Source organism: Saimiri boliviensis, chromosome 2, assembly GCF_048565385.1.
Source record: "Saimiri boliviensis isolate mSaiBol1 chromosome 2, mSaiBol1.pri, whole genome shotgun sequence".
Lineage (NCBI taxonomy): Eukaryota > Metazoa > Chordata > Mammalia > Primates > Cebidae > Saimiri > Saimiri boliviensis.
The window spans coordinates 232,871,893-233,084,444 of record NC_133450.1 but is presented as its reverse complement, the minus strand read 5'-3'; the positions used below and the strand labels follow the sequence as shown (position 1 = coordinate 233,084,444).

General features: G+C 43.3%; 4 protein-coding genes and 3 pseudogenes across 5 annotated transcripts; 3 read left to right on the top strand and 4 right to left on the bottom strand.

The window, feature by feature from the left end:
- The first annotated feature begins 397 nt into the window (after positions 1-397).
- On the top strand, positions 398-14,567 carry PRSS47 (Putative serine protease 47). Its single transcript, XM_003938232.2, has 5 exons — positions 398-775; positions 1,680-1,864; positions 4,136-4,421; positions 13,986-14,138; positions 14,256-14,567. Exons 1-5 carry the CDS (start codon positions 398-400, stop codon positions 14,565-14,567), a joined length of 1,314 nt encoding a protein of 437 aa, XP_003938281.2.
- Positions 14,568-22,688: 8,121 nt separating this feature from the next.
- Positions 22,689-122,904, top strand: LOC120366414 (uncharacterized). Of its 2 annotated transcripts, XM_074395516.1 has the most exons (7): positions 22,704-22,875; positions 69,978-70,118; positions 71,539-71,736; positions 106,640-106,724; positions 113,140-113,266; positions 113,769-113,864; positions 116,239-122,904. In XM_074395516.1, exons 2-7 carry the CDS (start codon positions 70,090-70,092, stop codon positions 117,231-117,233), a joined length of 1,530 nt encoding a protein of 509 aa, XP_074251617.1. In that variant the 5' UTR covers positions 22,704-22,875; positions 69,978-70,089; the 3' UTR covers positions 117,234-122,904. The 2 variants fall into 2 exon arrangements, with proteins under 2 accessions (XP_074251618.1, XP_074251617.1); XM_074395517.1 differs by lacking the exons at positions 69,978-70,118; positions 71,539-71,736; positions 106,640-106,724 and having other exon boundaries at positions 22,689-22,875.
- Positions 40,134-49,490, bottom strand: LOC101033214 (NUT family member 2G). Its single transcript, XM_010348830.3, has 9 exons — positions 49,332-49,490; positions 48,897-49,233; positions 45,847-46,546; positions 43,810-43,938; positions 42,743-42,882; positions 41,986-42,275; positions 41,425-41,541; positions 40,893-41,069; positions 40,134-40,748 (listed from the first exon to the last, which is right to left on the bottom strand). Exons 1-9 carry the CDS (start codon positions 49,488-49,490, stop codon positions 40,134-40,136), a joined length of 2,664 nt encoding a protein of 887 aa, XP_010347132.3.
- LOC101033535 (polycomb protein SUZ12-like) lies at positions 66,251-68,734 on the bottom strand (annotated as a pseudogene).
- Positions 77,701-90,527, top strand: LOC141583794 (prothymosin alpha pseudogene; annotated as a pseudogene).
- Positions 122,905-145,995: 23,091 nt separating the features above from the next.
- On the bottom strand, positions 145,996-147,001 carry LOC101034465 (dehydrogenase/reductase SDR family member 7 pseudogene; annotated as a pseudogene).
- A 33,307-nt stretch (positions 147,002-180,308) lies between these two features.
- On the bottom strand, positions 180,309-188,372 carry LOC120366411 (uncharacterized). The gene is made up of 4 exons (XM_074395515.1): positions 188,283-188,372; positions 184,556-184,682; positions 183,964-184,059; positions 180,309-181,282 (listed from the first exon to the last, which is right to left on the bottom strand). The coding sequence occupies exons 1-4, from the start codon at positions 188,319-188,321 to the stop codon at positions 180,309-180,311; spliced, it is 1,236 nt and encodes a 411-aa protein (XP_074251616.1). The 5' UTR covers positions 188,322-188,372.
- Between the last annotated feature and the right edge of the window lie 24,180 nt (positions 188,373-212,552).

The following is a 212,552-nucleotide window of genomic DNA, read 5'->3' as shown; positions in this document are numbered from 1 at the left end:
GCATCTGTTCAGAACCTGTCAGGGGCAGGTACAGGGCAGGGTCAGGGGCTGGGTATGGGAGGGATCAGGGCTGGGCCTAGGGGATCAGGGTAGGGTCAAGGGCTGGACATGGGAGGAGTCAGGGCGGGGGGTAGGGTCAGGGGCTGGGCATGGGCGGGGTCAGGGCAGGGTCAGGAGCTGGCCATGGATGGGGTCAAGGCGGGGTCAGGGCGGGGTTAGGGGCTGTCTCCTGACGGGGTTAGAGACTGGGTTCGGTGCCCGGCTGGTGCTGGGGTCAGGGCGAGGTCATGACCTGTTTCCCAGGGGTCAGGGCCAGGAGTCATCGCCTGTTTCACCCGTATCAGGGTGGTGTCGGGGTCGGCTCCTGTTCCCCTTCTTCCCGTCCTGGCGTCAGGCGATGCGTGTGGGGGCAACACGGACCGGAGCCCAGCCAGGCCACCTGCTTTGGTGTCTGCTGCTGCTGCTGCTGCTGCTGCTGCTCCTGAGCCCAGAGGCCGCCTCTGCCTCGCAGTCCCACGCCACTAGCCCCTCGCAGGCTCCGGGGGAGGCCAGAGAGAGCCCGGGGGTGCAGGAGGGCCAGGAACCCGTAGTCAGAACTCAAGGTCCGTTTGAAGCAGAGGGCGTGGGGCCGAGCGGGCCTCGGGGAGGCGACGGCTGGGCACAGGGAGCATTTGAGCGGGCCCCTGGGCCACAGGGGCAGGGGGTCGAGGTCTCGGCAAGACCAGGTGGGGTGAGCAGCCGTCAGGGAGACCTGGGGGAACTGCGGCCAGAGGCGGTGGGGAGGAGGCGGGGCTCGGGGCCTGGTGCCTAGGGCCGGAAGTCACCCGAGTCCGTTGTCTCTCTCCCCTGCGCTCCCAACCAGGTGGCCCCAGAGACGGCATCAGGCACGGTGGGTCAGGGGGTCAGGCTGCCCACTCTCGGTCCCAGGACTGGGTATGGTGCCCACGGAACTGGATGGGGTGCCGGGGCCTGGCGCTGGGGCTGGGTGAAGGGAAAGAGCACCAGGACTGCTGCGCGCCGATAATGGGGTGGGCCGTGGGGTTTCATGTCCACTTCCTGAGGCCTGGAAACACAGGCCAGGGACCAGGGCACTGCCTGTCAGGAGCCCAGGCTCACAGCTCCGCCTCCCAGGCAGAAGTCTCAGAACCAAGGTTGTCAGCAGCAGCCCCACCCCTCACCTTTTAAAAATAAAACATCGGGAATCAGAAAGGGGGAGCAAGTTTTCCCAAGTCACACAGCACAACAGACTTCTGCCTGCTGGTCTCTCTCCCTGGGGTACTGGGGTGGGGTTGAGAGGGCACGGCCACTTAGACACCTCTGAGACCTTCAGTTCTTTGATCTGCAAAGGAGGCATACAGGTGTTCTGGTGAGGAAATAAAGTCCCAGGGCTGGGTTCCAGTCCACCCGTCCTCGGCAGGTCCGGTTAAGGATGAGCTGCTGTGACCACCCTGGGTCAGCCTTGCCCCTCCCACAAGACCCCTGGGCCCTCATTCCCACAGAGCCCGCTCAATTGTGCTCTGTCATCTGGTCCTGGTAGTGGCCATAGAAGGCAGACGCGGGGGTAGCCCTCGGTCATTTTGGCCAGGTCACCTATTCTTCGGCCTTGGTTTTCCCATCTCTGAAGAGAGCAGAGGCCTCACTGGGGTGGCAGTCATGGGCACCACTAGTGTCTCTAACAGGTGGACGGGGGTGTCTCCACAGTGTGTGGGAAGCCTCAGGTGGTAGGGAAGATCTATGGTGGCCGGGATGCAGCGGCTGGCCAGTGGCCATGGCAGGCCAGCCTTCTCTACCGGGGCTCGCACCTCTGCGGAGCTGTCCTCATCAACTCCCGCTGGCTGCTGTCAACTGCCCACTGCTTTCTCAAGTGAGTCCTCCTTCCCTGGACCTCCAGCAGAGGGGCTGGTGGGGAGAAAGATGCAAGGGACGAGGGTTGGGGGTCTGGGGTGGGTTCTGTCTCTCCTCTGGGCTTTGCTCTGGAGAAGTCTGCTGCCACCACACTGATGTGGTGCCTGCCTTTGGCCCGCGGTCCCCTCTACCAGGACTGTCCTCCCCACTCTCCACCCAGCGCTTCCTCCATCTGCCCAGACCCTCCTGATCCTCCATCTTCAGCTCTGGCGGGGGGTCCCTGGCCCCTGTGTCTGTCTGCTCAACCTAGCCGTGCCTGAGAGCATTGGCAGCGCCTCTCTTGGCCACCAGCAGGGCTTTTCTTCAGTGTCTGCACACTCCTGTGAGTCAGACTCCAGCAGGGACTGGGGACTCTGCATGTAGCCAGCGGCCAGGCAACTCTTTTTTTCTGTAAAACTCTATGCCTGGAGGAGCTGTGCCAGGCTGCATGGGTGGGAAGAGTGGGGCCCCCTGACCCTGGAGAATGTCATGGACAGTCAGGGGTGCAACTTTTCTGGACCTCCTGAACCTGACTCAGTGCCCAGCTTCTGAACAGTTGGAGGGACCCAGAGGGAGAAGAAGGCATCACAGTCCAGGTAGGAAGTCAGCTTGGGCACTTAGTGGCTTTGAGACTCTAACTGGGTGCTGTGGGCATCTCCTGTGTGCCACGCCACCCAAGACCCTCTGTGGCAGGTGTCCCCAAACTATGGCCCTCAGGCCGCATGCAGCCCCCTGAAGCCATTTATCCGGCCCCCCGCCGCACTTCAGGAAGGGGCACCTCTTTCATTGGTGGTCAGTGGGAGGAGCACAGTATGTGGCGGCCCTCCAACGGTCTGAGGGACAGTGAACTGGCCCCCTGTGTAAAAAGTTTGGGGACGCCTGCTCTATGGCATAGGGTGTGGCAAGACCCCAAGTGAAGGTGTCTCTGTGGGAAGGTGAGACACAAGCTCCAACAAGCAGGATGCAGGAGGGAAAGCGCAGAGTGGGTGACAAAGCTGACCCAAGGCAGGGGCGTCCGGAGAGATGCTGCAGCCTTGAGGGAGGATGAGGAGCTGCAGGGGCTTCCCAGAAGAGGAGGCTTTGGTATGGGGAGTGTGGCGAGGGCTTTCCTGGTGGCTGGCCCGTGTGAACAAAGTGACAAAGGTCAAAAGTTCCGTCGTTGTGTTCAGGAACAAGGACAGCTTCAGTTTCATGCATTCATCCGGGCATTGAATAAATCCTGTATGAGTGCTTACAACAGCGGGGAAGACACCCTGAGAGAGGGCAGGAAAGGTGGTTAGGCCAGGAAGCGGGTCATAGGCAGCCTTCAGAAGGGTCAGTCTGGAGCCAGAATTGAGCCAGAGCTCCTCTCGTGTAAAATAAAAGGGCTCAATTTGATGACTCTGTCCAGGACTTTTCTGGCTGTAGGATTCTCTGCTCCTCTGATTCAAGGGTGTGCTGGGGAAGCCATATGTCCTGAGGTTGTGAGTAGACTATCCATGAACCTCAAAAAAAGAATAGTTCCACGGCAGGGCACGGAGGCTCACATCTATAATCCCAGCACTTTGAGAGGCTGAGGCGGGCCCATCACCTGAGGTTGGGAGTTCAAGACCAGCCTGACCAACATGGAGAAATCGCGTCTCTACTAAAAATACAAAAAATTAGCTGGGCGTGGTGGTGCATGCCTGTAATCCCAGCTACTCGGGAGGCTGAGGCAGGAGAATCACTTGAACCTGGGAGGTGGAGTTTGCTATGAGCTGAGATCGTGCCATTGCACTCCAGCCTGGGCAACAAGAGTGAAACTCAGTCTCAATAAAAAGCGGGCGGCCGGGCGCAGTGGCTCACACCTATAATCCCAGCACTTTGGGAGGCCCAGGTGGGTGGATCACGAGGTCAAGAGATCGAGACCGTCCTGGTCAACAGGGTGAAACCCCGTCTCTACTAAAAATACAAAAATTAGCTGGGCATGCCTGTAGTCCCAGCTACTCGGGAGGCTGAGGCAGGAGAATTGCCTGAACCCAGGAGGTGAAGGTTGCGGTGAGCCGAGATCGTGCCATTGCTCTCCAGCCTGGGTAACAAGAGCGAAACTCTGTCTTAAAAAAGAAAAAAAAAAAAGAGGGCTCCTGACTGTCAGAAAGGGGGATACAAAGCTGTCTGGAATCATGTCAGGGGAGAAGGACTCATAGGTGTGTGGGCAGTTACACGTGGATGCAAGAGAGGGTGCTGCTCTGTACTCCCCGAGGATGGTAAAAATGGGGCTTTCCTCCTCCAGCAAATCCCAGGCCCTGGAGAACTATCAGGTTCTGTTGGGAAACACCCAGCTCTATCATGAAACCCAGCACACCCAGAAGAAGTCTGTGCACCGGATCATCACCCACCCAGACTTTGAGAAGCTCCACACCTTTGGGAGTGACATTGCCATGTTGCAGCTGCACCCGCCTGTGAACTTCACTTCCTACGTTGTCCCTGTCTGCCTCCCATCCCGGGACATGCAGCTGCCCAGTAACGTGTCCTGTTGGATAACCGGCTGGGGAATGCTCACCGAAGACCGTGAGGGGGTGTGGGAGAGGCGGGAAGATGAAGGAGGGAGGAAGAGGGAGGGAGGAGGGAAGAAGGGAAGATGGCTTAACTAGGCAAAGAGGAAGCCACTGGACGTGGCCCTCTGTGCCTCATTTCCATGACCTGCAAGGTGAGGAACACCACACTGGGGCCTTTCTACTTCTGAAAGTGTGTGATTTCATAGCTTTAGAGTTCCCTGAGTCCCAGGCTCTGAAGTCTGGGAATCTTTAATTTTTTAGAATCCAGAATCTGGGTTGAGTCTTCATGGTTCTTCATGTTAAGGTTTTAATCAGCCATGGGTCTGAGATGACTGGACTGAACTCCAAAACGTGCTTGGGGGCTGGCCCTTTCCAGGTCACCACCAAACACTTGGATCATCCCTTGCTTGGAAGGTGCTTGGGAAGAATGGAGAGAATACTCAGGTGGCTCTGCACTCTGAGGCTACATGATCCAGTTAGAATGGTTGCGACATGGAAGTGCTGACTCTCTCTGAACCTCACTTTGCTCTTATCCTAACCTAGGTCTTTCATCTACTTCCCAGACTCGTTAATGGGCTGAATAACGGAGGAGAATTGTGTGTATTTTTATTGTTAGATGGGTAGAAGAGAAATGTAGGCAAAAGTGTATACACAAGAGTGTTTATTGAAGAGAGGAGTGTTTATAGTTTAGGGAAATGCTATAGTATGATATTAAGGGAAAAAGGAAGAACATGTATTTAATTATGTGTAGGGTTAGTACTTCTCAACAGAGGTGCTGTATGTGTTTTTGATAGAATATGTCTTCACTGAGTCAGCTCTGCTAGCATCCATGGCTTTTGACTACTAGATAGAGGGGGTTCTCCCTGATCATCTGCTGGCTGGCCCCCAGCACTCACATACGCACAACTGGTTATGCCTTGAGGGTAGAAGCAACATATACTTGTTTTAATATCCCGGCCTGTGCTCCTGGGCTGGTACCATTGTGCTGCCTGGCACTGACAGACACACACTTCTTGCCCGTAGCTTCTGAACTGGTCACCCAGCTTCCATTCCTCTGTGCCCCCACTTTAGGCTCACTTGGATGTCACAGTGTTACTTTAAACGTTAGTCATGTCTCTCCCTTGTTCAGTATTTTACAGTAATTCTCATTTGTGCCTAGAATAAAATCCAGACTCTCTATCTCAGGAATAAGTTAGCTTTGCATGATGTTGAGGCTCCCTGCCTCATCTCCCACTGCACCCTTCACACCCCCACCCCCCACTGCACCCTTCACACCCCCACCCCCCACTGCACCCTTCACACCCCCACCCCCAACTGTACCCTTCACACAGCCCACCCCCTACTGCACCCTTCACACCCCCACCCCCAACTGCACCCTTCACACCCCCCACCTCCACTGCACCCTTTGCACCCCCACCCTCACTGCACCCTTCACACCCCCACTCCCACTGCACCCTTCACACCCCCACCCCCAACTGCACCCTTCACACAGCCCACCCCCCACTGCACCCTTCACACCCCCACCCCCACTGCACCCTTCACACCCCCACCCCCAACTGCACCCTTCACACCCCCCACCCCCACTGCACCCTTCACACCCCCACCCCCCACTGCACCCTTCACACAGCCCACCCCCCACTGCACCCTTCACACCCCCCACCCCTCAATGCACCCTTCACACCCCTCATTCTCCACTACACCCTTTACACCCCCCATTCTCCACTGCACCCTTTCTATTCTCCAGCTTTCACTGCATCCATGACATACGCCATCTTTTACTGCAACCTTCACTTACCCCACCACATCCTCTTGGGCCTCCTGGGTACTCCTTGAATATCTCAAGGTCATTTCTAAAGGGGCTTTTAGCTGCTGTGTTTTTTGTTTTCTTTTTAGCTTGCTTGTCAATCTAAGCTTTACATGAGTCACTTCTTTACATTTACTATTCAGCTTTTTCTCTGCAAGTTTTACTTAATCATGTGAGCTAAAATACGCAACCTCTGTTATCACATCTCCCTGTTTTATTTTCTTCATATCACTTAGTCTAAAATATTTTCATTTTTATTTATTTGTTTTGTTTTGTTTTTTTTTGTTTTTTTGTTTTGTTTTGTTTGTTTGTTTGTTTGTTTTGAGACGGAGTTTCACTCTTGTTACCCAGGCTGGAGTGCAAAGGCGCGATCTCAGCTCACCGCAACCTCCGCCTCCTGGGTTCAGGCAATTCTCCTGCCTCAGCCTCCTGAGTAGCTGGGATTACAGGCACGTGCCACCATGCCCAGCTAATGTTTTGTATTTTTAGTAGAGACGGGGTTTCACCATGTTGACCAGGATGGTCTCGATCTCTCGACCTCGTGATCCACCCGCCTCGGCCTCCCAAAGTGCTGGGATTACAAGCTTGAGCCACCGCGCCCGGCCTTCATTTTTATTTTTATTTTATTTATTTATTTATTTTTTTAAGAGGGAGTTTCACCATGTTGGTCAGGCTGGTCTTGAACTCCCGACCTCAGGTGATCTGCCCATCTTGGCCTCCAAAGTGCTTGGATTACAGGCGTGAGCCACTATGCCTGGCCAAATACTTTTATTTATTATTTCACTTAATCTGTCACTTCCTACTAAAAATTATCTATATCATTAAGCATAGAAACGACACTTGGCACCAGGATAGCCGAATAGCTGAGTGAATAGATCAGTGATTGGATTAGCAAATGGATGCATGTGTGGATGGATAAATGGATGATGAATTGATGGATAAAAGGATGGGTGCCTGCATGGATGAATTAATAGATGTGTGGACTGGAGGATGGGTGACTGCATGGATGGAAGGATAAGTAGATGGATGGGTAAGTTGATGGATGGTTGGATAGACGGATGGATGGTTGGATGGATGGGTGGACGGATGGGTGGATGGATGGTACTTGAGTTGGTAGATGGATGTTTGGATAGATGTGTAGATAGAAGGATTGGTGAGTGGGTGGGTGGATGGATGGAGTGGGTGGATGTGTTCGTAGATGGAGAGGAGGATAGGTGAGTGAGTGATGGAGGACTCGATGGAGAGATAGATGAAAGGATGGCTAGATGGGCACATGTGTGGGAAGTGAATAGATGAATGAGGATATGTGGGAAGATAGGTAGATGGAGGAATGGGTGAGTGAGTGGATGGGAGGATGGGTGGAGAAGAAAGGTTAGTGATAGATGGATGGAAAATGGATGGGACAGTTCATGAAAGGGTAGGTTGGTCACTGAATAGTTTCTAAGTCCCAGTGAATGAGTCATGTGGGATTTACCTCTTGTAGAATATGAGAGGTGTGATCTATTGCTATGAGAGAGGTAGAGGGAATAGGATGACTATGTGCAAAGGTTTGAGAAAAAGGAGAGGCACTTATCAAGGATGGGTAGCAAGTGAAGCAGTGTCTAAAGCTCAGCAGTTCTGAGAAACCCTGTGTTTGAGGGGTTGTGATTAACAATCAGGCAGAGTAGGGGCTCAGAGTAGCCTGAGCTTTCTTAGTTAACCTACAGGACATGTTACTGACCTCCCCCTTACCTCTGCAGTGCGACTGTCACCACCCTTCTATCTCCAGGAGGGCAAGGTGGGCTTCATTGAGAACACACTCTGTAATACCTTATACGGGCAAAGAACTGGCAAAGGCGAGACCTACGTTGTGCATGAGGAGATGCTGTGTGTGGGGGATTTCTCCACAGGAAAGTCCATCTGCAAAGTGAGTAAGGTCATGTCCACTTTTCCTTTGCATATTCTCTTGGCCTCAGTTTCCCCCGGGAGGGGTCTCTGTGTTGCCTCTGCTCTCTTTGTGGAGTCCCCTGGACTTCCCTCTTTCTCTCCTCTGCATGTCCTCCTGGGCTCCATCCCTCAGAAATCTCCCCTAGTCTAGGCCCTTCCCCAGCCCATTCCAGCAGGAACATCTGCTGGAAGGATCCTCAAACAGCATCCTTTTTTTGGGGTACATTTTAAACTTTTTATTGAAGCATAATATATATACACAAAAGTATATAATTAATAAGTATATAGTTTGGTTAGCTTTCCCACACTGACACAACATGTTACCAGCACCCCAGAAGCACCCATGTACTCCCTTCTTATCACTAACGCCCAAGGGTAACCAACACCTTTGCTTTTGACACCTTAGATTCTGAACTTTGCATAACTGGAATTTACAGCCAGCACTCTTTTGTGTCCTAATGGTATATCTCTGAGATTCGTCCATACTATTACACGTTGTCAGTGTGTTCCTTCCCATTGCTCTATAGTGTGCTATTGTGTGAACTGAATTCTGTTGTCAATTCTACGCTGGAGAAGTATTTGAGTAGTTTCCGAGTTGTAGGTATTGTGAGTAGCTGTGCTATGTGCATGTTTGTGTTTGTCTTTGGGGCACAGATGAATATGTTTTATTACATAGAAGCCCATGAATAGAACCGCTGGAGAGAAAAAGGTGTGTCTGCCGGGCGTGGTGGCTGAAGCCTGTAATCCCAGCACTTTGGGAGGCCGAGGCGGGTGGATCACAAGGTCAAGAGATCGAGACCATCCCGGTCAACATGGTGAAACCCCGTCTCTACTAAAAATACAAAAAATTAGCTGGGCATGGTGGCGCGTGCCTGTAATCCCAGCTACTCAGGAGGCTGAGGCAGGAGAATTGCCTGAACCCAGGAGGCAGAGGTTGTGGTGAGCCAAGATCGCGCCATTGCACTCCAGCCTGGGTAACAAGAGCGAAACTCCATCTCAAAAAAAAAAAAAGAAAAGAAAAAGGTGTGTCTGTGTGTTCAGCTTTGGCAGAGAATGGGGAACAGCCTTCCCTCTGGCAGAGGATGAGAGCTTCTTTCTTCACCAAGCTTTGGCCCTTTCCACCTTTGCTGATTTGGGCCATTTTGGTGAGTGTATAGTGGTTTTGGGCTTAAAATGTTTTGTATGTTTATTATTAGTTTATATCTTCTTCTATGAAGTTTCCTTTCAAGTTTTTTTTCCCCTCTCATTTTTCTGTTGGGTTGTCCTTCTTTTTCTTCTAGTAGCTCTTTATGTATTCTGGATATAAGCTCATGATATGGATTGTGAAGATCCTCTTCAACCTTCTGTAATGTCCCATGTTATAGGTGGGGAAATGGAGGCCCAGAGTGGAAAAGCAGCTAGCCTAAGTGAGGCAGCACAACCCGGGCCTAGGTGTTCTTACTCCGAGGCCAACCCGGCCTCCACATCCTCTCCCACAGGTCATGAGCTGACATCTGTGGGCTGAGCTTTTGTGTAGACACCACAGTGGGGCAGAGAGGAAAGCGCTGGGACCCTGGAATGAGAGACATTGCTCCGCCACATGTGCCAGCCCTGACCTGGGATGTTCTCTTCAACTTCTGAGCCTGGATCCTCATCAACTGTGTGAGGATTCCACGGCCTCCTCCATGAGGTGGTTAAAGGGATGGCATCCACTTGGAACCTCAGAGTGTGACCTTATTTGGAAATAGGATCTTTACAGATGTAATTAGTAAAGAATCTCAAGGTGAAGCTATCCTGGATTTAGGGTGGGCCCTAAATTCAATGACTGGTATCCTTGTAAGAGAGGGAGAGGCCGTAGAGACACACAAGGAGAAGATGGTCATGTGAGGACAGATGGAGAGGGGAGGGATGCCGCCACAAGCCAAGGAATGCCTGTGCCTCGAGAAGCTGGAAGAGCCAAGGGAGGGTCCTCCCCTAGAGCCTTTGGAGGTAGTGTGTCCCTGGAAGCATGCTGGTTTCGGATTTCTGGCCTCCAGAACTGTGAGAGAATACATTTCTGTTGCTTCGAAGCCATGAAGGTGGTGGCACCGTGTTATGGCAAGCCCTTGGAAATGAATGTGCTTAGCTAAGGTCACAGTGCTAGCAAAACGACAGACTGAAAACTGGAACCAGGTCTCTCCTGCCCACTAGTCTGAGCCCTGAATCCTCCTGGCCTGTGCAAAGGGCTCACTGGCAGCACGGTGTTCAATATTGCCTGGTGAGCTGGCTGAGCAGTGGGAGGGAGCTCGGCCCACCTGCCTGCCTTGGTTTCCCGTCCATGTCCACATACTTCATTGTCCCTCCTTTCTGGCTGTATGGACTGGCCCCTTCTCCCCACAGAGTCGTCATCTGCACCCCCGGGGGAGCAGGGAGCCTGCCCAGTGCCCAGCCCTGGTGGAGCTCAGCCACCAAGTCCTTAGTCCAGTTCCCTTCCAGCCTTGTTCTCTGCCATCCTCTCTTGCCAAGGCCGTGCCCCAGGAGCTCAGGGCCAGCACAGTTTGATTGCCCGCTGGACATCGCACAGTGCCCCTCAGCCCCGCCCCTCCTCTAGTTCTTAGTCCAGGCCGAGGACACCACTGAGGCGGATGTCTCCTGAGCCTTTCAGTCACCCGTGAGATACCATCTGAATTCATCTCCTGCTGAGCCGTCTGCTGTGCTCCCCACCTCCACCCCAGGGCTCTCTTCTCTGCCTGCATGGAGGGTGTAGAAACAGCTCTGAGGAGAGACAGCTGCAGGGTGACTCAGTGCTCAGACTGCAGGCAGGACACAGCTGACTGCAGTCTTCACTCTGTCACTTGCATGTGCTGTAACCTTAGCTAAGTTTCCTCACCTTAGCTAATGTACAATGGGCTTGCTAACAGCCTCCACTTCATAGGTTCCCGTAGAAAATGTAGCACCGTGGCTATGCGCAGTGGCTCATGCCTCTAATCCTAGCACTTTGGGAGGCTGAGGTGGGTGGATCACAAGGTCAGGAGTTCAAGACCAGCCTGGCCAACATGGTGAAACCCCATCTCTATTAAAAATATGAAAATTGGGCCACATGCGGTGCCTCACGCCTGTAATCCTAGCACTTTGGGAGGCCGAGGTGGGTGGATCTCCTGAGTTCAGGAATTCAAGACCAGCCTGGCCATCATGGTGAAACCCCATCTTAAAAAAAAAAAAAAAAAAAAAAAAAAAATATATATATATATATATATATATATATATATATGAAAATTAGCCAGGTGTGATGGCAGGCACCTGTAATCCCAGCTACTCAGGAGGCTGAGGCAGGAGAATCACTTGAACCCGGGAGGCGGAGGTTGCAGTGAGCCGAGAGAGTGCCACTGCACTCCAACCTGGGTGACAGTGTGAGATTCCATCTCAAAAAAAAAAGAAAAGAAAAGACAATGTAGCATCGTGCCTGGTGTTTAGCAGGGGCTTCATAAGTGTTGGCTTCCATGTTCCTGGCCTTGTCTGTTTTCCTCTGAATTGTACTCATTCTTCCGGGTCTGTCTCAGATCTGCCCTTTCACTCAAGGTGAGATTCACCACTGGGCTTCTGTCTCCACAGTAGTGCAAACCATGGTCTAGTTTGCATTGGGTACGTTAGTGTTGGGACTTCCTCTGCCTACTCAGAGCTCCCAGGGGTCAGGGCCAAGAGACCCTTGGAGTCCTTCCCGTCTCTCCCAGATGAGCCCAGAATCCAGCATGATGTTGGCAAGCAGGTGGTTCATCTGCATGGATCGCTGAGGCCTGGAGTAGCCAGGAACCACTGCCCGAGGACCAGGCCTCCTCCTGTCCTCTAACGAGCTGGGTGAGCGCTCTGAGCGGGGAAGCACTGAGGGGCAGAGCTGAGACAGCGAGGGCGCCTTCCACTCCCAAGAAGACCCTGTGCATGAATTTGCTAGGGCTGCAGGAGCAGATCACCACAGACTGGGTGGCTGAGACCACAGATGTCTGTTGTCTTGAAGTTCTAGAGGTCGGAAGTCAAAATCAAGGTCTCAGCAGGGCTGGTTTTTTCTGGAGGCTCGAGAGGGGATTCAATTTCCTTTTCCAGCTTCTAGAGGCCGCCCGCACTCCTGGGCTCTTGGTCTCTCTCCATCTTCGAAGCTCTCAGTGTGACCTCTGAGTCTGTCGCTGTATCTCCTCCTCTGACTCTGACCTTCCTGTCTCCTGCCTTCCCGTATAAAGAATTTCATGATGACACTGGGCCTTTTGAGATACTCCAGAGTAATCTCCTGTCTCAAGATTCCCCACTCATCCCCAGCTGCAAACTCCCCTGTGCCATGTAAGATAAGGCCCTCACAGTTTCCTGGGATGAGAATGCAGATGTCTTTGGAGCCATTCTTCAGTGACCGCACCATGTCCCCCCTTCTCTCTCCTCAGGCCTCCACTCCCCGAGCCAGGCCCCCCCTCCCAGCATGCTATCTTGCTTCTCAGGAAACTGAGGAGAGGAAGCCTGAGAAGCTCGCTCCTCCTGGCCCTGTGTCGCCCACCCCACTGCCCCGTCTCTCCCCTTGTCCTGGTAGCTCATCCTGGGCCAGCCCATCCCTGAGCACCGGGTCCCGAGGGCCTTTCCCCTGCTCCCGTGCCCCCTGCTCTCCCTCTCACACCTCCCATGGCAACACATGGCAACAATCTCCTCCAGCTACTGCCCCCTTTCCCTGCCTTGCTTCCCCGAAGACTCCTTCCAGGGTTGACTGCACCGAGTCACCCACTCCAGCCTTGTATCTCTCGTGCCACCAGAGTCACTGTGTCCGCAGCCTCTGCCTTGGCAGAGCCACCGCTCCCTTAACGCATCAGCAGCATCTCTGCTCAGCCCCTGGTGCCGGGCCCCAGCCGCTCCGCTCCCACTCTTTGCTACCGGCTGCTTCTGCCCTCCCGGCCTCTCAGTGCTGGAGACCCCGGAGCTGAGTCCTCAGCCGGCTTCCTTTTGTCTCTGCACCTTTCCCCTGGTTGAAAACGTCAGACTCCACAAGACCCTTGGCTTCTCCTTCAAAATACCATCCCAAATCTGACCGTTTCTTCCCTCCCGTAGTTGCCTCCCTCTCCCTCCTCTCTACCTGGCTCTCAGCAACTACTCCTTCTCCACATGGCATCAGACTGACGGTTTAGACAGGTCCTGTGTCCCCCACCCCCAGCATACAGTTCTCCAAGCTGCCCCGCTGTGGCTCTGGCACCTCCCTCTGCCCCGGAGCTCCCTACCAGGAGGCTTGCCCCCTCCTCTCCTGGTTTACACCGACTGGGCCCTCTCTTCTGGACCTTGCAGAGGTGGGTTCTGTTTCCTATTTTCAGTGTCAGCTCAGGAAAGCGTGTAGTAACCAAAGGATATGAAATGTTCTCCCTGTTTCCACAGGGTCGGTTGGCTGATTTATCTAAGTACCATGGGGGAGGAGGTTTGTCTTCCCCCCGTGTTTCCCAAGAGCAGCGCTTGCACCGGATGCCCCACATTCGCACTAGACTGGTGGGTGGAAGAGCCGGCTCTGGGCCCTGCTGCCAGCCACCCTGGAGGTGAAACCTTTTCATTGGGTCTCACTTTTTGGCCCATGATATAGGGGACTTTTCCACTGCGTGATCCCACCCTGCCAGCGTTTCAGGGCTCCAGTACCTCTCAGCAACTTTCTGGAGACCCTGCCTGCTTCCCTAGTGATGTGGACTGTCTCCACAAGCCCTGGGCATGGGCACTCTCTAAAGATAGTTTACCAAAAAGTTGAGAGAAAACCAAAGGCCCAAATGAACAGAACAGCGAAGGGCCCTGGAAGGGATGCTCTGCTGCAGCTTAGGGTTTGCAAGAGCTTGGCTCTGCGCAGAGGTTGCAGCTGGCGGAGGTTCGCTGGCAGGCCCAGCCCCTCTCAGCCCTTACCTACAGCTGTCCCCTCTAGGCTTCAAGCAGTGTGTTGTCCCGGGTGTCGGGGGCAGAGGGTGGGTCCGTGTGTTGATAGATTCAGATCCACGATTGTCTGCTCTGAGGGTCAGCTCAGGAGCTTAACGCCTAGAGATTTCTATCTGGTGGGTCTGCAGTGGGACCCTGACTCGGACAGCGGAGGCACAGAGCGCCCAACCTTGCCATCTGGCGTTTCAGCCCCACTCAGCCCCCAAAACTAACTCCTGTCTCTCTCTCCTCAGGGTGATTCTGGGGGTCCTCTAGTCTGCTACCTCCCCAGTGCCTGGGTCCTGGTGGGGCTGGCCAGCTGGGGCCTGGACTGCCGGCATCCTGCCTACCCCAGCATCTTCACCAGGGTCAGCTACTTTGCCAACTGGATCGACGAAATTATGAGGCTCACTCCTCTTCCTGACCCCGCGGTGGCGCCTCACACCCGCCCTCCACCCAAACCTCTGAGGGCTGCTGGCCTGCCTGGGCCCTGCACAGCCCTTGTGCCTCCACAGACCTGGTTCCTGATGCCACTTACCCTCAGGGCCCCATGGCAGACCCTATGATGACCACAGAGCCCCTCGGCACCTTCTCTCTGCTCAGGCTGGGGTGTCCACGCTGGACCCTCCCTCTCGCCAGCCCGCCTCTGAATAGTTCCTAATCCTGGCTTTTCTGTCAACTGCCACTCCCCAAACCAAGCTTGGCAGCACAAAACCAATCCCAATAAAAGAGTCATCAGCTCCTCGTCCAGTCCACACGGCCCTCCCAGGCGCCTCCTGCTCCTCAGGGCCTGCCCTTTCCATGGGGTTCCTTGTCTGACTCCCAGTACAGAGACCTGGGTCCTCACAGAGAGGGCTCCTGGGAGGAAAGCAGGGATGGGGGTCACTAGGGGTGCTGAGGGAGCTGGGGCCACTAGCTGGGAGGGAGCGGGGTCAGTCTGCACTCACACTGCTCCTGCCACGGGAAGCAGCCAGGCCTTCAGAGCAGCCGAGACTACACCTGGTGTCTACAGTGCCAGGGAGCAGGGGCTTCTCTGAAGTAGAGGAACAGCATTCCTGGGGCATGGAGGTGGGAGGTTCAACTCCCAGTGGAGACGGAGACAGAAGTGCCTGCTGCACAGAGTAATTGAGCAGGACTGGGGAACAGGATCCCAGCCATGAGAAGGGGGCTCTGGCCTGCAGCTAGAGTGCTTTCAGAACTGGAGGGTCTGGGAAAGACTGACAGACCCTGCACTGCTTCAGGGGGGATCTCCTTGGGGGCCTTGGTCTCCGCTGGCCACTGGGGCCTGGGTGGCAGCAGGCAGGCAGGCAGGGCCTTGGGGCTGGCCTTGCTGGGAAGGTACACTGAGGCAGGGAGGGAGGAGGATGGGCGTGGTGAGGGCTGCTCCTTCTGCCTGCACCACACAGGGGAGGGCAGGGCACGGGGACGTGAAGTGGGTCCCAGCGGAGTCAGGACCACATGAACCACAGCGCCCCAGAGACGCCGCAGGAGGCGCGCATCTGACAGCATCGTTTTGGAGGAATTTTGGCGCCACCGATATGCCAGCTACTCTACCTGCTCATCCCTGTTCCTGGGCAGATTATATGTTGAGTTTTGGACAGGCGAGGGGAGAGTAGCTAAGAAAACTGACCAGGTCAATACCCTCCTTTATGACCATGGGCCGCCCACAAAGTGAGTGTTGGCCTGGTCAGTACCCAACATATGCCCCTGGGAGCTGTCCTGTTGGAGAAGCACATTCCTCTCTTGAAGGGAGGCATGGGGTATGGGGACAGTGGCCTCCCTTGGCCCCTCTGGGCTTTGCCGTAGCTCCTGTGGGAATGTGTGGGTAACCCTGCATATAGGTACCGAGGAAGGAGAGCTAAGCAGAATCCTGACAAAATTAAGACCTGGAGAATATCTTAGTTTATAGTGTTACTACTCAGTTATTTCCATATATATATATTAGTTCATAATCGGAGGAATGCCTAGAGCAGATACAGTACAGAGCATGAATTAAGGAATAAGCAGCTTATAGTCAGAGGAATGTCTGGAGCAGACACAGTGCAGAGCACGATTTAAGGGAAAAACAGTTATACCACGACAAATAGCCAGGTGTTGTGTATGGCTATTTCAATGTATAAGGGCAGATCCATGACTTTTGGGGGACTGGTAGGATGAATGTGTGCAGTTGTGAGGTGGAGTTTGTATGATTCTTGTGCCTTGGAAGATGGAGGAGTTATTTTTACATGAGTATTTGGAAGTGTGATTACATATGTGCAGGTATTGTGGGACTGTGTGTGTATTTGGGGATATGAAGTGGCATATTTGCATATTTGTGGTGTTAGTTAATTGTGGGTATATTTAGGGCATGCAGAGAACTACATGAGCATTGAGTTTGTGTGTTCAAGGGCTTGGCAGTTTGGATGAATGTTTTGTGGGGCTATGTGCTTGTATTTTTTAGTAAGTGGTTATTAGGGTTATGTATTCTGGGAATGTAGTATGTGTGTCTCTGATAGAGAGACGGGGTTCTGTGTTTATACAGGATAGAGAATTGAATTTATATGTATAAGGGTATGTGATATGGTTATTGATTAGTACTTGGTGATGTGAGAGATACTCCCGTTATTTACAGAGTGGTGCCCAGCTTTGCCCAGTGGAGGACATGGTGGACCAGCTCCTAAGGAACAATGACCTGTGCTACTGGTGACCAGTCAGATGTGTTTCTTCATAGTGTCTTTTTTCATGTGGTTATTAAGTGTGGTTGCACATCCCCCAAGTTATAATTCTAATAGCCATCTTTTATTGTGTATTATAGTAAACCATGTTGGCTGGGCTAGTCTGGAGCTCCTGATCTCAAGTGATCTGCTGGCCTCAGCCTCCCAAAGTGCTGAGATTACAGGCATGAGCCACCGTGCCTGGCGTTCTTTAAATAATTTGAACCAGTTTATAACAAAAATTTTAAAATAGACTAGGACAAAGTAGAAGACAGATCACCACATACAAAGTAGAATGAAGTTAGAATTCTGGGTTAATATAATTATGCTGGCCAAAGATTGTTAGAAGTGGCAAAGTGTTTTATATCCATCATTATCAATCAGTTTCTTCAGAGGATCTGGAAAATGAGAATGAAACCTCTCACTAATATTTTAAAGTGGTGAGGGTCTCGAAGTGGGTTGTGAGGAAGGAGATCCAGGCATCTAAGATCACCTTCCCCTTGACTTCCACACTGCATTTCAATAGAAGAAAAGGCTTGCTGACTGGCCCCTCCTGAATCACCTTCCTGTAAGATAGCACGCCTGATATGGGTATGGGGGTATCTCTCTGGAAGACACTGGTTTTACTTAAACAAGATCAAACCCCCACCCCACTTCTCCATCCAGAGACCAATTTCTAAAGCTGTAAACCCAAGACCCTTTCACTTGTAATTTCTAAGGCTGTAAACCTAAGACCCTTTCACGTGTATTATCTAGAGTGTAAGCCTATATAAAGGCAGAGCTTCTCTTTGTTAGGGGAGCTTGGCTGTTTGGACAAAACATAAAGCCTTGCTCCCGGGCTGTAATAATAAAACCCCTTCCTTTTCTAGTTCAGTATCTGAGAGGTCTGCTTCTCATGGCCGCTCCTGCTTCAATGATACATACTTACATATGTATATATTTATCTTCCCCAAATTCTTATTAAGGGGTCTGGGGAGTCATGCCCTACAAATCATAAATTCTCATCTGATGGGTTTTATTTAACAATGAATATCATCACTTACTTTCCAATCTGACTCTGGTATAACAAGGAAGAAAATAAGACTACCCCAAATCATGTTTCTCTGTGATATCTTGAAATGGCTGTGCAAAGCCATCCCTTATGGGAAAAATCCACATTCTACAGAGAATCCCCTTACCCCCCGACCAATTTTTTTTTTTTTAATTTTCTTTCTTTTTCAGATCCAGGAGATAATCAGCTAAGAGCCGGGCACACTTTTAGGTCCAATAAGAAACATTTTACATGCTGGGCGCAGTGGCTCACGCCTGTAATCCCAGCACTTTGGGAGGCCGAGGCGGGTGGATCATGAGGTCAAGAGATTGAGACCATCCTGGTCAACATAGTGAAACCCCGTCTCTACTAAAAATACAAAAAATTAGCTGGGCATGGTGGCGCATGCCTGTGATCCCAGCTACTCAGGAGGCTGAGCAGGAGAATTGCCTGAACCCAGGAGGCGGAGGTTGCGGTGAGCCGAGATCGCGCCATTGCACTCCAGCCTGGGTAACAAGAGTGAAACTCCGTCTCAAAAAAAAAAAAAAAAAAAAAAAAAGAAAAGAAACATTTTACAACCTGTTCACTCTGAAGCCTGTTGAGAGCTTGCTCTGCACAGTAAAACTTGGTCTCCACAATCCTTTATCTTACCCTGAACATTTCCTTTCTGTTGACCTCAGGTCTTCACATAAACTCAACAAATTGTCAACCAGAAAATGTTCAAATTTACCTATAGCCTAGAAGCCCTGTCTTTGAGTCGTCCATCTTTCAGAACCAAAGCTATGTATTTCCTAAATGTACTTGATTGATGTTTCATGCCTCCCTAAAATATATAAAACCAAGCTGTACCCTTTCCACCTTGGGCACACATTCTCAGGACCACCCGAAGGCTGTGTCACGGGCCACGGTCACTCATGTTTGACTCAGAATAAACCTCTTAAAGATTTACTCTCAACATATCCATCCAAAACCCTCACTGCCCAAATTGCGGAGGTGAGCTCTCGAAACCTCTTCTTCTTCTGTGGGTTGCATGACTGGTGAATCGTTCGTTCTTTGCTCAAATAAGCGCTGTTAAACTTGTCTGATATTTTTCTTTATCAGGAAGAAGCTTTAGCGTGGAGTCCAGTGGTCTGAGGCTTCCTGAGAAGCAAACTAAACAGGCCCCACCATTCAAGACTCACACTCTAGCAAGGTGATGGGATGGTGGGATGAAGGGTCAGAGGATGGGGGCTGGGCCTGGGACTGGGTGTGGCTCCTCCAGAGAACATCTGGGTTTTTTTTTTCTTTTAAAAACCAGTTACTTCCCATGGGAGAATAACTTCTGTATTGCAGTTGTGGAGAAAACATGGGGATGCCATCCATAGGCTCTAAGCCATTAGTAAGCCCTGAGCCAGTGTGGAACTTGCCCAAGCTTGTCTGGAACTTCTGGGTTCACACAATCCTCCTGCTGAGGCCCCCCAAAGTGCTGAGATTACCGGTGTGAGCCACAGCACCCAGCCTCATAGTGTCTCTATTGACCTCTACTCTCATAGACTTTTGTCTATGCCGTGGAGATACAGCAGAGAATAGAGGAAAGGATGTATGCTCTGGGAGATTACAAGACTATGATAATGTGACAGAGGGCTAGAGAAGGCATGGAACATGCTCCCACCCTTGCCAGCCTCCTGGAACCCAGGCGAGCGGGCACCACCTGGAGCGGCTCCCAGCAGGGCTGCGTGTGCTCAGTTTGTTTCTGACCCTGTCTCTGTGCTTTCCTTATTTGCTCCCCTCCTCTGGTCTTAATGCCGACCATCCAGGCAGGTGCTGGTCATTTCGGTTCTGACCCACAGCCGGGACTCCACACTTCCTCACATGGAGCCTGTATCAATTGTGGCTCTCAGAGATCTGGCTCAGTGCCTCATCACATCCAACACAGAAGAGATGCCTCTGTCTCAATGAGGCCACCATCCTATCAGAATTCATGTTAGTTGTCTCAGTCTATTTTCTGTGGCTTAAAACTGGGTAATTTATAAAGAAAGAGAATTTTTTTTTTTTTTTGAGACGGAGTTTCGCTCTTGTTACCCAGGCTGGAGTGCAATGGCGCGATCTCGGCTCACCGCAACCTCCGCCTCCTGGGTTCAGGCAATTCTCCTGCCTCAGCCTCCTGAGTAGCTGGGATTACAGGCACGCACCACCATGCCCAGCTATTTTTTTTGTATTTTTAGTAGAGACGGGGTTTCACCATGTTGACCAAGATGGTCTCGATCTCTTGACCTTGTGATCCACCCGCCTCGGCCTCCCAAAGTGCTGGGATTACAGGCTTGAGCCACCGCGCCCGGCTGAGAATTTTTTTTTTTTAAGATGGACTTTCACTCTGTCACCCAGGCTGGAGTGCAGTGGCACGATATTGGCTTACCGCAACCTCTGCCTCCTGGGTTCAAGCAATTCTCATGCCTCAGACTTGTGAGTAGCTGGGACTACAGGCACATGCCACTGTGCCTGGCTAATTTTTGTATTTTTAGTAGAGCTGGGGTTTCACCATGTTGGCCAGGCTGGTCTCAAACTCCTGACCTCAGGTGATCCACTCACCTCAGCCTACCAAAGTGCTGGGATTACAGGTGTGAGCCAATGTGCTCAGCCTTTAATTTTTAAAAATTTTATTTATTTATTTTAGAGTTGGGGTATTGCTATGTTGCCCTTGTGGAACTTCTGGGCTCAAGCCATCCTCCTGCCTTGGCCTCCCAAACTGTTGGGATTACAGGCGTGAGCTCCAGTCCTGCGTATTCTCCACAGCGCCCAGTGTGACCATTACTAGAGGCAAAATTTAAATCAGGGGCTGGGGATGGAGAGGGAGGTGGGGCAGCACATTTGACTTCGAAGAGATTTTCTGCAAATTTTGGAGGAGTGGGTGTGCTGCTGACATCTACTGGGTGGAGGCCAGGGATGCTGTCAAACATCCTACAAAGCATGGAACAGACCCCACACAAAAGGATTATTCCATCCCAAAAGTCAACAGTGCTTAGGTGGAGAAACCCAGGGCTCTAACCAGTGAGATGAAATGTTCCAACCAGCAGATTTCTTGGCACCTACCTTCTTCCCATCCCTCCTCGTTTCTGAGATTAGCCCCACTGTAAGACATTAAACAGGCTGGACACAGTGGCTCACACCTGTCATCCTAGCACTTTGGGAGGCTGAGGCCGACGGACTGCTTGAGGGCAGGAGTTTGAGACCAGCCTGGCCAACATGGCAAAACCCCATCTTTATTAAACATATTTTTTTAAAAATTAGCTGAGTCGGGCATGGTGGTTCACGCCTGTAATCCCAGCACTTTGGGAGGCTGAGGTGGGCGGATAACTTGAGGTCGGGAGTTCAAAACCAGCCTGACCAACATGGAGAAACACCGACTATACTAAAAATACAAAATTAACTGGGCGTGGTCGTGCATGCCTGTAATAATCCCAGCTACTCAGGAGGCTGAGGCAGAATTGTTTGAAGCCGGGAGGCGGAGGTTGCGGTGAGCCGAGATCACACCATTGCACTCCGGCCTGGGACATGATGGTACATGCCTGTAATCTACTCCGGAGGCTGAGGCACTGAGAATCACTTGAGCCCAGGAGGCAAGGTTCAAATGAGCCGAGATTGCGCCACTGCATTCCAGCCTAGGCAACACAGAGACTCTCTCTCTCTCTCTCTCTCTCTCTCTCTCTCTCTCTCACACACACACACACACGACATTAAATACACAAATCAAAGTGAATAATTTCTCAACACTTGTGAACCTGTCAGTACAGCGATGCACTTTTATATGCCGGTATTGAAATTAGCCCTCTAGTTGGCCTGTGAACGTCCCATGCCTGCCAAGTGTGTCATCTGAGACAAGCACTTCAATTTGAGCAGGCACATATCAATCTTATTTGGAAGAAAAGGTACCAGTAAAAGCCCAAAGAGTATCGCTACCTAATAATTGTGCTGCAGTTTGGAGTGTTCAAGGTGCTTTCCAATAAGATGTTCTGAAATTTGATCTGAAGACGCTTTGGGAGGCGGTTTATTAGGAAGCGGCTGTCCTGCCGCACTCGAGGAACCGGGTCAGTGACCTGCTCCAGGACACGGGGCTGGCGGGGACTGGACAGCGGCCGGCTGGACTCAGCCTCCAAGTCCCGCACTCGATTCTGCAGGAATAAAAACTGCTCTTCATGCGACCTCTCTCCCTTCTGTAAACAAGCAACAAAATGCTGAAAAGGCATCCTAACTGAAACGGAAGTCAAATGAATTCGCCTGCGATCACGGGAATTTTTGGCTCTTAACCTTGCGAGTGGAGCCGGGTGAGTTCCATTTGTGGCGGGGGGCTGGACACAGGTTTCCGGGCTTCCAGAGCCACGTCCCGTCCCCACACAGCCTAGGCCAGCCCAGGTGTTGGTAGGTGAGGCTCCGGGGCTCCAGCTGCCCTGAGCTACCCGGGCAGGGCTTTGCGCGGGGAGGCGGCAAGCGGGGTGAGCGGGCGACGCCGCCGGCCTCTGCGCAGTGCGGTGGTGAAGACGCCTCTTCCAGGGAGCCACAGGAAGCAGATCCGTCCTTTCCAAGGGCTCGCGTCCCGCGGCCCTGCACCGGCGCGCTGGAGGAGCGCCGCGGCGTTCCCGAGGTTCAGGGCTCTCAAGGCTCGCAGCCCAGCCCCGTGATCCGGCTTCCTCGGTATTCGCGCTGCGCCCCTCAGGACGTCCGACTTGCGGCTTACGTCCCAGGACAAAGGGGGCCTGTTCTTCCTGAAAGTCCTACTGCGCGAAAACGAAGCCCTTCTCTGGCTGCGCCCCCTCACGGTCCAGAGCTCCGGGGACCTGCCGCCGCCCACTCCCAGCGCGCACCCGGAAGTCCCAAGCTCGGGCCACGCCCAGACGCCCTCCAGGTGAGCGGCGACAGGCCACGCCCCAGCTGCCCCACCCCGCTCCAACGCGCATGCGTAGTCGGCCGTCGACGCCCGGCGCCTGGGCTGCACGGCCGCTGCTGTTTGTTGGGAGCAGTGCGCGTGCGCCCTGGGGGCTACCGGGGCGGGCGGCGTCAGCTGCGAGGGAGCTGAGGCGGGGAGGCCTCATTTGGCTTGGGCTAGGGCCGGCGGAAGCGTCGACGAGAGACGGCGGAAACCGCGGGCCTGTGGACCGTGGCGTCAGCGGCCAGCGGGTAAGACCCGCGCGGGGCGGGCGTGGTTCGTGCGGTGCCGTGAGGGGGTGCGGGTTGCGGGCGGGCTAGGTGTGCGGCGGCCTAGCCGGGGCCCGCGCGGAGCATTGTCCAGCGGGCGACTTCCGCACAGCGCCCCCTGCCGGCCGGGGCAGGCCTGGGCCTCGAGGCGGGCGCGCGCTCCTTTCTTTGCCGGCTTCCACTCTTCCGTCCCATCATCTCCGCCGTCCCCCGCCAACATGGCCGCCACCTTCCTGTCCCCAGTTCCCCCGACGCCTCCGGCCCCTTAGCGCGCGCTTTGTTTGGAGCAGAGTTGGGAGGCCCTCGGGCCGGGGGATGGCGGGCGGCGGCGCTGCGTAGTCAGCGGCCGGGAGGGGGCGCTGCTGCAGAATGCGGGCGGGGAGGGAGAGCCTCGCTTAATGCCGGGCCGGGGGCGGCGCGGCGGGTCGGGTCGCCCCGGGAACGCGGGCCTGACCCGGGGATGGCCGCGGTCCTTGCAAGCTGCAGGCTGCCGGAACGCCCACTGGCCAGTTGTTGCGCCCGCGCAGCCCCCTTCCAGATGCGCCAGTCTCCTCGCTGCCCTCCATGAGGCGCGGCGAAACGCCCTGCACTCACTCACTTTTCCTCTCCGTCGTGAGTGACCTTGGATGTATTCGTCAATGAATGAATGTGTTGAAATGTGCGATGCGGGAACTGCGCAGCGCCTCGGGTTTGGCTTTCTCCAGCATCTTACTGCATTGATTGTGCCTTCTCGATTTTACAGAGGTTGGTTTTTTGAGTAATGGCTTTAGTAATGTCAACTCATACGCATTTCAAAGTTTGTTTATGCAATTGTTTTTACATTTACTCTTTTTATTTGTAATTTTTGAATTAGATTTTGTGTTTTGGAGAGATTTTCCGTACGTGGTGGAAGTGTTTTTAATCTTGGTAAATACGGATGATTTGGCTGTTTTATCATGTTCATCAGAAAGCAGTACCAGGAACATTGAAATGTTTTAAAGGCTTTCACTCTACAATGACTTGTGCAAAAGACGACATACATACCAAAACGGGAATACCTGTCTAAATTTTTTTTCTTTTGGAATTTTCTGGAAGGAATTCTGTGCAATCTGAAAAGATTGATGGAGGGTACAGTAATTGCTTTCTACGTCGCTTTTGTTAAGTAGTGAAAATTAGACAAACTTGGAGATTTGTACCTGGGCATACTGAGTTTTCGAACACTCTCGACGTGAAATTTTGGAAAGGGCAGGTGAAATGAGGCTTCTTCCAACCTCCCTCTCTTCTCCTCAATTTGGTTAAAAGGCAAACATCAAAATATTGTAGTAGATGGTAATTTACAGAACGTTCGTTATCAGATTTTAAAATTATATATTAAGGTTGTACAATATGTATATGTCAGAGTTATAGGTAGTAGGTCGTAGAGTCATGAAAAATACAATTTTATAATCTGAGTAACGAAATGGTTACTGTTAAAATGGTTATGAATTGTCAAGGCAATAGGGCCAGTGTATGTCTTCAGTCATCTTTTTATGCCAGAAATCCAGGAAACGGTGTAAATGGATGTTGCCCGGAACAGCCATTGCAGTGCCATATGTTGGTCGTTGGTGTCCTTACAGTGTATCTCAGATAATGATGTGTCTCCCTTACTTGTGAACTGAAGGGTCATGATACTGCTTTGGCTTGTGTGTGCCCCTCTGCATTTTGTGGGTAGTGTTTCAAATTTGACTGTCATATTAATAAGATGAGAGTTACTAATTTGGTTTTAACTGGAAGGAATTTAGGTGTTTTTAACTTCCCAGTGACTTACCTGATTGATTGCACGTAGTTACAACGTTACTGGTTGTACTCCTTAATTGCTGGCATCTTTTTTCTGGTATGTTAGATATACATTCTTTTGGTTTATCATTTAAAAGAATATTGCTGAGGAAGCATTTAAATGTTAATACTGTATTTGTTTATATTTATTGGATGCTTAATTAAATGTGTTTTATTTCCCTTTTCCTGAATGAAAAGAAATTAGAAGAAGAGAATCAACTATTTTGTGCACGTATTTTGTTCAGTTTAAAAGACATGGCATTGTGAAAACAGTGTAGTCTCTGGAGTTAGACCTGGAGTCAGAATGTATATCTGACATACTAGAAAAAAGATACTTGGGGCCGGGCGCGGTGGCTCAAGCCTGTAATCCCAGCACTTTGGGAGGCCAAGGCGGGTGGATCATGAGGTCAAGAGATCGAGACCATCCTGGTCAACATGATGAAGAAAAAAAAAATTTTTAATGTTACTCGAATATGTCAGTTTTATTGTTTATGTATACACACATTTGTTACTGAAAATTGCAAAAATAGCACATTGAAGGTCCTTTTATTGGAGTTCAAACTTTTGAAAACCAGAACATTTATTTATGCTGTAGCCAAACTACCCAGTGTTTTCTTTACATTCTTGCCCCATAAGTTGCTTTACTTCAATTCTTGATGTTGGGCTTCATCTCACTGACTTCAGGTTTCTAACACACATGGGAATCTTAGGACCTACTGGCTCTTTGGGTCACATCAGAGAGGAGAGCTAAAGTATGTTTTTTTTTTTTTTTTTTTTTTTGAGAGGGAGTTTCGCTCTTGTTACCCAGGCTGGAGTGCAATGGCGCGATCTTGGCTCACCACAACCTCCGCCTCCTGGGTTCAGGCAATTCTCCTGCCTCAGCCTCCTGAGTAGCTGGGATTACAGGCACGCGCCACCATGCCCAGCTAATTTGTTGTATTTTTAGTAGAGACGGGGTTTCACCATGTGGACCAGGACGGTCTCGATCTCTTGACCTCGTGATCCACCCGCTTCGGCCTCCCAAAGTGCTGGGATTACAGGCTTGAGCCACCGCGCCCGGCTAAAGTATGTTGAGGTTATTCAAACACATTCAAGCTGCATAGGTCTCTTACAAATTACTAGTATCATGGTAGAAATGAAAAGATAAAAGACATCACAGAACTCTTTTTTTTTTTTTTTTTTGAGACGGAGTTTCGCTCTTGTTACCCAGGCTGGAGTGCAATGGCGTGATCTCGGCTCACCGCAACCTCCGCCTCCTGGGTTCAGGCAATTCTCCTGCCTCAGCCTCCTGAGTAGCTGGGATTACAGGCACGCACCACCATGCCCAGCTAATTTTTTGTATTTTTAGTAGAGACGGGGTTTCACCATGTTGACCAGGATGGTCTCGATCTCTTGACCTCGTGATCCGCCTGCCTCAGCCTCCCAAAGTGCTGGGATTACAGGCTTGAGCCACCGCGCCCGGCATCACAGAACTCTTTATCAAAGTTATTGGTATACAGGCTGTCCTAGCATAGAGTAGCTTTTTCAACCTGGTATCTAAAATTACCAGCAAGAAAAGCACAGGAATAATAGTTTATGGATTGAATTGGCTTGGTGTCATGATTCCCTGTTACAGCATTCTCAGGCTATGATACATACAAACTGCAGCCACATTACAATGGTTCCCTTCTTGATGCATTTTGAACTCCGTTTAGGCCAATGTCTACTAGTTCGATTTCAATCCAAGGAAATCTGTTGAGTAACACATATCTCAATTTTACTCTATTTTCTTTCTGCATAGATAGCAGTGTTCTTACTTTGCCATTTCTGATGTCCTGGAAGGTTCTCTCCTATCCAGTTGTTGGAGTGAATCTTCTGGTAGAAGGGAAGGGGGGAATTTGGTACTAGGGTTGAAAGTCATGTTACTAAGGTTCTTTATTGACATCTCTGAGAAGAAGAGAGGCCCGAGTCGTCCTGGAAATTTTCTTCAGTGAGCATTTATGAAGACTCCGAGGTCAAGGTTGGGTTAAATTTTTGTGGTGGGTCCATCCGAGGTCTAGTCAAAGGCACTAAGCTCTTCCTGAATCTTTGGGACCCAGGGGAAAGTGATTCCAGCTCTCAAATTGCTACAAGGTAGCCTGGAAAGAAATCTATGACCCAGAGCCTGAAGACCCAAACTCTAGCAAATAATGGTGAAAGAGCCAACGGGCAAAGCCTTTTAAAACCTTCAATTTCTTATCTGTACACTGGGATAAAACCTATTGTATAAGGCTGTTTTGAGAGTTGCATGAAATGGACTTATAGAGTTCTCAGTACAGTTCCTGAAATACAGCAGCTGATGCCAGTAGATTTCCTTCCCTTTTCTACTTTTGAACTTTGCTGTAGTTATTGGCATTTTGTTTAATATGGCAGTAAACAATTGGCTTAATTGTGCATCAGTTTTCAGTCCAATTTAATTTTAAATTAGGTCTTTGCTGGTAGCCTCTTCATGACCTTAAAATTGCCACAAATCCTTTATAGAACAGGCCATGTTTGACTAAATATATAAACAGAGGGCCAGGTGTGGTGGCTGATGTCTGTAATCCCAGCACTTTGGGAGGCTAAGCTGGGCAGATCACCTGAGGTCAGGAGTTCAAGACCACATGACCAACATGGAAAAACCCCATCTCTACTAAAAATACAAAATTAGCCGGACGTAGTGGTACATGTCTATATTCCCAGCTACTTGGGAGGCTGTAGCAGGAGAAATGCTTGAACCTGGGAGGTGGAGGTTGCAGTGAGCCGAGATCATGCCATTGCACTCCAACCTGGGCAACAAGAATGAAATTGTTTCTGAAGAAAAAAAAAAAAAAGCCAGCGATGTATCCTTACAGACTTTTTAGTTTGATAGAGGACATGCAAATGCATATAGTGAGGGAATTCTGTGTGAAGGTTATCTGGGAAGAGAAGGTGATTTTATAGAATATCAGAATGGGAGAGGAAAGACATCTGGCTGGAGCGGAAAGCAGGAGCAGAGGCATGAAAGGAGTTAAAGAGACCATGGGGGATTTCAGTCCTAGCCAAAAGTTAGCCTCTTGTTTGTTTCACTCCTTCCTTCCTTTTCTTTCTTTTCATCTTCTGTCTTCCTTTGTGAGTGTGTTTATGTATAGCGTGGGATTAGAACACCTACCTCATCAGGAGTGAGCTTAAATGAAGTGAAATGATTCATAGGCTCCTGGTATTCAGTAAATGCCCAGTTGATACTGATGATGATGTCACCCCTGCCAGCACCACCTGTAGTTTCCTATGGCAGTTCTGTCTAGGGATGAATTTGGAGGCCACATTTTAAGTTCTGCATGTAACAGTAAGGTGGTTGGTGTTTAATCTGTAGGTAGAGGGAAGCCATTGAAAGGTAGGGACAGGATTGGACCTGTGTTCTAGAGCAGTATATTAATGCAGTTGGAGAGGTTTGAAGGAATCTGCCCACAAAGGAACTTTAATCTCCAGAGTCTAGCCTGTTAGAGAAGCTGGTGAAGTCATTTGAGGCATGAAGTATTGGTCTGAAGTTAGAATATTTAATGTTATGTTAAATGAGCTTTTTTTTTCCTGAAGGGGGAAGGGAGAAAGGATTTATTTAACGTGAATATTATTTTATCCAAACGTTGAGAGAATAGATGAAGAGACTAGTAAGGCATTTTTGTACCATTTGAGATGTTAGATTATAGTAGCATCTTAACAAAATAGGCAGATTTTTAAAAATACTAGATTATATTTGTTTGTAGTTGTTTATGTCTGGGCCTGTCTGGATATTTGAATTACTATTACTTGACACAGGCAGTAAGGACAGAAAAGAATGCTTTTACCTGCTTGGGTTGGTTGGTTTGTTTGTTTTGATGGAGTCTCCCACTGTTGCCTGGGCTGAAGTGCAATGGTGTGATCTCACCGTTGCTTCCTGCAACCTCCTCCTGGGTTCACGCGATTCTCCTGCCTCACCCTCCTGAGTAGCTATTACAGGAGCACACCACCACACCCGGCTAATTCTTTGTATTTTTTTTTTAGTAGAGACAGGGCTTCACTATGTTGAGCAGACTGGTCTCAAACTCCTGACCTTGTGATCTGCTTGCCTCAGCCTCCCAAAGTGCTGGGATTACAGGCTTGAGCCACTGTGCCTGACCTCCCTGAGCTGCCAGATGGAGTCTCGCTCTGTCACCAGGCTAGTATGGGGTGGCATGATCTCAGCTCACTGTAGCCTCTGCCTCCTGGGTTCAAGCAATTCTCCTGCCTCAGCTTCCCAACTAAGTGGGACTAGAGGTGTGTGCTAACACACCTAGGTCATTGTTGTATTTTTTTTTGAGATGGAGTTTTGCTCTTGTTACCCAGGCTGGAGTGCAATGGCGCAATCTCGGCTCACCGCAACCTCCGCCTCCTGGGTTCAGGCAATTCTCCTGCCTCAGCCTCCTGAGTAGCTGGGATTACAGGCACACGCCACCATGCCCAGCTAATTTTTTGTATTTTTAGTAGCGACGGGGTTTCACCGTGTTGACCAGGATGGTATTGATCTCTTGACCTCGTGATCCACCCGCCTCGGCCTCCCAAAGTGCTGGGATTACAGGCTTAAGTCACCGTGCCCGGCCCATTGTTGTATTTTTTAGTAGAGACAGAGTTTCACTATGTTGGCCAGGATGGTCTTGGTCTCTTGACTCTGTGACTCGGCCTCCCACCGCACCTGGCCAGATTTTTTTTTTGGAGGGAGGAGTTTGAGTCATTTTCTTTTTGCTTTCTCTGGAGCATAATTGTAGACCCATAGATTTTTATGTATCCAATGTGTATTTTTTTTTTTTTTTTTTTTTTGGATACAGTCTTACTCTGTCACTGAGGCTGGAGTGCAGTGGCACAATCTCAGCTTACTGCAACCTCTGCCTCGGTTCAAGCAATTCTCCCGCCTCAGCCTCCTGAGTAGCTGGGATTACAGGCATGCCTGGCTTTTTTTTTTTTTTTCTTTTTATTCTTCTAGATCTCCTGATAACTCAGCCTGGCTAATTTTTATATTTTTGGTAGAGAGGGGTTTCACCATGTTGGTCAGGCTGGTCTCAAACTCCTGACCTCATGATCTGCCCGCCTCTGCCTCCCAAGTGCTGAGATTACAGGCGTGAGCCACTGTGCATGGACATTTTTTTTTTTGAGACAGTCTTGCTCTGTCACCCTGGATGGAGTGTAGTGGTGTGATCTTGGCTAACTGCCACCTCCGCCTCCGGGTTCAAGCAGTTCTCCTGCCTCAGCCTCCCAAGTAGCTGGGATTACAGGAGTGCACCACCACGCCTGGCTAATTTTTTGTATTTTTAGTAGAGACAGGGTTTCACCTTGTTGGTCTGGCTGCTGTCAAACTCCTGACCTCAAGTGATCCACCCACCTCAGCCTCCCAAAGTGCTGGGATTACAGGCGTGAGCCACCATGCCTGACTTTATCAGTGTGTTTTAATGGAACACTCACTGTCTTTCCTCTGCTTGTCACAAGGTGGACATGTTGAGGTCCTTTCAAGCTAGTTCTCTTTCCTTTGACATGACACATACTCTCTGAAGCTTTTTTTGCTTTCTGACACAAGGTGTCTGAGGTTCACTTTGTGCTTTTCCTGCCAAATACCTATCAGTCATGTCTTTCAGCTTGTTTTGTTGACGAATAGAGTTTAGATACTAAAATCTGGGTGTTACATGTTCTTACTGTTAGGATGCCCATGCTTTTATTGGACAGCCATGGGAAATATACAGATTTGGATTTTTATATTGCTGTTTCTAGTTCAAATTTAACATCACAGTTTCTACTATGAGTTTGTCCTTTTTTCTCTAACGTTGAAAATTAACTTTCTTAGCAACTTTAATGTAATTGCTTTATCTTACAGTACAAATGTTGTAGTTTGAAAATAACACTGATAACAATAAAGCAACTGTAGGTTTATATTTGGTTATGGTTCTTTTTGTTCTTCAGATGTATCCACATAAGCATGTACAGTTGACATTCCGATTTGTAAGGCCATTTGTAAAGATTTTCTCTGATGATGTTACGTGTTTGATAATTAATTTGGTTTGTTTTTCTGAAATTCTTCTAATGTGTTTTTTATTTAATGTATTTTTTAATGTGTAGAATATATATGTGAACATTTATGTAGTTCAAAGGTCAGAGCTGTGTTAAAACGTTATGTTCATAGCCTCTTTTTTTTTTTTTTTTTTTTTTTGAGACAGAGTCTCTCTCTGTCACCCAGGCTGAAGTGTAGTGGTGCCATCTTGGCTCACTGTAGCCTCTGCTCCCTGGGTTCAAGCGATTCTCCTGCCTGAGCCTCCTGAGTAGCGGGGATTACAGTTGCCTGCCAATGTGCCCTGCTAAGTTTTGTATTTTTAGCAGAGACAGGGTTTCACCATCTTGGGCAGGGTGGTCTTGAACTCCTGACCTCATGTTCCACCTGCCTCAGTCTCTCAAAGTGCTGGGATTACAGGCGTGAGCCACCTCACCCGGTCCACAGCCTCACTTTCATTCTGTCCCTCCACAAATTTCTCTCCTTTCCCAGTTAATTGTTTCTGCTTTATTCTTTTGATATTTCATTTTTCAAATGTAAGCACATCTGTGTATTTTTATTTCCCTTTCTTAATAGGCAGCATTCCATGCACACTGCTCTACTTCCTTTTGCGTCATATGTTCTGGAGATCGCTTCATATAAGCTGTGTATTTTGTGCTTGCAGCTCATCACCTAATGATGAACATTTGGGTTGTTTATGTTCTCTCAGCTATTACAAATATTGCGGCAGTGAATAACCTTGTGCAGGTGTATATTGTTTTGTATTTATGCAGATACAGCTTTAAGGTAGATTGTTGGGTGAAAGTAAACACATTTGTAATTTTGTTTGTGTCAAAACAGTTACATTTTCTTTTTAAAACTTTTGAATTTTTTGTAGAGATGAGGTCTCATAGTGTTGCTCAGGATGATCTTGAACTCCTGACCTCAAGCAGTCCTTTCGCCTGGGCTTCCCAAAATCTCAGGATTACAGGCATCAGGCCCAGTTAATTTTTGTATTTTTGGTAGAGACAGGATTTTGTCTTGTTGCCCAGCCTAAAAAATCACATTTTCACGCCGGGTGTGGTGGCTAATGCTTGTATCCCTGCACTTTGGAAGGCTGAGGTGGGTGGATCCATGAGGTCAGGAGTTCAAGACCAGCCTGGACAACATGGTGAAACACCGTCTCTACTAAAAATACAAAAATTAGCTGGGCAAGATGGCACACACTGTGATCCCAGCTACTCTGCATGAGAGTCACTTGAACCTGGGAGGCGGAGGCTGCATGAACCAAGATTGTGCCATTGCCCTGCAGCCTGGATGACAGAGTAAGACAACATCTCAAGAAAAGAAAATTACATTTTTAAAAGGCAGATCCCATGTCAGCCTTTTACTGAAAACTCTCAGTGGCTTCCTGGTGCCTTAAAGACAAAAGTTTATAATGTAGTCTCAAGGGTATACATACAGTTCCTGGACATACAGTTTTACATCCCTTAAAAACAGGGGTACATTCGGAAACCTCGTTGTGAACATCATAGAGCGTAGTTACACAAACCTATATGGGACAGCCTACTATGCACCTAGGCTGTGTAATACGGTCTAATGCTCCTAAAACATGGTACAAAGTTGCTCTAGGCTACTAACCTGTACAGCATGTGACTGAACTGAGTACTGTAGGCATGCAACACAGGAGTACGTATTTGTGTATGTAAACATATCGAAGCACAGAGAAAGTACAGTGAAAACATGGTACAAGAGATAAATGGTATGCCTGTATAGGGCACTTACCATGATTGGAGCTGGCAGGACTGAAAGTTGCTCTGGGTTGAGTCTGTGAGTCAATGGGAAGGCATAGAATGTTACTCTTCACTGCTGTAGACTGTATGTAAACACTGTACAGTTAGGCTACACTAAATTTATAAAAAGTTCCTTCAGTAATTAACCTTAGCTTACTGTAACTTTTTAACCTAATAAACGTTTTAATTTTTTTTTTTAAACTATTTGTCTCTTTAAATAGCACTTAGTTTAAAACAGTCTCAGTATAATATGGATCCATTGTGGTATATGTGGTCTGTTGTTGACAGAAATGTCATTAGGTGGTGCATGACTAATTACTTTGGGCCTCAGCTTCATCTTATACCATTTTCCCCCTTGCTGTCTTTGCTCCAGCTGTGTGGGGCCTCCTTCATTCTCCTGTGCTCACCGTCTTCTCCACCAGGAATCTTGGCACTTGTTCTTTCCCTCTGTGTGGAATGCCTTTCTTTGTTAACAGTTATCCCTGGTCTTCAGAGTTTGACTGAAACATCACTTTTTTTTTTTTTTTTTTTTGAGACGGAGTTTCGCTCTTGTTACCCGGGCTGGAGTGCAATGGCGCGATCTCGGCTCACCGCAACCTCCGCCTCCTGGGTTCAGGCAATTCTTCTGCTTCAGCCTCCTGAGTAGCTGGGATTACAGGCATGTGCCACCATGCCCAGCTAATTTTTTGTATTTTTAGTAGAGATGGGCTTTCACCATGTTGACCAGGATGGTCTCGATCTCTCGACCTCGTGATCCACCCACCTCGGCCTCCCAAAATGCTGGGATTACGGGCTTGAGCCACCGCGCCTGGCGAAACATCACTTTTTAATGAAATTTTCTGTGTGCGTGCTTGCAAATTTTTACTAAGATAAGAGATTGGACTGTGCTGATATTCATCACCCACTCCAACAAGTGTCAGTTATCTGAAATTTTTTTTTTTTCATTTTTAAAGCATTTTTTTCCCAAACATTTTATTACATTCAATGTATTAGTAGCTAGTACAAGTAGTAAATAACAAAGCCTGTTTGTTTGTTTGTTTGTTTGTTTGTTTTATTGCATTTTAGGTTTCAGGGTACATGTGAAGAACATGCAAGATTGTTGCATAGGTACACACGTGGCAGTGTGATTTGCTGCCTTCTTCCCCATCACCTATATCTGGCATTTCTCCCCATGTTATCTCTCCCCTACTCCCCACCCCCCGCTGTCCCTCCACTATTTCCCCCCAACAGACCCCAGTGTGTAGTGCTCCCCTCCCTGTGTCCATGTGTTCTCATTGTTCAACACCCGCCTATGAGTGAGAGCATGCAGTGTTTGATTTTCTGCTCTTGTGTCAGTTTGCTGAGAATGATGGTTTCCAGGTTCATCTATGTCCCTACAAAGGACACTAACTCATCATTTTTGATGGTTGCATAGTATTCCATGGTGTGTATGTGCCACATTTTCCCTGTCCAGTCTATCATTGATGGGCATTTGGGTTGGTTCCAGGTCTTTGCTATTGTAAACAGTGCTGCAATAAACATTCGTGTGCATGTGTCCTTATAGTAGAACGATTTGTAATCCTTTGGATATATACCCAGTAATGGGATTTCTGGGTCAAATGGAATTTCTATTTCTAGGTCCTTGAGGAATCGCCACACTGTCTTCCACAGTGGTTGAACTAATTTACACTCCCACCAACAGTGTAAAAGTGTTCCTATTTCTCCGCATCTCTCCAGCATCTGTTGTCTCTGGATTTTTTAATGATTGCCATTCTAACTGGCAAAATACAGAAATTAATGTGGTGGCCCATGCCTGTAATCACAGCCACTCAGCAGGCTGAGGCAGGAGAATTGCTTGAACCCAGGAGGCAGAGATTGCAGTCAGCCAAGATTGCACCACTGCACTCCAGCCTGGAAACAGAGCAAGACTCTGCCTCAAAAAAAAAAAAAAAAAAAATAGCTGGGTGTGGTGGCTTGTGCCTGTAATTTTAGTTACTCGGGAGGCTGAGGTGGGAGGATCAGTTGAACTGGGAAAGTCGAGGCTGCAGTGAGCCATGATCATGCTACTGCGCTCTAGCCTGGGCAATAGAGCAAGACCCTAATAAAATATTAGTCCATAAGGACAGGTTCACCTAAGTGCATAGCCCTTAAATAAATAACTTGCATCATTGGTGGGACTATACTTTACTAGGACCTCTTTGGAGGATGAGTGCATTAAAACAGAATTTTTTTTTATTTTGAGATGGAGTTTTGCTCGTCACCCAGGCTGGACAGTGGTGCGGTCTCAGCTCACTGCAACTTCTGCCTGCTGGGTACAAGCTATTTACCTGCCAGAGCCTGCTGAGTAGCTGGGGATTACAGGCTCCTTCCACCATGCCCAGCTAATTTTTGTATTGTTGGTAGAAATGGGGTTTCCCCACATTGGCCAGGCTGGTCCTGCATTCCTGACCTCAGGTGATCCGCCCGCTCAGCCTCCCAAGGTCTTGTGATTGCAAGCATGAGCCACCGCACCCAGCCTTAAACAGATTTTAAAGTGCATGTACTCTGTGTATCCAGCAGTTTCACTGCTAGGAATTTCTCATATAGATTAATTTGAATAGTATACAAATATGTATGTGTAAGGTTTTTCATTATATCAGTGTTTGTGATTGAGAAAAATTAGAAACAGCTGTCCAAAAATGGAGTTAAGGTTGAGTAAATTGCCATTATACCCATACACTTTGCCATTGTTAAAAATAAGAGGTTGATAGGAAAAAAAAAATCATACAGCCATCCCTCCATATCAGGGAATTGGTTCCAGGACCCCCCAACCCAGTGGATACCAAAATCCACAGATGCTCAAGTTGCTTCTATAAATTGGTATATTTGCATATAACCTGTGCATATCTTCCTGTATGAGTAATCTGTCAATTGCTCATGTATGTAATACAGTATAAATGCTATACAAATAGTTGTTATACTGTATTGTTTAGGGAATAACTATAAGGAAAAAAGTTTATGTTTGGTACAGATGGAACCATCATTTTTTCCCCCAAATTTTTAAAATGTGAGGCTAGTTGAATCCACAGAAGTGGAGTCAAGGAATAAGAGGGCCCAGGGCTTACTGTATTACAGGGAAAATGTAACATTTAATAAGAGAAACAAGTTGTGGAACTGTATGTTCTCACTTATGTTGAGATGTTATATATCTGCTTTAAGCCTTTGCATAGAAATACATTGCTAAATTCCTAGCAGTCTTTTCCTTTTATTAATGCATACTATTTTCCATCTTTATGGGATGCATAAGGTGAATACTTGTTTTTGTTTGTTGTTTTTTGAGACGAGTTTTGCTCTTGTTGCCCAGGCTGGAGTGTAATGACACGATCTCAGCTCACTGCAACCTCCACCTCCCGGATTGAAGCACTCTCCTTCCTCAGCCTCCCGAGTAGCTGAGATTACAAGTGTTGTTGCCCAGGCTGGAGTGCAATGGCACTATCCTGGCTCACTGCAACCTCCACCTCCTGGGTTCAAGCGATTCTCCTGCCTCAGTCCCCTAAGTAGCTGGGATTACAGGCATGCGCCACCCCACCTGGCTAATTCTGTCTTTTTATTTTATTTTTTTGAGATGGAGTTTCTCTCTTGTTACCCAGGCTGGAGGGAAATGGCGCGATCTCAGCTCACCGCAACCTCCGCCTCCTGAGTTCAAGCAATTCTCCTGCCTCAGCCTCCTGAGTAGCTGGGACTACAGGCACGCGCCACCATGCCCAGCTAATTTTTTGTATTTTTAGTAGAGACGGGGTTTCACCTTGTTGACCAGAATGGTCTCGATCTCTTGACCTCGTGATCCACCCACCTCGGCCTCCCAAAGTGCTGGGATTATAGGCGTGAGCCACTGTGCCCAGCCCTAATTTTGTCTTTTTAGTAGAAACAGGGTTTCTCCATGTTGGTCAGGCTGGTCTTGAACTCCCGCCTCAGGTGATCCACCCACCTTGGCCTCCCAAAGTGCTGGGATTACAGGCTGACCCACCACGCCCTGCCCATGTTAGTTTTTAACATGAGTGTGTGTGTGTAGTTGTTAGTATGTTCTTTTATTATCTGTTCAGTGACTACAGGATCTGTGGTTATATCTTCTCTTTCAGTGCTGGCATTCTTAATTTGAATCTCCTCTATTATTTTAGCATCAGAAGATTGTGAACTTACTGATTGTATTAAAAAAACAATTTTAAGCTGTGTGTGGTGGCTTATGCCTGTAATCTCAGCACTTTGGGAGGCCACCATCCCACCCAGCTAATTTTTCTGTATTATTTGTAAATATGGGGTTTCACTGTGTTGGCCAGGCTGGTCTCACAAGTCCTGAACTCAGGCAATCTGCACGCCTCAGCCTCCCAAGTTCTGTGTTGAAGCCCTAATCCAGGATAGATGATGGTGTTTGGAGATGCGGCCTTCGGGAGTTCTTCAGGGTTAGACGAGACCATGAGAGTGGGGCCCTAATGTTGGGATTAGGGCCCTGGTAAGAAGCAGAGACCCCAGAGCTCTCTCTCCTCAACAGGAGGACACAATGAGAAGGCAGCTGTCTGCAAGCCAGGAAGAGAGCTGGCACCAGAACCTCACCACACTGGGACCCTAACCTTGGACTTCTGGCCCAGGCTGTGACAAACACATTTCTTTTTTTTTCTTTTTTCTTTTTTTTTTTTTTGAGACGGAGTTTCGCTCTCGTTACCCAGGCTGGAGTGCAATGGCGCGATCTCGGCTCACCGCAACCTCCGCCTCCTGGGTTCAGGCAATTCTCCTGCCTCAGCCTCCTAAGTAGCTGGGATTACAGGCACGCGCCACCACGCCCAGCTAGTTTTTTGTATTTTTAGTAGAGACGGGGTTTCACTATGTTGACCAAGATGGTCTCGATCTCTCGACCTTGTGATCCACCCGCCTCGGCCTCCCAAAGTGCTGGGATTACAGGCTTGAGCCACCGAGCCCGGCAGACAAACATATTTCTTAATAATGTCCCGTCCATCCCCCAAGTCTATGACACTTTATCCTAGCAGCACTATATGACTAGCACAAGGTCTGTCATCTCAGGAACTTCCTTCCTAAGTGGTATCTGGAAACCGTGCATCAGCGCCATGGGAAAGAATGAAGAAAGACTCAGCCCTTTACGATGGTCAGCACACCTCCACCCCAAGTGCAGTATATCACACGTGAACCAGGAGTGCTGTGGGACACAGTGAAAGGGAATCTGCAAACACCCATGATGTCATCACATCCATGCTCAGGGAAGCCAGGCAGCTCACTCACACCAGGTGCTGGAGGTGTGCTGAGGCTCTCAGTGAGCTTGGCCTCCCTGCTCACGAACCCAGGTCACACAGTAAAATGTAATAGAAACCACACAGGAAAATATGATGGAAACCAATATACCCACCGCATAGATGTGAGCCATGCTAACATTCTACTGTTTGCTCATTTTTTAAATAAAAGCTTTATTAAGACATTCACATAGCATGCTTTCACTCACTGAAATTGTACAATTTGTGTTTTACATAGAATTTGCAACCATCACCACATTAAATTTATTTATAGAATTCACAGCCGTCACTGCATTAAGTCTACTTACAGAATTTGCAAGCATCACCTCGATACACTTTAGAACATTTTTATCGCCTCAAAAAGAAACCCTTGGTCATGGTGGTTCACTCCTGTAATCCTAGCACTTTGGGAGGCTGAGGCAGGTCAATTACCTGAGGTCAGGAGTTCATGACCAGCCTGGCCAACATGGTGAAACCCCGTTTCTATTAAAAATACAAAAAATTAGCTGGGTATGGTGGCAGGAGCCTGTAATCCCAGCTACTCGAGAGGTTGAGGCAGGAGAATCGCTTGAACCTGGGAGGCGAAGGCTGCAGCGAGCTGAGATCTCGCCACTGCACTCCAGCCTGGACAACAACAAAACTTGGTCTCAAAACAAAAAACAAAAAAACCCTAGGTTGGGCTCGGTGGCTCATGTCTGTAATCCCAACAATTTGGAGGCCAAGCTGGGTAGATCACTTGAGCTGAACTCAAGACCAACCTGGCCAACATGGCAAAACCCCTTCTCTACTAAAAATACAAAAACCAGCCGTTCGTGATGGCCACATGTGATCCCAGCTACAGGAGAGGCTGAGGCAGGAGAATTGCTTGAACACCAGAGGTGGAGGTTGCAGTGATTGTGCCACTGCACTCCAGCCTAGCACCTGGTGGCAGAGTGAGACTCTGTCTCAAACAAAACCCCAAAAAACAAAAAAACCCAAAACCTAGTCGTTCAGCTGTCTCTCCATCTACACCCTAGGCCTATGTAACCACAAGTGTACTTTCTACATAGCTCTACATACTCTGTACTTTCATATAAATGGAATCATACAATATATGTCGTTCACAACCTGTCTTATTTTACTTCGAATATTTCCAAGGTTCATCCATGTTTTTAGCGCCTGTCATTACATCAAATCTTTCTGTTGCTGAATAATATTCCATTCGTGGATATCCTGAAACTTATTTGTACATCAGTTGATGAATATTTGGGTTGTTTTCACTTTTTGGCTATTGTGAATAACACTTCTAAGATATTTGTGTACAATGTTTTGTGGGGATGTATGTTTTCATTTCTCACAGCTATATACCTAAGAGTGAAATTGATGGGCCACATGGAAACTCTTTGTTTAATAACTGAAGAAGGTACCAGACTATTTCCAGAGTAGGGATACCATTTTATATACCCACTAGCTGTGTCAGGGTCTCAGTTTTTCTCCATATTCCAGCCGTTTATCATCTCTCTTTTTGACAGAGTCATCCCAGTGATTCTGAAGTCCCATCTCATCGTAGTTTTCATTTGTACTTCCGTGGCGTTGAACCTCTTTCCTGTACTTATTGTTCATTTGTATATCTTCTTTGAAGCAATGTGCACTCGACATTTACTCATTTTTAACTGGTTTGTGTGTTGTCACTGAGTTATAAGAACTCTCTATGTATTGCCGATAAAAATCCTTTCAGGGGGCCAGGTGAGGTATCTCATCCCCAGTAATCCCAGTACTTTGGGAGGCCAAGATGGGTGGATCACCTGAGGTCAGGAGTTCAAAACCAGTCCGGCCAATATGGTGAAACCCCGCCTCTACTAAAAGTAAAAAAATTAGCTGGGCATGGTGGTGTGTGCCTGTAATCCCAGCTATTCAGGAGGCTGAGGCAGGAGAATGGCTTGAACCCAGAATGGGGAGGTTACAGTGAGCCAAGATTGCACCATTGCACCCTGGAGCATCTTGAGGAACGAGTGTGGCTGGCCCCCGTGGGTCCCCCAGTGCCTGGCATCTTTCTGTCCCTCTGCTCTCCCTCACAGACCCCCTCCACTGAGCAGCACAGCCCTGAGGACAGAGGCCCCGAGAGCATTTCCAGCACAACTATATTTATTTGTATTTACACGAGACACCCAGGGCATTGCTCCCCATCCCCAACCCCTACCCCTAGGCCCTCCCTTCCTGTTCAGCCACCCTCTTCGTCCTCTTCCTCTCCCACCCTCTTTCTCCTCTTTCTCTCCCACCCTCCAAAGCTAAGGTGCAGCAAGATCAACAGTAGGGGAGAAGTCTTTGCTTTGGGTCACCTGGTGCGCGAGGGTTCGAGAGTTGACAGCCTAGCCCTTGGGGATTGGCACCGGAGAGCCTCCCCTGTGGCCCCTACTTTTTATAATGCCGCTTTTTCTTCCTCTTAGAGACCAAGGGGTCACCTTTTCTCTTTTGAGACTGTGAGGGGCCACCCAGCCCCCAAGCCAGGGATTGCGCCCCAGAGACTCTGAGCCCAGGCTCTAGGTAGGGCGTCTGTTCAGCAGGGGATGGGCCTCCGAAGAGAGCTCGCTTCTTGGACTTGGTGGCAGTTGCAGGCGCTGGGCTGAGGCCTCTTCTCTTTGCAGGTTGGGACTGAAGAGCTCCCTGGGATCCCCACCCTTCTGGGCTGAGAAGGCCCGAGGCAGGGACAGGGCTCTGGGACAGCTTCCAGGGCCGCAGCCTATAGTTGGTACCCACGACAGAAACCATACCAGGGAATTCCCTCTCCTTCTCACTTGACCCTTTAGAGAGCCTGTGTGACTCCTTGACAGGAGAGGCTCCAGGGAGACCCCAGGTGTCCTTGGTCCCCATGCCTGGGCAGGTGAGTCTGTGGTCCTGGGGAGGAGAGTGTGGCTGGGCAGCCCTGAGCCAGCAGGAATCCAGTCTCTCCAAAAGCACAACAGGTTTTTTGGACCTGGCCACCCCAGTACACACTCTGCCTCGTCCCTCAGGGTCCCGGGAGGCCGTCTGGGGGGAGGGTCTGTGGTCCTGGGGAGGATAGTATGGCCGGGCAGCCCTCAACCTGCAAGAGTCCAGCCTTTCCAAAAGCACAACAGGGTTTTTGGACCTGCTTATGCAGGCTCTGCCTCGTCCCTGAGGGTCCCAGGCAACCGTCTGGGGTGGGCAGGTTTCCATGCTGACCCCTTGATGGGGGCAAGGGACATCTCTCTCTGCACCTTGGCCCGCTGCAGACTCAGAAGAGGTTGAGCCCAACTGGGTGGTGCCATGACCAGGGGCTGCCCTCGCACACCGTTCCTCCTTCAAGGATAGGCGGCGCTTCTCCACTACCTGCGGGAGGAAAGGGGACACTTACTGGCACTGCCCCAAGTGTGAGCAGGGCCCAGGGTGGTGGAGACCAGGGCACTTGGGCGGCAGGCAGGGAAGCCTGAGGCAGCTGGCGTGTCAAAGACAGAGGGTGTGGTTCTGCCGGGCATCCCGCTGGGCCTCACTGCAGTTTGCATCCTGACTCCCCTCCCTGGCTGCTCTCCATCCTGCTCCATCTGAACCTGCACCTCCGCACTTCGGAGCGGCTCCTCAAGAAGCCGAGCATCCCCCCAGGATCGGGTAGACAGTCAGGTGGGGCTTGTGTGTTGGGTCCCTCCTGCCCCCAGGGTACTTGGGTTCCCCTCCCTCCCTGCTCTACCTGGGCAAGGGTGAGTCCTTCCTCCTGCTCCAGCTCCTGGCTTAGGGCCAAGAAATCCATCTGTGGATCTGGAGAAAGCAATTCTTCCAGGAATCGGGGATGAATGACAGCCCCTACCTGGAAACAGAAGGAACATGGCGTGTGCTTCCCAGGCAGGGAGTAACCTGGAGCCAAGGACACCTGGAGGAGATGCAGAAAGCAGCGAGCGCCCCGTCCCCACCCTTCTGAAGCTGTCTCATACCATGGCGACCACCAGCTCCACACACAGACCACAGACCTGGTAGCATCCACACATGCAGACAGAGACACACAAACCACACACAGACACACACCCACATATGACACAGGAAAATACACAGACACAAGTAACATACACGCCACACTCACACCCACACAGACGCATAGTAACAAATCACAGAGACAAACACACAGACACTCAAATCCACGGAAACACATGAACCCACCCCCTTCGGAGTAGCTAAGGAACAGCGCTTAATTCCAAGGACCTGCGAGTGTCACCCCCTGGAATTCTGCAGACCCCAGCACTTTAGGCCAGCCCACCTTGGTGATGAAGTCTTTCTGGGAACACAGATTGTCAGCATAGCTCAGGACGCCTGGGTCTAGAAGCATCCCATCCCCTTCCTGCTCCACTTCGCCCTCTTCCCTTTGTCCCGGGAGCTCCCCGATGGCCTCAGTGGGAGACCCCAGCAGCTCCTCCATGATGTCCACATACTCCTGCACCACTTCAGGGGGGATCTCCTCGGGGGCCTTGGTCTCCGCTGGCCGCTGGGGCCTGGGTGGTGACAGGCAGGCAGGCGGGGCCTTGGGGCCGGCCTTGCTGGGAAGGTGCACTGAGGCAGGGAGGGAGGGCGATGGACATGGTTAGGGCTGCTCCTCCTGCCTGCACCACACAGGGGAGGGCAGGGCTAAGCGACATGAAGTGGGTCCTAACTGGGTCAGGACCACCTGAACCACAGTGCCCCCAGAGGAGATGCCGCAGGAGGGGCACATGGGAGACAGCATTGTTTTAGAGGAAGCTTGGAGTCACTGATACGCTGAGTACTCTACCCACTCATCCCTGCTTCCTGGGCAGATGGTTGCGTTTTGGAATGGCGAGGGGAGGGAATAGGTAGGAAACGTGACCAGGTGAATACCCACTTCATGACCATGGGCTGCCCAGCCCCCCGGCCGCCCTGAGCTGTCTTGTTGGAAGGAACAAATCTCTCTCTTGAAGGGAGGAATGGGGTGTGGGGACAGTGGCCTCCCTTGGCCCCTGTGGCCTTTGCCGTGGCTCCAGTGGGAATGTAGGAAGCAGTACCTGGCTGCTTGACCACCTCAGGGGCCAATGGTCCTTGAGGTTCAAGCCTCGGCAGGGCTGGAGGAAGGAGGCACTGGGGCTCCTTCATCCACTGTGACTTCTGAATCTGCATCTCCTCCTCAGCCTCAAACTCCAGGAACCTGGGGTGAAGAAGGTGCAGGCTGTGGTGAGAGGGTCCAGGCCCCCTGCCCCCAGGACCAGGCAGCAGCCAATGGCAGTGATGGGAAGGAGTGCCTCGGGCAGGTTGTCCAGGCCCTCCCTGGGTCGAGGCCCCTAGTCCCAGGAGGGAGCTGCTCCCAGAGTTCCAGGCTCACCCTCCTTCACCTGGCCCCTGCAGAGCCATGGCATCAACAGGGATTCCTGAGTCAAATCAGGGCCACGAGGCCCAGGAGGGCACTAGGGGGACCCCTTCTCCAGGCCCAGCTGGCCAGGGGTGGGGTTTATGGCAGAAGGTGTCAGGGATGTTGCCCAGATGCCAGAGTCCTCAGGTTGGGACTATGGGTCCCTGAAGGATAACCCAGGAGGACGAGGCATGGGAGACACCTGGTCAGGAGGAAGCAAAAGCTGGGCCCAAAAGACAGGGCCCCTTTCCCCTGAGGCTGCTGTCTGTGTGTCTTAACGGAGGGGACTGCCCAGTAGCAAAGGCAGGCAGGCCAGAGATGAGTCTCATGGTGTCCTGGACGCAGGTGTCTCATGACCCAACGCAGGTTTCTCCAATCCTGGCCAGGCCGGGATGGGTGAAAACTGACTTCTGGCCACTGCTGTGGGGAGAGTGCACCCCGCTCTGTCTGTAGTCACCAGCGCCCCTTCCCCCCATTCCAACATCTGGAGGTGACCACCTTTGGACTGCGATGCTTGCACTGCAGAGCTTCCCACGGCGGCAGGATAGAGACCCCAGAGCGCTCTAGGAGGGCGGAGCAGCTTCCTGAGGGAGCCAGGGGCCAGGAGGGCCTGTCTTTGTCCACACCCTCCTCATGCTCCACGCCTAGATGCCACCGTGACCACCGCGCCTCTGTCACCGTCTCTTACCCTGCCATGAGGGCTCTGCCCATGCACACCAGACTCACTTTTTCGCCATCTCGTAGTAGATCATCCGGTCAAAGTTGCTCGTGTGCTGCCATTCCCGCATGGCCCACAACAGTCCCTCCTCCAGGGTCATGCTGGGCTTCCGCCGGGCCAGGGATCTGAGAACTGGGCTGTAAGATGGTGCAGTCAGTCCCAGTCCACAGGCCCACCCTCCATCCCAAGGCCACCTGGTCCCAGCACCCAGGCCCTGTTCCCCCCACACCTGTCCTGCCATTCGTCCCTGTCCTTTTCTCCCCCTCATGGACAGGACACGCCCCCAAGATCAATCATTAATACAAGCCACTGGGTGGCCTCTCCGACTGCCCCTCGAGTGTTGTAGTTTTGACAAGTGAACTCTACTCAGTGTTACAGTGTTGACAAGTGAACTCAGTAGTATGCGTCGAATGTGTGTGTCCCCAGCATTCCTGTGCTGAAGCCCTTAGCCCCTGTCTATCGCTATTTGGAGTCAGTCACGGTTGGAGCAAATCATGAGGGTGGGATCCCGTCATGGCATCCGGTCCCTGATAAGGGCAGGAGGAGACACCAGGGCTCTCCCTCTCAGCCACAAGAGGACACAGTCAGAGGCAGCCCTCTCCAGCCAGGACACCAATCTGCTGTCGCCTTGATCTGGGGCTTCCGGCCTCTGGAACTGGGAGATGTGACTGAGTCCTGATAAAGTACCTAGTCTATAGGATTTGTTATGGAGGAGCCTGAGCTGACTCAGACAGCACGCACACACAGAATGACCAGGGAGCGAGGGTTAACGTGCAGGTTCCAGGGCCCCAGGACTGAGCATTTAACCAGCTTCCTGGGGACTCTGGAGCAAGGCAGCCCCTGGGGACGCAGCCTGAGGGTCCTGGAGAAGAGCAGAAACCAGAACCAAAGGAGAGCGGCATCCAAGCCCACTGCATGTGGAGCCTGTGAGCCTGGGGCGGCTCCACTCCGAGAATCAGGGTCCCCAGTGCACCGGGACTCAGCTCCAGGGGAGAAGGCAACCAGTCCCAGGATGCAGGGGCGGCAAGATTTTTGGGAGCAAAGATGGCATCGCCTTACACCTACACCCTGCGCAGGGGACTTGCCTAGGGGAGTGGCCAGTGTGTTCCCTCGTGGATGTGCTCAAGCTCCCGTGGAATATGGGTTTGCTCATCAGCGGGAGACACAGGGTCACAGAGGCACCACAGGATGGAGAGAGGCAGGACTGGGACTGAAACGACAAACTCTCCCAGATGCTGGCATTGCTGCCTCAGGCACCACAGTCCACGGCCCTGGGCTGCTGGGCTCGTGGTGCACTCAGAGCCATCAACGGAGCCTGTGGCTTTGGGGAACGCTGTCCTACATGGCCTACTCCTGATGATAGCAATAGGGACAGTAATCATAAGTGCTATCATATAATGTGTCACAGCATGTGCCGGGCACTGTGCTGCCTATGTGTGTCGTAAGTGAGCTCAAGTCACCTCTTCACCGTCCTCTGAATGAAGCATCGTCGTCCCTTTTTCTAGAAGGGATCCAGGGCGAAGCTCCAAATACCTGCCCAGCGTGGACCCTAGTGCGGGGCCCAAGACCATCCCCTGTGCAGGCTCCACCACCGCTGTGCCAGCGGGACCTCGGCAGAACAGTGGGCGTGTGCCAGGTTCCTGCAGCTCCCAGCCCCAGCCCCATGTGCTGTGTCCCTGTCCTTTGCCACCCAGGTCAAGGGGAGGCACTGGGGCAAACTCAAAGTCCTAAACCCAACCCGTGGCTCATGTCGGACCGGGAACCCTCTCTGACCTGGGTCTTCTGTAAACATTGTCATGAAAATGACTGAAAGTAAGGATTGGCTGGACTCACGGCACAGTGAGGGGCAGGTGACCTGAGGCCCCGAGAGTCTGTCCTGAGCGGCAGCCAGATTAATGTTGCTAAAAATGTGCCCTTCCATAGTGCAAACCATTGCCTTCAAGACTACCCTGCAAGCTCCCCTGAACAGTGTGACCTCCCGTCCATCCAGCAGCCTCTTTACGGGTGAGCTGCAGGACGAGCTCCGGTGCCCCGAGGACACTCACATGAAGAAGCAGGAAAGCGCTTCCCTGTCCGGACTCTGGGGAAGGTGCCTCCGGGCCAGGGGCTTGTAGCGCTGCCAGAGTCGGAAGTTCTCATACACGCTCTTGGGGTTGCAGGAGTCGTCTGGTGGGGCCTTGGCCTGGGAGGGAGCCAGGCTGCCCTCTCCATGAGCCCCTTGTGGCCATGGCCAAGCATTCCCTGGGGCCACGATGGGGGCCTGCTGGGGAGCTGGTGGTGGTGGTGCTGGAGGAGGAAGGCTCTGGGACCAGCCTCCCTCACAGGCCTGGGTGCCCCCAACGACCTGGGCGGCCATACCAGTCACCACAGGGGCTGCTGCTAGGAGTCGGGGAGGTGGACATGCGATGCCCTCACAGACGGCACCTGGAGCCTGCCAGATGAGGGGGGCCTGAGTTAGGACCAAGGTCTGTGCCTGAGGGGCCTTCGCAGACCCCACTTCTGTCTTCATCTGGAGAGGGACGTTGGAAGCCCCAGGCCAATTCAGTCCTTGGCCATCCTGTACTGCCGCCAGAGGGGTCCTGGGGAAGGTAGACAGCACCGGAGGGCCGCCTGGAGAAACTGCTGCAGTCACGAGGGGCGGCCCATGTGCTGGGCTGGGAGCAGGTGTGGTGAAGGTCAGAGCCGTGAACACTGGCATGGAGGCGCCAGGGTTCTCGGTCACACCCGGTCCCAGCACTGGGTATGCTGTGGAGACAGAGGAAAGAGGTGAATGAACTGGGATCTCCAGGTCTGCAGTAGTCACTGGGAATCAGAGGGGTGTCCCAACAGCTGAGGGTGTGTGACAGGGAAACTCTGTAGCTCTCAGGTGTCCCTGCGTGTGCATTGGATGCTCTGTTCCTCCACGGGTGGGTTGCTTCGTTAGAGAGCCTGGCCCCGGCTCCACTAGACTCCCTGACCCCTGTGTGCCAAGAAGCAATAGCCAAGCTTTCGTTGTCTCTGAGGGTCTCCCTTGGGCATCCGTGGCAGACCCTGCCAGCCTTACAGGCATCTCCCAAGCCATGGGTCAGGGATGAATCTCTCGCCGGCTCGGTGGCCCTCAGCATGCTCAGCTGCAGGTGAGGGGCCTCCCCCAGGGCAGTGCTCTGTACTCAGAAGGCCTACAGGAAGCCAGAGGGTTCCTAATATTATGGTCCCATCTCCTCTTCAGTCCTTCTTTTCCTGAAGCTCTTGTACACCCCTTTCTTTCCTAGCTTAGCACAAGAAAAGAAAACTACTGAATAGACCAGGGGTGGTGGTTCACACCTGTAATCCCAGCACTTTGGGAGGCTGAGGCTGGCGGATCACCTGAGGTCAGGAGTTCAAGACCAGCGTGGTCAACATGGTGAAACCATGTCTCTACTAAAATGCATAAGCTGAGTATGGTGGCGCACACCTGTAATCCCAGCTACTCAGGAGGCTGAGGCAGGAGAATTGCTTGAACCCCGGAGGCAGGGACAGCAGTGAGCCAAGATTGCACCACTGTGTTCTAGCCCAGGTGACAGAGCAAGAGTCTGTTTAAAAAAGAGAAAGAAAGAAAGATGGAAAACCACTTAATGGAAATCTCTCTCAAGCCAGCGCCCTGTGAACCCTGAAGATAACCTATAATGCTTCAGGCCCAGCGTGCAACTGATTGTCATGGCATCACGTACAGCAAGTGCTAAACCGGGGTCAGAGTCAAGCCACCCTTTCCTCAGTGGTAGGTGGTCCTGGCTGCCACTCAGGATGCTCTGTTCTGATTCAGGGAGCAGGTCTGAGAAGCAGTGGTGGCGTTCCCTGAGATACTGTCATTGTGCAGCCAGCAAGAGCAGCACATGATTAGAGCACAGCCAGCAAGTGGTGAGCAGTGGGGCTGTCAGGGGAGGTGTCCGGGGTTTTTCACAGCTGCTGGTCATGTTACAGTAGGTCGTGAGACAATGAGCCCATCTCTGGTCCTTTGCCTTTGAGCTCCCAATAACTGAATATAGTGACCAACCAAGAACCAGAGTTCTTGGGACACAGGCTAGGTGTGGCAGAGTTGTCTGGAGCTCATTCCTGTTCACTAGGACCTCATGCAGTCTCCAGTCAAGGGGAATAGGGATACAGCACGTGCACCTGATCAGTCAGGACACACATCCTAACTTTAATAATAACAGTAAGAGGACCATCTTCCTTTTTGTGCGATACTCTCTTTCCTCCTGAAAAGGAAACCAGTCTTTCCAGACCCTTCCACTGAGAACCCGCAAGAGTCCACACCTGTCCCCTGTTCATGAGGTAGTAGACATGGAATAGAAGCAAATTCTTCATCTCCACGATAACACAAAGTGCAGAGGACAGGCCATGAGCTACCAGACAAGAGGAAGTGGGTCTGAAGACCTGAGTTTCCACAAAACGATGAACAATTCAGAACAACCTGGGAAGCCCAGACCGTGTTGCCTGAACTTCCCCAACTGCCACCACCCCTGTTAAATCAGAGCCAACAGCCACCTGAACTGACGGAGAAGCCACCTCTGGGGAGGGAGCTGAGAGGCTGCGGCAGTTACAGTAGCCCCCAACCTCGCCCACCCAGAGGCTGTCACTGCATGCTGTATCACAGACAACCCACCCAACAGGTTTCTGGCTGAGACCCCTTCTCCCCACTCCTCCCTAAGATCTAGAAAAGTCCAGTCCAAATCCCTCTGAACACTATGGAAGGATACCTTCCAAGAGCCTGAAGACGCAACACAGGGCTTAGACTTGCCCTCCTTCGGCCACCAGTACAACACGATCGCTCCCTACAAATGAACGGTGACATGACCCATCCCCCTCTAGAAACAATCAGTACATCCACTCTGTCCTTTCACCTACACGGTGTATTCCCCAGGCACCTTGGTCCACCTGTAAGGAGCTGTCCTCCCTAACCACAGACTCAGGATGCCATGGCCTTCCCCAGGTGTGATGTCTTTGAGGACATTCAGTGCTCTGTCCCTCACTCAACGTCAGCCGTATCAACTGTCCCCAGGGCAGTGTCAAATTTGAATTCCCAAGGATTTGAAACAGGACAGAGACTTGGATAATGCCCTGGTCTCTACGGGCTTACCTCCATTTGAAGCCATCCCCTCAGGCTGGGTGCTGATCACCGCTGTCTGACAGTTTCCACAATGAGAAAAGTCAAGGGCAGGACCCAGAGAGTGAACTGCCTCAACAGATTCTCCTGAGTTCAGGTGGATCAGGGAAAATTTGAAAGTAAATATGTTTAGAACATAGGACCCCAGACATTCTGCAGAGGGGGAGGGGCAGTGCAGCAGGTACTGGTAGGGGTGGGGGACATTCTGTGAAGAGCTCCAGCCAATAGGCAAGAACTGAGGTTCCCTTCCAGTTGGACGGCAGCAGCGCGGACTGTGTGCGCCTCTTTCGGCAACTTTTAAATTGTCCTTCTGACTCACAGCACAAAGCTTCAACCTGATGTCCCCTTTACTTCCATTCTTTATCAACAGACCTACTTTTGTGCCCCTCAATCCATGCTCCTTCCCACTTGGGCTCTTTCCCGCTCTTGATGAATTTCAACAGGGGCTGCACTTCCTAAACACAATTTAGGACACTTCCCAGGAAGCCCTGTGTTTGTCAGACGATCCACGTCTGGATCCTCTGCCTGGTTCACATGATCTAGGCTGTTAGGTGTCTGTGTGGCCATCATTGTTATGGAAGCCGTCCTTGTGTCCCAGGTTGTGTATGTTGCTGGAATCTGTCCACGCTAGCAGACCAGCCTTACTTCCCATCTCCTTTGCTGGAAAGCCTCAGTCCGGGAAAGACTGGCTATGTGGCCAGAAAGCCTTTCATTTTGTTTCCCAGCGTACTGTGCTGGTATTAAATGTTTATTTTTTTTATCTATTAAATGATTTTAATTTAACCAAGCAATACTTTTGCATGGCTCAAAATTCAAATTGTGCACAGTGGAATAGGCAGTGACCAGTCTTCCTCCCACATTTTTCCCTGTGCACAGCATTTTCTTTCCTGGAGCAAATGGATGTTCTGATTGTTTGTCATTTTTCCACAGATAAATTATGCAAACAAAAGCATAGTGAAGCTATTTTTGCCATCTAAAAATGCTTTCAGTTGTTTTTGGGTAAAAGTTAATATATTAATACGTTTCAGTATTCTGATATTTGCAGTGACTGTGTTTGTCTCAGTAGTAATGTGGTTCCTGTCTTTATTTCTGTAGGTAAATTGCTAGAATGAGACGTACTGTTTTCTAAAATTATGCATGAAAGAATGGTGGCAGGACTTAGCAAGTTTGAATAAGGAATATTAAGTGGAATTTGAATTCAAGATAAACCGTAAATTAGTTTTTATTGTAATTGTGATCCATGTGATATTTAGAGTATACTTTTACAAAATATGTTTGTCCTTTATCTGTGTTATTCACAACTTACTGGGATCTTGAACTTTATCTGGTAACTCTTCCCAAAAAAGTGTAACATATTAAGTGATTATTGTTAAGTCTCCACTGTGAGAGTGAGAACTTGCAGTAAGGAGACTCAAGTGTGAATCTTGGCTGCACCACTAAACACAACCATTACAGAAAAAATAGCAGGCTGATTTGATGTCGTGAAATTTGGAGTAACCACTATACCCTTCTTAAGCTCCAGGTTTAGTGGCAGTAGGCCCAGATGTAAGGGACAGGAGGACAGAACACCGTCTTTTTCTTTCCTAACATAAAACGGCCTACAATTCCTAGAGCTCTGGTTTCTCCAGGAGTTAGGAATCCACTACCCATGTCCATTCTGAGACACGCCAAGACGCTCTCCACTAATGTCCCATCCCCATTCCCATGCATCCCCGCACATGTCAGAATCCTGGCTGGCCTCTCTCAGCTGAATGCTGGCCTCGTCTTCACCATACAGCCTTGCTCTTTGGAATTCAGTGTCATCACATGTGGTTCTCAGCACGGGAATTATTGTAGCCTGTCTTTAAAAAAAAAACTTGTGCCGGGCGCGGTGGCTCACACCTGTAATTCCAGCACTTTGGGAGCCCGAGGCAGGTGGATCACGAGGTCAGGAGATCGAGACCATCCTGGTCAACATGGTGAAACCCCATCTCTACTAAAAATACAAAGAATTAGCTGGGCATGGTGGCGTGTGCCTGTAATCCCAACTACTTGGGAGGCTGAGGCAGGAGAATTGCCTGAACCCAGGAGGCGGAGGTTGCGGTGAGCCGAGATTGCACCATTGGACTCCAGCCTGGGTAACAAGAGCGAAACTCCGTCTCAAAAACAAACAAACAAACAAACAAAAACCTTGGTTTATTCTCATTTTCACACTGAGAGTCACTGACCATTTATCAGCATTTACATGGCAGGAAAGAGCACTCATGTTCTGTGCTGTGAACAGAAGGAGTGTTAGGAAACTGGTCAGAGGAGATGGGGAGTGAGTACTCATAGCACAGCAACAAAATCTCCTGAGACACACGTCACTCCCTGTTCGGCTGCAGTGATTTTGCACTAATGGGAGAGGGTTGGGGAAGCAAAGAAGCTTTCAGACAGATGAGTGCACACTGTGATCATTTCCTGAAACGCTCCCTTAAGTTGGCACTTAGGAAGCATTTGCCCCTTCTGAAGACAATTGGATTCATGCAGGCAGAGTTGCAGGAAAACATAACCAGGGCCACACTGCAGGGAGGGCGGCGGATTGCAGGTCTGAAGTCCAGCGTTCTCCCCTCTTTGCTCCAGTTGTGTGAGAAACTCATTTCCTAACTCCTGTCCAATATTCCTCATGAGTTCCCAGTTTGGCATCAACTCTAAACCAGAATGATCTGCGAGCATTTCTATGAAATGCCTCCACAGTGGCCACTGGGAGGGAAGCGACCTCCACGCGATGCCTGCCTGCCTGGGTGCTCCCAGGCCTTTTGTCCTCTTGAGACAGAGCCGCCTTCTTACATGCAGCCCACTTCTGCCTTGCAGCTCACCTCGATCTTAGCTGAGAAGACTGATGGAGAGCAATTCAAGCAAAATCATGGTAAACTTATCAAAACAAAACAAAAACAACATAAACACTTTGGAGACCATTCTGAGGACTTGCTCTTTTATCACGGAGCACCCTTAAGTGATTTTCAATCAGTAACTTCATCTCAGAGGGATGTTGAGGGAAAATCTACTCAGGCACTGAAGAAGAGCAGAATTCTTGGTTGTTTCCTCTCCTTGTCCCGTCAGTCAGCTGACGCTTTCTCAAGATTTTCTGACATCTTTGATACCAGATTTGAATGAGTCTTTTTCTGAGCCACCGATGCAATAGGTAAACTGTGGAACAGTGTCTTGTCTGAATTCTGCAATCAGCTGTGTATGTATTTGAAGTCCTAGATCCCAGGAGGAGAGACAATCAAATTAGCCAAAGGTAATTTGTGAAGACTGGCCATGGGAGGTGGTGGCTAAAAGTCCTCTGGCCCCTGCTTCCTGAGCATGACCACAGGAAGTCCTGGGCTGCACTGACTGCTGAGAACATCAGGGCATGGATCTCGTTTCAGAAGACAGATGCTATTCTACCCGGTCACAGAAGGTAGGTAGAGGAATGGTGGGTCCATGCTGTGTTCTACAGAGCTCTCAGTTTCTGCACTTGAGGCTGTGGGCCAACATAGACCTGAAGGCTTTTCACTGTTATCGCATGGAGCCAGAAACAATAGCAACCTCCAAATGAGCAGAAAGGATCTGACGATTAAACTTTCTTCTGAAGCTATTGCAAATTCAAGTCAGTGAGTTACTTCTCTGCTAGTTTTTTATTGCCAGCTGGAATTCTGCACTGTGTTGAAGAGTGGGGTCCGGGGGAGCGTGGAATTATTCACTTAGTATCTGCTGCTTTGTCTACTGAAATTGATCAAAGCTATAACAAAAACATTTCTAGAAATCATTTGAATGCAGTAGGAAAACTCTGGGAATGGAGTCAGAAGAAAGTATCTTTTGTAGTATTTTTTCAGGTCTAAAATTCTTTGCCAGAAATGTTCTTTAATGGAACCTCCAGACTGGGTAGGAAAACAGGGCATACTATTATTTTGAAAGACATGAGCAGGAATGAAATAAATGCAGTACAAAGAGAATGGAAGACTTAGGCAATCTGAGGATACTTTGAATTAGGGTAAACCTCCAAAGGTAAAGCTTTCAGCGAGGCTGTTAACTAAGTTCGTGGACTGCTGGTTTGTATTACTGAAAATTAGGAGTGGTTGTTTCGGACGCACTGGTTTCTCAAAGGGACGGTCATGGAGATTCCAATGAGGAGGCGTCGCCTGGCCCCGGGAAGCACCCAGGTTCCACGTCTCTCTCTTTGCACATCTCTTTTGGGGCCCTCCCAGGGTGGGCTCCAAGCCCGCCCAGCCCTGCACACAAGCCTCGAGGCAGGCGGGGTTCCCGTGCACTGCTGTTGCCCTTAAGGGCTCCCAGTGTCTGTTTCCAGTGGGCTGCTGGTAGGGAGATGCGCAGCGTGATTGGAAATGGCTGTTACCCAATGGTGTTTGCTCTCATGGCATTGTCCGTGGTTTTACCTAAAAATAAAGCTGTGTGTGATGAGAAGATAATGCCTCCTGGTCATGCTCCCGCTGGTCATCAGTGTCCGAGGGGTGACCCCACCCTTGTGGCCACAGTGGCCCTGTGGCAGCACTTAAGGCGGGAGTGTGCCCAGCCAGGACTCTGTGGTACTCCCAGGCCACGCTCCTGTCCCTTGCTTACCTGGCCCTGAAGTGAGGGAGGACGTTTAACACTGCAGTGGGAACCCCAAAGTGTGTCTTGTCCGTACCTCTCATGTGTTGAACAGTGCAAGAGCTTGAGGAAAACCTCAGCCATTGAAACCATGATGCAGTTAAAGCGAAGAAGTAGCTCCTGCTGTCCTCGTAAAATCAGTGATGTTCTCACGGACATCCTTGTTGAGTGAGTTGTGAAGCTTGTTGACTTAATCAGAATGATCCGCCAGAATGTGTGTTCCAGTACCCTCATTCGTCTATGATGTGAGCGGCTGCAAAGTCGAAGAACAGGCGTTTATTCATAATCTTTTCACTTGGTAGCACAAGTTGGTTGTGGATGCAAGAGCGTGGCCAAAGTCAAGAGAAGCTTCTATGAGAATCACTTACTTATGTGGAATTTATAATAAAAAGTAGTGTATATTATTATTTGTAAATTGTAGGCTACACATGTATTATATCTAAAATTTACTGCACATGTGTGTGTCTTCTTGGGCAGTTGGGCCAGTGTGTGTACTTGAGAATGTAAGAACGGTTTGTTTTGGACTTTAAGGGGTATGAGATTTGTGGGGTGGTTGTGTGTATGTGAAAAATGTGTTTATATGACTTCTTAGTTTACAATTTGAAATGTATTTAACTGGTGAAAATCTTGTATGTATTCACATCTGTGGGTTGGTGTTGTCTATGTGGAGATTGCAGATTACAGAAGGTCATAACTGGGCTAGGCACAGTGGCTCATGCCAGTAATCCCAGCACTTTGGGAGGCCAAGGTGGGCAAATCAGTGGAGGTCAGGAGTTCAAGACCAGCCTGGCCAGCATTGAGAACCTCCTTGTCTACTACAAATACAAAACTTAGCCAGGTGTGTTGGCATATACCTGTAGTCCCAGCTACTCGGGAGGCTGAAGCAGGAGAATTGCTTGAACCCAGGAGGTGAAAGTTGCAGTGAGTAGAGATCACGCCACTGTACTTCAGTCTGGGCAACAGAGTGAGACTGTCTCAAAAAATTTAAAAAAGAGATCATTCATAACTATTCATAAATGTTTTTGTGGCAGTATGTATCAGCGAGTGTTTATGTTGGAGGATATGAGATGTAATATATGTATGCCAGAAGAATTGGGGTTAAATATTTGTGATTTCGGTTGTGCAGTTGTGTTTTCTCAAATGAATGTTGGAGATTTGTATTTGTCTAATGTTTGAAATATTTGGAAGAATTATCTTGTGCATGTGGGCAATAATAGAGAAGGTGCTTCTGTTTGTTTTTGTGGATGTATTCTCTGTTTGGTTTACATATTCGGGGAATGTAGGAAGGCCCTTTGTGTGCTCAGGACATGTTGCATGATTTTGTGTGTTTGTTTTCATGATTTTCAGGGGTTGTATTATGGCTATTTCAATGTATAAGGGCAGATCCATGACTTTTGGGGGACTGGTAGGATGAATGTGTGCAGTTGTGAGGTGGAGTTTGTATGATTCTTGTGCCTTGGAAGATGGAGGAGTTATTTTTACGTATTTGGAAGTGTGATTACATATGTGCAGGTATTGTGGGACTGTGTGTGTATTTGGGGATATGAAGTGGCATATTTGCATATTTGTGGTGTTAGTTAATTGTGGGTATATTTAGGGCATGCAGAGAACTACATGAGCATTGAGTTTGTGTGTTCAAGGGCTTGGCAGTTTGGATGAATGTTTTGTGGGGCTATGTGCTTGTATTTTTTAGTAAGTGGTTATTAGGGTTATGTATTCTGGGAATGTAGTATGTGTGTCTCTGATAGAGAGACGGGGTTCTGTGTTTATACAGGATAGAGAATTGAATTTATATGTATAAGGGTATGCGATATGGTTATTGATTAGTACTCGGTGATGTGAGAGACACTCCCATCATTTACAGAGCGGTGCCCAGGTTTGCCCAGTGGAGGACATGGTGGACCAGCTCCTAAGGAACAATGACCTGTGCTACTGGTGACCAGTCAGATGTGTTTCTTCATAGTGTCTTTTTTCATGTGGTTATTAAGTGTGGTTGCACATCCCCCAAGTTATAATTCTAATAGCCATCTTTTATTGTGTATTATAGTACACCATGTTGGCTGGGCTAGTCTGGAGCTCCTGACCTTAAGTGATCTGCTGGCCTCAGCCTCCCAAAGTGCTGAGATTACAGGCATGAGCCACCGTGCCTGGCGTTCTTTAGATAATTTGAACCAGTTTATAACAAAAATTTTAAAATAGACTAGGACAAAGTAGAAGACAGATCACCACATAGAAAGTAGAATGAAGTTAGAATTCTGGGTTAATATAATTATGCTGGCCAAAGATTGTTAGAAGTGGCAAAGTATAACAGAGAATGTAGATTTTTGGAGTCAAACGCATTTGCTCACCCCTTCCTTACTGTTTAATGTTGAGCAAGTTGTTTAATTTCTGAGGTTTAACATCGTCCTCCACAAAACGATGTTAACAGTTATGTTGTAGAGTGTTGCCAGAATTAAATAAAATGACATTATATGCATTCTGAATGATAGTTAATAAATCTATTTTCTTTCCCTTAAGCCATCAGTTGAGACAATATGGAGAAATAATTATGCGGATTTTGTTGTTGAATATAAGGCTTTGTTTCTGTACTTCTCAGAAGTGCGGTTCCTGGACCATCAGCATCAGCATCATTTGCGAAGCAGTTAATAATGCAAATTATCTAGCTCTACCCATTATGCATTGAATCCGAAAGTCTAGGGGAGGGGACCAGGAATCTGTATGAAAGTTTGAGAACCACTGCTTTATTTCATTTGTCCTCACAAGCCCTGTAACATGGGAGTGAGTAGCTAGGTGACTTGGCAAAATCATAAAGCTATTCATGAGAAGAAACGTTAGAATGCAGATTGTGGGCAGAGTGGTGCTCTCATTGGGAATAATGAACACCAACAGAACACAGTTCTGTCATTTTACTATGGAGCCTTATTATTGATGGGATTTAGAAACCCGAGTTAGTTTTTCTGCTCGTATTTCTTTTCCCTGCCTGCGTCTGTATCTGTTGATAACTATTCACTTATTATAGTTTTTTAAAAAAAAGAGTATAAGGGATGTTTGAAACTCTGGAAAAACAAGAGGTCAAAGTAAAGTAGCATCCATCATGGGCCCTTAGAGTGTTCTTTCTGGAACACTGGAAAACTGGCAATTCCAGTGGACAAAGTCATCAAAGTAGACAGATGCTTAGGACTTCAGTGGAGCATGCAGGAGGCTCAGTGCTTTAGCCATAAAGTCACAGCTGAGTTTGTACCCAAGCAAAACACAGAGCAGGTTGAGATTGGGAGGAGCTGCCATTCATATTATGATAGCTACAATACTGTAGGTACAATTTTGAGAACTCTGTGCCCTGGCCACATTCACTTTCTACCATTTCTTTAACAAGCCCTATCAGGGCCTTCAGAAATGACACCCCTTCTGCGTGGAATACTCCCTACCTTTGTGGAAACTACCTGTGAATGCCGAATGCCTAGATTGAGATTTAGGTTTCACCAATTAATCAACTGTGACTTTTAACTTCTGTAGGTATCACTTCCCTTATCTTCAGAATGGGAGAAATAACAGTACTTATGTGACAGGGCTGTGGTAAGTATTAAATAAGATCATGTATGTAATTTTATCCTGAATGCAGTGCTTGTCATTTAGTGCATGTCCAGCACTGTCAGATACTCATACCAACACTATTTCCTTCTACATCTCCAATAAGCATACTGGCCCATATACAATAGGTGGCTCAAGAAATATTTGTTGAATGAATAAATAAAGGAATGAGCGCAGGAAAGATGAGATCTGCCCTTCCCTTTATTGTCCTTTTTGTGGAACCAAAACATCCCTAAGTAAAAGTGACAGCAGCCACCCAGGGCATATGACAGCACTGGGAAGGACACAAAGCAAAAGGACCAATGAGAAAGTAAAGACAGGAAGGAGAACACCACGATGTCCTTATGGCTGGTGCTAGCAGCGTGTGTATCTTCCTGTTTTCCACTCAAGATGCGCAGAAAAATGACAGCCCCAGAGATCTATATGGCTGTGACCTATGGGGGTTGGGATGAGAGATGGGACTCGAGGTCAGAACACATTCATTGCGTCAGCAACATGCGTGGTGCTGGGTGTACTGGAGATGCCAAGCACAGTGGGCCAGTGGCACAAGCAGAGAAGGTGATGCTTCTAGAATACACCACGTGACCACCATCTAGCTGCATATGGACTTTGTCACTTTCCTCCACTCATAATAAATTGTCAGCCTCACTAACGATGAAAGAAAAGTGAGCACCGTTATTCCGCTAGATGTATAGACTAGCACAGTCCTTTGAGTAGGCAACTAAGCCCTGTGCATCAAAAGATCTGTGGTCTTTAGTGTGACAACTCTAGTACTAGACTCTTATAAAGAGTCAGAAATGCAGAGACTTAACAGGGATGTTCTCAGCAGCACTTTTTTTTTGACAGTTAAAACTGATTTTAAAAACCTAAAGGCATAGCAATAGGACTTGTGAGACACATTCAGCTGTATCAGTTGAATATGGGGTGGCTCCTAAAGCTGAGGTTTTTCAAAGACTGTTTGGCATTCTTCCTACAAACATATTTGAGAGCCTCCTGCATGACATTGGGAAAAGCTCACCATATAATGCTAAGTCAGAAAGAATGCAAAGTCTGTATACAGCAAATACACACACACAAACACACATAGACAGGGAACTTATATACGGGTATTGATTCAAGATAGGTGGAAACTACAGTGTTCCAGGCATTAGTAGCTAGGTGGATAAAAATTAGGTGGGTAACCCTCCGAACAACTTGTCCCAGGCTTTATCAGCGCTGTCTTCGTGAACTGAAGCTAGTATGCCATCCATGCCTGACCCATCACTCCAGTGAGCCTCAGTTTCTTTATCTGTCACATGAGGAGGTTGGATTTTATTATTGCTAAGGCTTCTAAAAATATGCAAGGTAGGCCCTATCTCAGTCACCTTTCACCATTATCAGACCTTCCTGTTGTGGCCCTATTTAGAAAGGCCTAGAGGGGGTTAACAAAAGACCATGAGATCAGCAGAGGAGAAGGGAGAGCTTTACTTTCTATAAAAAACATTCATAGGCCGGGCGCGATGGCTCAAGCCTGTAATCCCAGCACTTTGGGAGGCCGAGGCGGGTGAATCACGAGCTCAAGAGATCGAGACCAACCTGGTTAACATGGTGAAACCCCGTCTCTACTAAAAATACAAAAAATTAGCTGGGCATGGTGGCACGTGCCTGTAATTCCAGCTACTCAGGAGGCTGAGACAGGAGAGTTGCCTGAAACCCAGGAGGCGGAGGTTGTAGAGAGCCAAGATCACGCCATTGCACTCCAGTCTGGGTAACAACAGCGGAACCCTGTCTCAAAAAAAAGAAAAAAAAAAAAAAACATTCACAAACCTGGGAGGCACAGCCTTCAGTACAAATGAAAGTGTCCTCTTGAAAGAACAAAGGGAAGGTCTGGCTTAAATAAGAACAATTTCTAGCCCATAGTCTTAGTCCGTTTTTGTTGATGAAGGATTAAAACTTCTTCAGTTCTGATTTGTCAAATAATCCACCCCTGATTGGGAGCGTTTAAAGCCCAAAACCAAAAGTATTTGTCAGCTGTTCAATTTGGACGTGGGATGGAGGACACAGTGGGGTCGGTTGCGAGGAGTAGCTTTCTGGCTACAGTTTATCCTGACTCTGGTTACTAAAACTTTTCTGGCTCAGAGCTGTAAAGCAGGATGTTTGTCAAGAGCTGCTTGTTGAGAAACTCTTTCTCATCCTGCTATGGCCACAGGTTTCTGCTTTTAAATGTAGAGCTCTGGCTGGGTGCAGTGGCTCATGCCTGTGATGTAAGCACTTTGGAAGGCTGAGGTGGGAACATCACTTGAGGTCAGGAGTTTGAGACCAGTGTGGCCAACGTGGTGAAACCCTATCTCTACTGAAAATACAAAAAATTAACTGGGTGTGGTGGTATACACCTGTAATCCCAGTTACTTGGGAGGCTGAGGTGGGAGAATTGCTTGAATCTGGAAGATGGAGGTTGCAGTGAGCTCAGATTGCACCCCTCCATTCCATTCTGGGTATGGAGACCCTGTCTCAAAAAAAAAAAGGAAAGAAAATTAGAGCTCCTCTAATAGGCACAGGGAGTCCATCTTGTCTGGACATCTTGGTATCTTATTTTAGAATTTTATGGCACAGGATGCAAAGCTGATAAGCATTTGAATGGGACAAGAAAGGAATTCTTTTCTTCCTGTCACTAGCACCTCCAAAAGGGCAACAGAGCTGGGGAGACTCGCAGAATGGGTGTCTTGTTTGTTTAGGGGTGCATGGCAACATGGCAGATTCTGAAAAAGATGATGACAGCTCCCAGGGACCTGTGAAAAGATATCCCTGAGACAGGCTGTCGGCCTGGGCACCCTCCCCAGGCTGTGTTCCCAGGGAACCGGCAGCTGCCTTAGGTTCTACATACCCCAGTTTTCTGGTCTTGAGTGGGATTCGGTCCAGGCCCTGCTCTAGGACACTAAGGCGGTCCCTCCGCAGCCACTTGGAGGGGAGGCTGAGGCTCTGCTCCCTCCCACTCACAGTGACAGGCGCTGGGCAATTTCTGGGGACAAAGTTGCAAAAAGTCATTGGGATTGAAGGAGCTGTGTGAAGCCTTTTAGGCCACACCAGAGCGCTAAACCGAGCGCATTTAATTGGCCTTGTAATTTCTGATGGATTCTGGAATTCAACACTTTGGAACACGCTTCCCCTGCAGGGCTGGCTGGCAGCCTTGGGATGGTGCCTGGACGAGAGCTGGTACAGATGCCTGGACCCGGGCCATGACCCCAGCCCGCCTGGATATCCTGAAAGGCCTGCTCTCTCCACAGCCTGGCAGAGGGCAAGGGTCCCACCAGCTTTATCTCTGCCCGCCCAGCTCCTTGGATGCATGGATTCTGCATAGGTGGGGGCTATGGCAGGAGTGAGTGCCCTTCCAGCCAGTCCCCGCCACTTCTCAAATCTGACAGCCTCTCAGGGGACAAGAGGGAGACAGGATTTAGAGAGGAGATTTGAAATTCTTCTGCCGGGGAATGAGGGGGGGTGGCAGTGATGGGGGATTAAAAAAAAATTCATATTATAGACATTAAATAATTTATAAACTTTTCTTTAGAATCTCAGTATTTAACTTGGACAATATTATTTCATCTGAATTTATGTAGAGAAATACAACTCAGCCATCTGCTTATAAACATTTAAAAGGTGCCAAATTAGAAAATAGGGCATTAACAGATAACATTTTTATTTTATTTGTTTAGTTTTTTTTTTTAGTTTTCTTTTGAGCCTCACTTTGTTGCCCAGGCTGGAGTGCAGCGGCACAATCTTGGCTCACTGCAACCTCGGCCATCCAGTTTAAAGTGATTCATTCTCCTGTCTCAGCCTCCCACGTAGCTGGGATTACAGGTGTGAGCCACTACACTCAGCTAATTTTTGTATTTTTAGTAGAGGCAGGGTTTCACCATGTTGGCCAGGCTGGTCTTGAACTCCTGTCCTTAGCTGATCTGACTTCCTTGGCCTCCCAAAGTGCTGGGATTACAGGCAAGAGCAACCACACCAGCCAAAAATTTTAAATTGAACCACATTTTATTTAACTTGCTATTCGGTTAACATACTATCTTTTGGGTTGGTAAAAACATGTTATCAAGGATTATGCAGGAGTTTGTGTCTTATTTATTTATTTATTTATTTATTTTAGGATGGAGTCTCACTCTGTCACCCAGGCTGGAGTTCAGTTGCATGACCTTAGCTCACTATAACCTGTCTCCTGGGTTCAAGCAATTCTCCTGCCTCAGCCTCCCAAGTAACTGGGCTTACAGGCACATGACACCACACCTAGAAAAATTTTTGTATTTTTAATAGAGACTGGATTTCATCAGGTTGTTGACATGTTACTGGTTTGAGTGATTCTACTATTCTGAACTTTCAAAAGTTAATCTGCTTCTCAGTTCTGTGTCTCAGGTAGATGTTTATAATCAGACTCACTTTCAACAACCTACTGTCCATGAATAATAATCTTATATTACTATTTTCTCCCAACATTCAGTAGAAAACTTTGGTTCCCTTGCTAGTCTCCAAATCTAAACTTGAATGGTTTCATTTAAAAGTTACTCATTTGAGGCTGGGCACAGTGACTCATGCCTGTAAACCTGGCACTTTGGGAGGCCAAGGCAGGTGGATCACTTGAGGTCAGCAGTTTGAGACCAGCCTGGCCTACATGGTGAAACCCCATCCCTACTGAAAATGAAAATATTAGCCAGTCACGGCAGCGCACACCTATAAACCCAATTACTCAGGAGGCTGAGGCATGAGAATCACTTGAACCCAGGAGTAAGAGGTTGTAGTGAGCCGAGATTGCACCACTGTACTTTCAGCCTGGGTGACAGAGCAAGCAAGACTCTATGTTTAAAAAAAAAAGAAAGAAAGTAAAGAAATTATTTGAGAACACTTAATAGTAAGTACAGTTATTAATTTAGTTACTTTAAGTTGTACTGCTGTTATCATTACATCACAGTGCACCTAATACATAAAACAAATGAGATGAAGTCAGTTATATTTTTTACATTGATTAACATTTCTACAAAAATGCAATAATCCCTTCTTGAATTTTAGACCAATTGACAGCTATCTGTAAACATAGCTAAATGTAAACATTCGTACTTTACCTTATATTGTCCCTGTACTTTAAGTAAGGTTTTAAGTTAAAATGTCACTATTGCCTTATCTGAAGAATTAAACAACTTGGTGGTTTGGGAAGAAGGTGATGCAGGCTTGCTAAATCTGGCCCTGGCAAAGTTCTGATTAGCTTGAGATTTACAAAGTAAGCTGGACCTGAGAGTTCCAATTTTGATTATTTAGAACGTTTTTGTTCCTCATCTTGCATGACCTGCCCTGCAGCTGCTGAAGAGTTACAATCCTGTCTTTTTTTTTTTTTGAGATAGAGTTTCGCTCTTGTTATCCAGGCTGGAGTGCAATGGCGCCATCTCGGCTCACCGCAACCTCCGCCTCCTGGGTTCAAGCAATTCTGCCTCAGCCTCCTGAGTAGCTGGGATTATAGGCACATGCCACCATGCCCAGCTAATTTTTTGTATTTTTAGTAGAGACGGGGTTTCACCATGTTGACCAGGATGGTCTCGATCTCTCAACCTCATGATCCACCTGCCTCGGCCTCCCAAAGTGCTGGGATTACAGGCTTGAGCCACCGCACCTGGCCTGTCTTTTTTCTTATGAAGAATCTTCACCGGGGGATTCTGACCCTGCGACTAATTTTTGTTTTCATTTTTGTTTTTTGAGAGTCTCACTTTGTTGCCCAGGCTGGAGCTCAGTGGCGCCATCTTAGGCTCACTGCAGCCTCCGCTAATTCTTGTATTTTCGGTAGAGACAAGGTTTCACCATGTTGGCCAGGCTGGTCTCAAACTCCTGACCTCAGGTGATCCACCCGCATCGGCCTCCCAAAGTGCTCGGATTACAGGCATGAGCCACTGCACCTAGCCTGGTATGAAGCTGTTGTTGGTCCTGCCAGCATTTCTAGATTGAGGGACTAGAATGTTATACCTCTCTCTACCACCTGTCTTCAGTTTCTTTGTCACCTGTCCTCTTCCTTGGTGTCAAGACCAGGACAATAGGTGTTGCTTTCCAACAGTTCCTTTCCTTTTGTCTCAATACAGAAGTATGGGCTGATCTGCTGAGTTCAGCCTGGGAACTGAGGCCAACATTGGAGTCTCCTCATCACACAATTTTGAAAGAAGTCCTAGTGACTTCAAGCTCAGAACCATGGGCGGCAGAGGCTTCCTTTGGATGTGGAATTCTCCATCCCTTTCCAGGGAGGGAACAAAGCCCACAAGCACTGGTGAGTGAACTGCTGACCATCCCTGAGTCTCCAACCCTGAGATTTAAAAAATATCTTTTTTTCTCTTATCTTTACAAAAATAACATGTCGGCCGGTTATGGTGGCTCACACCTGAAATCCCAGCACTTTGGGAGGCCGAGTTAGGTGAATTTCCTGAGGTCAGGTGTTTGAGACCAGCCTAGCCAACATAGTGAAACCCTTTCCCTACTGTAAAATGCAAAATTAGCCAGGCTTGGTGGCAGGCACCTGTAACCCCAGCTACTCAGGAGGCTGAGGCAGGAGAACTGCTTGAACCCAGGGGCAGAGGTTGCAATGAGCCAAGATCACACCATTGCACTCAAGCGTGGGAGAAGAGTGAGACTTTAATCTCAATACAAACAAGCAAAGAAACAACAACAAAAAAAATAATGTGGCATTAAATTTATGTGTAGCATCCAGTCACCAGAGATACCACTTTCCTGTCTTTTTCTATCCGTATTATATCACTCTGTTGTCTTTTTAAGACAAAACCTATGTTTTTTGTTGTTTTTTTATTTTTTTGCTTAGGTTAGAGTGAAGTGACTGGCACAATCTCGGCTTACTGCGCCTTCCACCTCCCTTGTTCAAGCAGTTGTCCCATCTCAGCCTCCTGAATAACTATGATTACAGGTGTCCATCACTGCACCCGTCTAATTTTTTTTTTTTTTTTTTTTTTTTGAGACAGAGTTTCGCTCTTGTTACCCAGGCTGGAGTGCAATGGCGCGATCTCGGCTCACCGCAACCTCCGCCTCCTGGGCTCAGGCAATTCTCCTGCCTCAGCCTCCCGAGTAGCTGGGATTACAGGCATGTGCCACCATGCCCAGCTAATTTTTTGTATTTTTTTAGTAGAGACGGGGTTTCACCATGTTGACGAGGATGGTCTCGATCTCTTGACCTCGTGATCCACCCGCCTCGGCCTCCCAAAGTGCTGGGATTACAGGCTTGAGCCACCGCGCCCGGCCTATTTTGTTTTTTACATATGTGCACAGCTTTAGCAAATTAAAGCCCGAGATAAATGCTCGAGATCTACTATCAAGAGGCAAAATCAGAGTTTACTAGAACTCATCATTTGGAGAGCTTACGAATCAAGGAATCTGTAATGAAAGCTGCAATTTCCCTCTTTCCTTTTTTTTTTTTTAAACACAAAAATCAGTGACTAAGAACTTAATACTGGATGACAAATCACATCCACACTATTTGTTAAATAGCCTCACAGTTAAACACATCTTAAAGACCAATCAAATCAGGATTTACATTTTATAAATTTCTGAAGACACCATTAGAAAGCTTACATATCCCTTCATTAAACAAAATAGGGAACTGCATCTGATGGTGGTGGAATGAAATTTTAAAATTAAAAATACCTGTATTTACAGCATCATTGATCCTTTATAAATAAAGAATATGAAAATGCAATATCTTTAAGGATAATAAAAAATCGGGCTGGACGTGGTGGCTCAAGCCTGTAATCCCTGCACTTTGGGAGGCCGAGGTGGGTGGATCACAAGGTCAAGAGATCGAGACCATCCTGGTCAACATGGTGAAACCCCGTCTCTACTAAAAATACAAAAAATTAGCTGGACATAGTGGCATGTGCCTGTAATCCCAGCTGCTCAGGAGGCTGAGGCAGGAGAATTGCCTGAACCCGGGAGGCGGAGGTTGCGATGAGCTGAGATCGCGCCATTGCACTCCAGCCTGGGTAACAAGAGCGAAACTCCGTCTCAAAAAAAAAAAAAAAAAATCGAGGTGATGTTACTCAACCACAGTGCTAGGAGTTGGAATAAAAACCTATTGGTGCTTGTTAATGTGCCAGTAGTGAAACCCCTTTCTGTTGGAGAAAATCCAACTGCAAATATGTGCATGAAACACATATAACACAGGGCAAAATTGCTCAAAATGATTCAAGTCAGCTTATCTGCATTGGATATTCTATTCATGAAACACATTACAAAGACATCCTTGCAAAGAAATAAAAGGTATTAACAGTTTTCTGGTTCACTCTTAATAAAACACTTCTCCTCTTATAAGTGACATCTTAAAATCTCAAACATGTTCTTCCCTTGGTTTGCAATCCTAATTTAAAGATATGAACAGCTTTATTTTCCATGTTATTAGCAAATTAAAAAAATCAAAACAAGCAAAATGTTAAAGTTTAAAAAAAAGATACTGGGTGACCAATGCTCTAAAATTATCCACATGAAAACAAATGGTCAGTAATCTCATAAACCAACATAGCGTTTCACTGTCAACAATGTGAAAAATTAATACCTTCTCAAACAGGCATAAGATGAAGAAGTGCTATTTTTAAATTGTAAAATGAATTTAATATAAAATATCCTACATTATAATTTTTCATTCCAATTGATAAATGATTTCAAAAACAAGGATTAAAGTTTGATTGCAAATAGTAATGCAATATAATTTATAAAAATCCTTCAATTTTCCCTCCCCAAGAAACTGTCTCACAATTACAAAGTAGAAAAATAGCCAGTCATAAATGCAAAAAACATTCTAATTTAAATATATAAAATAATTTCTAGAGTACCAATTCAACATATTTGATAATGTAAAAACACTTTCTTTGAAATATTGCTTTTCATGCTTAAACTACAGAATGTTTCAAGGCATCAAACAAACTGATACACATATAATGCTGCATAATGAACTAGAACCTTGATGCAGGTATCCTTGTTGAAATCATTTACTTCATCTAACAGTGTCTGTTTGGAACCTATGATTAAAAATAAAAATAAAAACATACTTCTTCTTGAAGGATGAATTCCCTAAAATGCAATTTCAGTGTCTGTCCATAATATAGGGTTAGATCTTTTCAGAGTTTTTGTTTTTTAATCTGTTTTGAAACCCCTGAGACACTATCTGTTTCCAATGCTTTCTCTTTTGAATTAATTTCACTAAATCCATTTGCTGTTCCATTTTGTTCTTCAGTTATTTCTTCATTTGCAGGGGAAGCAGATTTGCCCTTTTCTAATTTTTGCTGGATTTCACGAAGCTTGGTAACAGCTTTATCTATTGACATTATGCTAATAATATTAAAGTCATGCATGCTGACTAGATGAAGCATGAAGTTTCGACATAAATTCTTATTTTCTGTCCATACTTTTCTACAGACAGCAAACAGGCATGATTCATTTGATTGTCAGCAATAAACCTATGCTTCATGACATGGTGATTCCAGAGTTTCATCACTTCTTTCTCTCCTTTGTTAACATCAGAAAACTCTTCAATTTGTGTAATGGTTTTTTTCTCTTAGCCATTCAGGATCTTTTTCATTTTCAGTATCTGCTTCCATTTCTTGTGAACGGAGAGGTAAGCAGGTATCACTATGGAAATACAGATGATTGTGGCCACTACTATATGTTCTTTGGTGTTCTAGTTCTCCATCTTCAGATTCAAGAAATTCAGACATGCTTGCTTTTATTTGTTGTGGCCTGCACACAAGAATGTGTGTTCTCTTAACTGGTCCATTGCGACTAAAAGCAAATCCGGGTTGGCAATGAATATTCTGAGTATTTCCTGCATAGGAGCCATCATAACACTCATTGATAGAAACATTTATCCTAGCACCTTTTGGATGATAAACATAATTGAAGATAAATCTGCTATGGCAGAATTTAAGATACTTGAGTAAACTATAAAGTTTGCAGCAGTTCAGAGTGCACCAAAGGCAATCAATGTAGGTCATCTCTTACTTCAGTTTGTTGTCTAGTATTGTTATAAAGAAACTGATAAAATATTCTTAATTTTTGTCAGTTTTCATTTGGAGTATCCTTTTCTTTTCTTGTTTTGAAGATCTGTAGTCAATGATTCTTTTTTTTTTTTTTTTTTTTTTTTTTTGAGACGGGAGTTTCGCTCTTGTTACCCAGGCTGGAGTGCAATGGCGCGATCTCGGCTCACCGCAACCTCTGCCTCCTGGGTTCAGGCAATTCTCCTGTCTCAGCCTCCTCAGTAGCTGGGATTATAGGCACGCGCCACCATGCCCAGCTAATTTTTTGTATTTTTAGTAGAGACGGGGTTTCACCATGTTGACCAGGTTGGTCTCGATCTCTCGACCTCGTGATCCACCCGCCTCGGCCTCCCAAAGTGCTGGGATTACAGGCGTGAGCCACCGCGCCCGGCCCAATGATTCTTTAACAGCAATAGGTTGAGTAGATTTAACTTAACCAGGCTTGTTTTCCTGATGGAAACACTCTGAATTTCTAGTAGCAAGAAGTTTGGCAATAGGAGCTGTAGATTTATCATTTGTCTTTCCTGTCCAAAGAAGAGTAAACTGCAGCATAGGTCCCTGAGAAAATGTTTCAAATGGAGGCAGTCTCTTCCCATCAAGAATAGTCTCCCATGTTGCTTTTCTTGCTTATTGGACATTCTTCCATTTCCTGTATGGCTACTTCATATTCCCCATCTAAAAGCTGTAAGCGCCTGTTTTTATCAAATACTGTCATTTGTGCAACAAATGTCTCTTCCCCATCCTCACAATTTCATTTTCTTCTGGCTAGAAGCTCTTCGTTGACATCAGTATTTTCATTGCTTTCTTCATTAATCATTCCATTAAATTCTCTTCTTCCTGGACGAGTCTCTCTAAATAGCAACGAGTAAGACTTCACCATATGGCTGTTACTAGGTTCAAATTCATCACTGGAAATTGCAAGGGATGGGAAATTTCCAGGTTTTGTTAGAGGTCAGGATTCAAAGGCACCTGCTTTTTACCTGTGGGAACTTGCCTTATTGGACAACTTACATCCTTTCTTTTTTTGTGGCAAACTTTCACAAGCAGGACTTCCAGGGTTAACAGAATTTTGTTCATTTTCTGAGTTTTGTGATGGCTTATCATTTTGTGGAAGAAGCCAGTAATGTAAGCTGCAAATGAGCTGACAAGCTATGAGATTATTGCTTTCCTTTCTCTACTTTTGATAACATATCATCAACTTTAAATGTTTCCTTTTGATGTTTGTTCTGGAGTTTCGATGCGACATGTAAGAGTTCTGTGCAAAAATATTGGCACTGTGAGATTCCGAGTTCGAAGAAATCTATAGATCTGTGTTGGCTTCTCAAAGGCCAGGAGGAAAAGCTTGTGGTCAGCCTGGACGTGCTCCATTTTCAGCTTTCTTCACTGGTAACACCGCGGAGGAGGCCGAATAACTGCCGCCGCCTCCATAGCCCCCGCTGCGGGATTTGCTGCCTGAAGCCGTCGCAGCCGCCACCGCCGCCGAACCCCCAAAACCGCCTCCCCCAGACCCCGCGCTGGGCCCCTGAGCCCTCCCCCCGCTCCCCAACCGCTGTGCCTCTGAGGCGCCATCGCGGTTCCTGCCTCCGCCCCCCCCCCCGCCCCCCCCCCCCGCCCCACCAGCGCTGAGAGTAAGCGCCTGCAATACCAACTGTACCAACTGCTCACCCCAGCAGGCTCCGTGGACTGAGGGGGGAAGGAGGAGAGAGGGGAGGAGGGAAGGAGGGAAGGGGAAAAACAGGTACCAGTTTCTTAATGGTGCCAACCCCATGGTGCTGAGGGTCTCCATTCACCGTCCTGCCCACCTTATGTTCCCTCCAGGGATGGAGGAACTGCAGGCCCAGCTGGAGAAGGAGCTGGATGTTTGGACATCAGAGCCCTAAGGAGGCCCAGCAGTGAAATGGGGTGGGCTAGCATCAAGGATACTGCTGCAGGACCCACTGTGGGCCTGGCTTGCTGCCAGTCAGCAAGGAGGGATTCAGCAGAAGTCCTGGGGGATCCTGGAGAGGCTCAGCTGCACGGCTTCCTCCCCACATGCTGTGGAGGGAGGGTGTGCAAGGTGGAATGGTTGACAGAAACAGGGTCAAATGAAGAAACGTGACCGGGCCTTAGTACTGGGGATTCAGGCAGTGTGCAGACTAAGGGAATCGGGGTCAGAGTGCTGTGGCTGTTAATAAGGAATCAACATAGAACAACAGAGAGAAGGTGCATGGAATTACAGGGAAGATAGGCTTGGATGTGAACCCTGGTTCTGCTATTTGTAAGCTTTGTGACCTCAGGCAAAACGGCCAACCTCTCTGATTATCTGTTTCCTCTTCTGTAAAATTGAGGTTCATTCAACTATGTATAAGAATTACAAGGCCAGGCACAGTGGCTCATGCCTATAATCCCAAGACTTTGGTGGGGAGCTGAGGCAGGATGAGGCCAGGAATTCCAGGTCAGCCTGGTTAAGATGGTGAAACCCTATCTCCGTAAAAAATACAAAAATTAGTCCCTGTAATTTTGTGTGTGGCTGCATACACCTGTAGTCCCAGCTACTCAGGAGGCGGAGGTGGGAGGATCATTTGTGTCCAAGGAAGTCAAGGCTACAGTGAGCTGTGGTGATCCTGCTGCTGCACTCCAGCCTGAGCAACAGAGTAAGACCCTGTCTCAAAAAAAGAAATTGTGTAAGACAATAAGCACATACTTCCCTACTTGGTACAAAGTAGGTGATGGAAACAAGTTAGTTTCCTTCTCTGTCTTCTCCCCTGGAAGAATCAGAGTAGAAAGAATATGCCTGTACTGATAGCAGCCCTTGCCCTCTTCCCCCATCCAGGGAGGCACACTGTTTGAAGCTGACTTATTGCTGGATGGGATCAAGGCCAAAGTCATTCTGTATAGCCAGCAGCATCTGGCTGCCCCTCTGGTCGTGCTGAAACTGCATCCTGATGGAAAGTTCTTGCCCGTGGTCATCCAGGTGAGAGGACTCAAGATTTCTGTTCCCAGTATCCAGCCTTCTCAGCTCAGCCCTTACCGAAATTCACTAGGCACCCACTATCTGCAAAGGCACTGTGCTAAGGCACTGGGGTAGACATTAAAGGAGGAAATAGGCAAAGTCTGTGATTTGAAGGCCCTGCAGTATAGCAGGAGAGAAAGATTGGGGCAATCTGAAGAAGCTCTGGTACTGAGGAAGTCCCTGAGGACAGACAGCCCAGGAGGGATTGGGGAGGTGGGGTATCATGAGCCTTGAAGGAGGGCCAGGACTCAAACTGGACGGAGGAGAAGGATTTGTCCTCAGGGGCAAGATGGATTGGACAGAGAGGCTGAGGCAGAGGAGTTTAGAAGATTTCTAGGGGGCAGATGGACTAGGGGCCAGACTATGCCAGGCTAAGGAGTATGACGTGGAAGCTGGAGAAGGCTGTGATGAAATGTGCTGTGGACTTTGGGAGGCCAAGGCAGGCGGATCACCTAAGGTTAGGAGTTTGAGTTGAGCCTGGTCAACATGGTAAAACCTGTCTCTACCAAAACTACAAAATTAGCTGGGTGTAGTGGTGCGTGCCTGTAATCCCATCTTCTCGGGAGGCTGAGGCAGGAGAATCACTTGAACCCAGGAGGCAGAGGTTGCAGTGAGCTGAGATTGCGTCACTGCACTCCAGCCTAGGCAACAGAACAAAACTCCATCTCATTAAAAAAAAAAAAAAAAAAAAAATGTGCTGTGGGCACACCGTATAGGCAGTTGTGATTAGGTTAGGTTGGAGAGGGTAGATGCTAGAAACAGGAATTAGGGCGACGTGCTCTAGCACTTTCCCCTAGAGGAGGTGGGCTCACATGTGGGTGGTGACCATCAGGATGGAGAGGACAGGTGGATGTGGGTGCAGAGGGAAATCAAGGAGGGAGGAAAGGTAAGCCAGGCCAGGTGTCTGCAGAAATAACATAAATAAAGAGGACAGGGCGCTCGTGTAGGCTTCCGCCTAGCCAATGTTGAGGTAACAGGAAGGCATTTAAATTGGCAGGTAGCTGAGAACTAGAGATTCATTCAGTCATTTGTGTAAAGGTGGGGCTAAAAGATGAGATTTTGAAAAAAGTGTGGGATGAAGGAAGCAGGCAGTTTGAATCTTGTCCACACTGGGGACTGAAAGGGGAAGTAGAGGCTGGAGAAGGCACTAGAAGAGCAGTTTCTGCAGAACGTAGGAGGTAGAGCAGCTTTCAGGGTGCCAATGTACTGTGTGGGTAGGAAAGAGAGGGGAAGAAATGGTAGCTGTAGGGAGTGGCAGTCGTGAGATGGAGAAAGGGAAGCACATTTGGAGGACTAAGGGAGAGGTTAAACATGCAAGGGAGGGGGTCGCTGAGCACTTGGCACTCACCCCTTCTCTCCTCACACCTTGTTCCTATTCCAGCTCCAACATAGGATCCCAGCCACCTCTACTTTTCTTGCCCATGGATCCTGCAATGGTCTGGCTTCTGGTCAAATGCTGGGCCCATAGCTCTGACTTCCAGCTCCATGAGCCACAGTCTCATCCTATGAGGGGACACTTGATGGCAGAGGTCATTGCTGTGAACACCATGAGGTGCCTTCGATACATCCTGTCTTCAAGGTAACACCTTATTCCCTTCTGTCCAGCAGGCCTCTATCTCTGCCCCCACGGCATGTTCCCACCTCAGGAGGCTCTCTCTCTGATGAGTCTCAGGGTATGGAAAGAACCAAGGAATGGAAGATGTGAGAGCAAAAGAGTGCAAGCATGGCTGACCATGCATTTTTCAAAGGGGATATCACCTTCCATGGGGGTGGGAATCATTCTTGGGGAAAGTAGCAAAAAAAAAATCTTACTCTTTATATGCAAAGCACAGATATTGGTACAGCACATAAACAGTACATGCAAATGACCAAAGATTCCATCCAATAAGAGGAAACTATGCAAATAATATACAAAGATTTTTATCCAGCCAGTCATTTATCAGTTCTAAAATAGTGATACTAGCCAGTTAGAGGGGCCCAGACCAAGAACAGTTACCTGGTTTATTACAGACCATTAGAGCAAAGTATTTACTTATTAAAAACATGTATTGGGTGCCTCCTGTGCGACAAGAACCATTCTAGATGCTAGCAGTAAGCAAGATTGTTGAGATCCTGATCTTTTAAGATTTTCATTTTCAGCAAAGGCAAACAGACAGTAGAGATTGTATTGTAACATATCAGCTGTGGTAGGTGCAATGCAGAGAATCAAAGCAGGGTGATGTGATGGCAAATTTAGATTGGGTGGTCAGAAGAGCCTCCCTTGAAAAAGATGACATAGAGAATGTGACTGTCAGAAGCTAACCGTGAAATGACCAAGGTGGGGCACAGTGTTCCAGGCAGAGGGAACAGCTTATGCAGGATTGAGGTGGAATGAGCTCGGCTTCTTTCGCTCTTTGAAGGATGGGCAAGGTCAGGTAAATTGACCCACTCTGCCTCCAGAGTCAGAAAGAAGAGTAACCTAGAATCTCCCTTTCTCTCCCCATACCTGGTTGAAAACTCTCACCAGTGGCTGAAGAAGGTAAGCATAATGGATGAAGGGGAGAGGAAGGAGCCAAGGCTGTGGAGGGAGGCAGTGGTTGACCATCCATTCTCAATGGGGCAACAATGTCCCCCAAGGGATGAAGGTGGTGGGAAAATGTGTGTGAAAAATCTTATTATTTTTATGTACAAATCACAAATGTAATGCAATACATAAATGGATATACAGTATATATATAGCATTAAAATTTTATGAGGTGGGCTCAGATTAGAACAAAAGGTCTCAAAAGGGTACTTAGGCCGGGTGCAGTGGCTCATGTCTATAATTCCAGCAGTTTGGGAGGCTGAGGCAGGCGGATCACTTGAGATCAGGAGTTTGAGAGCAGTCTGACCAACGTGGTAGAAACCTCATCTCTACTAAACATGCAAAAATTAGCTGGGCGTGGTGGTGGGCACCTGTAATCCCGTTACTTGGGAGGCTAAGACAGGAGAATGGTTTGAACCCAGGAGGCAGAGGTTGCAGTGAGCCAAGATCGTGCCATTGCACTCCAGCTTGGGCGACAAGAGCGAGACTCCATGTCTAAAAAGAAAAAAAAAGACAACTTATTGAATGATAATGGGAAAAAAAAGTTGAGAAACTTTAGTCTAGACCTGTGGAAAAAAATATGAAAAGAAAGGAGAATGATGTCTTTCAGTTATCATAAAACACTAAGTCAATGGTTTGTGGAACATGTTAGTCAATGCAAATCAACTAAAAACTTGGTGGTTTATTTTTATTTTTATTTATTTTTAACTTTTACTTTCAGAGGTATATGTGCAGGTTAGTTATATAAGTAAATTGTGTGTCACAGGGGTTTGGTGTACAGATGATTTTGTCACCCAGGAAATAAACATGTTATCCGATAGGTCCTTCCCTCCTCCCACCCTCCACCTTCAGGTAGATGTTGGTGTCTGTTGTGCCCTTCTTTGTATCTATGTGTATTCAGTGTCCCCTTAGCTCCCACTTACAAGTGAGAACATGCGATATTTGGCTTTCTGTTCCTGTGTTAGTCCATTTAGGATTATGGCCTCCAGCTCCATCCATGTTGGCTGTAGAAGATACAATCTTGTTCTTTTCTATGGCTGCTTAGTATTCCATGGTGTATATGTACCACATTTTTTTAATCCAGTCTATTGTAGATGGGCATTTAGGTTGATTCCATGTCTTTGCTATTGTGAATAGTGCTGTGATGAACATAAACATGCATGTGTCTTTATGGCAGAACAATTTCTATTCCTTTGGGTATATATCCAGTAGTGGGATTGCTGGGTTGAATGATACTTCTGAAAACTCACTGTTGAGAGATACTGAACTTTAAGTCTGTGATTTTTCTGAAGACCTGGTACCCTTCCTCTTTGTCAACCTCTATCTCCTGCAGAGACCTGTGCAGCTTTCTTCTGACCTTGCCCTTCCCTGCTTTTTTCCCTCTAGCTTATAATTCCCCACATGCAATACACCTTGAAAATTAACATCCAGGCCAGGACTGGGCTGGTCTCCAACATGGAAGTTTTAGACCAGGTATGGGGAGAGAAAGGGAGATTCTAGGTCACTCTTCTTTCTGACTCTGGACTCAGGGCTGGTTGATTCGCCTGACCCTGCCCATCCTTGCTCCTGAGGTGGTGACTGGTGAGGAAGGAGCTGCCTTTGGAGCTGCTCAAGTGAGCAGATTTCATTCCCTCTCAGGTGGAGACAGGTCCCCATTCTATACACTGAGAACCCCTTAGGTGCCTGATGCAGCGGGACCAGTGGTTGTTCATAAATGTTTAACAACTGACTCTCAGTAAATAAAAAGTCCCAATTGGTAACATTTGTACATTTCCATGGCATAAATATTCCTACTCTGGCTACTAAGGTAATGTTGACCAGCTTGCTAAAAACCTTGACATCATTGACTGACTCTTGTGAGCCAGTATTAGTCAGCACCAGCATCCTACTGAGTGGGACCTGCCCAGCAGAGCTCCCACTCCTACAACCCAGCCTGCTGTTACGGTAATTCCCACAAGAGTTACTGAGCATTCCTGCCACTCTTTCTCACCCCTCTTGTTCTCCTCTCTCTGCCTCATTCTCTGAGCTTGGCTCTACTCCTGGCTTCACAGCTTCTAACTCTCCCCACCCCTTGAAGGGTTTCCTGTGTCTTTACAGTCTTGGGACCAGGTATGCCACTTTGTCACCATGTGTATCTTTACCTGCACTGGCCAACACTCCTCTGTCCACCTGGGTCAGGTACTTAGCAGAGATGAACAGCTGGGAATTTGGGGGCCTGGGGTGAGGGAGGAGTTTGTGTGCACAGGGTTCACAAGCTTTTCATGCTTAGCAGATATTGACGCTAGATCCTGACTTTCCTTAGCTGGATTGGTACATTTGGGTCCCTAATGCACCCTGCATGATATGGCTACCCCTGCCAACCACCAATGATGCAATGCTGGAGACAGTGATGGCGACACTGCCCAACTTTCATCAGGCTTTTCTCAAGATATCCATCACTTGGCAACTGGGCACATGCTAGTCCATTATGGTGAGAGCTGAGTGCCCAGGGCCCTGAGGAAAGAGGCAGCCATAGGGCCATGTGGCACCCTAAACTCTGGGTCTTTTCCTCTCCATCCCACATGGGTGTGGGCCAGCATAAGGAGAGTATTTTTCAGGCCCTGGCCCTAAGGCTGTGCCACAGAAGTTCAGGGAGGAGCTGGCTGCCCTGGATAAGGAACTGAGATCTGGAATGCAAAGCAGGACATACCTTTGGACCAGCCTGGTGGAAAACAATGTGGCCATCTGAGCGTCACCAGCCTTTGATTATCTCAGTTGCCCTCCACCCAAGCTACAAGCCTACCCCTAGGTGGTTTCAGTCCTGCCCTCCCAAGCCCCATACTCTTCTCATGTCCCACCCTCCCTTAAAGGGACACCCTTCCATGGTCTCTGCACGCAGTGAACACATTTTACTCTAGAGACATCACCTGGGGTCTTATTCCTCTCTCCTCCCTCCTCCCTCCCTCCTTTCCTTTGTTGCTTCCTCCCTGTCTTTCTCCTTCTTCATTCAAAGCTATATGGCCAATAACAGCCACAATTATGTAAACCATTTCAAGGATAGAATAAGGAGGTAATACATATTATTCCACAACTTTTATTAATCAAATATGGGTTTTTTTTGAGACAGGGTCTCACTCTGTTGTCCAGGCTAGAGTGCAGTGGCGCCATCACCACAGCTCACTACAGTCTCATCTTTTGGGCTCAAGTGATCCTCCCACCTCAGCCTCCTGAGTAGCTGGGACTACAGGCTCATGCCACCATGCCCAGCTAATTTTTTTTTTTTGTAGAGACAGGTCTCACTATGTTACCTGGGCCGGAAATAAGATTTTGAACCCAAATTGAGTTTAGTAATAACAAAAAAAAGTTTAGACTAATGATAGAAAAGAACTAGAACTGAATTATTTTAGCAAAAGAATATAGAGCATCAAAAAAATTCTCTAGGTTCACATGCTTGATGTGGTAAAGAATAAAAAGGTTTTTAAAAATTAAAAAAACATTTTCCCTTTCTAACTGTAGGATTTAACTTGTGTCCTGAAGCCAGGCACACTACAAAGCAAACCATTAACACAATGAGTCCCAATAATTTTTGACTCCTAAGATTTTCATTTAATGACTCACTTACATTCTAAAGGAAAGTCTGCTGGTTGAACTGAAGAAGCTGCCCCTGGCTGGAGATACTCAGCCTTAGAACTTCAGCCTGACACATCCATACCTTAACCCCTCTGCAGTTCACCAGCTGGGAAGCTCCCAATTACTAACATTAACTGGAAGAAGACTAAAAATTTCATTATTATAAAAATGAGTGCAACAAGGCATTCAGTGAGCTCCAACTTCTGTATTTCATAAAAATTTTGAGAAAATAAACTTGGAAGTTTTATTTCTTAATCTGATAATCTGTGGGTATTTTAAAACAGAAACTACGATTATACACAAACCGAAAGTGTTTCCTTTATAATAGGATAAAGTTGCTTCTTGCCTCTGATTCTGTTTAATTCTACAGAAGACATACTGGTGATGCTTGGTCTGATTTTTTTTTTTTTTTTTTTTTTTTTTTCCCTAAAAAGAAACAAAGTCTCACTTAGTCACCCAGGCTGAAGTGCAGTGGCTCAGTCATAGTTCACGGCAGCCGGGAACTCGTGGCTCAAGCAGTCCTCCTGCCTTGACCTCCAAAGCACCGGAATTACAGGCATCTTGCAATGTATGAGAGTTCCAGTTGTGGCCAGGAGCAGAGGCTCACTCCTGTAATTCCAACACTTTGGAAATTGTGACCAAAGACAGAGGTGCCCACTCTTAACAGGCAGATAAAGAGGAATCTTGGAAAGAATGCAAGGGCTTAGCAAAAGGGCTTTGAGTGAACTATGCACCAACCAGCAATTTTGCTTTGCTAGATAAAAATAAAATCTAAAGAATATTTGCAAATTTTTACCTTGAAAACACTTAGAATATAAACAATAACCAGGTTGGGATGAAAGTTCCTCCTTGCTAGGTGTGTACTTGCTCTGTTGCTTATTGTCCTGGAATTGTCTACTGGAGGCTTGTTGGCAAGAATTTCCCTTAAGCGATTCTGACAAAAGCTTGTTGTTATCTTTCATGTTCTATCACCCATCACGTTGAGGCTATGCTTGTTATGGTTTTCAGTAACTTACAGTAATTTCCATTTATTGGGTACCAATCTGTCATAAGAAAATATGTTTGTTTTTGTTATACTTTAAGTTTTGGGATACATGTACAGAACATGCAGATTTTCTTTAGGCTTTCTCATCCTATTTTTGCAATGTCTAATCTGCTGTTAATCACATCCAATAGAATTTTTGTTTCAGATATTTTTTTGCAACCATGACAGATGAAACAAATACTGTTTTAATAAAATCTCTAGGCATTTTATTAGGCTCCTTTTTTTTTTTTTTTTGAGAGAGAGTTTTTCTCTCTTTTTTTTTTTTTTTTGAGACGGAGTTTCGCTCTTGTTGCCCAGGCTGGAGTGCAATGGCGCGATCTCGGCTCACCGCAACCTCCACCTCCTGGGTTCAGGCAATTCTCCTGCCTCAGCCTCCTGAGTAGCTGGGATTACAGGCACACGCCACCATGCCCAGCTAATTTTTAGTATTTTTAGTAGAGACGGGGTTTCACCATGTTGACCAGGATGGTCTCGATCTCTTGACCTCGTGATCCACCCGCCTCGGCCTCCCAAAGTGCTGGGATTACAGGCTTGAGCCACCGCGCCCGGCCTATTAGGTTCCTTTTTAAGTATCTTCCACTCTCCTTTCATTATGTTTTCCTATCAATACTTCAGTATGGTTATCATGTCTGTTTTAATGTCCCTGGTGGCTGGTTCAGCACCTGTCTTTTCTCATTGTTTCTACTGACTAATATTTTCTGGGTTATGTGTCACATTTTCTTGCTTTTTATAATGCAGTATCTGGTAAATTTTGATTAGATGCCCAATATTGTGAATATTATGTTGTGGACTGTCTGAATTTTGTTTGTCTTTCTTTAAATTGTTGCAAGTGTGGCAAGGAGTTAAGTTATTGGTAAAACAGTTTTATCTTTCAGTCTGTTTTTAAGTGTTGTTAGAATGGCATTCAAATGCTTTGAATAAAAGGATAGGTCCACACTACTGCCAAGGTGTGGCCCCGTGGAGCTCTCTACTGAATGACTGATCACTGAGCACTTTCTACTTAGGGTGATTAGAACTCAAATATCTTCCTGCTTTGGGAGCTCTGAGACTAATTCAGCTCCCTAGTTGCTTCCTGTCCTCCTGGAGTTTCACCCTGTTTCCCTTGCCTGGAGCCAGTACTCATCAACGACTCAAGCACATCCATATGCAGATTTTTTTCTTTTTAGATGGAGCTGGACTCTGTCGCCCAGGCTGGAGGGCAGTGGCACAATTTTGGCTCACTGCAACCTCTGCCTCCTGGGTTCAAGAGATTATCCTGCCTTAGTCTCCCAAGTAACTGGGATTACAGGCACCTCACACCATGCCTGGATAATTTTTGTATTTTTAGCAAAGACGGGGTTTCACCATGTTGGCCAGGCTGGTCTCAAACCTCTGGCTTTGTCAAGTGATCCACCTGCCTCAGCCTCCCAAAGCAGTGGGATTACAGGTGTAAGCCACCTCGTCCAGCCCATAGCAGATTGCTTGAAATATTTTTTCCACACAGATCCCACATCTCTAGAACTCTGTCCTATAACTTTGTAGCTGTCTCAGCCTCCCTATATCCTGATTTCTGTCTCCTAAATTCAGAGAGTCCACTGGGGGCTATTTGGGTCCCCTGTTCCTGGGCTCCCAGTTGGGGAACTGCCTTCAGCCCAAAACCTTATCATAAACTCACCTAATTTCTTTCCTTTTCTCTGTGATTGCCTGCTATTAAATGTCTTAAAACAATTGTCGCATATATTTGTCCAGTTTTTCTAGTTGTTTATAGTGGGAGGATAAGTCATTCTATTATGAATGCAAACATAATAACTTTATTATTTAATAAATAGCAAAAAGTATATAAACTTGTAACTATTTTAAAGTCCTTATATACAAATCCCATTATCTTTATCATTTCTGAGGCTGTTTTTTGGAGTATTTCTTTCTCTTGGTTATGAGTCACATTTTTTTGCTCTGTCACATCTAGTAATTTTTAACGGGACACTAGATACTCTGGATGCTACGTTGTTGAGGAGAATTTTTTGGTCTTCTTTAAAGAATGTCAGGTATTGTTCTGGTATGCAGCTTCATCCTTTTGAAGGTTTGTTTAAGGCTTGCTTCATCTTATTCTTAAGGTGTTGCATTTTGGGGGTTTCTGCTGAATGGCCTAAGTATTCAACAAGATTTCTTCAGTCTTGCTCATGGGAACTGGATTGTCTCTAAGTCCTGTTAGAGCTTGGTTCACTTTATAAGCTTATAGATTGCCATAAATTGCTCTTTTCTTGGATTCCTGGAGTCTTACCTTATGCTGTGGAACTTAGTATTCAGACAAACACTCAAGGGACCCTGTGGAGGACAGAATAATGATTTCTGTAAGATGTTTACATCTTAATCCCAAGAACTTGTGAATATATTACTTTACGTGGCAAAAGAAGTGATTGAGAATCTTAAAATGGCCAGGTGTGGTGGCTAATGCATGTAATGCCAGCACTTCGGGAGGCCGAGGTGGGTGGATCACGAAGTTCGAGACCATCCTGGTCGGCATGGTGAAACCCTGTCTCTACTAAAAATACAAAAAATTAGCTGGGCATGGTGGCGTGTGCCTGTAATCCCAGCTACTCAGGAGGCTGAGGCAGGAGAATTGCCTGAACCCAAGAGGCTGAGGTTGCAGTGAGCTGAGATTGTGCCATTGCACTCCAGCCTGGGTAACAAGGGTGAAACTCCGTCTCAGAAAAAAAAAAAAAATTAGAAACTTCTCATCAGAACCTTTAAAGTACTGTGTGAAATGGTGTGGCACAGAGAGAATAGTGAGAAAACTATAGCCATAACACAGAAAAAAGGGGAAGGGCTGTGATGGATACATCAAAGGGACAAACATACAAAGACATAAAAGATAATCAGAAAATTTAAAAAGCAGAATTTTTATTTAAATTCAGAGAGGCCATTTTGCAGCTTGGGAATAGATGTTCTCTTCATAAGCTGAATCAATGTTATTTTTTCACCACAAATATTTTCCCTTTGTGACTGAGAGTTACAAAGAAACTCAAGCAGGAATAATTATGGCTAATTATGAAGCATCTAGTACACAGATAGCCCTAACTTATATTTGTGCATTAGTCTTTTTTTACACTGCTATAAAGATACTACCCAAGACTTGATAATTTATGATGAAAAGAAGTTTGAGTCACAGTTCCACATGGCTGGGGAGGCCTCAAGAACCTTACAATAATGGCAGACGGTAAAGGAAAAACAGGTATCTCCTTCACGAGGTGGCAGGAGATAGGGAGAGCAGAAAAAATTAACACTTATAAAACCATCCGATCTCGTAAGAACTCACTCACTATCATGAGAACACCCTGGGTATCATTCTGCTCCTGGCCACTTCCAAATCTCAGGCCCTTTTTATATTTCAAAACCAAACATGCTTTCCCAACAGTCCCCCAAAGTCTTAACTCATTTTAGCATTAACACAAAAGTCTTAAGTTCAAACTCTAATCTGTGACAAGGCAAATCCCTGCTACCTATAAGCCTGTATATCAAAAGCAAGTTAATTACTTCCAAGATACAATGGGAATATAGTCATTAGATAAATTCTCCCATTTCAAATGGGAGAAATTGGCCCAAACCAAGGAGCTGCAGACCTTATGCAAGATTGAATTCCAGCAGGGCAGTCATTAAATCTTAAAGCCCTGAGATGATCTCATTTGACTCCACATCTCACATCTGGGGCATGCCGATGCAAGGGGGGCCCTCATGGCCTTGGGCAGCACCTTCATGGATTGGAATTGAATGCCTGTGGCTTTTTCAGGTGCACAGTGCAGCTCATGCTGGATCTGTCATTCTGGGGTCTGGAGTATAGTTGCCTTCTTGCAACTCCAGTATGCAGCTCCAGTGGGCATTCTACATGAGGGCTCCAACCTTACATTTCTCTTATGTATTGCCCTAGCACAGCTTCTCTGTGAGGGCTCTGCCACTGCAGAGGACATCCAGGCATTTTTATGCATCCTCTGAAATCTAGGCAGAGGTTCCTAGAGCTCAACGCTTGTCTTACATGCACTCGCATGCCCAACACCACATGGAAGCCACCAAGGCTTGAAGATTGCACTTTCTGAAGAAATACTCCAGGCTCTATGTTGGCCCCTTTCAGCCACAGTCGGATTTGGAGCAGCTGGGATACAGGGCGCCAAGTCCCGAGACTGCATAGAGCAGTGGGGCCCTGGGCCTCAACCATGAAACCAGTGTTTCCTCCTAGGGCTCCTCGCCTGTGATGGAAGGGCCTCAGATCTTTGACATGATGTGAAGGCATTTTCCCCATTGTCTTGGCTATTAACATTCAATTCTTCTTTACTTCCTCAAATTTCTGCAGTGGCTTGAATTTCTTTCCCCAAAAATGGAGTTTTATTTTCTACCTCATGATCAGGCTGCAAATTTTCCAAACTTTTATGTTCTGTTTCCATTTTAAGCATAAGTTTCTTATCTCCATCTGAGACCACCTCAATCTGGACTTTGTCATCTATACCACTATTAGCTTTTGGTCAAAAGCATTCAACAAGTGTCTAGAACGTTCCAAACTTTCCCACATTCTTTTTCTGAGCGTTCTGAACTGTTCCAACATCTGCCTATTATCCAATTCCAAAGTCACTTCCACATCTTCAATTATCTTTATATCAGTGTCCCAAACACCCCATATTAATTTTCTTTATTAGTCTGTTTTCACACTACTGTAAAGGTACTACCAGGGAAAGGGTAATTTATATAGAAAGGAGGTTTAATTTACTTACAATTCCGCACGGCTGAGGAGGTCTCAGGAAACCTACAATTCCAATGGAAGGCAAAGGAGAAGCAAGTTCCTTCTTCACCAGGCAGCAGGAGAGGAGGAGAGCAGAAAAAAACTGCCACTTATAAAACCATCAGCTCTTTTGAGAGGTCACTTACTGTCATGAGAACAGCATGGGGAAAATTACCCCCATGTTCCAATCACCAAGTCCCTCCTTTGACATGTGGGATTACAATTTAAGAAAAGATTTGGGTGTGATAAGATTTTACAGTAACAAATCAACAAGGCACAGATTATAAATTTTTTTTCAGGGCCAGGCGCGGTGGCTCACGCCGGTAATCCCAGCACTTTGGGAGGCGGAGGTGGGTGGATCACGAGGTCGAGAGACCGAGACCATCCTGGCCAACATGGTGAAACCCTGTCTCTACTAAAAAATACAAAAATTAGCTGGGCGTGGTGGTGCAGGCCTGTAGTCCCAGCTACTTGGCAGGCTGAGGCAGGAGCATTGCTTGAACCTGGGAGGTAGAGGTTGCAGTGAGCCGAGCTTGCACCACTGCACTCTAGCTTGGCACCTGGCAACAGAGCAAGACTTTGTCTCAAAAAAAAAAAAAAAATTTTTTTTTTTTTTCAGAATCTTTGAGGTTTCCAGGTTTCTAGTTAATTATCCACCTTAGTAAAATGGTATTTTTTGTTTCAACATTGTTCTTCTGAAAATGCATACAAACTCACACACAAACACACTCGACAATTCATGCTACATGACTTTCTTACACTTAAGGTGTATCTGGGTTTTTTTTTGTTGTTGTTGTTGTTGTTTTTCGTTTTTTTGAGATGGTCTCTCACTTTGTCACCCAGGCTGGTTGTGCAGTGGTGCCATCTCAGCTCACTGCAACCTTCACCTCCTGGGTTCAAGCGATTCTCCTGCCTCAGACTCCTGAGTAGCTGGGATTACAAGGTCCCCATCACCACAACTGACTGATTTTTGTATTTTTAGTGAGACAGCATTTCACCATGCTGGTCAGGCTGGCACCACAAAATTTTTTAACACCAATTTGTTGTCTGACACTTCCATCCTGATACCACCCAGAGTCAACACAGACCATTATCCAGAGCTCAGTCTCACCATATGGCCCTTACTGCATATGCCTGTCACAAATCCCAGGGAACTATCTATGCTTCTGAGCTACTGTCTGTAAATTGGGGATTTCCATAATCTCCCTCAAGTTGAGTAATTTGATAGAAATACTCTCAGAATTCAGCAAAATCCTGTACTTACATTAAACAGTTTATTATAAAACGTGCAACCCAGAAACAGTCAAATGGGGGAAAAAAGATGTATAAGACCGAAAAAAAAAAAAAAAAAAGTTGGGAAAGATGGGGCATATAGATAATTCTGGTAAATAGCTGTGATTAATAAAATTCCCTGGCGGGGCTTGGTGGCTCATGCCTATAATCCCAGTAGTTTGGGAGCCCGAGGCAGGTGGATTGGCTGAGGTCAGGAGTTTGAGACCAACTTGGCCAACATGATGATATCCCATCTCTACTAAAAATACAAAAAATTAGCCAGGCACGGTGGTGGGTGCCTGTAATCCCAGCTACTTGGGAGGCTGAGACAGAAAAATCGCTTGAATCCAGGAGGTGAAGGTCGCAGTGAGCTGAGATCATGCCATTGCACTCCATCCTGGGTGACAGAGCAAGACTCTGTCTCAAAAAATAAAATAAAGTAAAATTCTACATCCTTTGGGGTCTTCAGCAACAGCTTAATGAAACACTCTTCCCATGATGACTTAGATGGTGGTGTATTTTCTTTCTTATCATATAGTCAGACGTAGACTGCAAATGTCCACCTCTTTCTTGTAAAAGAATCAGCTAAATACTTTTCTTCGGTGGTCATAATAAAATACTTCTTAATCAACTTTGCTTAAATATTTCTATTCTCCCAGGGCTCCTGACCTTTGAGCTATCCTCAGTCTGAGTCAACATACAACCCCATTTTCTGTCTCTCCTTAAGAACCTGCTGACTTCAGGGTCAAACATTCTCTGATCTAGAATCTAATTTTGCCCCCTTCCTTCTATCATGCCATTCTCATTCCACCTTCTTTCTAAGCTTTTTTGCTATTCTCTGTGAAAGAAAGTCCTTGTCTGCCTAAATGTTGATATCCTTAAAAATCTTATACTTGGTACTTTTTTTTCTGTTGTTGGGATTCAGAACTTCTTACCTAAATCTAACTTTGTTTTATTTTACAAAGTCCAGAAACTGCCCCAAAACTGCAACGCCTTTATCTTCAGTAAGATATTCCCAATTCCCACCCATTCTAATGCTAACTGCATCTGCCTGTGGCTCCCCAGCTTTCCTGGGCTCTGTTGTTTATCAGTATAAAGACTTCTTCCATGGCTAGGGTGAGCAGGCTGGGACATTTGCAGGGGAGGCTCCCTAGAAAGAACTGATGAGGCCTTCAACAACCTCCCTTTGCAGGCTCCATATTGCCCTTAACTTGGAGTCACAGGGCTCAGGCTTTAATTTCCAAGTCAGATGGTCACTTAGTTTTTGAAAATAAGTGTTAGATAAATCCAGAAAAATTGCTGAAATGCAGTGTTTATACAAGGGGAAAAAATTTTTAAGGTGCTTACCTTTAATGGCTCAGTGAGAAAAAGCAAAAGCATCTCTCTCTTTCAGAGAATATGCAATTTACTTATTTCCACCTGGGGACCTCACTAAGGCACAGTGCAGTGTCTCCTGGAATGGCTGTCATTGAGCGTTTCAGTGAGCAGGATGCATGTGAGAGACTCTCTCAAGTGATGAATGGCTTGACTTGACACATGAGTCAGACATGTCTGTGTTCCAGTCAGCACTGCCACTCCCTGGGTTTGTCACCTTGAAAACATATTTTCATTTTATCATTTACTTATAAATATATTTACTTATTTCCATCACAGGATATTCAGTGAATAATAATATGAACAAACTTCTATAAGGTGCCCAGTCCCATCTCATAAGGTTTAGCAAAGAGGCCCAGGTGAGTGGATCACCTGAAGTCAGGAGTTTGAGACCAGCCTGGCCAACATGGCAAAACTCCATCTCTACTAAAAATACAAAAATTAGCTGAATGTGGTGGCAGGCACCTGTACTCCTAGCTACCCAGGAGGCTGAGGCAGGAGAATCGCTTGAACCCAGGAGTCGGAGATTGCAGTGAGCTGAGATTGCACCACTGGACTCCAGCCTGGGCAACACAGTGAGACTTCATCTCAAAAATAAAAATAAGATAGCAAGATATAGGGCAGAGGCATTTACTGTCACATACTAATTTTGCAAAAAGAGATTAATATTTTGATGAATCTATGTAATTCCCCAGTTATCTAGCACATTTTCTTGTGCAAATGTATTCATTTCCTACAGCGATAATGGAAGAAACATTTTTCATATTCTTTCCCTTGGTGATATTCCCAAAGTTAAACCTTAGAGTACCGTTTGAAATCAGGCAGCCAAAAAATAACACCTGAGAAAATTTCTACACTCACACTGAAAAAGAAAAGAGTAAATATGAATTTGTAACAAATAGAATACATGACTAATTTTTTTTTCTGAAACTCACCTCTTTCGTGCCCTTTATAAATATTTTCTTACATATTGAGCTCTACTGATAAAATGCAATTTACAGTTGACTAACTTAAGTCAAAAGAAGTGAAAATATCTTTTCAAGGTGACAAACCCAGGGAGTGACAGTGCTGATTGGAACACAGATATGTCTGACTCATGTGTCAAGTCAAGCCATCCAGTCACTTGAGAGAGTCTCTAATGTGCATCCTGCTCACTGAAACGTTCAATGACAACCATTCCAGGAGACGCTGCACTGTGCCTTACTGAATTCCCCAGGTGCAATTACTTTGGGATTCTTGCACCATCTTACCGGGGGCAGTTTTTACTGTCTTTAGGGATAGGTTTTTTTCCCCCCTTCACAAATCTGACAGAATCCAGAGGGCAGAAATTATTTTTGTGATTTTCCCTCAATACTAGCATCTGATTGGCTAACCAGCCGTGTGCCTCCATGAAATGGAAGCTGAGTTGGGTAAAGACGATTTTAATGTCCTAAGGGATTGTACTTCCTTATAGGAAGTATGCTTTTATAGGAGATTGCTCGCAGCCCCAGGGAATCCATTTGCTCTCTTGAAAGGCTATACTTCATACCCTGTGTTTTCTTTTTTATTTATTTTTTAATTGTACTATAGGTCCTGGGGTACATGTGCAGATCATGCAGGATTGTTGCATAGGTACATACATGGCAAGGTGGTTTGCTGCCTTCATCCCCCATCACCTATATCTGGTATTTCTCCCCTCGTTATCCCTCCCCACCCCCCACTGTCCCTCGGGTAGACCTCCCCCATCTGACCGCAGTGTATGATGCTCCCCTCCCTGTGTCCATGTGTTCTAATTGTTCAACACCTGCCTATGAGTGATAACATGCAGTGTTTGGTTTTCTGTTCTTGTCAGTTTGCTGAGAATGATGGTTTCTGAAAGAAAATAACTCAGGGAATGATATTCACTAGACACTCCAGCAGACATGGCCATGATGGGTATCCTGATTTATCCCCAAGCAGTACTAAGACCCTAACCAGAAAAAAAAAAAAACTAACCTGTGGCTGAAGAGACATTACCCTGTAAGGTTTCCCCAATAAAAACTAAACCCAGACGTTATGATAAGATATCTGTGCTTGGAGAAAATAAAAGAAGCACAGAATTTTTTTACAATCATGTCAGAGGATTACTCTCTGCTCTTTTTTTTATTTTATTTTTTTTAAGGACAAAGTCTTGCTCTTTTGTCCAAGCTAAGAGTGCAGTGGCGAAATCTCAGCTCACTACAACCTCGGTCTCCTGGGTTCAAGCGATTCTCCTGCCTCAGCCTCCTGACTAGCTGAGATTACAGGCACCCACCACAGCACCCAGCTAATTTTTCTGTATTTTTAGTAGAGATGGAGTTCCATCATGTTGGCCAGACTGGTTTCCAACTCCTGACCTCAATGATCCACTCGCCTGGGTCTCTCAAAGCGCTAGAATTACAGGCGTGAGTCACCGTGCGGGGCCTCTGCTTTCTTCTTATGTGAAATATTTACAAACAGGAAACTTTTTTCACAAAGCATTGAATGGCACCTTTTAAGTGTCATCCAATGCCTTATTAAAAAAAAATAATTAATGTAAGTGCTGTGTCTGAAACATACAAGAAAGAAGAAATAGATAATAATGTGAGTTAGAAAGAAAAGTTGGCATGTGGGAATGTCAGGTGGAACTGGAAATTTAATATTTTACTGCAAGCCAGAGTTAGTCTGTGAGAACAGGGAGGGTGACTTAAGACCATGCTTAAGACACAGTTGAGAGTGGACATGGTGGCTCACTTCTGTAATCCCAGCAATTTGGGAAGCCAAGGTGGGTGGATCACCCGAGGTCAGCAGTTTGAGACCAGCCTGGCCAACATCGCAAAACTCCGTCTCTACGAAAAATACAAAAACCTAGCGAGGTGTGGTGGTGGGCCCCTATAATCCCAGCTACCCAGGAGGCTGAGGCAAGAGAATGATTTGCACCCAGGAGTCGGAGACTGCAGCAGCGGGGTGGGGGGGGCGGGGAGACACAGTTGAAAAATGCAGGCTGGGTGCGATCCCTTATTCCTGTAATCCCAGCACTTTGAGAGGCAAAGGTGGGTAGATCACTTGAGGCCAAGAGTTTGAGACCAGCCTGACCAATATGACAAAACTCTGTGTCTACTAAAAGTACAAAAATTAGCTGGGCATCATGGCAGGCACCTGTAATCCCAGCTATTCAGGAGGCTGAGGCAGAAGAATTACTTGAACCCAGGAAAGAGAAGTTGCAGTGAGCTGAGATCACACCACTGCACTCTAGCCTAGGCGACAGATCGAGACACTCTCTTAAAAAAAAAAAAAATTGCAAGGGAAAACCAGTTTCATGTGGAGTGTAAAATATTTAAACAGCAGGCAGTTAGACTAAGGTGGATTGTTTGTTCTCAGCTCTCACTTAAAAAAAAAAAAATTTCCCCACTGGCTGCTCTGAAAAGCCATCTTTGCATTGCTCCTCGTCAGACACCTTGCTCGCCACAGCAACCGCGTGCCTGTTTCGTGGTCGTGGACTCTCTGGCAGCTTTATCGCCAGAGTTCCTGAACTCTCGCTTTCTTTTTAATCCCCCGCATCGGATCACCCGCGTGCCCCACCATGTCAAACGCAGCCAGAGACACCAGCTCCGAAATCACCACCAAGGACTTGAAGGAGAAGGAAGTTGTGGAAGAGGCGGAAAATGAAAGAGGCCCCTGCTGACGAGAATGCGAATGAGGACAATGGGGAGCAGGAGGCTGACAATGAGATAGATGAAGAAGAGGAAGAAGGTGGGGAGGAACGCGAGGAGGAAGAGGAAGGTGATGGTGAGGAGGAGGATGGAGAGGAAGACGAGCAAGCTGAGTCTGCTACGGGCAAGCGGGCAGCTGAAGATGATGAGGATGACGATGTCGATACCAAGAAGCAGAAGTCTGACGAGGATGACTAGACAGCAAAAAGGAAAAGTAAAACTAAGAAAAAACAAACATAAAAAGGCCACTGTGACCTATTCACCCTCCACTTCCCGTCTCAGAATCTACACGTGGTCACTTTCGAGTAGAGAGGCCTGTCCACCCGCCCACCACGGGCAGTGCCACCTGCAGATGACACGCGCTCCACCACCCAACCCAAACCATGAGAATTTGCAACAGGGGAGGAAAACAGAGCCAAAACTTCCAAAGCCCTGCTTTTTTTCTTAAAAATACTTTAAAAAGGAAATTTATTTGTATTTTTTATTTACATTTTATATTTTTGTACATATTGTTAGGGTCAGCCATTTTTAATGATCTCCAATGACCAAACCAGCTTTCAGAGTGTTCTCTGTCCTACTTCTGACTTTACTTGTGGAGTGACCATGTTCATAATAATCTCAAAGGAGAAAAAAAACCTTGTAAAAAAAAAGCGAAAACGACAACACAAAAACAGATGTATTCCGAACATTCTAGTACCTTTGCTGTGTATGTACTTAGCTGTACTGTAAGTAGTTGGTTTGTATGAGATGGTTAAAAGGCCAAAGATTAAAAGGTTTCCTTTTTTTTTTTGAGGTTGCTAATTTCTTTATTGATTTTTTTTCTTAAATAAAATTAATTAACATCCATTTTACATTACATACAGTAGGGTAAAAATAAAATAAGTATAAAAACTCCTTTGCATTCCCCTTATTTAGTTTTACTCCATAGAATTAACAATTGTTAATATTTTATTGTTTATCCTTACAGAATTCCATTTATTCGTAATGGTATCATATAAAACTCGTTAGCCAAGTGCAATGGCTCCTGATTGTAATCACAGCATTTCTGGAGGCCAAGGCGGGAAGATTCTTGAGGGCAGGCGTTCAAGACCAGCCTCGGCAACGCAGAGACCCCTTCTCGTGTTTTTTCTTACGCTTTTTCTTGGACATTTCTTTATTATATTTCTTCCTCTTTTTATAGAACCATTGACTTATCTGCTTATATGTCATGCCAAATTCAAATGAGAGCCACAGACTCTCCTGTATTGTGGGGAACCTGTTTAACTTAAACTTGGCCCAGAGAGTGTCCATGAGGGATTTGCTGACTAATCTTGTCTTGGGATACTGTTTCTGTTTCTCATTTTCCATTGTCCTTTTTTTTTCCTGTTCATTATCCACGTCCTTTTCCATTTCCTCTTCTTTTTCTTGCTCTATCTTTCCGCCAGCTTCTCCTCCTCCTTCTCTTGATTTCTGCTTTTCCTTTTGTTCATCTTCACTGTAATTTCCATTTGATTGTTCAGGATTTTGATCCCAAGGCATAGCTGGTTGTTTCCGTATAAAAAGATCTGTAGTCCCAGCTACTCGGAAGGCTGAGGCAGGAGAATTGCTTGAACCCAGAAGGCAGATGTCTCAGTGAGCCAAGATTATACAATTGCACTCCAGCCTGGGCAACGAGAGCCTTTTTTTTCTTTTTTGTCTATGAAGTTGCTGTTTTGTTTTGTTCTTTGACCTGTTTGATGTATATGTGAAACAATGTTGTCAAACAATAAACAGGAATTTTATTTTGCTGAGTTGTTCTAACAACAACAAAATCTAACTCAAGTGTATCCCTCATAGCTGGGCGCAGTGGCTCACCCCTATAATCCCAGCACTTTAGCAGAATGAGGTGGGCGGATCACTTCAGGTCATGAGTTCAAGACTGCCCTAGCCAACATGGTGAAACCCCGTCTCTTCTAAAAATACAAAAATAGGCCAGCGTGGTGGTGGGCACCTGTAATCTCAGCTACTCCAGAGGCTGAGATCGTGCTGTTCCACTCCCCTGGGTGACAGAGAAGACTCCCTCTCCAAAAAAAAAAAAAAAAAAAAAAAGTAATTCTTGAAAATTACTATATTGAAGAAATAAATCAAGCCTAGTCAACAACAGACTGCCAATTAATCTCTGATGACATGACCAAAAAATTTTCACCTAGATCTTACAAATAAGGAAACTACATAACCGTGCCACACGATGATGATTGAATTGGGTCTGCTTCATCATGCAACTTATAAGACTTTCCTCAAGTCTCTCCCATGGACCACAACCCACAAACCGTAGCTGGGCGCGCTATGATTCTTGAATCACACGTTTATCTAATTTTCTAATATTTTGACAGTGACTCCTAGACATTTCTAAAAGGAAAAATGAGAAACTAGGGACCACAGCGCTTTCCGCTCGTGAATCCTGCAGCCCGAGTCACGATTCCCCCCGATGACTTTCCCATCCCTGCACAATCTGGGTGAGATGAGGCGCTGGGAGCGCAGAGCCGCCCAGAGAGGGCTCCGGCCCAGGGCAAAGCTGCTGCAGAGGAAAAAGACAGAACTCCCAGGGTCCCAGCTGCTGGCCCAGGCACCGTCTTACGGCTCTGGGGGACTAAGAGCCGAGCTGGGCCAACGAGGGTTTGGGTCCTCCGACTTCGGAGCTGAGAGGAAGTCTGGCAGCTACAGCCACTTTCAGCCCGTTCCCACCAGCCCCCACCCCTCTCTCACAATGACAGACCCAGTACTCACCATTTCTGGGCTTCCAGGGGGTCCCGGTCTTTTAGCCATAAATCTGCGAATACCTGCAGGATACACGGCCACGGAGGCTTGGCCTCTAGAACAGAGGATGCAGAGCAGTGAAGAGAAGAACTGCAACTCTGAATACGGACGCAACATTACGGAAGCGTCCTGTTTTATCCTGCTGCACACCTGATTAGTTTCTAATCCAATGCTCCTGATTGGATAAGGTATCAGGACCCACCCTTCACGCCCTGAATGACAGAAAATTTGATCAGACACCGGGCTGAATGAAGCAAAAATAACAGTGTAGGCTGCAGCCTTTACAGTCGAGGGTTTCTTCCCTGATCTAAGCCAGGCCAAAGCCAGAGGATATTTGCATTTAACCTTGTGTAACTTCCTATGCATTTATAAATAATACATAATATAGTAATTCATAAATTGAAAAATATAACTACAATTATTTTAAAATTTCTAATTTTATGACCTCCTTTGCTGCGGATCCTTTGCAGTGATATGGTTTGGCTCTGTGGCTCCACTCTAACCTCATCTCAAATTGTACTTCTGGGTCAGGCGCAGTGGTTCGTGCCTGTAATCCCAGCACTTTGGGACGCCAAGGCGAGTGGATCACAGAGGTCAGAAGTTTGAGACCAGCCAGGCCAGTATGGTGAAACCCTGTCTCTACTAAAAATACAAAAATTAGCCAGGTATGGAGGGTCGCACTGTAGTCCTGGCTATTTGGGAGGCTGAGGCAGAAGAATCGTTTGACCCCGGCAGGCGGAGGTTACAATGAGCCGAGATTGCAGCACAGCACTCCAGCTTCAGGAACAGGATGAGACTCTTTTTAAATTAAGAAAAAAAAAAAAAAAAAAAAAAAATGTAGGCTGGGCGTGGTGGCTCACGCCTGTAATCCATGCACTTTGGAGGCCAAGGCGGGTAGATCACCTGAGGTCGGGAGTTCAAGACCAGCCTGACCAACATGGTGAAACCCCGTCTTTATTTTAAAAAAAAAAAAAAAAGAAAAATTAAAAACAAAATAAAATAGATTGTAACGTCCAGGTGTCAGGGCAGGGACCAGGTGGGAGGTGATTGAATCATTGGGACGGATTATCCTCATGCGGTTCTTGAGATAGTTAAGGGAGCTCTCAAGATATCTGATGGTTTAAAATTGTGGTACGTTCCCCCAACCCTCACCCCCATTCTCTCTCTTTTTCCACCATGGAAGATGGGTCTTGCTTTCCCTTCACCTTCTGTCATGGGCATGATTGGAAGTTTCCTGAGGTTTCCCAGCTGTGGAGTGAATCGATTAAACCACCTTTTTTTTCCTTAAATTATGCAGTCTGAGGTATTTGTTTATAGTAGTGTGAAAATGGACTAGTATATCCGGGCAGCCTGAGATTTCAAAAAGGAGGCAATCTCTGTAGTAATATATGAACCATATGGAAATTTTGAATTTTCTAGTAGCCAAATGTTAAAAAGTAAAAAGAAAAAGGTTGGGCCGGGCGTGGTGGCTCAGGGCCAGGCGCGGTGGCTCAAGCCTGTAATCCCAGCACTTTGGGAGGCCGAGGCGGGTGGATCATGAGGTCAAGAGATCGAGACCATCCTGGTCAACATGGTGAAACCCCGTCTCTACTAAAAATACAAAAAGTTAGCTGGGCATGGTGGCGTGTGCCTGTAATCCCAGCTACTCAGGAGGCTGAGGCAGGAGAATTGCCTGAACCCAGGAGGCGGAGGTTGCGGTGAGCCGAGATCGCGCCATTGCACACTCCAGCCTGGGTAACAAGAGCGAAACTCCGTCTCAAAAAAAAGAAACAGGTAGAATAACAGGTGGAATTGATTGTAACAATTTAATCAGCCCAATATATCAAAAATATTATTTCAGTACATGATTGGTATGTAATGGTAAGAAAAACTATACATTTTTGAAGCTAAATCTTAAAGTGTAACCTTGTATTTTACCTTTCTAGCACATAGTGGTTAAGACCAGCCACATCCAGCATTCCGTAGTCACCTCAGATGCATTTGAACCAGAGCTTGTGCTGGGTAAAATGGGGCTTAGACTGACAGAGTGCATTTCTATGAGGTAGGCATTCTAAGTCATGGGATAAATAGGAGATTGGCACAAGATACAGTTCACAAAGACCTTGCTGATAGTTTGCAGTAAAGAAGCCACAAAAATCCACCAAAACAAAGATGGGAATGAAAGTGACCTCTGAATGTCCTCAGGGATCATTACACACTAATTATAATGCATTAACATGCTAAAGACATTCCCACCAGCACCATGACAGTTAGCAAATACCATGGCAACAGCAGAAGGTTACCTTACATGTTATAAAAGGAAGAGAAACACTCATTTCCGGAAATTGCCCACCCCTTTCTTGTAAAACTCATGGATAATCCACCCCTTGTCTAGCATATACTCAAGAAATAACTGTTTAAGTATTCTTTATTGAGCAGCTGACACTGCTGTTCTGCCTATGGAGTAGCTATTCTTTTATTCCTTTACTTTCTGAATCAGTTTGCTTTTGCTTTGCACTGCAGACTCCCAAAATTCTTTCTTTCTCACTTTTATTTTTATTTTTATTTTTATTTTTATTTTTGAGACAGAGTCCCACTCTGTCACCCAGGCTGAAGAGCAATGGCGCAATCTTGGCTCACTGCAACCTCCTCCTGCCTTAGCCTCCCGAGTAGCTGGGATTACAGTGAGATTACAGGTGCATGGCACCATGCCTGACGAATTTATTTTTAGTCAAGATGGAGTTTCACCATGTTGGCCAGGCTGGTCTTGAACTCCTGACCTCAAGTGATCCAACAACCTCTGCCTCCCAAATTGCTGGGATTACAGGCATGAACCACCACCACCGGCCCTAAATTCTTTCTTGTGTGAGATCCGAGAACCTACTCTTCAGTTCTGGATTGGGACCATTTCTGGAAGCTTCTTTTCAGTGAATCACAAACGGATGATACTAAGGAAACCCCCAACCTAAAGGAAATAGACTGAATCACCAATTGGCTAACTGTTTGTAAGTGATGGCATACCTGGGTGAAGAATGGGATTGGGTTAGTAGCCCAATTTAGGGAGTTAGAGTGTCTCCTAAGACAGATAAGATAAAAGGTCCCTTTTAATGAAAGGCAAGAACACTTGACAAAACTTGTCTTTGAGGTGCAACCTAGAAAGGTGAGAGTCTTTCCTAAGATTTAGGGGGTTAGAGGCCCCTCTCAGTAAAGTCTCTCTCAGCTAAGATTAGATTTGGCATTATGGAATGTTGACCACTATTGTCTTTGTGTTTGTGTGTTTGTTTTATTTTAAGACAGAGTCTCACTCTGTCTTAAAATAAATAAGTCTCACTCTTGTTACCCAGGCTGGGGTGCATGGCAGGATCTCTGCTCACTGCAACCTCTGCCTCCCAAGTTCAAGCAATTCTGCCTCAGCGTCCCAAGTAGCTGGCCCTGTTAATTTTTGTATTTTTGGTAGAGGAGGGGTTTCATCACATTGGCCTTGCTGGTCTTGAGCCCTTGACCTCAGCTGATTCACCCACTTAAGTCTCCCAAAGTGCTATGATTATGGCATGAGCCATTACACCCAGTCCTGTCTTTGAATTGATCTGCCTTCTACTTTTTGCTGATGGCTGTGGCTGACAGAATTAGGCCAGTGCAGGATCATGAAACATGGGACGCTTTCTTGTCCCTAAAGTGAGAAACTTGAGAGCCGACTGGACTTCCATCAAAGATTCTTTGACAACCAAAAAGCAGCCACCTAAACTTTTGATTGAGTGCAAGGTATGTGTCTTTCTCTGGCTTTCCTGAGCTCCTCACCTGTCTCCCCCTGCCATAGGCAGTGTTTCTCTCTCTCTCTCTCTCTCTCTCTCTCTCTCTCTCTCTCTCTCTCTCCCCTCCCCCCTTTCCTCTCTTTTCTGTTATCCAGGCCACCATCTTGCCCAGAGACCACATATTAAAACTTCTGGTCAGAAGTCTCTGAAATAGGCCAGATACAGTGGCTCCCACCTATAATCCCAGCACTTTGGGAGGCTGACGTGGGTGGATCACCTGAGGTCAGGAGTTCAAGACCAGCCTGTGCAACATGATGAAACCTCTTCTACTAAAAATACAAAAAAATAACCCAGGTTGGTGGCGGGCACCTGTACTTCCAGCTACTCAGGAGGCTGAGGCAGGGAGACTTGCTTGAACCCAGGAGGCAGAGGTTCCAGTGAGCTTAGATCATGCCATGGCACTCCAGCCCGGGAGACAGAGTAAGACTCCATCTCAAAAAAACAAAGAAACAGAAAAGAAGTTTCTGAAACAAACAACAACAACAACAAAATGGGTGAGGTTTCCCTCTTGTTTTATGTTCTTGGGAGCTTGATGTTGTAGTCATGTGGCATTATTTTGTCTTGCTTTCCACCATCCAGCGTACAGAACTTTTGCAATTTATGTTATACGTAACCCTAAAAATGACCTTGAGAAGTTAAAAACCTTTGCAAGCTCAAAATTGGCTGCTCTAGGCTTCTTCTGGGAGACTCCAGTAGAGACTGCTCAGTGCTGTAGCTCAGTAGCTAGGCTTTGCTTTCTCACAGTGCTAGCCTGGCTTTGGGGTTCAGTTTCTGGCTTAAGAAATGAGTCATTTCTGATTTGGTATCTGTGTGAACATTTGCTGGTTTTCTTCCCCTCCATGAACAGTCTTGGATTTTCCTTTCTCTCAGTTACCTTTGAACATTATAGATTTTGTGGAAACTGTTTGCTACCTTTTTGAAAGTACTTTATACACTTGTAGTTAGGTTTACAACCTTGGTTACAGCTTATTGGTCAGCAGGCAGAGGTTGCAATGAGCTGAGTTTGGCCACTGCACTCCAGCCTAGGCAACAGAGGGAGACTCCATCTCAATAAAAAAAGAAAAGAAAGGAAAAGAAAAAGAAAAAAGCTTATTGGTTTCACCTGGGAAGTTACTCACCTGGGAAGTTATGTTAGTAAAGTTCAAAAGTCAGAAATATTGACAGTTTGGCATTGCTAAAGTCAAGTAATAAGATAATTAAATATTTTTTTAATGAGCATTATGGTTAAAAGTTGGCTTAATTATTATCATTTTTTTTTTTCTTTGAAATGGAATCTGGCTCTGAGGCTCACTGCAATCTCCGCTTCCCCAGATTAACCAATTCTCTTGCCTCAGCCTCCAGAGTAGCTGGGATTACAGGTGCCTACCACCACACCCAACTAATTTCTGTATTTTTAATAGAGATGGAATTTCACCATGTTGACAGGCTGGTCTTGAACTCCTGGCATCAAGTAATCTACCTGCCTTGGCCTTCCAAATTTGGCCTGCCAACTGCATGGTTTTTCTTTCCTGGCCCTGTTCCTCCTAGGTATCCATCCTGAAGCCAGGGTGGTAATCCAATTAAGAAACTGATGAATGAAAAATCTTACAGGTACTTCATTTTCTTCTATCTGTGTATTTACATATGTTGTGTGTGCAATGAAAGAGCTTTGATTAATTCATTTAAAAATAATAAAAGCTTAAATATTTTATCAGAAAAATAGAAACTGTGATGTGTTTTAATTTACATGACTTTAGTAACCTTTGGGAAATAAAAAAAGTTGTACACGCTAGGTATGTGAAAAAAGTATAATATGTTTTTAGTAAAAGATGACAAGAAGTCATGGGAATTTGGATTAGTTTTGACCTAAATTAAAGGGTTAAATATTTGTTTTAAGTTAGGTAAAATAGGGCTGAAGGTCTAACCAAGTTGTGAAATGTTTAGAAAAAATTAAATCTGGTGAAAGAATTTCTGTGTGTTAACATATTGACTAAAGTTAAAGGGGTATTCAGTATTTTAATAAATTGAACACTGGAATAAAATCACAAATGGTTTTCCTTAGAGCACTAATCTGCTCTTTCAGAAAATTGTAAAGTGTTATAAAAGGATTATAGGACTCTTACCTTACGGTCAAACTGATTAAGACTAGATAGATTTGTCTATAAGGTTTTATTAAGAATTGGGTTTTACATCAATACTGGACTAATGCAAGGGTGAGGCTTAGCTTTTTCCCGTGAACAAGATTTTCCTGTAATAATTTAAAAATGAGAGATTTTTGTCTGCCCTTTTGAATAAACTGGAGCAACAGGCAAAAAGAAAAGATTGTTGAGAAAGTGACGTCTTCTATTAATGAGTAAAGATTTTTGCCTTTTTAAAACATTAGCGTTATCATTTTGTTTGATGAAGGACTTACGAACACCTGGGATTTGATAATTGACAAACTTTTAAAAATCTATAAATTATGTATTTTTCTCACATAAATATCTTTTAGATATTAGGTGCCCTAAAGTACAAAAATGACATTTGGTTTATTTGGTATAAAAATCATACAGGAAGAATTGTCAGAAAGAAAAATCATACAGGAAGAATTGTCAGGCTGGGTGCAGTGGCTCACACCTGTAATCCCAGCACTTTGTGGGGCTGAGGAGGGTGGATCGCCTGAAGTTAGGAGTTGGAGACCGGCCTGGCCAACATGGTAAAACCCTGTCTTTACTAAAAATACAAAAATTAGCCATCTGTGGTGGTGGGCATCTGTGATCCCAGCTACTCAGAAGGCTGAGAGACAGGAGAATCGCTTGAACCCAGGAGGCAGAGGTTGCGGTGAGCCGAGATTGTGGCATTGTACTCCAGTCTGGGCAACAAGAGCAAAACTATCTCAAAATAATGTTTCAAAATAATGGAAAACTCCTATAATTCTGATATTACTTAGTGTATGTTATTAGTAGTAATAATTGTTATGTCAAAGAGGATTAAAACAAGACAACAATTGTCTGTGGATGACAAAGAAGTCTTAGGACAGCCGCTATTGAAGCCACAATTGACAAGGAGATTTTGGTTACTTCTATGGCATACAACAATTTGATATAACAATTATTACTGCTAATAACATACACTAAGTTATATAAGAATTATAGGAGTTTTCCATTATTTTGAGACACATACCAATAACATATGTATACAAGTACAGCCTAAGGAAAACCAAACACCATTTCATATTTGACAGTGCTTTCTCTTTTTTTGAGATAGAGTTTTGCTCTTGTTGCCCAGACTGGAGTACAATGGCACAATCTCGGCTCACCGCAACCTCTGCCTCCTGGGTTCAAGCGATTCTCCTGCCTCTCAGCCTTCTGAGTAGCCGGGATCACAGATGCCCACCACCACAGATGGCTAATTTTTGTATTTTTAGTAAAGACGGGGTTTTACCATGTTGGCCAGGCCGGTCTCCAACTCCTAACTTCAGGCGATCCACCCTCCTCGGCCCCCCAAAGTGCTGGGATTACAGGTGTGAGCCACTGCACCCAGCCTGACAATTCTTCCTGTATGATTTTTCTTTCTGACAATTCTTCCTGTATGATTTTTATACCAAATAAACCAAATGTCATTTTTGTACTTTAGGGCACCTAATATCTAAAAGATATTTATGTAAGAAAAATATATAATTTATAAATAGATTTTTAAAAATTTGTCAAAATATCAAATCCCAGGTGTTCGTAAGTCCTTCATCAACCAAAATGATAATTGAAAATTTTTAAGAAGGCAAAAACCTTTACTCATTAATAGAGGGAAGACTTCACTTTCTAAACAATCTATTTTTTTACTAGTGCTCCAGTTTATTCAAAAGGGCAGACAAAAATCTTTCATATTTAAATTATTATAGGAAAATCTTGTTCATGGGAAAACACTGTCCCACCCTTGCATTAGTCCAGTATTGATGTAAAACCCAATAAATAAAACCTTGTAGCCTGGTGCGATGGCTCAAGCCTGTAATCCCAGCACTTTGGGAGGCCGAGGCGGGTGGATCACGAGGTCAAGAGATCGAGACCATCCTGGTCAACGTGGTGAAACCCCCGTCTCTACTAAAAATACAAAAAATTAGCTGGGCATTGTTGCGCGTGCCTGTAATCCCAGCTATTCAGGAGGCTGAGGTAGGAGAATTGCCTGAACCCAGGAAGCGGAGGTTGCGGTGAGCCGAGATCGTGCCATTGCACTCCAGCCTGGGTAACAAGATTGAAACTCCGTCTCAAAAAAAAAAAGCTTCTTTCAGGCCGGGCGCGGTGGCTCAAGCCTGTAATCCCAGCACTTTGGGAGGCCGAGGCGGGTGGATCACAAGGTCAAGAGATCGAGACCATCCTGGTCAACGTGGTGAAACCTTGTCTCTACCAAAAATACAAAAATTAGCTGGGCATGGTGGCGTGTGCCTGTAATCCCAGCTACTCAGGAGGCTGAGGCAGGAGAATTGCCTGAACCCAGGAGGCGGAGGTTGCGGTGAGCCAAGATCGCGCCATTGCACTCCAGCCTGGGTAACAAGAGCAAAAACTCCGTCTCAAAAAAAAAAAAAAAACCTTGTAGACAGATCTATCTAGTCTTAATCAGTTTGACTAAAAGGTAAGAGTCCTATAATCCTTTTATAACACTGCAATTTTTGTGAAAGAGCAGATTAGTGCTCTAAGGAAAACCATTTGTGATTTTATTCCCATGTTCAATTTATTTAAAAAAACTGAATATCCATTTAATTTTAGTCAATATGTTAATACACAGAAATTCTTTTACAAGACTTAATTTTTTACAAACATTTCACAACTTGGTTAGACCTTCAGCTCCATTTTATCTAACATAAAGCAATTCTTTAACCATTTAATTTAGGCCAAAACTAATACACATTCCCATGACTTCTTGTCATCTTTTGCCAAAAACACATTCAACTTTTTTCACATATCTAGCATGTAGAACTGTTTTTATTTCCCAAAGATTACTAAAGTCATGTAAGTTAAAACACACCAATTTTTATTTTTCCGATAAAATGTTCAATTTTAAACTCTTACTATTTTTAAACCAATTAGTCAAAGCTGTTTCCTTCCACACAAAACACAGATTTGTGTGAAATGTGAACTTCAACTTCTTCCATCTGCGTCTTTATGTGAATTTCATTTTATTTTATTATTTTATTTTTTCCAAATACAAACTTTATGTGAATTTCACATAAAGACGCAGATGGAAGAAGTTCAAGTAACTGTAAGATTTTTCATTTGTCAGTTTATTAATTGGATTACCACCCTGGCTTCAGGGCGGATCCCTTGGATAAACAGGGACAAGAAAGCAAAAACCACGTAGTATCTACAGCCTAATTAGGCACAGCCAGAAGGCAAAACAGATCCCCCAAATTAAGACTCCAATTTTTGCGCCGGGCGCGGTGGCTCAAGCCTGTAATCCCAGCACGTTGGGAGGCCGAGGCGGGTGGATCACAAGGTCGAGAGATCGAGACCATCCTGGTCAACATGGTGAAACCCCGTCTCTACTAAAAGTGCAAAAAATTAGCTGGGCATGGTGGCACGTGCCTGTAATCCCAGCTACTCAGGAGGCTGAGGCAGGAGAATTGCCTGAGCCCAGGAGGCGGAGGTTGCGGTGAGCCGAGATCGCGCCATTGCACTCCAGCCTGGGTAACAAGGGCGAAACTCCGTCTCAAAAAAAAAAAAAAAAAAAAAAAAGACTCCAATTTTTATACTATAACCTGGATCCCCAAAAGAGGGAATCAGCCCATCACCCATTGGCATCTTACCTCTCAGTGTGGGGAGGGGACATTTCCATACCTTCCAGGTGGCCAAGAGCACACTTCTCTGATTCAAATATGCAAAAAGCCGAGTATACCCTCATAGCTGCCACTAACTATTACATATCTAAGTTCTTTCATAATGTGAAGTACTTTCTGATACCCTGGAAAGTAAAAGCCATCAGATAATGCAATGCAAAATGGAACAGAGCCTTAGACTTTGAGAGGGATCTATCCACTTGCATTTCCTGAGGTTTCATGAGGAAAACAGACATTTTCCCAAACTGTCTACTATTGTGGCACCTCCTCTGTTTTTTTCCGAGGAGTTCCAGGCTCTTAGAGCTTGAATATCTGCAATCAATAAGCTGACTTTTGGGCCAGGTGCAGTGGCTCACGCCTGTAATTCCATCACTTTGGGAGGCCAAGGCAGTGGATCACTTGAGGTCAGGAGTTCAAGACCAGCCTGGTCAACAGGGTGAAAAGCTGTCTACTAAAAATACGAAAATTAGGGCCAGGTGCGGTGGCTCAAGCCTGTAATCCCAGCACTTTGGGAGGCCGAGGCGGGTGGGTCACGAGCTCAAGAGATCAAGACCATCCTGGTCAACATGGTGAAACCCGGTCTCTACTAAAAATACAAAAAATTAGCTGAGCATGGTGGTGCGTGCCTGTAATCCCAGCTACTCAGGAGGCTGAGGCAGGAGAATTGCCTGATCCCAGGAGGTGCAGGTTGTGGTGAGCTGAGATCGCGCCATTGCACTCCAGCCTGGGTAACAAGAGCGAAACTCCATCTCAAAAATAATAATAATAATAATAATAATAATAAAGCTGACTTTTAACCGTGATGCTCTTTTTTAAAAAAATTCTTTTTTTTTTTTTTTTTAAGGCAGAGTTTCACTCTTGTTACCCAGGCTGCAGTGTAATGGCAGGATCTCGGCTCACCACAACCTCCGCCTCCCGGGTTCAGGCAATTCTCCTGCCTCAGCCTCCTGAGTAGCTGGGATTACAGGCACGTGCCACCATGCCCAGCTAATGTTTTGTATTTTTAGTAGAGACGGGGTTTCACCATGTTGACCAGGATGGTCTCGATCTCTTGACCTCGTGATCCACCCACCTCGGCCTCCCAAAGTGCTGGGATTACAGGTGTGAGCCACCGCGCCCGGCCAAAAAAAATTCTTTAATCTTCTTATAATTCGACCTTAGCAATGCCAAACTGCCAATATTTCTGATTTTTAAACTTGACTAACAACTTCCCAGGTAAAACCTATAAGCCTTTTTCTTTTTCTTTTTTTTTTTTTCAGATGGAATCTACCTCTGTTGCCCAGGCTGTAGTGCAGGGTCAACCTCTGCTCTAAACAACCTCCACCTCCTAAAACCAATAAGCTGTAACTAAGGTTATAAACCCAACCACAAGTGTGCAAAATATTTTCAAAAAGGTGGCAAGCAGTTTGCACAAAATCTAGAATGTTCGAAGGTAGCTCAGAGAAAGAAAAATCCAAGATGGTTCATGGAGGGGAAGAGAATCAGCAAATGTTCACGCATATACCAAATCAGAAATGACTCATTTCTTAAGCCAGAAACTGAACCCCAAAGCCAGGCTAGCACTGTGAGACAGCAAAGCCCAGCTACTGAGCTACAGCACTGAGCAGTCTCTACTGGATTCTCCCAGAAGAAGCCTAGAGCAGCCAATTTTGAGCTTGCAAAGGTTTTTAACTTCTCAAGGTCATTTTTAGGGTTACGTATAACATAAATTGCAAAAGTTCTGTATGCTGGATGGTGGAAAGCAAGACAAAATAATGCCACATGACTACAACATCAAGCTCCCAAGAACATAAAACAAGAGGGAAACCTCACCCGTTTTGTTGTTGTTGTTGTTGTTTGTTTCAGAAACTTTTTTGTTTCTTTGTTTTTTTGAGATGGAGTCTTGCTCTGTCTACTGGGCTGGAGTGCCATGGCATGATCTAAGCTCACTGGAACCTCTGCCTCCTGGGTTCAAGCAAGTCTCCCTGCCTCAGCCTCCCAATAGCTGAGACTACAGGTGTCCACCACCAACCTGGCTAATTTTTGTATTTTTAGTATAGATGAGGTTTCGCCATGTTGGCCAGCCTGGTCTTGAACTCCTGACCTCAGGTGATTCGCCATTCTCAGCCTCACGAAGTGCTGACATTAGAGGCATGCACCACTGTATCTGGCCTATTTCAGAGACTTCTGACCAGAAGTTTCAACATGTGGTCTCCGGGCAAGATGGTGGCCCAGATAACAGAAAAGATGGGAAAGGGAAAGAGAGAGACAGAGCGAGAGAGAGGGAGGCATTGCCTATGGCACAGCGGGAATGGTGAAGCACTCAAGAAAGCCAGAGAAAGATCCATGCATTGCACTGAATCAGAAGTTTAGGTGGCTGCTTGTTGGTTGTGAAAGAATCTGTTTTAGAATTCCAGTCAGCTCTCAAGTTTCCCACATTAGGGAGGAAAGGGCTTCCCATGTTCCATGATTCTGTACTGTCCTAATTCTGTCAGCCACGGCCATCAGCAAAAAATGGAAAGCATATCAATCCAAGGATAGGGATGGGCATGGTGGCTCGTGCCTATAATCCCAGCGCTTTGGGAGGCTTAGGTGAGTGATCAGCTTAGGTCAGCAGTTCAAGACCAGCCTGTCCAACATGGTGAAACCCAGTTTCTCCTGAAAATCCAAAAATTAGCTGGGCATGGTGGCATGCACCTGTAATCCCAGCTACTTGGGAGGCTGAGGCAGGAGAATCACTTGAACCAGGGGGCAGAGGTTGCAGTGAGCCGAGATCTGGTCATTGCACTCCAGCCTGGGTGACAAGAGGGGGACTCTGTCTTAAAACAAACAAACACAGCTGGGCGCGGTGGCTCAAGCCTGTAATCCCAGCACTTTGGGAGGCCGAGGCGGGTGGATCACGAGGTCGAGAGATCAAGACCATCCTGGTCAACATGGTGAAACCCCGTCTCTACTAAAAATACAAAAAATTAGCTGGGCATGGTTGCACGTGCCTGTAATCCCAGCTACTCAGGAGGCTGAGGCAGGAGAATTGCCTGAACCCAGGAGGCGGAGGCTGCGGTGAGCTGAGATCACGCCATTGCACTCCAGCCTGGGTAACAAGAGCAAAACTCCGTCTCAAAAAAAAAAAAAAAACAAAGACAATCGTGGTTAACATTTCATAATGCCAATTATAATCTTAGCAGAGAGAAACTTTACTGAGAGGGGCCTCTAACCCCCTAAATCTTAAGAAAGACTCTCACCTTTCTAGGTTGCACCTCAAACACAAGTTTTGTCAAGTGTTCTTGCCTTTCATTAAAAGGGACATTTTATCTTATCTGTCTTAGGAGGCACTCTTAACTCCCTAAATTGGGCTAAAAACTCAATTCCATTCTTTACCCAGGTACGGCACCACTTACAAACAGTTAACCAAATCATGACTCAGTCTATTTCTTTTGGATTGGGGGTTTCCTTAGTATCATCCCTTTCCGATTCACTGAAAAGAAGCTTCCAGAAATGGTCCCAATCCAGAACCAAACAGTGGGGTCTTGGATCTTGTACAAGAAAGAATTTAGGGCCGGGGTGATGGTTCATGCCTGTAACCCCAGCACTTTGGGAGGCAGAGGTTGGTGGATCACTTGAGGTCTGGAGTTCAAGACCAGCCTGGCCAACATGGTGAAACCCCATCTCTATGAAAAATACAAAAATTAGCTGAACATGGTGGCATGCACCTGTAATTCCAGCTACTCTAGAGGCTGAGGCAGGAGAATCTCTTGGACCCAGGAGGCAGAGGTTGAGTATGTGCTAGACAAGGGGTGAATTATTCATGAGTTTTACAAGAAAGGGGTGGGCAATTTCCAGAAATGAGTGTTTCTCTTCCTTTTATACCATGTAAGGTAACCTTCTGCTGTTGCCATGGTATTTGCTAACTGTCATGGCGCTGGTGGGAATGTCTTTAGCATGTTAATGCATTATAATTAGTGTGTAATGATCCCTGAGGACATTCAGAGGTCACTTTCATTCCATCTTTGTTTTGGTGGATTTTCGTGGCTTCTTTACTGCGAACTATCAGCAAGGTCTTTGTGAACTGTATCTTGTGCCAATCTCCTATTTATCCCGTGACTTAGAATGCCTACCTCATAGAAATGCACTCTGTCAGTCTAAGCCCCATTTTACCCAGCACAAGCTCTGGTTCAAATGCATCTGAGGTGACTACGGAGTGCTGGATGTGGCTGGTCTTAACCACTATGTGCTAGAAAGGTAAAATACAAGGTTACACTTAAAGATTTAGCTTCAATAATGTATATGCTTTATTAACCATTACATACTAATCACATATTAAAATAGTATTTTTTATATATTGAGCTGATTAAATTGTTAGAATGAATTCCACCTGTTTCTTTCATTTTTATTTTGAGACAGAGTTGCTCTGTCACCAGACTGGAGTGCAGTGGTGCGATCTTGGCTTACTGCAACCTCTGCCTCCCAGGTTCAAGCGATTCTCTTGCCTCAGCCTCCCCAGTAGCTGGGAATACAAATGTCTGTCACCGCGCCAGGCTAATTTTTTGTATTTTTAGTAGAGACGGGGTTTTGCCATATTAGCCAAGCCAGGCTCAGTCTCCTGACCTCAGGTGGTCCACTACCGCAGCCTCTGAAAGTGCTGGGGCCTGTCACTGTGCCCAGCCCCACCTTTTTCTTTTTGCTTTTTAGCATTCGGCTACTAGACCATTCAAAATTTACTTGTGGTCCGTATTTTACTGCAAAGATTGCCTCCTTTCTGAAATGTCAGGCTGCCTGATTAGTCCATTTTCACACTGCTGTATTGTTTATACAAATTCCTCAGACTGGGTAATTTCTTTTAAAGAGTGGTTTAATTAAATCGTAGTTCTGCACTGCTGAGGAATCCTCAGGAAACTTCCAATCATGACCATGGCAGAAGGTGAAGGGAAAGTAAGGCACATATTACATGGTGGAAGAAGAATGGGGTGGGAGGAACGTGCCACAATTTTAAACCATCAGATTGTCTTGAGAGCTCTCTTACTATCGCAAGAACAGCCTGAGGATAATCCGTCCCAATGATACAATTACCTCCACCCGGTCCCCGCCCTGACACATGAGAATTACAATTTTTTTTATGAGACGGGTCTGGCTCTGTAGCCCAAGCTGGAGTGCAAAGCTGCGATCTCGGCTCATTGCCTACCGCGTTCAAGCGACTCTTCTGCCTCAGCCTCCCGAGTAGCTGGGACTATAGGCACGTGCCTCCCCATCCGGCTAATTTTTGTATTTTTAGTAGAGGCAGGATTTCGCTATATTAGCCAGGATGATCTGAGCTTCGGACCTCGTGATCCACTCCTATCCGCCTTTTAAAGTACTGGGATTACAGGCGTGAAGCCATCGCACCCGCCCGGAATTACAATTTGAGATGAGGTTAGAGTGGAGCCGCAGAACCCAACCATATCACTGCAAGGGATCCGCAGCAAAGAAGGTCATAAAATTAGAAATTTTAAAATAATTGTCATATTTTTTCAGTTTATGAATTGCTATATTATATATCATTTATAAATGCATAGGACGTTACACAAGGTTAAATGCAAATATCCTCTGGCTTTGGCCTGGCTTAGATCAGGGAAGAAACCCTCGACTGTAAAGGCTGCAGCCTACACTGTTATTTTTGCTTCATTCAGCCCGGTGTCTGATCAAATTTTCTGTCATTCAGGGCGTGAAGGGTGGGTCCTGATACCTTATCCAATCAGGAGCATTGGATTAGAAACTAATCAGGTGTGCAGCAGGATAAAACAGGACGCTTCTGTAATGTTGTGCCCGTATCCAGAGTTGCAGTTCTTCTCTTCACTGCTCTGCATCCTCTGTTCCTAGAGGCCAAGCCTCTGTGGCCGTGTGTCCTGCAGGTATTCGCAGATTTATGGCTAAAAGACCGGGACCCCCTGGAAGCCCAGAAATGGTGAGTACTGGGTCTGTCATTGTGAGAGAGGGGTGGGGGCTGGTGGGAACGGGCTGAAAGTGGCTGTAGCTGCCAGACTTCCTCTCAGCTCCGAAGTCGGAGGACCCAAACCCTCGTTGGCCCAGCTCGGCTCTTAGTCCCCCAGAGCCGTAAGACGGTGCCTGGGCCAGCAGCTGGGACCCTGGGAGTTCTGTCTTTTTCCTCCGCAGCAACTTAGCCCTGGGCCGGAGCCCTCTCTGGGCAGCTCTGCGCTCCCAGCGCCTCATCTCACCCAGATTGTGCAGGGATGGGAAAGTCATCGGGGGGGAATCGTGACTCGGGGTGAAGGATTCGTGAGTGGAAAGCGCTGTGGTTCCTGGGGTCCCTAGTTCCTCATTTTTCCTTTTAGAAATGTCTAGGAGTCACTGTCAAAATATTAGAAAATTAGATAAACGTGTGATTCAAGAATCATAGCGCGCCCAGCTACGGTTTGTGGGTTGTGGTCCATGGGAGAGACTTGAGGAAAGTCTTATAAGTTGCATGATGAAGCAGACCCAATTCAATCATCGGTGTGGTACAGTTTCCTTATTTGTAAGATCTAGGTGAAAATTTCTTGGTTGTGTCCTCAGATTAATTGGCGTTTTGTGGTTGACTAGGCTTGATTTATTTCTTCCACATACGTAGTAATTCACAAAAAAAGGTTTTGTTTGTTTGTTTTTGCTTTTTTTGAGAGGGAATCTCTGTTGCCTGGGTTGGAGTGGAATGGCACGATCTTGGTTCACTGCATCCTCTTCCTCCCAGGTTTAAGGGATTCTCCTGCCTCAGGCTCTGGAGTAGCTGGGATTACAGGCGCCTGCCCCCATGCCTGGATAATTTTGTATTTTAGTAGAGACAGGGTTTTGCCATGTTGGCCAGCCTGGTCTGGAACTGCTGACTTCATGTGATCCAGCCTTCCAAACTGCTGGGATTACAGGCATGAGCCACCACTCCTGGCCCTGTTATCCTGAATTCTGCGTTTTATGCGAAACTACATGAAATAGGACTGGGCACCTTCTTGGAAGTTTGTTCGGATTACTAATCGTTTACTGAATATCCTGTAATGGAAAGAAGTAAATGATATGTGTATTGTGTGAAAGAGATACTTTTGCTTTTCTCATTGAGCTATAAAATGTAAGAACCTTAAAATTTTTTTCCTTGTATAAACACTGCATTTCAGTAATTCTTCTGAATTTATCTGACACTTACTTTCAAAAACTAAGTGACCATCTCTGACTTGGAAAGTAAAGCCTGAGCCCTATGACTCCAAGCTAAGGGCAATATGGAGCCTGCAAAAGGAGGTTATTGAAGGCCTCGTCAGTTCTTTCTAGGGAGCCTCCCCTGCAAATGTCCCAGCCTGCTCACCCCAGCCATGAAAGAAGTCTTTATATGGAGATAAGCAGCAGAGCCCAGGAAAGCTGGGGAGCCACAGGCAGATGCAGTTAGCGTTAGAATTGATGGGAATTTTTGAGAGGGAGTCTCTGGATGGGAATTGGGATTATCTTACTGAAGATAAAGGCGTTGCTGTTTTGGGGCAGTTTCTAGACTTTGTAAAATAAAACAAAGGCAGATTTAGGTAAGAAGTTCTGAATCCCAACAACAGAAAAAAGTACCAAGTATAAGATTTTTAAGGATATCAACGTTTAGGCAGACAAGGACTTTCTTTCACAGAGAATAGCAAACTAGCTTAGAAAGAAGGTGGAATGAGAATGGCATGATAGAAGGAAGGGGGCAAAATTAGATTCTAGATCAGAGAATGTTTGACCCTGAAGTCAGCAGGTTCTTAAGGAGAGACAGAAAATGGGGTTGTATGTTGACTCAGACTGAGGATAGCTCAAAGGTCAGGAGCCCTGGGAGAAGAGAAAAATTTAAGCAAAGTTGATTCAGAAGTATTTTGTTTTGACCACTGAAGAAAAGTATTTAACTGATTGGTTTATAAGAAAGAGGTGGACATTTACAGTCTATGTCTGGCTATGTGATAAGAAAGAAAATACAACATCCCTTCTAAGTCATCATGGGAAGTGTTTCTTTCTATTAAGCTGCTGCTGATGACCACAAAGAATGGAGATAGATAGATAGATATAGATATAGATAGAGATATAGATATAGATATAGATATAGAGACAGAGTCTTGCTCTGTTGCCCAGGCTTGAATGCAGTGACACGATCTTGGCTCACTGCAGCCTCCACCTCCTGAGTTCAAGCAATTCTCCTGCCTCAGCCTCTCAAATTGCTGGGATTATGAGTGCCCACCACTGCACATGCCTAATTTTTTGTCTTTTTAGTAGAGATGGGATTTCACTATGTTGGCCAGTTTACTCTGCAACTCCTGACCTCAGGTAATCCACTTGTCTCAGGCTCCCAAAGTGCTGAGATTACAGCCAGGAGCCATTATATCTGGCCAGAGAATTTTATTAATCACAGCTATTTATCAGGACTATCTGTGTGCCCCCTCTTTCCCAAAAATTTTTTTTTTGGTCATATAAATTTTTTCTTTTCCATTTGACTGTTTCTGAGTTGCATGTTCTATAGTAAACTGGTTAACGTAAGTATAGGATTTTGCTGAATTCTGTCAGTATCTCTATCAAATTATTGAACTTGAGGGACATTATGGGAGTCCCCAATTTACAGATAGTAGCTCAGAAGCATAGATGGGTCCCTGGGATTTGTGACAGGTGTGTATAGTAGGGGCTGTATGGTGAGACTGAGCTCTGAATTTTGGTTTGTGCTGACTCTGGGTGGTATCAGGACAAAGATGTCAGACAAGAAGTCGGTGTTAAAAAATTGCTTGGTGCCAGCCTGGCCAACATGGTGAAATGCTGTCTCTGCTAAAAATACAAAAATTAGCTGAGTGTGGTGACAGGTGCCTGTAATCTCAGCTACTCAGGAGGCTGAGGCAGGAGAATCACTTGAACCTGGGAGGTGGAGGTTGCAGTGAGCTGCCCGTCTCAGCCTCCCAAAATGCTGGGATTACAGGTGTAAGCCACTGTGCTCAGTTGAATTTTGTTTCTTTTACCTTTTCTTTTATGTTCAGGAGTACATGTGCAGATTTGTTTTGTAGGTAAAATCATATCATGAAGTTTTTGTGTACACATGACTTTATCATTCAGGTACTAAGCATCGTACCCAGCAGATTTCTTTTTCTGATTTTCTTCACCCTCCGACCCTCCACCCTGAACTGGGCCTCGCTGTCTGTGTCCACATTTTCTCATTATTTTGCTCCCACTTATAAGTCACAACACACAGTATTTAATTTTCTGTTCCTGCACTAGTTTTCTAAAAACAACAGTCTCCAGCTCCATTCATGTTGCTGCAAAGACGTGATGTTATTCTTTCTTGTTGCTATGTCATATTTCATGGTGTATACATACCACATTTTCTTTATCCAGTCTACCATTGAAGACATACAGGTTTAATTATTTTTGTTTTTACTATTAGAATAGTGCTATAAAACATATGCATGCATGTGTCTTTATGGTAGAATAATTTACATTCATTGGGTATATTCCCAATTATTAGATTGCTAGGTCAAATGGTAATTCTGTTTTCAGGTTTTTGAAAAGTTGCCAAACTGCTTTTCTCAATGGTTGAACAAATTTACACTCTCACCAGCAGCGTATAAGCATTCTATTTCTCTACAACCTCACAAGTAGCTGGTTTTTTGTTCTGTTTTGTTTTGTTTTACTTTTTAGTCTGATTGTGTTTATTTGAATTATTTATTTTTTCTTCATTAGTCTAGTGTTTTATCTATCTTACTATTTTTTTCATAGAATCAACTTCTGGTTTTGTTGAGCTTTTGTTTTGTTTTGTTTTTTTAGATGGAGTTTAGCACTTTCTTTTTTTTTTTTTTTTTTTTGATGGAATTTCGCTCTTGTTACCCAGGCTGGAGTGCAATGGCGCGATCTCGGCTCACCGTAACCTCCGCCTCCTGGGTTCAGGCAATTCTCCTGCCTCAGCCTCCTGAGTAGCTGGGATTACAGGCACATGCCACCATGCCCAGCTAATTTTTTTTTTTGTATTTTTAGTAGAGACGGGGTTTCACCATGTTGACCAGGATGGTCTCGATCTCTTGACCTCGTGATCCACCCACATCGGCCTCCCAAAGTGCTGGGATTTCAGGCTTGAGCCACCGCCCCTGGCCTTTTTTTTTTTTTTTTTTTTTTTTTTGAGATGGAGTTTTGCGCTGTTGCCCAGGCTGGAGTGCATTAGCATGATCTCGGCCCACTGCATTCCAGCATTCCAGTTTTAAGTGATTCTCCTGCCTCAGCCTCCTGAGTTGGGATTACAGGTGCCTGCAACCACACCTGGCTAATTTTTGTATTTTTAGTAGAGATGGGGTTTCAACATGTTGGCAAGGCTGGTCTTGAACTCCTGACTTCATGATCCACCTGCCTTGGCCTCCCAAAGTGCTGGTATTACAGACATGAGCCACTGTGCCTGGCCTGTTGAACTTTTTATGTTTATTTATGTCTCAGCCTTGTTCATTTCAGCTCTGATTTTGGTTACTTCTTGTATTTTACTAACTTTGCAGTTGGTTTGCTCTTACTCTTGGAATTCTTTTAATGGTAACATTAAATTCTAAATGAAGATCTTTCTAACTTTTTGACGTGGATGTTTAGTGTTACACATTTTTGTTGTTAACACTGCCTTAGCTGTGACCCAGAGATTCTGGTATGTTTTATTTTGGCTCTAATTAGTTTCAAACTTTTTTAAATTTCTGCCATAATTTCATTATTTACAAAATAGCTATTTGGAAGCTGATTATTCAATTTTTATGTAATTGCATCATTTCTGGGTTTTTTTGTATTGAATTATTCTATGTATTTTCTTTTTAAAATTAATGATAGACATAAGAAGATTGAAATGAAAATACTGTGCTCTCAATCTAAATGCTAAAAATAATTTGACACTTAGTATCAATTCCCAGGGTGCTATGAAAATTAAATCACATTATGTGTTATTCACAGCACATTGTTCTGTGACTGTGCTAGTGTCTGCTTAACAAACACTTTATTAGTACATGTGTACATGTTCCGCAAGTGCAGACTTACTCAGACATTGCTGCCTTCTGTTGTCTCTGTAAACTTTAAAAAGCCAACAAAAAATATAGTATTTCAGGATGGAGATTGGTTGTCTTTATTTGTACCACAAGTATTTGTATTGTGACAGTTGTGGTCGGTGTAAGGGACTCTTTTTTTTTTTTGAGATGGAGTCTTCCTCTGTCCCCAGGCTGGAGTGCTGTGGCGCCATCTCGACACACTTCAGGCTCTGCCAAATGGGTTCAAGCAATTCTCCTACCTCAGCCTCACGAGTTGCTGTGGTACAGGCGTGTGCCACCATGCCCAGCTAATCTTTGTATTTTAATAGAGATGGGGTTTTACGATGTTGACCAGGCTGATCTTGAACTCCTGAGGAGCTCAAGGAGTTCAAGACCAGCCCGATCCACCTTCCTGAGCCTCCCAAAGTGCTAGGATTACAGGTGTGAGCCACTGTGCCCAACCAGAGACTCTTTGTTGTGCCCGCTTTCTCTAGCTAATGCTAATACTGTGTCTGGGAAAGCACAGTCATTTACAGGGGACTTGTTGAAAAAGCCCATACCTAGACCTTTTTTGGATCCTGCAAAGTTATATTGCATAAAGCAGGGCCAAGATTGCCAAGTGATTTATAAACTTGAGGGATTCAAGATACATTCAGGAGTTTACTTCAACCTTTGATGCAAAGGTAGGCTGCACTGCCTGCCCTGTTTCAGTTTGGTAGGAAGAGGTCAGTGCAGTTTATGCTCTCATTACTATAAAAAAAAAGTGCTGGTGTCTGATAGGGGAGGGCAGGGAAAAATAAACAGGAGTTGAAGACCAGCCTGGCTAACATGGAGAAACCCCATCTCTACTAAAAATATAAAAATTAACTAGGCATGGTGGCTCAGGCCTGTAGTTCAAGCTACTACTCAGGAGGGTGAGGCAGGATAATTGCTTGAACCTGGGAGATGGAGGTTGCAGTGAGCCAAGATCATGCCACTGCACTCCAGCCTGGGCAACAGAATGAGGCTCAGTCTCAAAAACCAAAATAGACCTAAGAAGAATGAAATGAAAATACTGTGCTCTCAAAAATCAACTTATCCATGTTGATACACTCAATTTTATAATTTATCATCCAAAAAAGTATCGTATCTACAGTGGTATTGTGGATCTTATGCTATCCTCTTTTCTTGGAGTTAGAGAATACTTCTATATTAAAAATTCTTATTGAATAATTTTAGTCACTCTTATAATTCAGAATCACTTCTTTTTACTCTGTTTTTTAACTTGAGTCAAATAAAAATCTCTGCCTATGACATGTGGTGTTTGTATGTTCATTAGTGTTTTGTTTTGTTTTGTTTTGTTTTGTTTTGTTTTGTTTTCAGGGACTGTTGACATTCAGTGATGTAGCCATAGAATTCTCTTTGGAGGAGTGGCAATGCCTGAATCATACTCAGCAGAATTTATATAGAGACGTGATGTTCGAGAACTACAGAAACCTGGTCTCCCTGGGTGAGGATAACTTCAATACACAATTCCGAATATATCCTGAAAATTTTTTTTCTCTTTTCTAAGATGTTTTTGGTAATTTCTGCTTTGCACGAATGAATTTTAGGTGTCTGATTTTAAGAAAATCTTGGGGACTCATTGGTATAGAACAAATTCTTCCAGATGTTTTATCTTGACCTGAACTTTTCCCTTTCCTGAGCTTATGTATCTTTTGTTCTAAGTTAGTTGCAATTCCAAAAATGTCGTGGCATAAAATATCATTGTCCACACCTTAGAATTCAGTTGCTGCCATCAATTTTTGATTTAGATACTGAGTTGTAAAATTAAAGACCTACAAATTTAAAATATTTTCTAAATATTTAGAAAGTTCTATTATGAATCAGTATTAATTTTCTAGAATTTTCTATCATAACCTCTTTACTAAGCATAATACTAGGTTGGTTATTAAAGAATTTCCTATGATTTATGTTCCTTTTTTTTTTTTTTTTTTTCCTTAATAAAACAGGTATTACTGTCTCTAAACCAGAATTGATCACCCGTCTGGAGGAAAACAAAGAGCCCTGTAATATAAAGAGAAATGAGATGGTAGCCAAACACCCAGGTAAGTGAGAGCAAAAGAAGCGGACAACACAAATGGAGGTACACAAGTCAAGGAGGAAGCCAGTCCTTAATATGTAGGGAGCTGTGCTTCAATGGAAAGAGTTTCTGAGAAGCCTGAGTAATTTTTTTCCTTTGCTCTCACATAGGTACACCTTCTGTCCCATGTTTTAAATACTCTAAGGATTCTACTTTGGCTTCAGTAATCTCCCTTCAAGTTCACAGTGTGAGCCAAAGTTTTCTTTATGCCTTATAAGGGAATGCACAAACTGCTTTGCCATTGCTTCTGGAGACACACAAATATCTGTATATTTTTGAGAAACTGTTAAACCATTTTTAAAATTCTTTTTTTGTATCATGTGTAAAATGTGTGAGAATAGTCGTTTTGTTTCATTGGTGATGGTCCATTTTTCTGCATATGCCATTCTATTTGTATTATTATAGCCTTGAAATATAAAGCTTTTTTACAAAAATTTTTTATTTTTCTATTTTTATCCAGGTATTTATTTATTTATTTAAAGACTTATGAGACCTGCTGTGGGGGGATATGCAAACAGGGTACCTCTTTTGTTTTCATTTTACTGTGTTGCATGCTTTAGGTAAAGATTCATAAATGGAATTGCTGTACTATATGATAATTTCATTTTTAATTATTTGAAGAACATTCAAGATATTTCTTATGATGGCTGCACTTTTTTTCTCATCAACAACTTACATGAGTTTCAGTTTCTTTACATCATCAACACAGTTAGTGTTTTTAAAAAAATTTATAGTGTCCATTCTAATCTATGTGAGGTAATTTTGTTTTATCTTGTGATTTTGTTTTTTAATTTCCTAAAATTATTAATTTTTTGCAACCTTTCAAATGGTTCTTCCCATTTGTATATCATTTTTATTAAAACTTAGTTTAATCACTTGGTCCATTTCTTTCTTTCTTTCTTTTGAGGTGGAATTTCTCTCTTCTTGCCCAGGCTGGAGTGCAATGATGCAATCTTGGCTCATGGCAACCTCTGCCTCCTGGATTCAAACAATTCTCCTGCCTCAGCCCCCTGAGTAGGTGGGATTACAGGGATGTTATACCACGCCCAGCTAATTTTGTATTTTCAGTAGAGATGGGGTTTTGCCATGTTGGTCAGGCTGATCTGAAACTCCTGACTTCAGGTGATCTGCCCATCTTGGCTTCCCAAACTTCTGGGATTACAGGCGTGAGCCACCACTCCTGGCTCATTTGTCCATTTCTAAATCAACTAATTCAATTTAATGTTACAACAGTGTATTTTAAACTGGTAAAAAAAAAAAAAAAAAAAAAAAAAATGACTTCAGTTGCATAAACAAATTTGTCATATTTCAATATATTTGTTTAGCTTCTTAATTTTTTTACATTTTTTTCTGTTTTTTTTTTAATCACCTCCACAATTTGTTTATTTTTTTGGTTCAAGCCTTTTGTTGATATTCTTATTTTTCTGATTTTATTTAGATATCTGTTTTTTATTTTTCTGATTGAGCATAATATGGATTATCTGATAATTTGAAAGTTAATATATTCAACTTTATTTTTATAGTTGCTTTTTCAAAATTTTTGATTTTTTGATTGGACCATGTTGCCCTAATATTTTATATACATGGCAATCTTTGGTTGAGAGTTAGAAATTAGCGTAAAACTACATTTCATTATCTTTATGCTGCAGCTCTTTGCTGGCATAGTTTAAAACCAATTATCTTGGCTAGAGATTCTGGGAGTCTCTCAAACATGTTCTCAGGATGTGTCTTGTGTGCAACTTTGTATTTATTTTTCAGTTAGAAGACCTCTCCATACTTCTTCTTACCAGTCAGTAACTACTTTCTACACCTGTTTTCCTTCCACCTTACTGATGACTTTCTGCTGTTATAACATTCACTTTTGATCTCAGAAGACTTAAAGCTGTCACTTCAAAGTATACCACCATTTTATTCAGCAACTTGTGTCATGGAAGACAGAAAGGCCCCCGTCAGCCAAAAGTAAAGATATAGGTGCCAGTATTTTTCTTGTCTTTTGAGATATAAGGCAGAAGTTGACAGTTTACTCCAAAGACACCATGTTCTTCTATTGGGGATGAGGAAGGGCTGTGTTAGGTAAATGTAGTAGACTTTTTCTTTCTATATAGTTCTTGGCATTGTGCTCACCTGGTGCACACACTTACTTTATTTATAAATTTCCAACAAAGATATTTTGATCACTGTTTGTGTTGCAATTATACACCTATGAAGAAATTATGGCTTATGGTAGTTTGATATGCCGTTTTGCTAATGTACTTTGTATCATTTTATATATCTGATTTGTAAAGTATATTTAACTGAGTCTAGTAAGTGGAGTAACTTGCCATTTTTGTGTCTTTCAGTAACATATTCTTATCTTACCCAAGACCTTCAGCCAGAGAAGGGCGTAAAAGATTTACTCCAAAAAGTAATGCCAGTAAGATACGGAAAAAGAAATACCAAGAAGATATGTGGACATGAGAAGTTTCAATTTAAAAAATGCTGTGAAAGTGTGGGTGAGTGTGAGGTGCACCAAGGAGGTTATAATGAAGTTAACCAATGTTTGTCAGCTACCCAAAACAAAATATTTCAGACTTATAAAAGTGTCAGAGTCTTTGGTAAAATTTCAAATTCTAACGGACATAAGACAGGAGATACTGGAAAGAAACATTTCAAATGTAAAAAGTATGGCAAATCATTTCGCATGCTTTCACACGTCAATCAACTTGAGATAATTCATACTAGGGAGAATGCCTACAAATGTGAAGAATGTGGCAAAGTCTTTAACTGCTCCTCAAGCCTTACTAAACATAAAAGAATTCATACTGGAGAGAAACCCTACAGATGTGAAGAATGTGGCAAAGCTTTTAGCTGGTCCTCAACCCTCACTAAACATAAGAGAATTCATACTGGAGAGAAACCCTACAGCTGTGAAGTATGTGGCAATGCCTTTAGCCGCACCTCAACCCTTGCTAACCACAGGAGAATTCATACTGGAGAGAGACCCTACACATGTGAAGAATGTGGCAAAGCCTTTAGCTTATCCTCAACCCTCACTTACCACAAGAGAATTCATACTGGAGAGAAACCCTACACATGTGAAGAATGTGGCAAAGCCTTTAACTCCTCCTCAACCATTAAGAAACATAAGAGAATTCATACTGGAGAGAAACCGTACCAATGTAAAGAATGTGGGAAAGCCTTTACCTTCTCCTCAACTCTCGATACTCATAAGAGGATTCATACTGAAGAGAAACCCTACAAATGTGAAGAATGTGACAAAGCTTTTAAGTGGTCCTCAGGTCTTGCTAATCACAAGAAAATTCATACTGGAGAGAAACCCTACAAATATGAATAATGTGGCAAAGTCCAGCTCTCAGGCCTTAAAATACATAAAATAATGTATACTGGAAAAAAATCACAGGTGTGGAGAATGTGGGCAAGCCTTTAACCGGTTCCAAACCTTTATTGTACATAAGATAATTCAGATTGGACAAAAATAATAAATAAAGCAGCCTTTAAAACCAGCCCTCGTAAACCTTAATGAATCTAAGAAATTTATTTTAAAAAATTTTGTTTTGAGATGGAGTCTCACTTTGTCACCCAGGCTGGAGTGCAGCCGCACAATCTCAGCTCACTGCCAACTTCTGTCTCCTGGGTAAAAGCGATGCTCCTGCCTCAGCCTCCTGAGTAGGTGGGATTACAGGTGTGTATCACCACACTGGCTGACTTTTGTATTTTTAGTAGAAAACCCCATCTTTACTAAAAATACAAAAATTATTTTTGAAAACTGTGGCAAAGCCTTTAACTGGTTCTCCATCTTTATTAATTTAAAAATGTTATACTGGAGAGAAACTCTACATCCATAAAAAATGTGACAGAGCATTTAACCACACCTCAGACTTCTCTAAAAAAGAGAAATCAAACTGAGAGAAACTCTAGAAATGTGTTAAATATGGCAAGAGCTTTATGGTAGTCACACATTATGTTAGGTAAGATAATTCATACTGAAGAATACTCCTACAAATACGAAGAATATTGCAAAACTTTTAACAAATTGTCACGCCTTATTGCACAGGAAAGCATTTATACTAGATAAAAACTGTACAAACACAAAGAATGTGAAAAGCCATTAATATATGCTCACATCTTACTCAATATCAGAAAGTTTATACTTAATAAAAGCACTATAGGCCAGGCACGGTGGCTCACATCTATAATCCCAACACTTTGAGAGGCCAAGGCAGGTGGATCATGAGGTCAGGAGTACAAGACCAGTGTGGTCAACATGGTAAAACCCCATCTCTACTAAAAACACAAAACTTAGTTGGGCATGGTGGCGTGCACCTGTAATTCCAGTTGCTGGGGAGGCTGAGACAAGAGAATTGCTTGAATCTGGAAGGCGGAGGTTGCAGTGAGCCAAGATTCAGCCAATACACTGCAGCCTGGGTGACAGAGCAAGACTCCATTTCAGGGGAAAAAAAGCTTTAGAAATGTGATGACTATAAAAAGACCGTTCAGAAAAAGTAGGCCTTTAAATAAAGACTCTTTACTCTGAAGACCAAACATCACAAACATAAACAGGATTGTAGTGCCTTTACTTCAGTATTAGAGATTTTATTGTACACATTTTATATTAAAGGAAAACCCTGATGCAGATGCTCAAACTTTGTTGAACATCAGAGAATTTATATTTGAGACAAAGCCTAAAAATGTAATGAATGTGAAAAACATTTGTTCAAAAACTACAGTTTAGAAAATACCCATTTATACTAATTTCTGCAGATGCAGTAAATGGGAAAAATATATTTAATCAAAAATTAAGTCTGTATATACATTTGAGGATTCAGAGTGGAAAGAAGGAAGGCACTGCAATGTCAGACATTACTCTCAGAGTGTTGAGTATAAAAAAGATCCAAAGCTAACACTATATACGTTTTAAAGAAGCTGATTTTTTTTGGAGATTTATAATTACATTCAAGATGTGTTTCTTTTTATGTAAAAAAAAAATCTTTTCTAAAAACAAATAATATGTAACTCAATCTCATGTAGCTTCATGTTGATTCCTCTCATTGTTTATATTAAAAGTATTTAAATTTTGCGTAAGAGATATTAGAGATATTTGTTTGTTTGTTTTTGTTTTTTGTTTTTTGTTTTTTGTGTTTTTTTTTGAGAGGGAGTTTTGCTCTTGTTGCCCAGGCTGGAGTGCAATGGCTCGATCTCGGCTCACCGCAACCTCCGCCTCCTGGGTTCAGGCAATTCTCCTGCCTCAGCCTCCTGAGTAGCTGGGATTACAGGCACACGCCACCATGCCCAGCTAATTTTTTGTATTTTTCAGTAGAGACGGGGTTTCACTATGTTGACCAGGATGGTCTCGATCTCTCGACCTCGTGATCCACCCGCCTCGGCCTCCCAAAGTGCTGGGATTACAGGCTTGAGCCACCGCGCCCTGCCAGAGATTGTTTTTTATTAGGTGTCCATTCATGAACTTTTCTGTGGAAGACTAAAGACATTAAGTTGTAAGCTGCATAATGAAAACCTAAGTGGAAAGGCTCTTTGTGGTTGACTTATAACATTGTTTTAGTGACGTATAAAGCAGGTGTTCTGTAGAATCCAGAGTAATATTTTGAATTCTAGTGAAAGGAAAACCTTTGACTGTTAGTAGTAAATTATTTTATCAATTGTACCTGTATTATAAACTATCCAGTCTGTAAAGAAAAATTTAAAAATAAATATTGTACCTGTATGTAATAAAATGCAATAAATTTAACTTTTTAAAAAGATTATGTGTGAACTCAATTTTTCATTAAACGAAGTTGTTTTTGATGTGTTAAAACTATTGTGTTTTGAACGAAATATTAATTTACCATGAACTGGCTGGGCACGGTGGCTCAAGCCTGTAATCCCAGCACTTTGGGAGGCCGAGGCGGGTGGATCACGAGGTCAAGAGATCGAGACCAACCTGGTCAACATGGTGAAACCCCGTCTCTACTAAAAATACAAAAAATCAGCTGGGCATGGTGGCACGTGCCTGTAGTCCCAGCTACTCAGGAGGCTGAGGCAGGAGAATTGCCTGAACCCGGGAGGCGGAGGTTGCGGTGAGCCGAGATCGCGCCATTGCACTCCAACCTGGGTAACAAGAGCAAAACTCTGTCTCAAAAAAAAAAAAAAAAATTTGAACATGAACTTTAACATGTCCCATCTTACTGGAGGTTCTCAGGAAAAGATGGTAATGACATGCTATTTGTTAATGTAGGAGAGTGGCATCTCTAGTAAGCTATTTTTTGCCAGGGTTTTGTTTGTTTCTTTGTTTTTTGTTTGTTGTTTGGAGACAAGAGTTTTGCTCTGTCACCCAGGCTGGAGTGTAGTGGCATGATCTCGGCTCACTGCAACCTCCACCTCCTGGGTCCAAGTGGTTCTCCTGCCTCAGCCTCCTAAGCAGCTGAGATTAGAGGCACGTGCTACCACACCCAGCTAATTTTTGTATTTTTAGCAGAAACGGGGTTTTACCATGTTGTCCAGGCTGATCTTGAACTCCTGACATCAGGTGATCCACCCACCTCAGAGTTCTGAAGTGCTGAGATTATAGGCATGAGCCACCAGGCCTGGCCTGCCAGTGTTTTTAAATAGCAAGTAAGTTGAATTTTGTTCCCATAGGTCAAATTTATATTCTTTTTCACCTTAATTTTTTTTTTTAATTTTTGTGAGTAGTGTGCATACACACTTACGGCATTGATGCGATATTTTAACAGGCATACAATATTTAATTATCACAGCTGAGTAAATGAGGTGTTTATCACCTTGAGCATGTGTTTATTTTTTATATTACAAACAATCCCATTATACACTTTTAGTTATTTCAATATGTGCAATTGAATTATTATTAACTACAGGGTCATTTTTATGGTCATAAAAATTATATGAGTATAATTAATATCCATACATTTCTGAGTCCTGATTAAATATTTTTTAAAATTTGCTTCATATATATTTTGTACATGTGGCCTCTCTGCTGACAAAAACAGACTTTTAGTTTTTTGATTTACATAGAGTTACATAAACAAATATACTACTCTAAATATATACCAGCCGGGCACAGTGGCTCATTCCTGTAATCCCAGCACTTTGGGAGGCCAAGGTGGGCAGATTATTTGAGGTCAGGAGTTCAAGACCAGCCTCGAGAACATGATGAAACACCATGGGTCTCTACTAAAAATACAAAAAACTAGCTGGGTATGGTGGTGTGTACCTGTAGTTCCAGCTACTAGGGAGGCTGAGGCAGGAGAATCGCTTGAACCCAGGAGGTGAAGGTTGCAGTGAGCTGAGATGGCACCACTGCACTCCAGCCTGGGTGACAGAGTGAGAGACCATCTCAAAAAAAAAAAAAAAAACAGATACACCATAAGTGTAAGAAAGTCATGTAGCATGCATTGTTGAGTGTGTTTGTGTGTGACTTTGTATACATTTTCAGAAGAACAATGTTGAAACAAAAAATAACATTTTAGTAAGGTGGATAATTAACTAGAAACCTGGAAACCTCAAAGATTCTGAAAAAAAAAAAAAAAAAAATTTTTTTTTTTTTTTTTGAGACAAAGTCTTGCTCTGTTGCCAGGTGCCAAGCTAGAGTGCAGTGGTGCGAGCTCGGCTCACTGCAACCTCTACCTCCCAGGTTCAAGCAATGCTCCTGCCTCAGCCTGCCAAGTAGCTGGGACTACAGGCCTGCACCACCATGCCCAGCTAATTTCTGTATTTTTTAGTAGAGACAGGGTTTCACCATGTTGGCCAGGATGGTCTCAGTCTCGACCTCGTGATCCACCCACCTCAGTCTCCCAAAGTGCTGGGATTACAGGAGTGAGCCACCGCGCCTGGCCATGAAAATAAATTTATAATCTGTGCCTTGTTGATTTGTTACTGTAAAATCTTATCACACCCAAATCTTTTCTCACAGTACTTTGTAGGTTCTGATGAGAAGTTTGGAATTTTTTAATATGGTGAAAAACTGTTAAACTTGGGAGTGTGAGCTTTTATTTATAGCTTCTCATGTACTTCCAGATCAGTTCACTGAGATAAGAGGCACACACTGTCCACAGGTGAGAAGATGAAATCAGGTTACACTGTCTGTGTTTGTAAAAAAAATTTTTTTAATTAGATTGTAAGACAAAGGATAGCATATACAAAATTAGCTAGAAAGCATAACTTAGAAATTAGATTTATAGGAGAGTTATTATTAAGGGATAATCGTTAAATGTAATTTTAATGATATATTGATAGCAAAACTTATGTTTTCATGCAGAATCTTGTATTTTTGAGGGTGAGTGTTAAATATTGCAAATAAAACGAGCTCTGTGGATTTAAAACTTGGGGTAATGTTTCTTTTTCATTTTAATGTTATAATCTTGGATTTTTCTATTATTTTATAATTTTTTTTTAAGTGGGTGAGATTCACAGTCTATAATTTTTACAATTAGTCACCTAACTGTAGCCAACATTTTGGTCATTTTCTCTGGGAAAATTTTGGAGATTATGGCAGCTTTTAGATTAAAACATTTTACTCAGTTATTTTTCATGCAAAGATGTTTATTATGTTCACAGAGTGACCAATCATGTGACAGGTAGCAACATCTGATTTTTAGTGTCTTCCATTACTTGCCATCAGCAGCAGAAACTAAAGGTCCCCAAGCTGAAAGTAAAAGCCCTATTGTTTTGCTTTTCTCTTGTTAACCTGCCTTTCGTTTTAGGGTTTTCTGTCATAACCCTTATGATAAGGAGAAAGGGGATCTCCCCTATACCAGCTCCCAATTGAAACCCTGAACACCAAGCTCAAGTGAGCTTCCCTGGTTCTGTATGGCATGAACACAAATCTCTCACACATCGTTCCCAGGAGATTTAAACATTATCTGTAAAATTCCACGGAGAGAGGGGACGATGAGAAGCCTGCACCTGGTCTCTCCTGGACCTTGGACCTTGCTCTATGTACTTTTTTCTGCTGCAGATTTTTTTCTTTTTCAGATCTAGACTTGCAGACTATTGCTGACTTTTTTTTTTTTTTTTTTTTTTTTTTTTTTTTTTTTAGATAGAGTCCCACTCTGTCACCGAGGCTGGAGTGCAGTGGCCCAACCTCAGGTCCCTGCAACCTTCACATCCCAGGTTCAAGTGATTCTCATGTCTCAGCCTCCCAAGTAGATGGGATTACAGGCACCTGCCACCAGGACCAGCTAATTTTTGTGTTTTTAGTATAGATGAGGTTTTGCTATGTTGGCCAGGCTAGTCTTGATCTCTTCACCTTAGGTGATCCACCCACTTCGGCCTCCCAAAGTGCTGGGATTATAGGTATGAGCCACCAGACCATGAATACAGACAGTAGCCACCAACTCCCTTGTCTCACACACACACGCCCACACACACAGTCTCCATTCCACCATTTGTCTTTTATTTTTGCTGCTTTTTAAAAGGAGCTAATTTGTGAAAATTCTGCATTGTAAAATTTGTTTTTTCCTCTCTGTAGAGGTCCTAAGTGTGTGCGTGAGGGTTTTGTTCTTTTTATTCCTTTTATAAGTTAAACACATTATTTTTTTAACTCAAGTTCCACACTTTTTTTTTTTTTTTCATAAGCTCACAGGGGAAAAACATGGGACTATATGCAGTAAAATGTTGTGATAAGCTGCTTTTTCCAGCGAAAACTAACTCTCTTTCTCAGACTAAAGGCTGTCCAGGCTTTATGTTAGCTTCTTAACCCGGAAGCACTCCATCTTAGCTTCTTCATTTTAGTTATTTTCCCACCATTAAGTATGTAACTAGAGCATGTAGCTGGGGCAGGCTGACACTGGGCACCTCCAGGAATGCATGTGTTAATAAGAGGCCAAGTTAAGTGGTACCAGCAGAGCCTGGGGATGCAGATGCTGTCGAGTGCCCAGAGCCCCCATTATCTGTAAGTTGTATGTCTTTCATGACGGCTTTACCCCTCGCACCTGGCACTGTTTTATTTCTCATGTACTAGTTTATCTTTTAACTTTTTGCTTACTCTGCTTTTGTGAAAAATTTGCTTCAGCTAGGTTCCCCTTTTTAAAACGAGGGTATAAAAGACCACCTAACTGGCTGGGTGCGGTGGCTCACACCTGTAATCCAAGCACTTTGGAGGCCAAGGTGGGTGGATCACCTGAGGTCAGGAGTTCAAGACCAGCCTGACCAACACGGTGAAACCCCGTCTTAAAAAAAAAAAAAAAAAAAACAGACCACCTAACTTTTTCTTAGGGGCCAAGAGAATTTTGGGCATCAGCCACCTCTCGTTCGCTGGCATAATAAAGGACTTATAATTCAATCTCAGAGTGTGGTGCATTCCTTGACTTGCTCGGGTACAACAGTGTGAGGGCCCTTCAACTCCTTTTTTTTTGAGGTGGAGTTTGACTCTTGTGGCCCTGGCTGGAGTGCAATGGCATGATCTCAGCTCACCGCAACCTCTGCTTCCCAGGTTCAAGCGATTCACCTGTCTCAGTCTCCCAAGTAGGTGAGATTACAGGCATGCACCACTACACCTGGCAAATTTGTATTTTTAGTAGAGATGAGGTTTCTCCATGTTGGTCAGGCTGGTCTCGAACTCTGACCTCAGGTGATGCTGAGCCTCCCAAACGCTGGGATTACAAGCATGAGCCACTGTGCCTTGCCTCAACTCCTCTTTCACTCTACTTTCCGCCCTGGAAGAATTCCTTGGCATGTATTGTTCTCTATGCATTTATAAGCATATACAATATAAACTCACACATAGTTAGCATATAATGCACATAACACCACACTATGTGCATTGTTCTGCAATGTTCTTTTTTTAGAATTTTTCCCTTTTCTTTTTTAAACTTACTCCTTTTTACATTTTTTATTTTATTTTTATTTTGGAGACAAGCTCTCACTCTGGTGCCCAGGCTGGAGTGCAATGGCACAGTCTTGGTTCACTGCAGCCTCCGCATCTCAGGCTCAAGTGATCTCCCACTTCAGCCTCCCGAGTAGCTGGGAGCACAGGTATGTGCCACCGTGCCTGTCTAACTTTTATATGTTTGTAGAGATTGGGTTTCACCATGTTGCCCAGGCTGGTCTCAAACTCCTGACTTCAGGTGGTCTGTCTGCCTCAGCCTCTCAAAAGTGCTGGGATTACAGGCATGAGCCACCTCTCCTGGCCGGTCATCTGTATTTCTTCTATAAATTGCCTATTTCCTTTGGTCTCTCAATCTCTCTCTCTCATTATTAACAAAGGTTCTTTATAATGGACATCAATCTTCCATCTCTCATACTTTATGTGGTGCAAATGTTATCTTCAAATCTCTCACTTATTTTTAGCCATTTACTCTTTTCAAACACAGCAATTTTTAATTGTGATATAATCAAAGTAATAAATCTTTGCCAGAGGGTTTTGTGCTCTGAGTAGTTTGGAATGGATAGCACAGGAGGGCAAGCGTGCTTTATACTTAATCATAAGTACATTAATATTATCTTAACTTTGGTTTTTATAAACCAGGGTTCACTACTCTCCACTTGATAGATGACAGTCCATTTTAGTTGAGATTTACTTTTCTCTCTCTTGATTTCTATTTGCATACTTTGCCCTGCAAGACACATTATACTCTTGTTCCTGTAACCCATTATATATCATGAACTAGTGTGGGTGAAATAGACAATACGACTATATCCTAGACAATTTTTCTGTTAAATAACCATGTGACTTTGGATAGGTATTTAGACTGAGCTTTAATTTCATTCATATTTATATTAGAAAGTTGAGACTGAATTATTTCTTAGTACCTTGAGAATGAGCCTGAAGGGTTTTGGAGTCTCACACATGGATCTATATTTCTATATTCATGCTTAAACCCAGACACATACAAGACTGGATTTCGTATAGAATATTAAAAATGAGCGTACGCAGAGAGAGATCCAAGATGGCTGATCACTAGCAGCTCGGGATTGTGGCTCCCACTGAAAGCGCAAAGAAGGAGAGGACGCCACACCTTCACATGAATTCTTGTTGCTCACGCACCAGGAGATTCCCAGCGGAGGAGCCCCACGGGTCGCCAGCGCGACTCTTGTGACCGGCGAGGCGGTTTTGCCGGCGCCTCGGAGCGTCGGTTCTCGGTGCAGAGTCGGAAAAGCACCATCAATCTTAACGCCGCTGATTTAGTCGGTGCAATGGGTTGCTCAGATTTCGGCGCTGAGAATCAGTAAGTTGGACGTCCACTCAGAAACCCAATTACAAAGACGGTAATTATAAAGACCACAGATGGATAAATCTACAACGAAGGGAGGAAAACGGTCAAAAAAGGCTGAGAATACCCAAGATCAGAACGCCTCTTCCTCAGCAGGGGATCCCAGTTCCTCATCAGCAACGAAACAAGACTTGATGGAGAACGAGTGTGTTCCAATTACAGAAGCAGGCTTCAAAACGTGGATAATAAGAAACTTCTGTGAATTAAAAGAACTTGTTATAACACAATCTAAAGAAACTAAGAACTTTGAAAAAAGGTTTGACGAAATGTCAACAAGAATACAAAATTTAGAGAGGAAAATAAGTGAATTGATGGAGCTGAAAAACACAATACGAGAACTACGTGAAGTATGCACAAGTTTTAACAGCCGAATTGATCAAGCAGAAGAAAGGATATCAGAGGTCGAAGATCAACTCAATGAAATAAAACAAGAAGACAAGACGAGAGAAAAAAGGATAAAAAGGAACGAGCAAAGTCTCCAAGAAATATGGGACTATGTGAAAAGACCTAATCTACGCTTGATAGGTGTACCTGAATGTGACGAAGAGAATGAATCCAAGCTGGAAAATACGCTTCAGGACATTATTCAGGAAAATTTTCCCAGCCTAGTAAGGCAGGATAATATTCAACTCCAGGTAATACAGAGAACACCACAGAGATATACCTCAAGAAGAGCAACTCCAAGGCACATAATCGTCAGATTCACCAGGGTTGAAATGAAGGAGAAAATACTAAGGGCAGCCAGAGAGAAAGGTCAGGTTACCCACAAAGGGAAGCCTATCAGACTTACAGCAGATCTCTCAGCAGAAACCCTACAAGCCAGAAGAGAGTGGGGGCCAATATTCAACATCCTTAAAGAAAAGAACTTTCAACCCAGAATTTCACATCCAGCCAAGCTAAGCTTCACATGTGAAGGAAAAATAAAGTTTTTTGTGAATAAGCAAGCACTCAGAGAATTCATCACCACCAGGCCTGCTCTGCAAGAGCTTCTGAAAGAACCACTACACATATGAAAGGAACAAACAGTATCAGCCTTTCTAAAAAAATTATCAAAAAGAGCATCAATATAATGAAGAATTTATATCAACTAATGGACAAAATAGCCAGCTAATGACAGTATTAAACTCACATATATTATTATTAATTCTAAATTTAAATTGACTAAATCCCCCAATCCAAAGACAGGCAATTTGAATAAAAAACTAAAACCGATCAGTATGCTGCATCCAGATCCATCTCACATTCAAGGATACACAAAGACTCTAAACAAGGGATGGAGAAAGATTTACCAACCAAACAGAGAGCTAAAATAAATAAATAAAAAGCAGAAGTTACAATTAAGCAACAAAGATCAAAAGAAGCAAAGAAGGACATTATATAATGATAAAAGGATCAATGCAACAACAAGAAGAGCTAAAGATCCTAAATATATACGCACCCAATACAGGAATACCTAGACATACAGGACTTATAAAGAGACTTAGACTCCCACATAATAATAGTGGGAGACTTCAACATTAATATTAGACAGATCAATGAGACAGAAAATTAACAACGATATTCAGGTCTTGAACTCAGATCTGGAACAAGTAAATGTAATTAACATTTATAGAACTCTCCACTTTAAATATACAAAATATACACTCTTATCAGTACCACATCATATCAATTTAGAAGTTTAAATGAAATCTTGGTTGGCTCCTTGTTTGTTATTCTCTTCCCTCATTTTCTTTCATGTCTCCATTATTAAGGACAATTATAGGCATACCCATATTTAGACTGCATTCTAGCCTGGGCAATAAAGCAATACCCCCATCCTCTCTCCCTCTTCCTCTTTCTCTTTCTTCCTCTTCTTTATTCTTAAAAAAAAAAAAAAAGAATATTAAAAATGAGGCCAGGCGCGGTGGCTCACGCCTGTAATCCCAGCACTTTGAGAGGCCGAGGCAGGGGCATCACAAGGTCGAGAGATCGAGACCATCCTGGTCAACATGGTGAAACCCCATCTCTACTAAAAATACAAAACATGAGCTGGGCATGGTGACACGTGCCTGTAATCCCAGCTACTCAGGAGGCTGAGGCAGGAGAATTGCCTGGACCCAGGAGGCGGAGGTTGCAGTGAGCCGAGATCGCGCCATTGCACTCCAGCCTGGGTAACAAGAGCGAAACTCCGTCTCAAAAAGAATATTAAAAATGAAACTGGGGGCCGGGCGCGGTGGCTCAAGCCTGTAATCCCAGCACTTTGGGAGGCCGAGGCAGGTGGATCACGAGGTCGAGAGATCGAGACCATCCTGGTCAACATGGTGAAACCCCGTCTCTACTAAAAATACAAAAAATTAGCTGGGCATGGAGGCGCGTGCCTGTAATCCCAGCTACTCAGGAGGCTGAGGCAGGAGAATTGCCTGAACCCAGGAGGCAGAGGTTGCGGTGAGCCGAGATCGTGCCATTGCACTCCAGCCTGGGTAACAAGAGCGAAACTCTGTCTCAAAAAAAAAAAAAAAAAAAAAAAAAAAAGAAAAGAAACTGGGAATGAGAGAAGCTATACAGAGTTTGTTTGAATGCTAATAAATCATGAAAGCACTGTTTCCAGGATACTGGGATTTACTGCATAAGAATACCACAATTCAACAAAGAATGGAGTTCCCTATGGAACTCTTTAGCCTGGCACTAACCAATACACTCTAGGCTGAAAAAAAGGCAGAGTAGGTATTAGAAAAGGAAGCCAAGGAGATTTCAGAAATGGAAAAGATCCCTTGTTCCAGAGTCTTACATAGGTATAATTGTTATTTTAATACTAATCAAGACTCAGTGGCAGAATTGTGACAACTCTGTGAACACGACTCCTGACCACACAGCTGATGTTCAGTTAATTTACTTCTTTGAAGGGTTGGTCCTCTTGCTCTCATTTGATACTGTTTTCTGTGTGCAGCCTCCCTACTGTTAAGTCTATCTACCTCTGCGAATTTAATGTGCTCTGACATGGGCATGTTCAGGAGAGGAGAGGCTGTACTCAGACACAGAAAGCAAGTTCCACATGAGACAGTGCCTTCACTGCTTTCCCCCTGCCAGGAGACTGTGAGAAAACCTCCCCAGAAAGAACTGATGGAGCGAGAAGGCACACAGGCCACGTGAACAGGATGTAAGAAGAGGTAGAATTCAGAAACAATTCTTCCTGAGCAAACACCTCTGGCTCTGCCTCCTCCCACATATACTCACTGTGGAGGGAAACTAATTTAACAAGGCATAGCCATTTCCTCTGAACAGTGGTACAAATATTCCTACAGGACTTTATTAAGACAGATCCCAAAGTACTCATCAGGACAGTGAAAGGGAAAAATCCTGCTGTGGCCTTTCTACCCACAACACTACTGCAATTAAAGAAATTAAAGAAGACGCCAATATCAAAGCAGACAGGTAACTTTATAAGCACACCAGGCATCTGCCCATGCCCAAGGCCACATTTTTAAAGGAGATCGCCATTATTTTTCCAAGGGTGCTGAAAAGGCGCTGCAGGACATGAAGATTAAATTGAAAAGGGCTTACAAGTACCTTAGGAGGTTAACAGGGTCATCTGAAGCCAGGTTCCTATCAGTTAGAGATTCAACATTCTGTTGGAATTTGATGAGGTCTGTACAGATGTTTGCAAAGGGGAAGTGTGATTAGCCCTCATCCCATGCAGAGATTGTAAGACGTTCTTTTTTTTTTTTTTTTGAGACGGAGTTTCGCTCTTGTTACCCAGGCTGGAGTGCAATGGCGCGATCTCGGCTCACCGCAACCTCCGCCTCCTGGGCTCAGGCAATTCTCCTGCCTCAGCCTCCTGAGTAGCTGGGATTACAGGCACGCGCCACCACGCCCAGCTAGTTTTTTGTTTTTAGTAGAGACGGGGTTTCACCATGTTGACCAGGATGGTCTCGATCTCTCGACCTCGTGATCCACCCGCCTCGGCCTCCCAAAGTGCTGGGATTACAGGCTTGAGCCACCGTGCCCGGCCTAAGACGTTCTTTATTTTCCTGTGGCTCTGGTGTTCCTAAAGCAATAGGAACTCAGATGTTAGTCACAGCTTTGTCATTTCAGTAATGGGTTGAGTGGATAGATGACTGTGGACAAAAATGAGGGGCTAAGATATTATCAGAAAACACAAAATGTGGATCTGATTTTCCATTTTTGTTTAAAAACTGGCATTTGGCAAACATTTTAGATTTGGAAAGCAGCAAAGTTTAGCAAATTAGTGCCCTATATGATTATGGACTGGAAAGGTAATTCTTTCCATGCCTGCCCTTATACTTTGCCATTACTCTCCCTCTTAATTCTACTTTACAAAAGTCCTGAGGGAAACTCTCCTGAATGTTCATATGTGTGTTTCATTTGTTAATCCTGATGAGGATCTGGGATTTAAGATTTGTGACATGGCTAGCCTAACAGTTAGAACCTGAGAAATGCCATTTTGTAAAAGACAAAGCTATTCTTAGAATAAGTTGTAACGGCTTCCCCATTCTCTTTGCAATAACTGCTGACCTTGGCTTCTATGAAAAGTGCTTGCTTCTGCTTATCGATAAGTGCTGATAAGTTGCTTGCCCTGCATCCCCCTCACCCTAAAACCAGGATGTGGTTTTTCAGCTTAAAAACCCCTCTCCCCCTGAACTCGGGACCACGGGTTGGAGAGACGCGAGTCCTCCGTGGTCGCCGGCATAATAAATGACCCTGCAATTTGACATACTTTTGTCTTGGTGTTGACTTTCTATGCTCCGTCCAGTACAACATTTGGAGGTCCCACCGAGATCTTTTCTTTTCATCACCAGACAAAAGCCATCTCAGTCTCGCCCGGGTGGCCACTCCCACCTCGGAAGCCTCTAGGGGAGGTGCCCCCGACTGTCCCAGGGCCCCAGAGTGCCACTGCGGAGGATAAGCGACCACCTGGCCGACATTCACCCGAAACTCCTCAGGGTCCTAAAGACCTCCGGAGGTAAGTTTGGTCTGGAAACTGGGAACTAGTTCAAAGGAAAGGGCCTGAGTCGGGGGACTGACGAGTCATTGCAACTCTGACCTGCAAGCCTCACCGAGATGTCTCTTGAGGCTTCTGGTGGCTGTCGTAGTGGGTGCCAGCCTTCTGGTAGCTGGCAGGGGGTGTCAGCATTCGATTGTTTTCCGTAACCTCTGTGTGAGTGAGAGAGTGAGTGTGTATATATGTAGTCCCACGGCTGAAAGGCTACGGGGCTTGTGTGGGCCTCCACCCACGGTTCCACGGGAGCGTCATAGGGCATAACGATGTCCTACTTGGACTTCCATCCTGAGGTGACCAGGCCCGGGGTTTATACGAGCACACCTTAGCCAAGGCGCACCCTGAAATTTCCTTCGGGAAATTGGCCGGAGAGGCAACTGAGTGGTCTCCCATCTGGGGGGCACCCACCCTTTGTCTGTCACTCTTGTATGTGGTCCTGTCTCGTCTGTAGATTTGTCAGTTTTATTAGACTCCTGCTAGCAGACATACACTGGTTCAGGCCATCTTCCCTTGAGGTAGGGGATATTTTACAGTGGTTGACGAACCACTGGATGCAGGAAACTTTTATTGATTACACCCCTGCAGAGATTACTTTCTTCTTCTTTCTCATTTTTTTCTTCTATCACTGAGGCCTCACTCTTTCTTCCTTCACCATGTGGCAGATAGTCTTAACTTTAGTTGTCTTTATTTTCTTCCTTGTTATAATTATTGTGGCTTGTAAATTCTCCCAGCCACCTCCACTGGGAAAGGAGTACTTTTTGCCAGTGCTGGGTCTGATTTCATGTTGGGGACGCAGTTGTGCCCTTAACACCTTGGAAGTAGTTTCTTTGGGATCGTAGGAGACAAAGTCCTAGATCAGGGTCTACGAGTACTCTTTTTCAGACTGGGATGAAAAATTGGTAACTGCCTATTCTGTCAGAAAAGTGTCCAGTGTTGTTATGGGCAGTGCCCGGTGGTGCAACACAGAGAGAGAGAGAAAAAAAAGAGACAGAGACTAGAGAAGAGAGAGGAGAGACAGAAAACAGAGAGCAAGAAAGAAAGTGGACAGAAGAGAGGAGAGAGGACAAGAAAGTAAAAGAGGAGAGAGAAGACAGAGACAGAGAGAAAGAGAGAGAGAGAGAGGGAGAGAGAGAGGAAAAAAAAGTAGACAGAAAAGGAAAAAAAAGTAGAAAAAAGAAGAGGCAAAGAGAGAAAAACAAAAAGAAAAAGAAATACAAAGAGAGGAATTTAATACTTTTTTAGGGTCCCTGTGTCAAGGTGACCAAAAGCTGCAGGGGCAGAAAACTCACAGCCCGCCCAGCGGCTGCGAGCTCAGTTTTTAAACTGACACAAAAAGCATTTTTTTCCTTCCTCTGCCAGCCGGCAGCCCCACCCGGCTTTGAGGCAGGCCACACTGCCTCAGGGTGCAGATTTAGATTCAGAATCTGGCTTTAAAAAAAAGCTTTCTAATCCTTTGTAACACAAGTGGCTTGTTAACACAGTCGTTAAGGTGTGGGGCCTGCAACTGCAAAGTTGTTAGTTCAAATCCTCAGGGAAGCCAGTCTTTTGGGGAAAAATTCAAAAATTGAAAAAACAAAACCAAACCCAAATGGAGTTGTCTAGCTCCCGGCCTTGTACTCCCCTCCAATGCATGACGGCCAACTTCAAAATTGGGTTTTCAGGGCAATATGAAATAAAATTAACATGGAGAACTCTGCTCTTTATCTAATCTAAAATGACCGTCTTTCAAAATTGGGTAGCCTGACACTGGGACCTACAACTCAAAAAATAATAATTACTCAGGCTATGTGAAAAATGGTCGCAGAAACTCCTGGACACCCTGACCATTTTCCATACATTAACCAATGGTTGGATTTAGTCCAACAACCCCCCCCCCCCCGCCCCACACCACCCAACTGTGGCTGAAACGTTGCATAAAACAGGCTAGACTTCAGGTCATGTTAGCCAGCCCAAAGGAAGCCCCTTCTGGGCCAGCCATTCTCCCCACCCCATCGGAGGATCAGGAATTACCTCCACCCTACTCAAGGCCCTCTGAACTGGGGCCTCAGCACCCCCCTCAGCAGTACTAGTAACCAAACCTTGTCCCCCCCGCACACCTGCAGCAGAGCCCCACACCCACCGGCGGGCCTTCCTCTCCAAGAGGCACCCCCAATAGAAGACAATTGGGGTCACCCATCCTTTGTTCACATCCCCTTCTTTTCAAGTGACTTATATAACTGGAAGGTAATAAAAATCAAAGAGAGGGCCAAAATGCCAAGTGCTGGCACGAGCCTTATTAAAAGCAAGGAAAAAAAAAAAAAAGCTGCTGGGCTAAACCCAAAATTGGCAGCACCCGCGGCATGGCAAAGGGGATTCCTATGGCCTGCAAGCTGGCAGGTGCATCAGTGTGAGCGGCTGTGCAGGAGGGAAGGGGCTGGGGAGCTGCTGAGAGTCCCCGAGAGAGGTTTGTACTGAGGAACTGCTGAAATGGCAAGGGGGGAGGGTTAGAAACCTGCTGAAATGGAAAGTTCCCCGGGAGGGTGTCGTGCTGGTAGGCTAGAGAACATAAGGTAGTGGTGGTGACAGGGTTTTACAATGGGGCTCAACATCCCCCGTTCTCTGAAAAGCCCCAGGTTTTGTCAGGGCTCTTAAAATCCGTACTCCAGAGTCATCGCCCCACTTAAAACGACTGCCTACAATTATTACTAATTCTGCTCACCACAGAGAAAAGAGAAAGAATTAGATAGAAAGCCCTGAAAGCCAACATAGGTCCAGGAAAAGAAATAGTAAAAAATAAAAAATAAATTTAAAAAAAAATAGGAAAACCAAATTAAAAAGGTTTTTTTCCCTCTACTCGACCCCAGTGGGACCCCAACCCCTTAGGGTTACCAGGCTCTGAACACTTTTCACTGGTATCTTTAAAAAAAAAAAGGGTTAAGGGAGTGGCCCATAAGCCCACTAACCTCCCTGAGGTGGGGACTGTAACTCAGGGTCCACAGGAGTTGCTAGCTGCTTTCCTTGAGCACTTACAGGACACCCCTGTTGACCCTGAGGCCCCAAAAAATCAGCAGGCCATAAATCTGGCTTTCATTTCCCAGTCTGCCCCAGACATCAAAAAAAATTGCAAAAATTAGAGGGGTTCCAGGAAATAAATTTAACTCAATCTTTAATAAGATTGCCCAAAAAGTTTTTAACAATAAAGACACCCTAGAGGCCAAGCAAGATAAGAGAGTTACTAAGGCCATGATAACAACATTCCAGGAAACCTGTGTTATCTCACGGGAACAGGAATCCAGCAGAGGGGCCTATGGAAACAAAGGCCCAATTCTGCCAGCCAAAAGTTACTTACCTGGACTATATTATAGAAAAAGGCAACTGGGCACTGGCACCCCCCACCCCCCGAGTCCAAGCAGTGCTGCAAATACCCACCCCCGCCATGAAACACCAAGTTCAAAAATTCCTTGGGGCAGTAGGGTACTGCAGGCTATGTATTTTGGGATTTGCCAAGCCCCTTTATGCCTGCACTGGAGGAAATCAGCCCTTGACATGGACAGAGGTAGAGCAACAGGCTTTTGACAAGCTCAAGACTGCCCTGACTGTGGCCCCAGCCTTGGCCTTGCCAGACATCTCTAAACCTTTCCAGTTGTTTGTGCATAAAAAACAGAAAGTCACTAAGGGGATGCTCACCAAAACTCTGGGACCCTGGTCCCAGCCAGTCGTCTACCTCTCTAAAAGACTTGATCCTGTAGCCTCCGGAGGGCCGGCTTGCCTAAAGGCGGTAGCGGCCACAGCCCTATTAGTCAAGGAGGCAGACAAACTGACTTTGGGACAGGAGTTAAACTCAGTGACTTCCCACGCAGTGAAGTCACTACTCCGTGGAGCTCCGGGAAAATGGATGTCTAATGCCCGTATAGTCCAATACCAGGCCTTACTTTTGGATGAGCCCTGCATAAAATTTTCAAAAACCACAGTTTTAAACACTGCCACATTGCTGCCTGACAGCGAGCCGGAAGAGCCCACACCTGACTGCCAACAGACGATAGACGTTGTCCACGCTGCGCGACCGGGTCTCACTGACGTCCCCCAGCGGAACCCAGAGGAGGTTACCGTATACAGATGGCAGGAGCTTCATGGTCGACAGAGTCAGGTACGCCGGGGCAACTGTGGTCACCCTAGAGCGGGTTATCTGGGCCCAGGCTCTTCCACACAAAACCTCAGCCTAAAAGGCAAAACTCATAGCTCTGATAAAGGCCTTGGACTGGGTGGAGGGAAAGACTGTCAACATCTACACTGATAGCCAATATGCCTTTACTACGGCCCATGTACATGGAGCCATATATAAAAAAAGAGGGCTGCTTACCTCAGAGAGAAAAGTCATCAGAAACAAAGAGAAAATCCTAGCCCCACTAGAGACTGTATGGAAGCCCAAGGCCGTGACATTAATACACTGCAAAGAACACCGGAAGAGAAATTCACCAGAGGCAAGGGGAAATAGGACAGCTGACCTACAAGCCAGACAGCCAGCCTTGGGGCCAGTAAAACCTCTGACTCTTTTTGTAACTCTGCTGGCCCCAACCCTCTAAAAAACAGGGGGGATGGCAAGATTCCACAGAATGATGGACTCTACCAGACATAAAAATTGTGCTCCCTGAGGCTCTAAAACAAACTCTAGTTAAGGACACACACACCAGGCCACTCACTTAAGACAAACAAAACTAACTAAGCTGCTGAGGGCCAGATACTACATCCCACATTTACATGAGATTGTTAGGAAAATTGCTACTCGTCGTGAGGTATGTGCCAGGGTAAATAGAGGAGGCAGTATGTCTAGTCAGGCAGGGATAAGACTTAGGGGTACTAGCCCAGGGGAACACTGGGAGGTAGATTTTACTGAGATAAAGCCCCCGGCGTGCGGCTATAAAACCTCCTTGTATTTGTAGACACTTTCTCCGAATGGGTCAAGGCTTTTCCTACAAGGTCAGAAACCGCGCTAGTAGTAGCAAAGAGATTGTTGCAGGACCTGGTTCCTCGGTGTGGCCTGCCCCTGACACTGGGATCAGATAATGGCCCTGCATTTACAGCACAAGTTTCACAGGGCCTGGCCAAGGCCCTAGGCATATCCTGGAAACTACACTGTGCCTGTCGGCCCCAGAGGTCAGGGCAGGTTAAAAGGATGAACCAGACCATAAAAACTTTAACAAAATTCATTCTAAAACCGGTGAAAGTTGGGTCAACCTGCTTCCTTTTGTTCTCCTCCGTACCCGATGTACTCCCTGCAAAAAAACTTTATTCCTTTTAAAATTATGTTTGAAAGTCCCCCTCCCTTACTCCCCAAACTTGCAGACACCATAGCTGCTCAAGTCCGTGACCACACACTCCCTACGTCCTCACAGCCACTCCAGTCTGTCCAGTCCCAGGTGCACCTGCTCATCAGGGAAATTCAACTTACCCCAGTGGACCTCACTGACCAGCCGGCACACCCCTTCCAGCCCAGGAATGAAGTCCTGGCAAAGAAATTCACCGCCTCCGGCCTAACTCCTAGCTGAAAGGGACCCTACACCGTGATCCTGGTCACCCCCATGGCAATCAAGGTGAACGGACTGACTGCCTGGATTCACCACTCACATGTCCAGACTGCCCCCTAGACGCGAAATGAAAGGTGGTCTCATTTTCAACAGACCCCCTGAAACTAAGACTTTTGCACTCTTCACGATCACCATCCTAATCCCCCAGCATGTGTTTAAAAAAAAAAAAAAAATTGCCGGGCGCGGTGGCTCAAGCCTGTAATCCCAGCACTTTGGGAGGCTGAGGCGGGTGGATCACGAGGTCAAGAGATCGAGACCATCCTGGTCAACATGGTGAAACCCCGTCTCTACTAAAAATACAAAAAAATTAGCTGGGCATGGTGGCGCGTGCCTGTAATCCCAGCTACTCAGGAGGCTGAGGCAGGAGAATTGCCTGAACCCAGGAGGCGGAGGTTGCGGTGAGCCGAGATCGCGCCATTGCACTCCAGCCTGGGTAACAAGAGCGAAACTCCGTCTCAAAAAAAAAAAAAAAAATTACTTTCTAGGTTTGGTTTTCCCAGTAAAACAAAGTAAATGCAAAATCCTAGATTTTTTTTTATTATCCCCACCCCAGTCTTTTACAGTTGTTTCAACCAAATCCAATTTGACAGCAATATTTTTAGTGGGTCTCCTTTATTGTCTTGTCTTACCAAGACATTCTTCCTTTTTATATTTATGCAATATTTGATTAAATTATTTAATTCAAGTGACAAGTACAAGTACAACTGGCATAAAGAGGTTTTTTTAAAAAAAACCTAGTTAACTCTTGCTAAATTTATATAACTCTACCATGGAGACTAAAATGTATGTTAAACTATAAAAAATAGTCTATTAGCTGTGAGTATTTAATGTGCCCTGGACTTCAGTGTTCTCCAAAGAGATAAAAATACTGGTTAATCCATAGAATTGGTTTTAAAAAAAAATTGTAAAAACTTCTGTATCTCTATTATACCTGCTATTTCAGTAATCCTCAACCTCTTTGGCACCAGGGACCGGTTTTATGGAAGACAATTTTCCCCATAACCAGTCAGTGGCTCAGGGGTTGAAGACCCCTGTCCTATCTCATACTTGGTATATTTGTTTGCTCAGTAAATTCCAAGTCACTTAAAGGTGTTTTTATTCCTCTAAAGTCAGTAAAGTAACTGGCACAGAGTAGCTGCTTAATAAGTGGTTCTTAAATAAATAAATCATATATTAGATTACACTGTTACTCAATATGTATTAACAAATGTCTATATATGTGTATCTTGTCTATCAGCTAAATTGTGTCCTTAAGGACAGGACCTGGGTTTCAGACATCCTTAATATTTACCATGTTTGTCAAATTTAGTGAATGTACAGAATATGTTGGTTTTGAAAAAGCAGCGTATCTGTCCCTTTTGCTACTTGCTAGTTCTGCCTTATAACTTCCACTGAAAAGAGCTTTTTAGTGCAAATAGTGTCTGCATTTTATTGTGTAAAGTATTGCCTGGGCCATACCAAATCATTTTGACTGAGGTCATTTTAGGGACCACAGGCTTCATAATTGCTACTTGATGCTAACTATAGCAAATTACACTTGGGTTTTAGTAGTTTTCAGTACAGTGTTGTCTCCTTTCATGCCATCTTGTGTGTTAATCACTGACTGCCAGGAAATGTCTTTGGCACAACATCCCTACTTACTAAATTAGCAAGACCGTTGGCCCTAATGGTCCTAGGTTTAATATTTGGACCATGCCTTTTAAATATACTCCTCAAATTTATCCAGAAAAAAAATAGTCAAGTTAATAGTTCTAAAATCCAGCTATGGGCCCTTAAGCCAAGAAGAGAAAACCTATTAAAGATGTAATGTGTGTTAGAAAAACAGAGGGGAACGTAACATGGCTAGCCTAACAGTTAGAACCTGAGAAATGCCATTTTGTAAAAGACAAAGCTGTTCTTAGAATAAGTTGTAACGGCTTCCTCATTCTCTTTGCAATAACTGCTGACCTTGGCTTCTATGAAAAGTGCTTGCTTCTGCTTATCGATAAGTGCTGAAAAGTTGCTTGCCCTGCATCCCCCTCACCCTAAAACCAGGATGTGGTTTTTCAGCTTAAAAATCTCTCTCCCCCTGAACTCGGGACCACGGGTTGGAGAGACATGAGTCCTCCGTGGTCGCCGGCATAATAAATGACCCTGCAATTTGACATACTTTTGTCTTGGTGTTGACTTTCTATGCTCCGTCCAGTACAACAAATTCTTCTTTTTTTCTTTTCTTTTACCTTTTTTTTTTTTTCCCCCCCGAGACAGAGTTTTACTCTTGTCTCCCAGGCTGGAGTGTGGTGGTGCGATCTTGACTCACTGCAACCTCCACGTCTCAGGTTCAAGGGATTCTCCTGCCTCAGCCTCTCAAGTAGCTAGGATGACAGGTGCCCACCACCACACCCAGCTAACTTTTTGTATTTTTAGTATAGACAGGGTTTTGCCATATTGGGCAGGCTGGTCTTGAACCCCTGACCTCAGGTGATGCACCCACCTTGGCCTTCCAAAGTGCTGGGATTGCAGGCGTGAGTCACCGCGCCCAGCCTTAAGACTATTCTTGTTGTTCAAATAGGTTAGTTTCTCACAAAGGGAAAGAAAAGAGGCACGTCACCTGCAGTTCTCTCTGATCCTGGGAAGTGTTAAGACAAAAACTTTTTCTGTTGCTCACAGTTAAATTTCACAATCTAAACAAGGATATCTTAGTGCTTTGGGGTTCAGCAGATCAGTTTAGACTGTATTTTTCTGTCTTTGTTTGCATTGTTCTTTTATCCAGCTGCAGGATTGCTTTTCTTTTCACAAAATGTCAAATGGTGGTGAATTTGTTCAATTAGCTTTGCAAATGCGTGTTTGACTTCCTAGGCATTTTCCTCCTCCATTCTTTCTTGCATATTTCTTCTATTTCAAAGGGGGGACATCAAATAAATCCTTCTTTTGAAAGACGTAAGCATTTTAATTCATAGGTGATAGTCTGCAGTTGTGTTTCTGTTTATATTTGTAATTAATGGACAAATAAACATGCAACGTTTTTCTATTTAAGAAAATACTTCAATCCCAGCTGCACTGAAGGTAACATTTTGATGTAAATAACTTGATCACATAAAGTCGCTTAATCAATGGATTGCATGTGGTCTTCAAACTACAAAACAACTCTTTTCCCATGTTGTTTGCATAAGCCTCTATAATTTTAGTTACAGGACTTGAAAATTCATAAAAATCAATTAAAAAGGAAAGAGATAAATCTTTTAGTCTAAGTATAACAGGGATTGCAAAGGTATATTTGTTTGCTGATAAGATAAAACCAGCAAAGCAATTATTTAAATAGTTGATAGGAATTTGAGATCATATCTAAAAAAATAAAAGAAGAGATAGGCTGGGATCAGAGTAATTGAGGTAAAATAGTGAAATGTTTGATGATATACATATCTAGTCACTTTTTTCTCTCATGGAGTCTTTAAATTTAAGTTTTGCCAACGGCAAACAATAGTCTGTTACCTCATGAATACCTTAGCAGTCCTCTTAGCTCTTATATCTAATGCAGGTAAAAAACTTTCATCTTTGCCACCTTTTCTCTACCCCAAATAGGAAAGAGGTGGATGCAGCACCAGGTGGATACAGACACCTACAATTAAAGGGCTTCAAAGGGCCACCTGGCTGCTAAAGCTAAGCGCCTCTCCGCTGCATCAGATTCCAGTTTCTTTGAAGTTAATTCAGAGACTTGACTTTATGCCTTTAAACAGTCTTTAAATAAGAATGTGTATGATCGCTTTCTTTAAAATCCTCTGGAACATCAGATTGAAATGAAGTTGAGTGTTCTACCAGTTTATGTTTCAACCATGGGGCAGGGGAAGAACCGAAGCTTTTTTTTTTTTTTTTTTTTTTGAGACGGAGTTTCGCTCTTGTTACCCAGGCTGGAGTGCAATGGCGCGATCTCGGCTCACCGCAACCTCCGCCTCCTGGGTTCAGGCAATTCTCCTGCCTCAGCCTCCTGAGTAGCTCGGATTACAGGCACGCGCCACCATGCCCAGCTACTTTTTTGTATTTTTAGTAGAGACGGGGTTTCATCATATTGACCAGGATGGTCTCTATCTCTTGACTTCGCGATCCACCCGCCTCGGCCTCCCAAAGTGCTGGGATTACAGGCTTGAGCCACCGCGCCCGGCCAGAACTGAAGCTTTTGAGGTTCCTCCCTCTATTACTTCTCGACAGGATAGGGAACCATCAAAAACAACGCTGTTGCCTTCTCTTTTCCTTTTTTTTCTTCATTAGCCTTCAGTTTTTCTTCAGATGAAAATTTTTTTTATCACAACATGCCTTGTAAAGTTATAAAATGCACCTGATGTGCATCAGTTAATTGTCAATGTGTTACATAACTAGTTGAGGTAGCTCCACGTGTAGCTAATTGACAATTGACTATTATCTCCAGGTTTCACATATAGGAGTCTGTGAGGCTTTGTTAATAAAGGTGTTTTCCCCAGCTTCAGAAGGGAGGTGCTGTTCACGAGTGAGGAGCAGGACTGACCGCTGAAGGTAAGTTTGTTCAAGCTTAGCAGCGTGTCTGGTAACTTTAGTTTGGGAGGACATCAATTTTCCTGTTTCAAGTAGTGTGTTCCCCTCAGTAGAGGGATTGGTGCTCAGAGCAAAAGCATTTGACAAACGAATGCACTGAGCGTGCTGGCATGAGCAAGCCTTATATGCATTCAGGTGAGGCAGGGAGAGAGTCGGGATATACTCAACAGAAATTTGAATAAAACAATCTTGTGTATTTCTCTCGAGAAAGTCAATAACCTGTTGAGGAATGCGTGAAATAGCATCATTCTCTGAGTAGTAAATTCAGTGTATAGCGGTGGGTAAACAGGACTGAAATCTGGGGGCTCAGTTACAAGGTTTTACAGTGACTTCTTCAATTCACTAGAATCTTGTGTGAAATGATAATTTTTTTGAAAAGTAATTTAACGTTAAAATCACATGTGGAAAATATTTTGAATTCCTCACCCTTAACTCAGATTTAATAAATTATTTTTTTATATAGATTTTTAAACTTATTATTTTTGAGACAGTTTCACTCTTGTTACCCAGGCTGGAGGGCAATGGTGCGGTCTCGGCTCAACGCAACCTCCGTCTCCTGGGTTCAAGCAATTCTCCTGCCTCAGCCTCCCAAGTAGCTGGGACTACAGGCACACACCACCATGCCCAGCTAATTTTTGTATTTTTAGTAGAGACTGGGTTTCACCATGTTGACCAGGATGGTCTCGATCTCTTGACCTCGTGATCCACCCGCCTCGGCCTCCCAAAGTGCTATTACAGGCGTGAGCCACCGCGCCCGGCTTAATAAGAGTTTATTTTGAACTAAATATTAGATTGGAGGAGTGCTGATGTAACAAAACTCCAGCCAAAGAAGACAAACAGACCAATGGAGACCAAAGAACTTTAATTTGGGCGCCCAGGCCGGCAGCAGGCTCACACCTAAGATGGCTGCAGAGTCCAACAAAGAAGGCAGTTTAGTTTATATGCGGTTTGAGGCAGGAAACCGAGGCAGGACGTGGGTTTGAGACAAAGACAATTAAGTTTTACCGTCTTGGGCTTCCTGGTCATGTTAACTCTACAGCCTTGAAGCTGAGGTCGGGGGTTGGAAGGGTGGGGAGGACGCCCAAGGGGATCAAAACGGGAAACGCAGAAGCATGTGTGGGCTACAGACCTAAAGATCTGCTCTGGTGCTCTGTCTGTGCAGGAGAGGGTGGTACCAGCTCTGCTTTGCCACTAGTTTCCCTGAATATCAAAGTTACAGCCTAGCCTGGAATGCAGGATAAGCTTCACCAGGGAGAGGTTACTTAAATTCCTTAGCCTTTATACAACTCCTAAATGACCTTTACTAAAAGTTAATTACGACCTGTGTTATACTTATTAAACTTTACTCTGTTCCATTCATTTTGTTTTCCTTCCACATTGAGGCCATCAATTTTTATTTACTGGGGCCTTTATATATTTTCAAGTCTCCTTGTGGGGGATGTTTATAATTTAATGTAGATACTATAACAAAGTTTGTCACACAAGTTTCAACTTAAGTTTATCACATTATAAAACATGGTCTAAGAATGACTAGGTATCCATTTTTATCTTGAAAAGCAAACAATGCCTACATTAATGAAAGACAATTAACTGTCAGAATTCACACTCCAGTGTATTAATTTATCAGCTCAAGCCATCCCTACTGATTTCTGCTGTGTCTACAGAGCTGTAAGATGTAATTTTGTTTATTTTCCTTAAACTATTTGGTAACTCTTATAATAAAACAACTGGAGAAACCTCTTATAGAAAACATAAGTTTTTAATTTTAACTTATATCCTCTTTTAACATTTAAGATAATTAGCTATTGATTTAATAATCTATAGTCTTTTTTTCCTGCTCTATGGAAATTGAAAATTTCTGCCAGCAATTAAAAGGACACTATTGACCATTAAAACAAATATGGATATGTCCAAGTATTACTATACTACATGTTTACTTCAGTATTAGTCTCATTTAGAACATTCAATTATCAAGAGTACTAATGACAATAGCAAGTAGGCAAATATGTAAAAATGTATCCAAATATATTTGAGGTCCTACTATCTAGCAGGTTATGATCTAGATACTGGGAATTTGGCAGTTTATAAAACAGGTAAAGATGTCTGCTCCCTTTGAAAATACATTAGGGGGATAGGGAGACAATAATAAACTATGAATGTAAATCACATGGTATTTTAGGAGTTGATAATTGCTGTGAAGAAAAAAGTGGCACACAAAAGAGAATTTGAGAGTTCCAGAGGCTGGGGAGAGGCTGGAGGGCAAGTTAGAGTATAAAATACAGAACAGGTGAGACTTGGGCTCATTGAGTGAGTGAGAGCTGAGCACAAAGCTGGGGCAGGGAGGGGGTAGCCAGTCTCATAGTCCGGGAGAAGAGTGTTCCTGAGAAAGAAAACCGCTTGTGCAAAAGCTCTAAAGGGAGAGTGCTGGGCATGATCATGGAAAACCAGAGAGGCCAGTGTGGCCCAGGCAGCCTGAGCAAGTAGGGGTGTAAATTTGATAGGGCCAGGCTCCCGGATGCATTGGACCAAAGACTTAAATGACTTAAATTTTAGAAACAGCGGATTGTTGGTGGGTAGGGAAGAGAGGAACGGTGGGAGGAAAGGAAGCTGTGGAGAATGAAGAAGGCTTTGTGATGAAGGTGAAATGTCTAATTCGGCATGTATCTTAAAGTTAGAGGCAATGAGGTCTCCTGGTAAGTTCAGCGTATGGTGTGACAATGAGAACTAAGAGGACCACGTGAGCAGCTGAAAGAAGGACACTGTCTTCTAAGATGGGGGTGACTGTAAGACAGGCTGTGATATACATGCAGGAATTTTACTTTGATATTGATAGATTAATGTCTGGATAGATAATGCTGAAATTTGGAAGAGGTCTAAGCTGGAGATGTAAATATAGCAGTTGTGGCCATATTGATGGTATTAAAAACCCTAAGAGAATTGATTAGATCACTAAGAAAGCAAATGTAGGTGGAAAATTCCAATGACGAAGTCCTGAAGCTCTCCAATGCTGAGAGGTTGGTGAAGAAAGAAACAGTAAGCCAAAGGAAGTAATGCCTGAGGAAGGAGAACTGAGGTATCCTGGTGTTCTAGAAGACAAGGGAGTAAATTCGGTGGGAGTGAGTGATCACCTATGCCAAATGCTTCGACTGTTCAAGTAAGATCAATGTCGTAAATGTAAACATGTGACTGAAAAAATTTGGAGAGGCCATAAAAAGGAATGGTCTTTGAAAATGGGATCAAAGAAATGGGATCTACATTCGTTTCTAATTGCCGTTATTACAGCTTGTCACAAATACATTGACTTAAAATGGCACAGTTTAATATAGTAGCATTTTGGAGGTTGGAAGTCCAAAGTGAGTCTCACTGGACTGGAAGTGTCAGCAAGACTGCGTTCCTTCTGGAGGCTCTAGGAGAGAAACCATTTCTTGTCTTTTCCTGCTTTGGGGAACTACTTGCCTCCATTGGCTCGCGACTCTTCTCTTCTCACTTCAAAGCCAGCATTGCTAGGTTGGGTTCTTCTCGTGCTACTACTGTCTTTTGTTTTCTTCTTGCTCCTTCTTTTTTTAAGGACACATGTAACTGCATTGTAACCAACCATACTATCCAGGGAAATCTTTTTTTTTTTTTTTTTTTTTTTTGAGACAGAGTTTCACTCTTGTTACCCAGGCTGGAGTGCAATGGCGCGATCTCAGCTCACCGCAACCTCCGCCTCCTGGGTTCGGGCAATTCTCCCGCCTCAGCCTCCTGAGTAGCTGGGATTACAGGCACGCGCCACCATGCCCAGCTACTTTTTTGTATTTTTAGTAGAGACGGGGTTTCACCATGTTGACCAGGATGGTCTTGATCTCTTGATCTTGTGATCGACCCGCTTCGGCCTCCCAAAGTGCTGGGATTACAGGCTTGAGCCACCGCGCCTGGCCGGGAAATCTATTTTTAAAGCCAACTGATTAGCAATCTTAATTTTATCTGCAAGTTTAATTTCCCTTTGCCATGTAATCTAATATATTTATAGGTCCTAGGAATTAGGATGTGGCTATTTGGGGATGTGGGGTGTTAGGGTTTTTTTCTGACTACCACAGGATGATATCTGGAAGAGAAAGAATCAAGAAAAATTTTTTTCTTAATATAATGCAAATAGCATGTTTGTATGCTGAGGGGTGTAATCAAAGGGATACAAGAAAAATCAATGTAGGAGAAAAATAACTTCTTGGAATGGATAGGCCTAAGCAGATGGCATCTGTACTTGAGTACAGACATTGACTTTAATAAGGAATATAGCTATTTTATCTATGACAACAGGCAAGAAAGCACAATATGAGGGTGCAGATGCAAAGAGATTGATGATAGAGGTGGTGACGGTCTGTGGAAATCCTCTTCACATTGCTCTAATATTATTTGTGAAATATTGAACAAGGTCACTGGTGGGGAGTGAGGATAGAGGAGGAGTTCATAAAGGTTTAAGGAAGAAATATAGAAAATAGTCTTAACTGAGAGCAGGAGAATGAATGGACTGAGAAGGTATCATAGGCTTGCCTGGAACCATTAGAAAATTTCACTTTGAAATTCCTGGATGTGAATTTTTAGTGAAACCAATTAATAACATGGAGCTTTTCTTTTTTTAATTATTTATTTTTCATTTCCTTACATGTTGAAAGCAAAGTCATATCTATTAAAAAGTAAAATCACAAATCAGTCTCGGATTATTCAGAAGTGTAAGAAGATTGCTGTTTTCATGTTTTCCATTTCTCCCTCCAGTGACTTAAAGTACAGGTGTTCTTTTCAGTCATGTTTTCTCTTAAGGATATTAAAATAAGAAGAGTCTGCATCCACACCACTCTTAAAGTTCTCAAACCTTTTCTTCCCCATCTTGTTGGTTATCCACCAGGCCTAAGTTGGCATGTATTGCCACAAATATGCTACTACCAAGAAAGGATGTTCTGAGATCCAAACTTCTTTCACATCATTAGCCATGCTGATTAACATCAGCCACATACAACGACTGGTTGCCATCTTGTAGGATTGATCACCATTGCCTATGGTCTCTGTGACTTCTCCAGCTAGGGAATTCGCCGCAATATTTGATTGCACAGGTCCCGGGCAAATGTTAGACGCTATTATACCTGGGTATGTGGCAAGTTCCGTTCGAGGGCCATTTAAAAAAACCCCGAAGAGCATGCTCGCTGGCACAATCCACTGGAAACAGGTGCAGCCATGATACCTCGGAGGCAATTCATAGTGGCAATCTTTCCTTGCTTCCTCTCCATCACGTCAGCAGAACACACTTTGTCAAGGACACCGTCCCTAAGTAGTTAAGCTCTATTAGCTTTCTGCAGGATATCCAAGCTGGTATCCATGCACAGAGAACGCTGGGATACTCCACCATTGTTGACCAAAATGTCGATTCTACCAAACTCCTGGAGAACAGCTTTAGTAGCCGCTTCATGGGAACCCGTGTCGGTCAGGTCAAGGGGCAAAACAAGTATATCTTTTTCTTTTAAATTGCTATTCTCTAGGCATCTTCTCTTCACCCTTTCCAGCTCATGTACTCTTCTGGCCGACAGCACAAGAAAAACTCCTAGTTGGGACAACTGGTAAGCCAGCTCCTCACCAATTCCACTCGAGTCACCCACACCGCCGTATCAGTCAGCCACCGTTCTGGGCGTCGCCCCTGCCCCTCGGCCCATAGCAGCCGCAGGTCGCCATCAGCGCGCAGGGAGCGCGGCAGCCGCACAGCGAGCAGGAGCAGCCGCGCGCGCCCAGCTCCGCCTAACATGGGGCTTTTCTTTAGGCATTTTCAGCTTCAGATTTTACCAGGATGTGATTTTGTCAAGTTTACCAACCATGGATAAAGGCAAGGAATAGAAGGAAATTTGCAAGGGAGACAGGATATACCTGACCTTGGCCTCTGAACTGGGAAAGTTGGGAACTGAGCTAGTGCATGAGGGGGCGTGAATGGTCGGTAGAATCAAAAGACTTGAAGTCCCCTGAGGCAGGGAATAAAATAATTTTGACGTTGAGGAACTACAGGCTAAGACCAAATTTAGACAGCACATAAAGAGTCAATGTCATGTGACTGCTTACATTGTCTGCTAGGTAATTTCTGGTGTGTTTTCAACTGAGCCTCACAAATATGTAGGCAGAAGAATGGCACCATTCTTTACACAGAAGACTGATCTGGGGCCGGGCGCGGTGGCTCAAGCCTGTAATCCCAGCACTTTGGGAGGCCGAGGTGGGTGGATCACGAGGTCAAGAGATCGAGACTATCCTGGTCAACGTGGTGAAACCCCCATCTCTACTGGAAAAAATACAAAAAATCAGCTGGGCATGGTGGTGCGTGCCTATAGTCCCAGCTACTCAGGAGGCTGAGGCAGGAGAATTGCCTGAACCCAGGAGGTGGAGGTTGGTGAGCCGAGATCGCGCCATTGCACTCCAGCCTGGGTAACAAGAGCGAAACTCCGTCGCCAAAAAAAAAAAAAAAGACTGATGTAATAGATTCAAACTTGCCCCCCCAATAGCTAGGAAGTTCAAAATCTTCAGCTCAATTTCAGTTACTCATCTTTAATCTCTAAGTGTTTCATATATTTGGGTCAAAAGGAACGTGTCTTTAACCTTATAACTCCTTGAGCCTTATGATTTCTATTAACTTTTAATATTGACTTGAGAAATTACTACTTATTTTATCATACATAAAATGATTACTTTTTGTTTTTACTCATGAGGAATTTCATGAGGATGAATTAGGAAATGAATATGCTTAGGAAATGTTATTTATATGCTTTTATTGGATCTTATATAATGTGATGCCTTAAATACAATAGCTTCATTCTATTGGAAACCAACAAAATCCATTCAGATAAACTATCTGGGAAAAGACATGTTGAGACATTTGGGGAACAGTTCAAAACTTTGGGTAATTAATAAGTTATTGATTTTTTTTGGTGTTTCAATGCGAGAATATTTTGGTTTAATTTTTAAGTCTTTCAGAAATACAATAGTAACTACAAGAGAAAACATAAGCTGTTTGAGTTTTTCTTTGTGCCCTTCAGCAAGAAGCTAACAAAGGGCTGGGCACAGTGACTCATGCCTGTCATACTAGCACTTTGGGAGACTGAGGTGGGAGAATCACCTGAGGTCAGGATTTTGAGGCCAGCCTGGACAACATGGTGATACCTCGTCTCTACTAAAAACATAAATATTAACTGGGCATAATGATGGGCACCTGTAATCCTAGCTACTTGGGAGGCCGAGGCAGGAGTATCACTTGAACCTGGGAGATGGAAGTTGCAGTAAGCCCAGATCACACCACTGCACTCCAGCCTGGGTGACAGACCAAGACTCTGTCTCAAAAAAAAAAAAAAAAAAAAAAAAAAAGAAAAAGAAAAAAAGGCAGCAAACGAAGTTTGCAGTGTATGTGTAGAGGGGGGTGGTGGTCAGGAAGAAGGTGGTAAATAGAAGGATATAAGAAGCAGAGGAGCAGAAAATTGATGTCTGCTGAAATTGAGTATGCATAGGGATTCTGATTATTTTATCTACAAATATGTTTAAGTTTTTTTCAATCAAAAGCTTAAAGCAATTTCCAAACTATTTCACATAGACATGTTCATTTTCGTTAATTCCCCATCTGCAGGGATGCCCTAATTTTAAAACTTTTTTTCCCTGGGAGATGATGCTAGAGGCTGAATGCGGTCAGGAAATTGTTCAGATGTAAACACCATCAACACCCTCTACTGACTATGAAAATATAATTACTTGCTACAAATACAACAATTTTAGATGTCACAAATTCATGAATGTATTCTTCCTTGTTTTTATTTCCTTTGAAATATTTGAAGAACATTTCCAAGAGTCCCTCAGTCGATCAGTGATTCTCTGTCATTTCAGTTCTAAAACTTAAAAATATATTACCTTTGGAGGAGGTGAAGAAATGTATCTTAAGATGGATGCCATCATTTAGACTGTGATTGATTTTTTAAAAATTACACTCATCACTTTTAGTGCTCCTTTAATTAGGGTGGATTAATATTGTTTGACTAGATGATAGTAGCCAACAATCTACTTTGCCTCCTATGACTGAAATGTTTTCTCACCTCTGGTAGGTTGGGATCAATACTATGCCTACATAATCAGACCTGGGTTATTAAGCTAAACAATAGTTCCAATTAAAAACTTGTTTGACTTGGGGAAAATAGAAGAAACCCATAAATAAGCATTCTGGGTCAGTATTCCAGTTGTTCAAAGTAGGAATTCCATGAGCATAATAGCCAAATGGTACTTAAAAGCCTGAGAAAGTAGCCTATTGATTTGGAAATTAAATATCTGCCAATAACTTGAATGTACTTTATATAACAAAATGATAAAAATATTTCAGTCATTTGAATCACACATCAAGTGCATATTACTCATTGTGTAAATTTAATCTACTCGATAAAAATCACAAAATGAGTTCTGTAGGACATTGGTTTTTATTTGTTTTTTAAAAAAGCAGGTTTACAAACATTTATCTGTGTTTCTTGTAAGCATGATTTCAAAGGTCAGAAAATATGGCTTATCTAGTATTGTATTTTATCAATGTAGAAGATGCAATCTATGCCAATAAATTACTAGAACTCAGTATCTTTTATAAACCATCACAATTGTAAACATGTAATTCTCTAACAGTTGTCCATTAAAGTTTAGTACATGTTCATCCTTGTAGCTAAGGATATGGTGATCAGGGAGGCATAAATACTTCTGTGACTAGGAAAGGTACTTCGACTAAAGTCTAAAGATACCCACTAGAATGCAATGAGTGGCAGATAGAATGAGATTTTTGAAAGTAGCATTTGTGATTCTCTAATCTACTTTCATTTTAGGTGATGCATATAAAAATACTAAGTTATACGTAAATCCAAGAAAGTTCTGACTTGCATCATCTCAAAGGACCTGAGATTCTATAGTCGTTTTAAAAATAATTGTTGGGTGCGTTGAGTTTTGTTTTTTTTTTTTTTCATTGTCTAATCACTCTGCTATTTCTCAGATTGTCAGATTGGGAGTATTTGTAATTCTTACTGGTTTTTAAAAATGAGATTTTTTTCTCTAATAAATAGAATATTTTTACATTTCATCTAGCCACTCTGGGTATTGCAAGAAGGAAATAGAAGCAAGATTTTAAACTTTGTCATAATAAAGTAGAAAAAAATAAAATGAATGAAGATTAAAAGCTATGAAAGAAACATAAAGATCATTATTCACATTTAGAAAAACAAGAGATCTAAAACTACTTTTAGTAAGAAAAGAGCAGAAAAGGGAAATATAATTTTAGAATTCTTTATATATTCTCTCTCCTTGTTTCTTTTTTCTCTCTCTTCCTATTTCTCTTACTCTCTTCATTTCTCTCTTCTCTCTTATTCCTGTCAAAGGCTTTGTTAACTTATGATAACTTTTAAATCTATTATTTATTCATCAGATAAAACCGTTAATATTTACCATCACTGGATGACTCAGTAACTTGTCAGTATCCTTGCAATGTTTCTAAAAAATACCTGTGTAATGCTCCCAAATAATAAATGAGAAAACACTTGCCCAAGATTCATACATTGTTCAAAGTATTCCAGTGAAGAAAGACTGTTTGAAACTGTTCAAAAATCTTTGAAATAAAGCCACTAACTCTAGCTGCATTCTGTGTATGTGTAGACTTTGGACCTGCAGTAGAATTGTGGAATTAGCCTTTACTTGCTGGTTGACTTCCTTTATACCAGAGATACCATCGTGGGCCCTTTATCATGGGAAATGGTGACATTCAATGCCAGGTGGTTATTCAATGCAGCTTCAAGGAAAACTGAGCAACTCAGGGTTGTGTTGTGGGCCCTGATCATGCTTTATATGTACAGACATTTATCTTCTAAGGAAAATTTAAGCTATGACCCTTTTCATATCTAAAATGAAGGGAATTAAAGCAACTGAGCATTGGCTTACTCAGGGCCAAGTTTGATTGTGTTTGAGAAAAGCATATTGTGTTTCATTTTCTCATGAGAAAATGGAATTTTAAAAGTTGTTTGTTCTGCTGAAATTAGTATATTTTAGTGGTTAAGAGTTTAGATCTGAGTGAGAATTAGAGAGATGGTTCCTCATTATTATATGACCTTGGGCAAAATATTGAATATCTGGCAACTTTTGTTCTCTTATCTTCAAATGATTATATGACAATGATTATAACCAATTCATTGAGTTAATATGAAGATTAAATAAGACAAACTTGTATGGAACAATTTCTGGATCATGGAAATGCTGGAAAATATAAATTATAATTTTTGACTCCAGGAATATCCAATTAATTTTTCAGCCTTCTAGGATCAGTACTAATTTTCTTTTCCCTATTGAGTCATTGGAATCATGATGCTGCATGACTTCTAGAAATATGGCTGCCTCCTGAGTATTCAGAGGGCCCTGGGATGGTACTAGAAATGATATTCTAGTGGGGGATCTCAGGGAAGTTGTTTGAACATCTTGGGCTCTTACAGCTCCCTGTACCCCACTTTGCTCTCAAATGTATTCACAACTTCTGCTCTTCTACCCCAAGGCTAGCTAAGACAAAGCCAACTCTCGTTTGACTGATGCCAAACTTTATTCAAGAGTTGAACATAAAAGAGGGTAACACAGAAAGGCAAACTTAAATTTAGGTGTTAGGTATCTTTGCTCCTAAGAAGGTTCTAGCTCACTGCCTCTCACCCCACTCGCAGCCTGTCACCTGCCATGAAAGCTTCTCATCAGATAGGCAGTAGCTTCTTCCTTCATCCAAATCCCTATTCCTGCTTCACAATAAAAACAATGTACATTTGGCCCTTTGCATCTGTGTATTCCACATCCATAGATTCAACCAACTGTGAATTCATAATATTGGGGGGAAAAAAAGAATGGTTGCATCTGTACTGAACATGCATAAACTTTTTTTCTTGTTACATTAGAGAATAATAACTATATATTATTTATATTGCATTAGGTTTAGGAATCTAGAAATAATTTAAAGTATATAGGAGGATGTGTGTAGGTTATATGCTGATACACCATTTTATATAAAATAACTTTAGCATCCTTGGATTTAGGTATCCACCAAGGGTCCTGGTACCATTCCTCTATGGATACTAGAGACGATTAGGCAGAGATTTGGCCTAAACACTTAATTGATTACTCTGGAATATTTGCTATTAGAATATATCATGGTCTTGGCTGTTCCTACTATCCTTTTAGTATTTGTGCAAATGAAAGGTTATTTGGGTAATCTTCCTAAATTAACCATCTACCCAAAGTGATTTCCTATGATCATCACTAAAAACTGCAAACAATTTACTTTTTTCTCCTATAAAGATTTCTGCCTCACCTGGGATCCCAATAGTCTTAGTAGCAGACACAATAGTAATTACTTTTCTTATAAATTGATTTTTATGTTAAAGTTTAAGAATTTACAAAAGAAAGACTGCGTGTAGCACTTGCCCTGGAGGCTAGATACACCCCCACCCTTAACACCTCCCACCCACAAATCAAAGCCACATTCAAAGAAATAACTTCTGAGATGCAGAGAAACAAATGGGTTTGGAGTAGCAAATGCATACCAGCTACATGCATTTCAGAAAGAGCAGATGGCAGCCTCCAGCAATTCTGGCTTGCCCTACACAGAATAGCCCCCTACTCAAAATTAGAAGCTCTTTTACCACAGCTGCCTGAATTTCTCTCGTTCATTTTTTGGATAACTAGACTCCTCTTTTGGAAGTGATAATAGTGATGGAATATCTTCCATCATAACTGAGTGTGAATTAAGGGAAAAATAGGTTGTCTGTCTCAAAAGATGATGGCTTGTGCTGGGGCGGAAAGGTAGATCATGCAGATTGTTTTGGGGAAGGACAACATGGCTGGGCACTAGAAAGAGAAAGGGGATTTTTTTTAAACCGTACTTTAGGTTCTGGGGTGCATGTGCAGATCATGCAGGATTGTTCCATAGATACACACGTGGCAATGTGGTTTGCTGCCTCCATTCTCCTGTCAGCTACATCTGGTATTTCTCCCCGTGTTATCCCTCCCCAATCTCCGCATCCCCCTGCTGTCCCTCCCTTGGCCCCCCTACAACAGACCACAGTGTGTGATGCTCCCCTCCCTGTGTCCATGTGTTCTCATTGTTCAACACCTGCCTATGAGTGAGAACGTGTGATGTTTGATTTTTCTGTTCTTGTGTCAGTTTAGCGAGAATGATGGTTTCCAGTTTCATCCATGTCCTGCAAAGGACACCAACTCATCATATTTTATGGCTGCATAGTATTCCATGGTGTAGATGTGCCACATTTTCCTTGTCCAGTCTATTGTCGATGGGCATTTGGGTTGGTTCCAGGTCTTTGCTATTGTAAACAGTGCCGCTATGAACATACATGTGCATGTGTCCTTCTAGTAGAATGATTTATAATCCTTTGAGTATATACTCAGTAACGGGATTGCTGGTTTAAATGGAATTTCTATTTCTAGGTCCTTGAGGAATAGCCACACTGTCTTCCACAGTGGTTGAACTAATTTACATTCCCACCAATAGTGTAAAAGTGTTCCTATTTCGCCACATCCTCTCTAGCATATGTTGTCTCCAGATTGTTTAATGATCGCCATTCTAACTGGCATAAGGTGGTATCTCAATGTGGTTTTGATTTGCATTTCTCTTTTCTTTTTTTTTTTTCTTTTTTTGAGACGGAGTTTCGCTCTTGTTACCCAGGCTGGAGTGCAATGGCGCGATCTCGGCTCACCGCAACCTCTGCCTCCTGGGTTCAGGCAATTCTCCTGCCTCAGCCTCCTAAGTAGCTGGGACTACAGGCGTGTGCCACCACGCCCAGCTAGTTTTTTGTATTTTTAGTAGAGACGGGGTTTCACCATGTTGACCAGGATGGTCTCGATCTCTCGACCTCGTGATCCACCCGCCTCGGCCTCCCAAAGTGCTGGGATTACAGGCTTGAGCCACTGCGCCCGGCGATTGCAAAAATTTTTTCCCATTCTGTTGGTTGCCGGTTCACTCTAATGATTGTTTCTTTTGCTGTACGGACGCTCTGGAGTTTAATTAGGTCCCATTTGTCTATTTTGGCTTTTGTTGCCATTGCTTTTGGTGTTTTAGTCATGAAGTCCTTGCTTGTGCCTATGTCCTGAATGGTTTTGCCTAGGTTTTCCTCTAGGGTTTTTATGGTGTTAGGTCTTATGTTTAAGTCTTTAATCCATCTGGAGTTAATTTTAGTGTAGGGTGTCAGGAAGGGGTCCAGTTTCTGTCTTCTGTACATGGCTAGCCAGTTTTTCCAACACCATTTATTAAACAGGGAATCCTTTCCCCATTGCTTGTTTTTGTCAGGTTTGTCAAAGATCAGCTGGTTGTAGGTGTGTGGTGTTGCCTCTGAGGCCTCTGTTCTGTTCCATTGGTCTATATCTCTGTTTTGGTACCAGTACCATGCTGTTTTGATTACTGTAGCCTTGTAGTATAGTTTGAAGTCAGGTAGCGTGATGCTTCCAGCTTTGTTCTTTTTGCTTAGGATTGTCTTGGCTATGCGGGCTCTCTTTTGGTTCCATATGAAGTTTAAGGTGGCTTTTTCCAGTTCTGTGAAGAAGGTCATTGGTAGTTTGATGGGGATAGCATTGAATCTGTAAATTGCTTTGGGCAATATAGCCATTTTTACAATATTGATTCTTCCTAACCATGAGCATGGAATGCTTTTCCATCTGTTTGTGTCTTCTCTTATTTCTTTGATTGGTGGTTCACAGTTCTCCTTGAAGAAGTCCTTTACATCCTTTGTTAGTTGTATTCCTAGGTATTTTATTCTCTTTGTAGCAGTTGTCAATGGGAGTTAGCTCTTGATTTGGCTCTCTGTTAGTCTGTTATTGGTATATATAAATGCTTGTGAATTCTGCACATTGATTTTGTATCCTGAGACTTTGCTGAAGTTGCTTATCAGCTTAAGGAGATTTTGGCCTGAGATGATAGGGTCTTCTAAATATACAATCATGTCATCTGCAAATAGAGACAATTTGACTTCCTCCATTCCTAATTGAATATCCTTTATTTCTTTTTCTTGCCTGATTGCTCTGGCTAGAAATTCCAATACTATATTGAATAGGAGTGGTGAGAGAGGGCATCCCTGTCTAGTGCTGGATTTCAAAGGGAATGCTTCCAGTTTTTGCCCATACACTGTGATATTGGCTGTAGGTTTGTCGTAAATAGCTTTTATTATTTTGAGATATGTTCCTTTTATACCTAGCTTATTGAGAGTTTTTAGCATAAAGGGCTGTTGACTTTTGTCAAATGTCTTTTCTGCATCTACTGAGATAATCATGTGGTTTTTGGTTTTGGTCTGTTTATGTGATGGATTACGTTTATACATCGGTGTACGTTAAACCAGCCTTGCATCCCAGGGATGAAGCCATCTTGATCATGATGGGTATAAGCTTTTTAATCTGCTGTTGGATTCACTTTGCCAGTGTTTTATTGAAGATTTCTGCATAAATGTTCATCATGGATATTGGCCTGAAATTTTCTTTTGTAGTTGTGTCTCTGCCAGGTTTTGGTATCAGGATGATGTTGGTCTCATAAAATCAGTTAGGGAGGATTAACTCTTTCTGTATTGTGTGGAATAGTTTCAGGAGGAATGGTATCAGTTTCTCTTTGGTAGAATTTGGTGGTGAACTCATCTGGACCTAAATTTTTTTGGTTGGTAGGCTATTAATTGCTGTCTCAACTTCAGCCCTTGTTATTGATGCCTTCAGGGATTCAACTTCTTCCGGATTTAGTCTTGGGGGGGGTTAAGTGTCCAGGAATTTATCCATTTCTTCCAGATTTACTGGTTTATGTGCATAGAGTTGTTTGTAGTGATCTCTGATGGTAGTTTTTCTGTGGAATTGCTGGTGATAGCCCCTTTATCATTTTTTATTGCATCTATTCTATTCTTCTCTCTTCTTTTTTTTTATTAGTCTGGCTAGAGTTCTGTCTATTTTGTTGATCTTTTCAAAAAACAGCTCTTGAATTTATCGACTTTTTTTTTAGGGTTTTTTTTTTTTTTTTAATGTCTCTATCTCCTTCAGTTCTGCTCTGATCTTAGTTATTTCTTGCCTTCTGTTAGCTTTGAGTTCACCTTGCTCCTCTAGTTCTTTTGATCATGTTACTAGAATGTGGATTTTAGATCTTCCCTAGCTTCTCATGTGGGCACTTAGTGCTATATATTTACCTCTAGACATTGCTTTAAATGTGTCCCAGACATTCTGGTACATTGTGTCTTCATTCTCATTAGTTTCAAAGAACATCTTAATTTCATTATTTATCCAGTAGTCATTCAGAAGCAAGCTGTTCAGTTCCATGTGGTTTTGTGGTTTTGAGTGAGTTTCTTAACCCTGAGTTCTAATTTGATGGCACTGTGGTCTGAGAGAGTGTTTGTTATAATTTCTATTCTTTTGCATTTGCTGAGGAGTGATTTATTTCCAATTATGTGGTCAATTTTAGAGTAAGTGTGATATGGTGCTGAGAAGAATGTATATTCTGTGGATTTGTGGTGGAGAGTTCCGTAGATGTCTATTTTGTCTGCTTGGTCCAGATCTGAGTTAAACTCCTGGATTTTCTGGTTAATTTTCTGTCTCATTGATCTGTCTAATATTGACAGTGGAGTGTTTAAATCTCCCACTATTATTTGGTGGGAGTCTAAGTCTCCTTGTAGGTCATTAAGAACTTGCTTTATGTATCTGGGTGCTCTTGTATTGGGTGCATGTATATTTAGGATAGTTAGCTCCTCTTGTTCATTGACTCCTTTACCATTATATAATACCCTTCTTTGTCTCTTTTGATCATTGTTGGTTTAAACTTTGTTTTATCAGCTACTAGGATTGCAACCTTCTTTAATTTTCTCTCCATTTGCTTGGTGAATCTTCCTCCATCCCTTTATTTTAAGCCTATGTTTGTCTTTGCATGTGAGATGAGTCTCCTGAATACAGCACACTCATGGGTTTTGACTCTTCATCCAATTTGCCAGTCTGTATGTCTTTTAACTGAGGCATTTAGCCCATTTACAATTAAGGTTAATATTGGTTTGTGTGGATTTGATACTGCCATTTTTATACTAGCTGGTTGTTTTGCCCACTAGTTGATGCAGTTTCTACATAGTGTTGATGGTCTTTACAATTTGGTATGCTTTTGGAGTGGCTGGTACTGGTTGTTCCTTTAGATGTTTAGTGCTTCCTTCAGGAGCTCTTTTAAGTCAGGCTGGTGGTGATAAAATCTCTCAGCAGTTGGTTGTATGTAAAGAGTTTTATTTCTCCTTTGCTTATTAAGCTCAGTTTAGCTGGATATAAAATGATATGTTGAAAATTCTTTTCTTTTTCTTTTTTTTTTTTTTTTTTTTGAGACGGAGTTTCGCTCTTGTTACCCAGGCTGGAGTGCAATGGCTCAATCTCGGCTCACCGCAATCTCTGCCTCCTGGGTTCAGGCAATTCTCCTGCCTCAGCCTCCTGAGTAGCTTTGATTACAGGCACGTGCCACCATGCCCAGCTAATTTTTTGTATTTTTTTTTTTTAGTAGAGACGGGGTTTCACCATGTTGACCAGGATGGTCTCGATCTCTCGACCTCGTGATCCACCCGCCTCGGCCTCCCAAAGTGCTGGGATTACAGGCTTGAGCCACCGTGCCCGGCGAAAATTCTTTTCTTAAAGGATGTTGAATATTGGCCCCCACCCTCTCCTGGCTGGTAGGGTTTCTATCAAGAAATCTGCTGTGAGTCTGATGAGGTTCCCTGTGTGGGTAACCCAACCTTTCTCTCTGGCTGCCTTTAGAATTTTTTTCCCTTCATTTTAACAGTGGTCAATCTGACAATTATGTGTTGTAGGGTTGGTCTCCTCAAGGAATATCTTTGCAGCATTCTCTGTTTTTCCTGAATTTGAATGTTGGCCTGCCTTGCTAGGTTGGGGAAATTCTCCTGGATAATATCTTGAATGTTTTCCAACTTGGTTTCATTCTCCCCGTCACATTCAGGTAGATAGATTAGATCTTTTCACATAATCCCATATTTCTTGGAGGCTTTGTTCATTTATTTTCACTCTTGTTTCTCTACTCGTGCCTTCTTGCTTTATTTCATTGAGTTGATATTCAATCTCTGATATCCTTTCTTCTGCCCTATCAATTGGCTATTGAAACTTGTGTATGCTTTGTGAAGTTCTCGTGCTGTGTTTTTGGGCTCCATCAAATTATTTATATTCTTCTTTAAGCTGGTTATTCTAGTTAGCATTCCATCTAACCTTTTTTCAAGGTTCTTAGTTTCCTTGCTTTGAATTAGAGCATTCTCTTTTAGCTCAGAGAAGTTTATTACCCACCTTCTGAAGTCTGCTTCTGTCAATTTGTTAAACTCATTCTCCATCCAGGTTTGTTCCCTTCCTGGTGAGGAGGTGTGATAACTTGGAGGGGGAGAGGCATTCTGTTTTTTTGTGATTTCAGTATATTTGTGCTGGTTTCTTCCCATCTTTGTGGATTTATCTACGTTTGATCTTTGAAGTTGGTGACTTTTGGATGGGGTCTCTGAGTGGATGTGCTTTCTGTTGATGTTGAAGCTGCTGCTACTTTTTTTTCTTTTTTTCTTAGTTTTCCTTCTAACAGGCCCCTCTTTTGCAGGACTGTTGGAGGTCCATGCCAGACCCGGCTTGCCTGGGAATCACCTGCAGGGCCTACAGAGCAGCATAGATTGCTGCCTGTTTCTTCATCTGGTAGCTGCATCCCAGAAGGGTACCTGCCAGATGTCATCCAGAGCTCTTCTGTATGAGGTGTCTCTTTGGATACACGGGGGTCAGAGAGCCACTTGAGGAGGCAGTCTGTCCATTATCAGAGCTCAAGTGCTGTGCTCAGAGCTCCATTGCTCCCTTCAGAGCTGCTGGGCAGCAACGTTTAAGTCTGCTGCAGTGGAACTCAGGACTGCCCCTTTTCCCAGGCGCTCTGTTCTGGGGGGGTGGGCCTTTATTTATGAGTCCCTGATGTTCTGCCTTTTTTTGGAGATGCCTTGCCTAGTAAGGAGGGAGTTTAGTCACGGTCTGCCTGCAGAGGTGGTGTTGAGCTGCCGGAGGCTCTGCCCAGCTGCTGGGTAAACGTCTTTGCAATTTTGTTTACACAGGAAAGGTTAGGACTGCCTTGGTAATGGCAGATGCCCTTCCTTCCACCCAGTTTAACCATCCCAGATCGAGCTCAAACTGCTGTGCTGGCTGCAAAACTCTCAAGCCAGTGGGCTGCAGTTTGCTGGTCTTTGTGGGGGTGGGACCTGCTGAGCCAGATCATTTGGCTCCCTGACTTCAGACTCCTTTTTTTCCAGGAATGGGTGGCTCTGTCTCATAGGCGTTTAAGGCACCAGTTAAAATGGCCACCCACATTTGTGCTGGAAACCCATGGTGCTTGTTAGCCTGGCAAGAATCTCCTGGTCTTTGGGCTGTGAAGACTGTGGGAGAAGCATAGTATCTGAACCCGGGTGCTACAGTGGCCGGAAAAGTCTCCAGTGGCCTTCACTGAGTGGAAGGGGTTCCTCGGGCCTGTTGCAATTCCTGGGTGAGGCAGCACCCCACCCTGCCATGGTGTGCCCTCCTTGGGCTACACCCGCTGTCCGAGCAGTCCCATTGAGATGAATCAGGTACCTCGGCTGGAAGTGCAGAGGCCACTTGCCTTCTGCGTTACTCTCACTGGGAACTGTGCTCCAGAGCTGTTCCTATTTGGCCATCTTGGCGGAAGTCCTGATTTTATTTTTTGAACTGTAACTTGTCAATTTCCAGGAGAAGCAGAAATGTACGGTAAATAAAATGCTCACAACCAAGTCTAATCTCAGCTTAAAACTTACCGTCAAAATGCTTGTGCTATAAAAATATATGTTTATCTATTGCCAACTCTAAGAGTTTTCACAAATTATCACCAAACATGAGAAAGAACCTGAAGGAAAGTTGAATGTTTATTTTCTGTAACCTAAAACAAGTAGCTTGGTAGCAAGATTAGAGGATACAATAAGAATTGAAGTAAAATTAACATTTCCAAGAGATATACAAGGAATCAGTGAGATTAAGTGCCTGGAACTGTCTGTTACTCCAAATTTATGTAGCAAGGTTCATTAACGTCACTTGACGGGATTCATACTCTATTTAGTAAGGTCTCACATGGAGTTCCTTTCCATTTACAGTATGTTCCTAATGGTGAAAACAGCAGGAAAATGAAATTACTTCATTTACCGGAATTACAACTTCTTTTGTATAAAACTTTAATCATTTTATATGTGACAAACTTATGCTTAATGTTTTTAGAATTTTTTTTTCTTTTTTTTTTTTTTTTTAGGTGTAGTTTTGCTCTTGTTACCCAGGCTGGAGTGCAATGGCACGATCTCGGCTCACCGCAACCTCCGCCTCCTGGGTTCAGGCAATTCTCCTGCCTCAGCCTCCCAAGTAGCTGGGATTACAGGCACGCGCCACCATGCCCAGCTAATGTTTTGTATTTTTAGTAGAGATGGTGTTTCACCATGTTGACCAGGATGGTCTCGATCTCTCGACCTCGTGATCCACCCGCCTCGGCCTCCCAAAGTGCTGGGTTTACAGGCTTGAACCACCGTGCCCGGCATTTTTAGAATATTCTTAATAAAAAAAAATATTTAGCAAAAGCATACTCTTCCCACTGAGCACATTGCTGCTTTCAATGGCTGTGCTAACCTAGCTTGAATACATCTGGCATTTAATCGTAATTATGATGCTGAAATCTATACAATGTTAATTGTTCATTTCACGTGCTTCCTCCACTATATTGTAACTCCTAACTTGCTTAACAAAATGTAGCTTTTAATTAGAACTGTGGAATTGGGGCTAGGTGCTGTTCTGAGTGTGTGCAAGTGTGCATACTTTCCATTGGTTTGGAAATGCGTATGGAGAGAAGCATAGTTTAGAAGTAACAGAAGTTAACTTTTGTAATTCAACAGATAAAATCCCTGGTAGTTTTACCTTCCTTCTTAGCTGTTTCTTGGTTCTTAGTGCTGAAAAGGGAAAACAGACATACCTTGTTGACATTTTAATAATGAACAATAGTTGGTTCGTAATTAGTGTGTACATCTCTTTAAATATTGGCATGGCAGATCACACACACAAAAACAGATGCCAAGAAAATTAGCTGATCATACCTTTTTTAAAAAAATCCATGTCATTAAGAATATCTGACTGAAGTACTGTATTAGTAATGTTTGAGTATTTATTAAACTCATGACCTAAATTATATAACACAAAATAGTGTGGCGAAAACGTCAAAAAGTGATATGTATTTGTTTAGTGTCTAAACGCTTCATATTTTTCCGTGTTTTTCTAATTTATGTTATTTTGTGGATTTTAACATTAATATACTTTAATCGTTTCTATTTAAAAAATAAGGTTTAACATTTAAAATCATTAATAAGTAAAACTATATTCTTGCTTTAAAAAAATCATTTTAAAATAAACTGAAAATTACTAAAGTTTTTTCATTCATGGTTTATCATCATACAGTCACCCACGGACCTATTCTACACTTATTTAAATAGTGTACATACCAACTTAGAGTTCTAGGAATGAAGCCAAATGTCTCTAAAATTATGTCCTGGGTAAGCTGTACATAAGGACAAGGGATTAGAATGTTTTGTATGTATTTACCATACATTTTGAGAAAGGTCATTTAAAATCTACAACAGAAAGCCCATGAGATAATTATAATCCCTGTTGGTAATTTTGTATACTAATATATCATGTACAAAAATGTTATGGTTGTGACATAAAATATTAAACTGATTAATTGTATCTAGATAGCTATTATCTTCCAGATAGATGGATGTATATTTCCTCAAAAAAAGCTAGATTTACTTATGGATATGTAAAGGTACAGAATATCCTAATTATTCTGATAGTATTTCTTTCTAATAAATACGTTTGGCAAGTGAATTAGCAAAAGGAATTAGTTTCGTCCTTAATTGGACTTACGACATGAAATTAACAATTGCATGTTTCTGATTTTAGGGGTCCTATCAACTCCTAGTATAGTCTTCAACTTCTTACAGGACACTACTTTACTCATTAAGTTCCTTTTTTATAAAGTCGTCTAATTATTTAATATTTTCTGCTTCATTTCATTTCTAATGTATATAATAACAGCTAAAATTTATTGAGCTGTACTTTAATTTTTATGATTACCCATAAGGTAGCTACCATTATTATTCTCCCTTTACAGATGAAGAAATTAGAAGTTTAGGAGAAATTAATGACATTCAAGATCACCTAAGATTTCAATCCAGGTCTGACTCCAGAGCCTATGCTCTCAGCTGTGTCTTCTCTGCCTTCATTTGGTGATAACATAAGTTCTGTGTCCACTAATATTCCGTGCGACCAAACCCTGTTTCCAAAGGCGCGACTCTTTGATTTAGAGCCCCAATCTCCTTGGACCCCTATACTCACTTATACAGGGGTTAAATCTTATTCTTGTATCAAAAGAATAGCTGAGTTAAAGAAAGTGACTATGAATGATTATGAATATTGGTACTGTTTGGTAAAAATTCCAACAATAAAAAGATTCATCTGAGGAGAGAAGAGGTAAATATACCCTAATTCAAGAATATTATTTGTATTCACATATTAAGATTTTGTTTCTGATCAGCAAACACTTTTCTCCTCTGTTACCTTCTGCTTCACTAAATAAGATATGAGACTGTATGCCCTAAGTGCATGCAGAAAAAAGATATGAGACTGTGTGACATTTATATGGTTAAGTGCACACACTCTGCAGTCAGTCTCTATGTGTTTAAACTTCATCTCTGCTGCTTACTAGCCTAGAAAGCTCCAGGAGTTTACACAACCTCTTTTGTGTGAAGAAAAGAGGTTGAGAGGAAGTGAAGAAAGCCTCACTTTCTTCATCTGTAAAATGTGTGTAATATTTCTTACATCATAGAATGGCTTGAGGATGAAATGCTTTACTGTATGCCAAGTGTCTAATAGTAATTGAAACATTGCCCTCTGTGTATAAGTGTTTGCTTTCACTCAGAGAATCTAGGAAGTCAATTTTAAGGAATGTCTAGATTTTAAGACATTAAAATGTTTAAAAAAATTCTTAGATTTTGTGAAACACACTATTTTTAAGTTATAAACTAGGAATAGTCTGCATACAATCTCTTCTCAGCCTTAAGACTTAGAACCCTAAGTCCATACGTCTTGTTACAAAAAAGATCTACTCTTATTTATTATGTGTTTTAAATATCTTAATATTTATTAAATTGTTTAGATAAAACTTCTGCTTTCAAGAAACATAAACATAAAGAAATGGTTAATGATACTGAGGGGCATTATCTCAGCCAATTTTCATACATGCCCAAATCCCCTGGATAATTATAAAGCATCCACTTCTGTTTTTTCTTCATAAATCATGTAAGGCTAGCATCACATAAAATTAAAGATTCCTGGAACAAAGTACAAAAGATAATTACTTCTCTTATTTTTATTTCCTTTCTCCGTATGCTATTCACATCATAACCTTGTCTTAAGAAAAAAGGAGCCAGACGCAGTGGCTCACGCCTGTAATCCCCAGCACTTTGGGAGTCCGAGGCGGGTGGATCACAAGGTCAAGAGACCGTCCTGGTCAACATGGTGAAACCCCGTCTCTACTAAAAATACAAAAAATTAGCTGCGCATGGTGGCGCGTGCCTGTAATCCCAGCTACTCAGGAGGCTGAGGCAGGAGAATTGCCTGGACCCAGGAGGCGGAGGTTGCGGTGAGCCGAGATCGCGCCATTGCACTCCAGCCTGGGTAACAAGAGCAAAACTCTGTCTCAAAAAAATAAAATAAAATAAAATAAAGAAAAAAGGAAGGGGATTCTTTCAAATTCTGTTTATAATCTCATCGTAAGTATTTCCCATTGTATTCACTCATATGCTTTTCTATCTCCTTAATAATTATTTAGTTTTGCTTCTAATTCTTTCACTCTGCCCTGTCCAAGAAACTATCTTTCTAATCTTGTGATGTGCACTTAGTGCTGAGTACTGTAAGCCAATTTTCTTTTCTTTTCTTTCTTTTTCTTTCTTTTTCTTTTTCTTTTTTTTTTTTTTTTGAGACCGAGTTTCGCTCTTGTTACCCAGGCTGGAGTGCAATGGCGCGATCTGGGCTCACCGCAACCTCCGCCTCCTGGGTTCAGGCAATTCTCCTGAGTAGCTGGGATTAGAGGCACGCGCCACCACGTCCAGCTAATTTCTTGTATTTTTAGTAGAGACGGGGTTTCACCATGTTGACCAGGATGGTCTCGATCTCTTGACCTCGTGATCCACCCGCCTCGGCCTCCCAAAGTGCTGGGATTACAGGCTTGAGCCACCGCGTCCGGCCACCAATTTTCTTTTACTGAACTTTTACACCCTCGGGAATTCCCAACGATTGTGAAGCTCTGTGGAGCTTTTCTGAAACATAAGCCTGCCTACCCCTTCTGTCCCTCTCTTTGAAATGAAAAGCTCTAGCTTTTTGGTCTAAATTTAGTTCTATTCACTATGTCATCATCACGCTAAGCTGCTTCTGTAGTAGAAGATGCTTCTGAAGTTTGCCCCTCACGTAGTTCTAAGTTCTAAAGCCACGTGGTCACTGTCTTCTCTGAGCTGCTTTTCCTGCCTCCCCTCTGGTGTCTCTCGGCTTTGCCATTTTGTTTAGGTATTACGCAGGATACCACGTTCTCTCTGATGTTTTCTCAGTTGACTTCCAAGTCTGGGAGGGCCTTGCAACATGTTTCTTCTTCTGTTTTCTTCCCAGGGATGATTTGGTAGACAGATGTGGGATTGTTTGAAATAGAATGCTTTGATGTGTTGCAGCATGTCAGAGACACGCAGGAACATCATGTCTGAATAGTTTTAAATATTATCCCATGTCATCCTCCTCATCTCTATGTGTAATCATAATTACTCCCCATTTTTACCAGTGAAGAGAAGCAATTTACTGATCGTCACAGGTTATTTGGCAGAGCTGGGGTTTAAACATAATTCTCTGAAACTTCAACACCTGATTTTCTTTTCTGTGATGTAGTATTGTTTCTTAAATATCCTCCTACTTCATTTGTCCTTCACTTAATATAGCAGTTTCTGATGAGGGCTTGGCTATTGTGTCATAGCGTGCATTCTGGTGTTTATAAGTATTTGGTTAAGGAACTCAAGAAAAAAATAACTATACATGAGTTAATGAGTGCATGTAAGAATTATACTTTAAGATGCAGCGTCTTGCTCTGTCACCCAGGAGGGAGTTCGGTGGTGCAATCATAGCCCACTATAGCCTCAAACTCCCAGGTTTAAACTGTGCTCCCTGTTTCAGCCTCCTACGTACCTAGGATTACAGATACTCATCACCACACCTAGTTAATTTCTTTATTTTTATTTTTGTAGAGGCAGGGTCTCACCATGTTTTTTAGGAAGGTTTCAAACTCCTGGCCTCGAGCAATCCTTCCACCTTGGCCTCCCAAAATGCTTAAATTATAGGCATGAGCCACCATTCCCAGCCAAGATTAGAACAACTTTTAATCTATTTAAATAGAGATAATTCTTGATATTTCAGGATCCAGGTAATGATTTATTTAACATGTACATACTGAGTGTTGGCACTCTTCTGGATTCTAAGGCTATAGCGGTGACTCAAAGTTCCTTTTCTAGTGGACCTTATATTCTAGTGGAGGAGACAATAAATTGACCAGTGAGTGTCTCTACAGGGCATCTCTGTAGGGCTGTCAATCACAGGAAGTGCTTCGAAAAACAGGCAAGCAGGATGTGTGTTGACATTTGAAGTAGAGTGATGGAAGTATCGCTGACCAGTTTTACGCCAAGTGAGACTAAAATAAGTGAAATAATTTTGTGCATAATGCAAAAATATGTAAAAGATTAACATAGAGAATGACTGTATGCTCTGAAAAGCCTTCTGCACATTATTGAAGGACGGTAGTGTAGTCAGGAATGCAGATCTTGGCATTAGACAATCCTTTTCTATCACTCTGCAGCTGTGTATTCTTGGGCACATTACTTAACTCCATGAGCTTTATTTTTCTCACTAATTAAATGGAGTAACAGTGCCTCTCCAAGCGTGCTGTAAAAATTGAGCGTGACTATAGGTGAAGTGTTGGCATAGTTCTTGGTGCACAGTGAGTTCCACTGGAGTAGCAATATTAGTGACAGAAGTAGTAGTTGTAGTAGAAATTATTATCAGTATAGCTTTGGAGACCCAATGAATATTTTTTCGTTTGTTTTTGAGATGGAGTTTCACTCTTGTTGCCCAGGCTAGAGTGCAATGGCGCCGTCTCAGCTCATTGCAACCTCTGTCTCCCAGGTTCAAACAATTCTCCTGCCCCAGGCTCCTAGTAGCTGGGATTACAGGTGCACGCCAACACGTCCAGCTAGTTTTTGTATTTTTAGTAGAGATGGGGTTTCATCATGTTGGCCAGGCTGATCTTGAACTCCTGACCTCAGGCGATCCACCCGCCTCTGCCTCCCAAAGTGCTGGGATTACAAGCATGAGACACCATGCCCAGCCAGAGACCCACTAAATATTTCTATGCTTTAGATTTTTTAAACTTGACCTGCCTCTGTAAGTCCAAATCCAACTCTGAGAAAGCAAATGTGATCATTCTCTCCTGGCGCAGGTATCCATCCCTAGTCCAGTTGAGGGTCTTCAGGCAGCAGAGCCATGGAGTAAAACATGGTTGCTGGAGTCTACCTTATACATGGTGGTGTAATTCTCACTGGGAAAGGAGGCTTTGTCTGGGAATGCACTCCAAAGATACTACTACAAAAGAGACTCATTGGTACATGAGATAATGGTGAGGAGAACATGAGCGAGCTTTCATTTTTGAAATAGTCATAGAATTAATTAAAACAGGAAAGTCTGGATACTATTGTGTTAAAAGTGAGCACTATACAAGAAATATCTATATTATTTATAAAATGAAAACTGAAGAAAAATAACAAAACACTCTGAGTAGTTTGGGAAGATGATTGAATTCTCCAAATTTTAAAATTTGAAAAGTTATCACTTTAAATCTTTTTGGTCATCATTTTCCCAATGAACTTACTCTATTATTAGTGATGATATCTAATTGAATTCCATCTCCTGAATGTTACTTACTCATGCTCTCTCATATTTTCTCACTTTAAAAGACTTGAATTGAGATATACATAATATTATTAATTTCTGTGGTGAGTTTTTAAATACATTGTTTAGAAGTACCAGAAAAATATTTTCCTAATGAATCAGAATTCAGCTTGCAAAAGAGGAAATAAGTGATTAAGAATAGCCCATACATTTGTTTTCATAGTTCATAGGATACTCATTTTAATTTTCAAATGGTATAAATATCTCAGTCTGTGCTTTTGTACAAATGAATGATAGGAACTATGACAAATTAGCAATTGTACCAATGACTTTGAAACCTGTGAGTAGAAGACATTAAATAGTTATCAATTTCTAGTTATCACATTTTTGTTTTACATGTAGTTTTAGGCTGTCACAAACAATTGTTGGTTTAAAAATTATCTGTACTTTAGAAGAGCACATTTTCAAGAGTTAAAAGAATTTTTTTCTTTAAAATACTCTGGTTAGTGCCAGATTAAATATAACATTTCACGTTAGTCAAATATTTCACAAACTTTTGAATTGTCAAAGTTTTAAAAGGAATGTTGTTCAGGCTTACCTAATGGTTATTTTAACTAAAGGTGAAGAAAAATATTAATGTCATGATCAGGCCAGTGGTTATAAGTTAAACAATTCATTTTTTTGCAAGTATGAGGTCTCTATGTTCACAAAATCTGTCTCAGATTGACTCTTTTCTTGACAATGGAGAACTGAGTGATGACACTGATTAGCAGATAAAAGACAGTTCCTGAAATCTTGAGGTATGCCTTTAAAAATGAAGTTTTAAAACTTTATTTGAAAGTTTATCAAAAATAGTTTATTTCTACTGTTATTGAATGCCTCATTAGGTACTCAAAATTTAACTAGTGTTTGCCCCACAGAATATTCTCTTGAAATAAATTTAAAGTAGTATGAATGCTCTTCATGTAAGATAATGGCTCAAAAAATGAAAAATTAATTGCTGTTATACCTCATATGATATTGTGACTGGATTGGTTGTATCATAATTGTTTGGGAAAATTACTATAACTGACCTTATTCTCAGTAAAAATAGTTATTTTTCTAGATGTATAAACACTGAGGGAAAATTATCTTAAAAAACACAGCGATAGAAATAGATAAGTATATATTGATGTTTATGAAGAAATTAATTTGTAACTGGCATATAGTTTTGGGAATACAAATAGACCAGTAATAGAAATTTATTTGAAGAGCTAATCTACTCTGCATTGCTTCATTTTGCAAAATGGCTTCCAAAATTATTATGTCAATGAAGATTATCACATTTTGTGTAATTTATCAGCATTTGACCTATTAGACAATTCTAATTGTGCTTCTCAATTAATTATATTAATGGAAAGCTAAGTTAGATATACTAGAATATATTATGATTTTAAATATATATAAGCAAAAAGGGGAAGAAAAATGTGCTAAGCACAATTATTCTGCACAAAAAAAGGGCTGGATTCCATTGACTTAGTAGTACTTTTGCCAGAGTTTCTGGGTACAAAGTCAAAAATTCTCAGCCTTACAATTTATAAATAACAAAATGTTTGGTATAACATAGACAAACATTCAGGTGAATGATCACATTTTTCACTTCACTTTCAGAACTTTAGCATTTTATAGACAAAATCTATAAGTAAATTTGGAGAGTGGAAACTTTTTATTAGAGCAGATATTTCTTATGCATTGTATTACCAAACTTAATCATCCTGCCATTTGTAAAGTTAGATGTACTCTAATATTATCTACAGTGATCTAAAAGAAAAACATGCACCCTCCAATTTTGGACTATGTCTAATTTTTGTCTTAGTATAATAGATTGTAATACTTTCAAATATGACTTCTGTTGAGTGGCTCATTCATATTTGAACTGCCTGCTTATGAAAGGGAGGTTAGGAACACAGATACCCAAGTAGACAATGGGCAACATACTGGGTTTGACAACAGCTTATGATAGGCTCCTGTTCTTTTCTTTTCTTTTTTTGAGACAGAGTCTCACTGTGTTCCAGGCACTAGGCTGTAGTGCAGTGGCACAATCTCAGCTCACTGCAACCTCCGCCTTCCGGGTTCAAGCAATTCTCCTGCCTCAGCCTCCTGAGTAGCTGGGACTACAGGCACACGCCACCACGCCCAGCTAATTTTTGTATTTTTAGCAGAGACGGGGTTTCACCAGATGGACCAGGATGGTCTCGATCTCTTGACCTCATGATCCGCCCGCCTCAGCCTCCCGAAGTGCTGGGATTACAGGCTTGAGCCATCGCGCCCGGCCAATAGGCTCCTTTTCTGTAGCAGTGGTAGAACTACTGACTTAACATAGAAGTTCAGTTTATTTCTCTTGTCAAAGGGTTCTACATTAAATTTTACATTGTAAGCTTTATGTCCAACTCTAATACCCTCCACAGAAAAATTACTTGAGTAGTTTCTATGCTAGCCACTCCTTCTTTTATTCGTTGGCCACATATTACTTAAAATGTGATCATATAGCACCTACCACAGAGTTAACAGCATGAATTTGGTAGGTAGTTTCATCTCAGCTTCACTTCTTGCTGTGGGATCTCTGTTCCTCCTTTTCCTCATCTGCAAAGTTGAGGATATAATAGTGCTTCTCTGTATTAGTTTGTTCTCACACGGCTATAAAGATGCTACATGAGACTGGGTAATTTATAATGAAAAGAGGTTTAACTTACAGTTCTGCATGGCTGGGGAGGTCGGAAACTTAAAATCATGGTGGAAGGCAAAAGGGAAACAAAGACCTTCTTCACATGGAGTCAAGAAAGAGAGGGCTGGCCAGAGCGGGGGAAATGGACTTATACAGACTGCAGATCTTGTGAGAACTCACTCATGATCATAGGAACAGCATGGGGGAAACCACCCCATAATTCAATCACTTCCCACCAGGTTGCTCCCTAAACACCTGGGGATTCCAGTTCAAGATGAGATTTGGGTGGGGACACAAAGCCTGGCCATATCGCTGTGTTACAGGGTTGTTGTGAGCAGTCAATGTGTACGGCCCTTCAGACTGGGCCTGATTAATAATAGGTGTTATGTAAGTGTTGTTATTTTTGTTACTGTCTGACTACAGATGTTTAGTTGTTAGTTGGACCAATGTTTTAGGAGGCAAAAACATCTCTATTTATGAAAGTGTTGTCATGGAAATAACTAGGGTAGTGAGCAGAATGCCGGGGTGATCTCCATGGGTAGGATCTCAAAGCAAGGCCTTTTTATAGAAACAACCAGAAAGATGACACTGATAGAATCATTTAGACCAAAAGGATATTGTCATTCATGAGATATGCCAAGGAGGAACTTCTAGAAAGAGGGACTAGAAGTAACAGAAGTACCTATGAAGAAAAAACAAGTTTCAGGAATGTAAGGGACAGACAGTGCAACTGAAGGCAAGTGGATGGTGAGGAGAGCTGATTAGAGAAGGCGGAAAACCAGGCCAGTCCTGTGGTGCAAGGCTTTGTAAGGAGGGATTTTATTCCACTCAAAGGTTGTGTTCCATGGAAAACAGATTCAGAGATTGAGTTTTGCAGGCAGGAAGGTGGTTGCCGAGTTCTTAAAGAGCAACACTTAAGTCAGAGTAAGGAAAATACCACTGGTGGAAAAAAGGAACTGAACTGTGATGTGGTCACACAAATGTCTCGCTTAGCTGTTCCCAAGGAGGGCTGGGGTGCTGGGATGGCTCCGTACGTTACCCCGGATTTAGGCAATGGGGCCGGGCTTTCATACTGTATACCCATAGCATCCTAGCTGTCCCTGGGAAGGGGGGATAATCTTGTGGGTAGGGTGCCTTCTGCCCTGTGTAATTCCTGGAGAGGGATACTAAGAGCTTTCTATTGCCTGCAGACTGTAGGATGAGCTCTTCTCTGCTGAAGCGTAACCTGGGTAGAGTAACACATTGTGCACTATAAATAGAAGCCATTCCAGGATTTCAGGGAAGTCAACTCCGAATTTATTCTAAGATTATTTCTTGAACACCTACTTTGAGACAAATTTTATACTAGAGCCTGAAAATACAACGTGTAAGTAAGGCATGAAACCAACCATCTGGTGAAGAATTTGGTCAAATGGACAAGACAGCACAAGGCAGTGAATGTTATAAGAAATATAGTTTAAGGCCGGGCGCAGTGGCTCACGCCTGTAATCCCAGCACTTTGGGAGGCTGAGTTGGGTGGATCACGAGGGTCAGGAGTTCAAGACCAGTCTGGCTGACATGGTGAAACCCTATCTCTACTAAAAATACAGCAATTAGCCAGGCATGGTGGCATGTGCCTATAATCCCAGCTACCCAGGAGGCTGAGGTGGGAGAATCACTAGAAGCGGGAGGCAGAGGCTGCAGTGAGCTGAGATCTCACCACTACACTCCAGCCTGGGTGACAGAGCAAGACTCCCTCTCAAAAAAAAAAAAAAAAAAAAAAGAAAGAAAGAAATGTAGTTTAAGACGGCATGGGAACAAAGAGAAGCATTTAATTCAGCATAGTGGGAAAGGGAGTTGATATAACGAAAAACCTCTGGGAAAATGTATTTGAAACAGAACCTCAGGGGTGACTGGGGGATTATTCTCATAAAGGGTAGGGGTACGCTCCAGGAAAAATGCTAGCACTCACAAAATCCCAGCCATGAGACAAATATGAAGTAGTTTCTTCTGGCTGGAGCAAGGAGTGTGATCCCTTAGCGATTCGGGAAACCCTACCTAACATCTCAGGAAAGAGGAGGAAGATCATAGAATGAGACAGCTGCAAGTAACCTTAGACATCTGCGGGCTCAAGCTCTTCATTACATAGACACATAAGAAGGGAAGCAAATATGCTCAAGAGATTGTTCAAGGTTTAACACAAATGAATGGCATATGAGAGATGAGAGTTCAGGCCTCACATGTAATCTGATAATCTGCAAGCTTTTCCTAACTCACTTAGCATCATAAGACATGCAGATGCAGCTGCAACACTTACCATAATGGGATGCACACAGCAAGGGTTTAATAAATACTTGATTAGGGGTTTTTATTAATGAATAGGGTGGAGTCAGAGCATGACATTAGACTTACAATCTCTATATTGGGATGACAAAGCCACATGTTCCTTGGGTGTGAGAGAATACTAGTTATATAACTGTGTTCTCTGTAGGGTATTTCCTCTGGTTTAGAAGTCTGTAGGAATTGTTTTTTTTCCCCTAAAGGCATCTGGTGAGAGAATTACAATTCATTACAACAGTACAATTATTTACTTGTTAACTTATTCAATCCAACACCTAGATGGATTATCCTGAAGTACCTAAACTGTGTTTGAAAGCATTTGATTTTGAATGAGGGCTGTCTGTCATAACAAAAATCAACTTTTGGAGAATCCAAAAGGTAGGGCAGCGTCCTCCAGAGCAGCTGAAATAGGTACAGCTGAGGCTCCTGAGGCTTCCCCAAAAGACACAAGCCACCGTTACTAAGGTGCCAAGGTCAACAAAACAGGCCATCAAATATGGACACCAAACTGAAAGTCTGAGGGCAGATGTTCTGAACTGCAGGAGTGGGTGCCTGAGGTGCTGCTTCTCACAGACGCAGCTTGAGTGAACGACGAAGCAGATTTGTTTACTGAAGCCTGGATAACCTTCTCCTAAGCAGCCACTGTTACAGGAACCTGTTCAATGTCAGATACTCCAGTAGTTGTGGCTCATTATTTTTTGCCCTCACAGTTTTCTGAGATGGGTTTTATCCATCCTATATTACAGATGAAGAAATGGAGGGGCAGTGTGCCTAAAACAAACCTCAAGGCTTCATCGTGATTAAATGGCCTAAAACCCAGGTCCATTTGATTCCAAAACTTATAATCCAAAGTGTCACAAGTGTGTGGCTTTATGTGTACGTGTGTGTACACACATCTATATGCATATTATGTGACTTTACAAGTATGATTTATAGTTTTAATATCTCTCTTTTATGAAAAAGTACAAGCCACAAAACTTGATCAACGCTAACATGCAACACCAGCATTTTCAAATTTCTTTCTCCTACCAATAAAAACTAAGTTGTGTATCTTCCATTTTCAAGCAAACAAAAATGACAGTATCAGTTTATAGGACAGCAGAACATGTATTTTACCAAGTCAGTTACTTGCAGTTACACAAAACCCTCTGGCAAAGATTTATTACTTTGATTATATCACAATTAAAAATTGCTGTGTTTGAAAAGAGCAAATGGCTAAAAATAAGTGAGAGATTTGAAGATAACATTTGCACCACATAAAGTATGAGAGATGGAAGATTGATGTCCATTATAAAGAACCTTTGTTAATAATGAGAGAGAGAGATTGAGAGACCAAAGGAAATAGGCAATTTATAGAAGAAATACAGATGACCGGCCAGGAGAGGTGGCTCATGCCTGTAATCCCAGCACTTTGAGAGGCTGAGGCAGACAGACCACCTGAAGTCAGGAGTTTTGAGACCAGCCTGGGCAACATGGTGAAACCCCATCTCTACAATCATATAAAAGTTAGACAGGCATGGTGGCACACACCTGTGCTCCCAGCTACTCGGGAGGCTGAAGTGGGAGATCACTTGAGCCTGAGATGCGGAGGCTGCAGTGAACCAAGACTGCGCCATTGCACTCCAGCCTGGGCACCAGCGTGAGAGCTTGTCTCCAAAATAAAAATAAAATAAAAAATGTAAAAAGGAATAAGTTTAAAAAAGAAAAGGGAAAAATTCTAAAAAAAGAACATTGCAGAACAATGCACATAGTGTGGTGTTATGTGCATTATATGCTAACTATGTGTGAGTTTATATTGTATATGCTTATAAATGCATAGAGAACAATACATGCCAAGGAATTCTTCCAGGGCGGCAAGTAGAGTGAAAGAGGAGTTGAGGCAAGGCACAGTGGCTCATGCTTGTAATCCCAGCATTTGGGAGGCTCAGGATCACCTGAGGTCGGAGTTCGAGACCAGCCTGACCAACATGGAGAAACCTCATCTCTACTAAAAATACAAATTTGCCAGGTGTAGTGGTGCATGCCTGTAATCTCACCTACTTGGGAGACTGAGACAGGTGAATCGCTTGAATCTGGGAAGCAGAGGTTGCGGTGAGCTGAGATCATGCCATTGCACTCCAGCCAGGGCCACAAGAGTCAAACTCCACCTCAAAAAAAAGGAGTTGAAGGGCCCTCACACTGTTGTACCCGAGCAAGTCAAGGAATGCACCACACTCTGAGATTGAATTATAAGTCCTTTATTATGCCAGCGAACGAGAGGTGGCTGATGCCCAAAATTCTCTTGGCCCCTAAGAAAAAGTTAGGTGGTTTGTTTTTTTTTTTTTTTTTTTTTTAAGACGGGGTTTCACCGTGTTGGTCAGGCTGGTCTTGAACTCCTGACCTCAGGTGATCCACCCACCTTGGCCTCCAAAGTGCTTGGATTACAGGTGTGAGCCACCGCACCCAGCCAGTTAGGTGGTCTTTTATACCCTCGTTTTAAAAAGGGGAACCTAGCTGAAGCAAATTTTTCACAAAAGCAGAGTAAGCAAAAAGTTAAAAGATAAACTAGTACATGAGAAATAAAACAGTGCCAGGTGCGAGGGGTAAAGCCGTCATGAAAGACATACAACTTACAGATAATGGGGGCTCTGGGCACTCGACAGCATCTGCATCCCCAGGCTCTGCTGGTACCACTTAACTTGGCCTCGTATTAACACATGCATTCCTGGAGGTGCCCAGTGTCAGCCTGCCCCAGCTACATGCTCTAGTTACATACTTAATGGTGGGAAAATAACTAAAATGAAGAAGCTAAGATGGAGTGCTTCCGGGTTAAGAAGCTAACATAAAGCCTGGACAGCCTTTAGTCTGAGAAAGAGAGTTAGTTTTCGCTGGAAAAAGCAGCTTATCACAACATTTTACTACATATAGTCCCATGTTTTTCCCCTGTGAGCTTATGAAAAAAAAAAAAAGTGTGGAACTTGAGTTAAAAAAATAACGTGTTTAACTTATAAAAGGAATAAAAAGAACAAAACCCTCACGCACACACTTAGGACCTCTACAGAGAGGAAAAAACAAATTTTACAATGCAGAATTTTTACAAATTAGCTCCTTTTAAAAAGCAGCAAAAATAAAAGACAAATGGTGGAATGGAGACTGTGTGTGTGTGTGTGTGTGTGTGTGTGAGACAAGGGAGTTGGTGGCTACTGTCTGTATTCATGGGCTGGTGGCTCATACCTATAATCCCAGCACTTTGGGAGGCCGAAGTGGGTGGATCACCTAAGGTGAAGAGATCAAGACTAGCCTGGCCAACATAGCAAAACCTCATCTATACTAAAAACACAAAAATTAGCTGGCCCTGGTGGCAGGTGCCTGTAATCCCATCTACTTGGGAGGCTGAGACATGAGAATCACTTGAACCTGGGATGTGAAGGTTGCAGGGACCTGAGGTTGGGCCACTGCACTCCAGCCTCGGTGACAGAGTGGGACTCTATCTAAAAAAAAAAAATCTGCAGCAGAAAAAAGTACATAGAGCAAGGTCCAAGGTCCAGGAGAGACCAGGTGCAGGCTTCTCATCGTCCCCTTTCTCTGTGGAATTTTACAGATAATGTTTAAATCTCCTGGGAACAATGTGTGAGAGATTTCTGTTCATGCCATACAGAACCAGGGAAGCTCACTCGAGCTTGGTGTTCAGGGTTTCAATTGGGAGCTGGTATAGGGGAGATCCCCTTTCTCCTTATCATAAGGGTTATGACAGAAAACCCTAAAACGAAAGGCAGGTTAACAAGAGAAAAGCAAAACAATAGGGCTTTTACTTTCAGCTTGGGGACCTTTAGTTTCTGCTGCTGATGGTGAGTAATGGAAGACACTAAAAATCAGGTGTTGCTACCTGTCACATGATTGGTCACTCTGTGAACATAATAAACATCTTTGCATGAAAAATAACTGAGTAAAATGTTTTAATCTAAAAGCTGCCATAATCTCCAAAATTTTCCCAGAGAAAATGACCAAAATGTTGGCTACAGTTAGGTGACTAATTGTAAAAATTATAGACTGTGAATCTCACCCACTAAAAAAAAAAAATCATAAAATAATAGAAAAATCCCTCAAGATTGTAACATTAAAATGAAAAAGAAACATTACCCCAAGTTTTAAATCCACAGAGCTCGTTTTATTTGCAGCATTTAACACTCACCCTCAAAAATACAAGATTCTGCATGAAAACATAAGTTTTGCTATCAACATATCATTAAAATTATATTTAACGATTATCCCTTAATAGTAACTCTCCTATAAATCTAATTTCTAAGTTATGCTTTCTAGCTAATTTTGTATATGCTATCCTTTGTCTTACAATCTAATTAAAAATTTTTTTTACAAACACAGACAGTGCTACCTGATTTCATCTTCTCACCTGTGGACAGTGTGTGCCTCTTATCTCAGTGAACTGATCTGGAAGTACATGAGAAGCTATAAATAAAAGCTCACACTCCCAAGTTTAACAGCTTTTCACCATATTTAAAAATTCCAAACTTCTCATCAGAACCTACAAAGTACTGTGAGAAAAGATTTGGGTGTGATAAGATTTTACAGTAACAAAATCAACAAGGCACAGATTATAAATTTTTTTTCAGGGCAGGCGCGGTGGCTCACTCCTGTAATCCCAGCACTTTGGGGACTGAGGTGGGTGGATCATGAGGTCGAGACTGAGACCATCCTGGCCAACATGGTGAAACCCTGTCTCTACTAAAAAATACAGAAATTAGCTGGGCATGGTGGTGCAGGCCTGTAGTCCCAGCTACTTGGCAGGCTGAGGCAGGAGCATTGCTTGAACCTGGGAGGTAGAGGTTGCAGTGAGCCGAGCTCGCGCCACTGCACTCTAGCTTGGCACCTGGCAACAGAGCAAGACTTTGTCCCAAAAAAAAAAAAAATTTTTTTTTTTCAGAATCTTTGAGGTTTCCAGGTTTCTAGTTAATTATCCACCTTACTAAAATGTTATTTTTTGTTTCAACATTGTTCTTCTGAAAATGTATACAAAGTCACACACAAACGCACTCAACAATGCATACTACATGATTTTCTTACATTTATGGTGTATCTGTTTTTTTTTTTTTTCAGATGGTATCTCACTCTGTCACCCAGGCTGGAGTGCAGCGGTGCCATCTCAGCTCACTGCAACCTTCGCCTCCTGGGTTCAAGCGATTCTCCTGCCTCAGCCTCCCTAGTAGCTGGAACTACAGGTACACACCACCAAGCCCAGCTAGTTTTTTGTATTTTTAGTAGAGACCCATGGTGTTTCATCATGTTCTCGAGGCTGGCCTTGAACTCCTGACCTCAAATAATCTGCCCACCTTGGCCTCCCAAAGTGCTGGGATTACAGGAATGAGCCACTGTGCCCGGCTGGTATATATTTAGAGTAGTATATTTGTATATGTAACTCTATGTAAATCAAAAAACTAAAAGTCTGTTTTTGTCAGCAGAGAGGCCACATGTACAAAATATATATGAAGCAAATTTTAAAAAATATTTAATCAGGACTCAGAAATGTATGGATATTAATTATACTCATATAATTTTTATGACCATAAAAATGACCCTGTAGTTAATAATAATTCAATTGCACATATTGAAATAACTAAAAGTGTATAATGGGATTGTTTGTAATATAAAAAATAACCACATGCTCAAGGTGATATACACCTCGTTTACTCAGCTGTGATAATTAAATATTGTATGCCTGTTAAAATGTCGCATCAATGCCATAAGTGTGTATGCACACTACTCACAAAAATTAAAAAAAAAAAATTAAGGTGAAAAAGAATATAAATTTGACCTATGGGAACAAAATTCTTCAACTTACTTGCTATTTAAAAACACTGGCAGGCCAGGCCTGGTGGCTCATGCCTATAATCCCAGCACTTTAGAACTCTGAGGTGGGTGGATCACCTGACGTCCGGAGTTCAAGATCAGCCTGGACCACATGGTGAAACTCCATTTCTGCTAAAAATACAAAAGTTAGCTGGGTGTGGTAGCACGTGCCTCTAATCTCAGCTGCTTAGGAGGCTGAGGCAGGAGAACCACTTGGACCCAGGAGGTGGAGGTTGCAGTGAGCCGAGATCATGCCACTACACTCCAGCCTGGGTGACAAGAGCGAAACTCCCTCTAAAAAAAAAACACAAAAAACAAAAAACAAAAACAAACAAACAAAAATCTCTAATATCTCTGACGCAAAAATTAAATACTTTTATATAAACAATGAGAGGAATCAACATGAAGTTACGTGAGATTGAGTTACATATTATTTGTTTTTAGAAAAGATTTTTTTTTTTTACATAAAAAGAAACACATCTTGAATGTAATTATAAATCTCCAAAAAAAAACAGCTTCTTTAAAACGTATATAGTGTTAGCTTTGGATCTTTTTTATACTCAACACTCTGAGAGTAATGTCTGACATTGCAGTGCCTTCCTTCTTTCCACTCTGAATCCTCAAATGTATATACAGACTTAATTTTTGATTAAATATATTTTTCCCATTTACTGCATCTGCAGAAATTAGTATAAATGGGTATTTTCTAAACTGTAGTTTTTGAACAAATGTTTTTCACATTCATTACATTTTTAGGCTTTGTTTCAAATATAAATTCTCTGATGTTCAACAAAGTTTGAGCATCTGCATCAGGGTTTTCCTTTAATATAAAATGTGTACAATAAAATCTCTAATACAAGTAAAGGCACTACAATCCTGTTTATGTTTGTGATGTTTGGTCTTCAGAGTAAAGAGTCTTTATTTAAAGGCCTACATTTTCTGAACAGTCTTTTTATAGTCATCACATTTCTAAAGCTTTCTTTCCCCCGAGATGGAGTCTTGCTCTGTCACCCAGGCTGCAGTGTATTGGCTGAATCTTGGCTCACTGCAACCTCCGCCTTCCAGATTCAAGCAATTCTCTTGTCTCAGCCTCCCCAGTAACTGGAATTACAGGTGCACGCCACCATGCCCAACTAAGCTTTGTGTTTTTAGTAGAGATGGTGTTTTACCATGTTGACCACACTGGTCTTGTACTCCTGACCTCATGATCCACCTGCCTTGGCCTCTCAAAGTGTTGGGATTATAGATGTGAGCCACCGTGCCTGGCCTATAGTGCTTTTATTAAGTATAAACTTTCTGATATTGAGTAAGATGTGAGCATATATTAATGGCTTTTCACATTCTTTGTGTTTGTACAGTTTTTATCTAGTATAAATGCTTTCCTGTGCAATAAGGTGTGACAATTTGTTAAAAGTTTTGCAGTATTCTTCGTATTTGTAGGAGTATTCTTCAGTATGAATTATCTTACCTAACATAATGTGTGACTACCATAAAGCTCTTGCCATATTTAACACATTTCTAGAGTTTCTCTCAGTTTGATTTCTCTTTTTTAGAAAAGTCTGAGGCGTGGTTAAATGCTCTGTCACATTTTTTATGGATGTAGAGTTTCTCTCCAGTATAACATTTTTTAATTAATAAAGATGGAGAACCAGTTAAAGGCTTTGCCACATTTTTCAAAAATAATTTTTGTATTTTTAGTATAGATGGGGTTTTCTACTAAAAATACAAAAGTCAGTCAGTGTGGTGATACACACCTGTAATCCCACCTACTCAGGAGGCTGAGGCAGGAGCATCGCTTTTACCCAGGAGACAGAAGTTGGCAGTGAGCTGAGATTGTGCGGCTGCACTCCAGCCTGGGTGATAAAGTGAGACTCCATCTCAAAACAAAATTTTTTAAAATAAATTTCTTAGATTCATTAAGGTTTACGAGGGCTGGTTTTAAAGGCTGCTTTATTTATTATTTTTGTCCAATCCGAATTATCTTATGTACAATAAAGGTTTGGAACCGGTTAAAGGCTTGCCCACATTCTCCACACTTGTGATTTTTTCCAGTATACATTATTTTATGTATTATAAGGCCTGAGAGCTGGACTTTGCCACATTATTCATATTTGTAGGGTTTCTATCCAGTATGAATTTTCTTGTGATTAGCAAGACCTGAGGACCACTTAAAAACTTTGTCACATTCTTCACATTTGTAGGGTTTCTCTTCAGTATGAATCCTCTTATGAGTATCGAGAGTTGAGGAGAAGGTAAAGGCTTTCCCACATTCTTTACATTGGTACGGTTTCTCTCCAGTATGAATTCTCTTATGTTTCTTAATGGTTGAGGAGGAGTTAAAGGCTTTGCCACATTCTTCACATGTGTAGGGTTTCTCTCCAGTATGAATTCTCTTGTGGTAAGTGAGGGTTGAGGATAAGCTAAAGGCTTTGCCACATTCTTCACATGTGTAGGGTCTCTCTCCAGTATGAATTCTCCTGTGGTTAGCAAGGGTTGAGGTGCGGCTAAAGGCATTGCCACATACTTCACAGCTGTAGGGTTTCTCTCCAGTATGAATTCTCTTATGTTTAGTGAGGGTTGAGGACCAGCTAAAAGCTTTGCCACATTCTTCACATCTGTAGGGTTTCTCTCCAGTATGAATTCTTTTATGTTTAGTAAGGCTTGAGGAGCAGTTAAACACTTTGCCACATTCTTCACATTTGTAGGCATTCTCCCTAGTATGAATTATCTCAAGTTGATTGACGTGTGAAAGCATGCGAAATGATTTGCCATACTTTTTACATTTGAAATGTTTCTTTCCAGTATCTCCTGTCTTATGTCCGTTAGAATTTGAAATTTTACCAAAGACTCTGACACTTTTATAAGTCTGAAATATTTTGTTTTGGGTAGCTGACAAACGTTGGTTAACTTCATTATAACCTCCTTGGTGCACCTCACACTCATCCACACTTTCACAGCATTTTTTAAATTGAAACTTCTCATGTCCACATATCTTCTTGGTAGTACTTTTTCCGTATCTTACTGGCATTACTTTTTGGAGTAAATCTTTTACGCCCTTCTCTGGCTGAAGGTCTTGGGTAAGATAAGAATATGTTACTGAAAGACACAAAAATGGCAAGTTACTCCACTTACTAGACTCAGTTAAATATACTTTACAAATCAAATATATAAAATGATACAAAGTACATTAGCAAAACGGCATATCAAACTACCACAAGCCATAATTTCTTCATAGGTGTATAATTGCAACAAAAACAGTGATCAAAATATCTTTGTTGGAAATTTATAAATAAAGTAAGTGTGTGCACCAGGTGAGCACAATGCCAAGAACTATATAGAAAGAAAAAGTCTACTACATTTACCTAACACAGCCCTTCCTCATCCCCAATAGAAGAACATGGTGTCTTTGGGGTAAACTGTCAACTTCTGCCTTATATCTCAAAAGACAAGAAAAATACTGGCACCTATATCTTTACTTTTGGCTGACGGGGGCCTTTCTGTCTTCCATGACAGAAGTTGCTGAATAAAATGGTGATATACTTTGAAGTGACAGCTTTAAGTCTTCTGAGATCAAAAGTGAATGTTATAACAGCAGAAAGTCATCAGTAAGGTGGAAGGAAAACAGGTGTAGAAAGTAGTTACTGACTGGTAAGAAGAAGCATGGAGAGGTCTTCTAACTGAAAAATAAATACAAAGTTGCACACAAGACACATCCTGAGAACATGTTTGAGAGACTCCCAGAATCTCTAGCCAAGATAATTGGTTTCAACCTATGCCAGGAAAGAGCTGCAGCATAAAGATATTGAAATGTAGTTTTCCGCTAATTTCTAACTCTCAACCAAAGATTACAATGTATATAAAATATTAGGGCAACATGGTCCAACCAAAAAATCAAAAATTTTGAAAAAGCAACTATAAAAATAAAGTTGAATATATTAACTTTCAAATTATCCGATAATCCATATTACCCTCAATCAGAAAAATAAAAAACAGATATCCAAATAAAATCAGAAAAATAAGAATATCAACAAAAGGCTTGGATCAAAAAAATAAACAAATTGTGGAGGTGATTAAAAAAAAACAGAAAAAAAAATGTAAAAAAATTAAGAAGCTAAACAAATATATTGAAATATGACAAATTTGTCTATGCAACTGAAGTCATTTTTTTTTTTACCAGTTTAAAATACACTGTTGTAACATTAAATTGAATTAGTTGATTTATAAATGGACAAATGAGCCAGGAGTGGTGGCTCACGCCTGTAATCCCAGAAGTTTGGGAATCCAAGATGGGCAGATCACCTGAAGTCAGGAGTTTCAGATCAGCCTGACCAACATGGCAAAACCCCATCTCTACTGAAAATACAAAATTAGCTGGGCGTGGTATAACATCCCTGTAATCCCACCTACTCAGGGGGCTGAGGCAGGAGAATTGTTTGAATCCAGGAGGCAGAGGTTGCCATGAGCCAAGATTGCATCATTGCACTCCAGCCTGGGCAAGAAGAGAGAAATTCCACCTCAAAAGAAAGAACGAAAGAAAGAAATGGACCAAGTGATTAAACTAAGTTTTAATAAAAATGATATACAAATGGGAAGAACCATTTGAAAGGTTGCAAAAAATTAATAATTTTAGGAAAATAAAAAACAAAATCACAAGATAAAACAAAATTACCTCACATAGATTAGAATGGACACTATAAATTTTTTAAAAAACACTAACTGTGTTGATGATGTAAAGAAACTGAAACTCATGTAAGTTGTTGATGAGAAAAAAAGTGCAGCCATCATAAGAAATATCTTGAATGTTCTTCAAATAATTAAAAATGAAATTATCATATAGTACCGCAATTCTATTTATGAATCTTTACCTAAAGCATGCAACACAGTAAAATGAAAACAAAAGAGGTACCCTGTTTGCATATCCCCCCACAGCAGGTCTCATAAGTCTTTAAATAAATAAATAAATACCTGGATAAAAATAGAAAAATAAAAAAATTTTGTAAAAAAGCTTTATATTTCAGGCCGGGCGCGGTGGCTCAAGCCTGTAATCCCAGCACTTTGGGAGGCCGAGGCGGGTGGATCACGAGGTCAAGAGATCGAGACCATCCTGGTCAACATGGTGAAACCCCGTCTCTACTAAAAATACAAAAAATTAGCTGGGCATGGTGGCGCGTGCCTGTAATCCCAGCTACTCAGGAGGCTGAGGCAGGAGAATTTCCTGAACCCGGGAGGCGGAGGTTGCGGTGAGCCGAGATTGCGCCATTGCACTCCAGCCTGGGCAACAAGAGCGAAACTCCGTCTCAAAAAAAAAAAAAAAAAAAAAGCTTTCTATTTCAAGGCTATAATAATACAAATAGAATGGCATATGCAGAAAAATGGACCATCACCGATGAAACAAAACGACTATTCTCACACATTTTACACATGATACAAAAAAAGAATTTTAAAAATGGTTTAACAGTTTCTTAAAAATATACAGATATTTGTGTGTCTCCAGAAGCAATGGCAAAGCAGTTTGTGCATTCCCTTATAAGCCATAAAGAAAACTTTGGCTCACACTGTGAACTTGAAGGGAGATTACTGAAGCCAAAGTAGAATCCTTAGAGTATTTAAAAGCATGGGACAGAAGGTGTACCTATGTGAGAGCAAAGGAAAAAAATTACTCAGGCTTCTCAGAAACTCTTTCCATTGAAGCACAGCTCCCTACATATTAAGGACTGGCTTCCTCCTTGACTTGTGTACCTCCATTTGTGTTGTCCGCTTCTTTTGCTCTCACTTACCTGGGTGTTTGGCTACCATCTCATTTCTCTTTATATTACAGGGCTCTTTGTTTTCCTCCAGACGGGTGATCAATTCTGGTTTAGAGACAGTAATACCTGTTTTATTAAGGAAAAAAAAAAAAAGGAACATAAATCATAGGAAATTCTTTAATAACCAACCTAGTATTATGCTTAGTAAAGAGGTTATAATAGAAAATTCTAGAAAATTAATACTGATTCATAATAGAACTTTCTAAATATTTAGAAAATATTTTAAATTTGTAGATCTTTAATTTCACAACTCAGTATCTAAATCAAAAATTGATGGCAGCAACTGAATTCTAAGGTGTGGACAATGATATTTTATGCCACGACATTTTTGGAATTGCAACTAACTTAGAACAAAAGATACATAAGCTCAGGAAAGGGAAAAGTTCAGGTCAAGAGAAAACGTCTGGAAGAATTTGTTCTATACCAATGAGTCCCCAAGATTTTCTTAAAATCAGACACCTAAAATTCATTCGTGCAAAGCAGAAATTACCAAAAACATCTTAGAAAAGAGAAAAAAAATTTTCAGGATATATTCGGAATTGTGTATTGAAGTTATCCTCACCCAGGGAGACCAGGTTTCTGTAGTTCTCGAACATCACGTCTCTATATAAATTCCGCTGAGTATGATTCAGGCATTGCCACTCCTCCAAAGAGAATTCTATGGCTACATCACTGAATGTCAACAGTCCCTGAAAAAAAAAAAAAAAAAACAAAAAAACACTAATGAACATACAAACACCACATGTCATAGGCAGAGATTTTTATTTGGTTCAAGTTAAAAAACAGAGTAAAAAGAAGTGGTTCTGAATTATAAGAGTGACTAGAATTATTCAATAAGAATTTTTAATATAGAAGTATTCTCTAACTCCAGGAAAAGAGGATAGCATAAGATCCACAATACCACTGTAGATACGATACTTTTTTGGATGATAAATTATAAAATTGAGTGTATCAACATGGATAAGTTGATTTTTGAGAGCACAGTATTTTCATTTCATTCTTCTTAGGTCTATTTTGGTTTTTGAGACTGAGCCTCATTCTGTTGCCCAGGCTGGAGTGCAGTGGCATGATCTTGGCTCACTGCAACCTCCATCTCCCAGGTTCAAGCAATTATCCTGCCTCACCCTCCTGAGTAGTAGCTTGAACTACAGGCCTGAGCCACCATGCCTAGTTAATTTTTATATTTTTAGTAGAGATGGGGTTTCTCCATGTTAGCCAGGCTGGTCTTCAACTCCTGTTTATTTTTCCCTGCCCTCTCCTATCAGACACCAGCACTTTTTTTTATAGTAATGAGAGCATAAACTGCACTGACCTCTTCCTACCAAACTGAAACAGGGCAGGCAGTGCAGCCTACCTTTGCATCAAAGGTTGAAGTAAACTCCTGAATGTATCTTGAATCCCTCAAGTTTATAAATCACTTGGCAATCTTGGCCCTGCTTTATGCAATATAACTTTGCAGGATCCAAAAAAGGTCTAGGTATGGGCTTTTTCAAGAAGTCCCCTGTAAATACTGACTGTGCTTTCCCAGACACAGTATTAGCATTAGCTAGAGAAAGCAGGCACAACAAAGAGTCTCTGGTTGGGCACAGTGGCTCACACCTGTAATCCTAGCACTTTGGGAGGCTCAGGAAGGTGGATCGGGCTGGTCTTGAACTCCTTGAGCTCCTCAGGAGTTCAAGATCAGCCTGGTCAACATCGTAAAACCCCATCTCTATTAAAATACAAAGATTAGCTGGGCATGGTGGCACACGCCTGTACCACAGCAACTCGTGAGGCTGAGGTAGGAGAATTGCTTGAACCCATTTGGCAGAGCCTGAAGTGTGTCGAGATGGTGCCACAGCACTCCAGCCTGGGGACAGAGGAAGACTCCATCTCAAAAAAAAAAAAAAAAAGAGTCCCTTACACCGACCACAACTGTCACAATACAAATACTTGTGGTACAAATAAAGACAACCAATCTCCATCCTGAAATACTGTATTTTTTGTTGGCTTTTTAAAGTTTACAGAGACAACAGAAGGCAGCAATGTCTGAGTAAGTCTGCACTTGGGGAACATGTACACATGTACTAATAAAGTGTTTGTTAAGCAGACACTAGCACAGTCACAGAACAATGTGCTGTGAATAACACATAATGTGATTTAATTTTCATAGCACCCTGGGAATTGATACTAAGTGTCAAATTATTTTTAGCATTTAGATTGAGAGCACAGTATTTTCATTTCATTCTTCTTATGTCTCTCTATCATTAATTTTAAAAAGAAAATACATAGAATAATTCAATACAAAAAAAACCCGAAATGATGCAATTACATAAAAATTGAATAATCAGCTTCCAAAAAGCTATTTTGTAAATAATGAAATTATGGCAGAAATTTTAAAAAGTTTGAAACTAATTAGAGCCAAAATAAAACATACCAGAATCTCTGGGTCACAGCTAAGGCAGTGTTAACAACAAAAATGTATAACACTAAACATCCACGTCAAAAAGTTAGAAAGATCTTCATTTAGAATTTAATGTTACCATTAAAAGAATTCCAAAAGTAAGAGCAAACCAACTGCAAAGTTAGTAAAATACAAGAAGTAACCAAAATCAGAGCTGAAACGAACAAGACATAAATAAACATAAAAAGTTCAACAGGCCAGGCACAGTGGCTCATGTCTGTAATACCAGCACTTTGGGAGGCCGAGGCAGGTGGATCATGAAGTCAGGAGTTCCAGACCAGCCTTGCCAACATGTTGAAACCCCATCTCTACTAAAAATACAAAAATTAGCCAGGTGTGGTTGCAGGCACCTGTAATCCCAACTCACGAGGCTGAGGCAGGAGAATCACTTAAAACTGGAATGCAGTGGGCCGAGATCATGCTAATGCACTCCAGCCTGGGCAACAGAGCAAAACTCCATCTCAAAAAAAAAAAAAAAAAAAAAAAAAAAAGCCGGGGGCGGTGGCTCAAGCCTGTAATCCCAGCACTTTGGGAGGCCGAGGCGGGTGGATCACGAGGTCAAGAGATCAAGACCATCGTGGTCAACATGGTGAAACCCCGTCTCTACTAAAAATACAAAAAAAAAAAAAAAAAAAAAAAAAAAAAAAAAAAAAAAAAAAAATTAGCTGGGCATGGTGGCGTGTGCCTGTAATCCCAGCTACTCAGGAGGCTGAGGCAGGAGAATTGCCTGAACCCGGGAGGTGGAGGTGGCGGTGAGCCGAGATCGCACCATTGCACTCCAGCCTGGGTAACAAGAGCGAAACTCCGTCAAAAAAAAAAAAAAAAAAAAAAAAAAAAAAAAAAAAAAGACAGTGCTAAACTCCATCTAAAAAAACGAAACAAAACAAAAGCTCAACAAAACCAGAAGTTGATTCTATGAAAAAAATAGTAAGATAGATAAAACGCTAGACTAATGAAGAAAAAAGAAATAATTCAAATAAACACAATCAGACTAAAAAGTAAAAAAACAAAACAACAAAAAACCAGCTACTTGTGAGGTTGTAGAGAAACAGAATGCTTATACGCTGCTGGTGAGAGTGTAAATTTGTTCAACCATTGAGAAAAGCAGTTTGGCAACGTTTCAAAAACCTGAAAACAGAATTACCATTTGACCTAGCAATCTAATAATTGGGAATATACCCAATGAATGTAAATTATTCTACCATAAAGACACATGCACGCATATGTTTTACAGCACTATTCTAATAGTTAAAAAAAAAATAATTAAACCTGTATGTCTTCAATGGTAGACTGGATAAAGAAAATGTGGTATGTATACACCATGAAATATAACATAGCAACAAGAAAGAATAACATCACGTCTTTGCAGCAACATGAATGGAGCTGGAGACTGATGTTTTTAGAAAACTAGTGCAGGAACAGAAAATTAAATACTGTGTGTTGTGACTTATAAGTGGGAGCAAAATAATGAGAAAATGTGGACACAGACAGCGAGGCCCAGTTCAGGGTGGAGGGTCGGAGGGTGAAGAAAATCACGATTCCCCCCGATGACTTTCCCATCCCTGCACAATCTGGGTGAGATGAGGCGCTGGGAGCGCAGAGCTGCCCAGAGAGGGCTCCGGCCCAGGGCTAAGCTGCTGCGGAGGAAAAAGACAGAACTCCCAGGGTCCCAGCTGCTGGCCCAGGCACCGTCTTACGGCTCTGGGGGACTAAGAGCCGAGCTGGGCCAACGAGGGTTTGGGTCCTCCGACTTCGGAGCTGAGAGGAAGTCTGGCAGCTACAGCCACTTTCAGCCCGTTCCCACCAGCCCCCACCCCTCTCTCACAATGACAGACCCAGTACTCACCATTTCTGGGCTTCCAGGGGGTCCCGGTCTTTTAGCCATAAATCTGCGAATACCTGCAGGACACACGGCCACGGAGGCTTGGCCTCTAGAACAGAGGATGCAGAGCAGTGAAGAGAAGAACTGCAACTCTGAATACGGACGCAACATTACGGAAGCGTCCTGTTTTATCCTGCTGCACACCTGATTAGTTTCTAATCCAATGCTCCTGATTGGATGAGGTTTCAGGACCCACCCTTCACGCCCTGAATGACAGAAAATTTGATCAGACACCGGGCTGAATGAAGCAAAAATAACAGTGTAGGCTGCAGCCTTTACAGTCGAGGGTTTCTTCCCTGATCTAAGCCAGGCCAAAGCCAGAGGATATTTGCATTTAACCTTGTGTAACGTCCTATGCATTTATAAACGATATATAATATAGCAATTCATAAACTGAAAAAATATGACAATTATTTCAAAATTTCTAATTTTATGACCTTCTTTGCTGCGGATCCCTTGCAGTGATATGGTTGGGTTCTGCGGCTCCACTCTAACCTCATCTCAAATTGTAATTCCGGGCGGGTGCGATGGCTTCACGCCTGTAATCCCAGTACTTTAAAAGGCGGATAGGAGTGGATCACGAGGTCCGAAGCTCAGATCATCCTGGCTAATATAGCGAAATCCTGCCTCTACTAAAAATACAAAAATTAGCCGGATGGGAGGCGCGTGCCTATAGTCCCAGCTACTCGGGAGGCTGAGGCAGAAGAGTCGCTTGAACGCGGTAGGCAATGAGCCGAGATCGCAGCTTTGCACTCCAGCTTGGGCTACAGAGCCAGACTCCGTCTCATAAAAAAAATTGTAATTCTCATGTGTCAGGGCGGGGACCGGGTGGAGGTAATTGTATCATTGGGACGGATTATCCTCAGGCTGTTCTTGCGATAGTAAGAGAGCTCTCAAGATAATCTGATGGTTTAAAATTGTGGCACGCTCCCCCCACCCCATTCTTCTTCCACCATGTAATATGTGCCTTACTTTCCCTTCACCTTCTGCCATGGTCATGATTGGAAGTATCCTGAGGATTCCTCAGCAGTGCAGAACTATGATTTAATTAAACCACTTTTTAAAAGAAATTACCCAGTCTGAGGAATTTGTATAAACAATACAGCAGTGTGAAAATGGACTAATCAGGCAGCCTGACATTTCAGAAAGGAGGCAATCTTTGCAGTAAAATACGGGCCACAAGTAAATTTTGAATGGTCTAGTAGCCGAATGCTAAAAAGCAAAAAGAAAAAGGTGGGGCTGGGCACAGTGACACGCCCCAGCACTTTCAGAGGCTGCGGTGGTGGACCACCTGAGGTCAGGAGACTGAGCCTGGCTAACCCTGACCCTAACCCTGAGAAATGCCATTTTGTAAAAGACAAAGCTGTTCTTAAAATAAGTTGTAACGGCTTCCTCATTCTCTTTGCAATAACTGCTGACCTTGGCTTCTATGAAAAGTGCTTGCTTCTGCTTATCAATAAGTGCTGAAAAGTTGCTTGCCCTGCATCCCCCCACCCTGAAACCACCCTGAAACCAGGATGTGGTTTTTCATCTTAAAAATCTCTCTCCCCCTGAACTCGGGGCCACGGGTTGGAGAGACATGAGTCCTCCGTGGTCACCGGCATAATAAATGACCCTGCAATTTGACATACTTTTGTCTTGGTGTTGACTTTCTATGCTCGGTCTGGTCCAGTACAACAGATTCTTCTTTTTTTCTTTTCTTTTACTTTTTTTTTTTTTTTTTTGAGACAGAGTTTTACTCTTGTCTCCCAGGCTGGAGTGTGGTGGTGCGATCTTGACTCACTGCAACCTCCACGTCTCAGGTTCAAGGGATTCTCCTGCCTCAGCCTCTCAAGTAGCTAGGATTACAGGTGCCCACCACCACACCCAGCTAACTTTTTGTATTTTTAGTATAGACAGGGTTTTGCCATATTTGGCAGGCTGGTCTTGAACTCCTGACCTCAGGTGATGCACCCACCTTGGCCTTCCAAAGTGCTGGGATTGCAGGCGTGAGTCACCGCGCCCAGCCTTAAGACTATTCTTGTTGTTCAAATAGGTTAGTTTCTCACAAAGGGAAAGAAAAGAGGCACGTCACCTGCAGTTCTCTCTGATCCTGGGAAGTGTTAAGACAAAAACTTTTTCTGTTGCTCACAGTTAAATTTCACAATCTAAACAAGGATATCTTAGTGCTTTGGGGTTCAGCAGATCAGTTTAGACTGTATTTTTCTGTCTTTGTTTGCATTGTTCTTTTATCCAGCTGCAGGATTGCTTTTCTTTTCACAAAATGTCAAATGGTGGTGAATTTGTTCAATTAGCTTTGCAAATGCGTGTTTGACTTCCTAGGCATTTTCCTCCTCCGTTCTTTCTTGCATATTTCTTCTATTTCAAAGGGGGGACATCAAATAAATCCTTCTTTTGAAAGACGTAAGCATTTTAATTTATAGGTGATAGTCTGCAGTTGTGTTTCTGTTTATATTTGTAATTAATGGACAAATAAACATGCAACGTTTTTCCATTTAAGAAAATACTTCAATCCCAGCTGCACTGAAGGTAACATTTTGATGTAAATAACTTGATCACATAAAGTCGCTTAATCAATGGATTGCATGTGGTCTTCAAACTATAAAACAACTCTTTTCCCATGTTGTTTGCATAAGCCTCTATAATTTTAGTTACAGGACTTGAAAATTCATAAAAATCAATTAAAAAGGAAAGAGATAAATCTTTTAGTCTAAGTATAACAGGGATTGGAAAGGTATATTTGTTTGCTGATAAGATAAAACCAGCAAAGCAATTATTTAAATAGTTGATAGGAATTTGAGATTATATCTAAAAAAATAAAAGAAGAGATAGGCTGGGATCAGAGTAATTGAGGTAAAATAGTGAAATGTTTGATGATATACATATCTAGTCACTTTTTTCTCTCATGGAGTCTTTAAATTTAAGTTTTGCCAACGGCAAACAATAGTCTGTTACCTCATGAATACCTTAGCAGTCCTCTTAGCTCTTATATCTAATGCAGGTAAAACACTTTCATCTTTGCCACCTTTTCTCTATCCCCAAATAGGAAAGAGGTGGATGCAGCACCAGGTGGATACAGACACCTACAATTAAAGGGCTTCAAAGGGCCACCTGGCTGCTAAAGCTAAGCGCCTCTCCGCTGCATCAGAATTCCAGTTTCTTTGAAGTTAATTCAGAGACTTGACTTTATGCCTTTAAACAGTCTTTAAATAAGAATGTGTATGATCGCTTTCTTTAAAATCCTCTGGAACATCAGATTGAAATGAAGTTGAGTGTTCTACTAGTTTATGTTTCAACCATGGGGCAGGGGAAGAACCGAAGCTTTTTTTTTTTTTTTTTTTTTTGAGACGGAGTTTCGCTCTTGTTACCCAGGCTGGAGAGCAATGGCGTGATCTCGGCTCACCGCAACCTCCGCCTCCTGGGTTCAGGCAATTCTCCTGCCTCAGCCTCCTGAGTAGCTTAGATTACAGGCATGTGCCACCATGCCCAGCTACTTTTTTTGTATTTTTAGTAAGACGGGGTTTCATCATATTGACCAGGATGGTCTCTATCTCTTGACCTCGTAATCCACCCGCCTCGGCCTCCCAAAGTGCTGGGATTACAGGCTTGAGCCACCGCGCCCGGCCAGAACTGAAGCTTTTGAGGTTCCTCCCTCTATTACTTCTCGACAGGATAGGGAACCATGAAAAACAACGCTGTTGCCTTCTCTTTTCCTTTTTTCTCTTCATTAGCCTTCAGTTTTTCTTCAGATGAAAAATTTTTTTATCACAACATGGCTTGTAAAGTTATAAAATGCACCCGATGTGCATCAGTTAATTGTCAATGTGTTACATAACTAGTTGAGGTAGCTCCAGGTGTAGCTAATTGACAATTGACTATTATCTCCAGGTTTCACATATAGGAGTCTGTGAAGCTTTGTTAATAAAGGTGTTTTCCCCAGCTTCAGAAGGAAGGTGCTGTTCACAAGTGAGGAGCAGGACTGACCGCTGAAGGTAAGTTTGTTCAAGCTTAGCAGCGTGTCTGGTAACTTTAGTTTGGGAGGACATCAATTTTCCTGTTTGAAGTAGTGTGTTCCCCTCAGTAGAGGGATTGGTGCTCAGAGCAAAAGCATTTGACAAACGAATGCACTGAGCGTGCTGGCATGAGCAAGCCTTATATGCATTCAGGTGAGGCAGCGAGAGAGTCGGGATATACTCAACAGAAATTTGAATAAAACAATCTTGTGTATTTCTCTCGAGAAAGCCAATAACCTGTTGAGGAATGCGTGAAATAGCATCATTCTCTGAGTAGTAAATTCAGTGTATAGCGGTGGGTAAACGGGACTGAAATCTGGGGGCTCAGTTACAAGGTTTTACAGTGACTTCTTCAATTCACTAGAATCTTGTGTGAAATGATAATTTTTTTGAAAAGTAATTTAACGTTAAAATCACATGTGGAAAATATTTTGAATTCCTCACCCTTAACTCAGATTTAATAAATTATTTTTTAATATATATTTTTAAACTTATTATTTTTGAGACAGTTTCACTCTTGTTACCCAGGCTGGAGGGCAATGGTGCGGTCTCGGCTCAACGCAACCTCCGTCTCCTGGGTTCAAGCAATTCTCCTGCCTCAGCCTCCCAAGTAGCTGGGACTACAGGCACACACCACCATGCCCAGCTAATTTTTGTATTTTTAGTAGAGACTGGGTTTCACCATGTTGACCAGGATGGTCTCGATCTCTTGACCTCGTGATCCACCCGCCTCGGCCTCCCAAAGTGCTATTACAGGCGTGAGCCACCGCGCCCGGCTTAATAAGAGTTTATTTTGAACTAAATATTAGATTGGAGGAGTGCTGATGTAACAAAACTCCAGCCAAAGAAGACAAACAGACCAATGGAGACCAAAGAACTTTAATTTGGGCGCCCAGGCCGGCAGCAGGCTCACACCTAAGATGGCTGCAGAGTCCAACAAAGAAGGCAGTTTAGTTTATATGCGGTTTGAGGCAGGAGACCGAGGCAGGACGTGGGTTTGAGACAAAGACAATTAAGTTTTACCGTCTTGGGCTTCCTGGTCATGTTAACTCTACAGCCTTGAAGCTGAGGTCGGGGGTTGGAAGGGTGGGGAGGACGCCCAAGGGGATCAAAACGGGAAACGCAGAAGCATGTGTGGGCTACAGACCTAAAGATCTGCTCTGGTGCTCTGTCTGTGCAGGAGAGGGTGGTACCAGCTCTGCTTTGCCACTAGTTTCCCTGAATATCAAAGTTACAGCCTAGCCTGGAATGCAGGATAAGCTTCACCAGGAAGAGGTTACTTAAATTCCTTAGCCTTTATACAACTCCTAAATGACCTTTACTAAAAGTTAATTACGACCTGTGTTATACTTATTAAACTTTACTCTGTTCCATTCATTTTGTTTTCCTTCCACATTGAGGCCATCAATTTTTATTTACTGGGGCCTTTATATATTTTCAAGTCTCCTTGTGGGGGATGTTTATAATTTAATGTAGATACTATAACAAAGTTTGTCACACAAGTTTCAACTTAAGTTTATCACATTATAAAACATGGTCTAAGAATGACTAGGTATCCATTTTTATCTTGAAAAGCAAACAATGCCTACATTAATGAAAGACAATTAACTGTCAGAATTCACACTCCAGTGTATTAATTTATCAGCTCAAGCCATCCCTACTGATTTCTGCTGTGTCTACAGAGCTGTAAGATGTAATTTTGTTTATTTTCCTTAAACTATTTGGTAACTCTTATAATAAAACAACTGGAGAAACCTCTTATAGAAAACATAAGTTTTTAATTTTAATTTATATCCTCTTTTAACATTTAAGATAATTAGCTATTGATTTAATAATCTATAGTCTTTTTTTCCTGCTCTATGGAAATTGAAAATTTCTGCCAGCAATTAAAAGGACACTATTGACCGTTAAAACAAATATGGATATGTCCAAGTATTACTATACTACGTGTTTACTTCAGTATTAGTCTCATTTAGAACATTCAATTATCAAGAGTACTAATGACAATAGCAAGTAGGCAAATATGTAAAAATGTATCCAAATATATTTGAGGTCCTACTATCTAGCAGGTTATGATCTAGATACTGGGAATTTGGCAGTTTATAAAACAGGTAAAGATGTCTGCTCCCTTTGAAAATACATTAGGGGGATAGGGAGACAATAATAAACTATGACTGTAAATCACGTGGTATTTTAGGAGTTGATAATTGCTGTGAAGAAAAAAGTGGCACACAAAAGAGAATTTGAGAGTTCCAGAGGCTGGGGAGAGGCTGGAGGGCAAGTTAGAGTATAAAATACAGAACAGGTGAGACTTGGGCTCATTGAGTGAGTGAGAGCTGAGCACAAAGCTGGGGCAGGGAGGGGGTAGCCAGTCTCATAGTCCGGGAGAAGAGTGTTCCTGAGAAAGAAAACCGCTTGTGCAAAAGCTCTAAAGGGAGAGTGCTGGGCATGATCATGGAAAACCAGAGAGGCCAGTGTGGCCCAGGCAGCCTGAGCAAGTAGGGGTGTAAATTTGATAGGGCCAGGCTCCCGGATGCATTGGACCAAAGACTTAAATGACTTAAATTTTAGAAACAGCGGATTGTTGGTGGGTAGGGAAGAGAGGAACGGTGGGAGGAAAGGAAGCTGTGGAGAATGAAGAAGGCTTTGTGATGAAGGTGAAATGTCTAATTCGGCATGTATCTTAAAGTTAGAGGCAATGAGGTCTCCTGGTAAGTTCAGCGTATGGTGTGACAATGAGAACTAAGAGGAGCACATGAGCAGCTGTCTTCTAAGATGGGGGTGACTGTAAGACAGGCTGTGATATACATGCAGGAATTTTACTTTGATATTGATAGATTAATGTCTGGATAGATAATGCTGAAATTTGGAAGAGGTCTAAGCTGGAGATGTAAATATAGCAGTTGTGTATATTGATGGTATTAAAAACCCTAAGAGAATTGATTAGATCACTGAGAAAGCATAGTTCTTGGTGCACAGTGAGCTCCACTGGAGTAGCAATGTTAGTGACAGAAGTAGTAGGTTGTAGTAGAAATTATCATTATAGCTTTGGAGACCCAATGAATATTTTTTCGTTTGTTTTTGAGATGGAGTTTCACTCTTGTTGCCCAGGCTAGAGTGCAATGGCGCCGTCTCAGCTCATTGCAACCTCTGTCTCCCAGGTTCAAACAATTCTCCTGCCCCAGGCTCCTAGTAGCTGGGATTACAGGTGCACGCCAACACGTCCAGCTAGTTTTTGTATTTTTAGTAGAGATGGGGTTTCATCATGTTGGCCAGGCTGATCTTGAACTCCTGACCTCAGGCGATCCACCCGCCTCTGCCTCCCAAAGTGCTGGGATTACAAGCATGAGACACCATGCCCAGCCAGAGACCCACTAAATATTTCTATGCTTTAGATTTTTTAAACTTGACCTGCCTCTGTAAGTCCAAATCCAACTCTGAGAAAGCAAATGTGATCATTCTCTCCTGGCGCAGGTATCCATCCCTAGTCCAGTTGAGGGTCTTCAGGCAGCAGAGCCATGGAGTAAAACATGGTTGCTGGAGTCTACCTTATACATGGTGGTGTAATTCTCACTGGGAAAGGAGGCTTTGTCTGGGAATGCACTCCAAAGATACTACTACAAAAGAGACTCATTGGTACATGGGATAATGGTGAGCAGAACATGAGCGAGCTTTCATTTTTGAAATAGTCATAGAATTAATTAAAACAGGAAAGTCTGGATACTATTGTGTTAAAAGTGAGCACTATACAAGAAATATCTATATTATTTATAAAATGAAAACTGAAGAAAAATAACAAAACACTCTGAGTAGTTTGGGAAGATGATTGAATTCTCCAAATTTTAAAATTTGAAAAGTTATCACTTTAAATCTTTTTGGTCATCATTTTCCCAATGAACTTACTCTATTATTAGTGATGATATCTAATTGAATTCCATCTCCTGAATGTTACTTACTCATGCTCTCTCATATTTTCTCACTTTAAAAGACTTGAATTGAGATATACATAATATTATTAATTTCTGTGGTGAGTTTTTAAATACATTGTTTAGAAGTACCAGAAAAATATTTTCCTAATGAATCAGAATTCAGCTTGCAAAAGAGGAAATAAGTGATTAAGAATAGCCCATACATTTGTTTTCATAGTTCATAGGATACTCATTTTAATTTTCAAATGGTATAAATATCTCAGTCTGTGCTTTTGTACAAATGAATGATAGGAACTATGACAAATTAGCAATTGTACCAATGACTTTGAAACCTGTGAGTAGAAGACATTAAATAGTTATCAATTTCTAGTTATCACATTTTTGTTTTACATGTAGTTTTAGGCTGTCGCAAACAATTGTTGGTTTAAAAATTATCTGTACTTTAGAAGAGCACATTTTCAAGAGTTAAAAGAATTTTTTTCTTTAAAATACTCTGGTTAGTGCCAGATTAAATATAACATTTCACGTTAGTCAAATATTTCACAAACTTTTGAATTGTCAAAGTTTTAAAAGGAATGTTGTTCAGGCTTACCTAATGGTTATTTTAACTAAAGGTGAAGAAAAATATTAATGTCATGATCAGGCCAGTGGTTATAAGTTAAACAATTCATTTTTTTGCAAGTATGAGGTCTCTATGTTCACAAAATCTGTCTCAGATTGACTCTTTTCTTGACAATGGAGAACTGAGTGATGACACTGATTAGCAGATAAAAGACAGTTCCTGAAATCTTGAGGTATGCCTTTAAAAATGAAGTTTTAAAACTTTATTTGAAAGTTTATCAAAAATAGTTTATTTCTACTGTTATTGAATGCCTCATTAGGTACTCAAAATTTAACTAGTGTTTGCCCCACAGAATATTCTCTTGAAATAAATTTAAAGTAGTATGAATGCTCTTCATGTAAGATAATGGCTCAAAAAATGAAAAATTAATTGCTGTTATACCTCATATGATATTGTGACTGGATTGGTTGTATCATAATTGTTTGGGAAAATTACTATAACTGACCTTATTCTCAGTAAAAATAGTTATTTTTCTAGATGTATAAACACTGAGGGAAAATTATCTTAAAAAACACAGCGATAGAAATAGATAAGTATATATTGATGTTTATGAAGAAATTAATTTGTAACTGGCATATAGTTTTGGGAATACAAATAGACCAGTAATAGAAATTTATTTGAAGAGCTAATCTACTCTGCATTGCTTCATTTTGCAAAATGGCTTCCAAAATTATTATGTCAATGAAGATTATCACATTTTGTGTAATTTATCAGCATTTGACCTATTAGACAATTCTAATTGTGCTTCTCAATTAATTATATTAATGGAAAGCTAAGTTAGATATACTAGAATATATTATGATTTTAAATATATATAAGCAAAAAGGGGAAGAAAAATGTGCTAAGCACAATTATTCTGCACAAAAAAAGGGCTGGATTCCATTGACTTAGTAGTACTTTTGCCAGAGTTTCTGGGTACAAAGTCAAAAATTCTCAGCCTTACAATTTATAAATAACAAAATGTTTGGTATAACATAGACAAACATTCAGGTGAATGATCACATTTTTCACTTCACTTTCAGAACTTAAGCATTTTTTTTTTTTTTTTTTGAGACGGAGTTTCGCCCTTGTTACCCAGGCTGGAGTGCAATGGCGCGATCTCGGCTCACCACAACCTCCGCCTCCTGGGGTCAGGCAATTCTCCTGCCTCAGCCTCCTGAGTAGCTGGGATTACAGGCACGCACCACCATGCCCAGCTAATTTTTTGTATTTTTGGTAGAGACGGGGTTTCACCATGTTGACCAGGATGGTCTCGATCTCTCGACCTCGTGATCCACCCGCCTCGGCCTCCCAAAGTGCTGGGATTACAGGCTTGAGCCACCGCGCCCGGCGCAGAACTTAAGCATTTTATAGACAAAATCTATAAGTAAATTTGGAGAGTGGAAACTTTTTATTAGAGCAGATATTTCTTATGCATTGTATTACCAAACTTAATCATCCTGCCATTTGTAAAGTTAGATGTACTCTAATATTATCTACAGTGATCTAAAAGAAAAACATGCACCCTCCAATTTTGGACTATGTCTAATTTTTGTCTTAGTATAATAGATTGTAATACTTTCAAATATGACTTCTGTTGAGTGGCTCATTCATATTTGAACTGCCTGCTTATGAAAGGGAGGTTAGGAACACAGATACCCAAGTAGACAATGGGCAACATACTGGGTTTGACAACAGCTTATGATAGGCTCCTGTTCTTTTCTTTTCTTTTTTTGAGACAGAGTCTCACTGTGTTCCAGGCACTAGGCTGTAGTGCAGTGGCACAATCTCAGCTCACTGCAACCTCCGCCTTCCGGGTTCAAGCAATTCTCCTGCCTCAGCCTCCTGAGTAGCTGGGACTACAGGCACACGCCACCACGCCCAGCTAATTTTTGTATTTTTAGCAGAGACGGGGTTTCACCAGATGGACCAGGATGGTCTCGATCTCTTGACCTCATGATCCGCCCGCCTCAGCCTCCCGAAGTGCTGGGATTACAGGCTTGAGCCATCGCGCCCGGCCAATAGGCTCCTTTTCTGTAGCAGTGGTAGAACTACTGACTTAACATAGAAGTTCAGTTTATTTCTCTTGTCAAAGGGTTCTACATTAAATTTTACATTGTAAGCTTTATGTCCAACTCTAATACCCTCCACAGAAAAATTACTTGAGTAGTTTCTATGCTAGCCACTCCTTCTTTTATTCGTTGGCCACATATTACTTAAAATGTGATCATATAGCACCTACCACAGAGTTAACAGCATGAATTTGGTAGGTAGTTTCATCTCAGCTTCACTTCTTGCTGTGGGATCTCTGTTCCTCCTTTTCCTCATCTGCAAAGTTGAGGATATAATAGTGCTTCTCTGTATTAGTTTGTTCTCACACGGCTATAAAGATGAGACTGGGTAATTTATAATGAAAAGAGGTTTAACTTACAGTTCTGCATGGCTGGGGAGGTCGGAAACTTAAAATCATGGTGGAAGGCAAAAGGGAAACAAAGACCTTCTTCACATGGAGTCAAGAAAGAGAGGCTGGCCAGAGCAGGGGAAATGGACTTATACAGACTGCAGATCTTGTGAGAACTCACTCATGATCATAGGAACAGCATGGGGGAAACCACCCCATAATTCAATCACTTCCCACCAGGTTGCTCCCTAAACACCTGGGGATTCCAGTTCAAGATGAGATTTGGGTGGGGACACAAAGCCTGGCCATATCGCTGTGTTACAGGGTTGTTGTGAGCAGTCAATGTGTACGGCCCTTCAGACTGGGCCTGATTAATAATAGGTGTTATGTAAGTGTTGTTATTTTTGTTACTGTCTGACTACGGATGTTTAGTTGTTAGTTGGACCAATGTTTTAGGAGGCAAAAACATCTCTATTTATGAAAGTGTTGTCATGGAAATAACTAGGGTAGTGAGCAGAATGCCGGGGTGATCTCCATGGGTAGGATCTCAAAGCAAGGCCTTTTTATAGAAACAACCAGAAAGATGACACTGATAGAATCATTTAGACCAAAAGGATATTGTCATTCATGAGATATGCCAAGAAGGAACTTCTAGAAAGAGGGACTAGAAGTAACATGAGTACCTATGAAGAAAAAACAAGTTTCAGGAATGTAAGGGACAGACAGTGCAACTGAAGGCAAGTGGATGGTGAGGAGAGCTGATTAGAGAAGGCGGAAAACCAGGCCAGTCCTGTGGTGCAAGGCTTTGTAAGGAGGGATTTTATTCCACTCAAAGGTTGTGTTCCATGGAAAACAGATTCAGAGATTGAGTTTTGCAGGCAGGAAGGTGGTTGCCGAGTTCTTAAAGAGCAACACTTAAGTCAGAGTAAGGAAAATACCACTGGTGGAAAAAAGGAACTGAACTGTGATGTGGTCACACAAATGTCTCGCTTAGCTGTTCCCAAGGAGGGCTGGGGTGCTGGGATGGCTCCGTACGTTACCCCGGATTTAGGCAATGGGGCCGGGCTTTCATACTGTATACCCATAGCATCCTAGCTGTCCCTGGGAAGGGGGGATAATCTTGTGGGTAGGGTGCCTTCTGCCCTGTGTAATTCCTGGAGAGGGATACTAAGAGCTTTCTATTGCCTGCAGACTGTAGGATGAGCTCTTCTCTGCTGAAGCGTAACCTGGGTAGAGTAACACATTGTGCACTATAAATAGAAGCCATTCCAGGATTTCAGGGAAGTCAACTCCGAATTTATTCTAAGATTATTTCTTGAACACCTACTTTGAGACAAATTTTATACTAGAGCCTGAAAATACAACGTGTAAGTAAGGCATGAAACCAACCATCTGGTGAAGAATTTGGTCAAATGGACAAGACAGCACAAGGCAGTGAATGTTATAAGAAATATAGTTTAAGGCCGGGCGCAGTGGCTCACGCCTGTAATCCCAGCACTTTGGGAGGCTGAGTTGGGTGGATCACGAGGGTCAGGAGTTCAAGACCAGTCTGGCTGACATGGTGAAACCCTATCTCTACTAAAAATACAGCAATTAGCCAGGCATGGTGGCATGTGCCTATAATCCCAGCTACCCAGGAGGCTGAGGTGGGAGAATCACTAGAAGCGGGAGGCAGAGGCTGCAGTGAGCTGAGATCTCACCACTACACTCCAGCCTGGGTGACAGAGCAAGACTCCCTCTCAAAAAAAAAAAAAAAAAAAAAAGAAAGAAAGAAATGTAGTTTAAGACGGCATGGGAACAAAGAGAAGCATTTAATTCAGCATAGTGGGAAAGGGAGTTGATATAACGAAAAACCTCTGGGAAAATGTATTTGAAACAGAACCTCAGGGGTGACTGGGGGATTATTCTCATAAAGGGTAGGGGTACGCTCCAGGAAAAATGCTAGCACTCACAAAATCCCAGCCATGAGACAAATATGAAGTAGTTTCTTCTGGCTGGAGCAAGGAGTGTGATCCCTTAGCGATTCGGGAAACCCTACCTAACATCTCAGGAAAGAGGAGGAAGATCATAGAATGAGACAGCTGCAAGTAACCTTAGACATCTGCGGGCTCAAGCTCTTCATTACATAGACACATAAGAAGGGAAGCAAATATGCTCAAGAGATTGTTCAAGGTTTAACACAAATGAATGGCATATGAGAGATGAGAGTTCAGGCCTCACATGTAATCTGATAATCTGCAAGCTTTTCCTAACTCACTTAGCATCATAAGACATGCAGATGCAGCTGCAACACTTACCATAATGGGATGCACACAGCAAGGGTTTAATAAATACTTGATTAGGGGTTTTTATTAATGAATAGGGTGGAGTCAGAGCATGACATTAGACTTACAATCTCTATATTGGGATGACAAAGCCACATGTTCCTTGGGTGTGAGAGAATACTAGTTATATAACTGTGTTCTCTGTAGGGTATTTCCTCTGGTTTAGAAGTCTGTAGGAATTGTTTTTTTTCCCCTAAAGGCATCTGGTGAGAGAATTACAATTCATTACAACAGTACAATTATTTACTTGTTAACTTATTCAATCCAACACCTAGATGGATTATCCTGAAGTACCTAAACTGTGTTTGAAAGCATTTGATTTTGAATGAGGGCTGTCTGTCATAACAAAAATCAACTTTTGGAGAATCCAAAAGGTAGGGCAGCGTCCTCCAGAGCAGCTGAAATAGGTACAGCTGAGGCTCCTGAGGCTTCCCCAAAAGACACAAGCCACCGTTACTAAGGTGCCAAGGTCAACAAAACAGGCCATCAAATATGGACACCAAACTGAAAGTCTGAGGGCAGATGTTCTGAACTGCAGGAGTGGGTGCCTGAGGTGCTGCTTCTCACAGACGCAGCTTGAGTGAACGACGAAGCAGATTTGTTTACTGAAGCCTGGATAACCTTCTCCTAAGCAGCCACTGTTACAGGAACCTGTTCAATGTCAGATACTCCAGTAGTTGTGGCTCATTTTTTTTTGCCCTCACAGTTTTCTGAGATGGGTTTTATCCATCCTATATTACAGATGAAGAAATGGAGGGGCAGTGTGCCTAAAACAAACCTCAAGGCTTCATCGTGATTAAATGGCCTAAAACCCAGGTCCATTTGATTCCAAAACTTATAATCCAAAGTGTCACAAGTGTGTGGCTTTATGTGTACGTGTGTGTACACACATCTATATGCATATTATGTGACTTTACAAGTATGATTTATAGTTATAATATCTCTATTTTATGAAAAAGTACAAGCCACAAAACTTGATCAACGCTAACATGCAACACCAGCATTTTCAAATTTCTTTCTCCTACCAATAAAAACTCAGTTGTGTATCTTCCATTTTCAAGCAAACAAAAATGACAATATCAGTTTATAGGACAGCAGAACATGTATTTTACCAAGTTACTTACTTGCAGTTATCCTCATATACAAAGGCTTTGGGATTAAACATATTTGGAAAGTAATTGGTAAAATTTTACTTCAAAGATTTTTTTTTCTAAATAAAAGGCAGTTAAAGCGTTTTTTTAAAAAAAATAAAAAGCAAGTTTCCTTTCAATGTTTTCCAGTCAAAAAATTATTAGTAAACAAGGAAGACTATGAATCATCTGAGTCGCAGTTGGAATTTTCCTTTAACAATACTCTGTATTTAATAAGCTGGTACCCAGAGTACGTGCCATGCTATTTCAGCGTGACAGCAAGACCATGAGGAAGATCAAAGGGAAATGGTCCAGGGAATGTGAACCACAAGACTAGGAACGAGAATTTTATCTGCATGCACACAGCTGCTTTTGCTGTGCCTGCCTATACAGGGAAAGGATTCACTGTTTTCTATGACCACTTAAAGATTTTAATCCAAGCTTCCTTTCAGTAACAGAGATAAAAAACTCCAGATATTGCTGGGTTTTTGAAGAGAGGGATAATATATCTATTAGAGGAGAGGTAACATCCTAACGATTGCTCCAGGGAGGTTTTAACCCTAATGGGATTTAAAATGTGTTCAGAGTAAACCTAAAGCCGCAATGGTAATGGTTAGGTGAGGATGCCAGCAAGTCCAATCATTCTAGTGCAGTTTAGTATTGATAATCACCTCCACATCCTCTAACACTCCTAATGAATGGATGCTTCAAAGAGGTTCATAGAAGACCCTTCCTCTTGTATAAAACTGTGTGTGTCAAACAGGGTGTAATTAATGCCATTCTAACCACCATCCCATCAAGGTGAATTCAACCTTATGCATCCACAGAATAGAAAAATTGCCCTCTCTTTTCAGTGACGGTTTGTGCTGCTTGGCCAGCGTTCTTCCTGCTGTTGTGATGGCTGTTTTTAGTGCTGGGATGAAGCTGGAAAGGTCACCTGCCCTTAGGTCTGTTAATTAACATCTGTTGTACTCCTACTGTTCAAAAGTTTATAAAGTTGGACCACTTTTCATTTCATTTGGTTAACAGTGATCTTTAAATACACTTAAGAGTTTGGACAATGAAAACTTTAAGCAGTTTTTAGTTACTGGGAAGCATTAACTTAGCCAATTCTTTTCTTTTCTTTTTTTTTTTTTCTGAGATGATATCTCACTCTGTAACCCAGGCTGGAGTACAGTGCTGTGATACCAGCTCACTGCAATCTCTACCCACTGGGTTCAAGTGATTCTCCTGCCTTAGCCTCCCAAGTAGCTGGGACTAAGGTGCGCCATGCCTGGCTAACTCTGTGTGTGTGTGTGTGTGTGTGTGTGTGTGTGTGTGTGTATTTAGTAGAGACAGGGTTTCACCATGCTGGCCAGGCTGGTCTCAAACTCCTGACCTTGTGATCCACCTGCCTCAGCCTCCCAAAGTGCTGGGATTATAGGTGTGAGCCACCGCACCCAGCCTAGCCAGTTATTTTCTAAGACAGTCATTTATTGAAAATATGTGACTGAGAAATGGAAACCTTGGTGTGTGGGGAAGATATACCCAATGAGAATGAGAAATAAATGTGAAGCACAGGGTGGTGACTTGAGAAGCAGAAAAAGGCCTGTGCTTTTAGCAAAAAAGGAATGGCAAGCATGAAACACAGCAGTCTAATGGTAGGCACAATGGTCTGTGTGAACTAAAATTCCGTTATTGTGAGGAAACAAATTCTTCACACCGGCCTTCATCTTTCATTTCAACTCTCAGTTCACAGATAAGGAGTTTCTGGAAGAGAAGCTGTCATGAAACTGTTCATCTATTATTTATCACCATGTCTGGCAGCAGTTGCCTTTATAGTATCATTCCAGGGAATACATGAAAATTCTCTTAATGATTTCCTTAAGCATTCTTCTGTCTTCTCCCTAATGTCTTAAAGTATTTAACAAAATCTTTTAATTCACACTTAGAGATAATTCCTGAGTCTACCATAGATGAGAAAACATTGTGCTAAACGCAATGTATTCACGCTAAAGTATAAATGACTGATAACTCTTCCAGTAAAGGAAAAAATAAAACGGGCAATAGCAGGCAGTGTCAGAAGGTACGGGGGAATACAGAGAAAGAACACCAAGGACTAGAAAGGTGAATTTCACTCACTTCACAACTGTGCCTCAGGCAGACTCTCTTGTGAGTAGTTCCTAATGCTCCTGACTCATAGTAATGGTTATGAAATTTGGAGTCATTCTCTCTGACATTGCAGTTTGGCTTAAAAATCTGAAATATATTGTTTACTGAGAAATCTAAATTTAAAAAAATCTGAAATAGTCTTTATGTGAAGGAAGAGCCATTTGAATTCTTACGTTGACACTGCTTCCCTCTCTTCCCAAAAGACAAACACAATTTAGCATGATGAATAATCTCCTCTTACAAACGTATTTTTCCTTATGACTCTTCTGCCAATCTGTTGCTTCTTGCCTACTTCTAGTATAATTGAAAGCAGTGGCTCTGAGAAGGGGTTTTGGCTTGTACTTCCTTCTTTAAGCAATACACTTTGGAATACGCTTCACTTTAGCATGGTATATATTAATACTATAGTATATCGCCAAATAAAGCCATAACAGTGAGTAACACTGTGTTTCCCTCAGGGTTATCAGTCATGGTCACAACTTTGAGGTTTTGAAAAAATTCTTCTGGAAACTGTCAATTAGAAAAGAAGTGAAAGCCTCTGGAAACCGAGCTATAAGTTAAATACTCTGCCTTGGTCGCTGTTGGCTTTTCTGGGGTTCTCAAGATGAATCCTTTTTAAGGCACACTGTCCCCTCCATCCACAATGGCTGTGCAACTGTGCCTGACTTTCAGGAGACTCATTTCCTGGGTAGTGGAGGAAAGAATGTCTGTTTTTCAGCCAAACAGTTCTGGGTTCAGTATTCGGCTTTGCGCTTATTAGCTGTATAACCTGGAGGAACTTAGCTTGCCTCTCTGAGTCTGTTTCCTCATCTGTAAAAATGAGGCTAATGTGTCTTATACAGGAATAACTATAAAACGTTACAGTTAAAATCCAATGGCCAGGGGTACCCAGATGTGCAGAGGAGTCTTGCCCAGGTCATGGCAGGACAGTCTGTCTCAGTAAGTGACACTAACCTGAGTAACTGACCTGGTTGGTCTTGCTGCTGGTTCAGAAACTTGTTTTCTTGGACTTACTGGTTACCTGTGGGTTGACTTGCATTATCAGCTTAAATCCGCGTGCCTTAAGAGCTGTAAGTACATACACATGCCAAAATGCCAGTGTATTAATGAACCATAGGAATCCCCCATGATCTGAGGATAAATGCCTTAGGCATTTGATGGTTTTCATAGAAAAGACAGTTGAGAGTTAGCTTATTAATAAGATGAAATGGTGATTGTTTCAAATAAGGTGAGCTTAGGCAATGTTGGACAACAGCTCAGAGGCTACATGCCAAGACTGTTACACTCCAAGATCTGACCTTCTTCTCTGAAACTCAGAGTCGAAGACAGAGGCACGCGTACAAATGACACACATGAAAGAGTCAATCCTCAGAATGCCAGCATATTAATATACCACAAGGTATGCAACCATGAACCAAAATGCAGCGCCACCGTGGTCATCATGGTCTCATTGTGATCACACTAGGTAGGAAGGTAACTTGCAGATGGAAGCCACTGTGTTAACCCTCTAGGACAAATCACTGCTGCAGGAACCAGAAACAAGAAGTCCATTAGAGTAGCACATTCTCACCTAAGTCTGGGATTCAACGTGGATAGTCAGTGTATCAGAACTCCCCTGGGGCTTTTTCAAAATATTTTAACTAACTTGAGGCTATCCAGATTTAGATAAGTTATAGAGGATGAAATCCCATGATCTCATTAGACTCTTGTGAACTACCAAATAAAATGACAAAACTGATTGAGACTTGAATAAAAATAAAGAGAATTAGGCAAAACCAGAGTTAAATGCCATAAGAAAAATGAATCTTTTTGAGGCTATTTTATACAAGAGACCGTCTTGCCAATGGGTCTGAAACATTCCAAGATAGTGGACTGCAAAAATCTAAGTAGTGTGCACAGGACATTTAGTGTCCTTTGTACCTGACTCACTGAGAGCCGAGCAAAGGATTTTTAATTTAACGAGATCACCAAATAAACATGTTAATTGGAGGCGGAGGATAGGAGGAGCAGCCCCGATAGGATTATAACCCATATTCATTGTGTACAATTTCCCTGATTTTTTTCTTTTTAATATGAGCAGAGCTTTGGAAAACAGTGAACAGAAATCATGTTAACTACCGGCAGCAGCAAACTTCGTGCATGCTCCTGATTCTACATTGTTACTCACCGCCTCTGTTTACTAATAATCATTACTTTGAAAAAGCATTCCGGAAACAATCCCTCTTCAGAGAGTAAAGTGCATGTAGCTATTTCCTGTCTTTTCAAAGGGTTGACTTCAAAAGTGGTAGGCTTGTTTATGAACTAAATGCACAAATTCTGCCTTGGAGTAGACATACCAGTCTGTTCAAGAGGAGTAATATTGTAGCCAAAGGGCTGGGCACAGCATATGCCCTTGTGGGCTCTTCTGGAAAATAGGTCAACAGGTTTCACATCTCAAAATGTTCCCTGCATATTTCATTAGAAAGCAATCTTTTTGGTCAAACTTTTTTGTGTGTAACTTACGTAATAGGACATAGCTTGTTGTATACCCCCATATATGTTGATACAGTGTTGTGTATAAATTACTGCATAAAAACATGCCAAATGGGCAAAAAATTCAACATGGGCAAAATGATCAGATTAGATTGGCAGATACTTATTTAAATATGTCTGTTTACATTGTGTATAAAAGGTTTTCATGGGCTTTAATTTTAGATTCAGTAGAGCATTTCTGTTTTTTTTTTTTTTTTGAGACGGAGTTTCGCTCTCATTACCCAGGCTGGAGTGCAATGGCGCGATCTCGGCTCACCACAACCTCCGCCTCCTGGGTTCAGGCAATTCTTCTGCCTCGGACTCCTGAGTTCAGGCAATTCTCCTGCCTCAGCCTCCTGAGTAGCTGGGATTACAGGCATGTGCCACCACGCCCAGCTAATGTTTTGTATTTTTAGTAGAGACAGGGTTTCACCATGTTGACCAGGATGGTCTCGATCTCTTGACCTCGTGATCCACCCGCCTCGGCCTCCCAAAGTGCTGGGATTACAGGCTTGAGCCACCGCGCCCGGCCTCTGTTTCTTTTATGAGATCTAAATTACACGAGTTATTACCAGTTTTGGAAGATGTAAGTTAAATTATGGAAATAATCATATGCTTTTGCTGTTTATTTTTCTTATAAATCGTAACACAAATGTAGTAATAATAGATTCTAGGAGCCTGTCACCAGTCACTCCTAACTAGAGGTAGTACCACTAGTAATCAGTCTTTTTGAAATCTTCAAAAGAAATGAAAATAAATTAATCACAATAATAATTTGTGTCCCAGTAGAACAATTTACAAGATCCTTGTGGATAGAAAATGAAATAAAGAAGGCACATCGTGAACCAAATCACATTATTGGGCTACTAATAGACAATATTTTAGAGTATTCAATTGGGACTAGTGTAGTCCCAAAACAAAAAAATTTTAAAAGCTTTTAGTAACAGCCTAATATAAAGCATATGGAGACTATAGGCTTATATATAAAATACATATATACACACATATGTATATGTAAAGCATACATTTACATGTATACATGAATACATATGCACATATCCTCCCCTTACCCCAATTTAAAATTGTGTACAATGCAAAATCTAGTTACCCATAGCATATCAACATCAGGCAGTGAACACATTTGTTTGCTGTAAAGTAAGACTACTTTCCCCAGTGCAAAGTGAGCATGAAAGCCTTTGATGTTCATTCTAGACTCAGCTACTCTGTAACATCTACTCAGATAGCACTTCTAGAACTTTTCTGACTTACCAGATTTTCAGGTGTCTAGACTGAATTTTGCTTTTCAATATTCAAGTGCTCGAAGAGTATCTAAATCCCTATATGGTATATAAAGAAAAATAGGAAAGAATATAGAAGTCTTGTAAAGTCATTATTTTGACTTATTTAATCTATGCAGACTAAAAGGAATGCATATGCTAATGTCTAGGCATTGCTAATTGATTTCTTCTTGAAGGTTCACGTGTTTATGTTTCCATCTGTTTTTAACTCCTTTTAGCCTGAAAAACTTCATTAGCCTTTTTTCATATTTTATGTGTGCTGGCAATGAAATCTGTTTTTTCTTAGTTCATTTCTCTACTTTTCTTTTTTTTTCTGGACAGAGTCTTGCTCTGTCGTTCAGGCTAGATTGCAGTGGTACAATCTTGGCTCACTGCAACCTCCACCTTCCGGGTTCAAGCAATTGTCCCTGCCTCAGACTCCGGAGTGGTTGAAATTAAAGGTTCCCACCACCACTCCTGGCTTTTTGTATTTTTAGTAGAGATGGGGTTTCGTCATGTTGGCCAGGCTGGTCTCGAACTCTTGACCTCAAGGGATCCACCTGCCTCCCAAAGTGCTGGGATTATAGGTGTGAGCCATCATGCCTAGCTTCTATTGTTCTTAAAATATATTTTCACTGAGTATAGACATCTGGGTTGACATATTTTTTTTTTCTATCAGCTCATGAAAGTTATTTCACTTCACATACCCATCTTTTTTTTTTTTTTTTTTTTTTTTTTTTTTTTTTTTGAGACAGAGTTTTGCTCTTGTTACCCAGGCTGGAGTGCAATGGTACGATCTCGGCTCACCACAACCTCCGCCGCCTGGGTTCAGGCAATTCTCCTGCCTCAACCTCCTGAGTAGCTGGGATTACAGGCACGTGCCACCATGCCCAGCTAATTTTTTATATTTTTAGTAGAGGCGGGGTTTCACCATGTTGACCAGGATGGTCTCGATCTCTTGACCTCGCGATCCACCCGCCTTGGCCTCCCAAAGTGCTGGGATTACAGGATTGAGCCACTGTGCCTGGCCGATACCCATCATTTTTAATGAGATGTTAGAAATAGTTGAGATAGAGTTGACTTTTGAACAACATGTATTTGAACTTTGTCCACTTATATGTGGATTTTCTTCTGTCTCTGCCATCCCTGAAACTCAAGACCAACCCTTCCTCTTCTCTTTCTCTTTGGCTTACTCAACTTGAAGATGACAAGGATGCAGAACTTTATGATAGCCCACTTCCACTTAATAGTAAATACATTTTATCTTCCTTGTGATTATCTCAATAACATTCATTATTCCAGCTTACTTTATTGTGAGAATACATTTTACAATACGAATCATATACAAGATACTTGTTAATTGACCATTTGTTATCAGTCAACTATAGGCTATGAGTAGTTAATTTTTTGAGAAATCAAAAGTTATATGCATTTAACTGCAGGGGCTGGGAGGAGTCAGTACTCTTAGCCTCATGGGTTGTGCAAGGGTCAAATGTAATTGTTCTTCTATAAGATGTATTTCCTTTGGCTACTTTTAAGATTTTATCTTTGCTTCTTAGTAGTTTGGTTATAATGTGCTTAGGAATTTCTCATATTTTGTTTTCCTTTTCTTCCTGCTTGGCATTCAATGGCCTTTATTATATGTAAATGTATAACTTTCATCAACATAAAATATTTTCTCTACTTTGTTCTATTCTTCTGAGATTCTAATTACACAAAATTTAGACATTTTAATGGCCCACAAGTTTCTGAGGGGCATTCATTTTATTATTCAATAGTTTTTTCTAGTTTTTATTATTTATTATTTATTTATTGAGACGGAGTCTCACTCTGTTGCCCAGGATGGTGTGCAGTGGCATGATCTCAGCTCACTACAATCTCTGCCTCTGAGGTTCAAGCGATTCTCCTGCCTCAGCCTTCTGAGTAGCCAGGTTTATAGGCATCTACCACCACGCCTGGCAAATTTTTGTATTTTAGTGGAGACAAGTTTCACCATGTTGGCCAGGCTGGTCTCAACTTCTTGGCCTCAGGTGATCCGCCTGCCTCGACCTCCCAAAGTGCTGGGATTAAAGGCATGAGCCACCGTGCCAGGCCTCTAGTCTTTAAATGGAATACTTTTTATTTATCTGCACATTCATTGACTTTTCCTCTAGTATTTTTGCTATGCTAATAAGCATACCCCATAATATTTAAATGTTTTTTAGACTTTTTATTTTTTGAGTTTTTTACTTCTCTGAAAGTTTAAAAAATTTCATTATAAACATATCACCCTTCTACATTTTGAGTGTAGTTATGATTTCTGTATCTGGATTTTATCAGTGTTGGTCTCTGTGATTGTCTTTTGCTTGAGAATTGGGAACATTTTCCTAGTACTTTACATGTCACATACTTTTGGAATATACCTTAGATATGCTGATTGCATTTTGTGAAGATTTTTCATTCAGATATATTTCTCTGGAAAATGTCAATTTTCATTTGCTTGGTTGGTTTTGGCAGGCAATTAACTTGCATGGACATAAACTACAAAGTGTTTTAAGGTGAGCAAATCAAACATTGTTCAGCTAATTTGTTCTTAGGTAGGCTGAATTGAGAATTCTCTAAGCCAGTCCCATGCATATATTTGTCCAGGAGTTAGCTATAAGTTTTTGATGAATTTATACTCAAAATGTGATTTTCTTCTCTCTGATGCTCCATCCCAGGGTTCCCTTTTACTTATGGTGGTTGCCACAAAACACTTTTATTGATCCTTGAATCCAGAAAGTCTGTGTGTATTCTTTTGGCATTTCTGCCTTGCATGAGGTTGAATGTGACCTGCCATCAGACGTAAAGCTGTAAAAATGGTAACTCACCTATGATCATTTTTCATACTCCTAACTCTTCTCTAGAATTTTTCTTTTCATTTTGCAAGGCTTTTGGTTCATTTATATTTTTGTATTATTCCCAACTTTGTCACTGACATCTGTGGGAGAGTGAGATCTAAAAGGTGGTTGTTGGTCCATTCTAGAATCAGAAATTCTATCAAATACCACCAGTTATATTTTTTCTTTTATTTTCAGGTGATGTGAAATACTTGTACATATTTATGTGATAGAGTGAATTTATTTCTGAGTTCTTTATTTTGTCTATCTGTTTTTTGTGGGTCTGTTTTTTTCTTTAATATATGTTTTATTGCATTTTAGGTTTTGGGGTACATGTGAAGAACATGCAAGATTGTTACATAGGTACATACATTGCAATGTGGTTTGCTGTCTCCATCCCTATCACCTATATCTGGCATTTCTCCCCATGTTATCCCTCCCCTGGTTCTCCCCAACAGACCTCAGTGTGTGATGCTCCCATTCCTGTGTCCATGTGTTCTTGTTGTTCAATACTCGCCTATGAATGAGAAGATGAGGTGTTTGATTTTCTGTTCTTGTGTCAGTTTGCCAAGAATGATGGTTTCCAGGTTCATCCATGTCCCTACAAAGAACACAAACTCACTGTTTTCTATGGCTGCATAGTATTCCATGGTGTATATGTGCCACATTTTCCCTGTCCAGTCTATCATTGATGGGCATTTGGGTTGGTTCCAAGTATTTGCTATTGTAAACAGTACCGCAATGAACATTCGTGTGCATGTGTCCTTATAATAGAACGATTTATAATCCTTTGGATATATACCCAGTAATGGGATTGCTGGGTCAAATGGAATTTCTATTTCTAGGCCCTTGAGGAAGCGCCACACTGTCTTCCACAATGGTTGAACTAATTTACACTCCCACCAACAGTGTAAAAATGTTCCTATTTTTTGACATCCTCTCTAGCATCTGTTGTCTCCAGAATTTTTAATGATCACCATTCTAACTGGCATGAGATGGTATCTCAATGTGGTTTTGATTTGCAGTTCTCTAATGACCA

Excerpts from the sequence above, each read along its gene's own strand:
- PRSS47 (XM_003938232.2), top strand. The coding sequence starts at position 398 with ATGCGTGTGGGGGCAACACGGACCGGAGCCCAGCCAGGCCACCTGCTT. Across the intron at positions 776-1,679 it reads GGGAACTGCGGCCAGAGGCG|GTGGACGGGGGTGTCTCCAC; the intron begins GTGGGGAGGAGG and ends TGTCTCTAACAG. Across the intron at positions 14,139-14,255 it reads CGCCTAGAGATTTCTATCTG|GGTGATTCTGGGGGTCCTCT; the intron begins GTGGGTCTGCAG and ends CTCTCTCCTCAG.
- LOC101033214 (XM_010348830.3), bottom strand. The coding sequence starts at position 49,490 with ATGGCCACACAGACACCTAACAGCCTAGATCATGTGAACCAGGCAGAG. Across the intron at positions 43,939-45,846 it reads GCGCTTTCCTGCTTCTTCAT|CCCAGTTCTCAGATCCCTGG; the intron begins GTGAGTGTCCTC and ends ACCATCTTACAG. Across the intron at positions 42,276-42,742 it reads TGAGGTGGTCAAGCAGCCAG|TGCACCTTCCCAGCAAGGCC; the intron begins GTACTGCTTCCT and ends TCCCTGCCTCAG.
- LOC120366414 (XM_074395516.1), top strand. The coding sequence starts at position 70,090 with ATGGAAAGTTCTTGCCCGTGGTCATCCAG. Across the intron at positions 113,267-113,768 it reads CAGAAACCTGGTCTCCCTGG|GTATTACTGTCTCTAAACCA; the intron begins GTGAGGATAACT and ends TTAATAAAACAG. Across the intron at positions 113,865-116,238 it reads GATGGTAGCCAAACACCCAG|TAACATATTCTTATCTTACC; the intron begins GTAAGTGAGAGC and ends TGTGTCTTTCAG.
- LOC120366411 (XM_074395515.1), bottom strand. The coding sequence starts at position 188,321 with ATGGCTAAAAGACCGGGACCCCCTGGAAGCCCAGAAATG. Across the intron at positions 184,683-188,282 it reads CCCCTGGAAGCCCAGAAATG|GGACTGTTGACATTCAGTGA; the intron begins GTGAGTACTGGG and ends TTTTTTTTTCAG. Across the intron at positions 181,283-183,963 it reads GATGGTAGCCAAACACCCAG|TAACATATTCTTATCTTACC; the intron begins GTAAGTGAGAGC and ends TGTGTCTTTCAG.